This window comes from Cygnus atratus, chromosome 1, assembly GCF_013377495.2.
Source record: "Cygnus atratus isolate AKBS03 ecotype Queensland, Australia chromosome 1, CAtr_DNAZoo_HiC_assembly, whole genome shotgun sequence".
NCBI classification, from domain to species: Eukaryota; Metazoa; Chordata; class Aves; order Anseriformes; family Anatidae; genus Cygnus; species Cygnus atratus.
The window spans coordinates 72,270,144-72,558,501 of NC_066362.1; the positions used below are offsets into that span (position 1 = coordinate 72,270,144).

The 288,358-nt window shown below is 40.2% G+C and overlaps 1 protein-coding gene, 1 long non-coding RNA gene and 1 other non-coding gene across 4 annotated transcripts; all 3 read left to right on the forward strand.

Moving 5' to 3' along the window:
• Positions 1-125,645: 125,645 nt before the first annotated feature.
• On the forward strand, positions 125,646-216,170 carry WNT7B (Wnt family member 7B). 2 transcript variants are annotated; one of them, XM_035551026.2, is made up of 4 exons: positions 125,646-125,777; positions 172,760-172,986; positions 200,762-201,033; positions 212,840-216,170. In XM_035551026.2, exons 1-4 carry the CDS (start codon positions 125,695-125,697, stop codon positions 213,317-213,319), a joined length of 1,062 nt encoding a protein of 353 aa, XP_035406919.1. In that variant the 5' UTR covers positions 125,646-125,694; the 3' UTR covers positions 213,320-216,170. The 2 variants fall into 2 exon arrangements, with proteins under 2 accessions (XP_035406919.1, XP_035406918.1); XM_035551025.2 differs by lacking the exon at positions 125,646-125,777 and adding an exon at positions 125,944-126,353.
• Positions 150,058-150,221, forward strand: LOC118250205 (U1 spliceosomal RNA). Its single transcript, XR_004779360.1, has one exon. It is a non-coding gene; the product is annotated as a U1 spliceosomal RNA (small nuclear RNA).
• Positions 185,986-187,762, forward strand: LOC118250177 (uncharacterized). Its single transcript, XR_004779349.1, has 3 exons — positions 185,986-186,077; positions 186,888-187,037; positions 187,628-187,762. It is a non-coding gene; the product is annotated as an uncharacterized LOC118250177 (long non-coding RNA).
• Positions 216,171-288,358: the final 72,188 nt, after the last annotated feature.

The window sequence follows — 288,358 nt, forward strand, 5'->3', positions numbered from 1 at the left end:
TTCGCTGCAAGTCTCTGTATTCAAATTTTGTAATAAGTCTTTACTTCTGTGATCTTAATCTAAAAATTCAGAACTGTCATTAATCACCACAGTATCTGCAGAGAAAATATCTTTCATCATAGAGTAATAACCTTATTTTGCATGTTTGCTTTCATTTCATATCACTTACAAAGAAAAAGATTCAGATACCAGCATTTGCTTCTTTCCTTGACTTTTCACTTTTTTTTTAATGAGTCAAAAAGGCCACTAAGAAAAGCCCACCCAGATACGAGTGAATGATATAAACAAATCAAAATTGTAAGATTAACTACAGCAACAACTTCTCATGACAGTTGTAACAGATTTTAACAGTTACTCTGGATTTATCTTCTATCAGAAAACACCTGTAACACATGTACATTTGTTTTGTTGGCAGGGGAACCCCGAGTTTACAGACATAATGGAAGGATCCTGTTGGAGAAAGGCCAACAGGCATGGCCAGAACACAGCCAACAAGCAGAAGGTAATAACCTTCAAGAGAACAGTAAGTCTTGTGGTTTGCCTTAAGCAGGGATGTTGATGGCAACAAAACACAGAAGACCAAGGTAGAGCTCAGCTAACCTCCCATTAAGTATAAAGATAAATGTATTTGCTATGTATGCTCAGTGTGTATTTAGGAATAATTTTTAACTCCCCTAGAGCATGTCTGAACATGTAATCACTTCAGGAACAAAATAATAATATTCCTGGCTTTTCTATGTGGCAGTAAAATAAAGCATCAATATGCTTTTCAATTACTATTTAAGTATTATGACTCATTCAGTGTTGCTTCCGTGCCATTCTTCCATACATATAAAGGGAGGAAATAGCAATGCCATTCCAAAATGAATGAGTGACAGTTATTCAAAGGGAGGAGGCCATATACAGACACCATTCAACGGCACTGCACTTGCCTCCTGTAGATCTGAATCAGACCCAAAATATCAAACCAGGAGAGAACAAATAAGCTATTTGAAAATAAATTTATTAAAAATAGTGTATTATAAGACATAATAATGATAACTATTCTGTGGATACTAAGTACGCTTCACACTTACAGTGTGTTTTTTAACTGAGGCTTACGAATGAATACAAAATAAATACACACATACTGCTATACATACATAAAACCTGAACATCCAATAGATCTTTGACTTCATTTTTACCCAGGAATATGGAGCAGTTCAACAGAGTAAAATGACTTGCTCATGGTTTCATCTCAAACCTGTGACAAAACCAGAAATACTGACCTCCCCATTATCATTACTTCACTTTAATGTTGCTGCTTTAAAGTAATATCTACTTGCTGCAAAAACTTTGACATGGCTCCCCAAACTTTGCTCAGGGATTGAGAGTTAACTGACAGGACACTAAGCTCCCAACCACCTAACAAAATGAACTGCAGCACTGTTATATTCACTAGATGCAGCACCGCATGCTCTATATCCATGCAACTACGATAGGAAGAATTCAGCATCATTATTTAAGTCACGCTAAAGGGGGCCCTCTGGCTCCAAGTGACTGACAGCTCCAGCCGCCAAGAGCTCAGACACCACCTTTAGTGCAACTAAGAGAGGCTCTGTGGTTCCTCCAGCTTCAGTGCTTGGAACAGATGCAGGATGCCCCAGATTCCCATAGTATGGATGGCCCTGAGTGAGGACGATGACAATAACAAACACAGAACAACTTTCCCCACTCTGAGGCATGAATAAGAACAGACCTACTGGTTATGAAAAGGGAAGAAAACTGCAGTCCAAAGCAAATTTTGTGTAATTTAGTAATATAATATTCCCAAAGAACCTTCCTATTTTTCAGATGCATTTAAGGCAGTGAAAGTAATCACTGTTTCATATGTAGCTTGACAACAATTAGCTCAAACATGCTTAAAAAAACGCATAGTTCACTTCTCCTCCTGTTCCCCCCCCCCCCCAAAAAAAATGCTAATGAAACATGCAAATATTTAAAGAACTTTGCTTTGAATGTCCATGCGCACAGGGTGTATTCATCAGTATAATCTGACATTAGCAAACAAAGCTATTTTAACTTACTTTAATGAGAAGACCTTCCAGTATGTAAGTCTGGTTCATGTTTTTGTGATACGGATCTAATTTCGTTAAGTATTAATGGGACACTTCACTGCCTGAAGACAGACGGCAGTTTAGGAGCTTTTTCTCTCCTCTCTGTCTGGTCTTCACAGAGACACGTGCTCAAAAAACAACAGGATCTGAAAGTCATTATAGTTTCTCTAATTTTCCTGCCTATCTGCCTCCATTTACTGCCCTTTTTGCTTCAGTCATGGTAAATTCAGGATGTAATATGCAATTTACCAACTCTTTGTGTGAGCTTTAGTAAGTCTGCTTCTTAAAAATAGGAGGGGGGAAGAAAAATGAATTCTGCTACTACCATTTCTTTGGGTTCCATATAGATTCATACATGGGTGGTGATAAGAGACCTATGGTTTACAGCAGGCTTCATGGACTCTCCTAGCAATTATTTCCTTACTGCAGAAGTTAAGTGATAGTGTACATTATTTTGGCTGTTACTTCTGTAATTTTCCAACAAAATCTACCTTTGCCTATAAGCACAAAACCTGCCTTTACATATAACCCTCTTAAATGAAGATTCTGTTGAAGAAAGTGAGTCTCTCTCCATATTTGTGAAGAAGAAAAGGGCTTTGCAAAGGGAAAGGTGGCAAACTGGGTAGATCCCTGACAAAGAGGTATTACAGTTCTTTACCACTATGGAAGGGGGGGGGGGGGGGGGGGGGACGAGCTTGTAACAGGACTTTGTTGACACAGAAGATTATTGAGAGAAAACAACTTACTAGATACAGATGCTGAGAATCTCGTAAGGAGGAAAGTCAGACAGCACAAGGAATGAGCAAATAGATAGCAGGGCAAAGAGCAAACAAAGGCACGAGGACAACATGCATACAATCCACAGATACAGAGGCATCTCACAACATACATGGGGAAAAGCAACATGGTAAAGGATGTGGGAAAGGTATTCAGGAAATCACATCAGGTAAAGAGAGGTCCTACGACAGATTTTGATACAGCATGGGTGCTGCATGCTGCCTGACATGCAAGATTTACATATGATTTTTAGGTAAATTGCAACAATTCTCACATGAATTTTTTATTTCAGGGCAACATGAAATGATCAACTTTATGCTTCTCTCAGTCTATGACATGTTGCATCATTTAAATAAAGGCATTTTGAAAGGGTGGGTTTTCAACATCAGTAAAAGTAACATATTGGGGGATGTAGGTAGACAGCACTTAAATCGACATGATTGCAACTGAACAAAATGTGAAGCAAATAAACCATTTAGTTGCAACTACAGAAAGCGATTTAGCCACTGGAATTCCATGCTGATTTTCTCCCTTCTTGGACAAGAGGAACATGAAAACCTGTCACATAAAACACAAAAGAGCATCTGTTAAAATACTGCTCTCTGATCTTAAATGGGCAGGGTTGCGGAGAACAGCTCTGCTTTTAACAGAAGAATGAAACAAATCACTGGTTTCTTCAGTTCTTACTAGAATTCAAGTTCACAAGCAACAGTAAATGTAACAACATTATATGTAAATTTGTAACAAACAACAGCAAATGTATTGTTAACTTAGTAATTACTGTGTATAAAATACAATGAAGCTCATCAACTTGATGATCTAATGGTAGTACAACTTCTTTGGGACAGTATTAGTATTTTTGAGTGGTCACACAAATGCCATTCCTCTCCATGTTTCAGCTGAAGACAGGAAATCTGTTATATGCAATTACATTACCAAGCACAGGACAGTATCAAAGGATGTAGGAGACAGTAAATGAAATAACATTAGTCATTTATTATGGAAGTAAAAATAGGCATTTTAAAATTTAAAAATGTTACAAAATATGCAATAATTTCCAGCAGATTCTAGCACTGTTGTTGCATAAAATAATCACAGTATTTTGCAGACTATACATGATTTTAAACTTGAGTACGGTCCACAGCCTACTGAGAAAAACACACACAAGCTGCATACGTTAGCCTCCAAAATATATATAGCAATATATAGTAAGTTTTCCTGTTTTGCATGAATCCTGTACACCAGGAATTGGTGCATATTACTTCTTTGAGAAATAAAAATTAAAAAAAATATACACCCTCATAAAGCCATTTCATAACAACTATTTGGTAATTTTTTCCTTAGGAAATCTTACAGGCTAAATAGTGAAATATAGACTGAAAAGCTCCATGGTACTGGTAGTACATAGGCAAAGAGGAGGAACTCTCTTCACAACTCACTTAGCTCAGAAAGGTCAATCAGACACTTGCTAGCAGGAAAGGCATCCCATAAATAGAGTGATGATTTGATAAGAGATTATGGATAGTTTTGTACAGAAACGGAAGGCAAAGTCCCCAAAGGGTATGTTGTCAATTTAGGTCTATCGGACCCAAAATGACTAAAGATCTTGTTTGCTAACAAGCAAGAGTGACAGCTCTTTTCCCTTGTTCCATCTTGGGTTTCTGGGTTTTTAGTTCTGTTAACTATCAGTTTTTAGTATGCTTATATACTGTTTGTGATGACTGGTCACCTTGGATATGCAATTATTCTTCTGTATTCTCTGATTCTATGCCAAATTTCAATTAAAAATACAGCAACTTAACACACAAGTAAAGACTTCATATTGAACCCAAACTCTTCAGAAAAAAAAGCCTTTGATCAGAAAGCATACCAGCTCAGATACTAGTGAAATTATTCCCTCATTTCACCAGTGTTTTCATAACCCAAATATTGATTTTACAGATACCTTCAGAAAACTAATAAATGGTCATGAACATCAAAGCAAATTCTCAGTTTTTACGTAAGAAAATGTTGGCTGATTCTTCATGTTGTACTCACCAAGTTGTAATTGGAAATATCTGTGGTAAAAGTCATACTGAATCCCCTGCTAAGTTTTCTCTATAGGGGAATATATATAATATTTTATTATGTATAATCTGTGTATATGGTGATACATGTCTGTTTATAACAAGCAATATAAAAAGGATTAAGTAAGATTTGTGATAAGGATTTGTGCATGATTTGTTCCAGTTTAGCACTTTTTACGCACTATGACATCATAGTTAATTCCAAACCTCTTGATATAGTTAACCTGATTTATAAGAGTATCATATTCCCACTGGGGTACAAGAGAAACAGAATACTAAATATCACAGCTGAGACCCTTCCCAAAGGCACCATCAAATATTACATTGAAGATCTTAAGCTGTAATAACCCCAAATCCCAGCCATTAACAAACCTTCACACAGAATGTATCCACTTACTGTTTCAATAAGATGTTTCTAATACCAGAGCTACACAGATACCCATACAAACAGATGACTCATTTCACCTCGTCACCATCCATGTACATAAGAGACAGTAGAATTGAATCTAAAGAAGAACAGCTATTATTAACAGGTTGCATTAATTACTTTACTCATGACATAAGCAATTCTGCAAAATAAGGAACACTTGAGACTTCAGCACAGAATCTGACTTCGACTGTGTCAGTGGCAGCCGACTCACACATAGCCCTGTTGCAGCAGGAACCTAAACTTAAATTCTTCCAGAGCAATCAGTGCAATTTTCTGTAACTACAGCAAAATGTTCCCTTTACTATCAGTTCACTTCATCCTTTATTTTCAAATATTTCTCCACAGAAGCTTCCACCTTTGACTGTAGTCTCTAAGTAAATAAATAAACTATCTTTCCCTCCATTACTCCCTCAGAAGAACAGCTATCGTTGTTCATCTGTTGGCAAAATTGCAGTGAACTACTGCACTATTGTTTAGTAAGTATGCAGCAGGAGGAAAAAATTATCAGACAGATATAAGTAAAATGTGAAACATTACAGAAAAAAATCTTTTAGATTGTTCAGAATCAGCAGTAGGTTAAGTCCAGCATGGAAAGAATGTGAAACACTGTGTGTCTACTTGTACCTACAATAGAAAAAATATGCTTACTAAATTCACTGCATAAGGTCTCCACGTCCCAATGCAGTTTCAAAGCTACTACAGTCCCTTTACACCCAACAGAAGAAATGAGAAAGAGCTGAGTATTGAGGTATCTGCCACTGTGAGGACTGGAATTGCAATCACTCTGTCAGATCTAAGCAAAGCCCAATGACCTTATGCAATACTTGTTTCTTGGACTGCATCAAACATTATTTTGTCAAAAAATTGGATGATTTTAAGTACAGATTTTCCCTTTTCATAAACATGTCACAATCAGCAGTACAAATGAGCAGGGTATGTGGCTGCTGCTGGACTGGTTTCATTAAATAATACACCTCTTTAATTGAAAGCAGGGAATTTGTACTGGTGACACCAATAATGAAATATGATCTTTCTGTTGAAAGGTGTAGGACATAGCTGAAGTCATAAATCATTAGTCTTTCTGAATGCCAAACTCAAGAGCATGCTTTGCTTCCCCTCAGCTTGCCATCAACCATCCATCCTCAGCAGGGCCAAAGTACACAGTCCTTCCAACGGATACTTCTAAAATATCTTTTTTCCACAGGACCTGCTGCAGTGATTTAGGGCTGTCCCTGATTCCTGTATCATTTTCTCCTTTCCTTTTTGTGCATCGATTTTCTTTTCCTTTTCTCCAGACTCAACGCCCCACAAGAAGTCTACAATTACATGACCTCTCACTCTGCAAAACCAGATTTAAACACCTCACTGGACATGCCAGCAGGACAGTGTGAAACCTCTTTTGGGGAAACTGTCCTGACTCTAGGAAGATGAGTGGTTAGGTCCGTATAAGATGCACCTTTTGACCCACTAGATTTACCTTGTCCTTTAAGTGATAATCTACACTCCTTAGAAGAAAGGCTCATTCAACCTCAATTGATTCATCCCTGAAGAGGTTATGATGCCCTCCATTCCCACTCTCATCATTTTAACATTTTGGGTTAAAATATGAAATCTGGGGAAGAGGTGATAGAAATAAATAGCAAGGATAAGAACAGAATCAATTCTAGAACTACAAACAGGGTCACGGAAAACACAGTCAGTAAGCTGTCATTAAATCTACTTTTTTGGTTGATACTGATTGCTAAGTTTCCAATATAGAGAATTATAAAATCAGACAGATGTGTTAAGACATAAAAAAGAAAGAAAAATTAGTTTATGTTAAGGGTATCCTATGTTTTCACAAAAGTAGAATTTGCATTTTAAATTTACTCTTACTCAAGAATATCTTTACATTTTTATTTTTGAAAGATACACTCAGAAAACTTAGTTTAGCAATTTGTTGGCTTACAGATCTATAAAGAAACAAGAACCACATGAAAAAGCTAAATTAGCAATTGAGCTAGGGACACTCTCCATCTACCTGTGTCTGCAGGTGGACTTTTTGACTGATGCATTAGAAGGCTGCAGCATGACCACATCCCTTTTCCTACACCAAATAATCTCCAGGAGAGGCATTACACCTGCAAGAAAGATTTTTTTGGTGTCTAATAAGGGCTGAGCTCACACACAGTGAGGATAACAATGCAAGCTCTCTTCTGCTCTGTGATTCCGTGATTCTTTATTCAGATACATTTTTTACCCCAAATTTCTACTAAAAGCTTGCCCAAATTAAGCATACAGTTATCTAAAAATTTCAGTTCATCAGGAATAGACCATGCTTCTCTTCACCCCAGTATGATATAACCACACATTATTTTTGCCTTATCTACTTGCTGGGCAAGCACCAGCCTACATTGTACCTTTAACAGAACATTCTGCATCTCTGATGCTACAGGACTGCACAAGACCGTAGGCAGTATATTGAGGGGGCTTTGTGTCAAAAAGCAGCATCAAAACAGCCACCTCTGTCAAATTTGGCTAAAATCAGGTAATCAGTTCAGAGGTCATTAACAGGGACAAGAAAGACAGACATTGCATAGCTGAATAACTCACATCTCCTTAGGAAATCAGGTTAAAACAGAAATTTGGGGCACTATTTGTTTTGAAGACATTTTTCTTTGAAATTGCACAACACATCTGAAGTCTAATACAACAGCGCTACACTGTGTAGTCTGGAAGTGTACATTTTCAAATCAGAGAGAACTATTGCAACATTTATGTGGCATATGGAAGATGTGATGTGTTAAAACTCTGATTATTGTGTTTTTATGGAATCAGTCAAGAATCATTGACCAAAATGGTGCTAAAGATTAAAGAAAAGTCAGACAATGGAACGTCTAAAATGAGCGTTACAGGTGAAAATGTTGTTATAGCAAACGTCAATGTGGAAAATCATTTAAAAAATCATTTAAAAAATAATGTTCTGAGTTACTAGTGCCATTTTCTTTGTTTCCCATTTTGTACCTTGGTTGACTTGCAGTCCCAGATAGGGTCTGATCCCATAAATGCTTCCAGATGTAAAGCTCAGATTTAATACTCCGTAGAAGTAAATCTTATTCCCACTAGTTACTGTTTGTATAACCCTTCTGAGTTCAACCTTAAAAAAAAAAGGAAAAAAACAAGTCTATACCCATTACAAGGTTATAAACTTCCTTATTTCCTGTCAGAGATAAAGGAACATAGGCTTATGTCATCAATCAAGGTATGCACATCATCAATTTTAAGATAAAATTCCCATTGACTTCCATAGAACTTGGGATTTCACCTAGTTTATTGACAATTTGAATGAGGACCAACAGGGAAGGGGAATGTGGGATAGGGCATGATGATCTCCTAAATCTTTCCACTGCTCTACAGATATAGTGCATGCTTATAGGTCTAGTCTATGCCAATGTGCGTGACCTACCACCCTACAGTAAATATGCCACAATACGCATTAAAGGGGCAGAATAAAGCTTTTACCTAATTGTCCATGCAACAGAGAACGCGGAGAGCACCTACGTAACCTACAACATTCTTTCATCAGCCAAGAAGTGAGGCTAGCCTTAAATCGGGTCCAACATGGCAGATTGCTTTCAATGCCATCTAGCAATCTTCTGGGCATCAATTCAGTTATTTCTTCTTTTCCCTATTACTTCTAAGCCCTCCTTGAAACTGAGGCCAGAAGCTCAGAGAGGTTACAGACATGGCAGTGCTAGAAGTTACTTTCAGAAAACTACTGTGATCAGGTGCTGACAAGTCTTCTGTGCCCCTTTGTATTCTTTCGATTAAAAAAAAAAATCAAATCAAATCAAGTGTCAGCAAGACGCATGATGGGATTTAACCCCATGCTAAAAATAATAATAATTTCTACTAATATCCAGAAAAACAGATAAGTTGTTTCCTAGACAAGCCCAAGTAAACATACACATTGACAACTGCCTGTTATAGGATGTTTAGGGATCTCAAGTAATTTTTCTCTGTGTTCTTTCCTCTAATTCACTGCAATAATTTTTTTAATTTTTGAGATACATCATTTTGTCTCCTTTGAGGAAAAGGATTCATTTGTTTCTTCTAAAAAATATTTTAAAGTTGCTTTGTTGATGTAAAATTAAGAAATAAGAAAAAAAAAGTAAAAGTAATAGCACATTCCAGACAGTTTATTAAATAAAACACAAAAGCACCTCTTGGGTGCTGGAAACATTCATGGTTCAGCCTTATGCCTTTACAGTGGCCCCGGCATGTGTTAATGATTACATATATTCATTCACTACCAAAAATAGTTTCCTCCAGAATTATGCACAAAGAACATTTGTCCACAGTGAATTTGAAGCTTGGCTAGTCTGCTTGGGTTACAGTTACTCCTAATTTCACAGTGGCAAAAATCCAGAAGTCTACTTTGTTTTAGCAGTTTATCTTCTATGTCAGAATATTTTATTCATTCATTCAAAAGTTAGGAAAGTAGAAGTGCCTAAAAACTGAAACTTTTACCTTACCCATGGAACTGGCTGTCACAATATACAGATTGCTATATCAAAATCCTAGTTAGCTTATCTGGAAACAGCGTATCTTTCTCTCCTCCTCCACTCATTTTGGCCTTCTCAGGAAACCTCAAGTAGGATCTTGATTCCTTTCATATGCTTTAAGAAATTACTATATGCTATCAATACCAAACCATTTACAAGCATATAAGTAATGATTACAAAACCAGTAGCAAAGTAAAATATTCAACAAAAATCATGTGTAGTTTTAATATGTCCACTGTTTTACAATAAATGAGTGCTGGGGGTGGGGATTTGCTGGACGTTTTTCTAAGCACAGACATACACCACTTAAGGCGTAAGACTTTTTACACATATTTTAAAAGTTAACTGCATAGAAGGCTCTCGAAGACTTCTCCTGTGTTGCTTTGAAGCCCTCTATTTCTCCCTCTCCTTTTTTTTGGATGCAGAGAAAAAGTGCTCCATTCCTGCTTGGAATCTAAACGAGAACAGGAAGTAACGTCTGAGCTCCACAGAGATTCATTTTTATTTGCTTACAGGACGTGGCGGATTCAAAAACTGGCTTCATTTTTCAGTATCCTTAAAGGACCTGCCTTTTTTTTTTTTTTCTCTCCTTCCTTTTTGGCAGGGAGCATGGTTGGAACTTCAAGTTCAGCCAAAATAGACAATAAAACAGTAAGAAGGCATAATGCCAAAAATGCAAAGGCATCAGCATCCAGAGCATAATTCTACCCCTTTTTTCTCTCACCCCTCCCCTCAATGATTTACACAGGAAGACGTAAAAAACAGAAAACCTTCTTTGTCCTAGAATGAACTCCTCATATTTTAAAACAGCCTACGAACATCTCAGAGCCACTGGAGGCAAGTTAAAGAATGATACTGCTCATTTGAGCTGACAGATTTTTTTTTTTAATCCATGTTTTATTGTTATGTTCCTTTGAATATCATACTTTGTTCTGCTTCTTGGGAGAAAACGTTTGTATGAAGTAACAACATGTGGAATCTCTCACACAACACAATATGCAATTTGGTGCAAGAGTAACTTTTTTCCCCTCCCTCATGATACAGTGTTAAACATTATTCTCATGGGCAGTAAGCCCATGCTAACCCTTGAAGCCAAAAAACCCCAGTTAATTGGAAACTCTCATTTTGTTGCAGCAAAACTGATTTTTTTTTGGGGGGGGGGGAAGGGAGTGGGGGAGGGGGAGGGTGTCTAACCCGCAAGTAATGCCGTGAAAATTATGAACAATGACCAAGAAAGAAGCAAAGCTTCTCTGTAAGGATATGTGCAAATGTTTCCTCACATTTGCAACAGGAAGCCAGGCAGGATGGGTCTGGGGGAAGGTCTGGAAGCTTTAGAGCAAAATGTAGGGAAAGACAAAAATAGATTTTGAAGAAGATATTGTCTTCCTTGCTGCATTAATCCATCTTTAGAATTAGAGGCTAACTATGTCAGCGTTTCCTTTCCATTGTGTAAAATTGAACCTATATAATTTGCAGAAAATATCCAGAAACCACACACAACGCCTTCTATTTATCAACAAGAGTCAAAGAACAATCTCTGCAGAAGCATGCATCTAACTTGGATTGAAAGCGAAAAAAAAAAAGAAAAAAGTGTGTGGGGGGGGGGGGGGGGGGGGGGGCAAAATAAAGGCTATCTCCTTTATTTAAGGAAGCCAGTGTGCACCTGAAATATATTAACTAACTTTTGCCTTCCTAAGAAAGAATATAAAGAATAGCTATGACACTGACATTAAAAAGAATTAAAATGCTTACCAAAGAAAAATGGTATACTTTGGTTCAATTGTGGTGAAAAAAAATTTTTGGTGTAAAAATGGTGCTATTTCAGAGTATTTGTAAGGCCAAACACTGGGAAAGCAGGCAACTGTGAGAAAAGCACAGAAAAGGCTATCACATAACTGAGGATTTAAGCCCAGTTTTCAGAGGAACTGCCAAATGAACTCACTCTAAAACAGGTGTGACAAAATGGCATGCTTGTCTGAGCTAGGGAAAACACAAATCATCCCACAGAATTAGCAGGAGCCCCACAGAATCAATAACAAGGAAAAAATTTCTGAGAAAAGTTTCATGACATTGCCATGAGGTTGCCACATTCAGAGAGGAAAATAGTAGCAGGTACAATAAATTTAAATTACAGAACAAATGGCATCTGCCCACCCTTGTGCTGGTGGTGTGGATAAAGAAAATAATAAAACAAAAAGCCGATCAATCAAACAAACAACAGAAGAAAAATTAAAAAAAAGAAAAAGAAAAAGAATAAGGGCATCAGACCCAGAAAGGATTAAACAATTAGCTGCTACAGATTATTTAACAAATCCATGTAACTTCAAAGGGATGAATAACAGATTATCTATATCGATGCTCTATAAATGACTCAATTTGACTCCAATTTATCCTGTGGCAAAATACATCATTCCCCAGCTCTAACTTGGAAATCATATGCAAGAAATAATAATAGTGCCACAAAAAGAGCTGGAATCCAGTGTTTTTTCACTTGGTTTTGTTTTCAGGGCTTTTTTCTTTGTTTTGCTGACTTTATATGTATATAGAAACTAAAGTTGGAAGGAGATGATAGAAGAATACATGCACCACCTCTGCAGGAATAAGGTAAAAAGGCTTATCTAAGTTCTAGGAGCAAAGATAGGACAGCTAATCCTAGAGTTGACAAATTTTCACTCTAGCAGACTCTGTTTTAGCAAAAACTACATACTTATTTACTAGTAGCACATTCTCCATTAAAGACCTGTGAGAAAAAAAAAAAGCCATCCCTGCACGCTCCATACCACCCTCAGGAACACACAGCTCAAACAGCAGCAGAATGGTTAAGTGGCCCAGTGGGCCTACAACCAAGAAAGAGAGCTAAGGCCGGAGGAATGGGAACCAAGCCAATTGTCTAGACAGCAGGCATAAAAACATGCCGGCTAAATTTAATCAGCTGCCTCCTTTATTTTGTAAAGTGAATGGGTAGATTATAGCCAGGGTGACACAAAATTTGTGATTGAAATTGCTTATTTAATTGTAATTTAAAGAGAGATGAACTTCATCCCAGTTCCATATCCATCATGCTCATTCTTGCACACTGAAATCAAGAACCATCTTTAAAATAAACACCAGCTGGTGAAAGCCTCCAACTTCTGCAGTGGTTCCTATCTTTACAGATTCTTCTTCTGTTTTAGGGGATGGGTGAGAAGATCAGCAAAGGCCCCCCTTTCTCAAGCTACCCTAAGTTTTCTGTTCTCCACAGAGGGCCATTTAAGATTCAGACTGCCAGGTTCTTTCTTAAGGCGGGGGGCAAAGTTGGCAAAGGACAAATAATGTGATTTATAACATGTACTGACTATAATCAGTTGCACAGACTGAAGTACAGAACAGCTGGCAGGATTGTGAAGGACAGTTCTCATTAGAGATCTGCTATTTAAACTCAGTAACTATATCCAAATTTTGATCCAAAGGACTTAAAGGAAACAAGGTGAAATTCTAAACCTTTCTTGAGAAAAAAAACTGTTGTTGGTGGTACCAATGTCTAAACCTCACAACACTTCCATTTAACCCTTCCTTCCCTGAAACTCGGAGCTGGATTTGTGATTTGCAGACCTCATGCAATACATTGCCCACTGGGATGGAAAACAGAAAGAACAGGACATGAGCAACAATTACAGCTAAAGCAGAAAACCATCAAACCCAAACTGAAGAGTGTTAGTTTTTTTAAGTTGTCGCTCCTACCAACACTTCTTTGTCTTAAACTACACAAGTTTCAGAAAAATCAGGATAAGCTGGTAAGACAATCTCCAATTGCATATTTTTCATCTGAAATGCAGCAACTGAAAACCCCAGTGGAAGTGTTAATGAATATCTGAATGTTGATCAATTCCATTGTTTAAAATTCCTGCTCTGCACATACTTTGATACTGCACATACTGCTGCTTGTGACAGTAAAAATATCTACAAAGCAACTATACACAAAATTATCAAAAGCTTACTTAAAATTATGAAAATAAAAATATAAATCTTCTAATGACGAAACTCAACCCTGTTACAAAATAAGAGTTGCTTTTGTTTTGTGTTTTTTTTTTTTTTTAAAGAAAAGCAGAATCACCTTTCATTAGCTTCCTACATTGAAGTATAACAGTATATTATGATCCCTTTTTAAAAGTAGAGAAGGGTACCAACAATAAACTCCTTGCCCAATGCAGATACAGTACAAAAAAAGTTTATGACATTATGGTTCTTTAATCTAGAAAAATATCTTTATAATTAACACGTTAGTTTAAGAAGTATAGTCACACGCATGTGCTAAGCAATGCTTTCTGAGGAATTCTAGTGAGTTATGGCAAGCTTATTTATTCAAAAAGCAGTTGCTAAGTAAACATTACAGAATATCCACTGAAAACATATTAAAGGTCATAATCACAAGCACTGATATTAAAATCCCCATCTCCTGCATTCAGACTCAGAGAGCATATATATTTCATGAAATCCACAATTCAAATAATCTCTATTTTACATACTATCAGCAGAAACAAGATGGACCAAGAGCTATTTATAGGCTTTTCATCAGATGTCTATAAAAAACAAACTTAAGAAAATTGCATTAGATTTGCAGATAATCTCTGAACAAAGAGATTATACTTAAGTGAATTGCTATGAATTGCTATAATCACAGCAGGTTCACATAATCGCAGAATAAAATACTGAAGAATAAACACTTTCTCCTCACAAAAGGAAAGCATAGATATACTTTATTAAATTAATAATCCCCTCTTAAAATATCTGCTAAAACAATTACAATATGTCAACAACAACAAATTACATATATATGCATATATGTGTGCATATTTACATACACACATATAAACCTCCATTACTTTTTTAATAGTTACAAATATCAGGGGGAAAAAATCAGCAAGTGAACCTACACAGGATCAACAAACTACTATTAAGTTAACCTATAAAAAAACAATACTGCAGATGATGTGCTGTTAACATGTCAGACTTCCATTATTTTTTGCATCAGGGTTGCATGGGATTCCATGCACTTGCATAATGCAAGCCAGTGAGGATGAAATTTGCATTATAGGCAATACAGGTCAAAGCTTTATTTTTAAATCGAATCACTTTTGCACTAAAAAAGATCCAGTTGCTCACTGTTCTGTACAGCTTCCAGGATTATTTCACCTCTTTGTCTGGAGCAGCTGCCATAGTGGATAAAGCAAACTTCATCTGTGAATATGGAATATTCAAAACCATATAGCATCTAAAATACTGCCTTTATCTAGTGCAGATTTCATCCTTCATTTACTACCTTGGATGTATTATTACAGAGGAGTAGGCCAGAAGGTATACATTGTGAACTAAACATGAAACAGTGAAAAACAGAATGAAGAGGCAAAGCAGAAGTCTTATGCTCATGAGACTGAAGACCTATGCTAGCAACTTTCTAAAAAGAGACAAATTTATTCCAATGAAACAGGCAGAAGACAGGTAAGGAAGAGAATGTAACGAAGTACAAACGACCTAGTATAGCAAACTGATATGTATTTGATTCCAGGGATAAAATTTAAATGAATAGGCATGTACTGGCAAAAGGCCAGCTCCTAACAGAACACAAACCTTATAAGATTTGAGTTCTGTTTTTAATTTCAAACCCATGAACTTTAAGTGGATTTGAAATTAGGCAAAACACGTTCATCCATTCCTATTTATAATAGGAAAGACAGACAAGCAAGCTCTAGTTTGGACACTGGAAAAGACAGCAATGACACAAAGCATCCTTTTGCTTCCCAACCTTAAGTCTGGTAAAGTGGAGCATGTGTATGTATGTTGCTTTAAAGACAACACAAAGAAGCAGCTCACAGCTGGAAACGCTCCTCCTGGAAGACTGCAAAGTGTATAGGCCTGCTGGTTGTCTCAAAAGCTCCCTTTTGTCTGGGCTTTTTCTTTTTTTTTTGTTGTTGTTGTTGTTGTTGTGCCCCCCTCGTCCCACTTAAATAATTTAAAAAAGAAGTTTACAAGAAAAGGATTTTATTCAATCAGGCAAAGAAGAGGGGTGAAAAAACTCTTGTAGAATTTTAATGCAAGCAAGACCAGTTGAAGCTGCACACTGCACACATTGCAGCAATACTGTTATCGTAACCACTGTGGGCTAAAAACATTGGACAGTGAAATTTGTTGAGATCAGTAAAAACTGATATGACTGGCCAAGGTGAACAACATTTCAGGCAGACATCCACTTCTATTGCAGGCCTGAAGGCTGGTGCATCTAAAATCTCACTTGTTTTTTTCCAGTCTCATCAGCTGGTCTACTACAAGGCATTACCCTTCTCAACAGACTTTTGAACAAAGAATTTTTTTGAAATGACATGTAAAATTTCATTTTACATTTTGAAGCCAAGAGCGGGCTTCAAAACTGAACAATAATCACACCATTAGTTCTGGCTCTGATGCTTGCACCCCACTTCGCTGCACTGGCTCTCACTGAGATGCCTTGTGCTTCACCTGAAAGGATGGATCACACATTCTCTGTGGACAGAATTTTTATGACCACACCTCAAATTACCTGAGAAAAGCAGATCTGAAGAAGGATATCACCATAGCTGGAACATATTACACATGATGCCCCACATCATCCAAACCAGGACCGTATCTTGAATGCCGCATCTCTGGACTAGTCACAGCGCTCAGCACAAGTAATACAACAGTGCACTGTGGTTACTGCCTTAAGCAGAGAAGCACTGTTAATGACAAAGAGGAGCATGAAACTCAATCTTCAGCTTTTTCCTCTTTCCAGAAAGTTCAATCAGAGCAAATTCTTTGGCAAGAAAGTTAACAAAAAGACCCAAGAAATCAAACATAAATCTGGTAATATGCCAAGAGGGGAAGAGCAGAAGGGAAGAGAATTGGCAGGCTTTATTACTAAGTATACTTTGTGTTAGCCAGCAGATCCAAGATTAACATACAGAGATTGGATTCTGTACAGGAAATCTATTATACCGACTGCTCTCCTGTTATGTATATTGATTTCAGAAAAAAATCAAATGCCTAATCAATATCTTCTTTTCTTCTTGTGAAAAGTATATGCATCTGGATACTTTCCTGACATGTAATCCAGCTAGGAAGCCAGGAGCCTAGAGCAAGTAAACTTATTTTTATAATCACAGCCTGAAGTTTTCGGTTTTTCATTTTAAAGTTGTAACTCTCATCAGTGGGAACCATTTCTGGTAAGACCTCTTTTTCGGGCATTTCCACACAAATAATCCCTGAAGAATTCAGTAATATTAATAGATTTTAGCACGTTGATTTAGATTTTAAAGGATGTTACACATCCTTTTTTCCAGTTTTAGCTTTCCATTATGCAAAATTTGCAGAAGAATACCGATCATGTCAGATCACAATTCATCCACCTTGTACAGAGCAAAGTTTGCTTAGTACCTGTGAACTTGCATCATCAGCCATTGACCTCTCTGCTCAAAGGGAGCTCAGTGAGAGTTCAGAACACGGTGGTTTCTGAATGCGGGACCATCCCATCTTCCCCTCACAAGTGACTTCATCTAACTGCATGGTCCTTCCGTGAAGATATGAAAGCCTGCAGAAAAAGAGCTTTCTTTGATGCATTATCTCAATGTCTTTAAACACTACAATTAACTGCCAGGAGGCCTTAGACTTTTTAGCGCTAGAGGTTTCTCAAGACAAACACTGACTGGCACAGTACTGAGGCTGACCCTTCTCAGGGTGACACTTATCTGACAGTTTAAGTGATTCCTCAGCCGTGCTTTCCATAATTCTGCAACAACTTGCTCTAGCTGACTGTAATGGATATTGGATAAGGATTTCACATCCTAAGGGTTAAAAGAAGCGTACCAGAATGTCACTAAAGCTTAATTCCTTTGCAGTTAAAAATAGATTGATTTTAAAATAAGGAATAAATGTTAATATTGATTAATATCTCCAGTTTTAATAACAAGAAATTAGGAAGTTAAGGTCTTTTAAGCTGCAAAATTTTTCTATGGAATTAGTAAAAGCCTAGTTTTCACAATTTCAGCAGGAAACAAATGCTCCTAGGTAGAAACCACAGTATGAGTCTACAACCAGAGCAAAGTGTTTATGGAAAAGCTGTAAGTCTCTGAAGAGAACTGTCTGATAACTGAAGTGCTGCCACAAACTGCTTTGTAGCAAAAGAGATAAAATACCTTAGAACCAAGCACATTGCTTTAGACTTGAGAAAAAACGAGCATCTAGAAAATCTGCATCTAATAAATATTCTTTAAATGTTTCAAATGAATATAGCAAAAGTCAATGCTCAATAAGAAGCAGGCTATGTTGAATTTAACAACTGACTTTTAAAGTACTTATTTTCTGGTTTTCTACTTTTTTAATGAAATAAGAAGCCCTTATATACTAGACATCCTGGATTTAATTTCATAAATGATCACATTATTTTTTCCCTTATCAAATGCTTCCAAGACACTGATCAAGAGCTTCCTAAGATTAAAAACAGCATTCATCATAAGGACTTTTGTAAATAATTGTTATAAATAATTTCCATTTTTTAAAAATGAAAAATAAAGTTTAAATATTTCTTTCTTTCTCCCTCCCCAAGCTTTCAAATCAGCAAGTCTTTCCGCAGTACCATCCGCACAAGAGCAACTGAAATTGTGAAACACTCCTGCTACAAAATTTTCATTACAGCATTAATTCTGCTAGTTAGCTACAGCAATGTATTTTCTCCACATAGGCAACAATTTTTGTGCTATTTTATTAGAGCTGCAATGCCTCAATCGGATTTTTTATTTATTTTTTAAGATTATGATCTTGCACTGACAGAGAGCACCAATCTGTCTCAAAAGGACACCTAGAGTCAGATTTGCTTGGCTGTGCTGTGGAGGTTAACAGCTGGAGTTCCAAGGAGTCCCATCTACTCAGGTTTAACACACATCACATATAATTAAAAACTGAAATATTTATCCTGGCTCCACAGCTATAAAACTTTTCAACCTGCCCCTTATGTTCTGTAAAGCAAATGTGTATGTTCACAAACCTGCAGTTGAGGACTAATGGGGATTTCACAGGTAACTCATTTTGGTTTATGACATACAGGAAAAGTGGCTCTCCAAGCAATTTCAACCATGGTATCACAATGTGAAGAGTTTTTGAATCACTTGTTCCAGCTAAAGATATTCCACATTTTCTAAACCAGCAGTGTAATAGAAAATCCGTTCTCTATCTGGTAACACTATTCTCTACCCAATAACACCACTAACTTGTGGTCTATCCATTTATCTATCTCTTCTTAAGAAATACACTGCTTCCTCTTGTCTACAAACTGTCCTCTTAAATTCTATGCCCTATGAGGCATCCCAGGTTTTCAACTTGTTTGTAGTGTTCTTCCACTTTTCCCAATTCTTTTATTTACTATGTTGTTTTCCTTATTCTGCTTACACACTTACAGTTTGAATAAACGATGAGGAGAAAATGATAAGCAGCATATAAATGCGGTAATACAATTTAATAAAACACCAGAATAAATCACAATGCAAATAAGCACTACAAAGAAAGGTGAAACAGGTTCTGCCAAAACTGAAAACAGAAGCAGGGTTGCCAAAAACATCACAGTAAGTCCGTGACTGAAAATTAAATCTTGTAACATAAAACCAAGGCTCTGCTGTTCTACACCATCTCTCAGACAGCATGAGCAATTACTACAGGCACAGAATTGCAAAATACAGATCTTTGGTTCTGCCACAGTGAGTGTGCTTGCCTCATTCTCGGCTCTCCTTCAGCACTGATCCATACAATTCTTCCACACCTAACTGCTTTGGCCTATTTTACTTATGCACACTACCATTTTCACTTTTCACGGCATTTACCCAGACATGGGATTTATATGTTTTTTTTTCCAAGTGGAGGAAAAAGAATTAAGCATCATTTTACCTACATACCTACTACTACTGTTGTTCTATCTCATCCTGCATACCGAAGGATTCTGCAATACCTCACTTCTGGGTCAAACAAGATGCATGCTACTAAAAACTCACAGAAGTTAGAGCATTAGAAAGGCCAGGTGGCAACTGTAACTACATAATTAAGTGTCTTTCATAATTTAATTAAGCATCCAAATGTTCCAGAAAAAAAGACTTAACTTCCTTCAGGTAAAAAACAACATGATTCCTTTTTCTGCCTTCTCAACCTCCAGTATCCAAAACCACTGATCCTAGGCCAACACAAAGATTATTTGAAACCTGGACAATATTTAGTTCAAGTGAGAAAATAAAATACGCAGTTTTATAATAAATTATGCCACTTCAATTGGGGAAAAAAAAAAAGCCCTTTTAATCTGTGCCATCAGAAGCAAAAAGTTAAGACAAATACAAAGATTTCCTGGAGAAAGGGGCGTGGGGGGAGTGACCAACACAGCTCAAAAGGCATAGCCATTATATCCAGCTTACAAGAATCATGTGTCTGGAATTAAAGAGAAAGTATAGGATTTCAGCATGTTCAAAGCTAAAGAGAAAGCAACTTCCCTCGAATATCCTTCTCTCCCCCAAATACTGAAAAACATACCATAATAGGCACTTAAAAATATATAGCCCAGTGTTAGAATTGCAGAGTAAATAGCAACTCTATCCATTCACAGCCCATACTGAAAATATGTGCTATATGTATGAGATGCCCTTCAAAGCATTACACATTTTGCTGCTTTTGTACTTCAAACTTCATTGTCACATGGAGGTATACAAGCAAGCTTGCACATAGATGTTACACCGTACAGCTATGTTACAAGTTTTGATCTAGCATTTGTCTTGGTGCCCAGAGCATGGTCTCAAAACACATTCAGTCAATGCTCAGTATTTTTTCCATATCTGTTTTGTTAATTATTCTAACAACCTGTGGGTAGAGACCATTTAAAGGAAATACATTTCCAACTTTTCTTACACACCAGCAAAATAAATGTTATCTGTTATCTGCATTATCTTAAAATTATTTTAATATTTCTGAAAGGATGACAGCAGCAATATAGAAGCTGTATTTCTGTACTTGCAACATACTCCTAAGAAGCCAATACAGCCTAAGGTTCTCTAAACCATTTCAACACGTCAACACTTTTGTTGCTGCAAAGTGAGAAAGGAGCCTATGAAAGTTTATGTACCCACTTTCTCTCTCTTTGTATGCCTCTTCCCAGTACTGCTGGTAAAGCACAGACAACTTAGTTTCTCTCCAAGTTATCTAAGCAGAGGACAGCCTTCACTCTTGGCACACTAGTCAAATCCAATGTTTCTATAACCCCCATTAGCTGTAACACTTCTTGAAAGTGAAAAATGTTATATAAATAAGACAATTGAGTGCTGGATTACGGCAGAATTTTGCCAGTATATAATGTTAAGCAATTATTCATCACTAGGCATAACACTCCTACTAAAAGGATTTTTTAGTTTATTTTAAGGATACACAAAGAAAACCAGAGGAGTCAAAACACTGAAATTATCAACACTGACCTCCACTGAGCAGGACAGGGCAAAGACTGGTTAACAGTTGGACTCCAGAGCCATGCTACACAACGAAAGGTGCTATTTTGAGCTCAGAGTGACAATTCTGAAAAGTTTAAAGGAATCTTTCCTAACTCAATCCTTGAATGCAAGAGCAACTTCTTCTAGTGTACCATGTGGAAAACAAGCAGCATTTGCTGCTTGTTTCCACACATACAGTGGCTTTGCTAATAATAATGTGCCACCGTTTCCACACATAGGCTTTAAATAAACAACACGTGCAGCCAAAGCACACTTGCTGAACTATCATGAAAAACTTCAATGTATTTTTATCCACGTTCAAAATCAATTTTGAGGATCACTTCCTTGTTGCACAAGCAGAGCAGAGCTAAATTAACACATGCTTGGTCTCCAAAGAAGGACAGGATTCAGACTTAAGAACAGGCATTAAAATATTAACTGTCACAGTACTGCTTATGAAAGACATTGCATGAGTCATTACAATAGTAAAACTCACCTGAGCAAACTAACTACCGGTATCTGCTTTTTAAAGAAGCGCTAGCTGTTTTTACTAGGAGCTAGCCAAATTTGACTCAACTAGGCTGGAACAGCTACACCCGGAACTTTGTTAACAGAACTGAAGAGTGGCAGCCTTTGGCAAAGTCAAAAAAGAACAAAAGGCAACTGGAAGTGAGTTAAGCTGGCAGTCACATAATGCCTAACAGTTGTAGCTAAGAGCATGGTTGACCATACCTTACATGACTAAGATAAACTTTGTTGCGAGATCCTTTTCTCCACCTCTGAAAATACTGAATGGAATCTCTTTAGAGTTTAAAAGGTAGCTGGTAAATCAAGTTCCTCCTTTACATTTGTCCCACTACAGAAGTTGCTGCTTGGTTACGTCCTATAGGAAGACAGCTACAAATCTGAGCAGGAAAATCAATACTTGCCTGCCTGATTTTTCCACAATTATTAGAAAATACTCTGTTCCATTCATAGTTATCCATTGCTTCTTATGCAGAAACAGACATTTTCTTTAGGAACTACAGGAAATAAATGACTAATAAAAAGTGACTGGCAAACCAGTAGTTGGATATCTAGTGCATATCCCATTGTATTACTTTATTCAGAGCATGTATTTTTGTCACAGGCGGGATGATGGAGAGCTGCCAGCAAGTACAGGTGGCATTAAGAACAGTTAGACTGCTGTTTTACTGTGGTCATGAATGCACAGTATCTAGGTGAAATTTTTTAAATTAAAAGCCAAACAATGTTCTATCAACTTTTTTCTCCTGAGCTTCTGTTTCTTCAGTTAAAATACCAGCAAGTGATATTAAGAAATAAAAGGAGAAACAGCCACAAGCGCAAGCTGCGTTGTTTGCATTTTGAAATTTAATTTAAAAATTAGAACTTTTAGTGTTCTCTCTTCCCTCATCACTTTCCTCTAAAATACCTAAAAATTATAAGGTTTATTTGCTGGAAGTATAGGCATACATCAGAAGTTATTTAAAATAGGAATACATACATCTCCAATCTTTCTCAGCTAAGCAGATCTTCACCCTAATAACAGGCATAACCATGCTAGTAATCATGCACTCATCAATGTACATTCTTTTACTGCCAGGTCACAAACATGGGTTTGTGAATCTTTAGAAGTAGCAGTTGTTTTAGGCAAGACAAAGTATTATTTGGTAGAATAACCTAACAACCAATAACAGAGGCTCTGGTAATTCTGCCACCTGACCTCAACTTACTTTTTTTTAAACAGAAGTAATGACCTAGACCAGTGTCTCTCCTACCAGGATTGCAACTCTTAATGAAGCAGCAAGAAGCTTCAAAGGGTGGGAGTCATGAATAGGTAGGGGAAAACCTAATTAAAAAATTAAGCTACTAAAAAGCAACAAGAAAAAACAATAAAACCAAACTACCCTGAATTACAGCTAGAAGGAGCTCATTTCCTCCAGGGAAGTCAGAAGCAACTGCAATTATCAGCAGTAGACATTTACACGAGCTAGTGAACTATCAGCTCCCTTAAACTCCTGGCAGCAACTCAGTTCCTGCCAGGCAATATAAAGAGTGCTCACATCTGCAGCTGATAATTACAGCTGGTTTTCAAGCCTTCCTCCTGCCCCCAACACCCTGAGGAACTGAGCTGCTGCCAGCAATTAGAACTAGTACAGTAGTATATTTTTTCTTGGAGAGTGCACAAAAGCAGATGAGCACAAGCAATGTTCACGTTTGTTCAGTTTGTGAAACACTCACCTACTTTATTCACTGCTTCATCAGTGAAGAAAATCTTTATCATCTTGTAATAAACGTTGATTAATGCTATTAAATATACCTGAAACCAGAACCATGCTATTTTTCAAACTTTATACTAACTTTTCTATCTACATATAACAGAGCCATTCAGTAACTCAGAGACAGAAATCGCACAGATATCCAAACACTAATAATTGTTTTACTTTGTTCTACCTGAGCATCCAGTCTAGTAAAAACGTCATATCTGTCTCCTCAAGACATCGCTGTTTCCAAGAAACAATCCAAATCACAAAAGCGATATAATTTAGCATCACAGTATGTACACAAGGCATTCCCAGAAGATTTCCATACAGGCATACAGGTCACAGAATTAGAAAAAAAATAGAAAATTGTTGTCTCCATCCCCACTAAATTTGGTTTAGCTTATCAAAATGGGAAAACATTCTGTGCTGGCTGCTGCCTGCACTACCATGCAAACTGGTAAATTTTCAGATGGTGCTGTTATGTAAGGGGTAATCCTTTCCATTTGTAAATTATAATATCCCTACCTTGATATAACAAAAATAGGTGCAACGGTAAGCCAAGGATTTTTTGGCAGTTTTATGCTGTCTGGCAATGTCGTACGCCCTATCTTTATGCTATGAATTTATCAAGGTATCACTCTACGTAAATGTAGATTCTTCCTCCTCCCCTTCCGAGAATACTCATCATGAAGTTATATCTTCCTTGAAACAGAAAATTCTTTATTTTATATACATATATATATATATATATATACACACACATACACTTCTGATGCAGAATGTTAACTATGCACTCTGACAAGCCTATAAATACGAATGCAAGATGGAAAAAAAACCCTTCAGAATATGTATTTATCACACATTGCTTTAGGGTATCAGATCAGTTTTTTTCTCCCCCCCCCAACTGTTCTGCAAGCAATTTCTCCCTATTTCATCCTTCTCGTGCATTCTTTTATCTCAAAAAAAAGACCTTTTCCAACAGATCTCCTAATCACTTATTGGGAGAGGGTGCCAAACAGAATTTAAAAGAAAGCATCACCCATGTACAATCTCAGTATGAAAACTCTGAAAGTCTAGTCAAAAGAATAGTGGCAGAGTGTATTTATTTTTAAAAATTCACTAGTCATTTTCAGGTCTTTTAATTTTACAACTTTACCTGTTGTTTTTGGAAAGCCTACAGATTTCAAAACATATACACTACCACATCTTCCAGTTTCTATCTGCTTGCAAATATATCGGCTAGGAACACGTATCTATATCAGGAATAAAACTCAAAAAAATTAATAATCTAAATTTTCTCATTTTCTAATTTAAACTATCTTATTTCCCAATTGAAATACACTTTTTTGTTATCTTTCTATTATAATATGGTGCCCAATTATCACACTTTCCAGTGGCTAACTGCATAAGCAGAAGTTCTGCAGAGCTGATGCAGTGGAGGCTGTAATCCCGCATTCCTCACAAGCAGCCCTGTCCTCCAAGCTGTCATGGGACCAGGAGATGCTCCACTGCTACACCCCATTAACGACTGCAGGTGTCTCAGCCCAAAGTGCCAGCCTTTGTTTTCACTGACACGTAGGTACATTTTTAAGTCATTTTGTTAGAACGTGCTATATGGAGGCAAGGTTTCCTTAAACCTCCCCATTGGGAGACAGCAAGTTTTAAAATACCTTGTGTCCACTGTTTTGTGAAATTATTGCTAACATGTACCTTTCTGAAGCAGCTATAGCTTAGAGGCTACAAGGACCAGTCAGCTGAAATTAAAGGTGTTCTAGAGGTTAACATGTTGAACTGTGATTGAGACAGATGTTGCATGCAAATTAATAATCCAGTTAACTAAAATAGGAATGGTTTATCGAGATTTAAAAGCATCTGCAAAGTAGTTTGTGAGTATTTCTGAGTCACTTTTAAGGTCATTAAGAACATTTAGCACCGAAGTGAGAACCTTTTAAAGTTGCACATACATAACATATACATTATAATTACAATTGCAACGAATACAGATGTAGGTTCACCAACATTCTATGCCACGTAAGGGGATCAAATATTGAGAAGTACAAAAAGTTTTGGAAACTGATTATTTCATTCACTTATTCATTACGTAAGACCAAAATAAGGACTGATAAAGAGAGATGGATAGAAACCATATACCATCCGTTTTCAGGTGAGCTTGGCAAGGAGCATGAACACCAGTTTGGGACAGACATCAGACTGAGCCACACAGAACTGAATGAATATTTTTCATTATTGAACCTATTCTGTAAAGAAAAAACACAGATCGAAACCACCTTTCAAAATGCAATGTGAAGCCCCATGAAAAAAAAATGAATGAATGAATGAATCAAAAAAGAATTACTCCTACACCACTGGCAGAGACTCAGGAGTTACAAATGTGTTCAGGCATTAATTCAAAGAGCTGCCTGAAGAGGAAGAGATTAAGAAAAAAGCGCAAGAACAAAGTGTCATCGACAATCAATTCCTCTCCTTCTCCCTCCCACCCACCTGACCAAGTTAAAGCTTCTACCTCTGATCAAGTAGACTATGACAACCTCCACTTACCGAGGGTGGGCAACCAGGGCACGCAAATGAGAAAACCCCGTCACCGCCCGGCTTCCCCAGCACAGCCTGCCACGCTCACCTGTCTCCCTGTCCCACGGCTCAGCCAGGGGGCCCCCACTACAAACAGCTCTCTCAGCACCACGTAGCCTCCTTCTACCCTTCCCCTCTTCCACCACCCCTTCCTCCTCCACCACAGACCCTTCCTCAGCCTCTCTTCCCGGCCACTTCGTCCCACTCCCCCCAGGGCGCAGACACCCCTTTTATCCCCGCTCCGCGGGCTGCCCAGCTGGGGCTGTGTGCTCGCTCCAGGAGCACCGGCGAGGGCTAGAAGCCGCCCCCAGCCTCTGTGCCCCAGGGCAGGGAGCCCGACGGCCGCCCCTCGCCCCAGGCCCGAAGCCGCTGGCCTCAGCAGCCCCGTCCCCGCCTCACTCACCTTCGGCCCAGCTGCACCTGCGGCCGGCGGGCGGGCCCGCGGCGAGGGCTGGGGCGGGATGAGCGCTGAGAAGCGAGCCGGGGGAAAGCGAAATTAAAGCTGTAATGCAGCGGCTTAGCGCGATGCCGAGAAGCAGGGAGGGAAACTTGGAGGGCTTGTAGCGCCCGGCTCGGCCCGTCAGCTCAGCGTCGAGCCCCAGGGGGAGGCCGGCAGCATGTGACAGGCTTGGGCCTTGGCTCCTGTGTGCGGGTACGGCGGGGGGGCCTTCCCTGCACAGCTCTTTAACAGCAACCTCAGAATGTATTTGCTACTAAAGAAGTAAAACTCGTCTGAAAAACACCTTTGCTACATCTGTGTACCACCCTTAATCCAACCCAGTGTACAAGACACGGCCTGTGCTTTATGCTAGAGTACTTCCATGCAAGGCCCAAGCAGGCTTCAGGTGTTCACAGGATCTGAGTTTATAGGGGATTAATTGTGTCACCATAAAATTGTCACCTAATTATGTCACCACAAAACCATGGACATCTTAGGAACAGGGATCTAAATGGCACAAGTCCCTCATACAGTAGGACAAAGGGAAATTTTTGGTCAATGTGCTTAATGCAACTCTCAGAAAGAGGATGCTTGAGCCACCAGAGTGCTGCTAATGGGAAGGAATAGTGCTCAACTTTATTGTTGTGCCTGTATACAAAAAGCAAAATGGATCGCTTGCCCTTGGTCTAACTTGGAAAGACAGATTTATACAGAAGAAAATATCCAGTACTTCAATCCTGAATGTATCATGGTAAAGGATTCATCAAATTACTGCATTCAAAGCTTCATAAAGATATCAAGCAATGGCATGTTCTGTGTTTTGCTCATTTTTGAAGCTAGTCCCAAAGAGGTGAAATAATTGTCCTTTTTATGTACAACCCAACACACATCTGTCAATAGCATTTCCAACTGAAGCTGGAAAAAAATTGGTCAGGGGCTCTGTACTTGGAATGAAGTACATATAGTGATAAAATATTTTTCCAAAGAATCAATTTTAAAATTTAAGAATAACACAAAAAGACTTACAACAGTAATATACAAGTTTGATTTTCTACAGTGATGTTTAATATATGCTAAACTTGTATAAGAACATATCTGAAACCAGTTTACATAATGTAAAAGAAATACTTTAAAAGAATGCCGATCTTATAGGTCATAAATAGCAGCAGTTGTCGTGTATCTTGTCAAAAAAAATAAATAAATGAAACATCAGGGACATCAAATGTGTACTTTTACCACACTGCCTTTTTTTTAGCCTAGATATCAACAGTATTCTCTGTACCAAATGGTGTGGGAAGGCCTAATAATTTAAAAGGCACACTCCTCATCATTTCATTTGTAAAAGTCTTCATTCATTCAAATGAAGTTGATTTCCACTTTTTTTTTTTTCCCTGTTGAAAGTGCTATGTACATAAAGCCTCTGGAAGTCTTTTCATGATTGCAGAAAAGTGATATTAAACATTTATTTGAAGAAATTAATACGGTAAACAAAAGACTGCTAACAGCATTAGAACAGTACAGTACAATCTGTTTTTGCAATAATTGCATGGAGCCTTTAGTCTTAGTTATTGCATATAAATAATGATTCAGCTAAGTCTATAGTTGAAATTTCATAGTAATGTATTAAATTTTGAGCATACATCACCCTACTTACTACTTTTTGATACCTGTTCTATATGTATATCCATGTATTGGAATAGAAAATTACATCATTGAAATCAAGTTTCAGTTCCATTTATCATTTGCTCGTAACTTTCTTTAGGCCTGACATTTCCTGTGTTTATATCCCACATGAAGGATTTATTTTGGGGTTTGTGTGTTGTTGTGTTTTTTTCAAATAGGAGCAAATTCAATAGAATTTTAAGTGCACAATATACATTGGTGTCTTGCATCTTTGTATCTCAAAAGTTAGATAAAATGTGCAGGACATGTTTTTAATCTATAGTAAAGAAAATACCACATCTAGGAGAATTTTTGTGTGTGTGTGTGTTTACTTAAAAAAGAAAAGCATAACCAATGGTGGAGAATTCATGTCTTTCCACCAAGAATGGATGACATATGATGACTTGAGCAGATGAATTTGGGGTGGCAGTGATTCTGTTTAGTGTTAGGCTTTCTTTTATGTATGCCCTTAAGAAATTAGCCATCCTTAAGCAATCTCAGATTAAGATGTGAAGCTCAAGTCTAAATAGCTATTAAGGCTGCTTTAAAGAGCTGTAACTGCCATTCTGCATCATCAACCATTCCTTCTGACCAGAAGTCCAGGCAAGCCACATAGGAGGTACACCACAAAGACAGTTTTTTCAAAAACTTCCTTTAGTAACTTCCACCCTGTTTTTCTTCACTTTCTACAGGTCATTTCCAGGTCAAGCCTGTTCAAAGAACTCTGCACTGTACAGAAATTAAATTAGCGAATGAATAAAAACTGCTGCTTTCATGTGACTGTGGGGAAGGACCATTTACCTGGCATATCTGTATAAGCCATCTCAAGAAACAGAAGGTAACACCACCATCTCTTTAAAAATTATTTGTAGTAGTTAGTGACACTGCAAGCTCCAAGTCTTCCATTCTGAAATCATGTGGAGAAAAACAAAGATTTTAAAACAGTATATTGTCCTTTCATTCATTTTTAATGAATCATAGAATCATTTAGGTTGGAAAACACCTCCAAGATTATCTGGTCCAACCTTTAACCTAGCACTGCCAAATCCCCCATTAAACCGCATCAGTACACACTACGTCTACACATTTTTTGAAGATCTCTGGGGATGGTGACTCAACCATGAAGTTACATAAACCAGAAAAAATTACCCAAAACTTAGAGGTCTACTAGAATGTTGATTATGGTGCTGTTAAACTGGCTGTCTTTAAGAAAATTAGTATTGTTTGTTATTTCCCGAGGTTGGAAAACCAGACCATAACTTTTGTACCAAGATAGATAATCACAAGCTATTGGCACTGGCTTCATTGTACTTATGAAGTGAGAGCCAAGAGCAAAATTTCTTTGGAGAATCAGCTGGAAATGATGAACATAGTGGAATTTTACAAGGAGAAACATAAGAATTACACATTGTGTCATGCCAAAACCCCACTGCCATAAGGAAATCTTGCTACTGAAAAGCAGTAATTCAGACAAGAAGAATTAAATAGGTGAAGGTATTAGGGTATTATCATTTTAATTAATTCTCTACTTCAAATTTAAAATTGTAAAACCTAGCAACAGCTGTAAAGTTAAAACAGATGTGAGATTTGATACCCTGCCTCATACAGCATTAACATCTGAACACATACATGTTATTTTTACTGATTAAAAGCAAATGGCTGTAAACAGACTTCAGCACCTCACCTTTGAATTAGGATCTGGATACAAAAAATAATGCTTCACAATTCTGGATTACTTGCCACTTATTTTTGAGCTAGTCTCTGACTGTAGTTAAGCAGCTAAGCACTGTCCACAATTCAGGCCAACCTCAGATGGGAACAGTGATCAGGTTCCAACAGAACAGGAATCGGTTAGGAATCGGTTAAGCTAGCCAATCCTAGAAACGAAACTTGAAAGACATATATACCAAGGCCTTAGGCACCTTACAGCTTGCAAAATAAAAGTCCCAGACTGATGCCTAAGTATGAGCATCCATGTTTTCTTTCAAAAAAGTGGCAGATCATTTTTTAAAGACAACAGAATTAAGTTTTCACCTTTTTATGCAGTCCCTCAGATAGAGTATTTTATTATATGTTCATTTAAGATAAGACACAGAAGCTGTTCTGACCACCAACTAGAACACGAATCTCCCCCTCAGTGCCTTCAACACTAAGTTACCAGGTCATTCTCACTTTGTTTTTCCATCTCTGGCCCAGGAAGTCCCTAATTCCCCATGAACCTGCCAGTGTTTCCAAGGAGGCTGAGAGAAATACTGCTAATTTGGAGCAGCAATGTGGACAAGTACTATATTAGTTTCCAACTTAGCCTGGCTGGGCAAAATTGCCCAGAAAACTGTTTTGGTAGCTGCCTTTTTTTCCTCCTGACTTGCTGGCTGTTTCAGAAAGAATAAGAGAATCCTCAAGTATGCCTTTTTTTTTTAAAGGAATCAGTTCTTAATCCTTAAAACGAAGCAGAACTCAGTCTTTTTATACAACTTACTTTTGTAAGAGTTTCTGCATGTGTACACATGTGCTGCTCTCCTAGATGCATTGGCAAGCTGAGCCAAGCAGGTGAATTTCTACACCTCTGAAAATCCACAGGTAAGCAGGCTTCAGCAGGCTACAGAGGTTCACCTGTGTAGATCTGATGGCACAGTTGTCATAGTCTCTAGTCTGATTATTTAGCTTTCTCCAATGCTGCCTTCATTCAACCTCAAAAGGGTGCATCACTTTGAAACCTAATACAAATAATGGCAAAATCTCAGTCAGATCTTGATAGGTTTATAATAAAGCCCATGCTCAGCCTTTTTAATCCCCCCTCAGTTGACTACATAGATAAGCCATACAGTAAAATAGCACTATAGAGCTCACAGGATCAAGATTGATGGAGAGAAAACTGGAACTGAAAAGCTTTTGTTTAAAACATACCTACAATTACAACAAAAATAAGTAGAAACATTAAAAAGTTACAAAAAGCTAAGTTCCCACAAAAATCAGAAGCATCTAAATTCTGTGGCATCTAGTCATTAAATACGATGCTTTTGGCATAACTGACAACAGTCAGCACGCTGATTATAAGTGGATACACTTCAGCATTTACTGTGTCACAAGAGGGACAAGAATATTGTGATATATTGTGATCAATAAGGTCACTCTTAGGGAGTGCTGAGATTAAAAGTATGTCAAAAGCATCAGATTTTCTAATTGCTGCACTGGTAAAGATTTGTGCGATTATCGTCAGTGCTGACGTGGAATCAAAGGGAGCCAGAAGATTAAAACAGAGCTTGAGCATGATTAAAAACGTAGGCACAGACACTGCTGTTTTATTTGTAATGCAAGAGAACAGTAATATAGTGACCACTGGTTAATAATCATACAGCATGTGACTGAATATTCACATTTCTGTATTTGATATCTTACAGGTCCAACTCAGGTAAAGCTTTCAGCTTTTTAGGATATCATAAATGATAGGAAAATTATAAAATCACTAGTTAGAGAACAGAATGTCAAAAACTGCAGCTAGTCTAAAACCAACCAAACAAAACCAAAACAAAAAAAAACAACCATTTTCAAATTTTCCAGACAATAACATATGTTTATACAAACTTAAAACAGAAAGTTTTTTTTCTTCCAAACCATGACATGAACTAATCATTACAGAAGTTAGGTCAGCCCAGAACAGAACATTGTACAGTTAAGTTGGTATGGTATATGGTTGTCTCACTTCTCTCAAAAGTGAATTTGATAGACCAAATCTGTGTTATCAGCGTTCTATTCAGACTCACAAGCAGAAACAACAAGCACAGGAATATGTATTAGATTTAGCATTCTTCCACTTTAACATGGCAGAGCAGTGCTGCCAACATACATGCAAGCAGCTTTAAAAAGTTTTTAACCTGGCAGTATTAGTTTAATGGCTGAACAACAAGGGGAAAAAAAGGAATTACTGACTGCACTATAATTATATAGCATCAATCAAAAACATCCACCAAATTTTAACATGACTTGGCCTGCTGCACAAGACTGAATCAGTTGGAAACATTCTAGGCACCTTTGGGGAGATCTATAATGAGAATGATGGAAAACAGAAATTTAACAGGTTTTATTTAGTGCTCTCATATTTCACTGCACTAGAAGGCGTGAGTGCTTTAAAAAGATGACTTTACCAGGTAAGCACATTGTCAAAACTTGTTCCAATAATGTATTTGTTTTTAATAATACACTAGTCTATAATAACTTACAAGAGTAACTCAAACTGACATTATCTATAAAGCGTAAGCTCCAATATAATTCAATTAAATACCAATCTAACAATTTTCATGCAAATTACTTTACTCCATCTTGCACATTTCTTTATCTCTGGGGATCATTCTCAATTTCTTTTTCTGAAGCTTTTCTAGCGCTACACTGCATTTTGGTAATATCACCACTGAAGCTGAAGACAATATTTCAACTATTAAGCCTACCAGAAAATTATAGTTAGATTTGTATCTGTTTTAGTCATACAGATTTGCTTTCCAAAGATTTTTCAAAGTACTTTTCCATGAAGTCTAGAAAGTTCAGATAGGACACCAACAGTGTTTTCAGTCTATTCTTTCAGACTTGTTTGGGGGTATATTAGCCTTTGTCCAAGCATGTTCATTAGGAAGAAGGCTACTAGCGCATCTTAGATTGCCAGACTCTCCCCGTTTTAAGCTCCAGTTGCTTACAACTTTGCCAAATATTAAATGTTTGGGCTGAAATTTTCCATGCAATGCCAGCGCCTCAAGCTGAGATGTGTTGGAAAGTTTCAGCTACAAAAATAAAACTATTTTCAAGAATGAGGGTAGGGGGAAAAACAATGTTTCACTCATGAAAAAAAAAAAAAAGGAAAAAAAAAATCAGAGACTTTTTCACTGGAAAGCTCACTTGCTGTCATGCACTCCCTGAAATTGGCAGGAAGTAATTCTTTTGTTAGGGATTATGCTTTTTCACTTTCCTCATGAAAATCAACCCAGTATAGGCTACTTATAAGCCCTTGAAAAATTGTGGCCCATGTAATTTACTACAGCATGGGATTGGAAGAAACTGCCTAATGGATTGAATGCAGTCCCATGTAATCATGACAAATGTACAGATGTCCAGGTCTGAGAGCTCCACAGACAATCTTGGCAAGTACTCTTGCAAGCTCTTGGCCACAAAACACTTTCTACTGCCATATTACAGCATTGAAAACACGAAGCATGAGATTAAAGCTATTATGCCAGCGTGTTATATGGAAAAAAAAAAAGTAAAAACTGAAGAAGAGGTGGGGAGAAATTGCTAATATAGTCATTGAGTAAAATTTCAGACTGGGCGGGGTAGGGGCAATGGTCCTTTGCAATTTGATTTGGGGGGAAGATTCCTCATGACCAAGTATGGGCTTCAGTTCCAGCAGCAACCATTACTGTCAGCATGCTGGCAGAAAGAACAAGATTTTCATCCCTGGGCTAGGCATGACTGTGGCTTATTTGTGAACAGAAAATGTGGCATCTGTCTCTCCAGTACTTTATTGACCCGTTCCTGCTGACAAAGGAAGAAGGTGGATAATTTAGAAATCAGGGGAACAAGACATAGCCCTGCAGCAGCAGCAATGCATGCAGACAAAGGGATTCAAATGGGAAGAGAAACGGCTTGGACTGACATTGGCTGAGTCTGTAGGGGGCAAGGAAAGACTGCAGCACTCAACAACCCGCATACGGCACACACATGGCATTTTCAACTCTGATATTCAAATGATTTCAGAGGCAAGGCTGTCAGCCTTTCAAATATACAAGCCATCAAATGCTGCAACCACAAAATAGCAGCTTGCTAAGACTGACTTCCCTGTGATATTCAGCTTCATAAGTCATAACAAAAAAAAAAAAAAAAGCAGAACCCCAGAGTCATTACGAGCACCGAAGCCCCTATAAGGTTGTGTCATAAATAAAGATGACGATTCCAGCTTATCTCAACGTTTCCTTTTTTTGCCATTGCTTTCTGTCTTGGTATTCTTAACTGATTTTTCCTATGTTCTGTGAAGTCCTGTCATGGTGGCCTGAAATTGTGCTTTAGTACCTTATGGTTAATAACCTCTGGTTTCTTCAGAGTGGCAATATACAGTCACTCCAGCTGAGTCCGGAACATTTTTCTGTGCTATTTTATAAAAACACCAGATGCAAATGAAAAACTGTTGTTGCAAGGCTGTCAAATATCTAGCTGCCATCAGCCCACCATTTGACTTGCAAACACAAATTGAACTAGCCACAGACACAGCAAAGACTGAGAACCATCTTCAAAGCAGAAATCATGGCTCATTTTTGTACCAATTCAGACTATAACAATAAATGCAGTGGTTCAAGAGGTTTGTGGTGAGTTCATGAAAACTTTTTTCTGCATGTGGGAATTCTGGAATCATTGCTGGTGAAGCAGGAAAATCATATAAACCATGTTTTCTCCTCATAGTCATCCTCCTATAGATGCTGCATGCATTTATAGAGCCAAAAATCACATCATCAGCTGCATGTCTTGTGTTCTTTCTCCAGATTCAGAGCCTCACAGTACTGCTCTGAGTGACTGCCCATCATGTACTGCAAGGACAAAATGCTCCTGAGATTCACAGCTGTTTCATTTTGCCACAAATATGAACATCCTGCTGAGCCATTGAAGAGGACTCATGCTACAGCATACCACATACAAAGTTTGTTCACATTCAACTTTGGATGGCACTAGGAGAGTTGGTATATATCCCTGCATATGTTAACATCACCCACAAGTATTAAGAAAATTAAGATTTCTGGTATGATGAGATAACAAAATTGTGAGTTGAGAGAGGTAGTGTATGTCTTCAGTTCAGAGGCAGGGCAACAGTTTACGTTCTGTGGAGAAGTGCCGTAGATATGAAGAAAATTAGATGACAAGAAACATTTGCATCTGCTGTAGAGGTCCTGTAAGGTCCTATAATCTTTTCCACAGCTGGACACCTAATAATGTGGTGCTGCTTTTCTGACTGGAGATTCAAGGACATGACCTGCAAAAATGCTGAGCTGCCACAGCTATAGCTAAAGTAATTGACAACAGCAGCTTGAGCATATAAAGTACAATGAAGCTATGAGCTCTTAAAACTCAGGAACCTTGAAAAGGGCATCTGAAATTTGTGAATGCTTTAGTCTCAAATAAATCCTGTGAAAGACAAAAAAGCTGTTTGGAAGATCAAGCAGTTTAAGAAGGACCCTGGAAGAGCAACTTTGTTGTAGAGGAGGGATACCCTTTTTTTTTTTTTAATGAAAATAGTATGACTATCAGCCCATATTGTTATTCAGTTCTCTACAAGTATGTATATTTATATAAAACATTTGGATTGTGTGGGTGAAAATACATTATAAATTATCTTGAGTAATATCATGTATCAAAAAAAAGCCTGAAAAACTGAAGGAGAAAAGCCATTTTACTACATCTTCCACAAAACACTGCTTCAGAAATTTGTCCTCCATTCCTACAAAAGGTATCTTGCATAAAAAGGAGTGCGGCCTTTTATTTTGTGACAACTGCATGTACCAGAGCATCTTTAAAAATTGTATTAATGTTACCTTGCATTATGGAAGAGAGCTTTTCATCTGGAAGACCCAAAAGGACTGCCAGTGAATGGCACTGGTAACTGCACTTGTTTTATTCATTGGGAATAGAATCAGAATTTAATTGAACAATTAAGATTCTTAGTCATACCCATTTTGTTGCTTTAAAGTAGTCAAGCATAAACTAGGCACAGCAGAAGTCTCAATAGTATTTTAAAATGGTTTTCTTCCTTATTCAATTAACTCAAATGAAAAAAACATTTTTCTGAAACATCAACCTGAGAAAAATTAATGGTTAAGAAAAATACAGTCCCTTTGTATATTAAGTTATAGATGGACAAACTGAGAGGTCTGATTGGGCACCAATTCAACACTGAATTATAGCACTGCTACCACAAAGTCTAATAACACAACTAATGTTCGATCATATATCTAGATTATGCTACCATATATCAATATGATCTGTATATTTATGAAGGTTTATAATGTGGTTTTACTATAGCAGTCAAAGTGTTTCATTTAAGATGGAAAGGGGAAGAGACTTTATCAGTCCTTGTTGTTCTCCCCTCCCCTGTAAGTCCATTTTCTTTTGGATCCTTTTGTTCCATTGTTGCCAGTACTGGACACCTACAACTCTAGGATGAGAGTCTTCATTTGGTTTGTGAACCTACTACAAACAGCAGTCTGTATTAAAATCAGAAAACATTCAAAGAAAAATCAAATTAGAATAATATAAGAATTATAAATCTACTGTCCTAGAAGTATAGTAATATTTTAATGCTTTCTTGTCTTTCTCCTCCTATATTCATGAAAGATCTACACATTTAAAGCATTGCATAGTGTTTTTGCATACTGACAATTTGAAATTCTTATCAACTTAAAATGCCGTGAACTAGAGAAAAGACTTGATGCCATTGAGCAGCCTAACTTAGCTATCACTCATGCAAAGGCTTTATAATTTTTGACCTGTGTAAAAACATTTACTTAATTCTATAGAATTAATGTGCTCATATTAACGAATATTTTAGTAACTTAAGTACATATGTAAGAAAAACAATAGTGGAATTCTAAATTAAAAATGAAGGTCTATGGTCAGGAAATTCAAACAAATTAAGTAATGAAACACAATGCTGATTTAGCAATGCAAAAGTGTAACCTCTTATTGCATATTCTATGTCACTCAAAGGTTTCTATTAAAGGAAAATATTAAGCAGTCATGACGACTGAGCTAATTTTGAGGCTAACTTCTTGAATTTCTCACGAGCTTACTTGGTCTTTCAAATTCACATTGTACAGTTCTTTGCATTGATTTCCCTTGTTTTGAAATTAAGAAGGAAATTAGGAACTACAGTGCATATAAGCTTTGCTAAATATTTAAGGAACCTTAGCACAGCTAAGTCTTTTTAATGAGGGAAGAAATCTTAACTATGCTAAGACACTGTAAGTGCTTAAGTCTCCTTAGGAGTTTAGAGCAGCTCAGCCATTCTAGGACACTAAGAGTTTAAAGAAATTTTAATTGGTTAGTAAGTCAAATTCTTTAGCTAGTCTATACAAGTTAAGTGCTATAATCCCAAATTTTTGGTTCATTTATCCAGTCAAAACAATCAGTCAAAACTATAAGCCTCAGAAGGAAGGTCTCTGCATCTCTAGCCCAAAGTCTACAGTCCACACTCAACCAAATCTTCAGTGGTCAAAGAGCTCAGCCTGCTCTGAATATCTCTTTCCAGTTTGGATGAATTTGAACAAAGAGCTCAGTCCTAAATGATAGTTACCTAAAAAATTACCCAAACCCTGCCTCAAGCCTTCTGTGCTACTCACTGTAAGCAATCATTTAGGTTCAAGAAAAACTGCAATCAAATACTGAGCTGCCTGCCAGTTTTAGCTCTCAGGGCAGTGCCTAATACGTAAAGTGCCCTGTGACCCAACAACTATTCTGGGAAGATTAAGAAGATACCCGTTGTACAGTTGAAATATATTTGCAAGTAAAAGGGACATATGTTGGGAAAACAAGAAGTTATAGTACTTCCTAGGAAAAGAATTTTAAAAAGTAGAAAATGCAGCATGCAGTTAGCAACTGTCTTCAAAATGACTGCTCCACATCAGGTGCACATTGAAAGGCTGAGATGAAGTTCTTATGCATTACATAATGGAGAGTTGTAACTACCACATAAACCATGCATTTATAATCAAACTGTGTCCATCACCATCCCCCCTGCCTACAGTTTGCTATTGTTAAAATTTGGGAAGTGTAGTCTAGTTTCTTTTATGGTTATTTTATTTCATTTTATTTCTGATGGTAGTTAATAGCAGTAAAAGTAATTTACTGACCCTGCCTAGTTAAATGCCATCAGACCAAAACTCAGTTTAAAGTCATTTAATAGGGCAGTCACTATAAACAAAAAAGCTCTGACTGCACAGTCAGTAAGCCAGAGTGAACGAGAGGGTTAAAGCAATGTTCCAGGAAAATTTATAGAATGAAATTAGCCAAATGAATTAAATGTCAGTTATATAGCTGAGAATTCAATCCACATTTATTAGAGTAGTGACTTTCTCACAATTGTAATAATTATTTCAGGAGGGAGGCAGCTTTTAAAACTAATAAATTTGAGCATACAGATCCTATAGACTGCTGCTTTTAAATCTTAAAGATGGCAAAAGACTCCTCCTCCCCTCCCCACCCCCCCCCATACATCAATATTTCCTTAATGGCAATGTTATGTCTATATGTTTTCTGACTTCTTGCAGAAAACTAGTTTATGACCAGTGAGAGATCTTTATGAATAGGTAGTAAGTTTTGGCTGCCACTCATGGGTTGGAGTCCTACTGACTCCTGGATATAGAAGAGCTCTATATACCAAGATATATTTGTAGGATATAATCTCAGAAGAACTATGGCTATATTGCAGGGGAAGGGTTAAACTGCATTTTCACAGCTTTAAAATTTGTCAGAGGACATTACTGAAGAGCAATTATGCTTCTTATGAACTACTAAACTGTTTTCTTTGTTTGTTATGGAATCACCTTAAGCAGCAGCTTCTTATAGCTAAACACTGTAAACTCTGGCTTGCATATTTAGTAGAGCATAATGCAGGGGAAGACAATGGATGAAACCCAGCAGGTATTAATCATTTTCTGTGGTACTGAAAGAAGGTGGACTGAACAATTTTAAGGTCTTAATAAAAGAAAAAATACTAAAATTAGTCATTTAAGGCAACTGCCATCTAGAAAAGTTGTAGCGAACATAAACATGTAAACAAAGGAGAACATCCAAACTGAGGAATCCTGGTTCTGGAGGCTTGCAATATGGGAGGAAGACTAGGGGGCCAGTAACAAAACTGTAGCATCCTGTTTCAAATTTTATTGTAGTTCACATTTTTCAGACTTGCTGATGTGGTTCACAAACAGAATGGTTGAGATTGGAAGGGACCAATGGAGGTCATCTGGTTCAACCCCCTGCTCAGGCAGGGCCACCTAGAGCAGGTTGCTCCTGACCACATGGAGATGACTTTTGAATCTCCAAGTAGACACAACAGACTCTCTGGGCAACCTGTGCCAGTGCTCCTCCATGTGGCATCTTGCAGTTTTCTGCTATTATCAACTCCAAGTACTCAAAACTACAAGTCACTCTTCAAAATGACAACCTAAAAATAACTAGATTTTTAAAAATATCTTGCATGCTTTTTGTGTTTCTGAGCATACAGATAGTAATGAAGTCAAAACTATGTTCAACGTTTTTTTTTCCTGTAACCATAAAAAACTAGAAACCTTAATTAAAAATATATCGTTTTAAAGGATGACATTTCTGTCTTCTATCATATAAGTTTAAGAGCTGAGACAAATATGCAGCTTCTTTGGCTACGAGCTAATCTGCCTAGCTTCCTCCTGTGATCAATCTGTTTTACTGGAACAAGCTGTAATTATGCCCTTCGTTTAATGTTTGTTGTTGCCTGAGTGTAACTCAGCTTAATAGTGCAATTGCCATATATCTGACAAATCACTCAGCACTACTGCTCAAACAAGACCAGTCCCAGGCCTACCTGAGGCAAGAGAAGAATCATTACTAGTCTTTATTATATAGTTCATAATGAGAATATTGTTTCTTTTCATCTAGCAATTTACAATTCCTAAGAACTACTGATGTCTAGGAAGCATTACAAGTTATAAAATACCTACCTATTACAAGTTTCCTGAATTTCAAACAAAAACATTTGGATCTTTAAAAATTGCAAAGCAAATACAATGTTAAACAGCATAAATACATCTGAAAAAAAGGGTTATTTGCATGAAGGCTATTTGTCTCTAAATAGCTTGCAAAGGTACTTTTTTTTATCTAAAATATAAATTCTTTGGAAGGATCTTTTATGCTTTTTAGGTATGAGAATGGATCTAGTTTTTCAGCCTTTATTGCTATAATCAGATGAAGTTGTTACCAAAACTGAAGTTACTGAAGTTTTACATACTGTACTTTTACATCTGTACAGACATTTTAACAGTATCTTGGTAGTGTGAGGAAAAGGATGGCAAAAAAAGATTGTCTGTAGTGAGAAATAATCTGAGTTGTCAGGTTCTCAGCCACCCATCCTAGCATATCCAGGAAAGCTTCTGCTCAGCTTTATTCCAACCTATTTGGTTTGGGCACGTCTCAGATTCCCTTTAGCTCATGCTTTCTTTCTAGCAGATTTTGTCACATTATGGTTTAGCTAGATGCTTGCTTTTCCAAGGCTGGATTAGTCCAGGCTACTCCAGAGTTATTTTTGTGCTCCTGTGGCACCAATTTAAAGGTACAGTTCTAATTATTTTTCTTTCTGCGTGCCTGTTACCTCTTCAGTGCCCAGGGCTGTTGGTCACATGCACAGCTAGGAATTGCAGCTACTACAGTGTTTGACCTACAGCTCAAGGAGAAGGTATCGGAGACAAATCACAGAATTACAGAATCACAGAAACATCTAGGTTGGATGAGACCTCCAAGATCACCTAGTCCAACCTCTGACCTAACACTAACAAGTCCTCCAATAAACCATATCACTAAGCTCTACATCTAAACATCTTTTAAAGACCTCCAGGGATGGTGACTCAACCACTTCCCTGGGCAGCCCATTCCAATGCCTAACAACCCTTTCAGTAAAGAAGTTCTTCCTAATATCCAACCTAAACCTCCCCTGGCGCAACTTTAGCCCATTCCCCCTCATCCTGTCACCAGACACGTGGGAGAATAGACCAAAAATCATGGTGGACCAGAGTCTTTTCCTTCCTTCCTTCTGCCTCATTATACCAATAGAATAACATCTCCCAGACACACCAGATATTGTACACACATACCAAACAGTAAGATGTTTGGATATTAGTTTAAAAGGGTGTGGTCTGATAGTTACTCAGTGTTTATGCTAAATCAGTTGTTTCATGGTAAAAGGTACTCAGCACGTGCCAAGGTTGAAACGAAGCCTGTTAAAATAAATTGTTAACTTTCTGCATTTAACAATTTCTAATTAAACATCAGAGAGTGGCTGTTGCTAGAACCCCATTATGCATTTGTTTTGTTTGTACTCAATGTGTCTCATTTAGGTCATTATTGCCTGTGTTCAGTAACGAGACAAATAGAGAGCTTCTTTCTTTACAAAGACTTCATTCTGTTTGTACTTTTGATAGAAAAATTTGTAAATTGTTTCATTTTGACAGCTTTCATACCTCCTGACAGATATTTATAAAGTGAAGGTTTTTGTGGTTTTGTTTGTTTTTTCCATGGCATGCTGACTTTTTCCAGCTATTTGCTAGTTATCCAATGCCACAAGAAAAATATAATTAATGAGTAGTCTAGAGGTCTAATGAATTTGAATGCATGTTTTCATGCTAATGAAGTCTGCAAGTCTTAGGCACACAGTTGAGTACTTTGCTGAGCATTTGAGTAAAGGAAAACCCACAAAAAAGACTACAGGCTTAAACCTTAAGTATTTTCAAAATACATTTTCAGAAGCAATCTCTGGAAATATATACATCTTTTTTCCATGGATAGTGTCTTTACTTAATTATTGTATCTAATTCTGAATTGATACGTTTGCAAAATTAGAGAGCAATTGACATGCCTTCTTCTCTACCCCATTCCATATATGTTCTGAAAAGGGAGTAAGCTGTTGACAAACATTCAATGAGTTTTGAAACAGTCTTCTAGCAGGTTTGCTTTATAACTCCTCTAATATCAAAGCAGTCCTAACCTTAATCTTTCTATTTATTTATTTTTCTAGCAGACTTGCATTAAATAAATTTGCATTCCATTTGTGCCATTTTCACGACAGGAAAGTGGAGCTAATTCTAAAACCTTGTTCTGAAATTAAATAAAAAGCAGTATTGCCCCTATTTCAAGAACGATATAGCATATAAATCAAAGTAACAGTACACTACTCTGCTGTGTCCACTGGGATGTGTCCCCTTTTGCTTTTAGTCTCCAGCCAGCCAAGGGAACTGCCTTTAGGCAGTCAACATGCAGAAAAATATGGCTAAGAAAATAAAAAGGGGTGGTCTTTATACACAGTGCTGTCTAGACTCTTCCCCAGTTCTCTGCCTCACTCTGTTGTTGTTCTGCCCCACCTAAGCTTTCTTCCATGGCTTGCAGCTGAGGGGCAAGACAGAGCATAGCCCTACAACACTCACAAAGCTGTTTTGCTTCAGAATAAGGTCCCAGCTTGGATCTGTAAATATACTGGAAACAGTTCCAAGCAAGGATAGTGTGGTCCTTGTTTCTTCTCAGCAGTGTAAACTGCATGTGGGTAGGCCTTCCTTGAAAATCCCTTCTACTTCCACAGCAGGGCTATTGTCATGCCCCATATGTCCACCAAAGGTCAGTGATCCAGTATGCCTGCCTGGCTCCTGGGCAAGTTGTCTGAATCTGCTCTGTTAATACTACCCTCTGTCTGTGTCACCCCTTTGGGCAGATAGCCCTCAGTCTTAGTGGAGGTTGACCTAGGAGGACTGAACAGGATTGCCCTTCTGTGGCAAGGTTTTCCATTTTCAGGACATGATCATGATTAGTTTGCACCCCAGTTGCGATGCAATGTGGACTCTCCAGAAGCACTGGAAGACAACAGTGTGGACACGGACTTGTGTTCATGTTGCTGGAGAAGGAAGAGAAGAACAGTATTTTCAGAAATATCCTATAAACCAAGGTAGCCATTAAGAATCAATTTAAAATAAAACATTTCTGATGTAAAACTGATAGGTATCTGTTGTACATTTATTCTTTCTGTTCCATAATTGCTGTGAACAGCATGATCAACCAGTTAATTCATAACAGTGCTGATGTAATCTGCTTTGCAAATACTGCCTGAGAATATCATTCCTGGAGCTGGAGTATTTCAGGCATGATGTCAGTCAATTCTAACTACATATTACCCAGCAAAACTATTTTTTAGAAGTATGGCAACAGGCAATGAGACAACACACAAGCCTGTGAAATGGACAGATCACCCCATGGGATCCCCAGCCCTTTAATTTGTCAAATAGGATTAGATTGCCTTGTCTAAGTTAGCATCCTCAACTGGCTTGAATATCATTAACGTTTGGAAGCTACTACACAAAACAATCCAGAACAGTGTGCCTAATCTTAATGCTCTGTATAGAACTTAGTTCTTTAACATCATTATTTAAGGAGACACAGTAAGTAGATGCATCTGGAAAGAGAAGAGTTGCAAATGTGAGGACTTCAGGAGTATTACATTACACCAGTTATACAGAAACATTTGTATCAGAAAAATCCAAAACCCAACAATAACAGCAAGCAACATCTGTTTAGTCAAATAAACTTTTTTCACTTACAGAAGTCCAGGATAATCCAACTGACTTTACATAGATGTATACAAGTATGGCTTTATATTGATCTTCATCGGTTTCTAATATGAATACGGAGCTGGAGACAAATGGAAGTGCCACCTCCAGTCAGGACTGCAATAAACTAAAAATCCTTTTTAAAAGCAAAGCTTGCATAAATGTAGCAAGTCAGATCTTTATAGTCTTTTCAACTGTTCTGGAGGTGTAGAAAACAATCTCTTTAAGACAACATCCTAAACAAAGACTTTGTGGTGATGTGGGGGTTAATTACAAACAACAGAGGTTCATTATACATTCCACAATGTTGTTCTCACACACAAAAGATGCTCTCACTTGCTAAATGTCTAGCCTAGACTACCAGAAATTGCATTACACTGGGTGCCCCTCCTCTTATTCCCGGACTTTCTTACCCTGGCCTTTTTTTTTTCCCTCCCATCTCTATTGAAAGATAGTAATTAAACACTAAAGCCTCTCAGTTTCTGCAGCACTGCAGGGGAACTCCTCCCTGTAATAAGCTCCAATTACTGGCTTCGACTGCAGCTGATGAAGGATTATCCTCTCACTCAGCTACGGCAAGCTCTAGAGTATAATCTTCAATTAGTTCAATTCATGTAGCACACTGGCAGGCAGGCCACTACGTTTCCCACGACTTACACAAACAGCCTTTCTTTGACACCCCCCAACTCCGCACAGATGGTCCCGGGACTGTCTGTTGCGAAGTTCAGTGCATCTGGCCCCTAAACCCACCTAATGCAGGCAGCAAAACAAAGACTGGGACTCAAGTGCTCTACAGTACCTATTTGTTTCAGTAACAGCAGGCTTTTTTTCTTTTTTTTTTTTTTTTAATAAAAGAAAGAAATTATTCAAGGAGTCAGAAAACAGGTGGATAAACAAAAAACACCCAACAAATCTGGAACGCTGCTATAAATTACTTCATCATTTTTAACTGTGAAAATTTTTAAAAACCCAATTTTATGCTAATATAAATACATCTGCAACAGGAAAAATCCAATAAGGGCAAAATTAAATTCAAGTACAAAGGGAGAGAGATAAGAATTTACTTGAGGTATTGCAGATATCTTCAAGAAAGAATTGTTATTTTTGCAGCATGCCTGTTCAATACTTAGAGCAAAGACAGCTGAACCCATATTCAGTCTAAATTCTGAATTCTTGTCTTCTGTATCCTGATACTTTATATGGTCTATGTACCAGCTCATGCTTGATTTCTTTAATTGCTTACTGTAAAAAGGAATGGATTTAATTGAAGAAAATGTTTTAAAACAGCTAGGTTTGTTTCTCCTTTATTCAGGTTTTTGATATTGGGAGATTTTGCTGTATGGCAGCTAAAAATATTAATTGAATAGAGAAAATATTAATTGAACAGATGACTGCCACCAGCATCTTACACTGAATTACGCTGTTGCCACTGCCTTCACTTCAGAAGAGTTGCTGTGACCATAGGGAAGTCAATACCTAGAGGCATGCTGCCCCAAACACCTGCTTTTATGGCTTAGTATTTACATGTCAGCTGCCTCATCAGAAGGAGAAAGGGGTATTTGCCAAACAGGGGCTTGTCTTCACCTGTAAAAAAGCTATGTAACCTCATTACAGCAGAGTTAACTCACACCATGAGAAACACAAGACCACAATGGTAACTACATTTGTACTGTCATCTTGTATAGGCTGGATGCAGAGGCCTCCCATTTTCAAGCCTTTAAGTCTAAAATTTTGCATTAAAACAGTCCATCTGAAACTCCACTCTGCAGTAGTAACAGCATCAAGTTTGTATTTAGAAGACAATCGCACATCTCAGGGCCTCTATTTCCAGGGTCCTCAGGAGCAGCATCTTATTCCATGCCTCTTCTCACTAAGCATAGCAGGATGTCCTTGCACAGGAACACTGCTCAGCAGCTCCTCTTCTGCCAGCTTGACAGCCAACATGGGTACAGCCCAGCAGACCATAAAACATGTCAAGCTAAGTGCGTGAACTTGTAAGACACCAGGAAGTACAGTTTCATAGAGTAGCACTAAGCTTCTTTTTTTTTTTTTTAAATTGTAGCACAGTAATTTTTCCAACATCAGATTGTATGCTTTTGTGTGCTTGGTACATTGACTCATATTGTCAGATCTGAAAAAGGGCTTGTATGTCTGGAAGTATCATTTTTTCAACTGCATTAAATTGGATTTAAATAAAGTGTATTTTAATTCACAATGCTTGTTTCAGTCACATCCTTCTACAGTTGTCCTTATATAACACTAAGGAGGATACCAATATATACACTTCAATCCTAAAAAACAGACAAACGCCTGACATTTAATAGAATTATAGTATATCATGAGCTGGAAGGGACCCGGGGACCCACAAGGACATCGAGTCCAACTCATGACTCTACACAGGACCATCTAAAAATCAGACTACATATCTGCGAGCGGTGTCCAAATGTTTCTTGGACTCTGGCAGGCTTGGTGCTGTGACCACTGCCCTGTAGAGCCTGTTTCAGTGCCCAACCACCCTCAGGGTGCAGAACCTTTCATGCAGTTGGTGATTGCCCAGCCCTCTAATTTTTCAAGATCTCTTTGCAAGGCCACTATCCTCAAGGAATTCTACAGCTCCTCCCAATTTAGTGTCATTTGTTTCAGCTGGGCAGTGTATTTCAGACTGTTGTAAGAGGACTAAAAATAAAGCCTAATTCTCATTTTGTAGAGTGGAAAATAGCTCATGCAACTTCCAACTAAATCTTCTTCAGCTGTTCTTCACTGTCCTACCACTGTAACTCATCCTTATACAGTGCTGTAGGTGTTTTCATAGAGGAAATAAAATCAGCCACTGCCCTAAGGAACATTCAGTTTATAATGGTGCTTTTCAGGATACAATATATTTGCAGTAGTTCAGACTTTTAGACTTCAAGCACCCTAGGTTAACACTATGTAAACACATGCACAAGTTTCAGACAGAATACTAATAAGGAGGCTGAAGGAGAATACCCTTATTTTCAATACACCCAAGAACTGAATGAGGTTGCGTTGTAGAATTCTAATATTTGAGGGAAATCTAGAACTCCCACCATTATGAAAACAAAGAAAACTGTATTTATATATATTCCATAAAAGTTAACTTTATTTTCTGTTGGAAACTTGTAGAAAAATCAGCCAAAAATGGACTACCCTCACACTTCACATGGGCCATTTTCAAGTATGAGGCATCATGCATAATTAGATCCCACATCTGGATGTTGAAATGGGCATTTAGTTTTGTTAAAATCAGAACAATGGTTTCAGTATTGCTATGAACATCCAACTGTAGGATTTGATAAAATGTCATGTTTAAAACTAGTTATCACAGGCCTCAATCTAAAAGTATAGAAGACTATTTTATTTTGTAACTCAGTAGACTGATGGTGAACTGAGCCTCCAATCAAATGTCCTGTATCCAACCAGCTGAATTGCTGCACTGCACTCCCTGAGCAGCTTAAGTTTAAATGCAAAATTACCTTTGATGATAAATAAGAACAGATCAACTGTCTTTTGAATTCCATCCATAATTTCTCTCAAATTGAACACCCTGACTCACTACATAGCCAAATAACATAGCACAAAATAGGCTCACGCTCTCCACTGGAGATTTTAGTAGCAGAGAATCACAGAGACAAGTACAAATAAGAGGAAATGTATTCCCCCCAAATACTATGATCTCTAAACTTTGAGAAAACTAAACTTTGAGAAAATGGAAAACAAACTGAAGAAAATCAGTGGGAAGTGTCAAGTGAGCACCTAATCATCAGTCCTTGTCAGCTATAGCCAGGGGCAGGCAGCAAGTCATTACTATCACCATGCAAACACTGCTTCTACAGCATAAGAGATTACAGATATTATGCCTCCATTCTCCACTCAGTTTGGAAGAAAAAATAAGTGAGAAAGACAAAATTTATCAGGTTTGTAAAGATCTTAATTGTGAAGCATCACACAGATAAAGTCTATAAAGTGCATGCAGGCATCAACTTTTTTATTTTTTTATTTTATTTTATTTATTTATTTATTTATTTATTTTTAAGTCTTCCACACATCCTGAGAACAAAACTTCTGGCCCCAAAAGTAGTATTTTAAGAATTAGAAACATGGTATTTATAAAAGACAAATCATAGTAGATTAATATGAAAAAATCTAGATTAATATGAAAAGAGAATGACATTAGTACTTACTGGGGACCCATTTTTTATTTACAGCTTTCTTTGCTTAACTAGAATACAAAAAGCAGTGCAAGTAGTTGTGGTATTGCCTTAAGTGAGATAGTAAAATTCAGCTGTGATGTCATGTGATCTATCTCCTACCCTGGAATCCTGTCCTTAATTGGTTATTATTGAATGACACTAAAATCTCTAATTCAGGCTCTAGACCCTATCAGTTATAGACCCTATCAGTTACCAATCTTAACTAGTAATAAGATAGCTGATACAGGAACATAGCAGGAAAAATAACTTTTCCTGGTAAAGCATACCATATAAATGCACATCCATGATATACAACCTAGGATTTTCATGTTGAACTAATATGTGATTTAGTAAAAATGGTAAGCAGCATAGAAGTCACTGGATGGTGACCGATAAATCACAGAGGAAACATTTAGGCTACTGTCTGCAGTCAGAGCTTGAAAACTGCAGAAGTAAAAAGCTGTTACATGTAAGAATAGTAAACACAAAACAAGAACAAGAGATTCTTGAAGTGACCTGTGGCAGACTGAGCTTTGTAGACCAGTTACCATAAAGACATCCAGCATGCAAGAAGAGAACCAAAATGATAAAGGAAATAGTGACCATGTTTTTTTGTTTGTTAGTTTTTAAATACACTTAGTTAATACTTTGACAGAAGAGAAACATTTCCCTGAGCTTCTGTTTGTTTAATGCCCAGTCTACACAATACCAACAGAATGGCCAGACACTGCATAATATGGGATATTTCACACACCTTTTTCATAAAATGCAAGAATTCTGAAAGCGCATTATAGAAAATCATGACTACCAAAACAGCCCCAGGAAACTTTCCACTTTAATGGCTTAGAGATAAAGATTGAACTAAACCAGGAAGGGGTCCTGGAAACCTGGATGTTTTTTCTGAGTATTTTCTCCTACAAGCTCAAAAATAGTCCATCTTTATATACAGAAGGCCAAGCAAAAGTGTCAGGAGATCTGCAGAAATGATCAAGGAGCTGCTGACTAACTTCAGACTTGAAAGGGAAGCATACAAGTAACAGAAGGGGCAGGTGACCTGGTAAGAATATAGAGATGCTGTACAGTTGGGCAAGGATGGGGGTTAAGAATGCCAAGATCCACCTGGAGGTGAACCTAGCAAGGAACATGAAGGGCAAAAAGAAGGGATGGAGGAAACCAGGTGGAGGCAGATTCTTCAGCAGTACCCAATTAGAGAACAACAGGCAATGGGCACATACTGAAGCAAATGGTACGTATTTTTTTTTTTTTTAAATGTACAGAGTGACTCTAAGAGTGACTGAACACTGGGATAGGCTACCCAGAGAGGCTGTGGAGTCTTCATCCCTGGAGATATTCAAAACATGACTGGACATGGACCTGGGCAACCTGCTCTAGATGACCTGCTTTCAGCAGAGAGGATGAACTGCCGTTCTCCAGGTCCTTTCCAAAGTCAATGGATCCAGTTCTGTGAAATAAGCTGTAAGAACTAGGATTATGAGAGTCTTGGAATGGAGTTTCTGTTAAGCTAGCAAAGTGAACAAGCATGAAAGGAGAATGGAGAAAAAATACAACTTGTAAAAAATTTTTGTTGTTGGTAGTGGTTTTCCTGCAGAAAAGAGTGAGCTTTACCTGCAATCCAACATACAGTTTCAGTGAATTTAAGAGGAAAGAGTCTGGAGTAAGATATCACTGATGTTAAACCAGTCTTAAACAGAGTATAAGGAGAATGAATAGCGGAGGAAGAGATGAAGTGTTGTAGGGGATTTTGTTTTGTTGCTGTTGTTGGTTTAAGGGGGGAGTAGTGCCTTACTTCCATCAGCCTTCTCCTCCCTCTTCAGGATGCCATAAAGCTAACATTCCCTTTTTAACAAATTCAGCTACTTTCAAATATGCAGTTTGAGGTTAGAAACATTGATGTAACCACTGATTACTCTTGTTAATTCCATGTCTGCTGTTTGGATCATCTAGCTTTGGATGCATCTAAATTGCATTTTGCAGTGTTTGCAGACCACCTATTGCTGTAGCTTCAGAGCTGTCTGATCTTACTCTATGCAAAGATGTAATTTCAGCAGAATCTGACCACAGACCCCTTTCTTTAGATGTCCTATGGGGATATTAACAGGGAATACACCAGGGAAGCTCACAGCATCCATAACACATTAGTGCTTATCATGTCTACATGCTAGAGAAGTGAAGACTAAATTATAGATGAAATCTAACTATAAGAAGCTATATTCACTAATCAAAAAATAACAATGAAGGTGGTCATGAAACAGTGCACTAAGGTGCATCTGCTGTACTAGACATAGCCAAAGTTCTTGTTGCTGCAATTGTTGCCTAATACTGGATGTTGTCCTTAAAAACAATACTCCCAGGGAGACAAGATGACTAAATTTTGATAAGATGTCAAGAGTTTGTCAAGTCAGACCTAATTCAGAAAGCTCATTAAATATAGAATAGCTGGCTTGAGTAAAATTTGATGGTGGTACTAATACTGTGAATAAGCAGAAAAGCAGAAAAACTGTATCTCCAGATACAGATGTTAATCTCTGAACAGCACTAAAGTAAGACAAATGCATTTTTGTAGCAAAAAAAATTAGAAAGGAAATAACATTTCTATAAGATAGAAAGCAAATGTCAGATAATATAGTGAACTTGCAGATCCGAAAATGAACGGAATCTTAGAACTACTTGAGAAGTGAACAATGAAGTGTTTGTTCGTTTAGAGTATGGTCCAGTAAAGAACAGCAAGTACCAAGGATCCAATCACATGCTTAAAGTTAGGTGCATGCTTAAAAGCTTTCCTGGATCAGGGCCATTATTATCTGTTAATATATACGCTAGGAAAAAGCATGCCAAGTAGGTTATAATGCACCTGAAGTGCAAATTATGCCTTGAACACTGCACTTATATTATTGTATTCCAACTTGATGAAACATACATAATTACAGCGTTCACTTTCAGCAATGTACTATGTTTCATGTAAATACCATAAATAGGAAACAAACTGAACAAACAATGACATCGTTGCCTCAGTTTAATTGAAAGCAGAAGAAAAGTTTAAAATCTTTGGATAACACCAGTCAGTCTTGCCACTTTTTAAACTGTGGAGTCATTAGAGGACAGCTTTCTCTTTAGCCCCCTATATAAATTATGATATATTACTGAAAATATTTGCAAGACCTAACAGTTTTTGAAAAACAAACTGCACAATAACAGGTGCTTTATTCACCAGGGTGCACATATAATTTATTCCCTGTAAAAACTTATCACAAATATTGAACACTAGATAATAAACACCAGGCAATAATAAAAAAGTTCTGTTTCAGAACACAAAAGCAAACTGATCCTTTTTCCTTATTATATCCTAAAGGAAAAAAATATTCATTTACTGGAGTGAAATTGCAATAAGGAATTTGAATGACATCTTGAAGAGGATAGTATTTTTTGGAGCTGTATGGAAAGGTAAGTCATAACAGAAAATACAAACAGTCTAGTAAAGCATAAGTATGATCAAAGTTGTGAAAAACTAAATCTGTTTTGATATTTGACTGATGTTGTGTTGAATACATGTGGATTTGAGGCATTTAAACTATGTTCATGAACAATTCTGTTTAGGGAGTACCTAATGTTATAGTTTTCTTTCATCTTGCCATAGAAAGCAAAACAAAATATTTCAAGAAATTCACTGGCACAAGATAACACATTTTGCTATACATTCTTAGAATATGCATTTTATATTTCTGTACAAGATACAAATTTACTCAGTAGTTAGAAGACATATTGCAACATAGAGTGGAAAATGAAGTCTGAGCTCATGTAATTTCCTTTTGAAGAAACTTCTTTATATAAATAATTGAGCTATTCAATATGCAAGCATATGAGGATAACCGGAACCTTTCTTCTTCCCAGGCTACAGGAAAGAATGTAAATAGTTTTAGTATCTAAATCCAAGACAAGTAGTGTATCTAAAAGGCTTTTTATACAATTCCATACAATAGTTTAACTTAGGTTAGCATCAAGTTCAATTACATTAGACTTGCATTGAGATGTAATCTAAGAAGAACTGTAAAGTGCTAAAGGACACGCTGTTTCTAATTGGTACCACATTTCTGATGTAAGTTCCTAAGTGCAGAAGTCAAAGGGAGTTAATCAAGATCTGGGTTTCATGCCTGTAATCTGTACTCCCAAATAGCAACTTTTAAAAAAAATTCAAATATGTGAAGTGTTTAGAAGGAAATAACATGGTAGGAAGTTAGAGCAAGACTGGCTTCTTCGGTGTGTTAAATCTAGAGGCAGGATTTCAACTATATATATTTCTGGGGGGGACTTTGGAAAAAAATGTCCCATTCTATAACCTTGTGAAAGCAGCTTGTCTCAGCTGAGACCCATTCCACTGACCACAGACAAATCTGTCACACTCACCAGTGGGTACATAGAGGTATTAAAGGAAAGTTTTGATTACAAGATTCCTAAATATGCCAGCCAGTGCTTTGAAACATTAAGGTGATGAAAAGGGAGTAGTAACTTGAGCACACTTAACGCAAGAAAAGAGAAAGATAGGAAAAATAGGAAAAAATTAATCACATGAAGCAATGATGCAAAAAGAATTCCTACCCCATGCAACCTTCTACAGACACCTAAAATACACCATCATAAGCCTTGGAAATGGAGGGGTTTAGATACAAATGTTGACTTGACAATTCAGAATGAAAGCTCTGAATTAGTCTCACGGAATGCTGTCAGGCTGTCTTTGCCCTTGAAGTCTGAAACACTGAGGAGCCTGTTCCACTGTCATTTATGCCTCATTGAAGCTTGGTTTTGGGTGTCACAAAGCATGACTCATTTTGTCACTCGCAGTGAGCAAATCTCGGGTGGAGAAGTTACCTCCCAGGGGGGTGTCTTTTTTCCTCAAATGAACTAATTACAGCCATTATTTCTTTGAAAAGCTTACATACTCCTGCTCCTTGCACATACCACACAAAATTCAATGTACAACTTAGAGTACTACTAAGAGGAGCTTTAAACTCTTTACCTTTTCTCCTTGGAGAACCAATCTGTGGGGTAGACAAGGGAGGATACTTTCCTTCACTCCTTTACCTTCTCCTTCGCCTTCTCCTCTTGAGAATTTTGAATATCCTTGGGGTTTTCAAACCAGCATGATCCTATTGCTATGTCTCCTGAATGGGTTTCTGGTTTTGTTTAAGGTTAAATAACTATTTAAGAATAGCACCCAGAGATCTGCCCTGAGGCTGTAGTTACAAGTGGCAGGGAGTGTGGGATAGTGTGGGAAAGTACCTAGGACAGTGTGCACTTCAGTGTTTTGGAACTTCACCTCTGAATGAGTGCAGAATCCTGAAAAACTATTAAAATATTTGGAAAAAATATGCTGTCACCATGGCAGTTCCAGAGACACAAATAACTGCAATATGCTGGGGCCTGGGCCATGCCTACAGAGACTTGTTCAACACTCTTCAGTACCCTCAAAGGGAAGAGAAGGTCTCTGGATCTGATGACAAAACAGACAGCCACCACTCCAATCCCCACAACAGGCACAAGAGCCGAACCAGAGAACCAACGGATGCAAAAGTCAGATCATTTAGTATGGGAGGAAGCTTCTACTAAGAAAGGAAAGGAGGTAGAAGTGGGTGAGGTAGGCTACTCTGAAGGAGGGCCATCATGAGAACAGGTAGAAGAGGAGGCAGAACTCATTCATTAATGAGTCAGTAACTACCCAAATCCTTGGTGAGCTGGGAGATGTGCGAGAAGATTTCAGCCATCATTCAGGCAAGCACATTGTAACCTGGCTGCTCTGATGCTGAGATAACAAGGTAAGTAGCATGGACAGGAAAAGGGGCACAAGCCCTCAGCCTCTGAAGGTGACTCTTGTCAGGTGTGAAGGAAAGGTAGCCCTTCAGGGAAGATGTTATAAGTCACCTAGGCAAGCAGATCACCACAGAGAGAGGTATCAAGTACCCAACGGAATTAGCCATACCAGAGGTAATTTACAATGATCTACACAATGAACAGATATCCAAAAATCCAGATGAAGTGCTTACAACCCACATGGCAGAAATTTGTATGGAACACACCATCATCATATCCCAACTCATTGGCAGTAATGACCTGGAAACACAGAGGAACAAATGATGGATGAATTAACTGACCAACTCCAGCAATACAAAAAATCTTTCTTCCTCCCCACAGACCTGCATCTTGGCTGTGGAGAAACTGTCCCAGGAGTTCCAGCAATTCAAAGAGGACATGTCCCACTCTCCACCTGTATGGACCACTGTCTCATCTGTTAGGAGTAAGCATTCCTTTGCTCAAGAGAAAGGATATAGTGGGCACACCACATGCCACCCTGTGGTTTTACCTGTGTGACCACAACGAGGACATGCAAAAGGGGAATGGGAAATTTAACTTAGCCCTAGAGGCATGGGTACGAGTTACAAGAAAAAAATCACAAAAGGTGATTATTCCAGGAAAATTGCTGTTCCAGTTTCCAGTGGGTAGTTCCCCAGAGTAAAGGCTGATCTTACTTCTGATCTTAATAGAGACTTCTGATTCACATTTATGAGTAATGAATACTATGACCACGACTAGAGCTGCCCTGCCTCCAGCCAATGGGAGAAAAGGGACAACTGGATTTATTGGGCTGTGTGGTTTAAATGGCCTTGCACATCAGAGCCACAAGAGTATAAGGCTCTAGTGGACTCCTGTGCAGTGTACCCTAATGCCATCAGGTTATAAAGGGACAGAACCCATCCATGTTTCTGGAGTGACAGGGAGATTCCAACAGCTAACTGCATTGGAGGCCAAAGTGAGTCTAACTGGGAATGAGTGGCAGAAGCACCCTGTTGTGACTGGCCCAGATGCTCCTTGCATCTTTGGCATAGACTACCTCAGGAGAGGGTACTTCAAGGACCCAAATGTATACCGGGACAATTTTGGCATAGTGTCTTGGAGATGAAGATCAAACAGCTGTGTCTGCCTTACCCAGTCTCCTGGAGGACCCTTCTGTTGTGGGGTTGCTGAGGGACAAAGAACAGCACACTATCACTAACACATTTTTTTCCATCCCTTTAAGAACAAACTGCAGGCCACAGTTTGTTTTTGCATGGAGGCGCATTTGGTACACCTCAAATCAACTGCCCCAGGGGTGGAAGCACAACCCTACCATTTGCCATGGACTGACCCAGACTGCACTGAAACCAAGGGAAACTCCTGAACACCTGCAAGCAATGAGAAGCAATATGCCCTGGTCACTGATGGGTCCTGTTGTATTGTCCTGTGGGAAAGCATTAGAAGTGAAAGGCTACTGTATGAAGTCCTGCACAGCAAGTTGCAGGAACTGCTGAAGAAGGTGAATCAAGCCAATTTGCAGAAGTGAAGACCATTCAGCTGGCTTTAGATATAACTGAACAAGAAAAGTGGCCAGTTCTCTATCTCTATACTGACTCATGGATGATGGCAAATACCCTGAGGGGGTGGTTGCAGCAATGGAAACAGAGCAGCTAGCAGCACAGAGGCAAACCCATCTGGGCTGCCACACTGAGGCAAAATATTTCCGCCCAGGTAGAAAACCTGGCTGTAAAAGTACTTCACACTGATGCTCACATACCCAAGAGTCAGGCCACTGAAGAACATCAACAGGTGGAACAGACTACTAAGATTGAAGTGGCTCAGGTGGATCTGAACTAGCCACATAAGGGTGAATTTATTTATACCTTGGTGGGCCAATGACACCTCAGACCATCAAGGACAAGATGCAACATATAGATGGGCTCATGATGGAGGGGTGGGCTCGACCACAGCCACTATTTTTCAGGTGAATTTCACATGATTATGAAACATGCTGCAATCAAGCAAGCCAAGCAGTTAAAGCCTTTGGTATGGTGGATAATGGCTGAAATGTCAATATGGGAAATAAGAAAACATCTGCATGGTGCTTAGCTGCTTGCTGAGTTAAACCACAACACAAAGCACACTCAAAGACTCATTTCTGTGATGCATAACACTTCACACAGCTGTCTGCCATAACTTGGGTGAATGTAACACTTGCATTTTCCCCTCGCAGGGTAAGAGTTTGGTTTGCTATGTTTGCAGTCCCCTCCTCAGATAGTCTGGATAGGCAGCTGCCCAGTTTACTTTCCTCTCATGTTCTCCCCTCAATCATTCATCCCGACAAGCTTTTCTTCACATTTTCCTCTCTCCAGTTTCCTATATTTCACATTTTCCATTTATGCCTCATCATAACCTTCACTCTGCTTCTTCTTCACATTCTCCAGCACATCATGAGCTTATTTCCTTCCCCTCCAACTGCATTTCCAAATTCTTCCTGACTTCTCAGAACACCACTTCTTACTGCTCCTGCTAGTATACTAATAACTCCATGTCCACGCCTCCCTGCCTGGTTCCCATCACAAGTAGCATGCTGCCCTATTTCTCAATGGCAGCTCACCTGCAACCTAGCAGAAACAGCCTTAATTCTAGGCTTTAAAGAGATCCTAACAGTAGGTTGAAATACATAGACTTTCCAAAATAAAACACCATAGAATCATTTTGCTTGCTTTCTACAATCATTTTGAATCTTTGGCATAATTTTTTTCCAAAAAACATAAGCACTGGATTTTTTTTCTTTCCAATTTAAAGTGTTTTTTTTTTTTAATAGAGTATCATGATTGTCATTACCAATACTGACTTGAAGAATAACCAAGTTACAAGTGTCTATATTCCTTTCAGGAATATAAATGGTCTTTTTGTTGTGTTAGGATAGCACCTGAGTCCTGCCAACAGTATTAGCATGAATGCTTATGAACAACACTCACTTGGTTTTGATTTCTCCCAGCATACTAACTTTTAGTTAAATTATCTCTCATAGTTTAAAGAAGCAATCCTATGACTGGGACTGGCTATTTTCAGGAAAATGAGTAGTGAACACTTTGGACTATGATACTTTGGAAGACTGAAAGAAGCAGATTAGTCTCAACAGTTACAAGAACTGGAGAGAATCTTTGGTGGGGAATTTGTATTATTTTGGTCAACTTTATTGCCACACTAATTATTTTAGCATACACAACCAAATTACTGGTAATATAGACAAATTATTCCTCCAAAGCGTGTTTACACTGCTTCCACATCCATTGAAAACTAACATAGGACCTTACATAAAAATGCTTGAAACCCAAGCTAGTTAAGTATTTAGCTGTGTCCCTATACATTGATTTCCTAATTTTTGATTTCAGACAGTTATACTGCAGCGATAATGTAACAGCCACATTGTAAGATACAAGGATCAAGTCTATTGTGCTTCACTGCCAAATTCAGAAAACATAAGAAATGTAATTACATTTACTATGTGATAACCCCTTTAGATGCTGTATCTACAGTGATATCCTTTCTGATAAAGTCATGACAATGGAAAAAAAACATTACATAAATTACACATTACAAGAAAATTACAAAATGCACTGGCTCAAATTTTGTCCTTAAGCCCTTACCTATGTAGGTCTTGAGGGAAGAGCAATACCTGGGGCTGAAGGGATTGCTGTGCAGGCACTGGCCATGTGCCACAGAGCAGATACAGCCTACTAAAGTTCACAGAAAACAAATGAAAGTAAAAGAAAGTAAAAAGATATTGGATAGCACTGTTTGCTACTGGTACACATTGGGCTTGAAAGAAATAAAAGGCAACATTAAAAGTGAACCAAGTGAGGTTCAGATTGGAAAGGATCTGTAAAAATATTTCCTGAAAGAGCAGCATGATCTACTGCCAGAAGCAAGCACAGACAAACATGAAGCTATAGGCAGAATAAAGGCAAAAAATGCATGTTATTATAGAATTAGGTTATATTAAGAATTGGGCCATTCAGGGCCTTTCTGCAGCTGATAAAAATAGGAGGAAAATGCCAGTGCTTCAGGTAGAACTCAGTTATTCTGGAATCAAAATAGAGGCCAGGCCAAGGAGTTACTAGAACTTCGGGTTTGGTTTTGGTAAATTGTGCAGGTGTGATAGACAATTGGAAAAAGATAAATTTAATGTTAGTGACAGTTTGAAGGCTATACTTTGTGGGGTAAAGCCTGAGTACACTAAGCTGTGTTGGGTGCAATCAGAGACAGGGAGTGAAATACAGTGCTGTATCATGTATGGAGACTGTAGGGACATGCATTTTGGATCCAAAAAAGGGGCTATGAAAGTAAAAATAAGGAGAACAGAATCATCTGGTTACTTTAATTGGCCACAAGTTGACTATGAATTGCTGATACGATGCAGTCATGGAAAGGTATATTGGAATTCATTAACGTTTCCCTGAAAAAGAATTATGAAATTTATTATAAAAGCACTTAAACTTCATGGAGAATCTGTGCACTCTTCAGGTCATATGAAGATGATAAATATTAGCAGAGGAATAGAAAGACTGGAAATCAGCTTGATTTGCTTAGCCTAGGGTTAGATAAGACTCAATAGGAAACAACTCCTCAAGATCAATAGTAGAAAAAAAGTCATTCAAATGAAAAAATGTCAGTCCAATACATGATATAAAATATGACTAAAACAAGGGTCAAAATTAGAAAAAAGTTATTCTGGATAAACCAATTTGTTGAAAGAGAGCAAAATCTCTGTACTTTTAAGGTGGTGAGGCAAGTTTACAACAGATCAGTCTTAGGCTTAAGGATCTTTGCTAGTTACATGTTCCTGAAAAGAGTAGATTTGAAAAAGAGTTAAGTAATAAAAAATTGCACAGAAAAACATTTAAAGGAAGCTACATAATGGAATTGAGAGAACATAACACTTGCCCTTAGTTTTGGCACCTCTTAATTTTAACCCCTCCCAATGATAAAACTTGACAAATTTGTTACAAACTTGGGCATACATTCAAGTTTATATAGTTAGTTTAATGCTATCTTTCTTCAAAGCTAAAAGATTGAAAAGCACATGGGTGATAGTTTATCTGATGGTCTGAATGTAGAAGGTAAATTCAGACAGCAAAACACATTTTTAGAGGAGTTTAATGTTTTGGAGTAAAGCTGAAATTCTTTATAGTTTGTTTCATAGCACTGCCCAGCTGGAATTTCCATTTCAAGTTATTATAATACAAAGCTTTACAGTGGTATTTTAACTGTTCATTTTAGATGGTTTTCACACAGAGAAGTTTACTTGAATACCAGATATACTGTAAACATACAGAACATCTGGTAATTAAGTGTAGTGCACAGTAATCTCTGTAAAGCCTGTATCTGTGGTGAAATCTTTTTAATAAATAGTTGATAATGACATGAAGCTATTAAAAGAATTAAAGCACACATGGTGAAGCACAGCAATTATTAATTCCATAGCATGAATAAAAGCTTTTAACTGTGCAGAATCTAAGATGGAACTGTTCTGAAATGAGTGTCTGCATAGAAATATCCCTCTTGCAACAGAAAAATAGACTACATAATTATACTACATCATTGTCATAACTGCTCGTGTCCCACTTCATGATAGTATAGCTCCAAAAGCCTTCTTTAATCTGTCTAGGACCATCATTCACTTCACAAAATGGGAATGGAGGGTCTTTGGGACCTCCACCTTTCTGTTTTACCCCTTGTAAGAAATACTTCATTGTGAACTAATTCAAGTGCATCATTTTGGACATCCATTTTCACCCTCATTAGCAGCAGAGTAGTTCTCATTTGACCGGAGTAAGAACATGTCTGAACTAGGAGCACCTACCCCTCCTTGTTTAAGATTTCTGAAGAAGACTCTGAATACAGTGGCATTGTACAGATATGGATTCATTCATCTGCCCACAGACAGAAGATTCTAAACTGTAAGCTCAATTCACTTTCAGTTCACAATACCCTGAACAAGTCACTTCACCACCAGTCCTTAATATGCATCACCTGTTGGCCACCTACACTGTGTCAAGAAACACTCAGCAGACAGACTTTTCTGCATCCCCTTCTACCAAAGGTCAGCTTAAAATAATCGTCCTGACTTTTCTGAATAGCAACTTTTTCCCTTGCATTTGCAAGTGATTCTTTTTCTTAAAAAAAGTAATCCAAGAATGAGTTCCTTGAGCTACCAAGTTTGGAAGGCTACATATCTTCAGATTCATAGGGAAAGCCTGTTTATATTACTAGGTGTTTTTTAACTTCAGCTTTTCCAATTACTATTTGCCTTCTGTACTTTTTCCAGGAGTGCTGGCATATTGTTTAAATCACTGGTATGACTCATTAGTTAATACTCTATTTTAGACAGGTAAGTACCTTTACCTTACACTCTTCTATATTTTCTTTTTTCTCTAAGAATAGTCAACATCAAGACAGCTTGTGAGCTGGTTGACTATTGTCAAGATGTGAATTCATGCTAGCATTAAATGTGAGTGCCATACTCCCCAAGCTATCCACATTTGCTGTCACAGAGCAGCTTTTGTGGCATGCCACTTCCCTACATCCATCCTGTTCTCAGCTGCAAATGATTTCACTCACATTTTCTTCCAGATAGCTCTGGATTGGAGACTGAATATAACCAGTGACAGCAATATTCTGCTACTGACATTTTTAAAGACATCCCCTCACAATTGTTCACTTCAGGTAATTATATCAAGCAGGAGAGTCTTATTTCCTACTGCCCAGTTCTCTACCCACCCTATCTTCAGTGTGTCCATAATCTGACTTCCCACTGTAATCTCATTTTCAGATTCCCTCCTTCCATCTAGTAAACCTATGAGCCTTCATGGGTATATTTTTACATGCCTATGCTTGCCAGATATTCCCCAAATCCACAGCAGAACCTTCGGATTTGCATGACTGTTCAGGCAAGGAGCTTCCTGTGCCTCTAGGAAGATTTTCCTGAATCCCAAGATGGACTGGTTATCCTCATCGTTGGCAGCTTTCTCTGGAAGAGTCTGGGAATGCCCTTCTTAGTACTGCAGGAGAGATTATCCTCCAACATCATTGTTCAAATCTTGGGGTTGGCATTACACTGCTGTTCCTGGGGGCGGTGAAGTGATAAGCACAGGCTGGCTACAAAGCTCCTGCTCATCTTAATGCATTTACTCTGCACTCAGTAGTTTGGGGAGTGGCTAGTACAAGGCCCTGCAGAGTAATCACAAAGCTGTGACTTGTCTCCACTGTGCTTTTTCCAACACTGTAAAGGAAGTAAGAAGAGCCATCGGCAGCACACCTGACATGTGGCAAATTATCTTTCTCCACAAGAGCTAGTGAAACCCTAGCCACAGACCAAGGCAGGGACACTCAAACACTTGTGGAAGTTCAGCAACATTGATCCTTAGGTCAATTCCTAGTGCTATCTTACCCACCCCATGTATGTTTCCACATTCAAAAAAGCATTAGTACAGCATTATTTCTGAGGAGCATTAGAGGTTGTTTCAATCCTAGAACAATCACGTCTTGAGTTTACATTTCCAATGCTGACACCTCAGAGAAAAGGGCTAGAATATGGGCCAAATTTTGTTTATAGCAACACCAAAGTCCACTTGGCAGAATATTTTTTGAAATACACCAAATAACTTTTCATAAATTCATCAGGTGTTCACCAGAACTGATACAAAAGCAAACACAGGAAACCAAATTTAGATATCTAAGTTCAAAATGATTGGCCTTAACTACTTATGCAAGTCCATCCATTCCCTCCCTAGCCCCTCCCCCTGAAGAAAACACTTCTTTCATGTGGTGATCCATCCAGCTGTACAAACAGAGCACAAACTGTCACAAACCTTAAGTTGTTTGACAAGCAATTTATATAGGGGAGAAAGACAGAAAATGAGGTATTTCATGAGGACTTCAAACTTCACTTTGATCTGACTGCTGTTGTTAGAGAGCCAATGCATAGTTCTCTACCATTCAGCTCAGTATATCCTTGCTTATGCTCAAGCATGTGTCTGGCAAACCATCCTGGAAGCTTGCAGAAGGTGGGACAGGTGTTAGGCTCTTAAATTGAAGAAGATTTTTAGTTTTGGAATAGTGCAACATGAGTTAATTTACCACCAACTCCAGAGCTGTAATGGACTTTTTGGCACAACAGAAGCCATAGTGGTCCTGTTCAGAAGGTGGTTTTGTTTTTTTACTACTTGGCATACACCTTTTCCTTTAACTTTCAGTGGCTTTTCTCCAACAATAAGCAAAAAAGAGGACTAAGCTTAAAGGGGTATTAGAATATAAATGTATTTGGGGAATAATCCAATTTTATCCAATATTATTGATAATAATATTGATATCCAGTATTTTTGATATTGGTAATATATATTAACAATACATATTGATATTAATAATATATTGAGCAGGCACAAAGCTAGCTCAAAAGCAAGAGGCAGCATAACCCCATATTCTACCCCTCAACTAATTTGACAGAAACATAAGGTGCTCACACTTGATTCACAGTCACTTTGTAGTGGCTCACTGTCAGATAAAGCTGATGATACCAGAGTGAACAAAGATACAAGTCACAAGGGAGCATTACGATCAACTCATCCAGTAATTATCCACCAGCTCATACACTGAGCTGAAAAAATCTTTCCACTAAACTAGAGCACATCCAGTAAGCCTTCATTATATGATGCTTTGCAGTTTGATGCTGGGCTAACTAAATGAACTACGCTTTTGGATAAAATAATGAAGACTTACTGTGTATGTGAAGGAAAGCTCAGGTCAAGCTGCCACCTGAGGTATCCAGTTCAGTAGTTTTAAAGTACTTTACAAGATATTCTGCCTCCATAGCCTAAGTAAGTAGTTTGTTTTGATCCAAACTAAGTGCCTACAGCTGAGCAGTTTAGATACACTGGCCATCTAATACCACTTAAACATCAAATCCTATGGATTTACAATAAACTAAACCAATTTAACTGCAGGTGGTGTCTATACAAAACAAAGAGATGAGCTTATACAGCATTATTCCTTAACTTCAGAGGGAGAATCCTGTAACTACCAAGTTCTATCTGCTATAGCATTTGTGAGATAAGGAAAAGTTTGCACACTGAACATATCTGGAGAAAAAATACAGTATTTACAGTCTTTTTAATCTGCTTTTTTACTATGGCACTTTCATTCTGGAAGGCCTTTGAAGGCCATTTCTTGCATAGTTATTTGGAGCCTGTTGAGGAAAGCAGATGCTTCCTTCTGTGCTACCAGCTTTGTCTTATATTGCTTGGGCCTCCCCAAATCCTGAAAAAGTTCAGTTTTGCTGTAGATGCAGTCACTAAACAAAATCCGCCACTCAAATTTCAACTTTTATCTTGAAAGGACCTGAAGTAGTAGCTGTCCTAATACAGCTGCCATACCTCCCTTTACCTGTCAGATTGCAGAACTAAAAGAGCTATAACACAGAACTTAAGCATTTAAGTGGCTAACCATATTGCAGAAGACTTCAGGTGAAGTACATTCTTCTGTAATAAGGTACTTTGCAACTTCTTTACAAAGACAGCTGTCATACCTTACCCTTCAGTATGTCACTTTTCATATATTAAAGCTTTAACAGAACTCCAGGTTGTAAGTGCATACAGAATTGTCAATAGCTGCCTACTAGCAGTGAAAGTAAGGAGAATAAGGAAAGAAAAAAAAAAAGACGCTAAGCATATAACCCTAAAAGTAAGGCTGTTTCAAATAACTTGCAGGAGTTATGGGCTTTATTATATAAAAAAATTGAGTGATGCTATCTCAAACACTTTCTGAAGAGGTGAAGACAGTGAGCCAGATTTTCATTTACTGTGAAGCAATATTGGTCTAATTCTAATCACCAGTTTTCACCAATTTAGGCTCTAACCCAGGAGTGGTTTTTTTTTTTTTTTTTACTTCTTTGTAGATGGTAAGCATTTATCACTCTTTGCTGATTTTCTGTAATCAGGAGAAGAGTGTATGGAGAGGAACTACACAGGTAAGCCTGCATTCTCAGTTAGACTGAAACTAATTTTGTTTCATGCAACAAAAAGTACCATTTTCTAACATTTTCTGAAAGTATTTCCTTTCACTGAAAAACTTACTGTGGAAAGAAAGTACTTATCTAGAATCATCTAGACACTACAATAAAGGTGAGACGAGAACACATGCAGTCATACATGATCCCAACTGAAAACATTTCCTCAGTTTAAACTTAAATTCTGCCTTTTCCATATGACCTTGTTACATTTTTACTACTTGGCAGTGCATAGCAAACTCTGGTTTCTGACTATGGGATTTCAACAAGTCACATCTCAAAGCATTGCAAGCATATCTTGCCTTTTCCCTCTCCTCATGAGGGTGTTTTTTTTCCTCATCATTTAGTTTAAGGTATTTATATTGAAATAAAATAACACCAATATCTTAAATCCTGAACCATGATCCTATTCCCCAATTCTGCATGCAAAAACAGAGCAAAAGGCACTCCTCTCTTTAAAAAGCATGCAACTTGAGAAAATATGAAAGTAAGTTTCAAATAAACATTCAATCCACAGTAAATGTGAAGGCATTGGGATCAAACATGTAGATGCTGGAGATTCATCAGGTAGAGATATCTAAGGTTACTCCATAAGGTAAGTGAGCAAGAGTGCCTCTGTAAGACGTAAGAGATCTTCATAAGAGGAAACATGCTTCAGTCCACAGGGAGAAGCTAAAGAGGTTGTAACACAGCAATGGGATATTCCCCTCCTTTGTCAGGGGCAAAGTGCACATATGACATTGTTTACTTGGTCAGGCAAGCGAGGTTTCAGACTTGCAAATGCATCTCAAAAGATTCTTTGTTTGGTGCAAATAAAAAAAGTAGTTGCCTTAGGCAAGTTTGGCATCTCAACTGATTGAGACAAACCACAATGACAGAACTGTATGGTATGGTCTATCCTTATTATAAGAAGTATTACTAAGGTCTTCCCAAGGCCAGAGAGGCAATTCCTAGTTACATGAATACAGTGTTATCAAAATGAGTGAGAAGTAAAGAAACCAGCTATATTTGCACTGTTACCAGCTTCCAGGTTGGTTAATTTTTCATGGGTTGCATTAAACCCATAATAAGCTACATAAGTTGAAAGAATAGAAATCTGAAGAAATCATTTCCCTTAAGGAAAAAATGCAAACTGAATATAAATAGATAATAAAATATGCTGTTTGTTCCCCCTTCTAAATACACTAGCTTACTTTCAAAATGAGCACCTTACAAAAAAATATAAATGCATGGCTTAAAAATATCTTAAGCACACTCACATAATTCAAAGAAAGCCTTTAGTGTTTTTGATCACCTACCTCTTAACAAATGCATAGTTTCTTGCATCATGCAATTCAAAATGACTCGAACCTTACAAGAAATCTTTCCATACTACCTTTTTTGTGGTTTATATGCATCAAATACAACACTTCTTCCAGAATTCAAGAGGCTGACCACAATAATTGCCCATTGCTAAGTATCAGTTACACTTTGCTTGCAGCTTCCCTGGCCCTGGTACATTATAAATCTTGCCACTAGCACTTCCATTATGTCAGGAGTCTCAGGGAGCAGCAGTAATAGCTGACTGCTTCCCATTATGTTAGGTAGAGTTTTTTTGGTGGTCCTTGTATCTGTTTTCATGTTTCCTTTCTTTTGTCATTATTTCACCTGTGTAGAAGCCTATCACATACCCTTGCATATGTTTAACTCCTTGTGTTCTGACTTTATACCACCAGTAGATGACACATCAACAGATAAAGCCTTCAAGAGTCTTACCAAAACATACATCTACATGATCACTTATAGACTCCTTCATACAGCCACAGCAACCTTCCTCAAGGTCAGCTAGCAAGGCAGATACAGCCCTGCCAGGGCAAGCACACACTGCACTGGGCACTTCTGAGAAGACACCCATTCACCCCTTCCACCCTCCATCCTCATAAGCCTACACCCATATTTAAGCAATGTTTGATTGTTCTATCTATTGAGAAGATAAAGGGAGCTTACTTCCAAAGCAATTTCTTATGATCCTCCCACCTAAAGTGCAACTAAAGCTTGAAGATGCTTAAACTGTCCTTTTTAAACTTTTCTTCAAGTGTCTGCAATAGCAAACCACAGGACTGATGGAATGTGCAGTTCCAGTTTTACAGAGTTTGGCCAGAAAAGGCAAAGTTTCTTTCCTCTACCAACCCAACCCTTGGCTAGAGCTAACATTATGCATAGCCTTTACAGATTTTAGCCTATCACACAGTAACATATATTGAATTGCTCAACATGTTGACAACGCTTACATCCAATTAATACCTTCCTTTATACTCCTTGCTCCGCAACAGCTTTGTCTCCTGGGTGGCCTTTCTGCTAATAATTAAAAGTGACTTTTGACAAGGCTCCATTCAAGCAGGACACATGGATATGCAATACAAGATGACAGTCAGTGCATTGTTGTGTGATTACCATATGCCTCAGGTGTCAGCAAAAGGCTACAGTGCAAGCAACCTTAACCACCCAGCAAGTGCAATAAACCCCCAGCCATTCATAGCTTAGAAATGCATCCTGATGTAAATATCAGGAAAATGAATCATCCATTTGCATTTAATAGAAATTATGGGAACAAATACCATTGTTACATAATTCATCCAGAGACGATCCATAAATCAGATGCATAAGAATTGCCTTTTTCTGTTACTCCTTTTCACAAACCGGTTGCTAATTGACAGAATTAACAAAAAACACACTCTTCTCTAGAGAGGACAAAAATAAGTCTTAAAAAAACACCTCCAGAACAACCCCACTCTCTTCATGGAAACCTAGGTGCTGGTCTAGACATCCACTCACCGAGAGCTGCCCAGCGGTGGCTGCTCCACCCAGGGGAACAAGCCAACTGCTGAGAGTGACCCCAGTGCAGAAGCATCACCCCTCTGAACACAAACAGGATGGTGCCTAGATCCATCAGTGGTCCCAGACCAGAAGAAATGATGAACTAGCGTGGTCTTCATGTAGGGAGCACAGACAGGAGCAACAGCAGACGAGCCTGCAAACATGGATACCCCTAAAAAAAATGGTCCAGCTAAGGGAAAAGATGAGAGAGGACCAGACACAATGTTAGTCGCAGAACAGCTTTGAGATCCTCCCAGGAATATTGACCAGGAGATTAGGGCAGCAGGAGCCAGAGCTGAATACAAACACTCCTATAAAGCACCTCAGAAGAAGGCTAACTTCTCCAGCCTGAGCTTAAATAGGGCTCCTGGAGTGATAGGAAGAGTTTGCAGGGGGGACAGAGCCTCCAGGTGTGACTGTTTAGCACGGTTAAGGGCTATTAGCAGCCTCAAGGATACAACATAGTCAAGGCAGGTGCTCTGGCATGGCAGCAGGAGGCAGCAACTTGGAAGTAATAACCTCCCTGTACTTCTCAGGGTTAGTTATTTGTTCATTTAGGAGACCTACATCTAGCTTGGCCCACTCAAAGGTGAATTGTGAGGGAAAAATCAGAGTAGCTACAGACCTCAGGTGGCAGGAAGGACTGCCAAAGTAGGCAGCTTTGCGCATCAGGGGTATCCCTGCCCCTGCAAGCTAGTTGTTTGCTCCTATTCCTTGCCACTCTCTGCTCCTGTGAGTAATTTCATCTCAGTTTCATACCACACCAGTTTTCTACCATCACCTGCCCACATTCTCTCCCTGGCTCCTGAGGCATGACATGGTCTCGGACAGGTCCTATTGCCTCTGTATTCCATCTGTGAAAATGATTGTCATAATACTTATCTTGGCAGCTTCTTATTTTGATAAAAGGGTTGACTTTGAGCACATGTTACAAACCTTTATTTCGACATTGAGAAAGACATATAGAAGTGAACAATAGCACCCATCCCCATGCTTAGATTGAGGTCCAAGGTTTCATTTGACCTGATCAAATTTTATGCAAGCAAGCATGTAAAGTGCCACATACCTCTGTGACTAATCATTGTTTTGGATCACCAAAGACTGTATTAATTCATGTAAATATGGCTGTTGATAACAGTCATAAAAGAGCTTCTAAATGGCTTAGCCAAAGTAATTCACAAAGTTGATTTTCCTTCAAAAGAGAGATGGGCAGTGGGTGCATTAGAGCAGCATCACAGGCAACTTCCAACACACCCAAAGACAGTTTCTCTCTTCCATGCTTAATAAAGCATGCTAGGGTTGGTGTGTCGGTACGTGTGTGTGTGTGTGTGCATGTGTGTGTGTGTCTGGTTTTATTTGGCCGGTTGGTTTTCTGATGGTATGAAATAGTGTTTAGAAAGTGTTTTGAAGGTGCTGTCAATGTTGAGGAAGCTACTGCAGTTTTTAAATAATACTTTGAGGAGTTATTATTTAAAGAGTTGATGCTTCTGTTTCTAGATGTAGAAGACTGTGTATGGGAGTTTGCACATTACCTGCAGAAGTATTTAAAAGCATTGTTAGCTGGGAAGTGTTATGATATCCCACCTACAAGGCACTGTGTTGCCATGGTACAAGGCACTGTAGGACACCCTCCTATAAGAACTCTCCATGTACTACCACAGTTCCTGAAAAGATTCTTCTTCTGCACAGAGTTTGAAAACAGCTACAACAATTTCATTACTGTAACCTTTTAAATTCCCTTCTGTACTCAAGTTTTTTTCCATTTTACTCTCACCAGTTGTACTAGACTCAGTTTTTGGTCTCTGAAAGCCTGGTTCAAAGCTAACCTCACTTATTATCTGCAGCACACTTAGGTGTGGGAATTGAGCACTGAAAAGCCTGATTCATGTGTAACAGTCTTAATACAGTCGAGTCCTTCAGCCTTGAGACCTGATAGAAAAGCCACTGCTTAGTACCGTCATGGCTACTTAGTCAAGCAAACAAGCTTGTTGCAAACAGCTGACAAACACTGCTGGAAGCTCAATTAATTACCGGGAGAGCTGTCCTGCCAAAGGGATGGCATTAATATTGTTTAAAGCATGGTTTAAGTGCTCCCCTCTATTGCACAATACTTGTATCCTGGGACAAAAGTCCAGTCAGTCTCTGAGTGGGTGCCCTGCCATCTAAACAAACGGATATGAATGTAAGCAGCCACGGTCCTCCATGTACACCTATTCAGTGTAGATAATTGCAACAATATTAATAATGGGAAGTGTCCAAATGCCCTGGAAAAAAAATTTCCCAGGAGAGAAGATTTTTTGTCTTTTCAGTTGCCAATCTTCACTACGTTTGCAGTGGGGCAGGTGCTGGCCAACACCTGTGTTATCCTGTGTATCAGTAAAGAATGAAGAGTTTGCCCTTCCTATATAATGCAGGAAAACATGAGTTCTTGTTCAGGGGAATGCAAAGACTGCTCTTGTCATACTGATCCTCCAAATATCACCATGCTAATTTCCACGTGCCCTGAGAAAATCTGGAAAGCATTTTCACCCTCAGGGAAGGAATGGCTTCATTCACTGCTGTGAGGGGATATGGGCTTTCTGTTCAAGTGAATCATGGAAGTCCTGTATTTTCCCTCCTGCTAATTGTCTTTGTTATATTTCTGATCATTCAAGTCACATTTATGTTCCTCTTTTGAAGGGGAAGTTAAAGAAATAGCTTTGATACAAAGATCAAAGAATGCGTGGAGAAGGTAATACTGCTTGCTAGCAGGTAGGGGACAGATAGGGCTATGTTTCTTCTCTCCACTGTGAGACTTCTCAGTGGGATCATGCAGTGTCTAGGCCTTCACAAAGGACAAGGCTGTTCTTCTAGTGTGCTCCTACAAAGATATTGCTGGAGCTTCTTCCTTTCTGGTATTCAGGACCACATGCAACCCTGGATCTACACTTTGACTAAGCAAACGCATACAGAAAATTCACTTCCACCTGTGTTGGGCCCTGTGGAATTTTCCATGAAAACCTGGCCAGAATTTTGTGTTTCTAACAAAACCAAAACAGTCTTTAAATCCATCTTCAAGCTTCATTGCAAATATTTCTCACAGTGCTCTGTAGCAGGAATAATTACTGTCCTTATTTATTGGGTAGATTATAAAATCCCCTCATAAGTAAATTGTAGGATTAAGAGGAAGGATAATGTGCTAGATTAAACTGACACATTTGTTTACTTCCTCCTAGAAGGAAAGACTAAAGGACAATGACCTATCATGTGTATTAATTCAAATTTAAACCTGCCTCAGCTCCAGTGATTATCTCTGCAAGTACCAAGTCTTAGTCTAGCAGATTCCGGTGCAATACTTCATACACAGAACTTCTGCTTATCTAAAATATGGTATCTGTTCAGCTCCTGATTTTTTTAGATTGTACTAATTTGTACTTTTGCAGCACCTTCCCTCTTAGAGTTTCAGAGGCCTCAAATGAATTTCATCTGTAGTCACCCCACAGAAGGCATTACTTACCCTCATTTTACAGGTATGAGCTCTAAAACAGAGATTGATGACATTTTTTCTATGATTTGACTGGATTAAATGAACAATTTGTGCATGATTCAGAATCACTGAGTTCTCTGGGAGTCCCTTGAAGCGATTTTCCTATTGCAAAAAGCGTAACCTAAGCTCTGACAATATCCCAAACTGCACATATTTAAGAGCAAGGAGGTTATCTCTATTTCCCACTACTTTCTGACACTGGCGCTAGTATTGCGATCATGTTGCCTGGGGGCTGATGCTGCAGTTGAGGACAGTAATGGAAAGCCAGATAGGAATTTTACCTTCTGTTAACTCCATAAAATGCATAAATGCATGTATGTCTGAATAGTGTCGGGGCTGCTTTGCTTTCCAAGTGAACTTCTTCTCATCCACTTTCCTGTACTTCATTCTATACCAGTAAGAAAGCTACAACCAACAACACTGCCTGAGCACACTGGTGGTTGTGAGTAGCACACACTGCCCAGACTTGCCCCAGCGGATCATTTTTTACAGATTAAGGTTATAGATCTTACCCATCCATTGAGGTGAAAACTTCTCACAGCACAAGGCATGTGCATCCCTGCACCACCTAAGTAGCCGATGAAAGGAAGAGAAAGAAATAGATGCCAAATGGAGAAACAACTTTTCTGCAGTCACAAACAAGGCGTGAAGCAGAAACAGGACTCTGGTCTCCAGAATACTAACCTCAAGTGCCTCAACTCCTAGTCTTACTGTAATGTTCTCCTCAATGTGATAAAGTGCTCCAATAGGCAATACTTTCTGATATAGGCATATCTTTCCTCACCCCAGCATTAGTGCCATGCCTTCTACCTTCAGGTAACCCTCACAGGGTGACTTGAAAAATCCCCTCCATGCACATGCCACCTAGTATGTGCATTTACAGCCATGCAAATACACAGCAAGTTGGAAGCAGAGCTGGACTTCACCTTGAATCTAGTGACATGACCATCAGTGTGTTCTCCCCCCTTTAAAAAAAGTTTCATCCACACATGATGGCCTGGCAGGTTTCTATATTTATCTGTTCTTATTTTAGGAGGTCTGCAGGAGAAACGTATGGATTACAGATATGGTGCTCCTTGTTTCAGCTTAGGTTTCCAATAGGGATAGTTGTTTTGGGATAGGATCCCAGCTGAGAACTGTTTGCTGTTGGCCTGCCAAGCAGGACTGCAAGCATTGCCAGTGCTCTGCTTGACTTAGATTGAACAGTTCATGGGCTCTGAGACAGGGAAGGAAAATTCCATCATGAAATAGCTGATTTAAAGTGCTGTATCCCACAGTGACAGTAAAGAGTGTTTGCTAATACTAACACAGCTTTCAGAGGCTTGAAGTTCAGCTTTCAAAATGTGTTTCTGCTTAGGAGAGTGCCCAAATTAAACCCCTCCATCAGATCAAAACTTCAGCAGGTTTTGGAGAGAGAACAAATTCTGATTTGGGAGCTGACACCAGCTTTTCAAAATGTGAGTGATTACAGAGAGAAGGAGGAAGAGGAGGTAAGAAAGAGAAGGAGGAGGAGGAGGAGGAGGAGGAGGAGGAGGAGGAGGAGGAGGAAGAGGAAGAGAGTCTACTGCCACATCCACCCTCTCTTCTCTACATGTGGAGAGTACCAACCTACATGTATGCAAGCCTATCCCTCATTCATCAGCAGGATTTTGCTTGGGTCATGAATGTCTGTACAAAAGGAAGATAGGAAGTGACACTGAAAAAAATATAAAACTTTATTGAGAACTTAACTTGTAAGCAAAATTTACATTGTGTAGTATTTTGATGACTATTGTATGAACAAAACTCCTCTGCATTGGCATGCAATTTCAGCAGATAGCACAATATGTAGAGATGGGAAAAAAAAAAAAAAAGGAAAGCAAAGAACCACAATGACAGTATCTAGCAAAGAACCTGATAAAGGCCATTCACCAGGTCCAATATAAACTTCATAAACTTCTTTCCATCAAGGGAGGCTAAAAAAGGATATAATTCTATCCAGAGATTTTGATCCTACTGAAGAATGATCTTCATTTGCAGGGGTTAAATAGTCCCAGCATTTTTGTGTGTTTGCATTTGATAACTCTCAGTAGAGATAAACATATTTAATTTTTAAAATGTAACTTAACTCTGGACATATTAAACATATTACAAGAGATTTATCAGAAAGAACATTAAAGACTATTATTAGCCCCAGCTGCAAATATCCATCAAGAAGGAATGGCTGAATGTGAGTTAATTGCCTTCAAAATGGTAGGCCTTATTTAAAACCCTTTTCAGTGGATGCCTTTCCACTGATTTCAGCAGCCTTTGGGTCAGGCCTTTTATTAGAAAGAGATGTAATTTAATAGTGGGAGGAAGGACTGAAAAGCCAGACACCAACATTTCCTTTGCTTTATCATGTCAGGCAAGGTTACTCAGTGTAATCAGCAATCAAGATTTGGCACATCTTAACCAATGTAAACTGAACATCAGCTGCAGGAAAACATCTTTGGTTCAAGATCAAACTAAATGGGTCAGAATTTCAGACAGAGAACTGGGGCTTGTTCCAGCTTCCACTAAAACCAGCTGGAAGGTTTCTATGTACTTTGACTAGCACTGGCAATAGCTGCTCCTTCTCTGTTAGAAGCAATGGAAATTTTGCCACTGACTTCAGTTACGGGAGAATTAAAGCTGTGTGTCTTGGTATAATTATATAGACAGGCATTTCAAAAGGAAACAAGGATCAGATGCCTATGTGAGTTACATCTCATTTTGAAAGGGAGACGCTATGAGTGTAGAAGGATTATGGTTATTTTATTTTATTTTTTTTCATAGAGAAATCCCAAGTTTATCCCTGATTTAGCACTCTAGCATTCCTATGATAAAGTTAGATTGATATCAATGAAGGTAAATATTTTTTTTTTCTCCTTTAGGTAAACTAATAAATACAAAAATATGATGTCTAATAGAAACAAGGCCACAAGAGATACATCAAATATTGATACTTTTTTTTTCTTTAACTAATGAGATATGGCCAGTCAGTTATCACATTAGTCTTAGCTTACCTCTCTATTGCATCCTTCCGTAGTATGATGTAAGTAAGAAGATTTAAGTTTCCCAGTACCCCTGAAAAGCAGGAAAATCATGTGATATATTGGGCACAAGTGGCCTATCAATTTATACCTGAACACATGGCTGCACCAAAACAGAGAAAATCACAGTAGCAATGGTCATCAGCAATCCATCACAGATGAGATTTGTAGGAGAGGAGGTCTGTGATCAAAGGCTGCAGGATTCATCCTTCCTAGCCCCGCCACCTCTGCGGATCTGTCACAAGCCAGGTCAGAGTGTGCCCCTCCGGGAAACCAGGGAGCTGGGAAAAGGAGTCAAGTTTGTCTGTTTTTAATGGGAAAACAAAAAAAAAAAAAAAAAAAAAAAAAGGAATGGTCTGTGCAAAACCGCATTTAGATCAGTAGGAAAGAAAAGACAGCCAGACAGCTTTTGAGATGGATGGTATTTTAACTTTTGGCTTATCTTTCAAATTCAGCCTATGTTGTAGGTGGTTGAAACTTGTTGCTAGGGTTTATATTTTACATTTGGGCTACTTCTTAGTAACTAGGTAGCTGCTCCAGAGGGTCGTTGCTGCCTTTCACCACTAGTACAGTCTTAAAATGGGAATAGTGGCAAATATTTTCAGAAGATGCCAGTCTGATTATGATACACTGGTTACACTGAACAGCCAAGAAGTTCCCACTAAGTTTAAAACTAATAGTTCATGCCAGGTAACTGGAAGAATATGGCCCTAAGAACCTTGCTGTTCTGTATAAACAGGCTGAGTAATTCACAGTTTCAGTCTCTCATTCATGACTAGTATGGATTTATCTAGAAGGAAGAATGAAAACTCTATGTTCCACTGACTGCAGGTAACATAAATGGACATATCTAATTGTCATGCTATTGCTCTACACTGCTTTCTAGGTCTGTCATAAGCCTTATGCCAGTTTGGGGCTGATGCTTCTTGTTCTTGTAAGATGTCAAGTTATATTAGATCAGTAATCCCTTGTTAGGTAATATGGTACAAGACACTGCCACTGAATGAAAATGGTGCAGAAATATTTTCAGTATTCTTCTCCCTGGAAATACTGCATCATTCTTAGCTTTCTAAAAAATAATGTTGAGATACTGTATGGTGGAAAGGAGGGTAAGAGCAACAATTACGCAAAAAGGTTGAGAAACTTTAATGACTTGTGAAAACATGTAATTAGGGATTAGCAGCCCACCCAGGAAATTTTTCATGTTGAATTACCACACCACTCAAAGTATGTATTTTAATTGCTGGGTGTAGTGCATACATGTAATCCAAACTGTTGAAAGAGCATCTGCAGTAGTGTTACCACACTGATATGCAAGCCACAAATCATGTTGTTGAAAGAGATTATTCATGACATGCTCTGTCTGTGAAGGTGGGTTTGGGGGAAAAATGAACATCTGATGTTCTGCTTTTTCTTCTCAGCATTAACCCACTGACATTAATTTCAGATATTTATTAAATTTGTGTTTAACATTTTATATCTGCACATATTTCCTATCCATTTATAGCCATTGTGTAGGGATGATTCTGTAAAAAAGCCATCACTTCACTGATACTGTCATGAGCTGAGCACGCCATCAACTTTCAGGGGAAGCTTCTGTGGATGATGGAGGACCTGACCCTGCTTCACAGAACCAGAGAATAATTCAGGTTGGAAGGAAACTCAGCCCAACCTCCTGCTCAAAGCAGGGACAACTATGAAGTCAGACCAGGCTGATCAGGCTTTCATCCCACTGGGTCTTGAAAGCCTTTGAGCAAGGAGACTATACAACTGCTTGGAGAAACCTGTTCCCTTGCTTGACTGACTTCATGGTGAAACAGTTTTTCTTTACATCTAGCATGAAATTCTCTTGTTTCAAATGATGTCCTTAGTCTCTTGTCCTCCTTCCACTCACCACTGTGAACAGCCTGGCTCCATCTTGACAACCTCCTTGTGGGCACTGGAAGGCCCGTAGCTCCTCCTGAAACCACCTCTTCTCCAGGCTGAACAAGTCCAGTTCCATCAGCCTCTCCTCACAGGACAAGTGCTCTAGCCCCAGGCCATCCTGGTGGTCTTCCACAGAACACTCTCCATATTATTGACACCTTTCTTGTAGAGGGGTGGGTAGAAGTGGACACAGTATTCTAAATGCAGTCTAACAAATTGTGGGTAGAAGAGGATAATAACTCCCCTCAACCTACTGATTATCTTCTGTTAACAGCCAACTTGGGTCATGCTCAGCGTGCTGTCTGCTGTGACCCCCAGGGCCAGTTCTGCAGAGCTGATCCCCCAGCTTGTGTCATTGCAGTGGGTTTCTCCCCTCCCGGGTGCAGGCCTTTGCATTTGTCCTTGGTGAACTCCTGTTGCCCTCAGGCTTGTCTAGGTCCCTCTGAATGGCTGCCCTGCCCTCTGGTTTATCTGTTTCTCTCTCCAGTGCAGTGTCATCTGCAAAATTCATAACCATGCACTCCATCACCTCCTCCAAGTGACTGCTGGAGGTCTGAAACAGGACAGGTTGCAGGAGAGACCCCTGTGGTGCTTCCCTTGTCACTGACCTCTTGCTAGAGAACGACCTGTTAATTACTGCCTCTGAGGCTCACTATCCAACCAATTTTTTATGCATCTGTTCTTCTACCTATAATGTCCTAACTTGGATACTACACTGTTGTGGGAGACAGTGTTGAAAGGCCTTGCAAACGTGCCATCCACTGCTCTCCCCTCCTTCACAACTCTTGTGATTTTATCATAGAAGTTAAGGAGATCAGTCAGATATGATTTACTTGTTTGGTACTGTGTCTTCTCAGCTCTTGGGGAAAAAAAAGAAAAAAAAAGAAACGCGCGAGAGAGAATTAAGCATGCTTAGCATCAAGAAGAAATTCATACCTTCCCTCAAAGCTGTACTTCTACCATCAAAGAATTTAAAATATTCAATGATTTATAAGTAAAATATACCTCAGATCTCTAGGGAGGGCCACCAGCAGCGAAGCAATGACTAAAGCCTATAAATAAGTCCATGGTCTTGTCATGCTTAAGAACCAAGGAACCATGGAAATCAGTAGCTACATGCAGACTAATAAATTCACTGCCCGAGCTGTTTGTGGGTCCTGGAACAGGACTGACTGCACCATTAGCACGTTCACTGGCACTGGTTGGCCTGTGCCAATAAAAACTCTTCGAAAGAATTTCTGGCCACAATTTGGCATCTGAAACATCCCAGTGGCTGTTCCCAATAGGCTATTTGCATGCAAACACCCTGTTTTAGGGACCAGGAGTTTAATAAGGTAAATGTGGGCTGTTCCATGCCAACTGGCCCCAGAGCCCAGAATGTTCCCATGTGCACTTTGTCAGCTGTTACATACTGAGCCACTGCAAGCCTTTCCCCCGGTTCAACTCATTCAGATGTGACCGTCCTCATCAATGCGTGACTCTTTCACCTATGAGGATTTCATAACTGAGAATCACTTGCATAATATGCAACTTTTCTGGGGGAAGACTCATGCTAACCCAACCAAACCACACCAGTTAACACCTGTGTGCATTTATGAACGTGAAAGCTATTCCACATTAATTTTCAAAGCAAGCATGTACAGCAGCTTGCTTGAATCTATTTTATCTCAAGCATGAATAAGCACCATCACATAGCATTTCTTCCCTTATCTGAACAGTATCGCTAAACTTATGACACCCAGGTCCATACAGAAAGTTAAATTCATCCCTCATCCATGAACATGCTGCCCTCATTGATGTTCCCACAGTGCTGAAAAGCATGAAATAACATGATGAGAGAACTGCTACTCTCTAATACAGAGAGAACAGTGACTTTCTCCAGTCAGTGAGGGTGATATTTCAGAGTCACAAGAAACACCCAGGCCCCATTAAAGATCAATGAGAATTAGCCATCTGACCCGACGTGGTGTCTTGCAGGCTTTAGAAAGCGGGATAGTGAGTCCATGTTAGTATAAAACATGGAGTGCAACACAGGGCTTAGAAGGTTGCCCATCCATTAGGTATATTCATGTTTACATATTCACTAGTTCCTGCAGGAACTAGTTCCTCCAGGACATGGTCATACACAGACACCCCAGGTATCTTCAGCAGATCAGTGCTCCTTCCCAGGAGATAGGCGAGCAGGGAACAGCTTGGACCTGAATCCTGCCTTAAGGAATAATTGAAGCATACTAACCAAGATGGTGAGAGAAAGCCATAATAAGATCAGACTTTTTGTGTTGCATTAGATTTTTCAATAGCTAAACAGTCCCACAGATGTGCTGAACCATGAAACATGTAAACACACAAGAGGAAAGACGTATTTTGTCAGTAATCTTTATATAAATGTAGCACTAATATGAAAACATCAGTAATGGGATATGGCTTAAGTGAAAACACGGTCAGTTTTCTGTGGACAAAACAGCTTGTTTGCTGAAATACTAGACTTTTGTATTGAATGAGTAGTTCCATTTATAACAATGAAACTTCTCTTTTGACAAACCTGGTGAAATCTTTTCTTTATCAAGAAAAGAGGAAGAGGAGAAAATTACCAGCTTTCAGTCATAATCTGGTGAGATGTGCAGTGAAATCATGCAGAGATCCTCCAGCTACCCCTGTCCAAGCGAGGAGCAGCATGGGACGCAGCTGAACCCAGCTGTACCCACTGAATCACTGCGTCTACTCTTGCTCCACAGAAATGTGCCAGTTGGTCGTGCTTGCTTTGCTTCTCATTTACTCTGCTGGCTTACCCTACCAAAACAATCATGATCACAATAAAAAATGTGACAGCACTTCACTCTGGTGTAGATATGCCTTAAGCCTATGAATTGAACAAGGCTGTTATCAGTCAAACACAGATCTCTTACGTACATAACCCGTACTTCTGCCTGTATTCAAGAACTCCTCCAAATCTATCCGCCTGTCTCTTCAGCTTACAGTGATGACTCACTGATTACGTTAATGAAAGATGAGAGGGCTCCATCAGTTTGTGAACAACTAAGAAACAGCAACTGACTACAAAGACATTTTCCACCCCACCACCCCATCCCCCCTTTTTTTTTTTTTCAACAGATCAGTCAGGTTTGCATTATGGTGCCTGTTTCCACGACAGAGAGCTCAGACTGGAAAGTGTCTGTCTTCCAGGTTTTCAATCAGTCTCCTTGTGATTCCGTATCTACTAGACAGCTGTTTTTGTAGCCTTCAGGATGGACAAAATCACTTGTGTTGACGGAGGACTGAGACTTCCCTTGGTTTTGGCCTTGTCAGAGGAAGCCTTTAGGGCTGGACAAGTTGCTGGCTGTATATTAAGATAAATGGTTTTGTACAAAGATATAAACAGTTGCATTTTTTCTCAGAAAACTAGCACGCTCTGGCCTCTGAGACTCCTTCAGAAGGAAATTGCAGTGTGAAGTGCAAAGAGAAGGTTGATCCACTGGATATGGGACAAAAAAGAATCACTCTCTGAATTAATGATAGAACCACTTTCAGTCATATAATGCAAAAGTCCAGAACAGAACCAGAATGATGAACACCTTATTAATGTGGCCACAACAAAACTTAAACTCAGGTCCCTGTGGATGTTTCCACACCTTTAACATAACAGATACTTGTAAAGAGGGTATTGGTCATACATACCAGGAAAGATGCCACCTACCCTGAATTTTACTTGTATTCATATCAGATATACTTATTTTTGCTGGAGTTTCAATAGATGCGTATTTCTGGCTGTTCAAAGCAAACAAACCACACTTTGCATCAGCAAAGTCTAGGCAAATATATATATATATACACATATATATACACACATTTGCTTATTTGCAAATGTGTATAGAAAAATATGAGACAGAAGTGCCTTTGTCCTTCCATCAACTGCAAAGGGAGATTAGATGGTGAGATCATCTGTCAACATCTATCCCATAAATGTTTAAATATGGACAGATGAGAGTGTCATTGATTATCCGGTTCCTTTCTTCTGTAGATTCAAGACTAGATGAATAACGGTTTACCAGGAGGAGCATGAACCCAGGCAGTAAGCTGTTGGTTGCATCCAGCCAGTGGAGAGACAGAAAACTGTCTTCATGCTTAGTCAGCAAGTGGCAGGGAAATTAAGGGTTGGTTTTCTTGGATTCAGCATCCTTCACATTTTATCCTGAACTATTGTGTTGCACTGTCATCCTTGTAAAGGCTTTCTAAATTCTTTGTGTGCTTTGAGTTCTCTGAACTTTTAAAACTATTGTATAAATGGCAACTAAAAAAAGAAGTTAAAAAAAAAGTGCTCTGAAGCTCATAGAAGTCAATGTACAGATACCAGTGGCTGCAGAGGGCTCTACACCATGCCCTCTTCCCTTAATTCTGTTTGAAGAGAGAACAAAACTGAAATGTCTTACAAAAGAAATAACTTATGCCAGTGTAAGAAAACTCTTAACACGTGCCTGTTCAGGAAATTCAGCTCTTCGTGGAACCAAATTAAGAACTTCTATGCCTGAAATATAAAATTGAACAGAAACTCCTTGTGGAAGGCTTTCCAACTATTTATTAAAAGAGTGCAGGGCTGATATAATATTATCCTGCCTCAATTCTTTGTTTTTCAGACTACTATGCTATTTTATTGTGCCAATACGTTTTCCAGGACTGGTCTTTCCACTGCCCTTTTCTCATGATAGCATCACCTGGAGGTCTGTTTCCTTCATGCTAAGCACTACACAGCTGCCCTCAGGAACATCAGATCTTGCAAATGCCATTCTAAACTCCATGGTAAGTGACACCAGCCTTCGTGGAGGTTAGGTTATTTGAAGACGACACGAGCAAAGTGCTGGGCAATTCTGTGGAGGAAAATAAGGCTAGATGCCAGACTTGTACCATGTTAATATAAAGTCAGTGATTGCTGGCTTTAGGTGATTTATGAGTAACAGGACTACAAATGAATTGGCAGTATAACTGTGATCTCTCAGAGTTCTATGGTGGCATCATCCATGCATAAACATACAGACTCAGGTGTACAACTAAAAGTATTCAGGCTGCATCTGTGAAGGAAACAAGGCTTTTTAAGTACAGAACTCCTAACCATAAAATAATCCAGTTTTCCCTTTGTAAAAATATATTTTCACATGTCCTCTGCATTCTTGAACTCCCTGTATATAATAGTTTTTACCACATCAGAAAATAATTTTTAATGCTGATTTAAAAAAAAAATAGTGGTTTCAACTAATACAGTTCTTCTGGCCACCACAGAAAGAGCTATTTTTCTGTTAGTACTTCCCCTGCATCCCCCCCTTCACCTCCAAAACCCGCAGTGGGATCACTGTGGGTTTAAATGTGGTCTAGCCTATAAAGCACAGACACAGAACAAGCAAGGACAAAGGAAAAAAGGGAGCAAGGACCTGTCTGAAGAAAGAGAGATCATAAAATCACTGGCACTGTAGCTTAAAAACGTAGCAAGAGGTTTTGCTATAGCATCCCAAAACTCCAGGGAATGTGGAGTACGTGGAGATATGTGGGGACTGATGATAGCACAGTTTACCAGCAATTTTTTTGTTCCTGAAATAGATACAGCACAGGAGTTACGTGCAATTAAAAGCTGAAGTTGTTGAAGAAGGTATCATGATGTGGTATAAATGTGTTGAATAAGCTTCAGTTCTAAACACTTACAAAGTCACAGGCTTTTCTAGAATGGAAAAATTATAAAAGAAGTTTTGAGGTTATTAAAAAAAAAAAAAGGATAGAGAGAGCTTTGGGGTCTTCTTCGCTGTCTTTTTTCAGGTGTTAGATTGCACATACCCAACTTTCCTCAATTTGATTACAGAGGAATAATAATCAAGATATAAAAATATCATATAACAGTAAATATATAATATAATAAAATATAATCAAGAAGGCTAGAATGGTTAAGTGATGAAAGCTGTGATTCTGCTTTAAGAACAGGGTTACATAGGAGAAACCAGAAAATAAACCATGGAAGAGCATCAAGATGAGCAACACTGTGAGTGTTTTTGATTGTTTTTGTGTTGATTGTAGAGTTTTAATATTTTTTGTTGTATTGTGTCAGATTAAAATTTGCTTTAGTCATCCTTGATGAATGTCGTCTAAAATGTTCCCTGAATGCACATCATTGTTTCTGTCTTTCTATATTCTTAACTAGACAACTGATCTTGCTCTTTTTGGGTTTTACAGAGTATAGGAGGTTTCCTCTGACTACCAGTCCCTCTAGCCCACAAGACTTTTTTGCACTAGGTAGCCTTGAAATGCAGGGGACAGTTGACCTGTACAGGGAGGTATGCAAGAATTACATAATTATGTACAGGGACCATGAGGGGGAAAAAGCAAACAAATCTTCTCTGCAGTCATAATTTTGTTGAAAGTAAACCAAAGGAAAAACTCCAAATTACCATCTAATTTTGTCACTGCATCTGAATCAGAATGAGATCAAGTACTGCTTGATGGGGAGAGTATGAAAGAACAATTGTTCCCACATGATATCCTAGTCTTTAAATTGGAGAGACATGTATTTGATGGATGGACCACTCAGTGGGTAAAGAATTGGCTGGATGGCTGCACTCAAAGAGATACGGTCAACAGCTCAATGTCTACGTGGAGATCAGTGACAAGTGGTGTTACTCAGGGGTCAGTATTGGTACCAACACTGTTTAACATCTTTGTCAGTGACATGGACATTGGAATTGAGTGCACACTGAGCAAGTTTGATGATGACACCAAGCTGTGTTGTGCAGTCGACATGCTGGAGGGAAGGGAAGCCATCCAGAGAGACCTGGACAGGCTTCAGAGGTGGGCCTGTGTGAACCTCATGAAGTTCAACAAGACCAAGAACAAGATCCTGCACATGGGTTGGGGCAATCCCAAGTACAAATACTGTCTGGGTGGAGAATGGATTGAGAGCAGCTCTGAGGAGGACTTGGGGGTGTTGGTTGATGAGAAGCTCAACATGAGTCAGCAATGTGCGCTTGCAGCCCAGATAGCCATCCATATCCTGGGCTGCATCTAAATAAGGGTGGCCAGCAGGTCAAGGCAGGTGATTCTCCCTCTCTGCTCTGCACTCATGAGACCCCTCCTGGAACACTGTGTTCAGCTCTGGGGCCCCCAGCACAAGAAGGACATGGACCCATTAGAATGAGTCCAGAGGAGGGCCACAAGAATGATCAGAGGGCTGGAGCACCTCTCCTATGAAGACAGGCTGAGGGAGTTGGGGTTGTTCTGCTTGGAGAAGAGAAGGCTTCAGGTAGACCTTATATCAGCCTTCCATTACCTAAAGGGCGCCTACAAGAAAGCACGAGAGGGACTCTTTGTCAGAGAGTGTAGTGATAGGACAAAGGGGCTTTAAATCAAAAAAAGGGTAAATTTAGATTAGATATAAGGAAGAAATTCTTTACTCAGAGGTGGTGAAGCACCAGAACAGGTTGCCTGGAGAAGCTGTGGATGTCCCGTCCCTGGAAGTGTTCAAGGCCATGTTGGATGGGGCTTTGAGCAACCTGGAGGCGTCCCTGCCCATGGCAGGGAGGTTGGAACTAGGTGATCTTTAAGCACCCTTCCAACCCTACCATTCTATGGTAGTAATAAATAATTTATGCTACTGTAATACAAACCAAAAGAGCCTAAAACCAGAGCAGCATGTGGCAATCGTGCTACTTGAAGTTTGGCTTGTTCATGCAGTCACAAGGTCTAAAAATGCTAATGGACCAGCTCAGGCAACTATATCTAGTGCAAAGCATCCTCATCTATTGCTGCTTTTAGCCATTAACACATTCCCAGCAGGGTGTGAAAGGTGGGATAATTTTACCTGCTCAGAATAAACAATCTTTCAATGTGCATGAGATTACACTCTCATTGGCAGAATCTTGCAGTAAATCTTGGGTAACGAACTAAGTGCTAATTGCTATGTATAAAGCATTAAAAAAATAAAATCCACATTTAGAAAAGCAAATGTAATACTATGTGCTTAAAGTTAAGCATCCTCTAAGAAGGAAATAATCATGGTTTCAATTTTCCTGCCCATAAAATGGAGGTAATGTTACATAACCATTTTCTGAATTACTAAAAGATGTTTAGATGGGAGTCTCTACATTAGGGCACGATAGTGTTATTTTCAATCTCTCTGCACACAATATTAAGTGCAATGCTTCCAAGAACATACCCTGTCTACTGTACCACAGAGTCAAGTCTGATTTAAAAAAATAAAGGAGAGTGAGGAGTGATCAAGCACACATCACAGCTGTGTCACTGGGTCAGTAAGTGAGAAGTTAAATAAGAAGTTCATTCAATAAAATATTGATTCTGGAAACAGATTACAGGAAATCATACCATACCACTAACTTAATTTATGAGTATTTATATTGCAAGAATTATACCAATATATCAAGTACAATGCCTTCAACCTTAGTTCAAAAGAGAATTTTATCTCTAAACTTTAACAACTGGGCTGAAAATAATTCAGATTATATAGGCAGCATTTTAGCAGCCCATTTTCATCTTCTTTAAAAGCAACACTCTAATGCATGATGGTTAAGGATCAAGTTGGGATTATGTGGAGAATGTTAAACATATACCAAATAATACATCTGTTTTGAATAAAAGATGTTACATAGAGTTCCAGTTCATTTTTGTTCAATTCTGCTGTACGTGTTGTAGCTGCTGAATGAAACCACGCATAAGATAAATACATCACTTAAGCAACAGATTGTTCATCAATTGTCTGACATTTTCTGAAATATGTGAGTTAAAAATACTTGGGGGCAAAGGCTTTTCTAGTCAGAAAAAAACTGTTCCATGTTCTCTTGTGGCTCATTCTTCCACTTCTGGGCTGCTACCATTGTCTCTAGGCTGGTGCTAGATCATTTTCTCCATGGTGGGAAAGCAACAGAACTTACTGCAAATGCTCTGCCCATTTACAAAAAGCTAGTCTGACTCAGGACATGTTTGCTGACCTGTCTGTCAATCTCCAGCCAACAAACAGGTTGCTCCCAGTAAGATAACCACCAATGCACTCTATTTGATTGCTGTGTCTTACAATTTTAACATCGTTTTGAAGCAAACAGTTTTTCAGAAAATAGAATTTCTGTTCAGTTAGAAATTCTGATACTTATATATACATATTTTTAAAAATCTTCAATTGGAATGGGAAACTGAAATTTTTCCATAGCATACAGATTGTCAAAGTCACTAAACTTGACTCACTAATAATTTAATTTCAACAATGTCAAAACATCACACTATAACATATTGATGTTAAGCATATAATTATAAAAACTGGGCAATAACATTATCAATACCAATATTCAAACAAAAATACTTTTAAACTTACTGAAACAACTGTTCAACACTTCTTCTAGTCCTTGTGGGGCACAAACAAAGAATACCGCACTAAGCATCAGAGAGGGCGACACACAGTGAGAGACCTCTTCCTCTTCTGCTCCCTTCCCTGTGTTGGTTGATCTTTGTGTCCAGACCTGCTACCCAGCTCCCTGGGCACATCCACGAGGAGGTGCAGACCTTCAAGTCCTTCATCTCAGGTGTAAATGTGATAGATACAAATAACAGCCCCGTGCTTGCTTCTCTTGCATGAAGAGAGGCCCTCTCTACAGCTTCTGAGAAGGCTGCCAGCAGGCCTGTGGTCAAGACCCTCCTGAGGACAGGCCAAAGGCCACAGGTAGCCCCAGTGGTGCAGGCTTCTGAGAGAGTTCTGCCACCACTTTCATTCCCCTCAGTGAGTCCCTAACAGAGGTAGTCTGTGGACTGGTGGGACTGTGGTGGGACTGAATGGATCCCACACTGCTCACCCCGTACACTACATGAGCAACAACTTTACCCCCCACAGCTTATTCCAGAGGATGAGGGCTGCCTTGAATCCCAGAGACTTATGCAATGGGTTACTCCTGTGAAAGGGTAGCCCATGGCAGACCCTGCAGAGCTCCTCTACCTCCTGGGCCTTCCTGGCCACTTCCCATGGACCATTGTTGCAGGCCCCAGAGATGCCTGGACAGTGTGCCTCCACACTGTGCCCCAAAAAATTATACAAGCTCTCACTCCCTTTCCCAGCAACTAGACCACAAAGTGGCTGCCTCTCTTACCATCGTCATCACAAGAGGCTGTCTCTCTTATCATCACACAGCGGGTGAGGAGCCCCAGTTGGCCAACTTGTACTCCAAGATAATTCCTTGGTTCATCAGGAGCATTAAGTCTGAGAATTCTTTATGGAGCAGGAGACATGGGCATATTCACAGGATTCCCTGACCCACAACACTTCCCAGTATAACAGAAACTGGGTGCATGTGAAAGCTGTCTGCTCAGCTGCAGCCACTCTTCTGGCTCCTCCAGAACTTCTTGTTGAATTTCTGGCATCATTCCTCCCCTTTTCTCATTACTGATACCCTCCCCAACTGCGGGTTCACCTTCTTACACTGGAGCTCTCTGTTGGTCTCTTCCGGGGACAGAAGAAGGTATTTAGTTTCTTGAGGAAAAAACAGTTGAAATGGCTGCTGTACAAAGGCCTAGAGAAGAGTCTAAGACCAGTGCATCATACAGATGTTTGCTTCAAGCCGGCTCCACTTAGGAAACAGAAATTTTCTACACTTTGAGTATTTTAAACTCTATTTGATGTCCTCTACTTCTCATGGTGGAAAAAAAAAAAAAAAAGTGAATGATCAATCCCTCTTCAGCTTCTTCACTCCACTCACTCGTCCTGTATCACTGTTCAATCACCTTTTTTTTTTTGCATGCCAAAGTGCTTAGGACAATTGATTTTGGTCAGAGAAAATCAAGCCACTTTTCTGTGTCTGCCAGCACTGCAACCAGTCAAGACTGTTTATGTCAGAAAGAAAGAGTAACCAAATGAGTCCACATACACCAAAGGGTTCCATTCCTACATTAACAGGTATCAGAGACGGAAAGCTTAGTGAAAACACAGCCATCACCTGTCATCCAGACTGATCCTGGGCTGACCTTCAAATTTTTCCTCACTGGTGTCATTCTCTGTGGCTTTCTGGTAACCTAAGGCAAATGCATGTGGTGACAGGACAAGCACTTTGAACCTGATATACTGCTGTATTATTTTGGGGGTAGACTTTTATTGTGATTGTGAAGTAGGCAGAGAGAATTAATACTCACTGTAGTATCTGCTAAACACCATTTACAGCCCCAGTGTGATATGGCTGCAGACACAGCTCCTTTCTAGTACAGGGAACAATCCTCCTAGGGTAGACTTTTTAGTATAAGAAAGTTGCCAGTGCAGGGCATAAATGCTCAGTGTTTCTGAGGCAAAGAAAACCTCATCACAGCAGATGTTCCTGCAGCCAGTGGAAACTGGCACATGCAAGAAATGTAATTTCCAGAAGAAGAAGAAAAAAAAAAAAAAAGAGAGAGATAAATTTATGGAGTGGGAAGTTTTCAAAGGGGCTCTTCCAGTCCAAAGGGACACATACCACCAGCCCTGCCAGCAACTCTTAATGTGTTCTCAGCATCCTGTTCTCAGCATCTTTATCTCCTCACTGTCCTCACACAAGGTACATCTAAACTACTGGCCTAAGTAAGATTCAGATACAGGATTTGTCTACAGTTACAGTCACTATGAGTGTTACACCAGCACAGAACTGACAGCAGATCTCCACAGAATAGGTGCCAACCGAAGGAGATTTTGTGCCGTTGTAGTCACACCAGGTTCTGAACATAACAGGTTAATCTGACAGCAGCTTTCTCCTGGCAGCACAGCTGTGTCCACACCAGGAGCTTGCTGACTGAACTCCACTGGGCAGGTGGTTAGGTGGTTTTTTTTTTTTTTTTTTTTTTTTTCTGGAACTAGGCTAACATATTTATGTGAGCAAAACTTTCTACTGTAGTCCCTAAAAGGAACATCTCCAACACTGATCTAAAAGGCTCAGTTACTTCCCCAAGTATAAATGAGCTCACTTGCACTTCAACTCCAACTATCATAAAATTAATGTATGTCCTCCAAAAAGGGAGGTGGAAAGACTGGTGACTCTGATGGATCACAGGAACATCAAAACTGCTTCAGTAGTTTTCCTTCAAGCAGCATTTGATAGCTGCACTAACAAGGCAATCAATGAAACTTCTTATTAATGCTGCCACATGAGAAACACGGGATCATGATCATCATCAGAGCAGAATCACCTTCAGCTTTGAAAAGCAGACTAAAAACTCCCGCTTTTTTAGAACTTGTAGGACTACTGCCATGCAGTCTTTTTTAAAAAAAGGGGTTTGGTTAATTTGTTTAATTGGTGGGCTTACAAATATCCTGCTTTCATTTCTAGTACAGGGCTGGGAAAGCAACACAAAATTTATATACATTTAAAAATTAATCAACACACTGAATATTTGTGCCAGATTAACTGTTCACTTGTTCACGTCTAAGTATCTTTTTGCTATAGGATCTCATTCACTTTGCCAGAAAAAAAAAAAATCTCTTTGCATGAAGTCCCAGGGAAACATAATGTAAACTGGAGATCTTACACTGCTTGATAAATAACTTTGAGTAGGAAACAAAGTGATGTGAAAGGGCTTTTTCATGTACCTCCTGCAAGAAGTGACAATTTTTTCTTCCTTATAGTACATGCAGGTTAATTCAGTATTTTATTTTGAAAAGACATATTATATCCAGCATACCACACACAAGTCAGATGAAAGATTAGTCAACAAGAAAAGAAGAAAAGAATAAGCAAGGAATGTGTCATCCCTACATACATGTCGGACTCATACCACTTTACCCATCTCTGTTTTGAAGTGCTGTCACCAAGTGCATCCTCCACTACTGTTAAGTGTATTGTAGCCTTTTACAGATATATTTTTTTTCTGATTCACTTGATTTAAAAACACAGCAATCTTCACTGAAAGAAATTCTGTAACTTGTATGACAGTTACCATGAACCAGGACCAGTCTGAGATCTTAAGTCATGTGCCAAATAAAAAAGAAAAATTGTGCCAATTAACACTTATCATTTTACATTTTATAAATTGAGAAAATGAACAAGATCTTGCAACATAAAATGAGACTCTTTGTATTCAGATGGTATATTACAAGTCTTTGATTACTAAAAGTATGCTATTTTAACCAAAAAACTGTTAAGTGTACAGGATATATAGAGCATATGTAGCCACATGCCTGCAAAAAGAATATCTTTTGCATTTCCTGACTTTCAAAAGAAAAAGGAAAGAAAGAAAATTTGAAATCTTTATAAAGTTTGCAATATGGTGCATTAATAATAATGTGTCATGCAAAGTTAAATTATGCTGCCAAACACCAAGTTTGCCAAGTCAACATTGACTATCATTGTGGAGAGTTTTTCCCAAATAATAATTTATTCACTGAAAGTGAAGTTTTCATAAATCAAAGCAATCCTTAACTCATGTCAAATCTGGCAAACAATCTGAACATTTTTCTCTGTGAAGAAAATCCTTTGGCTCTATTACTTCAGTAGATGAACAAGAGCATGACCCCACAGGGCAAAAGTTACGGCATTTGCCTTTGAGCTGGGATATCTATTTTGTACTTTCTGTTCAAAGTTCACTGAAGAGGAGAACTGAGCATTTTGTCCTTTAATTCTCCAAGTAACTACCCACTGGGCTACTAGTAGAAGGACAGAGGATAACAGGAAAAATGAGAACTACCATCTACTCTTGCTCATCTGGATATATCATTCTGTCTCTTCATTTTCATTAAAAGTGGCCAGAAACATTTTGTATAGTATGCTACATATTAATGAAATGTTTGTTTTTGGTTCTACCAGAAACAGAATCTAGAAATTCAGGATGTCTGATGAAACCAAAATATAATCTATTTACCTTCTTTAAATCAGTACTGCATTTTCCACATCTCTGTTCCTTTACAAAAATATGTCCCACAGAATCCTGCCACATCCAGAGAAACAGAAAGTGATCAAATGCAGCCAGGATGGAAAAGAAAAAGAAAAAATGGAAGGGAAGGGAAGGGAAGGGAAGGGAAGGGAAGGGAAGGGAAGGGAAGGGAAGGGAAGGGAAGGGAAGGGAAGGGAAGGGAAGGGAAGGGGAGGGGAGGGGAGGGGAGGGGAGGGGAGGGGAGGGGAGGGGAGGGGAGGGGAGGGGAGGGGAGGGGAGGGGAGGGGAGGGAAGGGAAGGGAAGGGAAGGGAAGGGAAGGGAAGGGAAGGGAAGGGAAGGGAAGGGAAGGGAAGGGAAGGGAAGGGAAGGGAAGGGAAGGGAAGGGAAGGGAAGGGAAGGGAAGGGAAGGGAAGGGAAGGGAAGGGAAGGGAAGGGAAGGGAAGGGAAGGGAAGGGAAGGGGAGGGGAGGGGAGGGGAGGGGAGGGGAGGGGAGGGGAGGGGAGGGGAGGGGAGGGGAGGGGAGGGGAGGGGAGGGGAGGGAAGGGAAGGGAAGGGAAGGGAAGGGAAGGGAAGGGAAGGGAAGGGAAGGGAAGGGAAGGGAAGGGAAGGGAAGGGAAGGGAAGGGAAGGGAAGGGAAGGGAAGGGAAGGGAAGGGAAGGGAAGGGAAGGAAGGGAAGGGAAGGGAAGGGAAGGGAAGGGAAGGGAAGGGAAGGGAAGGGAAGGGAAGGGAAGGGAAGGGAAGGGAAGGGAAGGGAAGGGAAGGGAAGGGAAGGGAAGGGAAGGGAAGGGAAGGGAAGGGAAGGGAAGGGAAGGGAAGGGAAGGAGGGGAGGGGAGGGGAGGGGAGGGGAGGGGAGGGGAGGGGAGGGGAGGGGAGGGGAGGGGAGGGGAGGGGAGGGGAGGGGAGGGGAGGGGAGGGGAGGGGAGGGGAGAGGAGAGGAGAGGAGAGGAGAGGAGAGGAGAGGAGAGGAGAGGAGAGGAGAGGAGAGGAGAGGAGAGGAGAGGAGAGGAGAGGAGAGGAGAGGAGAGGAGAGGAGAGGAGAGGAGAGGAGAGGAGAGGAGAGGAGAGAAGAGAAGAGAAGAGAAGAGAAGAGAAGAGAAGAGAAGAGAAGAGAAGAGAAGAGAAGAGAAGAGAAGAGAAGAGAAGAGAAGAGAAGAGAAGAGAAGAGAAGAGAAGAACAACAAAAACTCCTTGTAAAAGGCATATGTGGGATCAGGAAGTAAAAACAATACTAACAATCAAAACGAAGAGAAAAAATACTAAGAGCACCTACATTTTTCCAAAAAGCATGGGTTATGGGTGTTGTAGGTAACATATTCAGCACACAGAAGAGCAGATTTTTATCAGTCAGAATGCTTCATTTAGTATGTAATGCAAAAAAATATGGTCAGCAGCTGAACTACGTGAACCAGGTACATGGTGATCTGTCGGACCCTGGCCACCCACCTCTGCTGAAGTCAGCCTCTCCAGGCACTCCTTTTTTGGCTGTGTTTAGAACTAATCTTGGATGATCCAGATTAGGGGGAGCTGAAACCCAGGTTAGATGGCTCTCCCATTTAAAATATACAAACAAGAAAATTCAGTTAGTGTATTTTACTGGTTTCCAAAATAGCCAAATCCATTTAACTGATGAAAGAAGAGTAAAGGAATCACAACAAGCAACAAAGAAGGGACCTTGCTGGGAAGCTCTTTTTCCAGGATTTATGGATGTCTTACTCATTTCAGTATTTTCTTTTCTTTTACAAGTTTCCCATTTTAGACCTTTTATGAAAAAGCTGTCTTTAAGATGCAAAGAAAAAGCCTTCTCAAGAATCAGCAATACTCTCTAGGGGTTGTTTTAGGCAATTCTAATTTTACAGTTTCCTCTTCATATTGGATAAGGATCTTGGATAGTGTCAGAGATTTGGTATGTGCACAAGATCTTGGCCCTGGAACATTAAGTTGTCATAGCTACTTTGGGTGGTTTCTAAACATGACCAAATCCACAGCAGTATCCTTCCCAACTTTAACAGGCTCTTTTGTGAAATCTGGTTCTGAGTGTTTCAAAGCAAGTATTGTTTTGCCTATATGTGTCTTTATAGCTGATATAAAGAAAAATAGTCACTGAATCAATGATGAGGTGAGTTAATAGATAGATAGGTAGACAGATAGACAGACAGACAGACAGTCAGATAAACAAAAGGAGTCCATGACTGCTTAACAGCAGTTTTCCTGATATTTAAACAGTATATTTTCATGCTCTTCAAAACCCAAGAGTTTGCAAAATTTTGTGTATAACACTGTTTTTCAGGTAGAGAGTTAATCACCATTCTTTTAAAAGTATCAGTGCTTTAAAATTATAAAATAGGAAGACAGAGAGGGGGAAAAAAAAAAAAAGCTTACAGACTAGCTAAGGGAAAGCTTGTCTTCTGAAAACAGAAGGAGGTGGCCCAGTTCTTTGATGCAGAGTATAAAATAACTTCTGGTTTGGTCATAGCAGTGCAAAACTGGAATAAACTCATCAACACCAGAGGAGCTAAACTGGAATTATACCAGAACAGCTGAGACCGAAGCTGGGCCTTTGATTTTATATTTTGTTCAGCTCTCCTGTCACTTGAGCAGAATCATAGACCAGCAGCTCACTGCCTCTGGAAGCTGGTGGAAAGCTAGGATATTTTCATCTGAGTGTAAAGGTGGAAAAATGGTTTAATTACTTTGAGCTTTGAAGCAATAATATTGATTTGAAGGTACTGCTATATGTGAGAATGTGGTATTCAAGATCCTCTGCTGCGGAAGAAAGAAATATTTTTCAAATAGTATTTTACTTGAACTGTTAAAAGAAGAGCAGAGATTGTTGATTCCAAAGGTAACTACAGAGCAGATTAATTGCAGAGAAGATAGAAAGGGAAATCTAGTAAGTGGAAATTGTTTTTTAACAAGCTCTTCAGCAAGAAATATTATTATAAAACGTTATTGAAATTAAAAAAAAAAAAAAAAGCCCAGCCCAGATTAGGTCTTATTTGAGCAGGAGGTTGGATCAGATCACTTCCAAAGCACCCTTACAACCTAACTCATTCCACAATTCTCAACAAACTGGAATTCTTTGTAATATACTTGCTCGAGAGATTAAAAGAGAATTAAAAATTTATATTGATTGAATAGATAATTATTACTATGGCAAAATAACTTACAAGTAGTTGCAAATACTGAAAGTAATACTTCCTCAGTAACACAAAAAATAGTAATGTTATGGTCTGATCATTCAAGTAAAGCCTGGTCAGAGAAAAATATAATGGATGAGTCCTTTAAAACATTTTCCCTAAGCTCTCCCACTGAAGAAAGAACTTTTTGGTCATGTCTGTCACTGCTTTTCTCACAGTTACAGTCCTCTCTTTGCATTCCAAAAGACCCAAGGAAACAATGTTGTTAAATACAAAATTTTATAAATGTTATACAGTAAAGGCCCATTGGAAAATGTTTCAGTATATAACTTCTAGGAAATTTAGATTTAATGTAGAATATGCATCACTCATGAATAGAGCAATTAATTTTTACTGCCTTGTTGGTTAAGTTAATCACGTTATAACTGCTAGCAATTTTTCATCAAAACAGGAGACTATTTTACCATATTTTTTCTTTTGCTCTACTGGAGTGCACTGGAAAGTATCACAAATGCAGACAGAGGAACATTGTTAATAGGTGGTATTGGTTCTCATAAGTTCACTCTAAAGTTGCTGTAAACCAACAGTAAAATGGAATACCAAGCTGACATCAAGGTGAATGTGTGGAGTTTGCCACAGTGAAAAAACAAAAGGAGGAATACTTTGGCAACTTTCAGATGTATATTAGGTGGTAGAAGTAATATGTAAAGTTTTTTTGCACTGATTCTCCTACTGTGCTTGTGTTTCCTGATGGTTCTTAGGATTTCCAGTGGCAGATATGAACACGGTTATGTGCAGTACTAAACAAATGCAACATTGAAAGAGTCATGAAGACTATTCTGATGCCACTGCATGTGCACAGGCCCAGCCTTGCATTGCCTACCCACCTGAAAATCCCACTGAGGATACTATACTCACTCCCATCCTGCTCAATCTAATACCCGCAGGGAGAATCCCTTTTTCTTTCAGGGAAAAGGTTTGAGTCAAAATAGACTGTGTTGCACTAATTTGAACAATATTTCTTCCTAATGCAGTTAGAAAATGTCCAAAGAGCTTGGCTAGCAAAAATCTGGTTATTTTTATGCTTTTGTTTATGTGTGGATGCATAATCTTGGCATTGGATTTGATGGGTTATTTTGGCATTCATCATACCCATCTTTGTGTTTCTCTAGTGTTGTGAGTGAAACTTGGTTTTATATCTTCATGCAAGTCTCTGAATCATCAGCAGCTCAAGATACAAAAGGCACAACTGGCTGCAATCACTAGCTATAAATATTTATGCGCACTCCTCTCCCAAAGAGGGACTGAACGGCTTTCAGTGATTAAAGGTGGGTATCAGTAAAGACTTTCAGGAAGCAATTATGGACCATTTACACTATTCTTACTGGAGGAAGTATGCTGCTATTGACTTACAGAGTTTTGAGCTTCTGCTGATAGCTATCCTCTAACAGTTGGGATGGCTTTTGACCCACAATATGTGAAATGATAGTCTGTATGGTACCACCATGATCTGAAGAGATATCTGCTTAAGGTATTCTTAAACTTCAGGCCCAAAGTACAAGGAAATGTTACTCAAACATTTTTAAACATACAAGTACCATTATGTACTTATTTTCTGTTTCCCTATGCTTTTATCAAGACTATCTTAGCAGTATTTTTTTCTCTGGAAATGCCACAGTTTAACCCTTCTCACAGAAAGATATCTTTCCTTCATGTGGCCATGTTGGCTTTGATTTTCCTTGTAGCACATCTTTAACCATTTTTAGGACAAGCATTTATTTAAAAAGGAGCAGCAGATATATTTCTTGAGACAACAAAAGGGCGGAGACAATGAAAGTCTCTTTTCTCACCAAGAGTATACAGCTCCTCTCACTCTCTTGGTTTTAATTGGTGTTTGTATTTTTTGTTTGTTTGTTTTGGGGTGTTGTTGTTGTTGTTCTGTAATCATCATCTACTTGGAAATATGGTTTAGAGGGGTTGGTCTGTCTTTCTTCAAATGATGGCAGTTCAACACCAATACTTGTAATTATGGGCCACTACACAAGAAGCTGTGAAGACACCAGCCAGAAGCTGGACATGCCAGCCAGCCAGCCAGCCAGCTACACACACACGCACAAAAAGAGAGAGATCTATGATGGTATTTGGCAAGAGATATGTAAACTGTCACTTGGACAATACTCCCCCGTTAATGATGAGGCCTAAATGATCACCCATGATGCCTAAATGCCTATATGAATGCTTCCCAGTTGTGCTTAGCAAGCCAAGCTAACTGCAGGGAAACAACAACAACTTTTTCCACAGAAATGGTGTTTCCTTCAACCCTTCTGTGGTCGATAAGGTGCTGTGCTGGCAGGATGTCATAGCAGCTCTGGAGCATAGAGGTTTTGAAGCCTGGCATCCTACTGTACCTGGAGACGGAAACCCCCTTGACCTTCCAAGAGCACCATATTTTGAGTGCTTTTTCTGCTACCCTTCTCTTACATAAAACTCTTTAAAGCCTCTGTTTAGGAGGGAAGATCTATAGATGAGAAGTTCCAGTTCTAAGATCCCGCAGGTGGAATTCTTTGCACAGCCAGAGAAAGAGATTGTTACTTCCTGCCATCTCCCTCCTCCTACCCTGCCTTTCCATATAGTGCCCTGCTACTCTTGGAGTATTTTCATTTTAGCTTAACTGTAACCAAACTCTGTGCTACACTCCAGCAATGTTAAGCTAAAATGCTTGAAGAGGAAACGCTGTTGGAAAACATCTGTACTTTGTTTTATGCAACAGAAGAGTTAAAATTATTTTCATAAATACCATAATGTATAAAACCTGTGAACACCCAACTGTAGTGTTAGACTTCCAAATTGTATAAATATATTTGTCTCTCATATTAGTAAATGCTATTTGAACAGAAATAGCACATTGTAACAGCCTAACAAGAAGCAGTCTTTCGGGTGACGTTTGAGACTTCTTTGCTCCACTGTATGGAAATATTTAAGACTTAAAAGATTTACATTACAACATAGCATTTAAAATGGTCCTGCCCTGTTCCCAGTGAAGTTAAAGAGACTTTTGACTTTCCATCAACTTCAATGGAAATGGTATAAGAGCCAAGATGCATTTTAACATCTTTTTTTTGTCCTTAGAGACAACAAGTTTCTCCAATGTTCACTCCCCCACACACACCCCCCCAAAAAAAAAAAAAAAAAAAAAGGAAAAGGAAAACAAAAGTTTTCAAGCATCAGTCTCTGTCATGGCCAGACATTGACATCAATTCCTCAACTGAGACTTCTGTGCAGATAACGGTAAGTGGTCTCTGAGTATCAGATTTCTATGCACAGCCTACTAGGCACTGAGAAACACTGTGTATTTCTACATTTATTACTGGAAAGCTTCAATTACATTTTAGCAGCCTTTTCTACAATAAGCAACATACTGTTATTTGCTCTAAAACAAAAATTCTCACTTTAAGCACTGCACTCACTTTGAAGATAAAACTCAACATTAACTAGAAAGTAATAAAATCTGATCCTCTGAAGGTGTATGACTTAACAGCCCTTGATCCCTTTTCTTTTTTATGATTGATAGATGCCAAATGAAATGAGATAAACTAAGTATGACTATAAATTTCTAAAATCCATTTTTAAATTTAAATAATATAAAGACAAATGCCATTTCTCTTCAACTTTTTCCATGAACCACCAGCGTTTAAATTGTTTTGTTTGATAGCTTTTATGTTTTCTATTTTCTTAATAAAGTTTTATATTGTGCATTCTGCATTTCTATTGAGCCTTGATATGTGAATTTTAAAATCATATTTAGCTCCTCGCAAAAGGTTTCAGGCAACATGGAAATGACATGTCCTAATACTTAGTTTCTTCTTCCTTCTTCTGTTTTTTTTTTTTTTTGCAGCAACTGCATCTGCTGGATGTATCTGAGCACAGACATTTATCTCAAACTGCTGCTTTTCAGTTATTTATATTGGCACCTCTAAAAGATGAAGCAAAGGAAAAAAAAAAACAGGGACAAAAAATAACGGCGTTTCTCAGTTAGCTGTATAGTTTCATGTATTTAAAGAGAACTAAAGGAAAACTAAACTTGTAATGAAGTCACTGAGCTGGGAGAAAAGTGATTTTTTTTCAGTTGCTGGCTATTATGATTTTCATTTTCCCCCAATTTCCAAGTAGGAATAATAATACCTTATTTCTCTTCCTTTTCTTCTGATTATTTAGAATTGCAAGTTCAGCTGGAAACTACCTACTGTGCATATATATGGTGCCTGTGTTGATGGGTTCTTGATCTAGTTCAGTGCTGCTAAATGAAGCAAATATATATTGGTCATGAACGAAGAAACGACATTTATGTGCTTCCTAAAATTTGTACTTAAAATAAATAAATAAATAAATACAAGTCTTAACATTTTTTAATGTAGTAGTATACATTGTATTGAAACACTAGTCACCTGATACAGACCTTCAGGCCTGCATGTTCTTTTCTCTTTAATATGTAAGCAGTGAGTAGTTTTTGAAATGCTTCCATTGTAGTTTTCAGCTAAGCATATTTCAGAGAGTAGGGGGAAAGGTTACAGCATAACCAGCTAAATTGCTTCCTAAGTATTTCAAGCAGGACTGAGTATTCTAGGAATCAACAGCTCATCTGAATCTGGATTATGGTGTTTGGAAATGAACTGCTAAAATAAATAAGTAAGGTAATGATAAAGATTTTCCCACCTGCTCTTTGTTATCATTTGTGTCCTGTTCTTATGTATGTATACATACCATGTATGCATAAAACAAGTTACACTAAAGAAAAAAAAAACTTCCAGATTGCTTTTCTGATTTTTTTTTCAGTGAATAATCAACCTAAATTGCCATGAAAACTGTCTCTCAGTGGGTGAGCAGCAATATTTACATATGCAGATAAACACAAGAAATGCTCTTGCTGTAGCTTAGGGTTTATAAACCCCTGTTAAACTCTCCCATGATTTCTTGAAGTATTTGCTGGTCGGGCTGAAGTCACTCATTCTCACCCTACTGCCTGAATTCAGGCAAATTCCCTTGGCATGGTGCTGCCCTTTGCTCCCAGTGGTGTAAGGCAGGCACAAGGCACAAGGCACCAGGCAGTGCTACCGGCGTGCAGCTGTAAGCACACCAGCCGATGGGGCTGACGATGAAGGAGCTAACACCAGCATCAGATCCAGTACTTAAGGCATGGAAACAACATCAGGCACAAATATGATGTGCTCGCCCCTGTTACAGTTACCATGGGAAACCTAACTTTGAATTTCTTTGTGTCTCAGGGTAGAAAAAGCTTGGAGCATGCAGCATTAATAGAGAGGGGCTGGCTTTGCACTCTTTGGGTACAAAAATAAACAATACAGGTGTTCAAGTGAAATCGTTTTCAACGTTTTGCTTGCTTATTCCTTTGGTGTCGTGCTTCAGTGTTGCTCTGTTTGAAGAGCCCTAAGTGACCCTTTAAGCTTAAACAAAGACAAACTTTTATCCCAGACAATTACAAGGGAAAACATGGTAATGTCACGCAAACGTGATCCAGTGACTTAATTAGAACCAAGTTAGCAGAGACAGAGAGGCGTTGTAAATCTCCTGAGAGTCTTTTGGGGGTGTTGCAGGCGGGTGAAGCCTTTGCAGCACTGTGAAAGCCTGCAATAGGAGAAGAAAAAAAAATAGGAGAGAGAAGGGAAAAAAGTATTTCGGATAGAAAAACAAATGTTAGAATATGACAGTATTTTTTAAAGGAGAAGGTGAAAGCCGGCTCGGTGAAAAAGCCGGCAGGGCGGGAGTTAATTTGCAGCAGCGCTGGAAAGGCAGACCGAGCCTGGGCAGGAGCCCGGCGCCCTCTGGTGCGGGAGAGCAGCAGCAGTGGAAATTTCCTTTCGAAAGCAGCTTTGTTTCAAAGTTCAGACAGATTAAAATGACTCTAAAGCATGCCGGCAGGACGGGTGCAGACTTGGCCGAGCCCCCCGTAGCACCTGGACGAGGAGCCCTGCTGGGGGAAAGCTCGGTTTGGGGGTGATGTTGAGGTGCGGGGGGGGCGATTTCTTTTTTATTTTTATTAGTATTTTGCCTTAGTTTCTGCTCCGGTGCCGACTGTGACGCAGAGCCATGAGACGAGGGAAGGAGGCTTGAGGAGCCGGGCGGGGATGGCAAGGCTCGCAGCCGCCTGCCGCGACATGGTGGCGGCGCGACAAGCGCCGGGGCTGCCGAGGGAGGAGGGAGGGCGAGCCGAAAGGAGCTCCCAGCAGAGATGCCGCCTCCATGCATGACCCTAATCCCAAACGGGATGGTCCGCAGCCAGGCGCCCGTGCTTTCCAGCGGCTCCCCGTTCCGTTTGGGGAGATGTGCCGGAGCCCAACACCCTTGTTGGAAGCGCCAGGACAGCGAGGAGAGCTCTGCGCTGCCAAGCTGCGAATTCCCATTTTTCACATTTGCAATGAAAGCTGGAGCAAATAAAAGCAAGCCAGTTGCACCTCATATTGAGAAACAGCACACACACAAAAGCCTACCTACGAAGGACCAAAACGGGAAAGCGAACCGGGCTATGCCTTTAGGTACCAGCTCGGGAAATGCACTCCGTTTTTTAACATCCCCCCACCCAAAAAAGGGGGGTGGCAGCGTGGAGGCAGCTTCCCAGCTCGTCTCCCCCAGCTGCCTCTCGCTCCTTCCTATCGCGTCCCGCAGTGGCCCATCCTCCCGCAAAGCAAAATCCTCTCCGGGAGAGCCGACGGGGCGCGGGGGTCGCTCCTCGTCGGCACCTGGCTGCCGGGGTTCCCCCTCGGCTAATGACAAATTTGTCCTTAAAAATAAAAAAAAAAAATTAAAAAAGAGTAAAAAAAAATAAAAAAGGTGGGTGGATTTTGAAATAGGCGCTTTCACCTCTCCCCTGATTACGCTTGAGAAAGTTTGGGAAAATAAGCGGCAAAGTCCCCGACGTCCGCTTTGCTTTTGCGTACCAACCTAAGCGCTGAGACTTCGTCCAGCGACACATTTCTCGGTTAGAAAAAAAGAAAAAAAAAAAAAAGAAAAGGAAAAAGAGCAACCACAGTCCCCCCACGATTTCTCCAAAAAGATCCGGCAGATTTCTGCTGTCACCGTGCGGGGGGCTCCACACCTTGCCCGCGTTGTAGACAGCCACATGCGACTCTTCCACCCCATCGAGCTGCCTTAAACGGGAAAAGAGGTTTTTTGTTAGAGAAAAACTACAAAATAAAATAAAGAACCCATTTTGCAGCCAGTCAAAGCAAACTGTCTCCGAATATATGTGGGAAGGGTCATGTGCAGGCGGATTTGTCCTATTAATAAGGCACGGGAAGAGACGGAAGAGCGAACGCGTGCCCTGAAGCCGACGTGGGATGTTATTTGGGGTAATAGATTAAGGACAGACATCGGAAATCAGCACCTGGGGGATGCGCAAACGCGTCGCTATTTCGCGTTAAATCTCATTTCCGAAGAGAGCTTCCCCGGCTCCGCTGCACGTCCCTTCCTGCTAGAAGGAAGCAGGATTATTTGGAAGCAGCAATAGGACGGGGGGGAAATGAACAGACGACAGCTCCCTGTCGGGAAGCTAATCAACATTATAGATTAGAAACCTTCAGCTACTAAGGGCTGCTTTTCCGCTAATGGTTTTAAACCATACACGTATAAATACGGAGACTAATTACGAGACCGCATCGGAGTTTATCTGAAAACGGCTGGGAAGTTGCAGACCGTGCTCGGAAACTGCTCGCACCTTGCAGGGAAGCCTGTTGATGCCGAGGAACTGACAGCCGGCTGCCAAAACAGGGCGGGAGGGGAGACCAACCAAACCCTGCAACGCAAAGCAACCTTGTAAACGCAATTTTGTAAAATCCCTATCTTTTTTTTTTTTTTGTAGTTAAATAATGCAAAATTTTGGTTGCAGCCGGGGATGTTAAAGATCGGCTAGTAACATGCTGTTCTAGATGGAGGGAATATTTAAAATTTGACCGTAACAATTTAAGAAGTAAGTGTTTTAGGTAACAAGACTACGATAGTTATTCATTTTCCTTAATTAGAAATAATTGATTTTAATGAACTCTTAATAACAGAGATTTCGCAAAATAAGGTTTCGGTATTTTTGCTTACAAGCATTTTTTTTTTTTTTTTAATTCGGGCTTTTACTTTTTTATCCTTTTACTGCCCACTTTGTGGCTACGTTTATTACCATCAATAAGGGTTTCCAGAAGGAAAAAAAAATGCCCAAGATGACAAGGGCCCGTTTTCTTTGCTGAAGTGAAGGACAAACCTTCTGTTGGCTTACAGGGGAACAGGATGAGGCCCCAGCTCTCGCTGAGTGTCTCCCCCATAAAGGATCCCCGTTTATTTCCCTTATGTCCCGCTTCATCCGCTGGAGGACAGGCTGCCGCCGGGGCGAGGCAGGCTCTGCTCCTCCCGTGCAGTGATTTCTGCTCGGAGGCTTCCCCGGGTCGCCACAGCCGGCCGCCTGTGGGCTCAGATACGAAGGCTGCCCCTCCTCTTCCTCGGCCTTCTCCCGGTACGCGTGGAGTGTGCGGGTGGGGGGCAGCAGCAGAGGGGCGAGGGAAGGGAGGAGGCTGTTGGGCACCCCAAAATATTCCGCTGTCACTGGTGGCTCGCAGAAATTCTTCTATTAACGAGCCATTAACTGCGGTAATGACCCCTGTTATTTAATCACCAGCGCGCCATGAAAATTATTATTTATTTGAGACTTCATTGCAATTGCCAGTCGGCCGCCACTTACCAAGTGCATATAATATGTGCTATTATAGGGTAAGCGAGGGGGCTCTCAGATAGGAAAACACGGAGCTAACAAACGTACTAACAGCCGACCACTGTGCTTAGGGTGCTAGTTCCCTTCTCAGCACAAATAAGAGCAATTTCCCCCTTGCTCAGCACTCATTCTTCCTGCTGATCTCCCTGCAAGGCGCTGGTCACTAGAGCCGCAGGGTCAAGCAGGTCACCTCCCCATAAAGGCCTACCACTGGATTTCAGCATGGATTTCAGCCCAGCCTGAAGCACCTGTGCTAACCAACAAGGAGCCCACAGCTCTGCTCCCAACCCCGATCCCTGCGCCGCGCCCTGAAGCTGACTGAACCAGATGTCAGTACCGGAGAAAACCGTGCAAAGGTCGAGGCATGCCAACCAAATCCTAAACGAAAACCGATTTTAGGGGATTTCAGCGCAAAGCCCCCGACCCTGGGGCCGTAGGATTGGGTCCACGCCCCTCGCCCCCTGCTTGCCTGGCCGGTGGGAGAGTGACCAGGACCGCTGCTGGCCCAAAGGCTGTGAGACCGCAGCAAGGTGACGTCAAAAAAAAAAAAAAAAGGGGGGGGGGGAAGAAAAAAAAAGGCAAAATAAAAGCTGAGGAGAGGAGGGCAGCTGCCCAGCGCTGCGGGCTCCCAGTTGCTGTGCTGAACTGTTGCTCGGGTCTTCCTCTGCGACGCCCGCACCACGGAGGGGACGGAGCTTTTGAAGGTTTTGTTTTGCTTTCTTGCAATGTCTGTTGTCTTTTCTCCACAAGGCAGCGATCATATCCCTCCATACTAGGCCTTGTAAAACATTTCAGTGTTAAATACGGGGTGTGCCAAAGGCTGAGCTATTCTGACTGACGTTTATATTATACAAAAACGCATCCTTATATACATCAGGGATGAATTACACCCGAGCTAATGTGAAGTCAGTAGAAGCAGCAGTTTTTCTAGCCAGGCATTGTCTTTATGCCTGGTTTATACAGTGCTTAGCAAAATGGATTAAGTGCACTGATCCCTTGGTGAATCTAAGCAGTATGATAAACTGCAGTGATAAAATATGACCGTACCATTCTTCACATGATATCTCCAGATTATTTTCTAATGGTACATTCCCCAGTTATTACCTCTGCTCGTGACTAACTACTGCAGGGCTGCCAGAATCAAAACATATGGTCTAACCGAGGGAAAAAAAAAAAAGTTTATCCCACTACTGCCCTACCTCTTCAGAAGTAATAAAAAATGTAGCATTCATGAGTCTGAACACGCAGCTCCTCTACCACTAAGCTCATTGAAAATTGTGACATGCGAGCAATGCCCTTATTTTTAAGTAATTGGTCTGATTTCAGCTACCTTGCCTTTAAAATAGCCTATTGTGTATTAGGCCGCTGAATATGACTTTTTTTTTTTTTTTTTAGTTAGGAGGTAAAGAGCAGGCAGCGGTCTTCTGACTTTATACAGTTTGATAATTTCTTAGAATTAACAAAGCATGAAACGAAAAGAGAAACAGGAAAAGTCGTTCACTCCATGGAAGCCTTCCTCACAAGCAGTCACCATGTAGGCCCCACTTCTCGCGCAGTACAGACATGAATAAATGCATAAGCTAAGGGGCAAAGGAGTAGGTACAGTGACACCGAGCATCCTTCGGGGACCTTGACGGGGCCATGCGGGTGCCATGAGGGCAGGTGACTGCTGCCACGGCCAGCACGCCGGGATCAGACCGGACGAGCCCTCGGGAGGGGCACACACACGTAAGGGGCTCCCGCTGCCCTCCGCGGCCCCAGCGCCGGGTCAGAGGGCGTGCTGGGCGCGGCCGCCTGCTGTCAGGGCGGGCGGGCGGCCGGCGGCCATCTGCCGGCAGGCTGCAGCACGCACCGAGCGGGAGGGGCGCGGTGGGAAGCCCGGAGCGGCGAAGGGGGGAGGAAGAAAATGGAGGAAGGCGAGGGGAAGGCGGGCTTGGGGCGGCCGCCAGCTGGGCAGGGCTGAGGCTGCGCCAGCGCTCTGCGTAGCCGCAGCCTCGGAGCGGGACAGATCGACGGCAGCGCCCGGGGGGGAGCTTTGGCGGTACGGGGTGGGCACCCCTGGGTGCCCCCCGGCTTGCTCACTGTCCGGAGCCCCCCGGGGCCGGTGCGGTCCCCGCGGGGCCCCGAGGGAGGGCAGCGCAGGCAGGGGCGGGAAGCGTCAGCAGCGCCTTCCAGAAAGTTCCCCGCGCCCTGACTGACTGACAGGGCGGTGCAGGGCGCCCTCTGCCGCCGCCCAGTGCGTTTGGGGCCGGGTAACCGCACACGGGATTTTAGTGCTTTCTCTGGGGGGGGAAAAGTCTTTTAAAAACGAGTCCTCATCCCACAGTATATCCCCCCCGCCCCACACCTGCTGTTTGTGTAGTTTTTGTCGAGATGGAAGCAGGTTGTGTCCCTTCTATGTATAGCTTTAGCACTTCCAAGACAAAAGTGCTGAGTAGAACCAGAAGTCGACTTAAAAGATGAGCACGGCCTGCGTAGAATTTTTCGCTCTTTTTAAAAGTGCATGCTCATTTAATAAAACCTTTATGCTGGTTTACAGTTCCATTAAAATGGCTCTGGCTATCAGATCGCAAATAGCGAAAATGTAAATTCGGCTTGTCTAATCCATAGCTTAAAATATTCTTGTGATGTCATGAAATGACGGCTTATAAAATATTTTCATTTAATTAGGAAGCACTAAGAGGATTTCTAGAGAAAAAAAAAAAAAGAGGAAGCTCACTCTGAATTATTTATGTGCTGTGAAGTACCATTGTTGCTTCTGAAGCTTTTTAAGTACAAAAATGCAGGCTTTATTCGTTTTCATTTTTAGGCCCTAATTCTTTAATTATTCAGACATGCAAATGCTTGTGAACAGGGATTAATTATGCAGGTAATCAAGGTTTTATTCCAAGTTTACTCTTAAAAAGCAATGATTATTTGTTATTATGTATACTCTGCCTGACACCATTCATATTCATGTACCAAAGTAAGGTTTTAAGGGTATATTGATGTTTTGGAATTTCATAAATGGAAAAAAGTGCACAGATGAATTTGTGCCATGCATAAACTGAAGAACACGTTTTGTTGCAGCATCACTGTGGTCAGTTAGCAGGACTCACTTATCTACAAGAGATGAGAGCATACTCTGTCAGGATCTTTGTTCACTATCCTCTTCCTTTTGCAATGAAGATGTACCACATTATATACAGCAAAGAATTTGGGAGGTCAGAGGCTGTTTTAGGCTGGAAAGATTTAGTTCAGGGCGAGAGTTAAAAGGAAGACCCTTATGTCCAGTAAGGCTGAGCTGACCTCTGCCAAGGAAGCATTCCAGAGCTTTCAGAATTCTGCCTTTCCCAGAAAAGTATTGCATTTATTGCACAGCATCGTGACACTTTATTTAGCTGCCCTGTTCCCACTTACTTTTCTAGCACTCAGACAGTGATATGACGTTAAGAATCTCAGTTCAGGTGCCGAAGCACACAAATTTGCTGGTGGGAGACCTTATCATGGAGAAACTTAGGTACATGAGCAGTGTATAATTTAATAAACTATGCTGTCAGAAGTACCACAGAATACCAACACTGAGAGCCATTTACATCTCAAAAAATTTTGCAGCTGTAATCATACTTTCTTCAGTTATTAAGTACCTCACTTAAAGCCGATAGTTATACTAGTACAGTTTCAATTTATGGAAGTGTCATAGTGTATGTAGTATGTCTTGTTCCATAAAACAATAATTCCTTAAAAAAGACCTTCTCCTGATCCTCAGACTAAGATATTTTAAATGAGAGCTGAGCTTAAGACCCTGAAAATAGTGAGAATTGAAACAGTAAGCGGTGGAAGACTGACAGCTTCCAGTGTGAGCTGCACAGCTTTCCTCCCTCCGGGTAATCTGCAGCGCCATCTTGTGTGAAGCAATGGGAATATTCTTACGGCATGTGGTGGTGGTTGTCTGGTGTACTTGCAAACTGTCCATCACCTGAGTGTTTCTGGCTTTAAGATACGGTACGTTGTAAAATGAAAATGTCAGACTTGACGTATTTTGAATGCAGTTTAATCACGAGTCCCTTCAATAAGTTAAATAAGTAAAAGCATACTCGAAAAAATGCCTTTTTGTAGTAGGAGGAAGAGAGATGTATGACTATCAAAAGAGCTGAAGAGTAAGGAGTAGCGTTACTTTATGCATAGCCCAAAGAGAAGAAAACCAGTTTGTTAAATACCAGAGGATTATTTTAAAATGTTAAGACAAGAGCTAGAGGTCTGTGAAATGGGTAGTCCGAGACCTTTGGAGGCTTAGTGAATTTTTTGTTTTCATCCCTCCACTGAACTCTAGTTCCACTCCAATTGTTAAAGACACCCTCTAGGCAATAGGGAGTGGTCCTCAGCATTAAAAAGCTATTTTATTTCAGACGGTAAAAAATGTTTTACATCTGGTGTCTCATGTACGTACCAAAACTAAAAAAAAAATAAATCTTTTAGCTTCTTCTTACCAAAGTAGCTTCCTCAAGCCCTCCACAATACCCACTCCTTAATACAGGAAAAAACAAAACAAAACAAAACAACAACAACAAAAAAACACTAAACTCAAACCACCCTTACAACACCAACTAATGCTGTCAGATATCCAGAAGGAGAAATGGACCTCCTACTTTAATTGAACTCTTGTTTTCTTAACTCACTGATGAGATTGGAGATTAGGCAGCATTTACAGTGTGTCAGTTCTGACAAGGTTAGAAGGAAAAGACAGCTTGGGGGATACTGGTACAGCAGGGAAAAAGTCTATACTTTTTATAACCAGCCAAATACAGCTAGATGAACACCATAGTGCAATTAATGATATAGAAAATATTTATTCAACATATTTACAGTAAAGATTTTTTAGGGGCCTTTTCAAAAAATAGAAATAGTAATGAACTAATCATTAGCATTAGCATTAGTATTAGCATAGTATTTTTCATCCAGCTTGAAGGAAGACATCCTGTTACGATCAGAACATCCAAGTCCAACCTCATTCTTTGTTCTGAAGGTAACTTCTTCAATCTGAGAAAAACTACTTAGAAGAGGAATATGATTAAAAAATCACAGGTAGAGTACCTGCATGCTTTCATCTTCTGGTGACATTTACTTCAAATAGCAAAGGACTAGAGAAAGAGAGAAATTAAGGTCTCACTCAACCTCTTATTTTGTTGAAACATGATGAAGTAAAAATAAATAAATAAATAAATAAAAGACCGTCACAAAAATGCACAAAAAGGATAAAAACATCAGCACTTAGTAACAAAATTATGACATTCTGTTTACTTCACTAGTAGGGTAACATATATTGGCCTGCTTCTGCGACAGTTTACAGACAGTTTACATAATGTCTACAGTCTGGACTTGCAAGCCACAGGGTTGCATGCTGTGTTGTAGCTGCATCAACATTGTCATTGTGGTGCAAGTTCCCAGTGTAGATGCTGGAGTATTGGTGTGACTTCTAAAGAAACTTTCTGCCTTGGGAGAAAAAGGGAGGAGGATCAGACATTTCTTCTGTTGCATTCAGTTTGTCAAAGCATTGTTTCTCCTGCCGCAGGGGTGGAAGCCACTTCTAGCTTTGGGTGGCTGGAAGAAGAAAGAACAAGGAGCTGAGCTTCATTTGTATGGAGTGAACAGCAACAGATAGAAAAGCAAGAGACAAATGCATTGTTCCTTTCCTTCCCTTCCCTTTCTGGATCTTTCTCTGGATTTAATTATCCAGTGATTTTGTAGCTGTCAACTGATGGACGTGCACTCTACCAGTGCCTGCTGGCTAATCCACTTTTGGGCTGTATTAGAGTGGTTGAAGAATGATTGAATTAGAATAATATTCTGCTGCAACATAGAACAATAGTGGGAGAATGAGGAAGTCTATGGAAAAGAAGTAATATTGGTATCAACAGAAGAAACTGTGTTTCAATTTCTAAGGGGAAAATATGAGTTTCAGTTACATTAGTGCAGCATCACAGTTTTAAGAGATACAGAAAGAGTTGGGCTTGTTCTCAAAAGACTCAAAATTACATAAAATAAAAGAGGAGAGACGAAAAAAAATAGCAAAACAAATAATAGGATATATGATCTTATCGCCTGGTAGGATCCCAAATAAAGTATATTAAATTTGGTTTGTGTGGTCAGAAGTGTCTTGTAAACCCAGATGCAGAACATGGAGAATGGTAAAACAATAACAACTGGAGAAAAAGAAATGGAAAGTGGTAGACCTATCAAAAGATATACAGGAGGGCTCCTTTAAATGAGTGCTTGAGGTTTTACATAGCTGTTTTACATAGCTGGAGATTTGTCTTATGCCATAAGAATTGCATTTGTATGTGTCGTTTTTCAGTGAATCATGCTCGAATAAAAACAGAATGCTGCATAGACCAGAGTGTTTTTGGTACTGTGTATCCATGCCCTTACCTCTTACCACTGACTAATGGTTTACTAATAATGCAATGATTTGGAGTTGGGTAAAATGAGGGATTCTCCGTGTATCTTAAGATTCAAGGAAACTCATTTAGTATATAGGGGTTTTGTTTGTTTGTTTGTTTTTGATGTTTAGTGCTCAGTGCAACAAATACTTTGTCATTTGGCAGAAGTGTGAAAATTATTACTGTATGAACAGTAAGCCTTTATCGTCCTAAATTTTTGTTCTTAGATCTATCTACATACTGGTATTGCTGTTATCTTGGTTGAGTTGATTCTGACCCATTCTACTCTTCCCTTTTCTCTAAGTAAATGGAAAAGGAAAGTATTTTTTTCATACATAATTTTTGCATACTGAGAAGTAATAGTATAGTGTCTTTGGAAAACTCAGTGCTTTTAGGAAAGATAGGTAAATCATTATTTTAGCATGCAATGTTTACAAAGGGAGCAGAAATGGCCACTGAAAGCAGAGGCCATAAAATGCCCCAAAAAAGCCAATAGTGATTCAGGAGATATCAGTATATCTCACAAAATTCACATGGCATCTTCAACAAAATAAGCCTGACCCCTTTACTTGTTTCTGTCTCTAGGAAGAAATGGTATTTTTTCCCCATTTCACCCATACCAGTTATCAAACAGGTAAAGAAAGAAGGTCAGTATGTGAGAACACTACAAGCAATATTCCCTATAAAAAGCAACAAGTGCTGCAGTCACTAGTGTGTACGGATGATTTCCTCATCCTTAGATGAAATGCCTTCATTACAAATTGTCTTAGATTGGCCATCTATTCAGGAAAGCATTAGTAATCTTGTCAGTAATCACATCAAAACATCCCTGTTGCTCTTTGCAAGCCATAAAGACAAAGGTCTAGCTCACAGTTTTGGCATTTCCCATTCAGCAAAGCTGGTGCAAACATCCAAAGAAGGTCTATTTGTGTCCTTTGGCTTGATTATTGCCTCTTTTGTGTAAACCCAATCTGTGGGGACCCAATTAGATTTTTCATTGCTAATAATATCACCACTGTCTTTCATAGCACTATCTATGAGTAGACAGCAAAGCAAGTAAAGATGGAACTAGCATGGATATCCCCATTTCCTAGCTGAGGAAGGAGGCACAGTGACGGAAATGACTCATACAAAGTCAATCAGTAGGCCAGTGATTCAGTGAAAACTAGCACTAGGCATGTTAAATTCAGTATAGTCAAATTTCATTAGCATCATGAAAAAAGACATGAACAGAGATTAGCTGAGGTGACCTGTGACAAAGAATTAAGAGCTAGAAGGTGCCCACTTGCCAATTGTTTGATTTCTATGGGTAAAGGTTGTATTATTTCAAAACATTATCAGCAGAATGCCTTGATGGACAGTGTTTTGTGCTTAAAACAGCTGGAACTGAGTTGGTCTATCAGCGAAAAAACAACCAAAAAGTCACACCAATCTGAAGGAGTGGTGACAGATTCTAATTTCAGAAAGGGAGCTATAGCCATGGCAAATTATTACTGGAAATAGGAACCCATGGGCCTACATTTGCTGTAGTACTACACTCTTGAACACAATTTTCTTTTTTTTTTTTTCTTTTTTTTTTCTTTTTTTCTTTTTTTTTTTTTTTGTTTGTTTGTTTTAATTTAGTTGTTGAGTTACAAATAGATTCTTAGAAATACCAAAGAAATGCCTTATCTCCTGTATATTTTAACACAGTGGTTCATTTTACCAATGCTCCTCTTTCATTTGGTTCCAAAATCTTTCTTTCCTTCATTCCTATTCACAACAAACACTCTTTTCATTGTTGGCTCACTCTTTTCTGCATATCCTTTTTTCTCCTCTTCACTGTTTTTTTCCCATTTTTCTGAAAATTACCTTATATTTTCTAAGTTTTTTTTGTTTTGTTTTGTTTCATTTTGTTTTTTAAATATGTAAGTAGCTATAACAGCCACCCTTAAAGTCCTTTGAATACTTATTGTCCTACATCAAATTCTTCCAAAGGATATACTTATGCTGCATATAGAAAACAGATTGCTGTGCATTAAGATACCAAAAAGTAAGACTTAGTAACAACGCAGTCTCTGCAAGAGCTGACACAATGTAGATCTAAGGAATAACAATTAAGATTTGGCTTCCGTGTTACAAAGGAAAAGTACCCATGCAGCCATAGAGAAATTCAAAAGAAACTTACAGAAAATTGCACTTTTTTTTTTTTTAAATTGCTAAAAGTAAATGGACACATGGACACCTACAGCTACCAACCAAATGAGGATTCCTCCCCCCCCCCACCCCCGTCCCCCCTCTCCCCATCCCTTACCTCTATGCCTCATTGAATGTAAGAGGCATTGTCCGTACAGACAGTGGAACATTACCTTTAGAATCAAACCAATTTATGACTTTCTAAAAGAAGAAAAAAAGAGTGAAAAAAAACTAAGGAAAGAAAAAAAGAGTGAAAAAAACTAAGGAAAGATTTAGCAAATAGACTGTGTTTGGTAAAAGCAATAAGTAAGTTCTCAGTTTATGGTTCCTAGAGTGTCAGTAGACAATAGCATAACAATAAATTGTAGTATGAACTATCCTTATTACACCAATTAAAGAGCAGAAGACAAAACACCATATTAGCTCTGCCATGCATACAGACAAACAAAACTGCAATGATCTTGTGAATAAAGCTTTACATCACTTTAGAGGGACTAATTTACTGAGCCTAAAACTCCCTTGCATCCGAAGACCCAGCAGAAAAAATGCAAAGGGGTGAGGAATGTCCTACAGGGTGGTACTAGACTTCAGGGCTCTACTCGGGATCTGGAATTATGGTGGGGACTAATCGTTTCAGCTTGGAAATCAGCAGCTCTGTGTTTTGATGCCAACACAATGATTCTGTGTTGGGGAGGAGGAGGATGTCTAATCCAGATGATATTGTCCCACCATTTTCTGCTAGCACAGGCAGCATTCTTTGTTAATATGTACGTAATTATGTTGCATTAAGGTCACAAAGCTAGTCTCCAATTTGCTAACCCTTGTCGGAACATACAGAAAAAAAAATCATTGTCTGCAACCAAAGAGGAGTGAAAGAATTTCATTTACACCATGGTGTGAAACCAATCCACCCTACAGAAACAGTTTATGCTTTCTCCAAAGATCCCACAATTGCTCACTATTTTGGAGGCATGGGTACGGATGCACATTACAAACACAGTGGCACCCATACTGCCCATCTTCTGTTGTAAAATCAGAAAGATGCATTGTTTCTAGAAGCCAAAGAGAATCGAAGAATGTACTAAGGCAGAGTCACGTAGATAGATGTCTGCTAGGGTTACTAAATTAGTTGTTTCTGCTCAGTACTTTAAAGGTTTTGCTGTCGTGGGTGGAATCATAGGAGCCCATTCTGAGGGCAAACCTCCACAACAAATAAATGTTTCCCTGAGCATTGGCAGCTCACTGTCTTACAGGATTTATTTTGTGTGCTTCCCTAGGTAATCTGTCCTCATGCTTTGCAACTTTCAGGGCATACTCTGTTTGAGGGGGAAAGGCAGGGGCTATGGTGGCCACACCATGAATTCAGATAATGCAGAAGTTCAGATATCATGCCAGGAGGGTGTAATGGATGAGTTACTGCCCTTTAGGGCCTTGCCCGGTCAGTCTGTGCTTGATCTGAAAGTAAGATTAACACACACACAGACACACAGAGGTATGTCAGGGCTGCATCAGATAAATAAATAAATAAAAGTGCTGAGACCCTTCAGCTCCAATGAAAGTGATGACAGAGCAGAAGCAGTCAACACTTAGGTGTAGACCCTGGTTTCTACAGAGATCTTGTATTGAGATTACCAGACACTAGATTTAAGCAAAGAGTTAAGTCTGAAAACCAAAGCATGCACTTCTAAACATCTCATAAATTGCTTATAACTGCACAAAATACCACAGGGTGCATATGAGCACCCCCACATTAAGTTGAATAGCTGCCAGATAAAATATGCTGCAGCTTTTGCTGATAATCCTGATGAAAGGAGGCTTATTGTAATAGAGAGAAAATGTAGGAAAGATTTGTAGATAAATGATCATTATAATTCAGTGACCTGGGGGGGACATGACACAAACGACATTATTTGATGAATCATTGAAAACTGTAATGGGAAGAGTGGCAATCCTGTCTAGCTTGTTTCCAAACTGGTCATTTCTGTACACTAATACAGGCAGTAAAATTTACTATAGAACTGCAGTGTGACAATATAGCTAGGTTAGTCAAAACCTGCTACAGAGGCAAAGATGAAAATATCAGTGTAAAAGCAACAATTGTTTTGGAAAACAGTACTTTTATTTTCTTGCCATAGTTCCTGGGAAGAGGGGGGAAATCCCATTTAGGAGTTTTTCTCGGTATCTCACATGTATGAAAAAAAAAATCCACAGGTTCGCAGCTCATCTGTTATTTAAAAACATCAATCATTAGAAGGCATGCAATTAACTTTTGAAATCTGGCAACTATGTACTGTCAAGTGTGTATAAATGTGAGGCACCAGAGTCATTTTTAAAAATAGCACACACAAAATTGAGATATGATACTTCTATGCCTAACAGGAGGGCACACATTCATACCGATTTACATCAAGATTGTAAGCCGTATACAATAAAGCAAATTAATAAATTCAATATGAATACAGCTGATTAAGTCCTGTGTTTTTAAGCAGATATGGTTATCAAGTCCTTTAATGAGTTACTCTGGGAGAAAAAAAAAATGGATGTTTAAAAGTTCAGTTCCAAGATAGAGGCCCAAACATATGGCTGATGTTACAAAGTTTCCTACTGGTTGTTGAAATCTGTTGAATATTTTCTTGATATGAGGGAGAAAAAAAATATGCCATTGAATTCCCATGCTCACTGTTCTCCTTTCAGGATGTTTTCCTAACATGAGACTGCATCAGGTAGCTACAGCTGTGCACTCTAGGTAGGGACGTGCACTCTAGATCTCAGATTTCTGGGAAATGTAGTTTAGAAATCAGAAAGAGAAAAGGATGGTTTTTGATAAGCTTATTTGCAATTGATAAAATTAGTGGTTTATCTGAGATATTATGAGTAATACCTTTGAAAGCAATAAGATGAACGGCTAAAGAAGATTCACTTGATTAAGCTGTAGCACCAGTGATACATTGATAAATGAAAAAAGAGTAATGTACCATTTTATCTATCATTATTGCTTTCTTTCACCCCCTATATTTCTCCCGTTTCTTATTTAATGAGTATTCCTACTATATACCTTTGATGAGTCTCAGCACAATGTCTCAGCTTCTTACAATGAAAAGTACCTTTGCAGTGGGTTATCCAAAGAAGGGATCGAAAAGATCTGCAACTTTACATGCACAACTTAGCTGCATCACTAGTAGGGATGAAGCTAACATTGAAAAAGGGGACAGCTGCAGTGGCAGAAAGAATGTAATAAAGCCTGCCAGAATTTCCTACTTGGTAACTTGAGGGTAAGAGTATCTCTCATATTTCTCTAAGGAAGTAATCACCCATTAGCATTGGTAGAAAAATGCCATGCTCTACAATCTCCTCCCATTATTTGACACCCAGGCCTCACTGGCCTTACTTACACTGGGATGCTGCCCCAGTGACAGACACTGCGTCTGTTTCACTGTATCTGCACAACAGCAAAGATTTGCCTTAGTGAGATTTCAAGTGTTGTACCTGTGATGCAGACAATAATTTCCATGACATATTTGGAATCTACAGGTATGCCATTTCACTTGGATTTTTCTCAGGCTGAACACACAGTGTAGGTGTGGCTTTAGTCTTCACAGGCTGATCATCAAGACATATTCGTATATTACTCACAGAAGTTAAAAAGAATTCTGCATCAGATGGAGTAAAGTTACAACAGTAGATCAGTTAGGAAAAATGACTCCTTCCTGTGGACTGCTTAATAGTTTATAGCTTCCCTTTTAATATTATAAAAATTCCAGCACAGTATTCACAGGCAAGAAAATACCTGAATTCACTCAGCTATCATAAAAACTACCCAGTTACATGGTTTTTGAAAAGATGATTTTAAGAGGAAAATATAATTTAAAACCACCATAATATCTTTTGTGCTTGTTATTTGAAAACACAGATAGCTAAAAAGATTCTTGGCCACCTAGGCTTTTCTGAGAATAATGATTAGAAAACATAAATGAAGCATGAATAATTAATTATTTAATTAAAAGACCTTCATGTGGATTCCAATTCTGTGTACTTATTGGTGAGACACACCAGGCATGAACCTGTGGATAACATAAATCACAAAAGAGAAAATTACTCCTCAGTCCTGACGTTCCTTTGTTGTATCATAGGTAGTTGTTGACTAAGAGACCTGCAGTGGATCCTAGAAAAATAAAAGAGAAAGGGATTCTCTTTAAATAACACAAAAACAACAGTAGAAGTTTGTACCAAGATTAAATTACTGGACTAAATTTATTTCTTTTTGATTCCAGTATAAGCCTTGCTGAACTCAATACTTGGTTTGCATTCATTTGGGCTACCCCAGTGGGGCTATGTTAGACAGACAGCAGACTTTGATTCAGTGAGATTCTCTTACTCTTTACATTACCTGAAGCGGGGAATGAAAGTTATATACATAGCTTCAAACCCTAAGTCTCTGAATTGCTGACCTAACTAGAAATGTGCAGACTCCTTTTATTAGATGTAGGCATTATGCCTAAAAGGGACCTTGATGCATGTAGCCTGAGGCAGAATCCTGTACTACTAAAGAATTTCTTGCAGTTTTTTACCTAACCTGATCTTAAATCTTGTGAAGATTTTTCCTGATTTTTAAACTAATTGTATTTAAATTCTGCTCAGATCCATTTATCCCATGTGTGTGTACAACAATTTACTACCTTGCTGTATTTTCAATGTGCTTTTGCACCTTTGATGACTACTATCCTCTTTCTGTTCAGTCCATGTTTCTGTAAAATAAACAAACACAGATGGTTTAACTTTTCTTCATGAATCAGATCTTCTACACATCTTCCTGTTGCTCACCTGTGGATTACCTCCAATTGATCTACATCCTTCTTGAAGTGTACTGCCCAGGAGACACAGTTCATCCATCACTCTAGCCTTCTTGCTACTTCAGAGAATAACAGGATTGGCTCGCATATAACATGTACATCTAACAAGTCAGTTTTTTCAGAGTAGTTGTATTTAACATTTTTGCAGTTATATTACATTGCTGGCTAATGTTCAATTTTAGCTGCTGAATCTTCTTCTGCAGACAGTGTTTTAGGCTAACATAATTGATGCAGGTAAGAAGCCAGTTCATGAAGTACAGACGAAAGGATCTAGAATTATGACCAGTGCAACAAAGCCAGTAAATACCCACTCAGCAGGGGAGGAGTTAGTGAGAGGGTTTGTTAATTCCATTTTGTGCTGGTATCTCATACACGTAATGTATTCCAATCAGACATTTCTGTGGTTTGAACAATTCCTCTCTGGTCGTTGATGAAAAAAGTAAAAAAAATAAAATAAAAATTCAAATCAGGATTAACCTGAAAATGTAAAATGTGAAGCAACCAAACATGGACACCTCTGCTGCTTACTAATCTAATTTGGTATCTGCTAAAGTGATGAAATGTTGGCAGGCTTCGGAATTACAGGAAGACAGACACCTTGAGAGGCAGAACATATTCCAGGCAAGAAGATGTAAAAGAGAAAACAGGAAAAAAAAAAAAAAGAGAGAGAGAAATAGGGAATGAAAAACGGGGAAGGAAAATAAACAAAAAACAGTGGTAACTAAAGGTATGGACAAGAGCTGTTAAGTGTAATACCAAGTGAGAGAACAACTCAGGGTGCAATGGAAAGTTTAGTCACTGTGTAAGACCAGACTCAACCCTTGACCTTGGTGCAAACTTTCTATCGCCGGTAATGGGTGTTATGCCAGACACTGTGCCACATGTGTGCCCCAAGAGCATAAACAGGGTGTAATTTGCATGCCTCTGTCAGATGAGTATCATAGCCTCATGCTGAACTGAATCTCAAAGTCCAGATGAGCAGAACAAGCTTGGCATCAGAACCTCTCTGAAGGACATCCTGAAACTTAAAACCAACTCTAGAGGTAGATAGTGGGTTCAGTAGTCTCTCAGAAAGGGTGGCCACCTTACACCTAAGAAGCAGTTAAGTAAATGAGAGAAGGAGCCAAGAAAAGACTTAATGAGCAAAATGTTAAGGACTGTTAGTAAATGTGTATAATTAACACATATAATTGTTAAGAACACTTGCCAATTGTATGGCATAAGATCCTTGTCAGATATGGTAACTCTCTCCTTGACTGTTTCATGGCTGCTTGACTGCTCATTTTTATTCTTTTAGTTCTTTTCCTCTCTTTCAGCCACATGTCCTCTTCGTGTTTTCCCTGACGAAGACTTTCACATGTCTATGTATGTTAGGTGGCCTTCATCTCCAACAGCGTGGAGCAACAGTGCCAGCCAGTGGCTGGCTGGGATAAACGCAGGCAGATTTTCCGGTGGTTAGCCTTTGGGACCTGGGACAAGCATGCCAGTTACCTATGATTGATCTGAGCAGTAAAGAAGAGAAAGGCGAGTAAAGAAGCCTGTCGCAGAGGCATTATGCCTGCTGCCTGCATTCCCGAGAAATTTGACAAGATTTATTCTGATTTTGAACACCGTGCTTGGAAATAAGCTCTAGGGAAAATGATGTGAAGTGTGACAGACAGTTTAAAATTCCTTTCCCTGTCCACTCTGCTCCATTTATAAAGATTTACATGCTGGTGTGCAGGCTTTTGCCCCTTAGTCCCCTGAGGATTGCTTCCTCATCCTGGGACAGAGTCTGTCCTCTGTCTGTAAGGCCCTACAGTTACAGTGGTCCAGGTCAGACTAACAGTGCCATGTCCTTTTTGGCACAGATTGGGCGATGGAAAATAATGAGATGCATGCCCTGGCAAGCTGGCAAGTGAATCTTGTTCCTGTTGCCTCCTTTTTTTTTTTTTTTTAAGACAGATACTTGCCCTTGGGTAACAGCACGTCTGGTAGTTACTGCTGATTGACTAAGCTCTGGGACAAATCCACTGCTGACCACCACGGAAGGTTGCCCAGGTTCTCCTGGGAAGGGGAGTGGAGTGGAGTGGAGGGGAGGGGAGGGGAGGGGAGGGGAGGGGAGGGGAGGGAAGGGAAGGGAAGGGAAGGGAAGGGAAGGGAAGGGAAGGGAAGGGAAGGGAAGGGAAGGGAAGGGAAGGGAAGGGAAGGGAAGGGAAGGGAAGGGAAGGGAAGGGAAGGGAAGGGAAGGGAAGGGAAGGGAAGGGAAGGGAAGGGAAGGGAAGGGAAGGGAAGGGAAGGGAAGGGAAGGGAAGGGAAGGGAAGGGAAGGGAAGGGAAGGGAAGGGAAGGGAAGGGAAGGGAAGGGAAGGGACCACCAGATGGAATGTGGAAGTAATCTTTAGAGAAGAAAGGAAACAATTAATCGTTCTGCCCCTGAGACCCTCACTCTTCCTGATCTTCCAACTCCGACGTCAAAGGGGAGCAGGGAGCAGCCGTGGGGGGAAACTGAGGAGCAAGGCAGCTTCTACCGTGCAAAACCCGGCTTTTAGGCAGAGGTTTGGGAAGGCAGACGGCGACCTGCAGGGGGGCGGGGGCTCGGGGGCTGTGGCTTCTCCCCGTGGCACCGCCGCCTCCTCCGGATCCCCCCGGGTCCCCCACGCAGCCTGTGCTGGCAGCGTCCCTGGCTGCCCCCCGGTCCCGGCTGCCCGGGAACCCAGCGGAGCCCCCCGCATGCCCTTTGGCCCGGTCCAGCCCGGCTCGGCCCGGCCCTGGCATCGGCAGGGCCTCCCGCCGCCCCTGGGTGGCGGTGTTACCCCGTGGGACGCGGCCCCGCACCCCCCCCCCCCCTCTCCGCGCCCCGGGGGCTCGGCCCTTCCTAGCGGGGTGTCGGGGTGGGGGAGGGGCATGTCGTCTTCCAGTGGGAAAAAAAGGGGGGAGAGGTATTGTGGGGGCAAGAGGATCAAGGGGATGCAAGAGCATCGTCAGTGCCTCCGGGAGGGAGGTTGGGGGAGGTCTGGGTTAAGTTATGGGGCTGGAGAAATGTTTTTTGCAAGGGGGAAATATGGCTTCATCTCACGTAAAAAAAAAGAAAGAAAAAAAAAAGGGTGTGGGGGGGAAAATAAAGGATATTTAAATAGAAAGAACGGGGAGGAAAAAAACAGCGTTTTAAAAAGACGAGTTATTCACAGCTAAGTGTTAGGAATAAGGGAGTAGAGGTGATGGGGAGGATGGCTGGGCATTAAAGAAAAAGTGGGGAAAGTGTGTGGGGGGGGGTGAGGGTGGAAGAAGCCGATCTGCAGCTAGAGGCAGCGGCGGAGTAGGGCAGGCTCGACCGCCTCTGTGTCACCCCGGGTGAGGCCGCTCTCTCTTCCCCTCAGCTTCTGCTTCCCTCGCCGGGAGACCCGCTGGACATCCTTGAGCGCTGCCCCGAGGAACGCCGGTTTTGGGGAGCGGGGTAGCTGTGGGAGGCATCCGAGCATGACCTCCAGTTTCACACTGTGTCACTTCAACCACGACAGCCTGTCTGGGCTTTAAAAAATCCTTTGTTCTCTCCATCAATACTTTACGATGAAGTTCTGTGTTCAGGCTCTTTTGCTTGCTTGTCACTGCCTGCTTGCCTTTCAGCCCTCACTGGTGTGCGTTTAGCTGTTTCTCTTGAAGAGATGCCTAGAGCTATTGGTGTTTACTGTTACTACATGTATATGTACGCTTGTGTGCAAGTGGGCATATGCGCACAGGTTTATCCATATCTCTATAACTTACCACCGCCCACAAGCGTGTATTTGAGTGCTATTTAGACGTGCGTATGCCTGCAGACATATGCCTCCAGACAGACACACTTTGTGTAGTAGACTGGAATAGGTAATTCCACAGAATGCAGGAATAAGCTGAACAGCTCTGAAATGAGTGAGAAAAAGAGAGAGAAAGAGAGAGAGAAAGAGAGAAAGAGAGAAAGAGAGAAAGAGAGAAAGAGAGAAAGAGAGAAAGAAAGAAAGAAAGAAAGAAAGAAAGAAAGAAAGAAAGAAAGAAAGAAAAGCCTTGCTTGACTGTGTCTGAACACAGTAATTTCACGAAGAGCAGTAAACTGAATATCCCAAACTTATGCTAAAATCCAAGCATATCCGTTTTTTAAAGTACGGGGAATGTTTACTTGCTGCGGGAAATGAAATCAAATTTAGTGACAGGCGTTTTTAAGTGCACAACAGGGTTGGACGGCCAAAGAGAAATAGCCTGGACACACACACACCACGTTTTACGACACAGAGCTATAAGCAACCTGGGGTTAACGCCTGCCTCTTTATGATTAAAAAGGAAAATAATAATAATAAATTATCAATATCTTTCGGAAAGTCAATACATTACAAACGCAGCCTCGTTACCATACTAGAGGAAATGAAAAAAAAATGCTGCAGCTTGACGAGTCTTTTATTTCCCTTTTTGGATACATTTCATGTGTTTTCCCAAACACTCAGGCTGAGGGACATGCCTACCGAAACACAAACATGCACAGAACTCGCGCACACACATACGCACGGACAGATAAGATATGTAGTAGATTCTGACACATACAGGGTGGGGGGAAGAGCAGGAGAGAGAGAGAGAGAGGGAGAGAGAGAGAGAGATCCTCCTACCTGGAGCCATAGATTGCAAGATACGTAGTGTTACCTGGGGAAGTCAGAACAAGTAAAAACACATTGAACTTCAGGGCTCTATGAAGCAGTTGATCAAGATCAGTGCTTGCTCATTTTCTTCCTTAGACTGTCTGTCTTGGGTTTTTGTTTTACCGTTTTGAGCAGCTCTATCTGTTTTCCTCCCTCTTTAGCTTTACTATCGGAGCTGGTTTTGGTCACCATGGCTCTGGGAAGAGCTGCTTATCTGCGCGCTGTTGGTTTTTTTACAGTTTGGCCGGCTTTGCTTCTGGGCAGCTTCAGAAACGCTCTTGACTGGGATTTAATCGACAAGATCAGTTCGACTTTTTGTGCAGTTTTTATGGCTCAGTCCATTCCCTAGATCATGCACAGAAACTTTCGCAAGTGGATTTTCTACGTGTTTCTATGCTTTGGAGTCATCTATGTCAAACTAGGGTAAGTCCTTGTGCACCACAAACCTTGTCTTTTGGGTCACGTTAGCGCGGAGCAAGCGCAGCCGAAAGAAGAGAAGCGATCGAGCGACAAAAGGACGGGAAGCGATCGTGTCTCGCCGCCGGGACCCTGGGGCAGGGTCGCGGTGCGGGGGGTGGCGGCGGGGTCGCTCCGGTGTCGCGGAGCCTGGAGGGAGCCGCTCTCCGGGGAACGCCGGATCCTCGTGTTTTACACCGCTCAGCCGGGCTTCGGTATTAGCTCTGGCTCACGGTACCCTCGGAGCCGAAAAAAAAAAATAAAAAATAAAAAAAAAATGAGCCCGACAGAGTTAACTCAGCCGCTGCTGATGAGACAATAGAGCGGAGCTTAAGTATTAAAAAGGAGAAAGGGGCGGGAGGAGGGGAATCCCTGCTCCGAACCTGCACTCGGGGATTTGTTTTATGCAGGCCTAGACACAATTTGCGCTCCTAACCATCACGCCGACGTGCTGAAATTAACTTGACAACTGCTCCAGCTGCCTCTGCATCCCGGCGGCCGGGCGAACCGGAGGGGGGGGGAAGGTGGGGGGGGGGGCGCCGGCAGGGACGTCTCGGGGGAACCGGGGGGGACCGGGGCGGCCCGGCCAGCGCTGCCGGGGATCTCGGCGGTGTCTCCGCGTTGCTGGATGGCAGCGGCCGAGACCGCGCTGTGATTTCAGTCGCCAAGTTTCTCCCTCTGCCTCTCCCCCCTTACCTGGGTGCCCTTATTAATATTGCTCGTCGCAGTAGGCTGACTTGAGTTGTATTTCCACATTCCTGAGCCCCAGCCGAGTCCTTACCTGTCGAGCTACAACCTCTTTAAAGATCCTGTCTTTGCATAGCTGTGGGATTTTTTTTTTTTAATGATCAAGAATGCATAAGGTGAGTTGCAATCCGAAAACGCTTGCTTCCCGCCTTGAAACCAACACGGGAAAGAAGGGGGCGAAGGGGCAGCTCGCGCGTGTGTGTGTGTGAAGGGGGAGCACGTCCCCGGGGAGCCAGGCCAGCAGCACGGAAAGGGCCGGCAGGGACAAGCGCGGAGCCGGCCGCCGGGACGCTCCAGGGTCGCGCAAAGCTGTCGCCCGCCGCCACCCCCCGTCCCCTCCTCGGCCACCCCCCCGAGCAAAACGGGCGGCGGCGGGGAGGAGGGGGCCGGCGGGGCAACATAGGGGCGGTCTGCAGCGGGGGGAGCGCAGGAGCCGGTTGCACGATTTGGGGTGTTGGTGGGGGGTGGGGGGCTGCCGAACCGGGCTGCAACGGGAGCAAAAGGGAAGCGGTGCCCCCGCCGGCCGCTGCTCCTGCCCGCTCCCTCCCAGCCCGGCCCTGCCCGGAGAGTCCCCAGCAGGTTGCATTCACCTTCGCTCGCCCATCTGGCTAGCCACCTAATTCGTGGCCCGGGCACTGCGGCAGGGCTCCCAGCCCGCCCCTACGGCCGCAGGTGCCGCGGAAGGGTCCCCCGAGGAGCCTCGGGGGTGCGGGCCGGGCCGGGTACCTGCACCGCCGTCCTCCTGATCCCTAAATCCACCCAGACGGGGCGCCCCGTCTGCCTCGGTAGCTGACCGGTAGACTCTGTGCAAAGGCGTCCCTCGCGGAGGGGCAGACGAGCTGAAAGAAAAGGGGTTGCAGAAGAAGGGGTAGTGCTAGTGCTATTTGCTTTCACTGCGGTTTTAGTTGTAAAGGGAACAGAAGATTGGGCACGTGTTACAGTCTGGAAGGCAGATTTCTTTTCGAAATTGATTGTGGCTGTTTTAGAACGGGATTCGGGAGGAAAAAAAGAATCGCAAGAATGCTGTCGAACTGAGCCTGGAAATAAAATTGAGTGGAGGGCAGGAATAGTAAAAGCCCTTACAGAAACCCCATCAGATCCATCACCGTGCCTGTAAGGCAATGAGGATGCTTCACTTTCCCTGAACAATAGGAGAGAAATTTGCTCTGAGATCCAGGGCTACTTCTAGGCTAGGCATGTGGGATGCAATTATTTCCTCTTTCATCAGCCACTGGAACTACCATTTCGTTGAAACCATATCCTCTAAGCGTAATGATACCTTTCCTAGTGAGCTCTGTGCGTAGCAAAGGCATGGGGGGGGGGGGGGGGGGGGGGAGGCGATGAAGTGAGATAAAACACGGTTTGCCTCCCCGCAGCTTAGGTTTAGTTTGCAGGGTGAAGGAGAGATGGAGATAGCAAAGAACTTGGCTCATGCAGTTACGTTATTTGCCGCCGAGCACGTGTTCTTGTCTTAATAAAACGTGATCAGAGCTGGGCTTTCTGGCTGGACAGTGGCGAAGGGGAGCCCGAGGGGAGGGAAAACAAGACGATGCCCAGCTGCTGACTGGCGGGGCTGCTGCTGCGGCACGGCAGGGTCCCAGCGGAGGCTTGGAGTGGAGAAGCCGCTGTCCCCAGTACGGAGGAGGGAGCGAGACCCCACTCAGGTGGTCCTCCCTTCCTCCATCCCTCCCTCCACCCCTCCATCCCTCCTCCATCACTCCCTCCCACGGAATTCCCGTTCTTCCCAGTTCCATTTTGCATTCCCCAGTATGTTTCTGGCCGTGTCGAGCCTTGTTCCCGCACCGGCTGGCACAGGTGAGGGGGGTGAAGCCGCGGTGACCAGCAGCCCCCCTCCCCCCCGGCGCGGGGGGGTCCGCCTCTCGCCGTTGCGCCTTGCAGCCCCCCTGGCTCCCAGTATCTAGCGGCGAAAACATAGGTAATCAAACGGCGACCTCGGCTGGCAGCTGGATTGAAACAGACACGTTTCCTACGAAGATCGCAGAGCAGCCAGCTCCAGTTTAATTAATAAACGCGTCGGAAGTCCAAAATCGCAGCTGTGCCACAGATGCAAATCGCAGCGGATGCTCTGGGGATGAGTGCTGGGACCCTCTGGAAAGACGGAGCGGCTGGCCGTGCCCAGATCGGGGCTCGGGGGGCAAGTCCCCCGTGTTCCCCGTCGTCTTTCCTGGACGGATAGAAGGAGGGCAGCCAGGGGGAGCGGAGAGGAGGCCCGCGGGGAGGAGGCCGAGGTGCGGCTCAAGGGGTGCAGGAGGAGGGGGGCAGGAGCTGGCCCTGCCCTGGGGAGCCACGGAAAGCTTGTGCCGGCGGCTCCTGCCCCAAACACCAACGAAATCCCGCTCCCCTCTGAGCCTCCCCGTACCTGGGAGCAGCCTCGACGGCAGCCACCATGAGGGAGGCAGCGCCGGGAGCCCCGGAGAGGCCCCGGGAGGAGACGAGAGGGCTTCGACCGTGACCCCCCGGCCCCGCGCCGCGATGCCCTTGGCTATGCTGCCGCAGCCAGCCCGCCCGCTCCCCGCCAGCCCGACGTCGGGTCGCGTCAAGGGACTCATCTTTGACCCCCTTCTTTTCCCCTGCACTAGACTTGCAGCTTTGCGAGGTACAAGAAATACCTGGTTCCGACCTGAAAGGAGTCCAATGCGTTGCCTGCTGGACGTGCGGTCAAAGCTCTTTCTGTCTTCCGACGTGCTCTTCTGCCGGACACCGAAGGTTTTGGTGTAAGAAAGAAACCGCAGCTGGGAATACATGAAAGAAAGAAAAGGGAAATTCTTAATTCATGCCTGCTCTGCTTCGTCTGCCTTCTATCGCACGGTGCCGGCAACCATTTCGGTGCCGCCCTGCCCTTATTTTGTCCAGAAAACACATGTTTGTGGGAGAAGAAATGACAGATGCTGAAATGCCCATATTAGGTGCTACCGCCAGTACGGGCTCCTAGAGTGCCACACCATTTTATGGGGGTTATATTCGGCTTAACAGGTCGGTTTATTCGACAAAACAAGTGCACTTCTCGCTATTCCGGACTGCCATACATATAGATACAATTTGCAGAGAATTTAACGCGTTATTGTTATCACCGGCATCATTGCTATTAATTTTCCGACGTAATAATCGGCCCGTGTTTTTAGCGAAAAAAAATATCTTCCCAAAATGAATCGGCACGATTTGGTTGATTTTATAAGACTTTCCACCCTCTACACGACAAAGCTAGCTTCCTCCCGAAGCTGTGCAGAAGGGCAAAGCGTCTTCGTTTCAGCCGGGCTGGCTCAGCCCCTGCCAGCCTCACTTCGAAGTTTTCCAGCGTTTACTTTTCATTTTTAGAATTCACTTTCTTCCCTTCCTTCCCCCGCCAGGCACATCTTTAAAAGAACATTTTAAAATATATCTGAAGCCGAAAAAATGCTAGAAATAACCCATCAAAAATCGCTACTCGTTCTCCCAGTTCGCTTTCAGCTCTGCTGCCCCAGCCACTTTTTACATGTCTGAGAAGGGCAACGGGCATCACGGGAGATGCACAGCTATATGTCTCTCTCTCTATATATGTGTAGACAGATGCACACACACAGTTAAAGAAGTATAAATACGACAATTTCAGAATCTTAAAGAATTACAAATAAATAAGACGATTCTAGGATGTAAGTAATCGTTGAGAGGCTTAAACTTCTGTCCCTCATTAATCGAGAGTAGTGTTCTCCAAACGACGCTCACTGTACCAGCGCATGCATTATTCAACTTGTAGATGAAAATCGTTAAATGAAACAACCCCCCGAGAAGACTCTTATCGGATATTCGGCGGGAAACGCCGTTTTTACACCAATTCTGCACTCGCGATTCCATCCGAAGGATTATTTCGTTGTGCCGCAGGGACAGCTGCACCCATGTGCCGGGACTGGTTAACTCGATGAGGTGTATCCGGGGTGTCCGGAGGAGCTCTTGGCCAAGAAAGCTCCTTCGGTCATTCGGCGATTCGGCGATTAACCCGAGACGAACATTACAAATCCTACGGACCAAGGAAGCTTCGGAACCCAGTTCTTTTTCGCTCCGGCTGCACTTCAGCTAAACTCGCCGCGGCACACATTTCTCTTTGGGGCTTCGTTTGGAGACCCGAAGCCCACGTCCCTCCAGCAGGCTCCCACCAGCGAGACTTTGTTTCCTTACCCGAAAACCAGACGAATCCATTGCTCCGCGGGGCGAGGGGCTCCCGCTGGCCGCAGCAGGGTCAGGGCGAGCTCCCCCCGGCCCGGGGCCCGAGGGGCACGCAGGGGAGAGGGGGCTGATCCGCCGGCAAAGCGCCTAGCCCGCCCTGCATCCTCTGGGAAAGAAGGAGGGAAGGGGAGAGGCGGCAGTTCTGCCCCCGGGGGCTGCGGGAGAGGCTGCCGGCCGGGCGGGCGCTGCGGCCCCCGCTCGCCCCCGTCACCCGGCTGCTGCCCACCCGTCCTTTCCCCCCTTCTCTCACGCCAAAGCCAGCCCCACCAGGAAGCTACGAGTGTGCACGTCTTTATTTCTCTCTTAGGCGGGCTAAGACAACGTGCACGTCCTTTTTTTTTTTTTTTTTTTTTTTTTTTTTTTTTTTTTTTTTGGTACAGAGGTCCCCCCGAAACCAGAGCTTGATTTGCAACAGCAGGGGCAACAAGAGCCAAGAGCCCTCCGCGGCGGAGCCCTTCGGGGGAGCTGGGGCAGCTACCCATCATAAAGCAATTAACCAGGAGCTGCCGGCTCCTCCAGGACGTCTCCGAGCCAGAGCCCAAGAGTTGCCTTCGCCGAGGCACGGAGCGAGCCGCCCCAAAATGCAGCGCTGAGTGGGTGGGGACCGCTCCGAGAGCTGGGCGTACGGACAGGGCTGGCCCGGGGAGAGAGGGTGCATTGCAGCCCGGGCGAGATCGGTGTCTCTCCATTGTCATCCTCCCCTTTAAAAAAAAAAAAAAAAAAAAAAAAAGGAGGGAGAGAGAGAGAGGGAGAGAAAAAAAGTAGGCGGATTGCAGTGACTGACTGCCCAATGGCAGCCCCGAGTCTCAGGAGAGTTGCAGGAACAGGGAGAGAGAGAGAGAGAGAGGCACTTTCTGCCATCCAAATCCCTTAAACCATCCTCATTCCAACACGAGAACCCACTGTAACAACTTCCAACCACTGAGACATGACAGGCAGGAGCCCAGAGGCAGCAGCAGCAGCGAGAGCAGCAGCAGCAGCACATACTCTGCACAGGGAGCAGCATTAGCACCAGGGGAATACTAGACACAACAATACAAACAAACAAAAAAAAAACAGACAAAGCCCCCCAAGCCCAAGGGACTGGATTCCAACTCAGATTCAAGCCACAGCTGACACCAAAAAGGGTGGGGAGTTACGACCAGGGGGGGCCAGAAAGGAATAACCAAGGAAGCGAACTCCAAGAGTGTAAACGGGATTCAGCCATGATACTTTTTTCATCTCGCAGTGTGTTACTCTCAGTGTATTACCCTCAGATTTTCCTCATCCTTACCAGTGGGAGTTACCTGTAAGTGATCCAGATTTTTTTTTGATTGTTATTTTTTCCAAATACCGTTTGAAATGCACCCGCTAGCTGCCTAGGGGCAATGCAAGCAGAGGGAGCCGGGACAAGCCAGCCAGCCCGGGCGGCGGCAGCTCCGCGCAGAGCGTGGTGGTGAGGATGATGATGGTGATGATGATTGATGATGATGATGGTGGTGGTGGTGGTGGCGGCGGAGCTGCTGGCGGTCGGGCCCCGACCGGGGAAGGTGCACCGCCAGGTAACTCCCGGGGCTGCCCCGGCGGGGCCGGGACCCTGCGCGCCCCTCCGCGGGGCGGTGGCACCGGGAGGGTGGCGGGCACGGGGAGCGGAGCGGAGCGGAGCGGAGAGGAGCCGAGCGGCGTCTCCCCGGGGCCTTCGAGCCCGACTCCTCCTCCTGCCGGAGAAGAGACGGCCACGGCTCCATGCTCGCCAGGGGAGACCCAGCCCGCAGCCCGGGGGGAGCCGCGGCCGCGCTGCGCGGAGGCGCACGCTAGGCGGGTGCTTTTGCCCAGGAGGGATCTGCAGTCCCGCAGTTAGAGCTGGCTCCAGGACCTTTTCCTTGTGAGGAAGGGGGTGGAGGTAGGGGTGGGGGAAATGAGAGTCGGTGGGTGGGACTGCAAGGAGTTTCGGGCTCGCTTTTTTAATATCTATATCTGCAACTAACGTTGCGGGGGAGAAGTAGCGGCCAGGCTGCCCCGTGCGGGCTGCGGGGAGCGGCGGCCGCCGCGCTGCTGCGGGTCACGGGCAGGTCCGGGGCGCCGGCCGGGGGTGCCGGGGCAGCGGGCCAGGGGTCCCCGCACCGACCCGCCGCCGTGCCCGGAAGCCCGGCCGGGGCTGCGCTCCAGAGCCCCGAGGGGCTGCTGGAGGTGCTGCCGAGAGCCCCTGCCATCAGGCGAGGCGCGCCCAAGTTTTGGGGCAGCAGCGGGGACAGGAGGGCGCCGGGGGCTGGAGGAGCTGGTGTAGCGCCCGGACCCGCTCCCTCCCTTGAGCATCCCCCCGGGACCCGGCGCGCCCCTCCGTGCGGGGCGCCGGGCTCGGGGGGGCCCGGGGCTACCTCTGAGGCGGGCAGGTCGCCGGCTGTGCCCGGGGAGTCGCCTTGGCTCCCGCCTGCGCTGGGAAGAGGCTGCTTCGGTGTCACCTCCTCACATTCCCCTCGGCTGCAGGTGCCGGGCGGATTTCTCTTCTATCCCACCCCCGCGGCTAGCACAGACCTCTGTTCCACGGCGGGTGCAAAATTGGAGCTCCTACCCCTGAGGTGCATGTGGTTTTCTATCTATCTATCTATCTATCTATCTATCTACCTATCTACCTATCTCACTACCTATCTCACTACCTATCTCACTACCTATCCATCCATCCATCTATCCATCCATCCATCCATCCATCCATCCATCCATCCATCCATCTATCCATCCATCCACCTATCTATCCTATTCATCCATCCATCCATTCATCCATCCATCTGACTATTTTTCTTTCTGTGCACACAAGTGAGCAATGCACATGCACATAAACAAGCACGTGTGCGTGTGTTCTTCTGTGTGCGTATTTTTTTTTTTTCGTGGGCTATGGAAAAATATAGCCCACTGATAGGCAAGAAAAGTAGGAATAAACACAGACGTAAAAAGAAACTAAACGCCTATTCCTGCATTCTTAATTCTTAATGAAATGCACATGCCTTGTCTACCGATTTTTAAAGGCGCTTGATTTACGGAGCCACGTTAGGTTTAATTCGGTGGGATGCTATTGATTAGACCAAACAGCCTGGGCTGCCCGCTTCTCTTCCCAGGAGGGATGCGTCTGCTGGTAGGTGACCCAACAGTCCGTGAAAAAATTGCAATGCCATCTTCTTTTTCAAACAGGAGGAAGAAGTCGTGACAAATAAATAAATATAACCATTTAATATAAACGTAGCCATATTTTTCTCAAAACCGTAGGAAATTACTATCCTACAAAGTTTGCCTTCTATAAATAGTTCAAATCTTGAAACAAAAGTTTTAAACCGCACACCAGATGCTGGGATGCTAGTGGTTTCCCTTGCTGTGTGATATAATTATAAGGTCCGAAAGCAAAAGCTATAGAAGTATAATAATAATACTAAGGCGACTGCTGAGGGGAAATACAAGGGGAGCAATGCCTGCTTTATTTAGAGCGAACCGGTCGGGGATCTTTTGAGCGCTGCCCTGCGACAATGCGAACTTGTTGCGGGGAAATAATGCTGCCTCGGTTCATCCCGCCGGCGGCAGGTCACCGGGAGCTGGACCCGCGGAGCCGGAGCCGCCGGGGCTATTGCAGTCCAGCAGAGCAGAAGGGAAAGGGATCAGGAGGTGAAAGCCAACAAAGCGCAGCCCGAAACCAGCGCGCACGTCCCTCCGGCCATCCATCACCCCGCGGGGACGCAGCCGGCCGCCTCCCCGGGGCCCCGTTACCCCGGCCCCCCTTCCTCCGGGTCGCCCCATCCCCATCCCCTCTCCCTCTATCCCCTCTCCCCTCGACCTTCCTCCCCTAGACCCCTCTTCGCCCGGCTCCGCTGCTGCCCCCCCAGCAGCCCGGAGCGAGCTGGGCACGCTGCGATGCTTCGCCTCGCTCCCGCTTGGAAGTGAAAAGAAAGAGGAGTTATTTCAGTGCTTAATGGATAGTAGCCTAGAGAACTTGTGGTGTTTATTTTGTGGGTAAATATACTCCTCAGGCTTACTAATGGTAGCTTTTGAAGATTAAAGCATAGTAGAGCCTGTTCGAGCATTATCTTCTGGTGTCTGGTTCTGCTACCCTCGCTCTCTGGAGGGGAGGATGCTTCCCAAGCTGCTATTTACTAAGCTCCCATGCACTGTCAATGATCATGTTAATTGTGCCCGAGATCTCTATCATCTCTTGGCCGTGCGAGCAACAAATCGTCTTCCGAGCTGTTGGTACTCAGGGGATAAAGGCGAAGCTCACGAGGGCAATTTGCAGCGGACGAGCAGAGGGAGAGCGGTGCGTCTGTGCCGCGTCTGTCCCGCTGCCTGCGAGCCGGGCATGGCATGGCACGGCACGGCACGGCACGGCACGGGTCGGCACGGCTCGCGTGTTCTGCCAGCACGGCTATAACACACAGCCCATCCCGGTCAAGTGCAATTCTGAAAAGCGCGCAAGCAAAAAGGCACCCGAGGCCTCGGTGCTAAGCGCGCAATAGCCGGGAGAAGACACCCAGATTTAAAGAACAAACTCCTTTATAAAGTCGATTTCTGTACTATGAGTATGCTATCTGCTAAAGCAATCTTTTCCGGCGCGCTCACCTACTAACCTCTGGCCCTCTGAGACACTGTAAACATTTTTACAACCAGAAGCAATTAGTGTCTGACTTTTCGAAAAAGAAAACAGACTTCAGGTAGAATGGCTGGTAGTAGGATGACTGATAGATGTTAATGTACTGGACGTATGTTGGTAATCCAATTACATATTTAAAGTATACAGCTGACATTTAATAATATCGATGTAATTAGTATAAATGTCTAAAAACAGGATTAGATATAACACTGTTTGGCACCGTTTCTCGCAGTGCGTGTTTAAGTGCGCATGTGTCTGTACGCATACACATAGTTAGCTTCTGAAAAAGACGGGGCTGTTCTGGCTTTCCATTTGTGTACCGCCTTCACTGTTCATCTTCTTCAGGGTTGGGTGCATTCACTAGCAACATGAGAGTGTTCTTAAGAAGCTTATTTTGGGGATTATCTGCTGGTACATAGAGTTAATTCAGTTATTTGCTAAAAAGTGATTGGGAATAACTTGTAAGAAAATGTGTGTGTACAAGGTAATAGCAGCATAAACCTTCAGAACAGCTAAGCATTCTGACACCACAGTATAGCAAATAATTTTTATTAGCCAGTAGGTATTACTGGCAGATTATGAAATGTAGGAGAAAAATGCCTCTGCACATTTTGCGTCTGTTCTGCTGATGCTGTCAAGTCCTTATAATTCCACTTCCTTTACAACAGGGCTTCTCCATGTTTGTGGGAAGTGGGTTAGAAGGAGCATGTATTTTTCATATGCTTACAGGAAAGTACTCATGCCTAATCCCTAAAGATTAGGATTGCTGGAGATGGTCCCTGAAGCTTTTCTCCTAATCTGGGAAGTGTAGGAGAGAGCTACACAAACAGAGAAGAGCAAGCCCACTCTGTGTTGCAGCCTCTTCAAGAGGAGCCCACTCTTCCCATCCCAGTTAGATCAGAGCTATGTCAACCTCTGTGATAAAACTTGTTATTGGAATAGGATTGTCTCTGGCTCAGTCACTGGACTGTGGTGTAAATCTGCTGTTTCCCTGCTCTCGTGTCTTGTTCATCTTTTTGCTGAGGCTGTGTATGCTTTGGGGGCAAACTTGCTCTCTCAGCCTCTATTTGTGCAGCATCCAGTGTGCAAAGAGAGCTCTTTTGGGATCTTTAGATACTCCTGTTCCATAGAACTTCATAATACTCATTTATAAGAGGATTTGGAATAGGACTTCAACTTTATTTTGTCTCCACAGATACAGAACAGGTGAACCCCCAAATTATATTGACTATTTTTTAGGATCACCTAAACCACCTTTTCTTTTGCTTAGGAGAAACAAGAAAAATAAAGAAGATTTGAATGCTGTGCTGCCGTAATCAATGTAAGCTTGGCTTACCTGTCTGATAGAGGCTATTTCCATCTGTTGAAGCTGCCACACAAAGACAGGAAAGTGACTGTGATATGACTTCCTAGTAGCTTTAGAAGATCAAGTCTACCATTTCTCCAAGACACCCAAACTAAAATTCCCTGTCTAAAATCATAGGGCTCTGGTAAACATGCCACCCTTCTCCCTGTTTGGTCTAGGCCAAACACTGGATACCCCTGAATTTAAATGCAGATGGATGTAGCCCCCATTCTCAATAGTTTGTGGCAAGCAGGTTCTGGGGATTATATTTCTAGCACACTTTAAATTTTAAAAACTCATGACAAGTAATTATAAGGAAAGGTGGTAGCATCTAGAATTTGTAGGATGACAGCCTGCAATTATTACATGTGTTGCATTACTAACACAATACTACCATTGGATATAAAGCATCATTAAATATGCAGATGAGCAGGTCAGGTTTAAAGAAGATATGATAGCATATTAAAGAACAAGGCTAATCCCTCAGAAGACAATCTTTCAAAGGAGGTGTTAAAGAGCTAGACAAAGAAAGCTGCAATTATACTGCTAGACTGACAAACACATTTTATGCAATGGAAAAAATACACCATGTGGACCTGGCAATATGGCATGGTAAAGGTAGAATGGTGCCAAGTGTTTTCTTAGTGCATGCAGCTATGTAATTTGGGCTGAAATACTGTCAGAGGGATTCCTCAAAACACACCTTAATGCTGTTGTCCTCCCAGGTCACTACAAACAGCAGGAAGCTGGGACCAGCTCTAGATCAAAGGTGTTCTGCAGGTGTGCTGACACGACACATTACAGAACTGCTTAATGTTGCAAGGGTGATTTTTTCAGCCCCTAACCTTTGCACATTGTTTAATCCACAGCGGATTCTCACCAGTGTTTTTCATACACATTGGCAAAACACCTCTACCTGCTTGCTACCTGACAGCTGGCTATTTGCAGCTCTAGGTCATATGCTTGACTCTTCTCATTATCTTTGTTCCTTTCTCCTTGATGCTTCATTGCCCTCCTGTACGGCATTGCCCCAGCCTGTCCCAGTTGAGGCATATAACTTTTATCATATGGCAGTAGCACCCTACATGGAAGAGTTGTGTGGGAACCAGCCAGGCCTCTGGCCATGAGAACCATGACCAAAATATCAATGCATGAAAGCAAAATATCCATGACTTCTGGAATTTTTCTGTGTACGCAGGCAAAGAGCCGAACAAGTTTATCACTGAAAGTTGTGGATTTACAAGCCCAGAATTACTTGGGAAGCTAAGAAAGATCAGGAGGTCAGGCATGCTCTGGAAGAAAAGCCAGGGAAAGAAGGTTCCTCAAGAATATCTTTCAGTCCTTTAAGGATTATTAGCACCTTCTCCATCTCTTTTACTTTCCCTTCAGTCCTGCCCCAAAGGTAAAAGGACACATTTTCCCTCCTTTGTGAAAAAATGCATAGGACTTGGTAGCTGCTTCAAGATAGCTCCTATATATTTGTTCTTGCTAAAATACATGCATAAGAAGCTTTGCAAATACTTCAGCTGGTACAAATGTGACAAAATTTTAGCTAAAGAGACACAAAGGATTTTCTTAGTAGAGTTCTCTATCTACATGCAATGTATTTCTGTGACTTCTCTCTTCTGTTACTGCCTGAATGCTGTTAGGACAAACCTTTATGCAAAGCACTGAATTGTTTTTTTTTCCACATTTCTCTTAGGTTTTGTTTCTCCTCTAAAGGCAGTTTTCTTGACAGTCTGAGGAAGCTGCCAGCTAGCTATCTTGTTCAGTACTAGCAGAGTATAGACAGTTTCTGCAAAGTTAAGATAGCTATGGCCAAAGCCATCACTTTCATAAAAAAAAAAAATCCTTCTTCTACTAGGATTTGACAGCAAGATAATTATCACCTGTTAAATATTTTATGGCCAATCACACCTTCTTTAGAAAATCTGATGGCAGGCTAAATTAGAGAGCTGTTGTATCTTTTTCTGGAAATAATTTTAAAAGTGGATACAATTTGTACCCATATTGTAGCTACATTTTTGTACTTCTGTTTTCTTCTCATCCTAGGCCTGTGGATCAGATTTCCCTTGTGGCAGAAACCCACTAATGATAAAATTCACTTTTATGCAAAAATCCCACGTAATCATCATGGTGACATAGTCTGTGTTCCAGCTCTTTGTCCAAGGTCAGATTTCATCCTGAGTTCCTAACTAATTAGGGAAAAGGACATCCAGTGGTATAGCAAGTGTGCAACTGTGGGCAAAAGCTAGCCTCAGATGTTTAACATGTGGCAGAAGAATTTTCCCCTGTGAAGTGGCAGCAAGTCCACTGGTCACTGTACTGTGTCCCAGATTGCTTATCTGTGGTAGAGCCACCCTGATGCTGGGTGGACTTTACTGGCAGATTTGTGGTTTCGGTACAAAGCGCGAATATAACGCTGATGATTTGCCTCTTCCTCCAGAACATACCTGGGATGCACAACAAAAGTGTTTTCTTCTGGATGGCCACCACCAGAGGTCTGTGCAGCACTTTGGGAAGCTCCTATATCTTGTCTTTTCAGCATGAAGGCCTACGGCTTCCCTCCCCTGGGGTTGCATCTGCAGCCAGTAACTTAACAAAGCAGGAGCAGCTGTGCTGAAGCTGACAGAGTGGTGCAAGTGAGAGGAGAACCAAGCCCAAAGTCAGCACAAGTCTTGTTCTTCCAGCATCCCTTCTCCTGCAGCCTTGGCACAGGCATGCGGTGTTTTGAAATTTGAAGGGAATGTGGCCATACTTCCCAAGAACATACAGCAAAAGCAATATTAATAGGAGGCTATTCCTCCATGTCAGACAAAACCCAAAATCAGTTTTATGGACTATTGAAAGAATCATTATGGCCTCTGGTGACAGTAAGAGCTGACATAAAAACAAAACGTTATTTATTTTTTGAGGGGAGAAGCACTTCAAAACACTGCGGCATTTTCTTGTTGTGTGCAAGGCACTCTGGGGAAGCCCAGCTTTCAAATCTGGAAGTAAGAATAACTCATAAAGATATAAACCACTGTCTGCCTGCAAGTAGGGTCTGGAAAACAATTTAAGGTGTATTTAATTTAAAACTGTTTAAGCGTGGCAGTTCTGGGCCTGTGTATCATATCCACCCTCCTAATCTGGCTGAAGTGAGACGTAATTATAGAATGTGACTACTATTTAATAATAGTTGCTTTCATACAAGGGTTGTAAGTGAATTAATCCTCCCAGTACTCAAGTGAACTGGGCAAGGATCATTTCACTCATGGCTGGGGCAGAACACAGCAGCTGCCAGGCAGCACACGGCAGAGCTGTGAGCACATGTGGGGCCAGCACTGGTCCTAACATCCCCCACAGCAATGCAGGAAAGCATCTGCAAAAGCCCAAGTGCATCTCTAATTGACCTGGACCATGGCCAGGGCAGCGGGGTAGCCCCTCTAAAGATGAGGCTTTTCTGCGGTGGGTTTTGCTCTGTGGTGATGACAGAGGAGGTCTGAGACTGGAGGAAAACATCAGATGCTGAATGGCCTGACTTCTGTCTGCCTCAGTTTCTCACAGCTTTAACAGGGCAATGGCAGTGCTGGCATGGCTTAGAGGGAGGGGAGGAAACCAAAAGCTGCCACAGCACTTTGGAAATGGAAAATGCAGTGTAAGTGCCACGTCATTACTTTCAGTGACTCTTCTCTGACAGCAAAGAGGAGAGTCAGCGTGACTCTGTCTCCTCAGAAAGATGGCATCGCACTCACCTGCTTCACCACCATGTCCAGTGTGGCCACTTCCCTGGGTCATGAGCATCACTTCTGACTGTCTCTCCCCATCCTGGCAGGCTGGCCAGACCCCCTTGGGCGCAGCCAAGCAAGGCTTGGCCAGGGAGAGCTGCTGGGCATGAGGCGGTGGCCGGTGGCAGCCTGGGCAGCAGGCAGGACATGGTTAAGGGAGCTCTCGGGGAATGGCAGCATCTCTCATGACTCCTTTGGCTGCTGGCCTGGGAGCCATGTGACTCCTTGGTTAAAAGAGTCCTCTCAACCATGAGACACTTTTTTTTTTCCCCTCTGGTTGTACCTTTTCTTTTCTGAAGTTAAAACAAAACGTACCCACAAAACTTTCCACATTAAAGTTGTACTGTAGTCTGATGACTCAGGGTGAGAAATTCAACGGGAATGAAGAGTAAGTAACATTTCTGAATCAGACCTGTTGTGCTGAGCCTTAAAGGACAGGAGGATTTTGCTGGATGGAGAACAGCATGTCTGTAAAGCCCAGTGAGCAAGGAGCAGAAAATGGGACTTACATCGATTCCCTACTGGTGTGGGCTACAGCTAAATCAGTTGGGGTAGTTTCATATACAGCGGACTTTGATGTTATCAAAAGGGCTAAGGGTGAGGGTGCAAATACATATGGCTTCATCTGATTCACAGTAAATTCCTTTTTCTTCACTCCCATGACCTTAAGGGGTACATAATTTAGCTTTACGGTTTTTGGTTGTTTTCCTTTATTGGCAACTCTCCTCACAGTATCTGAGCACCGCCCACAACAATTAGATTGGCACATCCCTCGTAGACTTCCTGGAGTCTTTTGTTCTTCTCCCTTTTCTGTCCCTGGGGAGCTCTGCCCAGGGTAGGTGCTTCTGAGGGCTGGGATGGGGTCAGGTTATTGTTGTTAATGTCACTCTGGTTATGTTGTAAAAGATATATCAAAGAGGAAGCTCTTGCACTATGACCCAAAGGTCATCACACTCTGGATTAGTCTAATCTCTGAAGGTTTGTTCCCCAGACAGATCCTTTCGACCGAGAGTAACTTACCTCTGGGCTCAGAGCTTTGTCTTGAGTTTTACGATCTTTGTTGTTCCAGAGGAGCTCAATAGGCCTGGCAGAGACAGAGGTTTGGTCTGTCTTCTGTTGCTAGGCCATGATCCACTAATTGCTATAGGGGTTAGTCTTTACACCTTGAACTGGGGATGAAAGAGAACAGGAGGGATGAGAAAGACATGCATGCAGAGACAATATGCAGAGCACAACCTCACCTGGTCATCCTTTCAAGTCGACACACTGTTTCATGGTCAGAACATGTTGGAAATCATAAAGCCTGTGTCTCTCTTTGGCTTTGTCCTCTTCTAGGAGAAAAGGGCAAACCATTTTGAAACCGCCTAGCAGGGAGCTTACCCATCTCTTTTGGTCTCATGTAGGCCACACTGTGTGGCTGGAGAGCAGCAAGTTCAGGGCTGTCCATTAACCAGTAACACAATACAACCCATGCTAAGGATGTGAGGGGTGCAGGGCAGACTTTAGAAACAACACCTTGCTCCTTTGTAAACCCAAAACACAGCTGTGCTTCTGAGCAGAACCAATGCATCATCTCAGTGTAAATACTTGATTTTAAGGAATGTGTTGGGACGAGCACTTGTGCCTGCTGCCCCTGTGTGCTCTTCTTTTCTCCTCTCCCTAGCCCAGCTCCATAGTGTGCCAATGCCTGCTGCTCAGCAACAAGACTTGGCAGGTGGTACCTGATGAGATAATCATGCCCCAGGGGCAGAAGGAGGCATAAGGTGCAGCCGGGTGCTCCTAATCTGTCCATGGGTGTGATTTTCTGTGGTAACCACACCCTCAAGTGTTGTCTTACTGCAATTAGGAAATTTGTTCAGTTTAGGTCAAGTACTTATATCAGGGTGCTCTTCACATCTAGCATGTGTTGGCATGGCAGGAGTGTGTAGACATCCAGGGTCAGGTGCTGTGCTGAGTGGTATCCCTGCCACTATGAGCTCCTACTTCTCATCACTTTGTGCTTATTTCCAAGCCTCGACCTTCCCTTTCTGTTTCAGGTGCTGTGGTGGTTTTACTTGGGTGGGTGGCCGAGCTCCACCACAACCGCTCTCTCACTCCCTCTCCTCAAAGAGGAACGGGGAGAAAATACAATGAAAAGGGCTTAAGGGTTGAGATAAGGACAGGGAGATCGCACAGTAATTATCGTGATGGGCAAAACAGACTCATCATAGGGATATAGTAAGATTTATTGCTTATTACTATCAAGCTAGAGAAGTGAGAAACAAAGGAAAGAAACCAAAAGCACCTTCCCCTCCAACCACCCTCTTCCACCTCCTCCCCCCGAGCGGCGCAGGGGAATGGGGGAATGGGAGTTATGGTCAGTCTATAGCTCTTCTTCTCCGCCACTCCTTCTCGGTCACTCTCGTCCCCTGTGCTGTGGGGTCCCTCCCACGGGATGCAGTCCTTGCTGAACTGATCCGGCGTGGGCTGCCCACAGGCAGCAGCTCTTCAAGAACTGCTCCAGATATGGGTCCGTACCACAGGGTCCATCCCTCAGGAGCAAACTGCTCCAACCTGGATCCCTCACGGGCAGCAGCTCCTGCCAGGTCACCTGCTCCTGCGTGGGCTCCTCTCCACGGGCTACAGGTCCGGCCTGGAATCTGCTCTGGCAGGGGTCTTCCACAGGCCGCAGCCTCTGTCGGTGCAGGTCCACCTGCTCCACCGTGGTCTCCTCCACGGGCTGCAGCGTGGAACCCTGCTCCACCGTGGTACTCCATGGGCTGCAGGGGGACAGCCTGCTTCACCATGGTCCTCACCACAGGCCGCAGGGGACTTCTGCTCCGGCGCCTGGCGCACCTCTCCCCCTCCTTCTTCACTGACCTTGGTGCCTGCAAGGCTGTTTCTCACACCTCTCACTCTCCCAGCCGCTGTGTGGCGCAGTGCTTTTTTTCCCTGTCTTAAATATGCTCTCACAGAGGCGCAAAACAACATCACTTATTGGCTCAGCTCTGGTCAGCAGTGGGGCCCTTACCAAACATGGGGCAGCTTCTAGATCCTTCTCACAGAAGCCACCCCTATGGCCCCCTGCTACCAAAACCTTGCCACTACAGGTGCAAATAAAAACAAATGAAAATACCCACCCCTGGGACTAGGCACAAGTTATATCACAGGCAAGGACCCTTTTAAGAATTCACCACTTTTCCTTTCTGGAGTTTCCATTTTACAGAAAGGGCTTTGAAAACCAAAATATATGAGGGCTGTACTGCAACAAAGACCAAATGGCAGCTCCTTCCTGAAGGTAGCAAATGCTTTGCTTTTGCAGGCTGACTTGCATTTCAGTCATGCTGCAGGCAGGTATGGCAGCTAGGTATTAAATCAGTCAGGTAATGAAGAATACCTGACAGGTACACATCTTTCTACTGTTTTATTAAAGACTTGGTGTAATAACATCTGACAGGCAAAAAGGTTCTCTGGCTGCCACTGAGGTGAACAGGAAAGGGGGGCTTCATGCTGCTTGCAGCATTTGTTCCCTGTGTCTTTACTTGGCAGATCTGTCATTGCTTGCCACAAGCCGCACACTGTGGTTCCTGTTCCAGCCTTGCCTGCTTAGGCTGCAGGAAGGGGAGATGTCTCCATGCCTTCACACAGGGAAGCACGTGCAATGTTTTTCCTGTTTGCCCTTCATGTAAGCTTATATTTTGGTTCCATCTAAACTTTGCCTGAGCTACTACAGGATTTATCTCACAGTATTTTGTTAGGACACTGCTGTTTATTGTAAAGACGTGGCAAAATACATCAACTCAGAAGAAGATCTCATATGCTGGGTAAGGGTAAATCAGGGGCCTGGTATATTTTACCTCTCTGAAAGTGGAAAACACTTTCAGTGCTAACAAAAGTCTCGTTTGCTTTTCTTCATATTGCACAGGTTTTTTTAATTTTTTATTTTTTGAGGTTTGTCAGATCTTTGCTTACATGATAGTTGCTATTGTACACCTAATTAGAAATCAGTGTTAGCTTGCTGACAGTAGCTGGCATAGTTTGTGTTCCCCCTAAGACATCTTGTGAGATAATTAAAGTGATGACTGACAACATAGCATAGCGAAAGTAATGTTTCTCAAAGTGATGCCGCTTCTACAGGTTGCTTGTACACATTCTGTTAAATGCAACCCCGTTATAACTACGCTGGTTGATGATTTCCCTGGAAATTAGACTGACCCTCCTTTTTTTTTTTTGACAGAGAGCTAATCCTGCAAGTCTCTCCATTTCTGACTCCTTTCATGTTTAAATGTATGTGCAGGAATATAGTGTTTACGAAGGGTGCCTGAATCAGAGCCCTGGAAAATGAATTCCTCTCCTTACCCACAAAACCAGTACAGCACAAGCAGAGGGTGTGTGAGCTTCCCCACTCCACCCCATCCTTGTGTCTCATCCATGACCTAGAGGGGCAACCTCTAGATAGGCATGAGCGGGTGGCTCAGTCTCTGTACTTATTTAATCCTTGGCCAACCTGCTAAGGCTGCCAATAAGGGTGCCAATTGTGGTGGTGGTTTCTGTGATGTGGATAGTTGTCCACTGGGAACTGGATTAAGACCATCAACTCATTTCAAATACTCTAGGCCACAAAGCATCTGCCAAACGGTAACCATTTTTTTGGTCACTACTGACTTGGGTCATGTTTGGATCAGTGATGAAAGGCTCCATATCCCAGTACCAATCCCCTGAGCAATACAGTTTCCCGGAATAATTTTTTTAAAGAAGGAAAACATTATTTATTGTCCTAAATTCTCCTTTGATCTGCAGTTTTTAGTGTGCATAATGGCTTTTTAAGGTGCATAATTTTCATTGCCTCACTGTAGAGGATTCAGAGACTGGGAGAGATTTTGGAAGATGGCAGGTGGCAGATCCATGGGGTGTGATCTAAAGTGAGCTCTCAGGGAGAATGGATACACACCCTGGCACCTCAGCTGGCATTGCATTTGGACCTAAAACTTTTACCTTCTTAAAGCTTATCTTATACATACTTACAGTCTCTCAGTAGGGAAACTACCATTAAACTGAAGATCACATTGCTTTCTTGTTTGCTCTTGTTCTTTCTAATATATCTAGATATCTATATCAGATAAATGCAGTCAACCAGCTTTTCTGGTAGCTCTTCTAGAAGCCGATTATATTGTCAGATATCTTTGTTACCACAGTCTCTGAACCCACCACAACCTTGTGTATATGCCCGTTAACATGTCATTTTTTTGGGAAATGCCTTATTTCACATGTATTGAACTGCAGGATGCAGGGACTAAATAATTTCACTCAAATCACACAGTCCAGCAGGGTGAAGAAATGAAAGGGAACTTTCCTGATCTCAGTGTAGACCCCAAACCATTAACAGTTCTTCTCTTCAGCATACCTGAAAGCGGAGTTAGGGTCAGCTGAAATTTGTAGTGTAGTTGGCAATAAATAATATTGCCTTCCATAGCTGTGTGTGTTGCGCAGAAGAGACCCCATCTCAGAAAATACCTGGGCAGGAAACATGTTGTCAGCATGCCGAAGGAATGTCATTGTGGATTTTCTTGGATAGTACAAAGCTGTGCAATATTCCCTATTCCCACCAGTTCTCCCTTGAACTGAGCAAAATACTAAGAGGTGACTTTTAGTTTTCCTTCCTGCCTGCCTGCCTGCCTTCCTGCCTTCCTGCCTTCCTGCCTTCCTCCCTCCCTCCCTCCCTCCCTTCCTTTTTCTTTCTTTGGGGTAATTTACATTTGTGCTAGTATGAAGGCACTATGCTTGCATTAGTTCCTTAGAACAATGACAAATCTACCTTCTTCTTCTCTATTACACCTGGAAAAGACGCATGTTACGATATCAAGAGAGTGGCTCTTGAGATAGAAAATTCTCGGCAGATCCATTACAGTAATGGATGGTCAGATACAACAGATAGGGGTAAACAACAATGATATTGAATTAATTGTGAGGCTGTGATAGTATCTGCTTTCTATCACACAAGTGTCAGGATCACCATATCAGTAGATATCTCATGGAGGTTTATTGATATTAGACTGCAAAGCAGATATTTTGGATTTCCTTATATTTTGTTTAAAATAATAAACAAAAAATTATGTTATTCCATGTATCCTTTCAGTGTGAAAAGTTGTTTCTATTAAGAGAAATAGAAGAAGATGGAAAAAGTAGGGAAATGATTGTGTTTGTAAGACTATATGCAGAGGTATAGATATATATAGAATTCATAATTCTTTAGTTCTTAAAAAATAAATGTATCGCTACAAAGCTTTCTTTTTTTCTTTCTCTTTGCTTTTTTTTTTTTTTTTTTAATTTAAAGTTTCTCAGCTTATTTGAAGTCCTTTTATCTTGAGTTTCTATTTCCAGAGTAGAAGTTTCCCTTTTAATAGCAGCTGAGGCTTAAATCAAGAAAACACATGGAGAAATGTAAGCATACTGGCTTAAGAGAACTTGTAGTTACATGCATATGTTTAAGTAGACCATGGCCTAAACCTAGGAAACATGGGACATACACAGGGCCTACCACCCTCCTATGTTCCCAGAATACAAAGGGATTTCAACACAATTAACTCTTTCCTAAATCAGGTTATTAAGTTGGGTGATAGCTCTCAATTTTACTTTCTTATTAGTATCAAACACACAAAACGTGAGCTGAAAACATAAAGTGCCAGTGAAATCTCAGCTTGGGGCATGACTCAGGTTTTTCCTTTCAGCCTGATGGCTGTGTGCAAAAGCTAGACTTACTGCCTTAGGAGCTTCAGGACATAAGGTGGGGGAGAGTGAGGGGTAGCAAGGGATGGACAGCAAGGACAGGGGCTGCGTATACCCCATGGAAGAGAGAACAGAGAGATGTAGGGGGTGGAAAACCCAACAGGAGGGAGAATGAGCAAACTGGGAAGAGAAAAGGGGAAGGAAGCAGCAGGAAGGAAGAAAATCAGAGGTCAGGAAAGCATGAAAAACAGAAGAGGTGGAGCTGGAGAGTGAAGCAGACTGTAGGATCATTGCCAGAGGAAGAGTTCTTGGGAGGTTCAGCGCTTAGCCGAATCGTGGTTTAACCTTTCTTGTTGGTCAAACCTCCATCAGCTGATAATAAATGTAACCACCTGAGAGCACATTTTTTTTGCAGCTCAGCATGAGGACCAGAGCTGGGAGAGGAGAGGAGCATAGTCTGGAACCGGGAGGCAAGTGTGGAGTTAGGAGAGGTGATCAGAAAGCAGGAGCAAAGCAGCACAGGAAACTACTCTCAGGCAAGAGACACTCTACTGTGCCTCTGAGGCTTATTTGTCCCCCATAGAGGATGTGACTCAACATCACTGGTCAGGAAGAGACAACAAAGAATAGAGCAGGATATATTGATGGCTAATTTCAGCAGGCAAAGGATGATCCCCCTTTTGAGGAGAGGGCAGGGGGAGAGATGCAGGAGAGGGCATGTAAAAGGAGTAAGAGACAAAGCAGAGTTTACATCAATAAGAGAATTTGGCTTTGGAAGAAGATTTTCTGCATGGCTGCTCCACATAAATTGTGTTTAGCTCTACAGATTTTGGGGTTTCTGACAAGGCTCTTGAATGTAAACTCCTAAGGAGAATTTTACTATTTAGCATCCCAATATGCTGTCATCCACTGAACCTAAAGCCTTGTGAGGGTGCACTTTTAAGTTTATAAATTTGGTGATGCTCTAATAATAATGGTTAATAAGCACATAGATTAAAGGCTCTCTTTATGGGATTTCATTTGTAAGTATTGGGGTACTAGGGGGTAAAGGCCTGTCTGGCCTGTGATTCCACAACAGTAGTGTGTAATATATATATTAATAACATAATATCGCATTTCTTCAGTGATAGCAAATGCTGTGTAATTCCGGCGTGCAGGAGTGAATTGGGACAGTCACTTGGAGGAGATGCTCAGCTTTTCCTTCCTCTGGAGCATGAGTTCATTTCAAAAACCAGGCTTTCAGGGGGTGTAACATCGTTTGTGTGTAGCCAAACCATGAAGGATTTTCTTCTCAAAATATATTCAGCTCCTTTCTTCCCATCTCAATAACTAACTCTCTTCAATCTTTCAGCAGACTAGAATATAGTTTTTGAATATATATAGGAGCTATTGCTTGGCACAGAATAGAGGTTGTGGCTTTTATAGTATCCATACTATATCCATATCAGGGTCCAGTGTATTACACTGTATTTTGGAATATGTCTTTTTTTTTATATAGAACTAAGTCCAGTACCATGCATATTTCACATCTCTTTCTTCTTTTCTGTTGTCTTCTTCATGAACACAGATATATAAAGGGTTGAGAAGCTATAGAAAGACTCAGGAGAAGGTCCTTTAAGACTTCAAATGATTTTTGGATCTTACTTTTAGCCTTGTTTAGGGTTCTCTTTCCAAAGTTTCCCCCAATTTTAATTGAAATTGGTGCCTCATATACACATACATGATTTCAGTGTAAGTCACACAAAGTGGTTCCTAAAGTTTCACTCAACAGTTTTTGCTAAAGACATGTATAAGTAGATCTAAGACAAGGCAAATGTTAATGTGCGCTGGCTATTTTATCTCATCCTTCTGAGGAATTTAAACTCATGGAGAGGAACAGAGTGAGATTGTCATCTGAAGTAAACTATTTTATCAAATCTTAATCTCAGTGCAGCTATGCTGGTTTGAATCGTGTCTCTGGTCTCACAGTCACAGACCTGCATTTTTCTTTTTCTGACTCTCCTCTATTCCCTTCACTATTGTTTTCCTAAAATATTTTATTTTAGGATTAAGGAAGGAGATAACTGATAGAGAAACACAGCACTGAAACAAGGCTCTGAAGCCATTGATGGTCCTCTTGGTACATTCTGCTTCTTGGAAGAAGCCTGGCATCACCTGCTTTCCATGAGATGTGAAGTTAGAGAGATGCTACCCAGGGAGTAGGAAGCACAGTGCAAATACCTGGAGAAAGGTTTGCCCACAAGCTTAGCAACACATGCTCACACACGTCACCCAGGCAGAACAGTAAATGCTAGCTACAGTGCTTCCAAGCTGAGAACACATATCTGGGCAAACATAGGTTATTATAACTCTGGACAGCAAACCACAAAGGCATTCAAAGAATCACCACCACAACATTTTACAGAATATTATTACAACTGTCACCAGCAGTTCTGTCAGAAATCTGAAAATTGCAAAGGACAAAATTTAGCTACTGAGGAGCAGAGAATTCTCAAAAATTCTCTGGCAGTATGCTGGCACAGTTTGGACCAGAGAGAAAAATGCTGGGCTTTGCTGCTAAGCATCCTGCAGAGCACAGGGGGAAAAATAATATCAGAATGATATTACATTATCATCTACACCTCTTCCTTTACAATCCTCCATGCATTTTTGTCAGCATCTTTATGCCTGCTCTCTCTCTCTCCTTCTGAATTGCACCACCTCTGGAGCTGGACTAGCTCCATGGACCAACTGGAAGGCAGTTCTTCATCAAAATCTCTGATCTCACCATAGCTGTCAGTTTGGAAATGGGTTTGAATTTTATGAGAGAGAAAGTAAAATGGAGTTGTACTCATCTGTTCTATACCTGTAGCAGGAGAATGTGTCACAGTATTAGTGGCACACTGCAGTTAAATTATACCTCTGATGTCACATAAAGCGCCTGGCTGGGCATGGTCTCTCTTGTTGTTAAAAGACTTACTTTGTGCATTTATATATTCTGATATAAAATACCTGATATTTTGTGTTGCTCAAGAACTTCATTATACATTATTAATTGTCAGAGGAGAAGTAGAGATTTGAACACAAGAATCTGGGAGCTGGAGCTTCTGGAACTTGGGAAGCTTCCACAGGGAGAGATTTGGGGGGGCTGGAGCCTTTAGGCTATCTTGATAGGAGGTGGAGCAGGGCTGCTGTTGAAGAAGTGGAGAACTTGAATTCCTGCTTTCAGTCCCACTCTGCGTCCTTTTCAGCTGCTTCTTCAATCAGAAGTGATCCACCAGTGCATTGCATAAAGGCTACAGTTAAATTATTAGGAGTGAAATGGTTAAGCACACTGATTGCCATTTTCACCAGATTTCAGTAAAAGCAGATTTGTAACATAAACCATGCAGCTTGAATTTCTCCCAGAGCTATAGTTCCAGACTCCTTGCAGACTGAAGGGAACAGCAGAGTTACAGTAGTTTGTATGTTGAAGGGCTAAGGGATTTTTTAATATATTCAGGATCAAAATGTTGCTGCAGTTTCCAAACCATAAACAAGGACATGTCAATGCAGTTGGCCCCAACTACTATCTGTGTGAGAGCCTGCCAATATATGTGCAAAGTGTTGCTGAGCATGTGCAAACCTGTGCCAGCAAAGCCTTGTTGCCTCTGTCATAATGTATTCCAGCAATGGCTCTCCTGGAGCTCCACACACATGAGCACATCCCGTATGCTCCTCTATGCTGGGGTGTGAGCACAGCCAGGGTGGTGTTCAGTGGTGCGTGCTTTCTGTGCTCCTGTGTGATGCCCTATACAGGAGAGGATATAAACACTTGAGAGAGGTATAAAACATATCATTTTTGCTACATGCCATGTCTGTCTCCCTCTAAAGCCATTTGTTTTAACACTGAGAATTGGGTGACTTGTCTGTAATACAGCACTGACATGGTGGAGTTGTCACAGTGTCCAGTTGTGAAATCATCCCATTGTGAAAAATCCCCTGAACTGGCACTGCCCTAATGACGTGGCAATTGGTGTTGATCTGGAAAGTGAATTTCAGCATCATGTCATCTCACTTGGGCCACAGCCATGCAATGCTGGATGGGATATTTTGTTACTTGGTGTGGTTGTTTGCTACCATGATAAAATGCAACTGCATTTTTGTAAAGGTAAAAAGACTTCTACTTCACAGGCCAGAGGGAAGATGACAACGTATCAGAACAGGAGTACTTTTGAGGCAACCTGAGGCTGCTATCCTTATGAAAATGCAGATTGCCTCAGGGTCAATGAGTATAGTTGTATAAGGTCTATAAATGGTCAGAAAGTCCCAGCTTCTCGGTTGTATGGCACACTCATTGCCAGTGGCAATGACTTATATTTCACATGAAGCCTGTCAATCTACCAGGACTGACTGTTGCATCTCTGATATGAGAAATACTGTTTGTGGGGGAAATATGTTTATTTATGTGCTAGTGGTTCTATAAGTGCTCCTTAGGTTGGAGCTTCAGAAGTGGCTCAAGCATGCCCATGTTAAGGTGCTGGATAAATTATTAGGCATTTCTGCAGCTTACCAGCTGATATCACCACAATGTAATAGATTCAACGTATGTGCTGAACAAAGCAATCTGTTGTATCAGGTTCCCGCTTAGCTCAGTTCAGCGAGAGGCTGATGTTTTGTGGCCTAATTTCACCAAAGTGCATAATCCCGGGAGTATCCCATTGGCTCTGATTTGAACTCAGTGGGAACATATGCAGGCTTAAAACTTTCCACACACTCTTAGGAGCATGCCTAAAGCCCATGCCTGGTGTACTCAGTGGAACAAACACCAGAGGGTTGAGTGTCTTCTGCAGCCAGTGGTGACGAGTGTGCTTCGGTCACAGCGTACTCCCTAGGGTGGGCGATTGCTTCACCAGGCTGTTTGCAGTTATATTTGTTTCTGACCAGGGTTGTTTAGTTTGCCCCTTTGCTCTCAGACCTTTGCTTGGACAGTCTGGGTCACTTTTTAAGAGCTGCATTTAAAGAACAAGTTCAGATCTCTTTGGGAAATCTGCCTTCAACCATCAAAATTGAATGGGACAAATCTACATATGTAACACTCTGAATATGCATTGTCACTCAGTTGCCTAAAGGAGATATGAGATCTTGAGGAAATTGGGCTGCTTCTGTGCTGGAAATCTGTCTTTCAACTCCTTGGAAATCTGAGTGATGGACAGATGTCCTTTCAATAATCTGGCTCCCCAGCACTGTTACAAGCTTTACTGAAAGCCTGGAGAATATAGTGTGTACTGACTCACACACGTGTGCCATTGCCCATACATCCAGCTGAAGATGTGTGCCTTGCCCAGCCACCTGTATAGTGCTGCCTTCCTTCTCACAGAGGTGCATCCCTGGCTGCATCACCACTCCATCTGCTGATCTAGCAGGGAAGGAGAGGGAAAAACATGGACATAGGCAAGGTCCTGAGCAGAATGGGAATACTAAGATAGCAATAATGAGAACTGATACTGATACTGCTTTCCTATGTACATATTGCCAGGCAACTTCTACAGTGAGGACAGTCATTTCTCTGGAGTCCACAGTCCTGTGGACTTAAGCAGCCTTTAGCACAGGCCACATTTGTTTGCTCCAATCATTTTATTTAACAGGATGAGTCAAATTGCTCCAGTTCCCTCCCAGTCTGAGACATGGTTGATTGAAGGGGAGGGTGTGGAGGTTGCAGCAGGAGGGAGAAAGAGGGAATAGTCTCCTTTGAAAGCGAATAAATGCTACCACTTCTGCTAATTGCAAAGAAGTCAAAAGCTAAGCCATAAATGGTAGTGCAAGTCTGAGATTACTCGACAGCCCTGTTATTCAAATGCAGAATGCTGTATGAGGCAGATATAGAAGAGCTTAGTGTTAGAAAGGGCTCTTATCTTCACTTGTTAAACCACTCGTGTGTTATGACAAGTCATCCCCAGCCTAACAAATGAAGCTTAGTGCACCACCAGCAGCATTAAAAAGTACAGATGCTGGGAACTCTAACAGTGGACCCAAATGGCCCCTGATCTTTGAAGAACTGACACCTCAGTTCAGCCTTCACTCAGACCCCTTTCTCGTGAAAGGTCTGAAACTCACCTGTCTGACACCTACAGATGAACCTGCAAAGTACTCTTTTTGATAGGAGAATTGACTTCCCTGTCACTTTAATCTAGTAAAAGACTCTTATGGATTTCAATAGGCTTTGGATCAAGCCCAGGAGTGACCGATAATGCACACAGAGCATTAACATGTGGCCCTGAAGGATGGCAGATATCACAGCTTCTGCTTGTATTTGGCAGCTCCTGTTAAAGCCAGGACATACCAGAATGGCTCCTCAGAGATTGCTTGCTGCGGAGTGGCAGAAAATTGGCCTCGGTGTTAATATCCAGAGTTGTTTTCAAAGTGAACTGGATTGCATATTAGTGCATAGGATTTTTCCTTTGAAAAATTCAGTATATGGAAACCACAATTACTCCATGATAAGAGGTAAACAAAGAAGAACGAAAGGAACTATCGTCTTGCAATCCATTTGGATGTTTATCTGTAGCAACACGTAGAGGTGGATTAACACAACCAAATTTAGGCAACTAAGAGAGTCAAGTTAGGAGTCTAGTCTCCCTGCGTGCTTTGTATAGTTAATAGAGAAACAGGCAGGTCCATGGCATTACTCAATCCACCTCCATTGTGAATCATCCTGGGAGGCAGCTAGCTCTTTCCTTGATGGTAGAGGGAACTTAGGGTGTCCTGTTGCCTAACTCAGGCACCTTTGGCAACACTATGAATGGTATAGAAAATGGGTCCAATGAAGCACACTACCAAATATCACCATTGAATTCCTATTAAAGTGAATCAGCCCTAACTTTGAGTAAGAATGCTGAAATTCAGGAGAGTTTGAAGGGAGCAAATGGCATGCTAAAGAGGCAGGGGACCGCACAACTCTGTGCCCATGACGCACCTTGGATCCCAAGTAGCATAGGGAAAATGCAGTCCTGGCAGTCTTTCTGCTGCGTGAATTTTCAGATTGATGAATGGGAGCTGTAATAGTCCCACATAAATTAAAATAGTCTTGCTACATTGCAGCAGCAACATCCTTTATGCTGGTGGACTGAATGACAGCACTGTTACATAGCAGCATCTCTATGGAGGTTGGATAGTGAGGACTCACTTACAGGAACCCACTGATATTCCTGAAACAAAACAATTCCACAGCCTTTTCCATAAGTTATCAGCACCATGCTCAATGTACAGCTGAGGAGGAAGGACAACAAACCTCTTTCTAATTCAGGTAAGGAGTTCAGCAGCAGTGCAAGCAGAGGTAACACAACCCCTAGAGCTGCTGAAATGTGTTTGGGACTTCCAAGCAGTGTGAATGAGTCACAAGGAGGGACAGAGAGAGAGAGAAAGAAAAGCAAGCTCAAATCTGGGAAGGTAGAAAGTGTGGGTGGAAGGCAAATACCGTAGACAAGCAAAGGGCTGCTGTGTGAGTTAATTGAATCCTATAGATACTAATACTTATCATAAATACCAAAGAGGTTTTAGCAACCGCAAGCTTTCAGGAAACAGTAAATGAAAACAGTTTCCTGTGGCCAGAAGTACCAGAGAGGAAGATGTGAGTGGAGGAAAAAGAGATAGCAGGACTGTGAACACAAGGGAAAGGGTACTGCGGAATATGACATAATGGAACATGGATTAGCAGTGATTATGTGGCATGGATAACAAGATCAGATGATTAGCTTTTCCAGAAAGATGCTGTGTTGTTTTTCCCAGTAATCTCTTATTAAAAGGGTGCTAGAATGCATGAACAATACAAGAAAAACCCTTTTTATTCTAGTGGCTTTTCCTCCCATAACTCTGTAAATTTTGCACATAAAGCATTGAAGGATACCTTTTTTTTTTTTTTTTTTTTTAAAGTGATACTTCATTTTAGTATTATGTTGCTTGCTTCACATCAGGATTGATTGCTCAGGATTGCTCAGGATTGCTCAGGATTGCTCAGGATTGATTGATCCTGATTGCTAGACATCAGGAAGAGGTTCTTCACCGAGAGGGTGGTCGCACACTGGAACAGGCTCCCCAGTGAAGTAGTCACTGCACCAAGCCTGTCTGAATTTAAGAAGAGATTGGACTGTGCACTTATTCACATGGTCTAAACTTTTGGGCAGACCTGTGCGGTGCCAGGCATTGGACTTGATGATCCTTATGGGTCCCTTCCAACTCGGGATATTCTATGATTCTATGATTCTATTTATTACTTTATACTCCACAACATTAACTTCAACAAAGGCCTGCCCCACGGGGTGCAAAATGCATCTTAGAAAGTAAGGAAGAAATGCAATGCATAGGAGAGTACAAAGAAATTTCTTTGACCCTTTCATGAGAATGTTATAAAATAAAGTCTAAATTTTAGGCATTGCCAATATATATATATATATATAAATTTTGGGGAGGACAGAATGCAGTGAGTTTCAAATATAATTGTCAATGCTGGTCTCCAAACCTTCCCAGGTAGCTCCATCCACACGTTAAGTAGAACAGTATTCAGAATGGATATAATGGTGAGAATCTGGGCCACAGCTGTTGTAAGTTAGCATACAAGCCAAAGCAGAGAGGGAGGTTTTTTTTCTTGAAATTATAGGAATGATTGCTGTGCATTTAGTTTGGTGTTGAAACTTTTCCTGTTCTGTGACTGCCTCAGTAATTTCAGATGAGTCAGTTCAAAAGACTCTTAGGAAGGGGCTACAGAAAGGATACTGCCCTGACCTTCGTGACTGTTTCTCTCATAATCTCTAGAGTGCTCTTGAACAGGAATTTGCAATTGACATCAGAGTTGCTGCTCAGAGCTGGCATTTAAAAGCTCCGAGTTTGTGTTAAAATTTCAGTTTAGATTTTTTTTTTTTTTTCTGGAGAACTGCCAATGAATCATGAGTGTGGCTTGTACCTAAGTGTGCATTAGCATGGCGTTTTTAACTTCATGGTCACATTTTCTTATGGGATGCCTGCCTCAGGAGTGCATACCCTTGTATATTTGCTGAAATTGGCAGAGGGTCTGCAGGCTTTCTTCTTGTGGCTGTGAATGAACACAGGCTGTCTGGATGAGAGAAGGAAGGTCCTGTGGGTCAGATGTTTTTGTGTTGCTATCAGGAGCTACATTCTCTTTCCTGTCCTATCCTGGCAGGGGAGGCACCATGATCAGGCAGGCGGTTTTCCCAGGGTGAAGCTCATACCTTGAACTCCAGGTATGCTGATCTGTGCGATTTCTCCAAATGTGGGAAACTTGACTGTATAATTTGTGGTAGTGGGGGACTGCATTTGTGCTCTCCACTGGTAAAGGAATTGGAACTAGATGATCTTTAAGGTCCCTTCCAGCCCGAGCCATTCTATGATTCTATCCCATTTACCTGTGTATTGCTAGCAAAGTCATTTAAACTTCTTTTTCAATTTTTTATTTTTTATTTTTGAATTTAGTAGTAGTTGTTCCCCACGTTTGATTGCTTACTTTGGGTTCCCAGCATGTGGCTTTCTGAAGTGGTGAACAACCACAGCTGCAGAAAAGCACCAGAAGTCAGAGGGGTCAGTGTTTAAAACCAAAAAGTACTCTGAAGGCTGGTGTCTTAAGACCCATCAAACTGAATTGCTCATACCAGCAAATACTTAGATGTTACATCTTACTAAAATGCTAAGGTGGGAGGAATCATATCTCTTTACCTCAAGTGGATAGATATTGTTAAATGATTTTTTTCTGTGATTCTCTCACACTTTACATTGGTTGGTGCTGTCCAAAAGCTAAGGTGAAGCTCAGAGTTGCTCTATAAAATGGAATAAAATAAATAAATAAATAAATAAAATAAATAAAAATATATAAAATAAAGCCTGGGGTGTGCACAGTGAGCAAGAAGAAAGCAAAACAGAGCAATTGCTCATCAAGAGAGTGCATCCATCCTGCACACTAAGTGGAGGAGAGGGTCCTGTGGAATAAAAGGTTATGTTACCATAAGCATGGAAGATAGCTGAATTAAAGTTTCACTGTCAGTCCTCATTCTGTCACTTCCTAAATTTTAAGTACTTGAACTTATGACCTTGAAATGTTAGTTTAGAAATGCTTTCTCTCCGTTAATGTTATGTATGCTTACAGTGGTTAATATGGAAAGATTGATGGAATGACCCTGGACGTGAAAGCCTGATGTAGATTTTTTCCCCTCCATTTTAGGACAACAGCGCTTTCCATACTTGATTTTCTGAGGCTTCCTCTATGACTTAATATATTGGCTCACTCACTTTTAAATTAACAAGTTACTTGAAACCTGTTAAATCCTAGAATTTAACAGTTTGGGATTCTAGAGGCATTTACCAAATTCATCCCTCATACTAATTTAATGACTTTGGTATTTGGCTTATTGCACCCATTTTATTTTGGAAGGTTAATCCTGCTAGCCTTACTCACAATGAAGAGATGCATAGACTTGGCCTATTACACTGGACTCCTTTGTATCAACAACTCAGTAAACGAAAAGACATATTTGGATGCCTTTGCACAGCGAAAAAGAACTACTTTGTTTTTTGCAGAAGAAACAGAAGCATTCACAGGGCAAATTACAACTTTGCCACATAGTTGATAGAAAACTGCTAAGTGATGATTTCATGCAGCAGTTTGCTGAAGATCTCATTATGCTTATAAGCTCTTGGTTAAATATATTCTAACTCTTGAACTGTAGCTCCTATTAAAAGAATGTGTATTTATAGATAAAGGTGTTAGAACACACTATTTTCTACAGCTAATCACGCTGCTGAGAAAGTATAAGCCAAACACTGCCCTTTGCAGGAGAAGGAAAGCAAAGTGCTTGGCTGGCTGTGTTAGCGCATAGGTGCATGTGCACATGTGCATGGGTGTGCAGGTGTCTGTAACAAAGGAGGAGTTAACTACTATTTGAAAAAAAAATAATCAACCCTGGCAATTTCTGGTTTTGCTTCATTTCTTTTGAAGAAAAAATGTGTGAAAGGTGAAGCCTGCAAAACAGCTTGGCTACATTAGGCCAGGGAGCATGAAGAAGGGCGACAGCAGAGGAAAGGTATCATGGAATACATCTGCACATAAGCAGCATTAGTTGGAAGACATCATCATGCCATGGCTGCTTGGTGGCTGAGGATAAGATGGATGTTGTGGGCTCCCCAGGGGCCCCACCAAGCCCCTTCTGTAACAGGCAGATTTAGCTTCCCTGTTGCCAGGGTTGGCTCCAAGTCCAAGAGGTAGGTCTGAGAAGGTGACTGTTCTTCCTCTGAGAGTCCCCAAGGTTGTGGATAAATTTGCAGTCAGTATGGCAGTACCCTCCAGCCTTTCAAAACCCAAAGACAATGGACAGCTGGGAAGAGCCTAAGCCATGAGAAGCAATGGATTAAATTTACTATCTCACCATTCAGCTACCCAGAGAAAAAGCAGAGAGATTGGCTTGTGAAGAAAGAGAAATCAACTTGATCTTCAGTTGCTACTGTCAGTGTCATAGAGCAGAATTAAATTTCATACTGCAGAGGTTTTAGTTTTCTCTTTGACTGTCAGTTGCTCTTCTGTGGCATACATAATTGTCTGAATCAATGATGGGAAGCTGAAAACAGAACCATTCAGATTTTTATAGCAGCAAACGTTATAGCAGGAGTCATAAGAGCAAACCACTAAGGGGAGGAATGGACCATTCACCTTTGTAAGCGCTCATAGGAAGTCTGGATCCTGTCTGGCATGGGCTTTAGTTTTCAGTTTCTCAAATTAGTAGTTCATGGCTTCTTTACAGGTCCAATGAGGGTTCAGATGGTATTACAAAGTTTTAGGCAGCAGCATGCAGCCACTTGGTTCCTCCAAGGTGGAGGAGTGAGGGGCAGCTGTGGTTACTGACTGACTGTGGTTGCACCAGCCAAGGCACTGTGCAGCAGCTTCAATTTGCTGACAGGAGCTTGGCTACTATGAACTGAGGTGTCTTGCAGCCAGCTAGGAGAGTAAAGACAGTGGAGCAGAGAAGAGGTATGTTACTGCCAGGTGAGGAGTCAACATAGTCAACATTAACAAATCCACAAAACTTGTGCTATAGTTATACACAAGCTGCATCTATGATAAGAATTTGAGATATAGTTCATCTAGTATGTCCTCCTTGTCTTTAGAAGGAGATGATAAATGTGATAATACTTATTTTAATGTTAATGTTAGTCTGTTTAAAATAGTTGAATTTAAAAATGGTCCTTAAGATGGTACTGCTGAGCAACATGAGGGAGACATTTAAGATTTGCTATACCTACAGTCATATACCTTCTTTGGGGCTGGCAAACATTGACATATCTTTGGAAAAAGTGAAGAGGATGGTTTGTTTTGGAATTACTAAGTGCTGGATTCAGCACCTGGGATGGGGCATCCCTGGCTGTATATGTACAAACTGAGGGACAAGAGGCTGGAGAGCTGCCCTGCAGAAAGGGATCTGTGGGTTTTGGTTGACATCAAGTTGAACATGAGACAGCAGTGTATCCTGGACGCCAAAAGGGCCAACTATACCCTGGGGTGCATCAAGCACGACATTGCTAACCAAGGTCAAGGGAAGTGATTATCCTACTCTGCTCTGCACTGGTACAGCCTCACCTCAAGTACAGTGTGCAGTTTTGGGCACCAAAGTATAAGGAGGACAAAAAACTCTTAGTGTCCAAAGGAGAGCTACAAAGATGGTGAAGGGTCTAGAGGGGAAGATGTATGGGGTGTGGCTGAAGGCGCATGGTTTGTTCAGCCCAGAGACTGAGGGGAGGCCTCATGGTGGCCTGCAGCTCCCTCATGAGGGGAGCGGAGGGGCAGCCGCTGAGCTCTGCTCTCTGGGGACAGCGACAGGACCTGAGGGCATGGCATGGAGCTGGGACAGGGAAGGGTCAGGCTGGGTGTTAAGGAAAGGTTCTTCACTGAGGGGTGTTTGGGCACTGGAACAGGCTCCCCAAGGAAGTGGTCATGGCACCGAGCTGTCAGAGTTTAAGAAGCATTTGAACAATGTTGTCAGACACACAGTCTGATTTTTTGGTTGTCATGTACGGAGCCAGGGGTTGGACTCAATGATCCTTGTGGGTCCCTTCTAACTCAGGATATTCTGTGATTCTATAGTTCTACGATACTACTTTGGTAACAACTTCAACTTATCTAGGAAAAAAAGCTATGGACAGCTAGGAAGACAAAACAAACACCCAACGCAACATCTTTCTCTTGAACAAATGAATAACAGCAACTACAGCAAAAAAGATCAGGATTATTACAAGTGTGATTATTATAAGTGTGAAAAGGATCATCTGGACGGCAGAGGAAAGCACTAAGCATGATGCTACAGTCAAATTTTTTAGTGCCTCTCTTCTTTGCTGTCGGCTTGTTCGTTACTGGTGGTACGTATGTGATAGTCAGTTGGTATGTGCCTTCTAATTAATTTTTCAACTAAATTGACACCTAGCACTGAGTCCTTATTGTGACAGAGATCACAGTAATGGGCAAGATACTGTCCTAGCCCACATACCTTCTAGGAAGGTAAAACGAATGCAAGGAAGCAGGAAAGAAGCACAAGACAATGAAGTGGCTTGTCCAAAGATACACAGGGGCCAGAATAGGACCAGATCTTGTTATTTTGAGCTGGTATCCAAGACGCTGGAGAAGTGGCTCTCCAGTCTTGCCTGTGGGCTTTCTGGGAGAGTAGGTTAGCAAGGAAAGCATGCCCAGGATGCTCTTCAGGACCAGGAGACTCTCAATATCCTGCCTCTCTCTGATGCCTCCCTCACACAGTCTGACTCAGAGCTCAGGCTGCTCTGTTCACACCTAGGTATCAGCTTACTTCCCATGTTCACTTGCTTTAAGGAAGTCTCCTGTTATGACCCATCCTGTTTAAAGTGCATTTCATAGTAGGGCAAATAGCCCAATATTTTATGAGTCTATGACTCCAGAGGAGAATCTCCCAGATTTGCATTTCAAATGCTAAACATATGGGATACTTGGCCTATCCTCTCCCTGATTTGACTTAGTGGTAAGGTCTCTCATTCAGAAAGACAATAGGAAGGTAAATGTGGTAAAATAGTGCACTAAGTATACACCAGGGAGGATTTCCTTGCCATTTAGCTTCTGATATGGACAGACAACCAAAACCAAGTAAATTGATTGCCACATTCAAATTCAAAACATTTTTTTTTTTTTACATAATTCTGTGCCTCAGTATTCACATTTCTAACAGTACCACTTCTCATCTATTGTTATTGCTAGGAATTTTCAATCCCTGATTTTTAAGACCCTAGGCTTTTCTCTGCTTCACATAGGAGATATTTGGAAATTATTTGGTTTGCTTGTACAGTGTCTTACCGCTGGATCACACTGACTGCCCATGTCGATCATGAAAGAAGTTGTGGACGTTAGTGGGCTGCAATATTTTATGATCTTACATCACAGACTATCTTATTTCTCTTTTCTGTTCTGAATGACTGATTTTCTGCATCACAGGAAACATTACTTATTCTTGATGGATTTTTCTTCGTGTTAGTTTTATGCAGTGACATTTTGTGGAGATACAGGATACACTGCTGAATATAGGGCAGAACTGAGAATAACCCCTTTACCAAGAAACTTACCGTCTATGTTTATGTCTTCCACTGAAATAATGCAAGTGTGTTTTTGAGCTACATAACCAAACTGGCTAGAGAACTCATCATGACATTTATGGTGCAGAGCGGATCTATGGTATAAAAATGGTTATAATGTCAAGCTTTCTGCCTGAGGTCTCCAAGTCTGTGAATCACATTTTCTTTCCTCTATTAGCAACACAAGAAGGGTCATAATCCTCTTCTATGCAGTGTGGATTTCTTCATGTCCTTTTCTAGAAAGCCCTGAGATCTTCAGAGTACACAATGTAAGTGCAAAAGCAGTAAGCCTATTTCACAAATCTGGCCATACTTAGTGTAAGCTAGCTGTTTTGCTATTCACAATTCCTCTGTGGTAGGTTATGTCCAAAATCCACCCTGGCATGACTTCACTTCTCCAGTCAGAGGGCATCCTATAAAACACACAGAATCATACACCCTTTAATTCTGAGTAGGAGATGCATCCATATACATTGTATATATGTTGTATATAAGGAAGTCACGAATGTACAATATTTTGTTCCATCCTGAAAGAGTCCCAAAACAGTTGCAGGCCTCTGACATGTGTACTCAATTTCACATTCACAGGGCTGTCCCACTGGGCCATGGAGTTAAATGCTAAATTATGTCTAAATTTATAAGTAGAATCATTCAATTCTGAACTAGAAAATAGCCATTTATCAGCAAGCTTTATTCAGTTTACTCAAGTAATTAGCTGGTTTCTTGCCCCCAGTTTTGCCAGAAAAAAAAACCAAAAACAACTACATTGTTCATTATTCAGATCAAATGCAGAAAGTGTTTAGGCAAAACCAGAATGCAATATATAGTTAATGCTTGCAAGAATTTTACCCAGACAATTATAATTATCTTATTTTTCATCTGTTCTCTGATTCCAAAAAACACCAGAGAATTTTTAACACAACAAGAGATCAGGCCCTCTGTTTTATCTCTGGGAGGCAACATCAAAATGTAGTACATGCATCATCATCTACCACCATCTATTTTCACTGTGAATTAGACATTTGGTATCTCCAGAGGAACTGGCTTTTGGGTTGGTATGCGATTGCATTGTTTTGCTCTACAACAAAGATGCTGATTCTTGTTAGCATTTGGGAGTTGGTTTGTGATGCTTGGATTGTATTATCAGCTACTGCACTGTATGGGTTAGTTATCAGATCCTTCATGAAGTTATAGTTTTCCCAACACAAAACAAAACAAAACAGAAAAAAATGGGGTGAGGGTGGTGATTTTCTTATTCTTGTGCTTACGTAAGGCAGAAAGAATGCTGTGGATCTTTCTTTCTTTTTTTCTCTTTTTCTTCCTCTTTTTTTTTTTTTCCTTGGGTGACAGGAAGTTTTCAAGCATAACAAGCAAGAGAAGTCTAAAGTATACTTTAAGACATGGCATTAAGGTATTATTTTGCAATATCTTTTGTTGTTGTTGTGAAAGTATTCACAACATTCCCTTTGGTTTGTTGAGGTTAACTTGCTGAACAAACATATATGATGTTCACCTGTTGCAACTGTTTTTTCCTTTAAAATGAAGACTAATACATCATTCTGTAAGTGCTTTTTTAGAACACACGAGAAGTCAGAACAAAAGCAACCAGCTTGGAAAACACTAGCCACCCTAGGAAGAGCCTTGGGAGGATGGATTTTGAACAGCATGAACTGTGATTTTTTCTTGGCACCTGTGGGGTGGGCTTCCCCACACAGAAGGGCAGTTTGTGTCTCATGGTCAAATTTTCAAAATAAGTAAGATTTCTGTTGACCCTCCAAATGGGTGGCCAACTCATCAGAAAGAATTGTCTGTCAACTGAGTAGATTTGTGACAGGGGTGAGTGGTCCTACTTACGGACTGAACCCATGACCTCCTAATCCTATCTCATGTGTAGTGCCTGCTAGACTGTTCAATGGTCATTAGACCTGGGTGAACAATTTGGACAAAAAATTGAGCCATTCTGGGATTAAGGATCCAAAGAAACCAACACCCAGCTCTTAAAGTTTTGGCTTTCAGTTTCCACATAATTTTGTATTTCATTGGTGTCTTGCCTGTGCTACGTGTTTGTTTTGCCATGACAATAAACTTTCATTCTGGATCCTATAGGCTAAGCTTGGAAAGCTCAAGCATATGGCACAAGACCTTTGTGTGTGAGCCAGGGAAACTAGAGTTTAAGGATTCACTTTGATGGAGTAACGTGATGGTAATCCAATAAAATCAGGTCGTTTGAATTTTACTAGGGATGAAATGCTCAGAAGTTGAATTCAAAAATTTAAACACAGGTTTAAATCTAGAGTTGTTTATTTTAAGTGGTATTGGATAGAAAGTTTTATACCGTATTCTATAAAAATCCATGAATTATAGCAAATTCAGAAGCATCTAATGATTTGGACTCTTAAGTCCTAGGGCCCCTTGAGCATACAGACTGACCTAGAAATTAAAGAGAGGGACTGCTTTTCTGTCTGGAATTGAAAGACACTTTTTCACCAGCATGTGTCATTCCTTACTAAAACAAAACAAAACAAAAACAGACAGACTTTTCTTTCACTCTGTTTTGAGATAGAAAAGAATGACCCAGTAAGGCTGGAAGTGATGCTACCTCTTTTATCTTAAGCAGTTCACAAATCTCTGATTACAGCAATTCACGTGCACAGTTGTTCTAAATCTTTAAAGTGCAATGAAACCAAAACAAGTCAAGTCTACTTCGGCTATGACTTACTGTGAGTTCTTTTTGTCTGCTGTAATTTATGCACCAAAACATTCTTTAGATTTATCTGGAAGCCAGTATATGCACTATTTCTAAGACTCAAAATCGGTGTTTTTAAAATATGACTTTTTTGTATATTAAGCATTTAGTAAGGATACTTTTAATTGCCAGTTTTTTCTGTCTCAAACATTAAAAGTTTTATTGCAAATATCAAGACTAATCTATTAAAATTGTTTCTGCACCTTTTACTACAATTCTTCTCCATCTGCCCCAAATTTTCAGTCAGAGGCTGCAACTCCTTTTAGACACAAACGAAAGAGGTGCTGATAACTGGACATTATTTGTACAATGTTACTGTTCCATTAGTGGGGGCTGAGACACAAGTTCAAAGACTCAAAATATTTTTGCAGGGCTGATTTTACACAGTGCAAGATAGCTTTAACAGTGGGTCCATGCAAAAACTGAAGGTCAGAAGAAATTAAAGATCATTTTAAGATGTGTGTGTAAGTGTAAATATCACTTTACTTCAGATCTCCACTCCATTTCTCTCTGCCTTGCCTGTGTACCTGTTTTCAGATTTGGCAGTGTTTTGTTCTTACATGGCTATGAAGGATATCAGTGAAGACAGTGCTGAGCCAATGTTGGTTTTGATACGCTTGCTATATAAATTTTCACTCTCAATATACCAGTACCAATGATTCCTCAGATGAGCTTATTCCCTGTCACCTACAGCTTTCTCAGAAACTGACAGTTAATCTAGTGTGGGCAGGCAGGGTTGCTCAGTATGGCAAATGGCTTGAGGTCTCTGGTCCTTAAAGTCAGTTGAGCTGGTTTTTTGCCTCCTACAGGGCAGCTCTACACTGTATCAAACCTGAACGGAGCAGTGCTTCTCTTTTCAGACTGTGATATGAAGAAGGGAGGGAAACCTTGGCATTTGGCTTGGGGTATAACATAGGCAAGCAGAGGAAGTTAAGAGTGCTATCTATAAGAAACCCACTGATTGCAACTGTATTGGGGTATAGGGTATAAAGTCACTGCCCAAATCAAAGCCAAGGGCAGCCCAGGATCATTGGGAGCAGGCAGCATCCAGAATGGCACTAAATGTATGGGGTAACAAAGCTAGTTACCTTATTCTTTCATCCTTGAGAGGAGGAGAGGGGAGAGTGTATTTCCTTCAGTGCCAGTCATGATACTCAGTTTAGCTTTTTGTGCAAAAAAACATGGACCAATGGGAGGTCTAAAATAGGTCTAGGAAATATGCCTAGGAGGAAAAGTTAGATGAGGGCTGGTTTGCTCCGGAGAAGACTTATCAACAATGTAAAAGATGATGCAATACTCCTGGGGACAAAATATTCTGTTTCCATGCATCAAAGAAGAAGTACTGAGCTTTAGTTATATAAATTAGTTTAGAGCATAAGGGAAAATAGGTGTTTTAATGGACAATAAAGTCCTGGAACAGATTGTTTTGGGACATTTGGCATCCCCATTACTGGTGTTTCTTATACATGAAGAACTAAGTGTGTCAGGAATGAAAAAGATGTAGCTGATCTTGCCTCAGGGAAGGTGGATGGACTACTGCCTCCTTAAGGTCACTTTCTGTCCTGTTTACTTGTTTCCGTTGTTAATACTGTGCTGTCCTACCACCATTCAGACAGAAATGATTACCACATCACTTTCTTACAAAACTTTCTATAGGGAATGCAGCTCCTTCAGTCTCCAGCATTTGTGGTCCTGTAGTATCCTAATGGGAGCCTTTTAATGTGTACATACAGTGGCCAGCTCTGCACACTGCCATGCATAAGTATCTCAGTACAACAGAGCGCTCTGGCATGCACATACAGATGCTTTGATGCATGGGTTCTTCTGATATGCCTAAAGACAAGCATACACTTTTTTTTTGGCAAGGCATGTCACATCAACTTAATGCCCACTGTAAGAAACTATGAATGTATGTTGCAGATTTCACGTCTTAGAGCACATCCTGACTTCCCCTGGCTATAATCACAACCCTTTTAAACTAACCTTCCCTCTGACTAGCGGGTAAGTTCCGTAGGGCTTATGATATTTAACTTGTGAGATTTTAGAAAAATGTTTCACATACTTTAATATAGCCTATGGTATTATTGCTAGTTGAAGTATTTCTGTTCTAGAATGGTCAAATGTAATGTAGACAGAAAGGTTATACTACTCTATCGATTTCCATTGCACTTCAGGGTAAAATGTTTTTTAAAAAGTCAGTAGCTAAAGAATGCCAGCACTGGGAAAAAAAAGCAGAGTAAATATTTGTTAGCAGAGAAGACTCTTCCAAGAGCACAAGGTTGGCCGAAGACAAAGACCGGAGTGCAGTGCAGAGGTAGCTGTTACACCATGCCCAGTCCTCCCAGGGAATTTTCAGCTTTGCTGAGCCTGCCCTAGGCTCTTGCTGACCAATGCTGCATGTGCTGTGCTGTCTGCCTGTACACCCTGCAGATTGCATATGCTGCATTTTTATGTAGCTGTTGTAGTACAGCCTCTGCTGGCTCAGCTGTGAATCCCAAATTATTATTTTCACTTACTCCCTTAAATAGGTCCACTCGGGAATGCATAGTCATAAAAGGACTCAAATAATTAGATTTAGAAAGGGAGCTGGAGGAAAAAAAAACACATGCAAAATGCAGTGGAAAAAGGCAGACCCAAACAGCATCTTCATTTTGAAGGCAGGAAGAAGCTGAAATGGAGTCAATAAACACGGCAAAAATAAATAAATTTAAAAAAAAAAAACAAAACACGGGTGTGAGTGCTGGCATATGTGTGATTTTTTGAGAGATCTTAGAATGAGAAGTACTTCATCTGGTTGCTTTCACAAGCTTATAGTGATTCGCAAAAAGCCAGTCCCTAGGGACACACCCAACACAGGCCACTGCGATAATAACACAGATGCACAATGGTTACATCTGTCTACCAAATTTAGAAGCTCCCCCTGGAAAACCAACTCAAAATGTCTTTTGCTAATCCTTCTGAACACCTGGAATAAGTGCAACAAGCCAGGGACCTAGGAAAGATACCATGTGCTTTCCCAATGCTCTTGCATCAGTCAAACTTAAAATTTTGAAATAAGCAGCTGAAAGGAATCTTAGAAATTCATGGGCAGCCTGTTGGGTGTTACATTGTTCTGTGCAGTGTTGACAGTTTGGATTATAAAGCACCATGTTTCTGGTCACAGAAAGTCCACATGCTGAATATAATAACATTTTGAATGCTAGGAAATATGTATAGGATCTCTCTCTCTATTTTATATTCTACAGTTTTTAAGGGGTTGCCCCCATTTTTTACCCTCACTTTCTTGGGCTACAGCCATTTTATAGTAATGGCTAACTTTTGGGAATAGATCTAAATGTTTGATGAGTCTCACAGTGTGCTAGCAACTAAGCCCTGCTTACAAGGGCTTTCAAGGGCCCTGCTTAGCCCTGTTGTACACAAACTGCCTCACAACCTCATGCCAGTACATTAAGGATAAATGATCCAGTGGATCAGAATTTCTTTTTACGTGATTATCAGTGAGAGCTCAATGTAGAAGGCACAGTCCTCCTCCATAAAAGTGGTTTTGCATGCAGTTAGCTATGATGGTGCAGAAGGCTGCAAACAATTTTGTCACTGGAAAATAAAGGTCAACAAACAGACTTTAAAGAGAAAAAGCAAGATTAATTAATGCGTTAATAGGCTATTTTTTTTTTACCAGAGAAATTCAGTTTGATATTTCCTCAAAAATATGTTGCAATCCTTTTTTGTTTGTTTGTTTGTTTGTTTTCAGACAGGTATTTATTAGAAACTTACAAAACCTACCTAATGCAGTATTTCCGTACCCTGTTTTTCTTAGGCATCTGCCTTAATGCAAAACTTCTACCTCTTAGATTCATTTTGGGATTTGGTGTTTCCTCTGAAATCTACATGCAGGGACATATTCTGGTACATTTACTTCAGCTGACTTGCAGTTTAATAGCAAATTTCCCACTGCAATAAATGCAACAAAATGACAAGCATGAAATGTGGCAAATATTGAAATCAGTGGTAGATGTCTTGCATTTAATGGGCTGGTCCTAACAGCACTCTCCTTCTTTAAGTCAAGGCTCTGCAAGATCTTATCTGAGCTGTGCAGGCTGAAAGGGACTTCTACGGCACTTCTGTTTTGGAAGCATGCTTACGTTGCAGCCAGCCGAGTGAAGTCATTTAAAGCTACCTGTCTAGTCGCAGCAAAATCTCCTGGTTGCCAAACCTGTCCAGGGAGCAAGACAAGTACCCAGGCAATCAGCTCATGCCGGCCTCTGTGGTGTGGTGGTTATGCTGCAACTTCTGCCAGGTCATCTAAAGCCAGTCTGGATATGTCTGCATGGGGCTGAGCTCACGGCCAGGTGATGGTGCAGGGTTGGCCTGGTCTGGGAGGAGCGTTAGCTGTGTAACCCTGCATCTCCAGCAGCAGGAACAGGAGGGAAGCTGTATCTAAATTCTCATCCATAAATGAACAGATGCCACTCTGCTGTTTCCATTCATTTGTGTCTGTGTAATTTTCTGTGGACTCTCTTTTCTGGTTGTGACGACCTGCCACTAACATGCCTTGGTATTTTGGTTACTGGTAGCAACATGACGGTACCAACCACAGAATATTTGTTGGGTCTCTTAATCAATAGAAAAGTACCCAAAGGGGCCAAAATATCTTGATTCTAAAAGGAGACTTCCAAGGAGGAGCTATGATGTAATTTGTTGCTCTGAAAAAGGGCAAAGCATGCCTTCATGCCAGACCTGGTGAGATCAATGATTTCTGCTTCTGGGATGTCATGTTTCTTTCCTATTTTTTTCTACATCCTGGAAACAACATAAGTGCATTCACAGTAAGAGAGCGTACACCAACTAATGTAATCTGCGGGAAAGAGAAGTGTTGAAAGTGGGTCTAGGGAAGAAGGCTTTGTGAGCAGATTGGGAATATGTCAAAAAGTCAACGGTCTGCCTGGTATAGTTGGGCTCTTGTCAAGAGGCCCAGTCCGCACAATTGCTTCCTACATGCTGCTCACCTATGCATGAGATGCTATGTTTCCCTGACCATGCTGTCATCTCAGAGGTTAATCAGTTGAACAGAAAAGCTGAGAAAAGACCTTATGATCTTCAACTCCTCCATTGGCAGACAACTGTCTTGCTTTAAGTAAGATGCAGCAAGCATATGGGATTTTGGTTTTAATTTTGTCTGCAGAAGTTTTTCAATTTGATATTCTGATATCTCATGGCTGTAGCAAAGATTTACCACCATGAAAACAGTGGTGAGGAAAGGAAACAAGAGAAATCTTGAGTCAAATTATGTTGGTATATTCAGCGTACAAAAATTTAATGTCAATAACAAAGTGAATTTAATTTTCTCTGTTCTGCTGTTAATTCAAGACCAGTCAGACAGCTAGATTTGTGGTCATATATCAGTGCAGAAATAGCAACCTCCAGTGGTCATTTAGTCCAAATTACACATTTTGCATGGGGTCAATATGGCCTCTTCACTTTCCTTACTTGAAAAGACCTCTGAGACTACTTTAATGGCTTTTCGGTTATAGCTAAAAGCCACGTACGTGCTTTCACCTTCATGCTTAACAGCCACAGTTTTAAAATTAACATAAAAGACTAAATATTCTGATAGAATGATGCATTAGTAAATTTTCAGAGTTTATTCTCATTGGCTAGCAGAAATGAGTTCCTACCTGCACTACCATAGCACTAAAGCTAGATTATTTCTTTTGGGGAAGCAGATATCTTCCTTTCTTGTAGATCCATTATTACATGTTTTACTCTTTCAATTTGTGTATCATGTTCATGGAAGTCCTGTGCATGCTAAGCCAAAAAAAAAAAAAAATATATATATATATACTTAAATGCTAAATGTAAATACAAGAGAGCCTGTATTTTAAAATAGGTTTCACCAACAGTCCATCTTCAATATTTAAAAAACACAACCACATATCTCCTATTAACTAAATGACAATTTAGAGTGAGCTAGCCAAGTGGAATATATGTTTCTATGCATCAGAGCCATTCTACGAGGATTTCAGAGCCATGTCTGACACACATCATCAGATTTCACAAATTAAACAGGATATGGTCTTGCCAAATTTTGGACTTTGCCTGAATGCTTTCATCTTTCTCCTACTCTTATAACTTTTTCACAGGGGAGAGCAGTCTGCTGAACTTTGGACAAAACCAAAACATACACTCCAGTTAGACTTATTTAAGGCTTGGAGTTGATAAATTTTGGAAAATTTCAATAGCTATGCGTTTGTCATGTGCGACGGAGACAATTTATTCATTCTTATTTGCTATATGAAAAAAAAGCATATAATGAAAGCTTGGGATTTTACATCTTGAAGTGTGACATTTTTATTTGTCTATAACGCTGAAACATTTTAGTGTAGACACACAAATTGTGTGGCTTATCTCTTCCAGCCATTTTGGTATTTCAGAGTTCTATCCCCGCACAGAGAAACTGCAATATCCCACCACAATTACGCTGCAAGGTAATTTTTTTCCTCTGTAGTGAATCACTATTCAGCAAACAACTCTGTAACTTTGTTAGATATCAGCATGATTCTTTCTTGTGCTAAAGGAAAACAGAAATAGGGTGGAAGGCAAATAATAGCATTTGACATCCATACCAACTGCAAATGCTCAGCAGGCATTCAGGATTGGACATTTTTGTTATTGATAGTAGATGTTGCCTGGTACTTTGCTGGGCATAATACAGGTGTGTGGATGCTTGCAGGACTGAAATGGTAGGTTCTGTTAACAATGTGCTTATATAGACATAAGACAAAAAAAGAAGTATTTCAGTGTGATTTCTACATCTGGCATGAAACCAAATCACTTTATATCAACTATTTTTCATTAAACTTACTCAGATAAGTTCAGTTACATCTTGTGTACCACCACCATCATCACTGGGAAGACCAAAGCAGGGATATCGTAGTCTCTCACGAATGACCCCACACATGCCAGGAGAACTGTGGCCTGCCTGCAGCTTGCTCAGTCCTATCAGCTTACTCTGTTTTAGCAAATAAAATGCTTTTTGAAACCCAAATTGTTTTGGAATCAATGTTTCCCACACTTCAGGTATTTTGACATCCTATTTTAATTTTATTGTTTATAGATACACAAAAATGTTTTTCTCCATCTGACAAGATGCCTCTAGAAAAAAACAAGTGTAGACCAAAAATGAAAATGCTTGTTACACAGTCGTTTACCATTCAAATACGGTATGCCTACTTTAAGAGATTATGCAAATGTCCAGTTTGGCAGTATGATTTATCTGATAGAAGATATATTTACATGTGAGGCATTTCTGTTTTTCATGAGCCTTCTCTTGGTGTGAACATTTTCCCACAAAGATCAATGTGGAGGAATGGCTCCTAGATTAGTACGTGGTCACTAAATATTGTCACATCCTAGACATCATCAGGACTTCATATCAGAAAGGCCTCATTTCGATCAAATATTTATGTTGTTCTGTTTTAAACATAACTTAATGGGAAATAAACTCATTACTTTTTCAGAATTTTGAGTTCTTTTGGAAAAGATATTTGCACTTAGATAAGGCCTCCTGGCTCTTGAAAATGAAATCTGTGGGTAATGCACAGATTTCTGAAAAAAACACCATAAAGTAGCCTCATATATAGTGGAGTAATAGTCTTGAAAAAATTGAATACAAGTAAACTAGAGGTGTAACAGGTCTTCAGGATATCCTGTTACATATCAAGAGCTGCCTCACTAACTGATGAATAAGTGATGATTAGAGTGGACCATCCATGCACCAGTCAGATTGGAATGTCATTGTGGGTATAAATCTCAAGAGATATCAGACCAGAAATACTTGTCATTCACAGATGCTTATGCTTTTTCTTGCTCTTGAGTGACCAGAAATAACTAACAAAAAGCTTGTACCAAGCACTAGTGGAATCTGCGAAAGCAAGTGAGTAGTAGGTGAGTCATTTTTTTTCTTTAATCACTCCCAGCCCTCCTATGCTGGCATAATACTATTTAGATGAAGAGTAGCTCCTGGGTCTTCAATTTGAGCTTCAGCTATCTTGCGTTAGAAAGCAAAGTGAGTACCACTCCCCAGCTATCCTCCATTCAGGCTCAGGACCACTGGTATTTGTATGATTCTGTACAGCAAGCCAGGGGAGGGCACGAACCCAAAGCTTTGCATAGGCTTTCCCCCATCACTGTTGTGTACAAGGATGTAATGTGGATCCTTGTTCCCACTCCTCTCTAAAGCAAGCATTTTTTCTAAGGCACACCCTGCCCTTATGAGAGCTGTGCCCTCAGGTTTATTTATCTTACTGCATTCATTCTGGACCATGCCACCAATCACACTGTATGATCCAGAAGGCTCTTTTTTGGTGATCTCCTCAGAGAAGTCACTGCCTTTCATTTAACATGAATGACCATGTTGCTATCAATGGCCCACAAGTCCAAAAACTTGGCTTGGAGCTCCAGTGGAGATGAATGCACCATGGGACAGTATCAAACAGTCCTGTTTGATTTCCATTTCAATAACGGGTACACTGAACAATGATTTCTTAAGGCCTGCCGTGGAAAACAAAATTGAAAGCATAAACATATGCAGATGGAACTCAGAGCCCGCGATGCTTCTGCCAATTCGTGCAACTTACGCATGCTCAAAATATTTACTTAGGAATTCTTAATTAAGTAAACTATTCGGTAGTGGTGTACTGTTTCAGATATGTCACAGTGTCACCGCAAAATATGCCAGTGCCTCCTTCTAACAAAGATCCCATTATGGAGCTTTTTATCAGGCACAGTGGGGTAAGTTTTCAGTACAGTGCACCCAGATTTAAGTCATGCAGCTCTTCTTCTGTTAATGGGATTTGTGTGGCTAAATCCCTTCATTCCTTGCTGAAAAGGATCCCCCGCCCAACAGCAAGCGAAGGTGAATATCGAGTAGCGCAGTCAGGGCTGACATCAGGGTAACCCTAAGCACGCCTGTTCAAAGGACTTGCAGCAAGGCTGTCTTGGCAGCTTGTGGAGAAATGTGTACCGCACCACTGTGCAGCCAGGAATACAAATGAGCAAGGGTGTTAAAGGAGATGGTACAGCTTCTGAAGCCACTCCTGGCCTGTAATAAAGTGTTATTTGCACAGGGAGCAAGGACTGATGGAAGAGAATTTTGAGTGCAGACTCAAATTTCAAACCAAAAGGTTAAAATCAGCTTGGTTAAGTGCTTTGTCTGTATGAAATGTGTTGGTAGTTTAATAATTCTTTTTCTATTTTGCCTTTCATTCCATATTTGCTGGAACAAAATTCTAAGCTCTTTGGAGAAATCTCAGTGCATGTTTGTGCCTGTACTGGAGCTTGGTGAGAACTCTGGTTAGTGACTCCTATTTATCTATAAACAGCTAGCTCTATTTATCACTTTGCTAAAAAGCAGATTCTTCTAACAACAGTAAAAACTAGATTTATTTTTTTTCTCATGTGGTTGTACAATTGCCCATTATAAGGATTTATTTTATATTTGTGTATTTGCCACTTGTGCAAAGATTCTAAGCCCCTCTATAAAGTAGAACTCAGGTGATGACCTTCCTATGCAGGACATTCATCAAGTTGCAAGAACATAATGACATTTGATGTCAATGAAATGACTAATGTGCTGAAGTTAAGCAAATGTTTGCATTTGTAAATATAAAATAGAGACTTTAGAAAAATTGTTAATGAAAAGTGCATTTTTATTCTGACAAGCAATATTGCATTCAATATGTGCTTGTTAATTGCTCATATGATTTTAGGGATTAATATTTAATTTCTGAAGTATTTTCAAAGACCTATCATTTTAATGAATTGCTGAGTTGCTTGCAATATACAATAATTTTCATGGTTCTGATCTTTACATTTTTCCCTATAATGCTGTGAAAAGGAAGGTTATAGTCGTGTAGGTCCCAGAGAGAAGACACAACCATGACAGGGAACACATTTTGAGGGAGAATATTCATTGTCATCTGTCTTTACATAGGTAAACAAGCATTATTTTAGAAAATACTTTGAAATTTTCCTCCTACTGCTGTGTGTTTTTGTTTATATCCAGTCTGACTGCAGCTGTAGACGTTTTTTCAAAGAATGATAAACCTGGTATTTCAGGACAAATCAAACCTTCCGAGACACCACTCCTCAGGTTAACTTTGAACTGCAAGGTCCTATCCAAGCCCAGATTTAGATTTTTTTTTTTTAATTTATTTGAAAATTACTCTGTTTGGAGCTCAATTTCAGTGCTGGTGTTTCCCTTGCATTAATGACTAGTGATGGAGAACAGTGATGACTATTCATATGCCAGCTGCTACCATTAATTGCTTTGATGTGCAATGTTATCCCACTAACACTGTTCAATTGGATAACCCATGTGGATGGCCCAACATTACACTTTGAATTGTACATAGGCTATTGCACTGTGGTATGGTTACAATTATAGCAAACTGCAGCAGAAATCTTAACAAAACCCTGCATTCAGGATTTCCTTGTGATAAGAATCATGAGAGTTTGCACCGCAGAGAAATATTAGATGGGAAAAGATGCCAAAATGTGGCGTGTGGATCTGTCTTTTGACAGTTATAAGGCAAAACATTCTCCATCAAGTAAAAAAAGTGTAGTCTTCAACCTGCCAAGGGCCAGGAGTAAAGCACAATCCTCCTGAATGTATGACAGATGCACAAACTGAGGGACGCCACAAGAAATAGTGGAGAGGAAGCTTGAAATGCTGCTGGATACATTTCTTTAATATAAATAAAGTTTTCCAAAACCTCAGATTCATGATTCAGCACTTCTTTTGGCACTAAAATTATAGTAACAATTTAAAGTAGGCTAAACAAGTCTGAGGGAATATGCTGGTAAATTCAGGCCAAAGAGGGGGAAGTCCCTGGAAGTAGTAATAAAAAAACTAAGGCTCTCCTCCTCCTTAACCGCCCCCCCCCCCCAGTAACTGAAGTTTGATCCTTTTAATAAGGAATGTCTTCAATCAAGGAATGTCTTCAATCTCTCTTCAAGCACACAGTAATTATCAATATACTCACAATACGTTCTGAGGCAGATATGATGATACTTATTTTCTGGATGAACAAGCTGTCCCACTTTGACCAAGGCCTGCTCCAAAAACAATGGGAGACCATAGAATACACTCTTTAACCTAATTATGAGACAGTAGTAATGTGTATGGAGGAAGCAACTAAACTGTAAATTATACATGGGGTAGATACTGTAGCCAAACCTTTCTTACTTTCCTTTGTTTTGAAAGTCGTAAGTTTTTGCTGCTCAAGTTGAGATAATTGTTAGTGAAAGCTGTGGGGGAAGCTTTCTTTTCCAAAAGAGATGCCAGAAAGTTATCTCATAACTTTTATCAGTATTTTAATGTAAAAATATATTTATATTATACATTTTACGTGTATATATATATATTATTTATCAGTTAATTGGTCATGTAGCCTCAGCTAGTCAATGACCACTGGGTACCCAGTGGACCAGAACACTGTGTCTTGTGTGCATATGTTGAACATCAACTTAAATTTTGAAGTCTTGTGTGTGTCCACATCTAGGACCTAACCCCACATTCCTTCAGGATTAGGAATTTTCCTCAGCTGGCCCCTTTGCCTGTGCTTCCTGACAGTGTGGCTGACCTGTGTGCCTTTCAGCTGCCCTTAGGCAGAAGAGACATTGACCAAGCTGCAATTTCAGGTCCCCTGTTGGGCACATTCAGGTTACGCCTAGATTTATAAGAGCACTGTCAAGTAAACATGGTGAGACTGCTTCTGCATCATTTGAGAGCCATGTAGCTCCAGGGGTGAAACCATCCACAGGGAGGAGAAGGGGACAGTACCAGGATGGTGCTTTTATTTCTGGTGTTGGTGGTATGCAAGCCCAGAGAACACAGCTTGACACCAGAGCCCAGCAATGAATTTGCAGAGCAAGTGGTCAAAAGCCTACTAATTTTTGTAAACCTCGTGCACCTGTATTTGCAATTTGCCCTCTCCTCTGCCTCAGTGTACAGTGAAGCTTCCCTGCAAGCTCTTCTGCAGTTTGCCTGTGATCCATCACTTATCAATTTAGTTTGCTTAGAATTGGAACTACGATGTTTTCTTTGTCACTTGGAGAGGCACCCAACTACTACCCTTTATACAACATAAACAGCGTAATGCTGTATGGTATCATGTGGCTGGACGTATACATACTCTGAACAAGATACAGTTCTCTTGCTGTAACTTTGAAAACAGCCAGACTAAATACCAGCATGGTTTGGGAAAAGATTCTGGTATTTTAAAGTGATCAAAGTGATACTTTTCCTTATGATTTTAAATGTCTCCTTCTCATGTTACTAGCTAAGTACTATGTTAGTTACTATCTAAAACCGTTGTGGAAGTCGGAGAATCGTATTATATCTACAAGACATTCACTTTTTTTTTTTTAAACATTATTGTATCTCTTAGAAAGTTTTGATTTAAAGGCATGGTCATTTAAATATTTTATTGAGTTGTTTAAGTAGAGAGGCCAGAAACAAAATCTCAGGTCAAAACCTGCCTGAATCTTGGGGAGTTGTGGATTCCAGATGCTCCAGCTTTGTTGCTTAGTACTCAGAGAAACATGAATGAAAGCAACCGGTCTGAGCACTCATGCCCCATACACTGTGAGTGGTCAGAGCTGCAACTACATTTTCTTCTTACTTTTGTTTAGTAGGTAGTACCACATGGCATGCATGTTCTGTGTTTGCAATACCTTTTTTCCATATCTATAAAGCCCCAAGCCATAAATAAAAATACAATTGAGATATTTCTCAGGGATTGTTAACTTTGGAAAAGATGCACAAATACCTATTAAAGGCAGAGTGAATCATCATGGAATTTCCATCCCACAGTAAAACTTGTATTTCATTTTGACCAGCGAAGAGTTCTGCATTCCACCCTTTTTGCTCTGGCTTTACTGTAGTTTATTGAAATGGCAAAATGAAACACTCTGATTTTGTTTAAATGCAACATTTATGTAATTTTTTGGTTACCTTTAAGGTGAAGTTGGTAAGTTCCTACAAAATGCTTCAATTTGGTTTAGTCAGCATTTTCCAAAAAGAGCACTTCCAATGGGAATTTTTTAACACTAAGAACAGAGACGTAAGTGAGCATTCAAGATGGAGAGAAAAGGAATGGGGAACTTATTCTGTATCCTGTAACTAACAGGATGGGAAAATGAAACTAACTGTATGACCCAATACCAGGCTGCGAAAAGCTAAAGAGGGGAAAAAGTTTGCAGAGGTAATTCCTTGGAGCTGCCAAGAAGCAGGATGTTGTCTGCAGAGCACAAAAGCCAGCTAGTCCATGCAGCAGGGGCTTTTGCAGGCTTCAGAAGGTCTATATAACTAGTCAGGGATGTGGATCAGAAATAATGACCACATATATCATTATGGGGTAGTATGCCTCAAGCTCTTCCCTTTTGGTGGTCTGTGTTTTTCTGGAAGACATTTTCTGAAGTGCTTCATTGACTTGGGTGCTGAAGAGTGTTTTCTGAAAATGGACTGAAGGCTCCTAAGTTGTGGAGCTGTCTCAGGGTCCAACACATTGGGTTGAGAAAGGACTGTTTTGCTAACAAAACTATACTGATCTCCTTGCTCTTGCTGGCTTGTCCAGAGTCAGTTGAAGCATCCCTGCTGGTACTTGATAGATGTGACCAGAGGCATCCCTGAATGTGTACCCACGTTGTCTTATTTTTTCAAAATATGACTGCTTAAAATGTAGCTTGTACTGATGTTGAAAAATGAGCCTGTAATGATGCTGAAAAATGAAAAATAAATGCACTAAAGTGAAAACATATGGCAGGTGCAAGTTATATGCAAGCTTTATAAATAATGCTGAAAATATACTTGAAGAATGAGAAATACAAATGTTTCTGGTCTGGATAGCCCATATTAAGGATCACTCATACGTGCTCCATGATATTTGCCAGGTCTAGAAGTTCAGTTATGCTGGTGAACTTTCATTAATCACTCAGCAGAAGAGTGTAATAACGGGCAAGAAAGTTGGTACTGTCAAGTCATCCTCTAAATTGTGTTCAATGGTTTCAAATGAGTGATGGATGGATGGATGGGCTGCAGTAATTAAAACACTGAGCCTGAATCTGTGTAGGCCATTCAAAGCAGACCTTAACTTCAGAGATTTACATACAATCAGTTATCACTATTTTCTGTTTTTAAATATGACTTACTTTCCACATCTAAACATCTGATGGCAGCGTGTAGGACTGGAAGCAGAAGTGCCAAAGTTCCACTTGTGTGGAGTTTCTGGCACAAATCAGACCAAGAATTACTGCAAGATTTCCAAATCCACTTACCAGACCAGAAAAATTGGGATAAGTCTGCATAATTATAGGAACTAAACTTCCAACCCTTCCTCATTTACTTAGCGCCTTGCCTGCCACATGGCAACATACAGCAAAAGCAATTAATAGCCTCAATCTGGTTCTAATGTGTCTTTCTGCTTTTCTTCAGAGCTTTGTCATCTGTGGTGGCTTTAGGAGCTAATATCATCTGCAACAAAATCCCAGGCTTGGCCCCTCGGCAGCGAGCGATCTGCCAGAGCCGCCCTGATGCCATCATTGTGATCGGAGAAGGGGCACAAATGGGAATCAATGAGTGCCAGTACCAGTTTCGGTATGGGAGGTGGAACTGCTCTGCACTGGGAGAGAAAACAGTCTTTGGACAAGAGCTTCGAGTAGGTAAGGGAGTCTCTAATACAGTGCTAAAATGGTATGTTGGGGCTATTTGTCTTTTAGCTTTCTCACTGTGCTTCTGCAATGGTTTAGCTCCCTCTAAGGTATTTGCTTGCTGGAGTTCAACAGTGATGCTCCCAGAGCAACTGTGGTCTGTATTTTTCAATCATCAGATAGTAATTGGCAAGAGACAAGAAATCTCTAATGAACTCTAGACGAAGTCACTCATATCCGTGCAACTTCATACCTAGCAATGACCCAGATCCCCGCACAGGCATCCTAGGGCACAGTCATCACAGCCCGTGAAAAAATATTTCCAACTGTTATCCTGTTAGAGGTTGCCATGATAACTGTGGTGCATGTTAAGGCCAATCGAAAGGGAACGACAATGAGCTCCAAAGAACACCTCCGCCGATTTCCCAAGAGCTTAAGTAAAAGGAGAGTCCCAATTAACTGATGGAAGTGTAGCACATACGACACTGGCCTTCCAATAAAAAAATAGCAATATATATCCATTTTAATGTTGCTATCCTATTTTAAAGAAAATACTGCAATTGATTTGAGGCAGGAAACCTATTCAAAGAAAATAATACCGGATCTTGGCCTGACAAACCATTAGCTGTCAGAAGTTAAGTGATCACTTTCCATTTACCATACGTCTGCTATTATTTCATAGGGAGGATTATGCAAATTTATTTTCCAGCACTGAGATCATTATTTTCCTCATTAACTAGCTCAGTATCCTAACCCTATTCTTGTCCTTTCCTCTCTCCCCCAAGGGTTGTCCACTTACCATACCCCATACTTATGGTGCTCAATGTTGGGATAACATTTTGTGGTGTGTGGCTCTCACAAGGGTGCTCAGAATGAAATCATCAAGCTTCTCTGTGTGGTTGTAGCACGTTCTTGTTGTGTCACATTCTTCTCTGAGTGACATCTCTTTCTTGAATTCAATAGTTCAGGTGAGTTTTGTAACACAATTGAATGTGGTCAGACACAAGATATCTTTAAAAACCGTGTGAAAAAATAGCATAACAATTATTCCCATCTGTGCAAAGAGGAGGCAACTTACATGGTGCTTTGGTTGTTAATAGAGATCAAGGCACTTTTTTTTTTCCCCAACATACTTGTGCAATGAATGGCAAAAGCTCAGGTGCGCTTAAGTCAATGACAAAACTGAATATTTTTTTCAAAGCGTATGCAAGACTGAGAGTCTGATTGAGGTCTGGGCTTTTTTAGTGCACAGTGGACTAGTTATAAAGAATTGTAACTGAATAAGTACATTGATGTCAGGAGAACTGACTTATACTAGCAGAGAATTTATCATACTCTGGCATTACTCCACACAAAACCACAGAAGTGAAAAGGCCTAGAAAGCCAAACTAATAGCTAAAGAAAAGTCTGAATTTTTTGAACTTTAGAAAAATTTTCGGTAGAATTAATGCTGAAAAGATGGTAGTGAGAAATTTGATTTTCAGTGTCTCTTCCCACATTTGACTGAAGAGATTTCTAATTCCTCTTAGAAAATACATCACACCTAACCTTTGTTTCTTAAAAGGTAGTGGAAGGCATTAAACATCCTCGAGACACCATATACAGGAAATAAACAAACACTTAACATTTGCCTTCATCTTTAAATGAATCAGAAAACCATCTAGTCACCTGTATTGACTATTAGAAGCACAGGTCTATTCTTCCTTGGTTGGTCTTAGACTTGTTTGTCATAAGATGATATCCAAAATGATGTTGCTACTAGAAAATATATAGATGCCAAGCAGACTACGGTTGTACGTCTTTATGCTCCTTTGTCTTGACCTGCTAAAGCCTGCAGGCATGCTCTGAACCTTAGACAAGAAAGTCCTCTTAACATCTGTGAGATCATCTATGTCCTTGGAAAGAGACACTTGGTAGTGTTGTATCCGAGTCAGTGTCACTGCTAAACTTTCAGTTGAAAATGTTTTCATGACTTCTGCTTTCCTCTTCAAGCTCAGAATCTTGTGACACCTCATGAGCTTAGGTATGATTGTATTCATACCTAACAATCTCTACCACTGACAGAAATTGTGCAAGTGAGCACAGTGAAAACGCTTAAAGAAGACAAGTCGTGGTTGTGCTTTCTTTCTGAAATAAGAGCCATAGGGAACCGAAATTGTTTGGTATCAGGATGGACTAGCTATCAGGATGGTCAGACTATACAAGTTTTGAAAAAACAAGGTTTTCTTGAGCCATTGTTCAGGTCATATTTGCCAAAATGTTCACCAAATTCTTGACCTCTTCACCGAACCTGGGTGGTTTCTTTCAGCTCTGAAATGACTGATGTGGAATTTGGTGGGTTCTTTTATGGCTTAACCCAAACACAGACAAAACTTGGCAGTTGCAGCTGAGTTCTGCTTTGACATTTGTTGGGTGTGAAACCACACAAACTGTAACGGATGGAGAAGGTTTACACGACCCCTGCCAGCTGAGCCAGATGAGTTCCATGCAGGTCTATAAAGGATCCCATAATCCACATGTCTTTGTTTGTTTTATTAGTGGAATAGCACCCAGAGATGATGTGGTTAGTATCTAGGGAAAGGACAAGGTTTAGGAAGTGGTGTTATTACACTAGTGAGAGGAAAACAAGTGAAAAAAAGGACAAAGTTTAAAATAAAATAAAATAAAATAAAATAAAACAAAATAATATAAAATAAAATAAAATACTTAAAAGGTACAAAAGACTTGTAAACATAAATATTCACATGTGTAACAAAACACATCTGTATCTGACACATAAACACTAAATCAGACATTTGGTTCTGTCTTGAACAGACTGAAGGAAGGATTAAGACAAAAAAAAAGACAGACGTTATTCATTTCATCCTCAATAAGCTAGCTATGTTGGATTGATGCTGAGCTATTTTTTCAAAGACTTACTTCAGTGAATGGGTCCTGTATCACCACTTATGTAATACACAGGGGTCAATATTAAAAACAATGCAAATAATTCATTCGGAGGTCAGAATAACAACTGTAGCAACCATGTTATATGTGGGGCATTCATATTTGTGTGGAAGATTTATAGCAATGTCCTGGTTTCAGCTAGGACAGGGTTAATTTTCCTCCTAGTAGCTGGTAGGGTGCTATGTTTTGGATTAGGATGAGAAGAGCGCTGATAACATGCTGATGTTTTAATTGTTGTAGAGCAGTGCTTACACCAAGCCAAGGACTTTTCAGCTTCTCGCTCTGTCCTGCTAGCGAGCAGGCTAGGGATGCAGCAGGAGCTGGGAGGGGACAGACCCAGGACAGCTGACCCAAACTGGCCAAAGGGGTATTCCATACCATCTGACGTCATGCTGAACAATATATAGGGGTGGCTAGCCGGGGTGGGGGGGGCCGGCTGCTGGGGGATAGGCTGAGCATCAGTCAACGGGTGGTGAGCAATTGCATTGTGCATCACTTGTTTCGTACACATTATTATTAATACTATTATTATTATTATTATTATTGTTATTATTATTTTCCTGTCTTAATAAACTGTCTTTATCTCAACTCACAGGCTTCACTTTCCCGTTTCTCTCCCCCATCCCAGAGAGGGAGGGGGGAGGGTGAGCGAACGGCTGTGTGGTGTTTAGCTGCCAGCTGGGCTAAACCACAACAAGCAACCAGAGATAAAAAGTGATAAGGAGATCCAAATTAGTAGCATGAACAAAGGACGTGGCATGGAATGAATTAAGCAAGCCGTGTGTATAGTTTTTTTTTTTTTAATTGTCTTTTTATATATATATATATATTTATAGCTGGGAACTTTCCCAGTCATGCTAACTCCAAAGAAAAATATCACTACTACACTTACTTTACTCATCCTGTCCCTGCACATACTCATAATTGTCACCTTCCTGCACTCATCCTTAGTTTTCACACCGGCTTCTCACATAAAGTCATCTTTTGCAGTCTCTACTCATTCCTCTTGTTAGAAGCCATAAGTTTACCTCTTTAACAAATGGATTCACAAATTAATTGGTTAATGATACATAAATTGGTATTATACATCCGATAATCATTGTTGAAAAATCATTGTCCTTCTACCTTTTTGAAGGCAAGGGCCCTGATTTGGAAATGTATAGCCTCTGGTCCTACCAAGCTACTGATGCAAAAGAGTGGATTGGTCTTAATTGCCCCAAATGATGGTTTAAACAATCTATCATGTAGGTACCTCTAAAAGTTATAGATTATTAATAGCAATTGGAAGCAAATAACTCTAAGCAAATAAGTATCCAGTGCAGCCTCTGAAGTAGGGAGTTAGAATCAATATCAGAATTGAAACCTACCGTGGTTCTTTGAAAGTAGATTGTTCTGGCTAATTATTTGAGTATTGACCTTTTCCACTGAAATTCTCTGAACTGAAGTGCTTATAAACAGATTGCTCTTATAGTGTTAAATCCAGGGCAAAAATGAGGTACAGCAGACAAAAGTCTTAGAAATGTTTAGCTGTAAAGATATAAAGATATCAAAATAATCTGTAGAAGATTCCTTTGTCAGACTCACGATATAGAAAATTGTCATGAATTAGTAGTATTCATCTGGCTGTCTTTCGCACTCATCAGAATGCCTCAAAGATAACTTTAGATATGGGTTATATGGAAAAACTTAATAATTGATCTGAACATTTTACAGGGAAGAAGCAACAAATTGGCAAAAAACAAGGGAGTTCAGAAGATTTTTTTTTTTTTTTTAATTTCTGACCTTTTGTGTGGATCTGTAGATTTCTGGTATGTTGAAAAGATGCTTCTGAAGTGAGGTTAAGCTTTGATTGCTGTGAGAGATTTAGGAAAAGACCAATATCTTAAGAAATTTCCAGTCACCATGCATTTACCCAACTCTTATTCCACTCTCCAGGCAGAAAGGGAGAGGGATGGAAGAGAAAACTGCATTTTTAAAGACTACTGAAATATGTGCATGGATTTTATTAACTCACAGGTGAAGAAGACCTTACAGGTTATTTTGAGAAACAGTCAGAAAATAAAGTCGATTGTCAAGGTTATATACAAGCTTTCACTTGTATATATGCACACATAAAATGCTAGGAAGACAGCATAATTTCAAACAGAAAGTGAAGAAATGGAGTGAAACACCTTCCAGAAGAAAGATACTCATAAAAATGTGATTCTTTATGTATTTGCACTGGAAATAGGTAACTAAATCCACGTTGAATCCTGCTATTTTAGCTGCAGGCATAAAAGAACATGGGAATTGGGCATGAAAGATTCGTAAGTGATGACATTGTGGAGAATTGGTTGGCATTTTATCATGCATAATGAGGGATGTCAGTAAATTATTCTTGGTTCAGGCCATATATAGGCTTAATTAAATTTGGATTCACATATGAATCCAGTCATTTTTATTCTGGGCTACGATGGTGGTTTGACCGAGATGCCAAATGTTCATAAAAACTTCCTACCAAAAATGGGAGGAGTAGAGAGGCTCATTACTCTCCAAAAATGGAAAATCGCATCCAGGGAGATATATTGATCTAGTACAGTAGTGTCTAGTATGGTATGAGTTGGCCAACTTGGAAAGCTTGACTTGCAGTACGAGCAGAAAATTTCCAATATATGAAGACAGGCGGCATTCTTAGACATGCTTTACAACCATACATGTGTTTTAATGCTATCAGCAAATCAATAAAGGGAACCATAAATGAATCCAGATAGTTTGCCTAAAGTAAGTACACTTCTATCTCGTTATTTCCCTTCCTTTCCTTTTGCCATTTTTTTTTCTTTCAGTTACTTTACGTTCTCATTTTCCAATTTTTAATCAATATATGTTGTTAGTTAATGCTTAGTAATATTCGTGTATCAGGTTGACTGTATGTTTATTATTCAAACATCTGTGTATTTATTATGGGAAAATCTATCTTTACGGAATTGTGTTATATCCAATAAAAACAATATGGGGAAAAGAAAGGAGTCGTGCAGCTGGAAACAATTTAGAGGGGGAAAATGATTTGGAATTAGATTATTTTAAATGTGATACAGAGAAGGGTATACACTTCACCAACAGAAAGGCAGTAATTATCTTTGTCATAGCAGTAGGTGCTATGATTGGTTTAGGCATTTGTCAGTTATCGTCAACCACAATTGCACAGTGGCCTTTGGATATAATGTGGAAAAAAATCTTTTTTTTTTCTTTTTTTTTTTCTTTTTTTTTTCTGTTGTTGTCATATAGCATGGTTCCAGATAACAAAGTCTTTTTAGCATTCAAGCAACTGATCAGAAAGAAACTTGTTTGTAATTTGAACTGGATGTCTGCATTGGTGCTAGGATATGGTAAAAGACATTTCAATGTAGAAGTGGCTTCTTGGGGGATGGCAGCAGCTTCCAACTCATAGTGCAGCAGGTTATCTGGGATGTCAGGAGATAGGTACACACAATGTGTTCAATCAGCCAAGACTGTGTGCGAGACTTAGAGAAGACTGCCTAAGACCAATACAAATTGGGTCTTTGCTGCTCACACGGCTACCTTGGAATGACTGCTGATGTCCATTTAACAAAATGTCATGTGGAGGCATTGCATTTGCTTGTGTGATTTAGTTAAATGAGTACATGCTATAAATGCCTTGGCAAATTTAATGAACCATGGTTTATGCAAGAATAGTTTTTAATAGAAGCACAGCGGTATACTACAAGATGCATAATCCTCAGTTATTTAAAGAAAGAGATTTCCTATTATTAGGCTGAATTCAAAAATAAAAATAAAAAATAAAACAAGACATGCACAGTGAACTGCCACCCGCACTGGCTGAGTAACTGTCAGGCAGACAGGCAGAGGCAGCGGTAAAGAGAAGAAAATACAATCTCTGAGGACCTCCTCAGAATGCTCATTTTGCTGGAAAGATTTATCTTAGTGCAAATACCCGTTGAAAGCCTTATATTAAGTAGCTCAAACAAACAGTGTATTTCTTTTCACAACTGGCATGTTGTTGCTGGAAGGAGAAACAAAAATATTCTTAACTTGAAGAATATCCAGTATATTTGTACTATCTTATTAGATATATATTGCGGAAAGATTTCAGTTATATTAGAGATAGAACAAAGATAGAAAGTCCATGTTAGAACAAAATTGGGTTAATCCACCTAATGTCCCTCATACCTATATTAGTTATCCTGTAGGCAATAAGGTAACTAAAAAAAAAGGCATGCAAGCTGCCTTATGAGGACAGTTTTTACAGGGCAATTCATTTTGATGGTGACCTAAAGAGCAGAAAAAAAGCTGTGAAAATCTAGTGGCTACAAGGTAAAGTGAGAGGACTATTTTAGTTTGCATCACTGACTTTGAAGGAAATTGAAGAAAAGATGCAAACAGTTTGTACTTTGTGACTGTAGAAGGGTGGATAAGCTTCTTGCTATCACAAGAAACAAAGCAAGACAGTAACCCAAACCAGAATAAGAAAATAAACCTCCCAGCTGGCAGCAGCTGATGTTGGGAAGGGTTGGTAAAAACTTATGAAACAACTTCTGTGCTAAGAATTGATATTATTCTAGCTGAGGAGACCTTTTGTGAGAGTGATAGGTTGAGATTTTTCCTAATTTTAGTAGGATTCTGTCATCTGAAGATTTTTAGAAAAATAAAAACATATTTCTGTTCTCAGGAAGTACTGTTGTATTAAACAAACATCCTATTTTGAGAGGATGGAGGATCCCCATCTTAGTGAATCTACTCAAAAATATGTGGATAATAATTTTGCTGTGCTTTAAATATTTCTTCGGATGTCAGAGCCCCATAATCACCCAGCAAGCTTTAATTAATGTTTTCAAAACAGACTGCAAGTCATAGGTGAAAAGATAAACGTGAATGGACAGCGCCCTTTGTAAATTATTAATTGACAGTAATATATTTTGTTTGACTTTACTAGAAACAATGCCATTTTTCTACATTAATTTAATCATTTCTACCTCTTTTTCTTTGTCTCCCTATAAAAGAAACTTGTCTAGCATAGGTAATCTGTGATATAGATAATCACCTTTTTGTAAGGTATAACTGTCTAGTGCAGTGTAGCTCAATTATGTTTTTTTGTTGTTGTTGTTTGTTTGTTTGTTTCTTTTTTCTCAAGGATCATAAGTTTGAAGAAAAGTACAAGTTCTCTTAGGTTAAAATACTATCATTGCCATTTAAATATTTACCTCTTTGGCAGAACGGTTGCTTTTAAAAGGCAGACATCCTTATTCTAAATGCAGCACTAATATGTTAATACAATTACTTCATGAACTCTGTGTGGCTTGCAGCTGGATGAGAAATGGTAGATGCTGAACTGAATGAAATCTGGAATTCCCATTCTGAGAGGAGTGCTTACTCCTTAAACTTCTATTTCATTTATCATATAAAAATGAAGTTTTCCTTGGAATACATTTTTTTCTTCAGACACTTTCAAACTAAAATGCCTGACTCTGAACAACTTCATTTTGGTTTACTAACGCACTGCCTTTCAAACTAATTAAGGATTAATATGCGCATTGATGTAAATTGATGCAGGGACCTGTAACTAGGGAGGCTCAAGTCTCTGCATCTCATGAGCTTTGGTCTCACCTGCTTCTGTATGCATCTGAAGTTACATGGCTCTGTGACACACCTTGCAGCTTGGTAAGAGAAATCACAGGAAGACACACTGCCTTCCTGTGACATTAAACCTCAGGTTACAAAAGGGCCATTGTGTTCTCAGAAAACAACAGGTTGATGTGGGAAAGCAGTTTAATACTTTGTTTCAATGGTCCAAAACTAAATGGACCACTTTTTTCTTAAATGGAATAGCTCCTTTTAAGTGTTGATATGGAAAATAACGTGGTTTTTTTTTTTTTTTTTTTTTTGGACATGGGCAGGTACTCGTGGTTTTTGGCATTCTGTGATTGTCCTAATAAATCTATAATTAGCTGTAGTGGCAAAGGATGCTGTTATGTGCAATGTGACCTTACAGGCAGAGTCTGTAACAACCTGTAACTCTAATCATATCATGCTCAGCACTGACCAGAACAAAATCCTCATTTTCTGTTGCTTTTAACTTTGATTTTAGCTGCTCAGGATAAAATTTTCCATGTTACTGGTCTGCCTTGGGATGAGTGAATCAGAGGTCCTATGGAAAAGATAGTATGCAAATTCTAGTTTATTATTTAATTAAATGTAGTACAACAATTTGGACACAACAGTGCTAAATTTGCACAGCAACATTAAGTATGTCATTTCCTTACTTCTAAGTGCCTTGCTTGGAACATTAATGTTCCTTTAATGTCATTTTTTTCATGTCATTCTGTAATAAAATGGCTGGCTACAAATGATCCTTAGTATGCTGACTGAATTAGTTCCAGCCTCCCAGCCCTATTGGTTAGTGACTTTCAACGTAATGCACACTTAAAAAGGAAGGTGAATAGTATTTAAAATTAAATAAAATCTGGTTCTGGACCTAGCCCAAAATCACAGAGGCCAAATTCTAGTCCTTTTACAGTCAGTAAAATTTTTGATTTTTCTTTCACCGAAGCCAGGATTTCACAGCCACTAAAAAGGCACTTGCCTTTTGGGTATGAGCAGAAGTTCAAATTGGAACTGAGTTTCATAGCAGGGACTCTGCTAAAGCCTAATTAGTTAAATGGAGATCAACTATGCGACATTTGATTTTTTAGGTACAGAAAAACTTTGGAAACTGACAGGTGCTGCTAAATCTTGCCACTGCAAGAAAAGTTCTTTATGTAAAACGAAAGGCAGTGCAGGACAGCAGCTAACCTGAACCTGTTGGTATCTGATCCTGTAATAACTTAGGCTTCTAATGACTTTGAAGATTCCCTGAGCTTTACTAGTGCGGTTAACTATGTTGTCAAAATCTCTTCCCTAGAATTACAGATGATAGGTTTGGTCATCTAGCTCAACCTCTACATCAAGTAGGACAGACTAAACATAACATTAGACTTCGGAGTTACATGTGTAGCAGCACCCCTCCCTTTTCTGCCCTGTTCCTTGGGATGCATTCTGTTTGGTAAACCAGTTGTTTCTAAATTGAAGAGCTTGAAATGCACAGAGAGGCATGTACAAACATTACAAAAAACACAGCATTTGTTGATCTGTACATTTTGGTTTGCAAGTGAATGTTACTGCATTCATGCTCAGATCGCTGATCCATGCAGTTTGCTGTCCTGCCTCTAGGCACGAGCAATTTCTTTTTCTAATGAAGTGGCTGGCATAGTCCAAAATATTACGACTGACAAATATCTTATTTTCTAATTGACAAAACTTCCTTCCTTAGTATCATGCATGACATTTTAGCATTGGATTAAATTACCCATGACTGTAGTTCATTTCTTACTGACTGTGGAGTACAATATTACTGTTAATGGTATGAGTTGAATTAAAATGAAAGCATGTAAGCAAGCAAGCAAGAAGATTGTATTATCTATTGTTCGAAGGTCTGAAAAAATGAATCTAGCCCAGTAGTACTAAGGTAGTTCTTCTCTCAGTCTTCAAATTGGCCAAGAACTTTGGTTTTGCTCTGTTTACCCAATATGTGCTTAACTTTAAGCACTATGTTTTAAGTCCTATTAAAGTAAAAAAGGGTTTAAAAGTGCTTCACTTTAAATGGTATGCAGAGTACAAAAGTCATAGTGAAAGCCAGCATGCAAATCAAGCTGGGGATGGGTCTTTCAGATAGATAAAAGCGTAATACTTTTTCAATTTTGATCTAATTTGGTTTTAGGATTTAAGTAATCCTAGGTGAAAACTTGCAGTCACAATTTTAATTTGTTACTCTGTCCACTACAGAGGCTCAACCTCAGATTTCTGGGACTGATAAAGAAAGATGATTCCTAAGACTTAACCAATGTTGGTGTAAGTGGGCTTGGATAGCTAAGGCATATTTAAGAAAACTGCTCTAACCCCAGAAAGTCAAATTGTGTGCTGGGAGAAGACATCTGTATCTCTAGATGTAAGCTCAACAGACATGGACTGACTTTGAAGAAAATAGTTAAAGACGAATTGCTGTAGACTGGAAAGCTCTGTTCAAGTTGCTAAAAAGAATGAAGTTTACTCATGGATCATTATTTATTTTTACTTGTTTACTGAATTCTTCATGACAACATGGAACCTGGTTTTCTGTCTGACTCAGCATCCACTCATCCTGTTCAGAAAAGATGTCCACACAATGTCCTATTGACAGGGTTAATGCAACCTTGCAGTTTCTGAGGGAAAATACATGAGAAGTAGCGGTGGTTTCTGTCTCTGTTGCTGAACTTAAGGGCTTCAGACAACAGAGGCAGAAAAATTGGGAGTCCCTTCCTCACTTCTTTCTTTTGGCCCAGTTTCATACCACATAGCTCCAGGCATTCGGTTGAGATGTCTAAGATACGAACCTAGCCAGCCCATGTTCCTTGTATGGAAAGGAATACAGAGAGAAGCACTTCCAGAGGGTGATTTGGATCTTAATTTGACTGCATGACTGTGTGGAGGTCTCTATTGACTATCCTGGGAGTTTAGACTCCCTAATTAGGTATCAAGACCCTTAATGTCCAATTTTGGTCTGTCTGTGAAATTTTTCCTCCTCTCCACATATGTTTCTCAGGGGAAAATGTGGTCTATAAAGTCATACCTGCTAGCCTGACATAGCAGAAATGAAAACATGACCTTCCTTTAAACTGTTGGCTATTCTTGGTACTCATTCACCATTAGTACCTGCAAAAGTCATCTTAGCTGATGGCTTTCAGGCAGACACTTGCAAAGAAAAAAAAAAAAAAAAAAGCTGTAACCACAGGCATATGCTCCACCACTGCTATTTGGAAATTTAAGAACAAGTGGGAGTCCAAAATTACCACCAGATGGTGCACCTATTTAGCAAGTGACAGAGACATGTTCCACAAGAAAGGGTAGCCACAGCCTCCAGCAACCCATCAAGTTGCTTCCCCTGCTGTTTATTCTCAGCTGTGATATGAACTGAATGTGTTTGAAACATGGACCTGCTGGTCATGCTATTCTGTTACATTTAATATGGAGTATGTTTTCAATCTCTGCAATGAAAGCCTTTCAACTACCTGGATAGGGGAATGAGGAAGTGGGAAAGTGTGTAGCAGATCTATAAATGTGTATAAAGGGAGAAGAAAAGAAAAAGAGATGGGCTGGGAACAGGAAAAATTGGTGATGGCGAATGGTGATGAGCAGGTTCCAAAATCAGAAATGGTGAGAACAAAGCATATCTGCACTACTGTTTTGTTAAGTGAGAATAATTCTGGATATTTTTGGTAAGTAACTGGGAGAAGGTTGAGGTCAGGGCATTTCTGAAGTATAGCCTCGATGCATAATTTAATATTTTGGAGAACTGCCAGTGCCAGTATCCCAGGTGAAAACATATGGGATAGTTTATTAACTACATAACAAAGGTGGTGAACTTTCCTAGACAGTAAAGTGTTTTTATTCTTTGACTACTGCTCATTCCTAAACATTCGCGGTACTCCATACTCAAAGATTAGCACCAGTTAATATACATATATTTTCTGCCATAATTTTCACAACACAAGACCATGCAAGTCTTCAACTTGATTTGCTCTAAATCAATACACTATAAATGTGTAGGAGATAAGTAGGTCTTTCTTCCCCTCATACTTTCCTTCTTGCATGAAGTAGTATGTAGGTTACTGGCAATCCTCTTTCAAGAACATTAGAAAATTAATCTAAAAGAAAACATTGTGAGTCTTGTTTTGGTATGCTTTAAAAGATGCTATAAATAGAATTTAATATATTGCTAGAGAATGATTAATTAGAAAAGTTGTTCTTTTGATTACAATTTGACCAGTACAGAAATGTCTGATCAGAAAATTTCCTCTGAGCAAAGAATGAAAACATTTAAATATTCTTCTACCTGAACAGAACTCATTCTGAACGGATAAAATATTTTTTCATTCTCTTTGTCCAAGCTGAGAGGAAGGCATCTTCTAAAGAAGCTCAATAAAATTTCCTTCCTATCATTTTTCACATATCCTGTGGCTCCTAGTCCAATGTGAGAACTATCATTATATGGTTTAAAGCATGGACCAGGAGATAATGGACTTGGATGCTGTTCCCAGCTGTGCCATACACTTTTCTTGTGACCGAGGGTAAGTCACTTCATACCTCGCTCTCTGAAGACTAAAGATGATTAATTTCAGTGGGGAGTTGAAAGGCTTAATTAATGTGGACTAACCTCACTGGGACTTAAACTTTTGTGAAGTACCCTGGGATCCTCAACCAGAAATGGTCACTTTTAAAGACTTCTTATCCAAACAGGAAGCAAAGCACAGATGTGTCATGAAGGGATTTGTTCTTACAGAACATGGGTCCAGGCCTAAAACAAAGGCCATACTGAAAATCCTGACAGGCCTGGTAAGATTATTTAGTTTGCATAAGAAGGAAGTATGGAAGCTTTGATTAGTTGTCTGCAAGCAGTCTAAATTCCAATTTCTCAAAGATAAAATACTGTCCAGTACTTATATGTAACATTACAGAGAAAGAAAATAAAGCCCACGGGAACAGTAACTGCTGGTTACTTACTGTATGCTCACTGTACATGTGCTGTGATTCTTTGAGTAAATCTTCCTGTCCAAGGGCCTCTTTTTATAGCTATTGGTGCACAGTGACATCCTGACACCAGCAATGGGGCTTGAGCACATTTTCCCCTCCCTCCCTTTCTTGTTCTCCTCATTGTCCCCCTTTTTCTTTAACTTCAGCAGTTTGGCAATGCTGAAACTGAGTTCCCTTCTTCTGTTTGCTTTTCCCTTGTCCATTGATCAACCATGTTGGTTTATTTCAGACACTGTAGTTTTAAGTACAATATAAACAGAAGTTCTTAGCAGGAGAGTTAGCTGGGATTTCCCTGTCCTCTTACACAACTAAAGTTTCTGCAGCACTGCTCTCTTGTTTGTTTTCAGGGATTAGTGGCAATATTCCACATACTACTGTCAAAATGAGGCACAAGTTTGTTCAAAGAAGGCAAAACATTGATTTTTAAAGAACCCTAGACTACAGTGCAACTAAGGATGACCATGGAAAGCTTGAAAGGCAGCGGTCTACCCTCCAATGTGAGTGATAGTAAGACTGATGATGGGTTTTTACACAGCACAAATTATTTCCATGAATATTGTGTCCTGCTCAAAGTTAAATTAAAAGTGTCTGCTCTGAATATCTCATATAGCAGCGTGTGTGCTGTCATTTTGTGTTAGCCAGAGGAACATTACATCATGTGATAGGCAAAAACATGACATGGTACAATACAGATTAACGCAAGACTTTTCACGTGAAACATTTGTTTTGTTTTGGTTTTCAGACATTTGCCTTTCAAACTGGTCTGTTTTAATTACAGCTCAACCTGAACCACAAAAAACATAGATTTGAACTTTCCCAGAGTTCAGTGGTGTTCAGATCTGGCTTTTGGTTTGGCCCATCACAGAGATACGGGTCAACTTCAAAGTTCAGATCTGCAAACAAGTTTCTACAAAGCATGGGACTATGAAGATTATTTAATGTGACCAATATCTTGTTTTAATGGTAGATTTGCAGTATAGACAGTTGCTAGTGTTTTTTTTTTTTTTTTAATATTTTTTTATAGTGTCTGGAAGACTGATATTAATACCAATCTATTTAAATACTCTTGTATTCATACTCCTGGAAGGGAGTCATGTCTCCTTTCTAGGTCGCAAAGCCTAGATCCTGTACTGAAGCTGGAGTACTTTAAAAACCTACAGATTTTGCTTCTGATCTCTGTTTAAACTCATCCTTCAGTTCTGGGATATCACATCTAAAAACAATGGGTAAGAAATTTGTGGGTAAGAAATTTGATCTTTTTATCCTCATAGCATTCCAAATTTTCAGCTGAAAGGGCAGTTAACTCACAGGGCAGGCATCTACCCATTTGCCAAATCCTTCTGTGCAACTTCTTGCAGGTATGGACCAGCATCTTAAAGTGAACTTGTGCAGTATTTGGCAAAACATGGGCTTAGCTCCCTGATCTTAGCACAACACAAATAATAAATAAGTTACTAATCTAATAGATAAGATAGCCTGACCGGTAGCCAGACAGGTTCAGATTAAACAGTAATTAAGTATCTTTCATGAGGTCTAAGAAGATTAGAGTAATTGCTCCTTATTTTTATGAATCTTGTCACTTCCTAACTCCTGTCAGGACCAGAAACTCCAGAGCTGAAAAAAAGACTGCTCTTGTGATGCTTCCATACTCATTTTGCAAACCAGAGAGGTTTGGACAAGCATCTAAACTCTGTGTATTTATCCAAAACCCTCTGAGCTCTTTAGTCTTTTAAATCTCTTTCATATGTGTGATTTGTGCTGCGTCTCATTCACTGATGTTACAAACGAGTAGCAGGCAAAGACTCTGTAAATAGGAAGGAGGGCAGACATCATCACTTGAATCTTAGCTCTCCTCTCAGAAAGATTGTCAGGCAAGCCAAATCAACCAGAAATGTGAATTCAGCCACACAGGCATTGTAAAGCATTTGGAAGATCTTTAAGTAAATTTGAAAGCAACTCTCAGTTCAGCCCTTTTCATCAGAACTTTCTCATTTTCCTTCCACAAAATCTGAGCTCTGGCAGGGAGCAGCAGTAATTTCTGGGGTTGCTGCCCAGCTATTTGCCCTACACCTGGAAGATGTGAACTCTACAGCAGAATTAGCAGAGCAAAAGGCAGGCTTATTCTGATGATCTGCAAACCCAGACTCTCCTCTGCTGCCTCCCAGGAAGAGCTGGTTTGGGATGGACTGTAAGCTAAATCCAATGAAGCATGGTTCTTCTGCTACCATGGGTGATATCAGCACAGTGGTAACATCCTAAACAGTCATGTTGAGACTCACTGCATCTCATCTGTGAAACCTTGCCTTGCCAAGAATGCACCAGAGAAACACTATAAAGACTGAAAGACTGAGATGAGTGTTGAGTCACCAGTGATAGGGTTCATGGTAGAGGTTTGCCTGTGAAATCTAGACATTGAGTTGGTCCTCTAGGTTGTCCTGTCAGGCGTCAGAAACCGTGCCAGGAATTTAAGTAAACAACAGAACAAGCAACATGCAGAATTATCTTCCAGAAAACTGACGGAACTTCCCTGCAAACACAAGAGCCTCTCTTATGTTATGTTCCTGCGGGTGCATTTATAAAAAAAGGCAATATTCCAGTACATTATTTGATATGAATTATTTTTCTTTCTTTATCAAGCATAAGAAATGGTCTTTTGTTTATGTCTACCCAGTTCTTTGAGGAGTATCTTGAAAATACCATTCTTTGAAGAATATCTAGAAGACCAGAGTCTATGATGTCTGGACAAGATGACAGCATAACAATTTGTGTGCCTGGGAAGATCTATCCCAGGCATATAGGAAGAGTTTATCCATGACCAGCAGTCTAAAATGCTTCTTGGAGTTCCTGGAGGGGCTATCACCCTTTTTGAGGATGGGCAGTACTTACACCACCTTCATTGTTATTACCACAAAAAAGTGTGCAGATATCATTATTTCATAGGTATATGACATAGTACTCCTACATTGCTACTGCACTGAAAGCTACAATATTACAGGTGGCTATGCCATTTTATGATATTTCTGTAATTTATACTGGAAATCTGAGAAATACTTTATATAAATATTTATTTATTAGATCCTGGCTAGACAAAGTATATGCCTTGTCTATGCTCTTCAGTTTAATAAAGGATACTGCCACTCTTCATAAACCTTACTTTATAAATGTCATGTCTAGGTAGAATTAATACTTTATTTCATATAAGAACATTCTAATTCCATACTTGATATAATGAAGTTTAATGATACTCTGAAAAACTAGAAAAATACACTAGAAGAATTTATATTGTGTTCAGTTTTATTGTTATTTATATATTAGTTTATATATAGAATAGTATATATATACACTGTATATATAGTTTTATTGTTTAATTTATATTGTGTATCCTAATCAGTGATACTAGCAAAGTCATCTTCTAGCTTTTAATCTAATTAAATCTTTCTTTCCCCAATTAGAATACAGAACAAGATAATGGGCTGAAAGTAGGATATTATAAGGATAGGATCCCCTTTACCAAAATCACCATATACGCTCAGAAATTACACTTAGATGCCCACTGCCAGCGTAGATTGAAAAGCTTTCTGTCCAGGGAAATGTGGCTTACCTCTCTGACAGGATGAGTTTAGACTCTGTCCCTTTCTTTTTTCTACACACAGTTTTGGGGGTTCTCCATCCAGCTTGATCACTTCTGGAAGTCTTACTTTGTGGCATCTAACTCTCTCAATACTTGATAAGGCTCAATTCCTATCCTTACCACACAGAAAATACTAGGAGGCAGAACATCTAAGAGACAAGCTTTAGAGCCTACTTCCTGTCAGAGATTTATCTCTAGGTGTCTAGCTTTTGTCCTGCAGATGTGATTAATTTTGTATACACTGGCATTAATTTTGTAAACACTGTCATCTAATCTGAAAACAGTATCTCATCCCTGCAAAAATAAAGGTCTATTCTGACACATATAAGACACCAGCTTAAACTTGCAGGTATCTTACTTCTTACTGGTAGTGAAGAAATATCATCAACTGCAAATGGGGACATAAAAACATTTAGGATCTCTGAAACAGAAGCAAATGTAACCTCAGCAAAATCTCAGGTAAAACACTTAAATTAGTTTTTTGTTTGTTTGTTTGTTTGTTTTTTTCCAAGTGAAAATTAAAGGAAAGGTATGTGTCTAACTCTCTGCAGGTATGGCATGTGAGGAGGTGTGAGTACAGGGTGTTAGGAGCAGGCTCTGCTGTGTACTTCTTCTACATCACAGGTAGGCATGGTGATGCTAAGCATTGCTGTGTCCAAGTCCCCCTTAGGGTTCTGGCAGTATATGGACTGGTTCAATACCATGCTGGAACAATATGTAGAGGTGCAGAGCAGAGAAGCCTCAGTCCAAGGGAACACTTCTGCAATCATGTTGTCTCCTGCTACACTATGCATTTGCATGGACATCCTCCCTGCAAATGGTTGAATTTGTGTTGGATGAGAAGTCCACAGCTGCCTTCCTCCATGGACTCCCCACAAAGAGAATTCAACAGGAGGACAGCTCATTTTCTTGCAAGTCCTTCTGCCATGTGGATAAATGCCTTAATATCCTCATGTCCCTGTGAAACAGAGGTATATAGTATCTGTTGTCCTCTCCAGTTGAAAGTCACATTTCATTTTAAGTCACAATCTACCTCTTGCATAAACAGATTTTGTCTAACATGAATTTCAGCTGGGCATCATATGGTATATCTGTAATTCAATAATTATGGCAAAATGGTACCTGCCCACTAATAGACTCTGCACAATACATTGAGGTAACATCCATGATTTAACTAAAACGTCTCAAGAAATTCTGAAGTGAGAGCTAAAATTTCATCTGTAATGTACACAGATACTCACACCCACAGATACACACCCACAGACACTCTGGCATTCCCAGGTATAGGAGCTTAGTGTTGACTTCTACTTATAATTTAGCGAACCCTTTAAAAGGTGTTATTATTTAACATGTTTCTACAGCAAAGCACAGGTGTGCACAGTGATTTACAAGAGAATACGGACATGACCACTGCCCTCAGGGATTTGTTATGTACCTTTGAAGTGACAGAATATAATATAGGAAAAGATGACTTCATGCAAAAGATAGTGCAGATTTATTTTTGAAGAAATGTTCTTCAACATTTATAAGTCAGGCCACTGAAGTGATTTAAACAAGTTAATTCAAATACTAACCCAGCACAGAGTCCACTGAGAAGGTCTGATTCTGCAAAGTGATAATTTCTTAATGTTCATGGGCATGGCAGTGGGGATCACAGGGTATTTGTGAAATTGGGTCCATAGCAAAGTCAAATAAAACCACAGAATCACAGAATAATTTAGGCTGTAAGGATCCTATATTGGCAGCCATGTAGAACATCTATTCTAAACTGTTTCATTCATTATGAGCTCAAGTCTATTAAATCCACACACATGAAAATCTGAGTGACTGAAATGGTTTGGTAGCAACCTACTCAGCTGTTGTATACTAATAAATTGGAGCATAAGTTAACTTCAAAATAAATCTCCTTTAAAAATGTGGTAGTACTGTCCTCCATTTCTCTGACTGGTTCAGAGTGGATTTTTTTTTTTCTGTTTTGTTTGTTTGATTGTTTGTTTTGTTTTGTTTTTAATGTAATTAAATTAAATTAATGATTATTTTTATGACTATGGAAAGCATGTTTTCTATTTCTTAAATTGAAGCAGGCAACATAGCACCACACAGATCTCTCAGAAACCTTTAACAGGCCATATTGTGGCGCAAAAGCACGATCAAGAGCAAACCAAAAAAAAAAAAATGCCCACATATAGCTGTAGTGTCCCTTCCCTTTTTCTTAATTACCATTTTTATTTCTCCCTGTGAAATGTTTTTCAAAAAAAGGGAGCATAATGCATAGGCAAACCCTATGCATAAGAACTGTTATCATGAATAGATTGACATGATTCAATTTTTATAGCAACACCTGGTTTCTCATACTCCCATCTCCTTCAAGGACATTAGCATAGTTTAGGACCCAGTTTCTATGAGCGGTCTTCAGGAGTCCATGCTTTAAGACAGTGGGTGCAAACAACTTAAAAATAAAAAACAGTATGCTTCAAGATGCCTCCAGCTGAGCTTTTACATATTACAATATATTAAACCACTAGTCATCACTGAGAAGCAAAAACACCAAACATTCAGCAGGGAGTCATTAAGTCCCACAATGAAACTTCAGTAGGTCCAGAACAGATCACAGGCAGGAGATGATCCCTCTGCTCCAGCTATTGCTTCCCACATACTACTTTGACAGTATTAGCAGTAGCATTGTGAAAACACAGCCGGCTGTGACACTGCACAGGCTTTTCTCAATGGTACGGTGTATGTGGGAACTACCCCCTCATGCTTTGTGCACTATGTATTTTTCAAGCAATGGTCTTGTACATTCTTTCAAGGAGCGCTTAACACCATGTTTTGATTAAAACTTGACAAAAACAAGCAGTAGTGCTTTTGAATCCAAACTTGATTTCCCCACTTTCTCTAAGAACGAGATACAGATTGCTTCTTAGAGCTGAGTTAGTAAGAAATACTTGCTGTAACAAGTATAGCTTTACAAGGGAGAGCTTAAAAAAAATCCTGTTTCCCTAGGTACTTTTAAACATCACTAACATAAACGTCAGAGCAAGCTTACTGAATTCACAGGAGCTGTCCCAGAAAACTCGAAATGATATGCCACCAAAAGACAGTCAAATACAAAATAGAATTACGCTCAATTTAGAATGGAAATGCTGACTATTGTTTATAGCTGTCAGGAGTTAACTGAATATGTTTAGGGGGCAAATTAAGAAAAAAAATTCTGTAAAATGTCGGAAGCCTCATTACAGAGACCACTGTGGAAAGTACCACCAAGCCTTTAGAAAATAACTGTGAAATTGGAAAAATGTTTGAAAAAATATGAAAAGCGGAGGCATGTTATATACATATATATATATTTTAATAGACATGCTTCCAAAACTATATAAATAGTGAGAGCAAGGAGTTACAAAAAGCAAGTGTGAAATAAATCTGGCTCATGTGCAGCCCATTCTAAAAGAAAATCTGACAAACCCACATGAGCAACAGAAAACAATCCAGTTAACAGAGTGATTTTAGACTGATGGCCAAAATTCTGGCACTTCCACCCATAAAAACTTAGTGGGATTCTAGAGATGAAAATTACTGAATAACAGAAGAATCTGTAAACAAAACATTATGTCACAGCACTGCACAATCTCAGCTTTGAATATGCACCATTCATTCTCTGTCCCATCCAAGTGTAATTGAAAATAGACATTATGAGCAGTCTACAAAGAAGCTGCTGAAATAATCTGCAACTCCTGCTTTACTTCTAGTCTATCTAAACAGGCCTATCTGGATGAAACATTATTAAAAAAAAAAAAAAAAGACAATTTTAATTAGATTGTAGTAGAAAATAAAGATTTTAGGCAGGAAATGGGAAAAAAATACCACAAAGAGAACATTATCCAATATGACCATCAAAAGACTCCATCAGATTTGATCAGAAAGCCCTGCCAGAGTAGCAGATATTCAGTCTGCATCAGGTTCCTCATTCAGGAGGACTTCTGAGTGCAGGTGTTGCAAGATGAACCTCATGACCATGGGTGACTCTTTCTGGTGTTGGTTTTTGTTGTTGTTTTAGTTTGGTTTTTTTGTTTGTTTGTTTGTTTTTGACAACACACTACACAGTAATGATTCAGTCAGTACTTTGTCAGTGAGTGGAAGATGTATAAAAAAGCTGGTCCACTACTACCATGGCGAGTGTAAACCAAGGATAATGTCAAGAAGGTCAAGAACTTCTTGCATCGGCCTTCACTAAGAGAGTGAGTGGTGAGCAGATGGTTATAGAACTAACATCATCTACAGAGGAATATCATCTCATCATTAGCTTGGGAGAAGCATCTCTCCAGGTTGTGTGCATTCTAGTTAGCTGTCCCTCATATCAGAACATTTAATGAAGCCATTTTAGAGCCATTAGTCCTGGCAGCCATTAGAGCTGAAAACTTGTGGAGAACTCTCATTAAGAAAAATTGAAAAGACAAATGTATTGCCTTTGTCTAAAAGAAACAGCAGAAGAATTATAGGACCAATCATCCTAACTTCAGTAAATTAAAAAAATAATGGGAACAAACACTCATTTGAGCTCATAATTGAAAACACAGAGATGAGTAACAATAACAGTCAACAAAGGTCTGTTAAGAACAAATCATGTTAAATCAATCTAATTTCCTTATTTTGCCACCAAAGGCCTCAGAGGCAGAGAAGAACAATTTCATACCATTTATTTAGGATTTAAATGAAGCTTTTAACACTGCTTTATATGACATTCTCATGAGAAAACTAAGGAAACTCTAACCAAATGGGTGTATACTGTCAAGAAATTTATTTGGAGGATAGTTATCAAAATGGAAGGATGTAATAACCAACTTGACTTTGTGATCTATGCTGATTCTGGTACTGGTTAATCTTACACTCTTGATTTGACTGAAGGCATAAACTGAGCTCATTGAATTTACAAATGAAGTCAGGCTGGGGAGGACTGCAATGAAATTGGAGGAAGTTTCAGTCAAAATTGAAAATGATCATGGAAAAATTGACTGGAAAGGAAGAAAAAAGAACAAAAAAAAAAAGAAAGAAAATGGAGGTAAATCAGAAAGACAAAGACCTGTATGTGGTAATAATCAGCCCCACAAATGAAAGATGGGAAACATCTGTTGTGATAGCAGCAGCATAGAAGAAGACCACAAACTGGTTAAGAGTCAAAAACGTCCTGCTGCTTTGAAAACATCATAATGGCATGAGTAAACAGGAGTGTAGCATGCAAGACATGTGAAGTGCTACTTCTGCTCTAACCCCAAGTGAGCAAGGCCTTAGCTGGAGCAGCCTGTCCCATCTCTGGCATGGAACTGCAAGGCACAGGACAGCTAGTTGGAAGAGCCCAGGGAGAGCAACAGGAATGGTCAGAGCCCATGAAACTGCTCTACAAGGACTGACAGACCACATCTAGAAAGGGGGTGGAAGCCTTTAAATGTTTAAAGGCTGCTGCTAGAAGAAGGGAACAATCAGGTTCTTAGTATCTGTACAGTAAGAAGTAGTAGGTTTGTATTCAGAAAGACATTTTCAGGTAAATACTAGTAAAACATATATAACAACGTGGGTCCTGAAGCAATGGAATAGACTGTGGAATCTCCAACATGAAGAACTTTAAGAAAGAATATATAAAACTGTTTTGAAGGACACCTGCATTATTAGCCTACGTTAGGGTCAAGGGACGGACTAGAAACCCCCCTGAGGATCCTGCCAGCCCTACTTTCTTATAGCTTTTCTTCTACTTGTACAATCTGATTTCAGTGCTCTCTCACATGCCTCACTGTAAATTAGTAGTAAATTATAGTAAATTAGAAGGTTAGAGAAATTATTCCAACCCCTGCTTTTAGATTATAAATCAAGAAGTACAAAATTACTTAACTGAAAATGCAAATAGAGAAAGGATCTGCTCCAGACAGTGAGAAAACTCTCACTGACTTGTATTACCCTTGGATTGAACCCAAGGAGAAGAGCCTGTACTGTTTTCTTTGAGAACTGCTAATGAGTGTGTTGAATAAAATACAAAATTACAAAGGAACTAAACTTGTCTGCAAAAGACTTCAGCCAGCCCTACTTGGGGGGCTATTATCTGAGTTTCAGTTTACTCATCTAGATGTATCTCTTTTGTCCATAAAAAATGACTTAATGTGTCCTCAGCTTTCATTTGCAAAAGACTCGTCAAAAATAAGAAGTTTGGCAAAAATAATCTAACTTCTGCTATAGTTCATTTTTCTTACCACCAACCTTTATTGAATTGTGCCATATAATTCAAGATCCACTGTCTACAGATTGTAAGCATATAAGGGATTTATTTTGTTTAATAGCAGTGTGTACATTTTTTCTATCATTGTTAATCCAAGATTTAGCAAAATACTGGTTAAACAGTGTATATTCCATAGTGTACTCTTTCAATTTAAATTAGAGTTCTACTAGCTGACATTTTATGACACTCTTATTCATTTAACTGCTGAGAAAATACATTTCTAAATGATGTGTGGAATAATAATATTCTCATCTAGTTACTCTGAAAAACAGATGCCTTACTAATAACTATGAAACAGTCAAATCTGTAACCCTGCGTTCACAGATGAATGATCAAAATATATATTTAGCATGCACGATTCTCAGCTGATTGTGGTTACATGCTGAAAATATGCTGCTGAATATATGCATATTAGAATGCAGTTAACTACAGCAGTTATGAAACTTGTAATAATTTCCACATCAGACCATACTAAGTTGAGTGCAGTTAGCAGTCTAAAAGTCAGTCAGAGATGACATCTAAATTAGGGCTAAAGTATAGGCTGTTCCAAGATTCCAACAACAGATAAATAGACTCCTCTCACCCTTTCTGCCAGAAATTGCTCACTGTAGGAAGCAATGATCCAATATCTGACTTTCTGAGCAGAAAATGTCTACATTACTGGGTAGTAGGCCACTTTTAAAATACAACCCACCGTGAGAAAACAAGTGAACTCAAGCAAATGGCAGCAACTCAGACTGGCAGACCACAGGCAAGACTTCTCTCATGGCCTAGCAGATTGCAAGTAGTGACTCTCAGCACCTTTACCAAAGACAATAGGCTACATTTCAGTCAGTACTGACTGCCATCTTCTATTGGAGTTACTAGATCAGACAATTTCTGTGTACAATTCTATGTTTGGGGAATTAAATCAGAACTGTCTTCTTTGACGTGAAAGCAGGCATTTCTAATATGGAAATGTAGGGATCCAAGGTCTGCAATAAAAGCCAAAACAGTGTCTTTTCCACTAAAATCAAATCTTGACAGAATTATTCTCGTCTACATAAAAGAAAACTTTGAAAAGTTAAACAAGAAATTTTTGTTCTGAGACACAGGTAGTATGCACTTATACTGCCAAATAACTAGGTGACCAAGATATTCACAGAAAAACAAAACAAAACAAAACAAACAAAAAATTCTAGCTTCCAAGTTGAGTCATATCCCAAATCTTCTGATATTTGTTTTTCCTTTTAATGAACATTTTTGGAAAGATTTGTCTCTTTCTTTCATTGCAGAATAAGAATATTTTCGAAATCTCAAAAAAATGCATGAAATGAGATTATTGTTCTTCATGCAGGTATCACAGCAATCATTACTTAAATTGTTTTAGCTGCCTAACAAGGACTTGCTTAGGGCTGACTCAAGTGATGACATGCTAATGGAAAGCTTTGTGTACAGCAGACATGTTATTCAAGCACAGTTTCCTATCCCTCCTCCATCAGCATTTCCTGATAGACTCTCTTGATCCTAGGACTTTAGAGAACTGTTGAGGTAATGCTTACCCTGAAGGTCAAAGAAAGCTTGGGAACATTCTTTAGATAAAAACTAAACTAAACTAAACTAAACTAAACTAAACTAAAATGCAAAAAATAAAAATAAATTGGCAGGACACCTTAACTTGCAATCTGATTTTCAAGCCACCTATTATTTCTGATCCCTTCTTATTTTAGAGCTGCATTGAAACAGAAGAATAACATCTTCAGAGGGTCAATGTGATTTCCATTAAGAATTACTCCATGACTTGAGATAATTCCTTTACTGGTATAACTGTCAAGTGGGTGAAAGAAAGATATTTTCCTCTGTTCCCAAATGTAACCAGGGGTATAATGGGAACAAAGAGGAGAAAAAGGAATATAAAGCCAGAATATTCTTTAGTTTTACAAAACTGATTAAGGGAAGTGATGTGTGAAAACTCATGAGCAAGGCATAGACAGTGCCATTACAAAATGTCACTTTCTACTCTGGATACAGGTGGAATACATTGAATTGAAAAAATAAAACATCAGCAACCTCTTTCTAGCTAATCTTCTGATAAATCTACTGAACTGTAGCTCACAGCTGTGGTATTCCCTGACAGGAATATGTTTCTGCTTGTTTACGAGCTTTTCTACACGTGTTTATTCTAGAGGAAGGAAAACTTATCTCTATATGTCATTTCTGTTGTATCTCATACTTCCAGTCTTTCAATTTAAGAATAAAGAATCCAAATTAAGAATAGATTTTTTTTTTTTGAAAGGAGATGAAGAAGGAAATCCTGCAAGTCAACAGGTTATGTTTTAAAACACGTCTCAGTTTTGACTTCAGTTGGGGAGTGAAAGAGAGAGGAGTGAATATTGATATGCATTTTAGAGAACATACTAGGAATAGAAGTTCCCAAACTTTTTTTGGATTGCTATCAACCCTCAGAATTTCTTGTGGACCACCAGGCATTGTTATCATCAAACTTTTAATTAAAAACACTATTAAAAAGAGTGTTTAATATGGCTCTGCAGATTAGCTGCAAACCCTTTACTGTGGCCTCCTGGACCACCAATGTTCTGCGGACCATGGTTTGGGAACCACTGAACCAGACTACACACATCGTACACCCCAGCAAAACACTTGTGTGTCTGAAAGCAGAGTCAAGCCTTCTGTTGGGTGATATACTCAAATAGTCTACAAGTCAGTTTAACCTTCCTGGTACCTGAATAAAAACAGACCCTTTTATTTTTCTCTTACCTTAAGTTACTTTTTTTTATTGCTTTGGAGAAACAAGGAAATGGTGCCAAAAAACTGTTTATGATTGCTTCTTGTAGGATCTCTCTTGTATCCTGCAAAGGTGTAACTTTTCAGGAAGCTATATATGCAAATAAGACACATAAAATATAAAAAACCCCACTGTGCACAGGTCATTCCAGAATAGTTATGATATCTGTGAATACTAAAATAAAAAATTAAAAATAGACTCTAAGTTTTTTTTATTTTATTATTTTTTTTTCTCCTCTGGAGAATTTGTTCTTTTTATTTTTTTTCTCCCCAAATCCATTAACCATGTTAAAGCTTTGTGTGTGGTCATTAAAGCACTTCAGCAACTTTCTGCAAATTCTTTACAGTTGTTCTTTGGCAGTAGTATTACAAGATTGTCTGTTTATAACCAAATAAACACACAGAGGAAAATAATGATAACACTGAGAGGGGAATTTGTAGAGAAATGTTGTAAATAAGAACAGCAAAATGAAAAGGGCCATAATCTACTCCTACACGAAGTCAGTAACAGAGTGTAGACTCACATGAGAGCAGGCAGAGGTTGTAACATCCCTTTCAATTGCCCTGCCTCTGTATCTCCTTGCTTATGTGCATCCCAAAAGCAACTCATCCTATCAATGTCTAGTCAAGAAATGGCATTTATTTGTCCCTTATATACTCAATATCAATACCTATAACAAGGAGTGGGGAATGAGGAACATTGGTGAGTAGTGGCATCATTAATAATAATAATAATAATATTAAAGCATAAAAACAAGGCTTTGCCCTCACAGCAGCATCTCACTTGTTCCAGAGAGGAAACAATGCTTCCCTAGCACTTCCATCACTCTGTACACTCACTAGACAAGATAAAGCAGAAATCAGAGTCAGGGTGGGAGTGGAAAAGCTGACAGCAAAACACACATATGAGAAAAGTCAGCAAAAGATGTCATCTCTACTTCACCTTGAAAGAAAACAAAACCTACCTAGCTCTTGTCCCTGTGGGCAACTCTTGCCATAGTTGACCATCAGCGTCACTAATGGGCCCTACTGGTCCATAAAGGTGCACTAATAACCTCCCCCATTTGTTCCCAACCCTCTCGTGCACCCAAAAGGGTCTGGTATTTCTTAAGCTGTCTGTACACTTTTTCCAGGCAGTACCAACTGTTAGAGCAAACTACTGTTTTCGGGTGAGCATTGCCATTGGTGACTCACCTATTATTTATCCGAAATACATACAGTTCAGCTTGCAAACCTGATGAGACAATATAAAAACAAATCATATTGCCTCACCTCACCACTGCCCAGACTCATTGCCAAATTCCCTTCTGGTGCACGGGGTTAGACGGGACTGTCATGTAGCTGGTGCTTACCTGGGGCAATAAGCCCCAGACGAACCAAACATTTAAAATACATATGTAATTCTGCCAGAATGCGAAGCACACGCTAGAAGTAATGCCTGCCTCACATTCCTACCTGACACCATTGCTGTACATAATGTGTGTACTTTCTTTAGTAAGTGCTACCTTTCTGCAAATCCATCAGCTTTTGGCTTCTCTCCACAGGAAGCAGGGAAGCTGCGTTCACCTATGCCATTACTGCTGCCGGGGTTGCACACGCTGTCACAGCCGCCTGCAGCCAGGGCAACCTCAGCAATTGTGGCTGTGACCGAGAGAAACAGGGCTACTACAACCAGGAGGAGGGCTGGAAGTGGGGAGGCTGCTCTGCGGATATCAGATACGGCATCGAGTTCTCCCGGAGGTTTGTTGATGCCCGAGAAATCAAAAAGAATGCACGGAGGCTGATGAACTTGCACAACAATGAGGCTGGAAGAAAGGTATTCGAGCAAGCAAGAGGGATGGATGGGGAAGCGTGTGCGTGCTGGAGGAAGGGGGGAGGCTGGCTTGGTCGCAGGGGGCATTCCCCAAGAATGTATCCCTCTCTATGCTGTTATCCCGCACCCACACCGTTACCTGATAGTATTTAATGTTTATGGTTTGTTGCTGTTTCTTTTTATTCATAGCTGACTGTATATTACAGCCCCCATAGCTGCTCTTCACAATGTTTCTGCTCCCTAACTCACCTTTTGAGTCCCCCCAAGTAAAAGAGAGGACTTTGCTAGAGCTGTTTGGCATAAAGATAAATCTTTGCCTTCATCTCTTTTGCAAAAATCTAGCAAGAGATGACAGGGCTTGTGATGGCACAGGACTGAGTTTCTGCATTTCTGAACTCCCACAGCACTTGCAGCTATTTATTCCATCCAAAACCAAAACAATTCTTAGACCGCAGCTCTAATGAAATACATACTTCATAGCAAATGCACAATTGTCTGTTCCTCACTAGCAGGCTACAGGCGGCTGCATCATAAGTGCCACTTTGGAAGAAGAAACAGCTTCATGTCTACAACCACGATTGAGCTGCTTGCAATCAAAACAATAAACGTCATGGAGCTACACTGATTTATGTCCATTGAATAACAATCCTCACAGATCTCAAAGATCGCCCTGCAAAAAGTTAAATAAATCTTTGTACATAACACACACCAACCAGAGATTTTACTGTATCTTTCAAGGTGTTTTCATCCAGGTTAAAAAATGCTGTTTCTACCCTCCAGTGTGAATATATTTTGTTGCAGGTGACACCAATATTCTGCTCCTCCCACCTAGCCCCAAAAGTTAGACTCAAATTTTCTTCTCCAAACCAACATGAGCTTTTATTCTACACCAAGTACTAGCAATCCATGTGGCTGGATTGGTGGTGGCAGAAGCAATGCACTTTTTTTGCTCCCTGTATTCTGGAGAATTCTTCTTAATGCTCAGAGCATGCAACAAAATCTCCAGGGAAGAGCAGTCAGTTGTGCACTGAAATGGAAGGTGTCATGTGGGCAGTTTTCACTGGGATGAAAGTGTTGCATAAATTCCAAGTGATGAAAGAGATCAGTCATGGGGCATAATTGCAAGCGCAGAGGCACGATTGATACTCAATTGATGCTTGATACTGAGGTCTCCAGCCTGACAGAGAGTATCCTTAATAGTAGCACTATCTTTTCCTGAAAACTTGTTCTGCCAAGGTGGGTAAGAGCACCCCATACTGCTATACAGTGTCATGGAGGACTGGTTCCAGGCTTGACTGTTCTCTTAGCCAAGGTGTTTCACTTTGGTGTCATGCATTACATTTGGATGCAAAAGAAGCTGAAAGCCACACGCTAAACATGTAACAGAGCATTTGTTACTACTAGATGCAATATGGTCCCCGCTTAAACCGGCAACCCTCTGTGGTGGGCACTGTGCCACCCCCACAGAGATGCAGATGTATGTCCTGTTTTGAACATGTTACAGCCTACACGTGAAAATGTGACAAAAGAGCAAAAGTGGATGCATAGATTGAGAACAGTGTTGTCCCTTGCCCAGGCACAGAAGGCAGCTCAGCATCTGAGCTAGGCACTGATCCCAGGTCCCCCGGTTCTAAATATAGTTCAGTAACCACTAGACCACATTGCTGATTCTTATTAAGCAAATTGCATTTTTACTGTTCATCAGAATTTCATAAGCAGGAGGACATTAGCAAATCAAAGAAGCGTGTGCTTTTACAAATATTACTGGTAGCAGCATTCATGCAATTGCATTTCTTTCAACTTTTCTAAAAACTTTGTTTTCTGCGAATGTTCTTGTGAAAACAAATGATAATGCTCACTTGTTGTGTTTTTGAGATAGGAATAAAAAGGCTTGCAAATACTGACCACATTCTTTCCCCCCCAAAATATACTTTCTTCATAAATAGTGTTTTGGAATTAACCCATTTTGTTTTGTTGGTATTTTTCAGTAGTCATTTATAGCTATATATTTTCATTGTAATCTTTATTGCATCATATAGTTTTGAACAGCTAAGGATGCCTGAAAGAATTTGATGCAGCTTTTTGCTTTTTTTTTAACGTACAATCCATCAAATCCTGAGGAATGCACTCATATAAAAGATGGTTTGGGGTCCATGCTTAGAAATAATGTCAGTGTTATGACATACATTCCCATGAAATGAATATGCAAAGTTTTACGGTATATAATAGTGATTTTGGTTCATCTGAGATCATCTGCTATTTGTACAAATTAGATATCCTGAACTTGAGGACTGACTGAAACTTAGGGCTAGAACAAAACTCTGGAAACCAGGATAGGTTTTCTTTGTTTTCTGAGCTGGACCTTTAAGAAAGCAGCCACAGAGTTTTGTGCAATTTCAGCCTGAAATCAGAAGTCCCTTCTGAGAATCCAGACAAGCTTGAAATTGTTCCTACATTTCCTAGCAATGTGGCAGTTTTGGATATTCTGGGTAAACTTAGATTGGATTGTGAGCCAGAAACAAAATCCCAAAACAGGAAATTTTGCTTACATGTGGATGTTATTCTGATGTGCTCCATGTGTTCCTTATTCAAAGTCAAGTCAGAAACATTGCATTTATGGCTGGACACTTGCTGAAGTACCACACTGGATCTCCATCTTTCTTCTTTCCCCTTCCAAAATTTCCCCCCAAAACTGGGAAAAGCTCTGCTTGCTCTGTCAGTACCATTCTACTGATCTGAATGCAGCTTGTCTTAAAATTTGTAAACAGTTTGGAATCAAGCTTTGTATTCCTGTCCAAGATTACTAAAGGACCAAAGTAAGGATATTTTCCCTCCTTCTGAATATGAATAAAAGGTAAGAAGGAGACCAAAGTAAAGATTTTGTTACTCCTTTGTTGCTTCAGACATTTTCAAATAATCTTTTCAAGTTCAGGGTGGGAATGCTGAGAAAGTAGAGGAAATGTATGCTTTTATATCTTCCTACAGAGATTCCATCAGCCATTGAAATATTTCTTAGTTACAGTTCAATCTTATCAAAACTGGTAGAAGGAAAAACAAACAAACAAACAAACAAAAAAACAACAAATTGTTTATATGAACATCAATCCATTTGCCAAAGTTTTATATTTCATGGGACTTTCACTATTTTAAAAAACATGTTTACATCTGTAACATTAAGGCTCTTAAGTCTCACAGTTCTTAGTCAGTTCATACTGTATTGGCTTTTTGAGTTGCATAAGACTGACAATATTTAGGCAATAAATTTGCTATCTTCATTTTAGTCTTGTGTTTAAATCCCAGAGCCTCCTAATACAGAAAAATCAGGAAAAAATGTTGCAAAGAGATCCCAACACCACCTACAGTTATTCCCAGGTTGCTCCAAAATCAGTGGAAGGCCCTTGACCCCAGTAGACCTCTACTAAGTGCCCAGAAAATCATTCCTATAAGCATTATTCAGGAGTCTAATCAGCAGTTTTGCCCACAGAGCAATTATTTGAATACCCCCTTATATCCCTCCATGGGATTTTTCATGGACCAAGGCAGGATTTTTGCCTATTTCCAGTCTCTCCCAGCACTTGTCCCAGAGTTGTCACATCTCCCCTCAGACATGCCTGGTGGTTAGAGACATTCGTAGCTATAGCAGTGACAGTAATGTTTTGCTCTCATAGGGATGTTCTCAAAAGCTGGCCTGCTGGCATTTTGCTCTTGTTAAAAATAGAGTACTGAGGAATTTTTCTTTGAGGAAAAGACAGCATGCTGCATAAATAACTGCATGAACTTTGCAAGCAGATGAGGGAGAAAATAGTTCTGGGGGGCTCGTTAATGTGACTTTGCAGCTGAGATGCTCAGAAACAGTACCACCTTGTACTCAGAAACAGTACCACCTTGAAAATGCAGAATATTTGCAGATATTTAGGCTTTTCAGGGAATTTTTGGTGACTGTGGAAAGAATGAATCTCCTAATTGCTCCACTAATTGCATCTCCTTATTTCTCTGCATTGCATTTCTGAAAATTGTTTCAGCTAATGGCAAGCTTGTAAAGTTTTTAATACATTTGCAATAAATAGCACTGGTGACAAAATCATAAACTTGCCATTGGCACCATTTGGAAGAAATAAATGCTTAGATTCCTGATGACATGAGATGCTACTGATGGAAGATTTTTGCTTTGCAAATAGTGCCATGCAGTGTAAAAGAACAAAGCAGCTAACTTCACCATCATTATTTAAAGGGCTGCTATGATTCAGAATGGAAAGTACAAGTGTGGTAAATGAAAACAACTCCCCAAAGGAAGCCTAGCATAAGCCTAATGCAAACATTACTGTGAAAAGGGGAAAGAATGGTTTGTTGTAAATCTGAACGATTACAGAGAGATCTGTGGGCAAAACTTTTATAGAGTAATGAAAAATTAAATAGCAACAAAACCAAGTAAGCTTTAATGCTGTTTTATGAGACAGCTTTCTACCGTGTATTTTTAGAAACAAGTGTCTTTACTCTGAGATAAATGAACTTAGAAAAAGTAACATCTGGGAACACATGCCATTAATCTTAACTTTTTGTAGAAAGGTTCAAAACAATGACTAGCATTCATGGTGAATCTCAATGATAAAAATGTGTTTGTTTGTTTGTTTGTTTTTAAGGGGGGGGGGGGGCGGGGAGAGAGAGCTAGAAGAACAAGTTGACAAATTGGTAGCAGATCACAGTTTTTACCAAATAGAAGACATGAAATATTTCTAACAGTTTATGAATCAATTAAGCTCTTATAACAGACAATGTCTGTGGTTACATGGAGAAAAAGCTGGCCTATTTCTTTCCCTTCCATGGACACACCCATAACACTGACTGCCAGAAACTCAGCCTGGTACCATCCCAATATTTATTCCTTTGCAATGTCAATGGGTTTTGCTTGTTGTTTTTCTGGAATGCCTGGAAGATGACATCTTATTTTACATTTGAAACAATAAGAGAGTGGGGACAAAAAAAAAAAAATCAGACTGTCTTTAAAAGAGATTATTCAATTACGTGGGACAACATTTCCATCTAAGCCATGACTAGTTCTCACAGTTCCTGGTGCCACAGAACTGTGGTACTGGGAAGAGTTTTCTGCTGACATGCTTTGTCAGTAGAACAGCAAATGAGGTGATTTGTTGGTCACCATTATGTATATACATATATATACATATACACATATATAGATATGTAGAGTGTGTGTGTGCACGTCATTGTATATATTTATATATAAATCTATATGTGCTGTTTGTGCATAAAATATGTAAGAAAGTGTTAGCTCAGTTCACCTCACCTGAAATATTTAAATTAATAAGCTCACTTTTGCAAGATGCTCCATACGCCTTAATATACTGCAAACTGCCTTCACAGTTACCTAGCAGGACATAAAGTTTAGAAACAGTCCTCAAACTCTGGATGACATGCTCTGAAGTTGCAATGGAGCCTGAATCCCAGTTTCAAAATTGAAAGCCAACTAATTTTCTTCTCTTGTAAGCCTAAAATATTCTTCAAAATGTGACTCTGTTTCCTAAGTCATTTCAGTGATTTAAAGAATGTGACTTTCCAGGTTTTACAGCCCTGATCCCATTATTTGCTGAACATTTTTTTTCTCTAAAAGAGACACACTATTTCACTGCAATTCCATTGTAAGAATATTCATGAAAGAAAAGCTTTTGATATTTGTGCTTGATGGCATACTTTCCACTTTTCCACTTAAATTGATTTGCAGACAGTTATAAATCCAACTTCAAAAAGTTCGGTGTTACAGCTTGGGTGGGTTAGATGGATAACTAATGCTTATCCATATGTCCTGAGTATGCAAGCTTTGGCTCAAAATCTCATGAGGATAGTTCTCCCGCTTCCAGTTGGGCTGGATTTACTAGCCTATTTTTTTCTTCCAGAAACACACCCTTAACATCGACTGCCAGAAGCTACATCTGGTACTATCCTACATTTTGAACATTTTGCTTTAAAATTAGAGGGGGGAAATAGCAAAATATTTTAGAACTTGTTAAACGGTTTTATTCTAGAAATGGACTTGCCAGTGCAACCTATGCGGTGTATACAAGATGTACATATCATTCATCTAGTAAAATATTACTTCACACCCCCTAAACCTGACATCTCTATATTGTCTGACATGGTAAAAACGACAATGAAGTATTTTAATCTCTTTAAGATGATATTTAAAAATTTATCTGCAAGCTTCACAGCAATTTCCATAGAAAAAAATTGTGAAATAATGTATTTGCACTTGTTTTGGGGATGCTTTAAGGGATGCATCTGGAGATTTTCACTTTTTTCGACATTTCACTGTGAAAATACTTTTCAGAAATTTTAACTGGTTGCAACAGTTTGCTGCCCAAACTTAGAAGCTATTTTCTATTCTTCTAGAAGGGCAGGAAGAGGCCCAGATGTGTCTATAACACATCCTCATAATAGTCTCTATAGCCCATCCTTATAACAGTAGGGACTTTCATCTGATGGGCAGGAGGTCTCAAATTCCCAGGCTTGTATTCCTGCTAGCCAGGAGGAGAACATGGGTAAAGAAAGCAACAACCTTCTTCCATTTTTTTAATGCATTCAGTGGGATTGGAGGCAAGTGAAGGGCAGAAGGAGGTGAATTAATGTCCCTGGTCCTGCTGAGCTGTGGCCAGTGCCAGGGAAAAGCTGTCTCGTGTTGCAGCTGGACACTGATCCACTGCCAAACAGAGCGTCCCTGCTCCCTCAAACTAAACGATAAAAAAAAATAGGGATGCAATAGAAGAGGGAGTAAACACAGTAAGTCAATTCCTCACCTTCCCTCCTAGAGTAGAAATACTGGTTTGATGCTTGATGGAGTAGCCTCAAGCAGGAGCACAAAGTAAAATACACAGCTGAATCACCAGTATTGCTCTCTTGCTGGTTCCAGTATGCCTTCTCTTCATAGGGCTGGACACAATCTGATGAAATATGACATAAACTGCTCTATTTTTGGCTCTCTGGATTGCTGTTAATGAAGAATATTTCGAGGACATTTGTATTAGAGTAGTATTACATCCTACTAATATTAGAACCCCTGGCTGTGAGTTTTTTTTTTTTTTTTTAAAAAAAAGGAAAGGAAAGGAAAGGAAAGGAAAGGAAAGGAAAGGAAAGGAAAGGAAAGGAAAGGAAAGGAAAGGAAAGGAAAGGAAAGGAAAGGAAAGGAAAGGAAAGGAAAGGAAAGGAAAGGAAAGGAAAGGAAAGGAAAGGAAAGGAAAGGAAAGGAAACCAACCCCAAACCCAACTTTGTTTCCCAGATGGGTCCATGAGGTCAACATTTTGCCAGCAGTGCTGGACACCAGACTGCACTGGGACTAAAATTTGCTGGTACCCAGCCATAAGCTCTCATGGCTGCAGCCGCTCAAGTATGCAAGGGGATGGTGACATCTCATGACCACAATCTGTCTCTTTGGGTACTGGTATTACCCAAGGCAAAAGCTGATCACTTGCATATTTGATGGGGGAAAACTTTTAATGTCTTCAATTTCTTTTTGATACTGCAGTCAAAAACTAATATGGATTTTGTTACATTCAACATCTGGTCCAAAAATGTGCATTTCCACTAAGGAAAACACAAACCAGAAAAGGCAAGCCAAAACAAACACACACAAAACATTACTATTGTTTTTACATATTTTATCCAGATAGGATTTTTAATATGTACAGAAAGTGTATCTGATATTATGCAGTTGGGTCTAGATATGGAACTTGAAAAAATGAGTTTCTTTTCATGCATATCATTTTGTTTTATTTCAGTCTTTGCTAGGTTTTTCTACTTTACTGGCAGCACACAACCCTCAAATTGTATTTTCAGTATATGATTTATGTAGGTATAAAAATATGTGGAATAAGAAAGCTTTAATGTTATATTTCACAATTCATTTAACAAAGTAGCAGCAGTTAGAAAATTTTACTTGGCAAGATCCTGCTGGGGTGGGAGTGGGCCTGCATGTGGAAAATGGACCTAAAGAATGTTCCTACTATTAGTCTGAGGCAGCACGGTCCAACGATGGGAATTTGCTTTGGGAAGTAGATCTTGCTGTAAACTATTCGAGATTAGATATGAGGCACTGACATATGACAAATGAAACTGCTGAACGACTGGGTCATACAAGCTAATGATTTTCAGTCTTTAATCAGGCACCTACCTTGGCATAATGTATCAGATTTGAGTAAATAAGTATCTTTAGGGCTCAGGGTCGAAGCTCTGATGGGAATTTTGCTGAAGAAAAATAAGTCGGAGGGACATTTAGGAAGAAAATGCTAGTCACTCTTTGTTCACAGTACTGCGTGGGGAGGGCCAAACACTACCACTTTTGCCAGGCCCAGTACCACCCTGCAAGTGGGAAGCTGCTTGAGATACCAAGTAGAAAGGTGCGGCTATCCATGTAAATGGCAAGCTGCAAAGCAGCGGCAGGGCCTGCTCCGGGATCTCCACACTGTGCCTCGTGGAGCTTCACAACCACACCTCTGGAAAAGCCTGACCGTGCTGGCTTGCTAGCAAAGAGGAATGCTCAGCAGCATCTGTGTAGAAACAGGAAAAAATATTAAAAAATCTTACTTTGAATCTGCTTAGTTTGGGCCTTGTATTCCCTGACCTCCAAGTTTTTGGGCACAATTTTATACCCACAGCTGACTGTGGGCACACAAATTATAGCATTCAGGAATTTAACTACCTGATGATTGGGCCTGTGCTTGGTGTTGTAACCCCAAGCATTCCACATTCATGAGAGAAGTCTCCAAAAAAATAAAAAATAAAAACCTGCAAGATTGGCTTCAGGATCATGAATTAATACATTTTGAAACTTATGCTTTTTTGCGTGGCTTGCATTTTCAAGATCTTTCACAAATTTAAATGTCAGGAATATCTGAAAAAATACAATGCTGGAATCTGATTTCTGTACACCAAAATGACTCATGGAACTGCACCTTCAGAAAGACAAAAAAGAAAAAAAAAGCAAAACTTGGGATAAAGTTGCTGCAGATGGTACTACAAAGTGTGTCAGGCAGTGCTGTATATAAAAAACAGTGTCTCAACCAAATACACACAGATAAAGATATATACACATGCACATATAAATATAAATATACATATACGAAGATATCACCAAGGACACCTGAGTGGGTAATATCTTGTTTTTCAAGAACAATGACACTCTCTGTTGTAGGAGGTAAGCATGTCAACAAGAGAGACCAAGGCTCCTCAAAACAGTGTCCAGAGCGTTAAGTCTACAGATAACCAGGAGCCTCACAAGCTTCACCTCCTTCCACTCTCTGGGCCAATTACTGACTTGGCCTTTCCAAACTAAAAATCAGACATCACACACACTCACAGAATGTGGTAAAACATATACTAAACCACAAACCTCTGCCCTTCACCAAGAACTGTTACTTAGGGAGAAGAGGAACGCAAATCAGGCATGGTGGATCAGTCCCATTGCTAATGCTCTCCTGAAGTCCTTACATCCTGTAGTGCTCTGTGAAGTTGCTGTAGAGAAGGTCACCTCCATCCAGCTTCTGTTATGAATTTTGCTGCAGTGCTTGTGTCTGCAACTGTATGGTGACCACCAGTCAAAAGAGAGAGCTGTAGAAACAGGCTGGTTTAAAACAATGTATTTCAGCAATGTCAGCGAAACAAGCAATTAAAAAAAACGTATATATATACATCATGCACATCTAAATACCAATAGATTATTTCAACACAAATTTGTGGAACAGGATTGTATTTTTTTTTTTAATTTATTTTTAGGGGGGTGAGGAAGGAAGGTCTTTGAAAAAAATCACATTCTTCTACAGATGAGTAGAAGAGTACTCTACTCACAAAGTAGAGTCAGAGGAATCCTGACAGACCCTAGAGTATTTCATAAGGCATCCCTCTACTTGCAGCTACTGTAACATTGCTGCCATTGCAGAAGGTGGCACTTTTTTGACTTTTGTTGTTGTTGTTGTTGTTTTTCGTTTTTAACTATGGGGAAGACAGGTGGGTGATACAGTTCATTAGAGAGCAGTGGCTGTTCCAGTGTCCATAGAAAGCAGCTCATCCTAGCCTTGCTGATTTTACTTTTAGAGTATTGCAACTGCAGGAGCTTCTTCCCTAACCCAGTAACACTTGCTGCAAGCCACCTTTTCTGCCTCTGAGCACTGAAAGGCAAAATGGACATTGACATGGGAAAAGCCTGTGGTTCCAGAAAGTCTAAGGTATTTTTGACTAGGATGCTCAGCTGTCTTGTGCTTGCTACTGTATGTTGGCAAGTCAGAATCAAAACCAAATATTCTCTTTAATATTGAAACCCCAAAAATTTGGGGAAAACAAAACAAAACAAAAAAACCCCATACAATTTAACTGAAACTCGAACAACTCAGGAGGGTGCCCTCTATTTGCAGGGATAACCATATCTGTACAGCTTTTATTTTAAGGCCAGTTTCTTAAGCAGTAAGCATTTTTTACTTCCCTTCTACTTCATTATGCCATTGTACTCAGATTTCGTCCCTTTTATCCTTTGCCAACTTCAATCATGTTCTGGGATATGCAATGAAACCACTATTGGAGATGGTCCGCAGCATCAGTAATGCTTCAAGACAAGCCTGGTAGCTCATATTTCTTTGTTAGCATCCCATTGTGAAAGAGAAAGATCAGTTTGCTTTGTTCTTAGGCCTTGATTTTCATAAGCTAATGATGACTGTGGGTGCAGTTATGGCCAGGCTTAAGTGGCAGCGCAAGGGCAGAAAAACAGAGAGGCACTTCCCTGAGGCCAGTCTCCCCTCCCCATATACACAAGAGGCAGGAAGACATCTCCCTGCCTTGCCCAGGGCTGTGTCAGTGCCCAGGGAAGGAGGGATGAGCCAGCTATGGTGCGTCTGAACCACAGATGAGGCTAAAGATGAGGAGTGGAGCATGAGCATGAATGTCTGCTAGCATTGGGATTCCTCTTAGGGTCCACCCGATGCTGGGTTAGCCTCCTCCAGAGGCTGGTGGCAAGACCATCACCAATCCCTGAATGCACATCCATGATGGGAGGGAGGCATCCTTAGGTATTACACAGCCGTAGCAATAATAAATAATCCCATTTCTCTTCAGCTCACAGCTCAGCAGAGCCCTTTGGTGGCTTTTATTTTCTCTAATGCTGCACAGTGATTGCCCCAGGGTGAAAAATATACTTATGGATGAACATTTGCATGATATGGGGCTAGGTGCAAGAAGTGCTGCTTTTAAGGGTGATGATGTGCTCTTTGGGCTAAATAGTTAATAGGAATGCTGCTATTACCACTGCCAATGTAGGCAAAATTTTGATTATGCAGTGAATACACACCCACACAGTATAGTTCTGTGAATTTTAAAGCTGTTCAAAATTTTTAAATATTTTTTAAACATTGCTTAAAGCAATTAAGGTTAAATATTCTGAATCTTAAAACACTTTTTAAAAACTTTTTTTCTTTTCTTCTGCTTTCAAAATGAAGATGATATGATTTTATTTTTTTTAAGTCATTGTAGTCTTATTTTGTCTCTAAAGACATCTCCTGAAATTTCATTAAATATTTTCCAATATTTGGAAATAGAATGAAAATATTTTGTAATGAAATGGCAAACCACTGTATTTCTCATCATGTAAAACAAAGTGTGTTAAAAGCATTCTGCTGGGAGGCAAGAAGATTCATAGGCATGCATTTGAAAAATTTCAGCCAGCATTAATGAATATTAATATAAACTAGACAGACAGATTTAGGTAAGCTTGCAATGTCATTTTCCTCAGTAACAACATGTAAATGTCTATACACATAGGTGCTTGAAGAGAGAATGAAATTGGAGTGCAAGTGTCATGGAGTTTCAGGTTCCTGCACAACCAAGACCTGCTGGACCACACTTCCTAAATTCAGAGAGATCGGATATATTTTGAAAGAGAAATACAATGCTGCAGTGCAAGTGGAGGTGGTACGAGCCAGTAGACTAAGACAGCCAACTTTCCTGAAGATTAAGCAGATGAAGAGTTACCAGAAACCAATGGAAACAGATTTAGTGTATATCGAAAAGTCACCCAACTACTGTGAGGAAGATGCTTCCACGGGGAGTGTTGGTACCCAGGGACGACTCTGTAACCGAACCTCTCCCAACGCAGATGGGTGTGACATGATGTGCTGCGGAAGAGGTTACAACACACACCAGTACACCAAGGTGTGGCAGTGTAATTGCAAATTCCACTGGTGCTGCTTTGTGAAGTGCAACACATGTAGCGAGCGGACAGAGGTGTTCACCTGCAAATAACGGCATCATGCGCAAATGAACAGAGCAAATCGCCACAAGTGAAGACAGTGGAGTACAGCGAATGATGACAGCATCATTTTGCACATCTAATCTTTGGGAAAAAAAAAACAACACAACAACCAATCTCTCCCCACTACTTACACCTCTACGGATGGTGCATTTTGGCTGGCTGTTGTGACTGCTTTGGAAACAAGGGCAACAGGATTAAGGTGATGTTGACAACTACATGACAACCGTTTCTCTCTCTCTCTCTTTTTTTTTTTTTTTTTTTTTAAACTACAATCTGGGTGTTATAGAGTTCTCCTAGTAAGTGTTTTAAGTTATACATATCAGAGAAGCTGATTGCATTACAGCTCCCATGAAATTTTAAAGAAAAAATACATTCTCATATTTTACGACAACAAAAGCACAAAGCCCTGTGCAAATAAAGACTTTTTTTAGGAAATGAAATCTCCACTGACTAGAACAAAGCAGTCTTGCTGCAAAAAACTAAATTGCTAAGAAAGTAGGTAGAGAGAAAACTACAACTGGTAGGGAGACAAAATCTGTGGCGGAAGTACTCCACTATCAGCTTGAAAAAATAAAGTTCACAAAATTACATCAGCTGCCAGTGACACTGGAACTCTTTGAATGAACATTAAAAATAATTATTTATGTTTTTAATAGTATCAAAAATTCTAAGCACTAACGGGTAGCTATGTCTTAATTCTGTACTAAATGTAAACTGATTGGAACTCTGACTTTATGATTTTTGTATTTGGTTCTCCCTAAGTTCTTCAATGCTACTGATCTGTTGTCACTCCACTAGTAGAGAGTTTGATTACTGTAGGCCTTAAGCAATGACCAGAACTGAACAAAAAGATCATGTGAAGCTGTGGTTACAAATGCTTAATGAAGACTTTCCCCACTTGCCTCCTGAATAAGAATGACTCTTCTAGATTCAGGCTTCAGGTGTGGATCATCTACCCTCAGCTCCTTGTAGGGAGTTTCAGGATACAAAGTCATGCTCTGACAAACATTACAGATTTGCTTTGCAGTCAAATGCACTGGCAGGATCTTCCAAGCATGACACTGCTTTTAATGGTTAAAACATAATATTATCAATAGTTTTTGAAAAAAATATGCTCAGCATGAGCTGAGAAGTTAATAAAAATATGGTAGCTGAACACTAGGTTGCTGCAACCTGTGAGCTGCGGTGGCTTCATGAGCATAGGAAAGCCAAAATTTGGGTTAGTCTGTGTCATCATTATTCTAAGGTTGGCAATAACATAAGCCCAGTAAATGCATGAATGTTAAGAAAGAAGTGGACTTTTTACACCACCATTCAATTCTAATTTACACACCTTTTCCCTATGAGAGTTTTTAAAAATCCTCAGACGTTTTACTACTGTAGAATCTAGTGGTTTAAACCCCAAGTGCCAGATACTCCCAGGTACAATACAGCACATTTAATCACGTTAATTTGCTTGCATCAGGGATACTTAGCTGAATTTCAGAAAAGTTGGATTAAAAATTTCTTAATGTCTGTGTATCTGCATTTCTAGCTTTCGTTTCATCCTGTTACCTTTTGTGAGGGGCTGCACAGCCATGAGGCCTCCTCACCCAACACAGGAGCACATGCTACACCACATTATGCTCTTGGGGCAAGGGGCCGGTGGAGCTGCCATGCCGCCAGCTCCCATGCTGAGTATGTGGATGATCCAGGATTACATCCCAAATTTGTGGGCCTGTGTTATCCAAAGTAACCAGCCACCTGGGCACCTTGGTTTGAATACTCGTGAGGTCCTGCCTTTCTGACCACAAGCCTTTCTTACACTCTGAAAATCATACCCTTTTGATGGGTATTCCAAAGATTCCAAACTCAAATCACTCATGCTTTTTTGTTGTTGCTGCTGGTTTCTAAGTGCCAACTAGAGATTCAAACTCAGCCTTGGCATAAATGAGTGCAACCCCATGGAAGTAAGCAGGGGCCCCCAAAATGCCAGAGTCAATAGATATAATTTAAAGTTCCCTAGATTTATGGGTATTGTTGTTGAACAATAGTGGTATACTGTACTTTCACTACATTTTTGACAGGAAGCAAATAAAGCTCCCAAGCACAGTAATGCACAGTCTTATGGTACTAGATACTGTAAATATATTAGAATAGTATTTGTTAAGTACAACTGAGGAATCCGATTAAGTTATATTATTGTATATCGTTTAAATGTCTATGGAGTATTTTAAATTATTGTGAACTACACTGCGTTAAGAAATGAAAAGGTTATATATTATAACACCATCCACTCTGAAAAGTGGACCAAAATGACACTATCTTTTTTTTACACACCCCTATTTCAAATAGCTCTGTCAGCTGTTCAGAATTGTAACAGTCCTACGATTGGATTAGCTGTCTAGAATATAATGTTTCAGAGCATCCTATAAAAGCCTTGCTCATGTGGGGGTGCAGCATTCAGAAAAGTACTGTATGGCACAAAACAGGGGCTGACCACAGAAGTGCATGGACTTTGAACTATGTTTCCAAGAAAAAACGGTTTTGGTCAGAAAACACCATTACCACTAATACACTGAAACGTCGGAAAAAAAAAAAGACAAAAAAAAAAAGACAACCTTTTCACAAAGGTGGTTATGAACAGAAGTAGGTTACACACAACTTTTCTTTTAAAAAAATATAGTTTGATGTCAAAGAACTGTGACAATAGGTGTTTGAACATGAACAGCATCACAACATGGTTTAACCATACATTAGCCATGACAAAATTCAAAATACTGTATGTTATTAAAGAATATAAGAACAAAGATCAATTTGTTTACTATGTGAGTGTTTTATGGCAAGCAGAAAAGATGAAACGTGTTTCCATTAAAACTTAATTTTTTCCCCTTCTAGCCCACTTTCTTTTTGTTCATTATTTATTTAGAAAAAAGAAAAAAGACAAAGGCTCCTCTGGATGAGAAATGACATGCAGATTCCAAGTTCTAAGCAGGTTTTATGTTTGTGAGAAATGGTAATGACTAGTCCTGTGTTTGATATTGAAGTCCAGAGTCATCTATCTACATTAGTGGTAGAGTGAACTTTGCAGTAGCACCAGCCTTAGTATTACCAGAGACGTCCATTGGCTCAAATGAGACAAGGATAAATGTTTTCTGATAGAAATGTGTCTTCAGACTCAAAAATGCTGCCCTTCCACAAACCTCATGTTACTGATTAGTGAACAGAAGGAAACACAGGCATATAGGAGAGGTCTGAATGCCCTGACTGGACAAGCACTTGCTTGCACTCCAGTTTATTCAAGCAAGTTATGGACACATCTGAAAACCTAGCTAAATCAGGACCTAAAAGATTTACAGCGTTTACTTTGCTCAGAATAGCAGCAACCTCCTTGATACTGGAAATAGTGTCTTCCTATAAGAAATCTAAAGAAAATGCACAACGTTTGTTATATTTGTCCCTTAGGATAGATATCCAGCTATAGATAAGGGTATAGCCAAATTCCACATGAACTAAGTCGAAAGTAACTTCATTAAAATGACAGGAGTATAAGTATGCACAGCATTTTACCCACAGATACCAAAGAAAACACTACACCTTCTTTCTAATTACATAATGAGAAACTTGTTAATAGAGCTGCAGGAAGTTTTGATATTAAATGGTAATATTACATTCATTTCAACGATGACATCTGGGAAGTAGAAGAAGCTCATCAAAAGGTTTGTAAATATTTTAACAAATCTAAAGCATGGTGTGAATAGGTCACTTAAAGTTTCCAGCAATTATTCCCATGGATTTCTTTGTTTAAGATTTAAAATTGAAAGTGATATTAAACATAACAAATTGAGACCTTCCCTTTTACCAGCCTTCCATGTGAATAACTTGATATGCAAATATGCCTTTCACTACTGAAGTCACTCTCGACGTTCAACAGAAAATACTTTCTATAAAGCTGGAGATAATTTGCATTCATAGCAATTGTCATAACTAGATGGAACAACTGCACATTTCCTTTCCAATTGCTGGGACCTTTTGTTGCAGTGACAGTTCCCACAGCAAGGGCAGTACAGTAAATAGTACAGTAAAGTGTTCTTCTCCCAGAGTGACAGCCACAATGAGACACAAATATACACAAACAAGTCTACATCCAATGGAAAACATTGAAGTGGAAAGGCAGAAAAGGTTGCAAGTAATTTCAGTTTGTGATACTGAGACTGTGAGAAACCTCTTGCATGCAAAACAAACTACATTGTAGGCTGAACTTCACACGCAATACTTTTCCCCTCAAACCCAAAGTCCCTGTCTGCATCTCTGCAAATTCAGAAAGTTTTGTTGGAGAAAAACCATGTGCAAAGATTGGCAATTATTTCCCTTTTATGTTTTAGCTGTTATCAGGAAATCGTAGGGGATCACTACCTGACAAAGGACATACAATTGCAAATTTAAAATTTGCATCTCGTTTTTTTAAATTAAGATCTGTTTTTCTTTCCCCACCAATTCCTCTGGTACAGATATATGTATGCCAAAAGATTTGCTTGGTGGAGAATAAAGATTGCAGTTTTTACATAATATATGCTTGTTGGTTGTAATGTGTTCCACAGAGCACTAAGGTAGAGGGAATAATACTGCTTTAAATTTCAAACATTTATATGTATAGTTTTAACTGATAACAGTACACTAAATACGAACTGTTTGGAGACCTAAGTGCAATTCTATTTTATAGTATGGTTCTTCTCATAACTTGGTACTATGGAAGGCCAGGAAAGTGAGAATAATAAAGTTTACTTTGGTTTTGGGTCCTCCTTCCAGGTCCTCACTGCAAACAGACAAGATCAATAAGAAACCAGACTTATGATTTTTAAATTTATGCCTACGTATTAAAAAGTATTAAGATATTTGTTTCATAGATGATTCCAAATAAATGTCGCTGAACCAGCCATTGGAAATGCTTGCATTGAAAGCCATCTGTATGATTAGCCTCTATCTTTATTTGCCCCATAATTTAGGGAAAAAACAGCATTTTAGATCCATGCAGCTAAAAGGAATTCCCAAGAAGATTACAAAACGTTGATCTTATTGTTTAATTCCTGTAGCTTAGAGTGAAAACGAACTTTCTCTACTTCTCTGAGCAAAGGGAAAACTAAAAGCATTTTGAAGACTACTCACACCTCTCAACTTAAAAGGGTGGCCAAGAGGGCTGACTGCCCTCAGGGCTCCCTCCAGGACGGTCAGGGGATGTGTTGGTTCAGCCATGGTCTCTGACCTTCTCCTCCTCCTCAGCTGGAAAAAAATCAAGGAGATGTGTCAGGGTGATTTATCCAATCAAATAAAGCACCAAACATTGTGCTGTGGGAATGAAATCCCAAGAGCTATGCCCCCAAAGAAATGGTCTCAAACAAAATTGTAAAAGCTGGACTATTATCCAATGATTTGATGAGGCAATTCTTTGCAATATGTTTTATTTATTGTTTTGACTTCCTCTTAAAATTTGTGCTGTGTGGAGAAGTTAATCCAAGGGTTGAACACTTAATAACATTTTGATACTTGTGAAGGATCCCAAGAAGTGTGCACTGCAATGCTCCCCTAGTTATTCCATGAGATCACATCTACGCTTCTATTTCTGGGCTCATTAGGCTATGCCAAAAGGCTCTCACAGCAGCTGCATCCTGATTACTTGCATGAGTTGCACCTTGCCATTAAAGCTGAGTTCAGCCTACATTTTGGTTTTTTAAAAAGACAGTGAAATTTAATAGCCAAGTATTTTCAATAATGCTAGCCGTCGCATGGCATCCTCATCTCAACACCTTTCTGAGGTAAGTATTATATATTTTTAAGACAAAGAAAAATATACATACCAGTACTTAAAAAGGGTTTTCCTGCCTAGAGAGAGGAAAAAAGGCACTTCTCAAATTGCAGTGTGTACTCCAAATATGAAGCCTAATATGCACACACATCATGCACGTATTTCTGTACACACACACAAACATATGTAAATACATAAAAATACATAAATATATGTGTGTGCTTGAAAAATACACACAGCAGATATTCAGTGCAATTTATGTAAGATCATTGTTAATTTTGTCCCTTTCTAAGGGGAATAGATTCTGTGCCCTCACACTGAACTACAGAGCTACAAATTTTGCACATTTCCTTGCAGATATGCTGTATCATCAGCACCTGATAATGCTTCTTTTATTTGTAGGTCTTTTTATTTATTTCTATTTCTGTTTTCAAAGAAAAACAACAAAAAAGAAACCCAACATTTTGCAGCTGGAGAAAGTGCAGACGTGTGAAATCTCTCCCTCCATCTATTTGGGAAGAGGATGCAACATAATTTAGCCCTAAACCACTTGCCAAAGGCTCCAGCAAAAATCTATAGTTAGGACTACTACTCAGATGTCCTGGTTTTTGGACTGGGGCTCTAACTGCCAGCACTACTTGCCATGGTTACTGTAATGTATAAGAGCACCAGCTGTGATGTACACGTATGTATATATTTATTGGCAAGCACATCACAACTCTTCTTCCTTATCTCTCTCTTTAAAAGATAAGCTACTTAATATTTGCCCCTGGCTGCTATCAGCAAATGTGTCATGATCTGCACTCACTTTGCACCCATGTTAACCTTTTGAGCAGATGCAGGCACTTTCAGTCATAAAATCATCACCAGTATGCTCTTTTAGTATATTTACAGTAATGAGTCAGATAAATGCTTTCTCTTTTTAAAAGGCTGGAAGCAATGCAGCAGGACAGGTTTGTCTACCCACTGCATTTTGTTCTAGCAACTCTGGCACAGAGCTGCATCTGGGATCAAATAGTCTTAGCAAGCAAGCCAACATGCAAAGCTTGAACAGTAGGCTAAAGTAAATATATAATGGCGTGGGAAAAAAGTCTCTTGTTTGTTAATATTAGGTGATCTGTTGTTCAGGACAAGGAACTGGAGCATTTTTGGATTATGTTCAGTTGTCTTCATTTCACTGCATAGGTTGCTTTCCTCTCTGTGTTGGTGTGTATGTGCATGCAGGAGGACTTAAGAAGCACTTAAGTCAATGCCTTAATAAATTTTTCATTTCATGAACGGGAAAATAATGCGGCAGGGGCGTGGGTGGGTGGGTGGGAATTAGTGGAAACCTAAATGAGAAATACCTGGAGTTGGCTCACAGCAACATATTTTCTTACCATGTACTTTGGAAGTTTCAGCTGACTACCTAATGCAAACCACTCCTGAAGGAAGGAGAAAGAATGAGGAAGTCAGCTTGTGGTCAGCAGCTTCTCTGCCCGTGATATCCAGTACATAATTACTGCAGGGCTACAGTTCAGCGAGCTTTTGACAAATGAACTACCAAGAGTTTTCCCTGCATGTTTTCTATTCAAGTGTGTTTAGTCATAAATACTTGGTTCCAATGGCATTTTCTTAGTCAAACAGAGCCACTCCTAAGCATTAATAATACTTCTTATTCTTACTATAAGCCTCTGAACAAGATTCTTTTATTCTGGTTGAAGGTCTCTTTACAGAAGTTGAGTATCCTGGACTTTCTCCACCCACGCTAATTTTGACTAATTATACTCCTAGTACTCTTCATCTCCAAACCCTTTGCAACAGACCATACATTCTGTGCTGAAAAGTTTCCATGAAACACATTCTGTGCTGTACAATAAAATTATCAAATTCATTTTATGAAAGGAAAAAGCAATAGCAGAAGGCACAATGTTAGAACACCAAATTTCTTTGCTCCTTTACTCGTAGTCAGCTTCTCTTTCTTCAGGTTCATAAAATGGCAATTTCTGAGTGCATGGAACCCAGTAGCCCAGTCCTGAGTGCATGGAACCCAGTAACCTCACTAGAGATATCACCATTTTAGAGGTATCAGTCACAAAGACATGAAGGAGGAAGTAATGAGCCATAAACACTCCCTGGTAGTGCTATTGTATGATGTGACTGTATTTGCAAACAATATTAAAATAGTAAGGTATGTAAGGAAAATGTTAATTTTTAGTCAATACACGTTATTCAGGATATATCACTTTTTAAAATGAGGGGCAGTACTCATCTTCATTCAATGCATTTTTACAATCAGATATTAGGAGGTCATATTCCCCTTTGGTGATGGTTTCCTGAAGTGTAAATTAAGATTTAATGCCAGGAGCCCTTACTAGTGTCTGAATCCTTTTTATAATCTTTGACTCTGTATGAGGAACTTAAAACACACATGTAAAATGCTCTTAGTGAAGTACCAGCACTGGCAATTTTTGTCTTCATGTATTCATCTTCTCTTTTTCTCCCCACCCCTAATTACCAACCAGCAAAGAGAACAAACAGACTTTTTTTTTTTTTTTTTTTTTTTTTTTTTTACAAACCAGCCAAATGGATACTTTTCCAAGGACCTCTGTTTGTTTTCCTTTAAAAACAGTACCCTCTGTCTTCTGTTTAAAACCTTTTGCATTCAAGAGATGCCTCTTCTCCCTAGATGGGTTCACTTGAGCTTCTTTCTCCACTTCAGCTTTTTAGTTAGTTACACTCCCTCACAATCTGATGCCTGTTCAAATGTCTCTACTCAAGCTGAGACAGATCCAAAAAGTACTTGTAAAGGGTGTTGGCCACAGTCCTGAAAGCCTTTCTGCTGGCACTTCAGAGCAGTGAAGTGTTTGCCTGCTCCCATCATCTTCAACTGAATGAGGAGGGAACTGAGCTTATCCTTCAGCCACAGACGACTGCAAGGTAAGCCACAGAACTTTAAGGAGCAATAAATCAAATCATGCCCCGCTCAGTCTCTTGACCTGAAACTTGACAAAGGTGGCAGTTACCACCAAATTCAGCTCCCGTTCAGTCACCAGCAGAGCAAGACTAGGGAATGCCAGGACTCTAAATGAGAGGGTTTTCTAAGCCCTTCTGAACACCTCACCCTAAATATCCTTTTTCAGTTTTGAAAATTTTGAATCAAGTTTTGCTTAAAAGCTTTGTGTTCATTGTAATTCCCATATCATACTACCATTCCATAATTCAGCTATCAAAGAAAGACCTCTAAATGTGGGATTTTAAGGATTAGTCTCAAAATAATACTGCAACCCACACACCCAACAGAAGCACCAGAAATAATTATGATAATAAAAAAAATCATTAAAGCTGTCACACAAAACTTAAAAAATTGAAACTACTGAAAAGGTGGAGTCTATGCAGAACAATAATGTTGGCAGAGATTGTACTTGGGATGTAATTGCAGCAGTTCTGAGGCCAGAAGGGCTGAACAAACTTACCTTAGTTGGAAAAAAATCAAAAAACAAAAACCAAAAAAACCTGTAACAGAGCTTAGCAAAAAAATTTCTTTGGTGAAAAAAGAGAGATTACTCACGACCAAAACAAGGTGCAGCTGGGATGAATCTCTCAAACTGTTCATAAAAACGGGAGACTAGCAGGTGAAAAAACTTTTTAGATGGTGCTTCCTGTTTCTTTGTTTTTATTTCATTTTAATTAATTATTTTAATATATTTAAGCTAAAACCTCAAAAAGGGGAGAGAAAAAAGATACAAAAAGGATTTCACAATTATCTGAATGAAATGAGCTGACTGGTTCAAACCAGACCCTATCTTAGATCCAAGAAATCCCAGAACTATAAATTTTTGTGCTTTCTTGGAAAGAAAACACATTTCAGAATTCTTTTGTGTGTGCGCATGATGGGAAAATTATTTCACCCCCAGTTTAAAGAGAACGTTATCTTTTTGAATGTTTTGTTCAAATAGATCCCATAATCTTCCTTCCCCTCCTATTTTGGTAAAAATCTGATCAGGTGATAGTGGTGTAGTTTCAGATTTCAGTTCTGAATGATGACAAGTCCTTCTTTTTCTTCCCTCTAGCCTTTCTCAGATTTATACATATGTATTACAAGATAGCTTTCTTCTGAGTTCAGACATCCAAAACAAACAAAATTGGAACATATAGTCTTCTTTATCTTGGATAAATATATAAAGCTAAAATCAATTAAGAGCATTTTTTTAAAGGTAGTGGGAATTTAAAGCAAAACAAGAAAACTCAGAAGGTATCATTTAAATAATAGAAGCCTAATATTTAAACAAATCTGGGCTGCCATATTCTCTCAGTGTTTTAACATAAGCACAAGTGATCAAATATGAGCCGACTGAACAAGACATGAGTTCTCACTTTTGAAGTACGGTCTATTGGTTAGGTACTTTCCCCTTTTTCTGCCTTTAGAAAACCCTGTTAAAGCTTGATCCCAAGGTCAGGAACAGCAGATGACACTTCAGAGAGACTAAATCAAACCTGGGGAGTCAGGGCGCACATGCCAGTTATAGCAGTCCACTTGCTGTCATGGTTTTTTTAACATCACCATAGCTGTCTGTGAGAGACAAAAATTGCTGTGCCAATAGCCAATAGCCATACCACAGCCAATTTATGGCTAGAACGTTTTTCAGACGTGTCTTGGGTTTGACTAACAGTGCTTGACTTCTCCTCACCGTTGGGTGTTGTCTACATCTGCATCCCCAGTGGGAGAAGAGGACAGAATGCAAGTCTCCAAGGCTTCATTTGGGGAACTGAAGGTGAACTGCTGAAAAAGCAGTGTAACAGTATCAAAGAAATTATTTGAGAGAGATAAAAATGAGATGCAGTGCCCTAGCACAGAGCTCTTCTCAAGCACCACTGCAGTCCTGTAATGCTAGCAGCTCCCTCCTGAATCCCCCAATATTGAGCCTCTAATAATCGGACAGCACTGGGTCATACCTGTTTTCTTGGTGCTTATCCAAAAGAAGGCAGAAAGTGTCTATCTTTTCAAGACAAGTGACAAATCAATGCCAAATAAACAGTCTGCAAGGGGAGGGTGCTGTTAGACATCTTCAGCACAGAGTGCAGGGTCACACCAAGCGTTGGCAAAGTAAACAAACAAACACCCCCCAGCTGATAAAGCAAATAAGTTGTTTGTGTCTTTTTGGCTGAAAGGCACCAGGGGAACCCATCCACTCACTGGAGCTGAATGGGGTTTCTGCCCTTGGAAAGCTGCCTTGCTGCAAGCACAGAGCCACGGCTGGGACCACGGGGCCGGGCAGGCGTTAGCCCAATGCACGGCACACCTCGCTGCCTCGCTTGCAGTTCATGCTGAAGAGATCATGTTTGCATACTCGGGGCATGAATAAGGGCGAAATTTTCCGAACTATTTTAATGTAAATACAGGGGCGTCCACAGCTAACCAGCATGGCAGTTTGACTGGGATGACTGCCAAGGAACAAATTTAATGCAGTGTATTTCATTTACTCCTAACAATGGATAAATGGCACTCTCTTTCTGTTTAAATGGCATGCCCACTGCTGTCTACGTGTCTGCCCACAGGTGTTATGCAGTATGAACACCTACATTTGTTAACATAAATTTGTTCATTTGTGTTTGCTTCCCTCTTCTAGCATGGCTGCTAAGCCAATCAAACCGACAAAACTAAACAAGTACAAACACTTCTTGCAAAGTGTGTATGCAACAATTAAAGCACGCTGAGGTAGGGTGCAGAGTTTTAATCACACTGGCCCTTGGCCAAGGAGCTGTAGAAGTGAACTGTGCTTTCCCAGCCAAGGAGGAAGAAGGAGGAATTTGCTCCAAGCCCCTAACAGAGAGAGCTGTGTTGCTGTTGCTCCTTAGTTTTTAGGGCTATCTCCTTGTCCACACATTTCTACCTGCCAGTGGATCTTCACATGAATACTCTGAGAATTTGCCTCTGCTGCAACTACTCCTGGAACCATATTAAATAGAAGTAATAGCCCCTTTTTTTCCCCCGACAATTATTTGTGAGCAAACAAGCTTCATTGAAGTGAATTTATTACCTTATTTGTGCAAATGCTGACAGCTTTATGTTGCTTTTTGCAGTGTTCGTGAAATGTCAGTGCCAAAAGAAAGCAGAGAAGATATTTTGCTTTTACACAATAACAGGGGAAAATGTAATTTTAAATCATTGAACTGAGATGTTTTATAAGATTATAGGCTTAAAAATGAGCATGTACAGAAACAGTTTGCCAAATTGTAACCAAAAAAGTTTTGCACCTTCTGAGACCAAACCCCAGTGTATTACTGATGATGGGTAGCAAGGAAAATCTATTAATTCTGTGAGTTTTTCTTTCAAGATTTTTGTTTAGTTATTTAATGCATTAGGATGTAAATATGTGTGTGTGTTGGGGGAGGGGAGGGAGTAGGGCACTCCCAGAATGTTCAGCTTTGCATTTGCTTTTCTATTGCTGTGAAATAACTGGAAATGCATCTCAGACATTAGCATACAAATAGTTACACTGAATTGTTTATAAACATCAAACATTATTTATAGCTCATGCACACACATCACCATGGAAACAAAGCAATTGTTGTACTTTTAGGATGTAATTTCTCTGCACAGTGAGGCAGAATGGCAATTTATCTGCATCTGGGTGGTTTCACATTACTGTTTGTGGTCACAGATCTCCCCTCCAAATCATCTCTTGGATGTGAAATTAGTTTTGATTACTGAAGAAAAGATTAGATCAATATAAGACAGACAATTTGAAACAGCAGAACACGTGAAAACACTGCAATTATTGCACAGGAGTGATGTGAACTATTCAGGGATGGTGATTCAAAGGCAAACTGAGGAATTTTGAAGCCAGTGAAGGTCACTGCAGGTGTTTCCCATCTTGCCGTTGCTGATGGTCAATGGTCGTTGCCATCTGCTTGCTGGTTAGCAGCGTAAACGAAGTTGTATTGATTATAGAGTGCAAATCTAAAAAATTAGCATGAAGAGGCATCCTTGCTTATAATCTCTCTGGTAAGGTCAAGGATTGAATAGACAGAGAAACATTCTCCCTCCTTAAAGAAGACAGAGTTTATGCAATACCAGTTTTTAAGTCTAAACAGAGATCTATCACAAGAATATAGGGCACTGTTTATATAGATAGACTTTTAATAGATTTTTTTTTTTTTTTGATAACAAAGAATGTAAGGAATTGAGATCACTGTCTTCCACCTGGCACTTGAAATGGAGACTATGATACAAAGAAACATGTTCTTAGTCCTAATAGTGTAAATGACAAGATCATCACACCTTGGCAATAACAGCTGTCTACTTGGTCATTCCTGAATAACACGAGCCCTTCAAGGGAGTTAACAGAAAATGCATGATAATTCATCACAGCAGCATACCAGACTGTACTAAACCATGGCTTGAATTAATCATATATTTTTAACACAAGAAAACACACTAAAATTCTCTCACAACTGAAATAGTGTCTTCTCAACCAAGTTCTGTAAGAGTGGGCTTACAGAATTCTTGCAATTTTAACAAAAAGCTCGCAATGAGGCTCATCTTGCAATATTACTGCAGGCAACACTCCCAGAGATGTTCTGCCTGAGTCAGAGCTGCAAGGTCACTCCAAAAAGATTGCTCGTAGAAAGTCCCATTGCTGCATGAATTCAGTTTATTCCCCAGCTAGATTTAATATGAATTGACCAGCATTCTGCTTCATTAAAAAGTGCTCCTTAACTCAGAATGGAAGATTCCTTTGTGCAATCTGTCCTAATAACACTGAAAACAGAATGGCTTCTCTATCTCTGACAGAGGCTCTTTTTCAGAAGGGGAAAAAAAGAGTCCTCTCTCTCCTCACAGATGTAAATGCTGCAAAGTACTTTGGGAGCCTTTAGGATAAAAACTGCTCGAGTAAACACAGGGTATAATTATCATCATCTGTCATCTCTGCGAATCCATACATTTTATATTCCACTTAAAACAGAAAAAAAATCCTCAGTGGGATGTCTTCCAGCGAACCAATTTAGCTAATGAGAGTGAATATCAATGACTGCTGGCTAATCAGAATGGTATTAGCATAAATTTTACTCAATGAGGACATATTTGGCTGGTGCCAGGAGCAAAATGGTACTGAGCTAGAGTGTAAAATGCAAAGGATGTGTAAGTCTCCGCAGAAAACCAAACCAAACCAAAACCAAAAAACACCCTATCAGAGCAAATACACAGAAATGTATCTGAGGTCACAGTTATACTAGCACTTCCTATGCAACCTGAGATTTTACCCTCACTTGAGGCTTTTCAAACTTTTTCATTATTACAGAATCTTATCAACCTTTTAACTGCGATGAATAAAACACCCTGGGGAACAGCCTAACAAGAGATTCAATTGAACTCTTTTAACCTCATGTTGGTAGGTAGATCACCAAGGGAACTTGCTTTCTTTTTAATTTAAGGCATGCAATACACGCGCTGTGCTGCACAACCAAAGTATATTTTTCCTTTGTGCATTGTGTAAGGCTCTGTTTTGAAAAATGCCAAAATATTGCTCCCAGCTTCAAAATGAGAAATGTAACATTGCCCTCTGTCTGCTTGTTAGCAATCTCAGGAAGAAAATTCCCTGCCTCACAGTCTGCCGCTACTGTCTTGAAGGAGTTAACTTCTAGAAGCATCCAAGTGCTGTTGTGCACAGTGCACTTCTTTATATATGCGCCGTATTAGACAGTCTGAGAAGTCTCCATGAACAATATGAAAGATTTTTGTCACAGTAACATAAAGGGGTTAGAGTTCAATGCTCTCACAAAATATTTAATCTTGTGAAATGTTATTTGTAGTGTCATTCTTGTATATACCTGCTTTGAAATTCCTAACCCTAGATTCTTCTATGTAAAGGAATATAGGGCAGAAGTGTTCTTACCTTTGATATACTATAGGATCTAACAATATTTAACCGCTGAAGTCATTTTTGTTTCCAAACCTGTGTCTCAAATATGCTTGGGAACGTGGAAACTCACAATGCCCTTATTCATGACATCAAAATCAGTTCCATGGTAACACATTGTGATGAAAAAATACACAGATTGCAAGGTCACAAGTCACACTTAAGAACAGGCAGGGGAGAAATTGTTAGTTTAATGAATAACATTAGCCAATTCCAATAGGAATAAAAATAAAGAAAAAATAATGTCCTAAAGTAAACGCCCTTAAATGCACTTCAGAGCCATTTCATCTTAAGTAGATCTTTAAAGGCAGAAGGCTTCCGCAGGTTTCACCTCTGCAGCAAGTAGAAGCTCATGTTAAAAATAAAAGCAAGACGCTGTACGGTAGTGATAATACTCATTGTGCTTTTTCTCTATGTATGCAGACAGAAATAGCAACTGCAGGGAAAAAATAGCACAAAAGCAATCAACCTTAAAAATATTCACATTAAATTCAGACTAAATCTTCCAAACAACTTAAGGTTCTTTCACCTTCCAAGGATTTGGTTTTCATGTACAGTGACCAGCCACTTCTGCATCTTGCATTTCCTTGGTCTATAGCCAGGTATTTGAAATATTTCTGTCACAGAAGTTAGCAACTGCAACTCATGTTATAGCTTCTTCTAATGAATTCCTAGTGCTTGCTTTACTGCTTACTTGCTGAACACTGTATCACAAGAAAATGATCCAAATGTATGAGATTTAAATGTACACAGGCCACCTCTGAAATTTAAGTCCTTTTGCTGCAAGAACCCTAACATATGTAGGTAGGAGATATCACCACAGCTAGCTCATCACCTAAGAACATAAAGCATACAAAAGAGGGAAAGGAAGGAATACCAAAAGGATAAAATTGACAGCCTGAGATTTGAACAAATGACAAACACCTTTAAGTCTTTGACATTGCCATCAGCTTTGCTTGTAGCTTCTCATTGCAATGAGAGGAAAAATTTGGAAAAAAAAAATTGAAAAAAACAAACAAACAAACAAGAAAACTCTGTGTTTAAGGGACTGTTCTTGAACGTGGCACGTCTTAAGCTTTACGTGGTCGTTCGTAAAGGCACTTTACAAAAGGTAGCAAGAATACATTTGAATGAATCTTTCCTTCTAACTCTCATGATCAAAACTTTTTTTGAAATTGCAACTAAAATAAATCACATACAATCTATTTGATTTTATTGTGTCATAAAGTTGGCACTACACAGTCTGTGCTTACCACAGTCTGCAAGGTCAAAGGAGAGGATGGATTTCCTTTAACCTCTTGTTAAAATAGCACCTTATTTTTATTAGGAAATATATATATATATATGTGTATATATATATATATATATTACCATATCATGGCAGACAGCCCTATCCCAATACATCCTTACATAAACAGTGACTGAATAGCCAAAAAAACAAATTGCAACTTAAATTCTACAGGGAGAAGCTCAGATTAGTTTTCTTTCCATCTATCAGAGGAGAAGATCTGAAAGGCCAGAGCATTTCAAAATAGATGGGAGAACAGCATCTTTGATTTTATTTAAATGGCATAAAAACACTGGATTATTCAAAAATAGTGAAGCATGGTTTTGTAAGACATTAACATTTTTAACATATTCTTGCACTCTGACAGTGCTGGGGATGGTAAAATTCCCTCTATGTTGTATAAAATGGCTTGACAGTTGCATACATACTCAACCACAGGTGGGGGGTTCTTCTTAAATTGGTGTCCATCATGTGATGCTTCATAAGCAAAGAATAGCAGGCCATGCTGCTTTATTCAACTGGGTTATGCTTTTACTCTTTCTTCCTGCATGTGAAAAGCATAACAGAGAACTAGCAGAGCAGAAGTAAGATGTGTTTTGTTAGTTGTCTGAAGCCCTGGGGCCCGGAACCGGATAAGTCCTGATATTATACCCTGGATTGAGCAGAATAAATCCATTTTGTTTCCTACAAACATTTAGCCATTTAAAAAATATGAGATAGAAAAACAGACTTTGCTGTCTGCATGCCTTCTTGTAAAGCTTGTATTGTGGAAATGTCAGAATCATTAGGTCATTGGCATATATTTTGCAAGCTAATGCTTCTACTTTAATTCTCACTGGGGACTGCATGTCTGCATGAAATCTACAATAAAATCTAGACTGGAGAAGGTGAAGTGAGCTTAAAATGATGCTGGTAATACTCCGTGATGGCTGATAATACTTCTAGATATGAGTAATTAGGAAATATCAGCCAAGGTTGATACAACCACAGCTTTTTAAGTACCTACTTTCATTTCAAGCTCCACAAAAGTAATTGGTAAGTGTTAAAATTGTCTCATAAATATTTGTGGCTCCTTTTAAATGCATGTAGAGACATGTGATTGAATAAAGTTTTAAAATAAATACAGCACGGGAAGTAAATTTAATATCTGAAATTACGCATATCATATGAGAAGCATGGAGGCTTATACTCCAAGTGGGTAAGTTTTCTCCTGAATCACCAGACAGATGCAGAAGAAGCGATCACAGAAACATCAGCCCCATTCCAAAAATTCCTCTCTTAAAACATGGTTTGCTGATAAAATCTGGCATGTGCTCAAGTAAGAGGTTAACACTAATAGGAATAATAATCCAAGTAGAAACACTCAACTCACAGTTGGATAAGTAGGTCTTGAACTTGCAGCAGAAACTCCTCTGTCTGAATCTATACTCCCTGCATCAGCTTTTCAGCTCTCTCTTATAGAAACACGCGCATGCTTTCTTCTGTGTAGAACAGAAGCATGCCTACTCCTGCCAGAAAGACAGACTCTTTGCAGAAGCCGTCCTGCCTCCTCTGCGTGGCCCCTGTGGCCTTGCCTGAGGCTCCTGGAGGCAGCAGGCCTGGGCTGGCACCTCCAGAACTCCTTATTGAGTGGGGGGCTGTCATGAACTCAAAACATCCCCTCAAAAGTCAGACAAAACTACCGAGCGCTACCTGGTTTCTTAGTGTGGCCAGTTTAAATCATATGAAACCACAAGTTTAGTGTGATTTTGATACTGCTCTGTAAATCAACCCAGGTTTATCTGAAAATGAATTTAGAGTCAGTAGACAAGCTAGTGAATTCAAACTGACCTTAGGATAAATGTAGTTTTTATTCTGAATTTCTAAACAAATCCTCAAACTAAACAAATTTCACACAGTTTCTGTTTTCACTGTGGACATCTTGCACAGTTCTAAATAGTTGCAGATTTCTGGGTCCATTTTTATGTTTCTGATCCATATTTTCGTGGTTGCATGCTCCATAAGAATCCTATGGTGTATATATATCCTGATCGCCTTTCACAGGAACTCCATGTACTGTGACACACTGGCTTAAAGTTACATAGCTCCAATACATAGGAAAATCAGCTGTGAGCACTGAATGCCATTTCACTGGCATTCTTCAAGCTATCCATTTAACTACTGAATGCTTCAAACTCTCCGTAGGAATAGTATGTATGTAGGAATAGTCTTCAATAATATTTTAATAAATCAAAACTGCTCTGCAAAATTCTTTTAAGTCAAAATACAGGGCCCAAAAAGATCATGGGCAATTCATAGACATGATTCTGTAACTATATATTGTAAAACCTGAATACTCCATTGTAGAAAACTTTTTAAGTTTTGCTGATCTCTTTCTTCAAACTGAACTCATTTGTGTTTATTCTAATTAAAATCAGTCTGGCTCTACAAACTGTGCTATGTATTACGGACAAAAATACCAAAAGCATTCTGTGTCATTCCTCTGAAACTGTAAGAATGACAGTTGCATTGTCTTATACAAATAAAAGATGAATTTACAGGTGTTCAGTTATCATCTGTAAGTGCCCGCCCCCCCCCACACACACACACACTTTTGCACTGCAAGAGTGGGTAAGATGATCAGTAAATAAATCATTAGAAAAGGAAAATTTTAACTCAAAGTCTGTTTATGATTCGTTCTTGTCCTTCAATAAATTTGAGCAGTTCAAAGCTTATTGGGAAAATGTGAATTCCCGAAAGCTTGAACACTGAAATAAAATAATTTTCAAAATGTACACCCAAAGAACCTTCAGAATATATGCTGTGCAATATAAATATTCCTAGCTAGGCAGCAGTCTCAGGCAAAGAGCAGAACATCATCTTAAGTATCAGCACCTTCAGTAAATGTGCATGGACTATACAGAGAGAAAGACAGTTCACAGAGAAAACTGTAGAAATCTGAATTAATTTAGTTTCTTTCAAATATTGTGGAAGGCAAGTAAGCTTGGAAATATTTTCAAAAATCAAATACATATTTTCACAATTGGCTTTGCATATAAATTTTCTCTGATTATTGACTCAGTGGTGCTTCTATTTTTTCTCAACTGCTATACAAAAAGAGTTTGCCAAGTATTAGCCTCCTGTATTTTCCTTTCCAGATCAAGCGCAAGAGGAACTGGAATATGATTAAAAAGAAGACCATATTATTGCTCCTGAGAGAATGATGGCAATGTTTTTGTGGGTTAGAGCAAAAGAAGACACACTCTGCAAGAGAACTAGCTCTCTAAAAGGCATGGAGCTTTTTGATTTCATTGTGTTTTTAGAATTAGCTGGCTTCATGAAGAGCCCCCTTCTGCCTCTGTATCTTATAAATACCTTCTTTTCATAGGCTGTGAGCTTGCTTATTTTATAAAAGACTTGCTAGACAACACTAGAGTGATGTCAACTCATGAGCATTATCTGGTGTCATAAATTTGGAGGTGACCTCCAGAACCTGAGGAAAGGATGAAAGAATAAGTGCAGGGTTTGGAAAAGCTAATGCCGGTCACAGAGCCAATAAAGGTGGCACACAACTAGAAGAGGTTCAAGCAATATTCACCTCCTTGTGAAGACAGTGAGTGGCAGGAAGGCAAAAATTGTGATTATTTTGAATTGTACTGGGTCAAAATCATTAGGTTTATTGAACAGAGAAAATAAAGCTAGTTCTCATTCTAAATTACAGAAATCATAATAATACCATTTTAGGAAAAAGGAAACTATGGAGATAGAAATTTCTATCCTCATAGGAGAGGTAAGAAGATGGAAAGACTTTTGAGATATTTATAACAAATGTTTGACTCTGACTGCTTAAATTCATAATCATAATTTGATATGGATCACAGCCATAAATCAAGGGGAAAACTGATATGATTTAGTTACAAGAAGGAAGCCCGTAGAAGGCAAAAGTGGAGATAGGCTACCCAGGAGGACTACAGAGACACTGCTTGGTCCTCCAGGGCTGGAACTAGTAGGGGATGTGACGGGCAAGAAGGTGGTGGGTTTTTTTGTTTGTTTGTTTGTTTGTATATATATAATAGCAAAAGGAAGGTGAAGAGCCACATGGGCCCATTGTTCATGGGGATTTAGTGACGAGGAAACGACTAAGAAAAGACTAAGGTACACAATGCCTTTTTTGTCTCAGTTTTTACTGGTAGGGTTTGCCCCCAGGTCTCCCAGATCCCTGAGCCTAGCAGAGTCCATGAGGAGGAAGCAGAACCCCCAAGAAACGAAAATTAAGTTAGGGATCACTCAACCCACCTGGACGTACAGGACTCCATGGAGTGGAAATGTATCCAAGGGAGCTGAACGAGCAGGCCAATGTCATTGTGAGGCTGCTCTGTCACCTTCAAGAAGTCATAGCAGTCGGGGAAGAATGCTGATTGCTGGAGAGAGGAAAATTCCACACCCATCTGGAAGAAGGTGGCAAGGAGGATCAAGGCCAACCAGCTACACACACCTTGGTTCCTGGGAAGGTTATGGAGCAAATCCTCCTGGAAGCCATTTCCATGCATGAGAAGGACAAGAAGCTGACTGGGAGCAGTCAGCATAGATTTAACAAGGACAAAACATGCTCACCAATTCTGTTGCTTTCTGTGGCAAGGTGATGGGCCCTGTTGGCAAGGGGAAGGCGGTGCATGTTGTATACCTTGGCTTTAGCAAAGCCTTTGACTTGGTCAAAGCCCAGGATAAAAAGAAACAGTGGGTATTCCCATACTCTGAAGTAAAAGAGAGGAAAATGGGTAGGATGCTTTTTGAAAAGAAAGCTACAACCAGTAAGTGAAATATCATGTTTTTGTAGGTTAGACTTAGGTTCACGAGTTATTCTTACATGCAGAGTGTATAAAGACTACTAGGTAACTGGAGTTACAAAAACTGATTTTGAAGAGAAAACCTATATATGGTGAAAACAAGTTTCTAAAAGCTTTCTTTGATGCCACTGGATTGAACTCAAGCCATTATGTGTGGATATGAACTCCATGTGAAAGTATAACAAAATCTTGAAGAAATAATATTTATAATTGTTTTCTTATAAAACATTTTCAGGAAAGGGAGTACTTACTCAAGGGGTGAAAATGCCAGATATTAGGTTGTTAAGAAAGTGAATACAGGAGGAGGACAGAAGCCACTAAAAGGTAGAAAATATATCCTCAGATGTTTTTAATGGCATAGAAAAGCTATCAATGGAATATAAAATAAAGTTAACAGAACTCGATTTCCCTGTTATATACATGCCAACATATACCTAGATGTGTACTTAGACAATAATTTAAGGAAGAAATTAGACTTATTACTCAATCTAGCAGAAAACACATGCTTCTTTGGAAGTATTTTTTTTTCTACCAGCTTCTGAAGAGAAAGGGGAAACTCTTCCTACACCTACATCCTAAGGCGATAAGAAATCCAGCTATCTACTAGGAAAGATGTTTCTTATCAAAAGTTTTTTGCTCTTTTTTTATTTTTATTTTTATTTTTGCCAGTACCCCTTGCCTTCTCATCTCACCTATGTACTTTACCTAGGCTGTGGAAAGTTTTAAAACAATTAATTTCCATCAAATTTTAACTTCCCCCATTTGAATGCAATGCTTTATTGTAATTTTTAAGCTTTGCTCTGCACCCATATCATTTCACAAAACGATATCCCAGCATGGCAAGATACTGAAGGCAATGGAGTTTACAGATGGTATTTTGCTGTGAGTATAAATGATAGAGTGGGATCACAGACATGGATTTTGTGGTGTAAGCCTGAAACTTGCCAGACAGCAATGTAAATTTAGGGGTGAATAATTAACTTATGGAGTGAAAAAAAATTGAGTGATTGAGGGGCCCTGTTGGGGGGAGGGTCATAGAAAATTATCAGTATTTCTCTACTTACAGAGAAGGAATGATACATTTGGCTAAAAAATTTATATCCAGTCTGTCTGCCATAACTGTTGATCCAAAAATATTAATCTGGAAAAAAAAGATAGTGTATGAAAGTTACTTAAACATGACAGGTAGCCTAAGAACTGTTTATAAAGAAGACACCCTTCCTTTGATTCTCTGATGCTAATTGCTATACCAAGTTGCCCAGTGAGTCCATTATGAAGGCCTTGCAACATTTTTTGCAGAAATGGGAATCACCAGAGGCTGTAATTAATGCTGCAGAAAATCTAGCTTTAGGTAGATGCCAGTGAATATGGACAGAAAAAAGAAAAGTCTGCTATGCTTTTGTATGCATGAAAAAAGGGTTTCTGGATGGAATGACAATACTCACAGAAGCAGACTGCAAGCCATTTATGACAGTGGTGTAGAAAAGGGTTTCACAAACACAATTTTGAATGAAGAGGTTATTCTTTCAGTTGCAGTTGGATGATTTATAGCTAGAACATAAACTGGAAAAACCCTCATGTCAGCAGACACTCTGTCTGAGCCTTCAATAAAACAGAGGTAGTACAAACACCAAGTCTGATGTTGTTCATGTAAATATGTTCATGAAAATGTTCTCAGTCCCAGACAGGATGCGGTCTGTCACTGCAAGGGACCATAATAAGACTTCACAAAAGGTAATACCAGCAATTAAGGCTGACTGCCCTTCTGAACATAAAACTACTCCTTTTAACAGCTTTGGAGAAGAAATGTATGTTGTAGATGGTACTTAAAAGTTCTAGATCAGTAGTGTCTGAAAACTTAAAATAAGAAATACAAAATAGAGTACCTGAAAGATGTATGCATATCAGAATTGGAGAAGACTGGTTAGAAGCACATGGTATTTGCCTCAAAAGTAGTGCAGACATTAGAGGGGAAAAACAAACAAAAACATGATACCAAAAGTAAAAAATAGGAATATTCAGAAACTGGGGGGGGGGGGGAGGGGGGGGAGAAACTGTGATTGTAATTTAAACAAGGTTAGACAACATATAGTCCTCATTTACTTTAGATAGATTTATGTGTTTAGATGAATAACTATTCCTGCTTTGATTTGGAATTATTATTCTTAATTTCCAGAAATATCACCATTAGATTATATAACCATAAAATATATGATCACACATATAAAACCTGTGTTTGCATACAAGAAATTACCTACCTAGGAGAACTAATAATGCTATGAAACATTTTTGAAAATTTTTTATAAATAGAAGAAAAAAAATGAAGCAAAAGACATACCGTGACAATATATCACATGAATTAAAGTCTCTGTAGTCACAAAATAGCACACACAAGGTATTTGACAGCAAATGCAGTTATAAAAATCACTTGTTTCCTGTAAAACAAGTTTGTTCATTTCTCTGAGAATATGACTCAGAAAGGCCATACAAATAGTGGCCATCTTAAACTTGCATAAAAGGAAGAGGAAAAAGAAACATTAAGATGCTTGAAGCTCCAAAACAGAGCACACTAGAAAAGAGAGCAAGGATCAACTAACTCAGTGGAAAGGACTGAACAAAACATTGTGGAGAGCTACAAGCAAATGAGCACGAGCTCAGTGTGACAGGAAGCTATGCAGAATTTGCTGCATTGTCACAATTTTTTTCCCCTCCTTCATGGAGAAATGAAAAGGCAATGGGTCCTCAGGGAGGTCTGATAACGTGTTTTGTCTATTTAGTTTACAACTATTAATGTAAGCAGCCTGATTTTGACAAGGGATTCATCTCCCTTTCTCCTGTAAGTAGTCACTACCTGACATTGAAAACTCCAACTGATTATTGGCCACCATCTAAAGATACAAGACAGGCCTCACATAGTGTATGGTTCAGGTAGACAACCATGATGATGGAAAAAGGGAAGTAACCGAAGCTGACTATCAGGAGACAAGCAAAGGAAAAACAGACGTACTAATTCCTTTACTGTGTTATTACAAATTTATTTCCCTTTCTATCCTCTCCAGACTCTTCTTTCAAAACAGTTTAAAGAAACAAGCCATCATCTGTGCAAAGTGAGTTTTGAAAAAGAGAGGCTAAAAGACAAGATTTGTATATATTAATTTGCCACGAGACTACAGGATGCAGTCTTCCCACAAGGCCTGCTACTGCATATCTGTATCACTCAGCCAGTATTGACCAATGGTAGTAGCTCAAGATCCCTGAAGTAAATTTGTAGATTTGCAAGCAAAGAACCTACTGATTTATTACAGCCATTTGGCCTGTCTTGACCCTGCTTGTATCTCTGCCCCATTTTATGCATTTAGACCTCAATGAAGAAAAATCATTTAAAAAATGATTAAAAAACCATTAAAAAACCATTAAAAAACCATTAAAAAATGATTAAAAAACTCAACTTTAAAGAGGCGTTTTAAGCCTGCAGACATCAATAGCAGGTAAGCACATAATTACTTATGTCTAAAATAAAGATGAGATTTGTACAGTTTAAGTGCATTCGTAAAAGGATTTCTTATGATTTTCTTTTTGTCATTTTGCTCGTCTGTGAAGAGTCTTTCACAAAGATTTCTGTAAATAAATAAAAGCAGAAACATTTCCTTGGCAAGTATGTTTAAGAAAGAAACAGATCATTTTGATTTACTTGGAACATAATACATTTCAACATATATTAATTTCTTCTAACATCTGTAGTGTCTGCGTGAAGGGTTTTTCAAGACAGTATGATCTACCTTTTGATTTTTCAAGTATAATGTCCATGCTTCTACTTTTAAGTCAGCCACTAATTGTCACTCACAGTCACAGTAAACAAGAAGGCTTCCTTCTCTTTTTATAAGGCCTGTTTGATGCTGTTTCTTGATCTTGAATTAGTTGACTCATATCAAATGCAAATCAAGCTCTTTTACAGTATGAATCATTGCTGCCCTTGGTTAAAGGGGTAAGAAGAGATGAGAAGGGAAACATTACATTTCTGGACAATACTGATGACTGAGGGCTGGTATGACTCATACTTAAGAAGGTTGATAGGCACTTTCAAGTCAACAATTTATGAGATTAAGAAGCAACTTCAAACAGGGCTTTCAAAGGGAGAAGAAAACAGGAACTGGAATAAGCAACAGAGTAATGCATATGGCCACATCCTGAACTCCTCACTGATGCAAGATTCTTATTGACATGAAATTCATGGTTTGCAAGCAGTGCGCTTAGAGTTCATGGTTTGAGACTGACCCTTTGTTAGCTGTGAGCTTCAAACAGCTGAAAGTCCACTCAGTAGTTTTTTTAAGTAATTATTCTTTTTGGTCAGATTTTGTAACAAACAGGAATCCAGAGAGCTGTATGTCATTTTCCACACAAAAAAAAGTTTCTTTCTTGTATATAAAGTACCGTTTTAAAAACAGTGGACATAGTTGTGGTTACAAGGAAGAGGATATGTATGGGGGCATTTCTACTTGCTGAAAATTAAATGTGGAGAATAAGTCACAAAGCAGCATCCAATGAATTATTTTGGTGTCCAAACTAATTTTTACACTATATGGGAAATAAGTATGGAATTAGAAAAATGTCCACCCTTGCAGCAAAGCATCTCCCTGCTGAGGAGAAAGAGACAGCAAAAATGTATTAGAAGATCAACAAATCAGAAATGTACCCACTTTCACTGTTTACCATAGACAGAAATAGCCATTTCTTCACAATTGTAAGTGAAGAATGTTTTTTTCTCTTTTTTCTTTTTTTTTACTTAAATTCACTAAAACTTGAAAGAGGTTTTTGCTACTCCTTTAGAGACAACTTTTGTGTGGGGGGCATGCTTTTTAATCAAAGCTTGTTCCATGTATTACATTATTACCTACCGCATACATTACTGCACATGAGCTCTCTTTATATTTGGCTATGCCAGATTTAACCGCAGAACTTGTCTTGCTCTCTTTGGAGGACAAGGAATCAACATGTCTTTTGTGTATGAGCAAGAGTCTGTCATAATCCTATAATAATTTTCTAATTCATTTCATTTTCTTGTAACTAGTGCTTAAGACAAAAAAGAAAAAGGTGAAAAGGCTTAAAAACAAAGTCAAGATTTTACTCAACCAATGTAAAAAGAGCAAGGAAGAAGAGATTTACTTATTTTTAGAGCAGCAGTGAAGTAAATGTTTCTACTTTGAAGAGGATAGATGACTTGATTTTGAGTCTTTAAGAACATTTTGGATTAAAGAACAAACACAATTAGGATTACTTGGTAATTACACTGAGGTAATCAGCCAATGATCCTGCACAGAGATATGCTACTTCTATCACTTCTGCCCAAAGGAGGGCATTGTATTCAATGCCAATGACCCAAGGAGTGCCTGCTATCAGCAGGGAGTTGTCCATCAACCCTCCTCATCCAACATCTCTGTATGAAAACTTTGCCGCAGGCCCCCTGTCCCCACCAGGCATTCCTGTTGTGGGGACAGGGGGAGATGGGGGCACACATGGGGACTTGCTCTCTAGCCACAAGCTCACTCCGCTGGGACCTATACCATCTCCTGGCTTCACATGCTGTCCTTCCTGCTCCACCAGACAGTGCCAAGCAACTGCACTAAACCACGTGTTATGATATGACAGATTAAACACCAAGAATGAGGAAATCAAACAGCGCATGAAATCCACAAGGCGAGTTCACTGGACAAATATTTCCAGTTAACTTTGCAGTTGCGGCCAAGTTGACTCTGAAGCTGGCTCTGTAATCAGCAACCTTGCAGTCAGCCAGATGGGTTTCATGTGGTTGGGCTGTGCTGTGTTCAATCTGGCAGAGGAGAAGAGAGTCCTGTGGAAATGACATGGTGAGAGTATCATAAAGTTGGTGTTTGTGAGCTCTTTAGGGCTGGCACTCACTTATTTGGGTTGCCATTTAAGCAGGCAAGTCAATGGGATTCAGGTGTTGAGCTCCCATGAGCACATCTGGAAACCCATGCGGGACCCAGGAGCCACAATACAGTGAAGTCCCAGTTATTTCGTGCTCTGACCCAATATTCTGCCTCAGCCTAGCCTTTTTGGGAAAGCAGACTGACACGCATTCAGGCACTGAACTATGTGCCTGACTTGTAAAATTAATAAGCTTGAGACCTTCCATCTGTCAAAAGTGCTCCTAAATGTAAATCAAGCACACACATTGCATTGCTCCTTTAAAGCAACATTAGGTCTCTGTCTTGCCAGAACTTCAGTAACTGCAGCTTTAAAGTTTTGGCTAGCACTAAAACAGTTTCTGCAAAATACACCACAGATAGCTTCTAATTTGAAAATATTAGTATGAATAACAATTTTTGATATACATTCAGCCAGTTATGCCCTTGGTTAAAAATAAAATAAATAAATAAATAAATAAATAAAGACTCTAATAAATGTTTGAGAGAATCTGTCCACAGAAGGGAACAATATGTATTTGGGGTGTGTTTTCTTATTTGTTTAAAGTAGAAAATCAGGTTGACTAGGTTTTTCATTTTAACTTAACTTTCTAGATATCCTCTGATGTTAAGTTGCTAATTACACAACTGTGGCATAACAGTCAAGTGCTAAAAATTTGTCACACAGAATACTTACAGTCTCACATAGACTCCAGGGAGCAATGCTATACCAGATTTACAAAGCAGAGCTGTGAAGCTAAAACACTGAATTCCTGCTTGCAAAGAAACAGCACAAACGGCAAGAATTCCCAGTACCCAGTAGCATCTCTTGTGCACCTCAGATCAGCCTCTGATGGAACTGATGTGTATTTACCATTCATTTAGGTCACCCCATGTATTGCATTTTCTGCTTTAAAATCCTACTTTTGAAACATTGATTCAAATATCTTAACATGTACCTGGAAATGCTGGAGGAATAATCTCCCTGGCAATATTTATTTATTTATTACTGTTTTGTCATGTTTTACACATCAGTGTTTTCTATTTCATTAACCAAAATGAGAGAAAGCAAATCTGCAGTAGCCTACAGTCCCACCTGTACATTCTGCACCTTTCTTTTCACCACCGCTGGGTACAGATTTCCTTAGGGCAGCTAATGGGTGGATGGGAGACATCCACCATGTGTGAGCTCTCTCAAGGACTCCAGTACTTTCTCTCATCTTCTGTGACCCAGTCTGCAGATTCAAACTCCTTCTCCTTGATGTTAAACAGGGCTGCACCTAGCCCTGCACACACCTATTTATTCAGTCCACTGCACATAAGTGATTAACAGAGAAGAGCACTGACTACAAACATTCACTGGTCAGGGCAGTCCAGCCTAGATTTCAGATTCATCCATCATAAACTCCATCCCTGTCCTGTGTTTGTCTGCTCTGAGACACTGCTGCTATTAACTGGGACCAGGATCTCATCACGTTAGGCCAAAGGCACATATACAGAAACAGCAACAGAAAGCAGTGGGGCCCCCCAGGAGCTGACAAGAGTCTGAACAAGCTGTGAGAGAAGAGGTGGGAGGACAGGCAGACAGTAAAGACATGAAATGATGCTCTGAAAGGCTGAAGTGGCTTATGAGCAGAAGTCTCACTTTCAGCAGGGCTTTTGAAAACTGCATCCAAAATGACTTCTCCAAGGTCACAGGAGAAGTCAGCAGTGAAGCTGATACATGAGCAGCAGTCCACTACCCACAGGACCCCACAGCTCCCCCAAGACAGCTGGAGGCAGACTTCAAATGCTACAGATAACCAAACTGAGAGATTAGATCCGAGTCAGAAAAAAGTTAGGTAGTCCAGCAATGCTCCTGAAAACAAGCAATATGGCACTGGCACTAATGCTAGCCTCAGCATCCAAACCACAGAAAAGAAAGCCATGGCAGCAAGGCTTGCTGAATAAAAGAACTCAAAACCTCATGAACAGCTATGAGGGAGGGGAAAAAGGATCTGCAAACTCTGCAATCATCCATACAAAACTGCATCAAGAAGATGTAAAGCTAGCGAGGTCCTCATGGTGTGATGAACAACACATGCACGTGCTCATGACTTAGTGCAGACTTGAGATGAGAGAACTGTGACTGGGAAAGAACAAGAATGTAACTAGAAGAAATTAGAAAATGGTAGAAGGGCTGAGGGGGTAGGAACAAGCCCAAATCCGTCATTTCTCCCATGCAAGCAACAGAAACTCACAAATTTAAGGAGCAACCTTGAATTCTGTTCTTCTTTTTTTTTTTTCTTCATGTGGGCATTTTTTTTTTCTCATTCTAATATGAGGCCAACAATAGCAAACCACATGCTGCAAGAGATGGCTGTTCAGGTAAGTAATGAAATGGTAAAATCCTAATGACACAGACCCCTGTCCTGCCAAAGGGGTGGCCTGGCTCCAAGGTGCTGAACGACAAACTGATGTGATCAATCCTAGCCTTCATCAGTCAGCAGGTTAAGCACAGTCAAGCAAAACCATTAGGACTTTTGAAGACTTTCTCTAGACACCCCAGAAGACCACGCAGGGGAAACATTCATGCTGTGTTTGGAGAAGCAAGCTACGGCTGCTGCCAAGATCCAATTTGCTGCCCAGGGATGTCTGGCAAGTGTGCGGCCCCATGTGGTGCCCTCCATGACAAAGGGGACCTCCCATACTTGATAAGTGGCTTGACAGGGTGCTCAGTGTGACTGGGAAGGCTCTGCAGGGAAGCACACCATGAGAGAGTATTGCACTCATGGTTGATCCCCAAGCTCCTGAAGACACCACCACAAGGCAGGGCCGTAAGAGGAAAGGACATCTAAGATCCCACACAACCTGCACAGAAATTTGCTTTATCTTTATCATTTATTTTCTTGGCAAAGACATGTAGCTATTTTTAGCACCCACTCTCTAGATTACTTCTCTCTGCAAACTAAGGCTCGTACTGGTTTTTACGCTTTTCACTAGCATGACTTTGGTAACATCACTACACACAATGCCAGAAATGTAAAAACTCTAGTGATGCAGGAGACTACAAAAGTGATGTCAAATACTGAGGCATTAAACAAAGAATGACATTGAATGACAAATATTGAGGCATGACACTGAAATGTGTCTGCCCAGGCTTGTACCCTAACTACACTAAAATTCCTTATAAGGCTTTTAAACTCAAACACTACATTCATTCCCTTCACCCTCCACCTCTTACCACCTTGTTCTAAAATGAGACAGAAGAGAATAAATGAATTAGAAGTAACTATTTCCCCACCTGATCCCTATGTTCTTGCAGGGTGCATCTTTTGGGGGCTTGGCTGTTTTTCACCATCTCTAATTCTGCTTACATGGAAGTAGGACCTACCTGGTCTGCAGCAGTCTCAGCACATCTCAAAGTCCCTTCAAGTCCATCATCCTGCTTCTTCTCAGAAGTCACCACTCCCTGCTGGTTTATAAGCTCCTTGCCCTTTGGCTGGTACTTGGGACTTTGGCAGTTTTGACGCTTCCATCCTTCCACTGGGTCCTGCTAGACTCTGAAACCAGAAGCCACCTGCCTGGCCTTCCTCCATGAAATACAGTATTATTATGAACAGAGCAGGAGAATGCAGGCTACTGTCCTTGGGATTTCATGGGGTGGATTAAAAAAACATAAATCACAGAATCACAGAATTGTAGGGGTTGGAAGGCACCCTCAGAGATCATTGGGTCCAACCCCCATGCCAAAGCAGGTTCCCTAGAGCAGGTTGCCCAGGTAGGCGTTCAGACAGGCCTTGAATATCTCCAGAGAAGGAGACCTCACAACCTCCCTGGGCAGCCTGTTCCAGTGCTCCGTCACCCTTACCATGAAGAAGTTATTTCACATGTTGGCGCGGAACTTTCTGTGCTCCATTTTGTGGCCATTGCCCCTTGTCCTATCCCCACAAACCACTGAAAAGAGGTTGGCCATATCCCTCTGTCTCCTGCACTTAAGATATTTATAAACATTAATAAGATCCCCTCTCAGTCTTCTCTTCTCAAGGCTGAACACACCCAGGTCTCTCAGCCTTTCCTCATAGGGAAGATGCTCCAGGCCCTATATCATTTTTGTGACCCTCCGCTGGACTCTTTCCAGGAGATCCCTGTCTTTTTTGTACTGGGGAGCCCAGAACTGGACACAGTACTCCAAGTGAGGCCTGTCTAGGGCAGAGTAGAGTGGGAGGATCACCTCCCTTGACCTGCTGGCCATGTTCCTTTTTTTATGCACGCCAGGATCCTGTTGGCCTTCTTGGCCACCAGGGCACGCTGCTTGCTCATGGCCAACCTGTCGTCTACCAGGACCCACAAGGTCCTTCTCCGCAGAGCTCCTCTCCAGCAGGTCATCCCCCAGCCTGTACTGATACATGCAGTTGTTCCTTCCCAGGTGCAGGACTCTACACTTGCTCTTGTTAAACCTCATTTGGTTTCTTCCTGCCCAGCTCTCCAGCCTGTCCAGGTCTCGCTGAATGGCAGCACAGCCTTCTGGCGTGTCAGCCACTCCTCCCAGCTTCGTATCATCTTGCTGAGGGTGGACACTATTCCCTCATCAAGGTCATCGATGAAGATGTTGAACAAGACCAGACCCAGCACCAACCCTTGGGGAACACCACTAGTCACAGGATGGTGGGGGAAAATGGTGGGGGAAACCTGCTATCTTGTAAAAGGTGGCTCACAACAGCTGGAGAAAGCAGTCCAGAATAGTCTTAGTCCTCATTAAAAATTAAAGGCTGATTAGCACCCTTTAAAGAATAAATAAAAATCACAATTTAGCCAGTTTCCTAATGGAATAAGTATGAATAAATATAATACCTTGCAAAGCAGTGTGTTGCAGGACAAGTTTGACTCAAGCTGGATTTTGTGGAGCAAAGCTTGTCTTGTCTGGTGACATAAAGAACTACTAGGAATGGTGAACTTGGTGTGCATGTACGTGTCAGTGATATTAGCCAAAGCAAGTGAATAACAGAGGATGTGAACACAGAGATTGCCCTGATCAGACAGGAGAGCTTTTAGTAGTGGAGCAAGCAGAAAGGATAGGTGTGGACCTCCTGTGCTGATGGTGGTGTGGACCTTTACCTGGAAACCAGAGCTGTGTGCATTATCCACAGATGCATGGCCTTGCACCAAAGAACTTTCCTGACTTCCATCACTTTCCCTTCCCAATATGAAAGGTTTAGCTAGTCACAGCAACCACCCCACTATGCTGCAGATACACCCAGAACACTAAGGTTCTTCTGTAAATTATCCTCTTAAAAAGATTCAAAGCTAGTAATTTTATTTATTAAGCTTCCGACTATGCTACTGTTTTTTAGTCTTGTTGCTCCTTGTTCAGACATTTATGTGATGGCAAAGTCCAAGAGAAAACTATTTTTTCTTTTAAATAATGGCAGGTACAGTTCCCTTGAAAAATTCAATCCTGCAATTTGGTTTTGCTTCACATATACAAAGTCTCAGTAACAGATTCTAAGGGACAGCTCTTGATCCTTGCTGTGGGAAAGACATGTTGCTTTTTCTGAGAGATGTTTAGAGCCTAGAGAAAGTGCATTTGCTGAGTGTGAAGAAGTATACAGTCAACAGGGAAGATAATTCAAAATGAAGGAGCACTTTAAAATCCTTTCTTTGGCCAACACTGGCAGTAAATGTCTCACTTGAAATACTGCAAGGAAATACAGCTAGTCTTCACAGTAGAATTTTGGCAGAGCGGGAAACTAGGTCCAGTAATTAACAGAGAGATTTTAGTTCTGACGACATAAAACACAGAACAGCACATGGCACATTCTATTATTTTGCATTTCTGTCTAAGAACAAGGGCAGACTTTGAAATAATGCAAAGGACTTCAGTGAAAGTTAATCATTCAACAGCATGTCCTAGCAAGGATTCCCTGACCCTCTCTTGGAACAATGCTGGGCCCTCTGTGAGCACTTGCGTCCTCATTAGCAGATCACATTTTGCAAAATTGGTGCCTGATGGACTGGCTAAAAGAATTCAACTTTATTGCTTACCCAAAGAGAGATGTCAGGCAGCTACAATGGAAGTACAAGGGAAGGGATACAGACCTTGCTGATTGTTCAACCGTAAGAGTGTGCTGAAAGATTTCTTTCTGAGCCTAGTCCAGCACAACTCCACAGTTAAAGCTACTGCACCGGGTCTACAAAAGTCTTATTACTGTGCACACCGTGCACTAGCTCGGCAATGAAGTCATTCAGTAGTCTGATTAAAATAACATCTTCTAATTCCCTTTTTGTTGTAATTTACAGTCTCTCTCCTTTGGCTGAACCTGCCAGCCATCCTGGAGGTGAACAAAGAGAATGTGCTAAAGTTGCCAATTCTGGGGCCTGGTGTGAGAGAAAGCTTTTGTTTCCAGGGGTTGTATTTACTCTGGAGACAGTTAATCAAAGCTCCACAGAGCATTGTAATTCTTCTGTTACTTTCATACGGGTATGAACTCTCAGTGTCTGATCCCCACAACTGTCTTTCAAATCCCCACAGTAAGTGAACTCAATTGTAACTTACACTAGGAATGGTTAAGAAAGATTCAAGCTTTTTCAAAATGGCTGTAGATAATTAGATTATATCACTAGTGTGCAAAATAAGACTTGGAGGGACTCACACAGCATGGAGGAAATGAACATTTGGGACAATACCATCAATTTATCAAATGCCTAACACAAATTCAAAGGACGATTCACACAGACACATCCAAAAAGAGCAGGTGACGAAGGTGTGCATACTAGATTTTTCTGATCTCAATTTGCTATTAGTCCTCCTCCTTAATAATTCAGTTTGCTTCCTACCATACATAAAGACTGCACATACTAAAATACATTTGATAAATCGTTCGTCTTTCATTCAAAAATCACACAGAAGCTCTCTCTAAAGTTATCTGCTGAATCCAGTAAACACTTTTTTTTTTTTTTTAAAGTTCAGCTGAACAAAATCATAAATAATTTCACATGACCAGGTTCTTAATTTACTCTGTTACAAAGTCTGAAGTCTGTGATGAGAGATTCTAAGGTAAAGCAAAACTACAGTGAAGCCACTCATGCTACTGTAACTCTGACAAATCTAGTTGAGAGCTTTGCTATCAAGCAGTACGGTCTCTTTCCAGTATAAAACTATGTATGCAAGAGACTTTCTTGACCGAAGAAATGGCGTGCTACTTAACATGCAAATATTAGAAGCCTCTTGAAATACAGATACTTGAACAAACAGATTTGTAAAGCAAGCAAAGGTTTTTTAGCATGGATGTGGATGCCAGTTATCCTAGATAAACATTAAATATGAAGATCACTGATTTATTTTTAAACTGTTATTTATTTTTTAAATGGCTCCATTACACAAATGCAAACAAAACACACTAGGAACAGAGCACTCTGTGAGAAGTCCCCTGAGCACTGCCTGTGTGCATACATCCAGCACAGAATGTACAGTGAACTCTAAATAATTTCAGCCTATCTCCTTGGAGAGGATGCTGCTCTATCTAGGATCAGTTCTGGGTGGTCTCCAGTTACGTTGGAGAGATTGATTTAATACAGATAATGTTGTAAAGTATTTGTGACTCTTTAGGAAATGATTATAGTGAGAAAACTGACGCATTTAACACAGTTCCTTCACCATCTCTATGAGATGAACCACACCAACACCTATCTTCTTCACCTTTGGTTTGTTTACATTGCACTTTTGCCAACTCATTCCCCTGCCAGTCAGATGCTGAATCTGGGCAAGGAGCACCATATGCCAATCTACTGGGTCAGTGGGACAGGGCATTGGGTTAGGACTCAGATGTCTGGGTTTGTCTCAAGTTTACTGCTGACTTGTGACCTTGGTTCACTTTGCTTCTGCTTCAGTTTTAGCTTTTGTAATCTTGTGGCAAACTTGCATAAAAGTATCTGCAACAGTGAGCAAGCTGGGATTTCTTGTGTGCTGCAGTACCAAGCCCATGTAGCAGCAGCAAAACACCAAGGAGACTGTGTTGTCAACTACAAATGAGTGGTTGCCTACACACCGAAGCATGGAAACAGATCTGAAGGCAGCCACTCTCCCTTTCCCACCGGAAATACATCGGGGTAGTGCAGCTATGCTCCACATTCCCTAGATTATGGTCTGCTGAGAATTGCCTCATCACATGGTATTTGCTCCTTCATTTCTGAGCAGCAGAAACCATGAACTGATGATACGCAATATCTTTCCTGCTTTTTCAGTATCACATTTCAATTAAAATCATATCATTGCAACAGATACTACAGAAGCACAATATGTACTCAGAAACAGCAGGAAAGGTGATCTGTAATACAAGCTTTGTGTTAAAATGCCATATGAATTAAATCGAATCTCAGAAAGAGAGCAGGAGAGCAATACAACCCCAGCCCAAAAGCCAGTGCATTCAGATGCGTTAACAAAAGATCAAGGTCAGTTGTAAAAAAAAATCCTTGAGCACAAAGCCCTTTTGTAGCATCAGATGATGATTGTGACCTAATAAGACCAGCTCCGTACCCACCTGAAGCACTCTGATTTTATGCTTACTTGCTTTTGTTTACTACTGTCAGTTTCACCTCAACAACTGAGAAAGCTGTTTCTAATTAAACGTGCAAATGCTTACCCTGTGCGCTTAATTCAGACTGTGCTAACACACACAACACGGATAAAGCAAGAACAGCAATTCTAAACCACACTGTTAGATGGGGTTGGCTGTTCTCTGAAGTGGCAGCATTTTGACTTATTCTGTCTGTCAGAAGTTAGGATTGTGTCACTTAAAATCTATTGAGAAATCTGTCCCCTACTGAAGGGCAAAACTCCCAGCTACTTTAGCAAGTCCAGGAACAGATTTCATCCTCTGTATCTATAGCAATGCAAAGGCATAAATTACATCCATGGGACCTTAAAGTCAGAAAGCAATGGATGGCAATCATAATGAAGGTGTTTTTCCCATGATTCTTAGAAAACAGAAATAAAAATCCATAATATTTTAACATTTCATTTCCCCAACCCCTCTTCATGAGTCGCTACAAGACCACAAAGTTTCCCATTGCCAGTGGTCAATGATATCATTCACAATGATTTGTCTACACCCTTCTTTCTCTGGCCTTTCTTAGGGCTGTTACGGTTTCCTGTGGGCTTTGGTTTGGTTTGTGTTTTTCTTGGCTGTGAACTGACCTGAAAGTATGGGGCTATTTCAGGCAAAGTATCAAGGCAAAGGGGAGAGGAGAGGAGAGGAGAGGAGGGGAGAGGAGAGGAGAGAAGAGGAGGGGAGAGGAGAGGAGAGGAGAGGAGAGGAGAGGAGAGGAGAGGAGAGGAGAGGAGAGGAGAGCAGAGGAGAGGAGAGCAGAGGAGAGGAAAAGAAAAGAAAAGAAAAGAAAAGAAAAGAAAAGAAAAGAAAAGAAAAGAAAAGAAAAGAAAAGAAAAGAAAAGAAAAGAAAAGAAAAGAAAAGATCTACATTTCAACCCCTATGCTTTTTGCCACTCAGACCACTTAGCATTTTTAAAACACACTATTTATTTATTTGTGTGCTTGACTGAAACTATGGATGCATACATAATGCATCTGGAATATAATTACAAAGGCTGCATGTGGCAATAGAAATCAAGTTCTTTCAGGAAGTACTTCAACCTCTTGCAAACAGACACAGAAGCCATTCTGCAACGAGCACCTTGGTTTCTCCCATCATCCAAAACAGGCCTCTGCTTGCCACACGATGCCACTTCACACCATAGCAAGGTTCTGGTTCAGGCTGGAAAAGCAGCCCTGGTCCTGATGACAAGGAGCACCTTCCTGGGTGTTCCCTGGTGGTTCTTCTTCCCAATGCTTTCCCTACGAGCAGGCTCTGAGGAGATGGCAGGATTAGGTGACACCACAATGAATGCTGAAGGCTGTACTTCCAGCCTCCTCTTTCCTCCTCAGGAACCTTTCCAAGATTGACATAGTACAAATTGACATAGTATTTTAACAGACTGCCTTTATCTCTGTGGACTTACAAACATATAATTGAAGGAATATTCTAATATTCAATTAGTTGTATTTTTCAAATGGTATGAGTCTTACACTGTAATCATGACATTACAGGACACTTGTGTGTTTTGATGTGGTCTTTTTATAATAATATACAAGGCAATGGCATCATTTTGCCCAACTGAAAATCTACATGGTGGCATTGAATCTAAGTTTTTCCAGTTGCTGAAATGAATCTCATCAAGAAAAGAAAAATCCCCCAAGTGAATTGTATTTCTGATTTGTTGAAAACTGCACTTAAAAAATAAAAATAACGTAAAATAAAAAGTCCCACCCACAACTCTGTAGACTTATCCAGTCCTCCTTGCATGTCGTGGTGCAGCCATCAAGTAACTGGAAATTATTAAGGATAGAACTGCAGTTTTTGTGATTGAGTTACTTAGAGCTGCATTCCTTCTTACTGAAGAAAGTTACACACTGAAGCGCAGATCAGTCTTAGTGCTGCAAAACTACTTTGAAGTAAATGAAATAAAATGATTCAATAGCACTTTTGCTAGTGGGATGTTGGAAGGGCATAGTGGGAGACAGTCTGAATTTTTTGTGCTGTCTTCTGATATATTTGCAGAGGAAGTCAGTCGTGCTCTGATCCAGCAAAGCAGGTGATCATGCAACCAACCTTCTGATGCAACAGAGCACATCCGAGTCATCATTACTCGGGGGTAAAGGTGGGAGCCTTAGAGGGTATCCGGAACCTGGGTGTTTCCTGGAGACTTTCAACACAATTTCTTCTTTGGAAAACATCTATTTTGTGGTTTAACGCTGAACCATTAACTGTGTATCCAAGTCTCTTCTCCGCTGAAGAGCCCACTGGGTCCTAAGTTCAGAAGGATTTTCCTTGTAACATAACCCCGTACCCTAGCACTCATCTCCCCCAGCACAGGAGTCAGTCAGTGCCAGTCTTTGTCTGAAGATATTAGGAGACTGAGGACAGTCTGCTTCCTTTAACATTTTGTTGAATCACACAGTTACTATTCATTTAATCATTTGCTTCAAGGCTCCATTATATAGTGACTCATTATACTATCAGCTTTGTGATACTTACCCACATGTACAGAAGCTCACAGGGCTTCAGAGAAAAATATGCAAAGTTTTTTTGTCTCTGTTTTTCATCTGCAGCTGACTTCTCTCCAGCCTTGCTAACAGTGCTTTGATCTCATGTTGGCTAGCTTCCATGCCATCTTTCTCTTCTTTTTGGGAAGATTCTACTGTTTCATTGTCAGGGGTATTTTATGCCAAGTTCCTTCTTTTCAGAGTTGAAACTTCCCAGAGTGGTGCCTTCTCAGTTCTAAACCCTTATTTGAGCACTTCAGTAATGGGCTTTGGCTTTCTAAGATTTTGAGGACAAAGCACCTCCTGACAGGAGACATCAGGTGCAGGCCCAGCTTTATATAAAACATAGATCTCATTTTCATGTTCCTAAATGGAAAATTGGAATTACAGGTTTTCATTTGTGGCCTTAAAGATCCTGACAAGAATGTCTATACACTGAATTACAGTTCCACATCATTTGGCAGCAATTGCCCAAGTTGTCATAAACAGTTTAAATCTCCACCAGTCACACAATTTGCTCATTGGGAAGCAAGTAGCTGGTAAAACCAATGCCCTTGATGGTGCAGAATCAAAATGTTAAGAGATGCCTGCACAACACAAAGCAGGGTCTCATGGAAATACTTACAAGACCTCTAAATGGTACTGGGAGTGGGTATGTGCCATATGCTTACATCATGGTTCCTTAATTCCATCAACTTTCTAAGTATTTCTGGACTGTAGCGCCTTATTTTAGAACTGGATTCCAAACTTTTATCTATCTTATGCATGTTCCACCATCATAATGACCTATTTAAAAATATTTCAAATATTTAAACTTAACTCTATGAGACATTAACTTGTAGAGTTAGCCTGGATTATTATCCTCAATGTAGAGCAAATATTTTTATTTTTTTAGGCTGACAGTTCCACAGCTTCTAAACCAATGATAAATCTCTCCATATTTAGAGGCACTAACACCATAAGTGGCTAAATCATCTGGGTCATTATTTATCCACAATTTGTTCTATGGGTATTTAGGAAAAAGCCTAAGAGACAATAAAATATGTCCTAATACTCATACACCAATGTAGGAATAACATATGGAGACGAAAGCTTTGCTGTGGAAATGCTTCTGCTGGAGCTACTTTAATGTAAGGGCCAATTTCCTAGGCTAATTTGCTTCATTGACGGCTATACCTTGATAACAACCTCCATGGTTACAGAAGAAATTTGTAACAAAGTTGAGAGTGGAATGCAGCTATTTCACTTCCTAACCAGTGTTCTGATATCTAGTCTGTTCTTCCTCCAAACAATCACTACACAGTGTCAATTCCTATGATCAAAATTTGCAGCTTCAGGACAACTAGCTATCTAACAGAAATTTTAAAGAGAGGGTAACAGCGCTTCACTCTCAAGATTATCAGTTGTTAGCTGGACTCCAAACAGAGCTTTGGCATCCCTACAGTCCTTCTGGGTAACATCTACCAGGGAAACAAGCAGTGTTTCTTCCAGGTCCAACAACAGCTGCATGTATAGTTGCCTTAAAGACAGTGGATGAGATCAGGACATCAGCATTCCCTCCAGACAAACCAGGCTCCTCTCCATCAGCCTCCTAACACTGGTGTGTGTGCAAGACACACTAGTAGCCAAAGCCTAAATAAGGCCAAGTGATTCTTATCTTGCTCTTTTAAAGCTACTGTTGTTACTCAGGCTTGGACTGGGTTGGATGAGCTAGTCATAACAGCCTGTGAGAAGGGGAAGCTCTGTAAACATCCCACCAAATTCATGCTTTAGTTTACCCTGATCACTGTCTATGATGCAGAAAATAACTTGTTAGGAAGCTGCATTACGCTGATTAGATTTCTTTTATATCCCTACCTTTCCTTGTTACTCCAAGGTAGTGACAGCCAATGCCCTAAGAAGTTGGAGGAAAACTTAATTTTGATCACAGTCTGCCAACAAAAACATGTAAGCTGGCTGGTACAAATTTAGGACATTTCCTGTATGTCTGTTCAAATTAATGGCAAAAGATATCCTAGAAGTTTATTCACTGCAGGTTTTTTTAGTGGGAGGTGTGATTTCAAACCATATTGCAGTTCATCTCAAAAGCATTATTAAATATTTGCATCATAGAAAAGAGGAAAGAAAGAGCCATTATTCTTTCTTGGTTTAGCTGTAGATGAAGGGTTTGCCATCTCTGTGATATGGGATAATACAAAAAGTAATATGACTTTATAAGGTAGGGATTGTCCTTCAAAGTTTCATCTTCTTCTCCTGAGTCAGAAAACAATTGTGGCATTAGACTAGCGAAAGACAACATTACAGTCTTAGGGACGTAGTCTCAACGCCTTCAGTTCCCTACAGCCACGTCCTGTGTTAATCTAGGATAACAGCATGCTACTCCAATTACTAGAAGACTTCGGAGAAGTCAAGAGAAAAATCATCAGCATCAGGTGAAAACAATCTTGAAACAATGTTATGCTAGAGCATTGAAGCTTTCCAGATGGATTGTAATGACCACAAGTGCATAATGCCAGCTACATGGAAAACTCTGCTGAGTTTGATTTGTAGATTTTTCTTTCTTTCCCTCCCCCATTTTGGTCTTCCTCACCCCCACCTTATTTTTATCATGTCCCTTTACCAGTGTTCTCAAAGCTCCCCATCTGAGTTTGGTTCCTTTGGAACTGTGCCCTGTGCATAAAATTATCTAAAGCAATCTTCCTTTTATTCTAATACTGACATTCATAATCCTCTAAGGACTTAAAAGAAAGAGAAGGAATAATATCAATTATGGGAAAAAGACTTTCATAAACTTAAAGGTCTGTTAAAATAAAATTAAAAAAAAAAATCAGCCGTTTGCATAACATTTCCCAGGCTAATCCCTAACATAATTCAAATGAGATGATTTAGCATAGAGAAAATAATAGAAATTCTTTCTATGGGACCAAAACACAAGGTTTTGTTTATTTAAAATAATTGCAGCTGTGGGATAAAGTACTTTAACTAGACCAAACAAGCAATCTTTGTTCAGATGTTACAAAAATTGCTTCTCCTCTTCATTCTATTTGAACAGAAAGGTGATTACAAAGAATAAGAAATCCAGCAAACCCCAGCTGTTCACTATTTCAGATCTTTGGAAGATTCAAGGTCACCTATACTCTGCTCAAGGGTACAGGAAGGGATAAAAAAAGATGCCTTGCACAAATAAGAGGAGAACATCGTCCTCCTCCCCAGACATTATTAATAGCCCTCTGCGAGATGTATTTTGAGAACAGGCTTGTATTGTGCTGATATCTAATTCTCCAACTCCACAACTATTCAGTTACGACACTAGAATCAAGAAGATGCTGCATGTGTGGTAAGATCCACCAACATGTAACAGACCTTTAATTAAAAATAAAGGTTTGCTCTCAACTGCCACTTGAAAACTGAATTATTTTAGAAATAGACCTAAAGTCTAAGGATCATGGTGGTTCTCCCCAGTTCTGTCTCCGCTTTTTCTTCAACACATAGCAACATAAAACCATCAGCTTTGAAGTTTCATTTAGAAGTTAATATATGGGTGGATTTAGCTTAACTCCCTGCAATGTTCAAACTTCTCCATGTTCACTGAAAAAATTTGTCCAACAAATAAACAAAACTTTCAAGGCTTTTTTCCACTTCCCTAAAGTAAAAACTAGAAGAAATCACAAGGTCTGGAAGCCATATGTTTTTTAATAGATCTAGGAATCGTGAATCTAAATTATACTTTTATGCTGCGGTTTTCTTATTCAAAGTGAAAAACAGAGACTTAATCCTTCCTCTGAGCACCTGTAATTAGAGTCAGAACTGGTCCTAGGATTCACATTTCTCCAGATCTTGCTCTTTCTGCTCCTCTGCATCAAGGCATGACCTTTTTACAGTCCAGCATTTGCTAACAGATCAGAAACTTTCCCAAAGCTCATGGATTATCTAACTCTCCCTTCCCTACCTGAAGGACCCATCAACTTTCAGTCTTTCCAACTTGGCAAAGTCTTTCCAACTTGGAAAATTCATGTGATTTTTGTCTCTTCTGCAGCTTGACATATGACAAGCAAGCTGAACCAACTGAGTTCTCCTGTATACCTATTGCAGAGTAAAACAAGGAAGAAGATAAATGACAGTTCTGAGACTGTGTAATGCACTCAGCACCATCTAATACACACTTCCACTACTGTATGGGGACTAGCATCTCTCTTACTGTCTGTACTCAAAACAGTCCTCATATGAGGTTAGAGAGAACATACTCACTGGGAAGGACAGAATCCATATGGTGCACTCAGGGAGTCTGTCAGATGAGCAGCAGGTTGGTCTGGCTGGGGTGACAGGGTAAGAGAAAAGCCAAGATTTTTCCATTTCATGCCTTTAAGAACACTGGACTCCTAAGGGACACAAGAAAATCAAGAGTCTGGATAGCATCTTTTCCTATAAGTTAAGCATCAATCCATCCTCTGTGACAGTGAAACAGAATTTATGTTGGAGGATCACAAATCTCCCGTGTGCATTGGGAGGAGTGGGCCATACCTAGGCCTATGGGGTTAAGAAGGCTGGTTGATAATTAGATATTTCGGGAAGCTGAATACTGGAAGGGGATGGGAAAACCTCAAAAAAGCTACCACAAGCTATTTTTCCTTTCACTGCTGGATACAACTTGCCCAGCTTTATTTTTTCTGTCCCTCTGTAATTCCCGAAATAATCTACTGGTCTTCTATTATATCTACTTCCAGCTGAAAGCCAGAGTTTCAAAGGCACACACAAATTGAAAAGTGTGGAAGCCATTTTAACACTAGCTTCACCAAAGAAATGTTCATGCTAAGCTTTCAGCAGAGCTACCAGAGAGCAGATGAGGTGAAGATCAGACTAATGCATTCACTTCTCATTAGCAGACTTTAAAAGAGATTTTTGTTTGTTTTTTGAGAGAGGGCAACTTTACAACATCTCTTAAATTCAGATAAAATAATGTCTGTTACATTAGTATACTCCAATATGTTATAAAGTGCTTTTCTATATTCAGGTGAATATGGACTACACAGCTGACAGTAAGACAAAATTTCTTTTTCATTAATCTGTTTCCACTTAATTATTTTGATATATCTCACAGTATTTGATGTTGATAAACTTACAGCAATTAAGCATGGACTTTAAATTTTAAAGGAAAATGTATTTCTGAACTAGATAGCAGAAAAAAAATAATCTAGAAAATATAACCAGTGTTTGTTTTCAAGGTTTGACCTTACCTATTTCATACTTTGCAATTCAAATTTTTAATTAATCATGTTATTCTGTGACTCATGATTCCTGACCACTTAAGATCCAATATGGAACTCTCAAACCTACTTGATTATGGATTTCTTTCCAGATCCTTCTGCCTCTTTATTGCTATATAGTAACCAGAAAACTCTTTTTCCTTTGTGCTACTTGGTACCACACACAATGCAGTAAGAACCACAGATAGTCAGACTTGTGTCCCCTATAAGTTCAGCAAATGTAACACAGAAGTGTAACTTTCAGGTCTTAATAGAGTACATGGCTCTTCCATTAGTTTAATCTATGAATACTCTGTAGACAGTTGTTTTTTAATCTATTATACGAAATCATATAAACCCTTTAGACAATTTAAAATGCTTATAATTTCTGTAAGATTCAGGAGTTCAACAGTCAGGGGACTTGCTTATATTCCCTATCAAAGGCAAATTGATGTTGCTATAACCTTTCAAAAAAAGCTGCTCTTGGAAGTGTTACAGTAAATATGTAAATATGCTTTGAAATCTAATATCCTTCCTGAAGTGGAAGCCCTGGAGTAAAAGAGTTCTTTGAGAGTATGTTTTGGTTTCATGGGATCATACGTATGTGATACTTAGCTGTGACCAGCAAGGCCAAGAGTCATCACTACCATGCCCTTTGGCAAGAACGTTCCAGGGAGTAAAGCTGTCCCGGTGCAAGGAAAGGATAAGGAATGTGTTTGCACTGTGACTGCATCCAGAGGCCTCTGACTAGGAGTTAAGAATCCATTACTCCAACATATACCATGAGTAGACTGTTTCTGCCTTAATATAAAATAATCTGAAACATTTTCTATGTCACTTCCCTTCTCCTTCTTGCAGAATTTCTTCATCTCACAAAGCTTTTTACATGTCTGTTCATTAAGTTTCTGCCTCCAGCAATAAAAGGTCTTAGAGCCAACATAAATTACATTGACAGCACCATGCTCAGTAAATCTGTACTGCTCTACAGCAGCAGAGCACCTGATATCTGCCCTTCCCTTATTTGAAAATAATTCATCTCAGCCACCCCTTTCACTATACCAGTCCCAACAGGCTGATGGCTCTGATGAGTTTCCCAGGAAAGAATACTCTCAGATGATTCCCAGAAAGTCACCACCTTTTCCAGCCAGAGTCCAAATTGCACAAAATTTCCTCCTCTGGCTGTACTGCACTTTCCTCCTTGGCCTACTCATAAAGAGGAATTAAGTTTTTCTTCTTCTCCCTAAAAGAGTTTTGGCTCTGGCCCACCAATATACTGGTTTGGGAAGCAGGAGTAGCAATTGGTCTTTGTCCTCAGGAGACTACTTCTAATTGTGGAACATTGGTTGGTGTTGTTAAAGTGAGTAATGACAGTTATCACAGAATCACAGAATTACAGAATTGTAGGGGTTGGAAGGGACCTCAAGAGATCATCGGGTCCAACCCCCATGCCAAAGTAGATTCCCTAGAGCAGGTTGCCCAAGTAGGCGTTCAGACAGGCCTTGAATATCTCCAGAGAAGGAGACTCCACAACCTCCCTGGGCAGCCTGTTCCAGTGCTCCGTCACCCTTACCATGAAGAAGTTATTTCACATGTTGGTGCAGAACTTCCTGTGCTCCATTTTGTGGCCATTGCCCCTTGTCCTATCCCCACAAACCACTGAAAAGAGGTTGGCCATATCCCTCTGTCTCCTGCACTTAAGATATTTGTAAACATTAATAAGATCCCCTCTCAGTCTTCTCTTCTCAAGGCTGAACACACCCAGGTCACTCCTTCCTCACAGGGAAGATGCTCCAGGCCCTGTATCAACTTTGTTGCCCTCCGCTGGACTCTTTCCAGGAGATCCCTGTCTTTTTTGTACTGGGGAGCCCAGAACTGGACACAGTACTCCAAGTGAGGCCTGTCTAGGGCAGAGTAGAGTGGGAGGATTACCTCCCTTGACCTGCTGGCCATGTTCCTTTTTTTATGCACGCCAGGATCCTGTTGGCCTTCTTGGCCACCAGGGCACGCTGCTTGCTCATGGCCAACCTGTCGTCTACCAGGACCCACAAGGTCCTTCTCCGCAGAGCTCCTCTCCAGCAGGTCATCCCCCAGCCTGTACTGATACATGCAGTTGTTCCTTCCCAGGTGCAGGACTCTACACTTGCTCTTGTTAAACCTCATTTGGTTTCTTCCTGCCCAGCTCTCCAGCCTGTCCAGGTCTCGCTGAATGGCAGCACAGCCTTCTGGCGTGTCAGCCACTCCTCCCAGCTTCGTATCATCTTGCTGAGGGTGGACACTATTCCCTCATCAAGGTCATCGATGAAGATGTTGAACAAGACCAGACCCAACACCAGCCCCTGGGGAACACTGCTAGGTCTCCAGCCAGACTCTGCGCCACTGATCACCACCCTCTGAGCTCGGCTAGTCAGCCAGCTCTCAATCCACCTTACTATCCACTCGTCTATCCCACACTTTCTCAGCTTTGCTAGCAGGATGTCATGGAAGACAGTATCGAAAGCCTTGCTAAAGTCAAGGTAGTTGACATCCACTGCTTTCCCCCATTTACCCAGCTGGTGATGCCATCATAGAAGGCTACGAGGTTGGTCAAACATGATTTCCCCTTGGTGAATCCATGCTGACCACTCCTTGTAACCTTCTTTTCTTCCAGTTGCTTGGAGATGGTGATGGTTATGTTATGGCTGCAGTACAGGAAAGGACATTTCAGGGCTAAAATAACAGAAGAATGAACTAAGATGTTCCACAGGCTCAGGGAATTCATCAAAAGCAGAAGTACATGCACCACTTGGAAGAGACTATGGTACTGTGTCTAGAAGAAGCTCTCCAAAGGAAGACACAGGTTGATTATAAGTGGTTTTCTGTCAGGCTAGTGCACTCTCTTTGAGAGTGGTATTTTGTTCTTGCAATTAGCCAGTCTGAATAGTGGGTAGCTCATGATCAGCTTGAATGACTGAAACCAAATCATGTTACAAAACATTTCATCTTCTGCCCAATTCAAGTTTCATTAATTTGAAACGGGATTCATAAGCTACCCATTGCTTGTGATGTATCTTCCACAAATACTCCCTTGGACCATGTACAGGGGAAAGAGTGCTCTCTTTTTCAATTCTGTCTTTTAACTCCTTCAGAAACTTACAAATGACATTTGAAGATTTCTTACACAGAAACCTTGAACCATCCTTCGCTTTACACCCCAAGATTTCAAACAGACCTCTCCTCTTCAGGGTCACCAAAACTCCCTTTGCTCCCAGACAGGACTCTGTGGGCAGTGCAGTGACATTCATACCAGTGTTATTGAGTTTTATTTTGGTTATATTTAAGAAATAAAAGGCACAAGGATGCACATGTAAGCCAATGACATAATTGTGAACTATTCCTCTTTTAAGGGCCTTACTGAATTATGTGCCTATTGTTGCTTCATCCTCAACTGCCTTATGGGTGGATCTGCACTGATAGTAAGAATGGACATTGGATATATTTTGCATAAACCTGAATGCACACCTCTTCTTCAGGTGTGACCTTGGTGCTTCCTTCAACCATGACTGACAATAGATAAGAATGTATCAGGGAGCAGTGAGAGTGTGCTGTGCTGCAAGGCAAGGTGAGTGGGGAGTTGTGCACAACAGCAAGCAACATGAGGCAGTGTCCCCACAGGCATGGGGCTAACCAGGCCCAGCCAAGAGCCCTACAATTCCCAGACATGTTGTAGAATTGTAGGAAGGCTCTGGGTTGGAAGGGACCTTAAAGATCATCTGTTTCCAATGCTCCTGTTATGGGCAGGGATGCCACCCAGTAGATCAGGTTGCCCAGGTCCTCATCCAACCTGGTCCTGAACACCTCCAGGGAAGGGGCATCCACAGCTTCTCCGGCAACCTGTTGCCTGTGCTTCAGCACCCTCTGAGTGAGAGAATTCCCTCCTAACACCTAACTCTCCCTTCTTTCAGTTTAAAACCATTCCCCCTCATCCAATCATTATCTGCCAGAGTAAAAAGTTGCCCCCCATCTTTTTCTTAAGCCCCCTTTAAGTACGGAAAGGCTGCAATGAGATCTCCCTGGAGCCTTCACTTCTTCAGGCTGAACATCCCTAGCTTTTTCTTCATAGGAGAGGGGCTCCATCCCTCTGAGCATCTTTGTGGTTCTCCTCTGGACCCGCTCTAAGAGGTCTACATCCTTCTGGTGCTGCGTGCCCAAAACCTGAACACAATACTTCAAGTGGGGCCTCACAAGGGCAGAGGTGGGGGGGACAATCACCTCCCTTAACCTGCTGCTGGCCTGCCTCTGTTGATGCTGCCCAGGATGCAGTTGGCCTTCCGGGCTGCAAGCGTGCACTGCTGGCTCATGATGAGCTTTTGGTCCATCAGAACCCCCAAGTCCTCTCCACAGGGCCACTGTCAATGAGTTCTTCTCCTAGTCTGTCCTGTCCTCATGTCTGGGATTACCCCAACCCAGGTGCAGCACCTTGCACTTGGCCTTGCTGAACCTCATTAGGTTCATGTGGGCCCACTTCTCAAGCTTGTCCAGGTCCCTTTGGACAGCATCCCTTCCTTCTCTTGTATTGACTGCACCACTCAGCTTGGTGTCACCTGCAAACTTGCTGAGGTGACTCAATCCCACTGTCTGTGTCGTTGATAAAGATATTCAACAGTACTGGTCCCAAGTCAGACCCCTGAGGGACACCACTCATCACCAGCCTCCACAAGGACATGGAGCCATTGACCACCACTCTCTGGGTGCAGCCATCCAGTCAATTCCTTGTCCACCGAATAGTCCACCCTTCAAATCCATCTCTCTGAATCTCTGTTTGGAGATCAGGATGTCACGTGGGACTGTGTGAAAGGCTTTAGAGAATTCCAGGTAGATGACATGGGTCAGTATTCACTTGTCATCTGATGCAGTCACTCCATCATAGAAGTCCACAGGATTGGTCAGGCACAATTTGTTCTTGGTGAAGCTGTGCTGGCTGTCTTGGATCACCTCCTTGTCCTGCATGTGCTTTGACATTGCCTCCAGGAGGATCTGTTCCATGATCTTGCCAGGCACAGAGGTGAGGCTCACTGGTCTGTAGTTCCCTGGGTCCTCCTTTCTACCCTTTTTAGAAATGGGAGTGATGTTTCCCTTTTTTCTGTCAGAAGGGACTTCACCTGACTGGCATGACTTTTCAAATATGGTGAAGAGAGGCTTGGCAACTCCATCAGCCAGTTCCCTCAGGACCCTGGGATGTATGACATCAGGCCCCATAGACTTGTACCTGTTCAGTTTCATCATGTGGTTCTGTCTTCCCTGATTGATTTCTTACACATAGGGAAATGTCCACAGCAAGGAGGCTGGTTCACAGCAAAGCCAACAGGTCAAGATCAGGATCAGTGTGCATGTGGCCAGGCACAGGCAAATGTGCAGCGCGGCACAGGCAAAGATCAAAGGTGAGGGTGTGAGCTTAGAAGCAAGTCCTGAGCAAAGCAGGGAGGCTCCTGGCAAGGCATCTTACCATGGCTCTTTCCCCAGTGCCTAGCCCATCAACTTCCCCACTTTAGAGCTGGCCTGGTGTGCCTTGTGGCCAGCCCTGATATAGAGCAGCTGCAGAGCCCGGTGGTGCTCTCAGGGAACCAGCTAAATGCCTGAAGGATGGCTGTTAAACAGTAACATTTCTCTTTCTTTAAAAACGTTAATAAAGTAACCAAGAGGATGAAAAGGCTACTGTTCTTTTTTTTTTTTTTTAACTTTTTTTTTTTTCCTTTAAACAAAAGCACAAGCAAGATAAGAACCACTTGATTTTCCTAACCATGCATCTAATTTTCATCAGAAAAAAGACAAGGCACAGACTGAAAGCTCTGGAAAAACCATTACAGACCAAAGTCACCAAAACTCCAGCCTCATCCTTTATTTTTGCCTTTTCTATACTCATAAAGGGTCTGGGAGTTGATCATGGGGGAGGAACGTCATCTGCACTGCCTTGATTTGCAGAGGCAATCATCCAAAAAAAATATTCTGGGTTGAGTTCCTGGAGAGGGATGTTGGGGTTTTGTGGTGGGGAAAAGCTGGCAACTTTGACTCTGATCTGTAAAAATCTTCCTTCACCCCTTACACATTTATTGGCTTGTTTTCACACCTTACCCTTTTTGAAGGATTATATACAGTAACACGATGCTGTCTGAAGCTTCGGATTTTTCAAAGGTGCATTCAAGCTTGAAGCAACCCATTGCCCCCAAAAAATCAGGAAAAAAAAAAAAAGAGCCTTGATTGCCTTCCTAGACTTTTCCCAACTTTTTGTTTTTGAAAGAACTGTGCCACTTCTGTGTGTTCTAACATACCCTTCTTAACTCTTGAAAAATGCTTTAAAGCTTTAACTGCCATATGTCCTATATAGACATATGAAGCATATTTCTTTTTTATTCATATTTTATTGGAAGTCTTACAAAGCATACAGAACAGATGCCAGTACATCAAATTCATCATGCCGAGCCTTGATTATACAGACCCCGAAGCCCCAACACTGCCATACAATCCTTCCTTTCAGGAAATAAAAGCCAATGACCAGTTTTCCCACAGGACCACTTGTGGGTATAAGCTGAAGCCCTTATTACCGGAGGTTCCTTGGATACAATTTAAAGTTTGAAAGTTCCTCATATAGCTGTTCACTCATCATAAGGTACCTCTCAAAGTCTAGGCATGCTGCTAAAAGTAGGAACACCCATCCAAAACCAGGGAAGTACTCAGCCAAATATCTGCTTCCAGCTTAGTAGCAGCCTTCTTTTCCCTGAGTGAGAGTGCAGCAGATGAGGAGAGAGATAAGCATACAGCAGTTCAGACAGGGAGCACAACATCCCAAATTTCTACCACCACAAGCTGTTACTATGTGCGAGAAAATGTCATGTTAGTTGCAATGAAGCAGGGTTGTCAACTGACCCAAGCCTACTTTGCAAGGCGGAGATAAAAGACTTCCCTGAGAGCTTGATGGGCTATGCCATGATAAAATAGTAATTAAAATAAATATATAAAGCAGATTCTCATTGGTCCAACATGTCCTCCTATGTTTTGTGGTGTAAATCAAAGCAGGCATGACATTCTCCAAAATTTTAGATTTATTTACACGTGTTTAGGCTGACCATGTTTACTCACTCGGGGTTTCACTCCACCACTTGTTAATGCATTTGGCATGCTGTCGTGTAAATACGTCTAGGATTTCAAAGGAAGGTCATTCTCTATTCCCCCTCCATGCAGAGGGAACATGCCAGAGCTATGCGGAGGATATGGAATGAGATCACTCAAGATCAGAGTCACCATGGGTGGGTAACGATGAGGTTACCCCTATGGTGTGCGTAGATGTATTCCAAACCCTCATTATAGTTATGATATATTCACATGAACACAAGAAGCCCATCTTCGAAGCTATTCCTTGATTTTAAAACTACTTGCTGCTTTATGGAAGCCGCTACTGCATTGATTTTCTGCTGATATAATGCTAAATGGCAGCAAACGGGAAAAAAAGGCAGCGGGGCAAGGAAGAAATGGAGGAGTATAGAAAAGGAAATGGAAGGAAAGGACTGGGAAGGAAAATGATAGAAAACTAGGGATCCACCATGCATTTGAGGATGTAAATTCAGAACAATTCTAAATTTCTATTTATAAATCACTGTTAGGAGCCAGTTGTGCATGTAGATCCAACTACCTACACGTCTAGTTGGGTCAGTGCACACTCTCTCATCAGTTTCACTGAATTACATCCTGCCAAGCCCCATGCTCCTTTTCCGTTATTTAGAGACTTTTAGTCAGACAAGAGCTTCTTGCAGCTCAACCAAATACTAGAAATTGCAAAAATGAGTCTCTTGACTGAAGAAGGACCATGTGTTACACAGGACAGGAGACACTTCTACCAACCATAAAATGCTTCCACCAATTCACTGCCTCCATGAGTCCAGGCAACCGTACTGGTCCTTGCTAAGGCACTGTCCTACAATGCATAAACGACAGTTCTGATCCCAACTGACATATATGTTGTTCATATTTATTCTGATTATTGTGGGAATAAAATCTGTTGCCTTTTAGCCTTTTTAAAAAACTTTATTATAAATAATTTTGAATTTATTTTACTTATAATAGAGATTATAATAGAGATTATAGAGATTATAATAGAGATTATAATAGAGATTTTTAATACTCTCTCATTGGCACAAAATTATCACTATAGCTGGATGAATGCTTAGAGTTTAAAGGAATATTTCTGGTCACAGCAGATTTAGCTGAAAATTTATTTCAGAATTATGCACTCAAGGATTAAGGCAAAATAAAATCCATATAACATTTACTATTTCATATTTAAATTTAGGAACTGGTTTGAAAAACCCAGCCAGCAAAAAATATTTTTAAATTGTTAAAGAAGATTGTTAATCATTCAAATTTTACTGCTAAAGGTATCTTCATAGAAACTGCACATATCTGTGAAATGCCTGTTTGCATAAAATGACAGGATTTGCTGAAGTCATACTTCAGCTACTTCGTTTGTTTGCTTGCTTGGTTTTCATTTTTGTTTGTTTTTAGTTTCTTTTGAACAAGGTACCACATTGATACCCCTAACTTTTCTTCTGGACTGAAGATGGGATATCTGAAAGCACTTAAAATTGTGTCTAAAACTACCCCAGTTCAATCCAACTGGTAGCTTAATTGGTAGCAGAATTAGGTCATCAGAGAGGTCTTCTGAAAATCCCAAGTTTATCCCTACTATTACGCCATTTAAGTTGTGATAGCTCATTTTTGCCCAGTAATGAACTAACACTAGAAAGAATTCAGATTGTCAGGACTGCCAGGGCAACGCCTGGAAGGAACTTTGATGCGTGGGTTGATAAAAGCCTAGAAATACTGGACTTTTATCCAGTTCTTGGTGTGAAAGAATAGCAGGAGGAGTTATGCCTGGTATTCTACATCTCCTGTGAGGATCTACAGGTTTGTGAGCTGGCAAAAAAAAAGCCGTAACTCCACTAAGACCAGCATCATTTTTATCAGTGAAGTTATGGCAGCTGAGCTGCATGTGTCCAGCATGAAACAAAATGCTCAGTAATCTCTACAGAGTTTATATTATCTCTTTTTTTATGTATGCATTCAACAGCAGCTGGTACATTTTGTCAACCTGATGATCCTCAGGAGGAGCTCCCATGTAAGTCAGCAGAAAGTCTGTCACTGGCTTTAGTGGTTCAAAGAGATCCAACTTTCCATGCTATGACAAACTTCAAAGCTGGCCTGTCCCATTTCACTCATCTTCCTTCCTCCTCTGTGTACAGCCAGCCCCACATCCAACTCAGAAAACAAACACAGTGATATGTGGTTCCCAATAAAAACACTACCATCTGTGTGCACATCAAGTCACATCTAACACGGCAATACAAAAAGAACAATCAGAATGACTTTCTTCTCAATGATACCATACTTGCAAAAACCAAATGGAAGCCAAATGGAAGTGAAATCCAGGGAGGATAAAGGAGTAATACCAATGGTATGCACCTACAAGGAATAACCTTCCTGTTTTCAGCAATGTGATCTACCCAAGCACCAGCAAACCTCAATGTGCATCTTCTGTGAAATAAGAGGACAATGTAGCCTCTGGTGGTACCAACTAAACAGCAAAGATTTTATTACTCTTTCAGATCAATAGAAGTTCAGAAGTAGTTCATTAATAAGAAAAAAAAAAGGAAAGAAAAAAAAAGAAAGAAAAAAAAAGTAAAAAACAGGCTTTTTCCTGATTTCTATGAGAACACAATTTTCTCTCTACTGCATTTAGCTGCAAATATTGCATGCCAGTCTCCTTTCACCTGGCTCCCACTAGGGCTGACCACAGCAAAACTAGTTTGCCTCATTACTGCAAGGCACTGATTTACCTGAATTATTTTTTGGTATGAAACTAACACAGTTCAGACGAGGGGCACTTTTAATAGTTCTTGGAAAGCCAGATATCAACGCTAATAGGGGTTAGAGCATTTCCAGCAACTAGCAAAAGTAGAAGAAGCTCAAAGAAATATATCATACAAGTGTGAGACTGTCAAAACCATATTTAAGCCATAACATAGTAATGAGAAGGAGCCATGGTGGCACATTCAGCTCTTTGCTTCCTTTTTGGAACTGTCATTCTATAAATTCTGTTTATCATCTCTTCTTTAGCTAAGGGTTGATTGAAACTAATCTTAACCAAGACCACTCACTCACCCATAGTTTCATAGCATGGTAATAGGGTTTGAGAAGCATGAGTGGTTTTGCACAGGGTTTGTGGACATATCCGCTGGGGGGGAGGAAAAATTATTTTTAGACATATTCTGATGCATCATGGTGTTTATGTAGAAAATTTAAAAACAGTTGGTCAAAGAAATTTTGACTTTTACCATGTTAGCACATGAGTGAGAGCTGACTCATTTTTATTATCTGAGTGGGTCTCATCTACTGGAACCATCATTTCCAGTACTCATATCTTTTATTTCTCACATCATCAGTTATTCATCTGCTGCATCTGTCTCCCACACATATTTCAACTTTCAAGAACCAAGAATAAGGGAAGTGGAACACCCTATTCATTCCAGTATGCAACATAAACCACTGCTTTGGGGTTTAAATATGAAAAGTAGTTGCAGAACATTATGAATACTAGTCAGTTAGCATTTCTTAGCAGTTAGCAACTGCTTTGTGCAAAGGTGCTACTGAGCACAAAAAGAAGCCCCAGCAAACAGAGGCTGCTGTATCTTTAACAGAGAAGAAATCTTTGCTAAAGTATTTCAAATAAAGTAAGTTATGAGTGATCTTTAATAGAAAAAAATGTATTTTTCACAGAGGCATTTTCACTTACTTGAACGTTAATAAACCTGAGAGTTTTGTTGCATGAGATAAATAATCACAGAACCATAAACCTGAAAGACAACTGAAGACATCATGTAATGAACACTCCCACCCTAGGACAGAACAAGCCCTAAATTTGTTAGTTCTTCAAAACCTTTATCAAGCCTCTCTCATTTTCAGTGATGGAAACTGTGCCATTTTCCCAGGCATTCCTGTCCAAGCGATTCACTATTAATTTCTTTTCTAAGTTTATTCAAACCCAGTCCTTCTTGTCCTAATCACTAATGGTGTGAGGACCAGAGTTTTCCTTCTAAGATCACTGCTTACTGTTACTGCTTACTGCTTACTGTTATGGAAAAAAAGTAATTTTGAGTAAAAGCTAACCTTTTTTTTTTAAATAAATCTAGTATTTGAGATTTCAAAACATGAGTTTTTTTTTTTTTTTTTTTTTTTTTTTCTTCTACACATGCCTTTACTTGCTGGTTTCACTTAAAAAAAATGCAATAAATCAGACAAGGCAGACTACTCTCATGAGACTAGAAGGCTGATTTCTACACCAGTATGGTTTCAGAAAAGTTAAGCTTTTAGATTTTTATCTAAACCAAGCTATTTGAGGTTCACCCATCACTTGCTAGTAATCTAGCTTTTCACCTCTAGAGACTTCAGTTTAAATCCTGGTTTAGGTCACAGTGAAAATGACTTTGGTGGTTTGCATCCTAGTGGACTTTTATCAACATTGAAAAACCACCATACAATCCAGCACAATGGGAAATTTTTGCTTAAAAGAAAGCCTGGACTGGAATACCAGAGGTCATTACAAGCGGAGACAGAAATACAAGGCCATAGGTACATGGAGAATTTTGAACAGCACCTGACACAATGAAGTCTAGCAACAAACAATATAAGTTATCTGCTACCTTAACAGGGGCATATTTATTATATATTACACTCATACCTTTTTGACTTAGTAACTTCATGTATCATTCAAAAAATCTCTTGAGAACCTCATAATGAGCAATGATAAGAGAAAAGAATCTTAGACACTGTACTGTAAATTAAATGGTTAGCAATATGCTTTACCATTGCCCCACAGAACGTAGCTGCTAAGAAAATGATTTGTTGTACAAAAATATATCTGTATGAAGGTATATTAAAAAGATTGATACTGTTGATCTCAAGGGAAACATAGAAATTAAGCACAGTCAGAGAAAATGGCAATTTTTAGGCCAGAGTATGGATTTGACATTTAATGTTAATGTCTTCCTCATCTTTCACTCCTGTTACCCTACCCTTTCTCCTTCAACCACATAAAAATTCATCCTCAGCTGCCTTGTAATAAATAGACAGAAAATGAAACAGAGACACGCTCATATAAAGACTCGTGCTAAGAAAGAGTTCCTTCATTCAGCTGTTCTAAAGCTGCAGATGACAACAGCAAAAGAGAGAGCTTTCCAGTAACTCAAGCAATTAAATGAATTTTCCACCAATTTTGCTAAAAAGTTCACATATGGTTTTGGAGTAGATATGAGAAGATTTTTTCCCCAAGCAAGGGTCTGAGGAAAAACTGAACAATTTTACACCGTGAGAATCGATGTCCTTTCAGCTACAGGCAGAACGCTGCAAATTCTATGATTTGTGGTGCTGGAGTTTCTGGCACATTTCGTCATAGGCTACAGGTGGCTTTCCAAAAAATCTTAGCTTGTATCAAATAGAATAAGTAAATCGAATAAAAAAGAACAACTGCTCTCATTTTTCCTACCATGGTTGCAGTAGTAGGTTTGTATTTTGGAGGGCCACCTAAATATTAACAAAGCCATTTTCCTGACTTTGTGGTCTGCCTTAATCAAGATTGGCATGTGTGAAATGTCACATACATGTCAGCAGAACATTAGCCATCAATAAAGAGGAAGACATCAGAGTGACCCACACCACTTTTAGAAGTGGACCCTCACCCTAATTTTCAAACAAAATTTAATAAAAAGATAAAAACAAACTACATGAGAACTAATGATTTTATCATTAATTTACAAATGTAAATTTAAAAACATCTATTTCTCTGGTGCTACCATGGCTTTATCTATAGTTACATTTCTGAAGAATTCTAGTTCAAGGTACCTTATACCTTAATGACAGCTTTCCCATACAATTGAATCTATGGCATAATGCAATAAGCTGAAAAACAAACAAAAACATAAACATGTTGCTACAATAGCTTTCTTCTACTCATTTTATTTCACAATTTTAATAACAAAATATCAGTTGTGAAGCTGGATCAAAATCCAGCTCTTCAGTCCCTTGTAAAGGGGCCAATAGTTTCGATGATGGAAAAAATTAAAAGGATTTACTCAAAGGTAAAATCACAGAGAAGTATTACAACAGAAACAAACGACCTGACAGAAAAGGGAAACCATTCAAAAGTTACGAGCATTACCAGAAAAAATGCCCCATGGGATTGTCACTCCAGTGCTCCTAGAACAGGAGGGAGGACAAGTTACAACAGGAAAACAACTTTTCCAGAGAGTTAGAAAATAAAAGGCTGCAAAGAAATCAGGTACAAAGAAGCACCCTCAAAGTAGCTGCACTGAAAAACGACACAGCAAATGCACACCTGACTTCCGTAGGTGAGAGTACAGTCAGAGGGACCACTGATGCACAGCTAGTCTATGAACCTGTGGAGGAACAGGGAGATCTCATGAACTGGAAAATATGAATATGATACAATTTAAATTGAGAGGCCCTTGTGGCTTATGCTATTATAATTTAACAATTTGATCCAGAGCAGGACCAAACAGATTTGAGTCCCACCTCTCACATTCAGTACTATATGTTGCCACTGCTCATGAGGCTAAGGTACTAAGATTTAACATTTTTCTTAGAGTGACTTAACAAATTATAGGCTTGATTGCCATAGAGGAGAAAACAATAAAAAGATATATGGGGACTGATGAGAACAATACTTGGAAAACTGGGATTTAGGCGAGAGTTGTAAGTGTTGATTCACAAAAGAAATATCAAGCCCTAGTGCCTTCCAAGGAGAGCCAGAGTAACAGGGCAGGGAAGCCCTACACATATTTGACTAGAGACTTCTGCTTTTGTGACTGGCCTTTTTTTTTTTCCAGTCTACAAAATCAGTTAGTTTAATTTTGTGAATGAGCAACAGCATTGGTTACTGGTAATTATTTTTATTTTAGGGTTGGATCAGTTTAGAGGGCACAACGGATGAGTATGAATGATTTGTGATTAAGCCACAGATGTACTTACCAGTAAGGGTTTACAACACTGAATTTTACTGATCTCCAAATATGTATCAGCTGGTGACAGGTAAAAGAGTTCACATTCTCAGTAATTTATGGAAACAGTGAAATGAAAATGAATGTAAATTAAATATTATTAAAGTTAAAATACATTATTCTATTTTTAAATGGGGACACAGGAGAGCAGATAGTATGCAAGTAAAATGCCCTTAAAACAAAAAGGCTCTTAAAAGCCTTTTTGCTGCAATGGAAGATAATTTGTGGAATAAATAAAAGAACCTATGTTCAAATTTTAAGAGAGTTCTTTTGTCACTACAAGCAGAGAATTTTTTTTTCTCTTTTATAATGGCATTTTTGATGTTCTACATAGTTTTAGTTTCATGGTTGCTGATGTCCATCTCAGAAACATGAGGGACCAGCTTGCTGCATTTGACATGTCTGATCACAACCCCATTAACTTTCATCAGGACAATCTAGGAAGCCTCATGCTGTAATGCCTTCAAGGACAGGAGTGGCTCATCTAGCAAGCACCTGCTTCTCAGTTCACAGCCCTGTTGAAAGTGCTTCTTTTTGGATGAAAGTTAATCAAAAGCTTTGATTTGCTTCTTTTGGACCATTAAACTTTTCAATGTGCTTTTTTTTTTTTTTCTTTTTTTTTTTTTCCCCTCTCTCAAGAGCATAAATTACCAGATAGGATTTCTGCACCAAATTCCATTTCAGACAATGACAGCTTGATGAAGACCTACATGTCCTTTTGATTTGATATATCGTTGCTATAGTCAATGTGCTTCCTTGCTGTAATTTTCAACTTAACTGTAGATGCATTTCAGTGATTGGTAAAGTGTTCTTGAGCACATTCGGGATCTTCGGCAAGCTGTAGCCTGCTTCCAAATACCTTATAAATGCATATCCAATGCAATTATGAGATAGTAGCTTTAAAAACAGAGGAAATATTTTCTCACAGAACATATAAATAAATTGTAGACTTCACTGATACAGGTTTATGGGTTGAGTTAAAAAAAAAAAAGACTTCAGATAAATCCATGGACAATGCATCTGTCAACAGCTATTAAAAACAGTAGAACAGACTGAACTTGTGGCTAAGAAAGTACCTATTCCTCTGACAGCTAGAGCCTGCGAGGGTACTGTGGGAAAATATTGTTAACTGGCATCCATTACTGCCCATGTTGGAGACAAAATACACAGGGCCAAAATACAGGGCTGGGACAGAAATTATTATGGCCAGTAAGAGAACTGAAACAAGGATTCTCTAGTCCTTACTATATATGAAACAAACTCTGATAACTAATACGAGTTGTTGATGTTAACCTAAATAACCTTAGAGATGCAGCAAGAGAAGTATCTAATGGATAATATACAATTTCGAGGGGATGCCTATTCACAGGCATGTGCTTTCTTCTCCTGTCTCCTGCAGAGGTGAGCCAATAATCAGAAAGGAAGCAAGTAGCATTACAAGAATAGACAGTCATGTAAAACTGCATCCGTTCTCCATCTGTTGTCATTATGGAAACGCTAAGCTTTCTCCCTCCAGAACACAGCTACAATGTGAGGAACAGCCACAGCACATGGTGAGCTTTGTCTTCATGCCAGGAAAGGCTACAGCAAAGCTTACAGTTAGTCTCGCGACTATTGGCTGCACACTCCATAGCTGCTCCACATGTTAGTAGAGATTTTACAGGAGATATAGGAGTTGATTGGCTTTTCCTTCCCCTTGCTTGTCAGCCACACCTCCAGATAAAGTCAGTAAGAAGCAATGGGACTGCAGTTACCTGGATTTCTTGAGCAGTCCCCAGCTCAAGGATAAATTTGGTAATACTGTATTCCAATGTATATTAACTTATATATTTCTTAACAATTATAGAGGAGGACATACCATGTTTGCAGTGTTGGAAAATTATACACATCATAGATTATAGTTAACAAAAGCACTCTAATCACTAGTACTGTAAGCATGGGTGAGTTATATACTATAGTCGTTACTTAGAATCATAGAATAATGGAATGGCTTGGGTTGGAGGGGACCTTAAAGATCATCCAGTTCCAACCTACCTGCCATGGGCAGGGAGACTGCCTACTAGATCAAAGCCCCAACCAACCTGGCCTTGAACACCTCCAGGGATGGAGCATCCACAGCTGCTCTAGGCAACCTGTGCCAGTGCTTCACCACGCTTGTAGTAAAGAACTTCTTAATATCTAATCTAAATCTACCCTATTTTAGTTTAAAGCCAATCCCCCCTTGTCCTATCACTACACTCCCTTAAAAAAGTCCTTCCCCAGCTTTCCTGTAGGCCCCTTTTAGGTACTGAAATGCTGTTACAAAGTCTCCTTGGAGCCTTCTCTTCTCCAGGCTGAACAACTCCAACTCTCTCAGCCTGTCTTCGTAGGAGAGGTGCTCAAGCCCTCTAATCATCTTTGCAGCCCTTCTCATTCTAATAGGTCCACTTCCTGGATATAATGCAAATCTGTTTATTGTACATATTAATTACTGAACAGAATATTTTAGAGACAAAAGAAGTCTAGATCTACATATAAAACCACTTAGAAAAATATGCATTCCCTAGGTCATTTCCTAACGTGGTATCTTGGCTCTTTCAGAGTCACTGGCAAAATGACATAAACATATATAAAATGGAACTCCACATAAACATTTTCAGTGAAGACTGGACGTTAAAGTGTCAGATTAGACAAACAATATTCTGCAGGTTTCCATCCCAGTGACAAGAATGACTGAATGAGCAGGCTGGGGAGAAGTCAGAGCACTGAGATACTTGGGTTTGTCTTTCTGCAATTACAAAGATGAATTTAGTTGAAACTGTTCTGCTGTCTGTGGCTTTAATGAAGACCACTTGCTTTGCCTAATCAAAAAAAAAAAAAAAGTATATATTTGAAAACCAAAAATATCTTGGTTTAATGACGCCCATAGGCAGAAGTTTTTAAGTGGGTAAACTGCATAGCCTCAGTGCACCTGTGCAACAACTGGATTTAATCTATCGATGACTGTATTTTAGAAGCCATTGCCGGATTTTAGGCTGGAAACTAAATAGTGCCCCACCCAGTCATGTCCCAGCCCACAAACTACTTTTAACATTTCAGTGAGGGTAGAACAATCCTATTCTGTGGGTTAAAGAAATCCAGGGATGATTTATATGTTGTCAGGAGTTTAAAGAGGAGAAAAGGCAACAGGGAAGTTCTGCTGACAAGAAAATAACCTAACCATCTGGGCTAGTGCAGCAAACCAGAAGATCTAAACTTATCAATAAGTGTGATTGGTATTTATGCTAGATTCATTACAGAACAGATATGTACAAACAGGATTCTGATCAATACCATGCAAGTCAATAATATACACAGTTTCATAAGAAATGAGCTGCACTTCCTCCATATCTTTCAACAGTCATATGCGTGTCAGTATTCTAACAGTCTGTACCAACAAACATATATGTTAGACACAAAGATCAAACACTCTGCCCAAGGACCAAGGACAAATAACTATCAGCCAAATGACAGAACAGTAAGAGAGGCTCTGAAGCTTCAAGGCTTTTTCAGCAGTGATTTAGGAAACCTATCTTTGGACACTTTTTTTTTTCTTCTTTTTTTACCCTTCCAATCATGGGTAAAATCTTGATACCACTAATATAAGTGGAGCCAGATTTTTAACTGTTAGCCCTACCATACAAATCCATCTGTTAAACAGATGGTATGAGATCATACCCTGATCTCATACCTTCTCAGGCACAGTATCAAGCCCATGTGATTACATCTGAAGCATCCACAGCAAAGGATCTGAACACAACACAACCACCTCAGCACCATTGCTTCATCAGGAAGATGAGCAGAGCTCTCTTTGCAGCCTTGCAGAGGCTCTTCAAACAAGACCATAAAAATGTTGTCTTGCCTGCTTTGTAAGCTCTGAGACTTTGACACTTTCTAAAGCTGAGGGCTGGACCAACTCCTTGATAAACTGCCCTTTCTCCCTTCTATTTTTGAAACCTCTCTACCAGCATTAAGTGTGACTAGACTGAACAGTGATATACATTGTAGTAAAATTAATGAAAATTATTACTGAAAAAGTGTCTCCCCTTACCATTATAATTAAAAAGTAAATCTATGGCCATCTGGAAAAAAATATTCCACAAGGAGTGAATCTGATCTTGTGACCTTTCCTACTTGTCCAGGTGCTAATGTCACTTTATGCTCTAAGACAACATCTTAATATTACTCAGCAATGTTCTACTTTGTATAATTTTTTGAGGATTTTTTTATTTCTTGACCTTCCCTTTAGATTACCTACAGAACAAAATCCTATCTCATATTCTGGCTCAACAAATACCTGATAATAAAGTGAAGCTTTTCCTCAGGAGGGGTTGATGAAAACACACTTATCCTGCAGCCTTCACATCCCAGTGGTTAGACATCCATCTAGGGGTGGGATCCTGGATTGTGTTCCTTGTTTTGGGGCCTAATTATATGTGACCTGAAGAGCTATTGCAATGACAGAGATTAAGAATCCTCCAGAGCCCAGTGACCAGGACCTAGCTCTGAGAGAAGCTCTGCATTAGATCAAATAGGTCATTCAAGGCTGAATGAAGCGGGAACACTTCCTTTTCATTTTAATGAGTGAGAGGGAGCGATAGGGAGGGAAACTTTCTGCGGTTGACCTGAAGCAAGTGTTTTTTCTAAAAGTTTTGCTGAACTGGAAAATCAACTTTTCACAAAGCCCCTAATCAACACAGGCTTTCATGTTAAATACAGATGGATTAAAAAAAAAAAAAAAAAAAAGGTATATTATATATTTTTGTTAGATATACTATTATACTATTATTTTCTTTCTCTGTTCAGCTTTCTCCCTGGAATTAGCTTTGCTAAAAGTTTGACCTCAGACACTTAAATGTGCAAGGTGAGTCTCCTAATCCCATAGTGCAGCCAATCTATGGAAATAGTAAACCTTCTCGTTTTACAGATTTACCAATGTCTTTCAGTTAATGATGCAGAAAAGAAGGATTTCAGCCTGTGTATAACTGAATTCTGAAAGGAAAAGCAACATACTATAAATGTGCGATTGAAAATACAAAATAATCAAATTCCCAACCCTTTCCCCAAGTAAAACAGATCTCTGAGTCGCCAGTGATCTCGGGCGAGAAGACCAAGTCAAATTCCCACAGTGTGAGAACATGTATATGCCATTTACATCTGGAAACACACAAATTGTGGTATTATTCATAGCCTGAAGGTTTTGCCACAATAGAAAATGAGAGGATCTTTCTATCAGTGACAAGCCCTTTCACATGTCCTTGCACTGAAAAGAAAGGAATGCCAACACACCAAGTCCCTTCTGCATCCCCTGTCACCATATTTTTCTTTCCCATGCTCATCTTAGCCAGCTGTTACATTGTTCCAGCTCATCTTTATTTGAACAGCTTGATGATATTCTGGAACAGCAAGGTGGACTGCGAAGCAGTTCCCACCCTGACACACTTCTCTTGCTGGTCTCAGCCATATTTCATCACACAGATATACGGGGACAGACAAACAGCTAACTTAACAGCAAAATCTTGACACAAGTATCTAATGTTCTCAAGGTGAATTCAGAGCTTGCAAAATCCAAGCACATCTTTTACAAACACACTGACTAGGCAAAATATTTGCCAGCAAAAATGTTTAAGTACCTGAAGTTTTTCCATGATGCTTCCACAGGACTTCCATCTTTTCAGCAAAAAGAGCATATTTATTTTCATTTCATGCAATAGCCTGTTTGGGAATTTCAAACTAGTAGGAGTCCTTAGCCCAAAAATCCCTTGAGGCATCTGAGCATACCCAAAGCACACTTCTTATATTGAGTTCAATACCAAACACAACAGGCATCATTTTTAGTGTCTAAAGAAAACATATTCACATTTGGTAAACCATGCAAAATGAAACCACAGATAAAGTAGCAAATTCAAATCACTTGTGGAAAGCTATAGATGAAATCCATCCCCAAAATGAACAACAACAGAAATGTTTTCTAAATGTGACGTGATTTAGAGAAAATTGCTGCATAAAAACAACAACATTCAATCTCAAAGGTGTGCTCAGAGAGGAACAATGGTGACCTTCCCACAGAACACTGCCAATATACAAGTACACATCCACCATCTCTGAGCTCACAACTAGTTCTGTGGGAAAATCCCAGTGAAATTAGCAATAGAGTCTTAAAATCACAGCTCTGTCTTCTGCACACATGCCATAAATTGAAAGTATTCACTCAACATGATTCAGGTTCTACCTATACCATTAAGGAACTTGTATGGTCTGTATTGTCCTTGTCAAGCACAACAGAAATTCACTACAAGAGCATTTTGATTTTAAGCTCATAGTGCAAAGACAAAAACGAGAAGCAAATAAAAGGAAAACATTAAAAGACATGCTGTCATGCATTCCTGATGTTGGAGGCTGAGATACTACTGCAGTACTATATTTAGCTCTGTTCACCCATCCCATTGCACTTATATTGTCATGCAAAACTTTGCAAAGTGAGTTCACAGAGGACGGTTAAATGCTCCCACTTCGGTTCTATAGCATATTACAAGGGAGTGAAAGCAACTGAAAGTGAAACACAAAGGGAGGAACGGATTTTGTAGTCTTTATTTATTTGTTTGTTTGTTTGTTTGTTTGTTTTTAGACAAATCTACCAGCCAAAAAGGAACCATACTGCCATAGCTAGTATTGATGACTGCATGTCCAGAAAAGGCAATATAAATGGATAGACTTGAAATCAGTGAATCTATGTTCAGGTTTAATCTGCTGATGAAGGCTTTGCTTTATATCTCTGAAAACTCTATACTGCACAGCTCTCTTTTTTTATCACCTCTTGTACAGAAAATCAAAACAAAAACTTAATACCTTATCCTGCAAAATGCAGCACAACTTACTCCTGACAATGAGAAAAGGAATATTGAGTTTATAAACCACAATACTCTATTAACTTAGTCCAGGAGAATGCTAGTCACAACCATTGCTTCAAAATAATTCAGCTTTCAATTTAAGGAATGGCTTTCAACTCTAATTTGCTCAGAAACCACAAAAACTATGAAAAATATCTGTGAGATAGTTTCACACCTAGATACTTGTAACTCTCATTTGGGCAGAATAACTGACTAATGATGGGGCACTGGTTGCTGTGAGCTGCAGCTTTAGGCGCAGAGAAAGTCCTGTCCCACAGAAGAATAAATTGTCACTAAAAAGCTGCCAGCCTCAGAGAACAAAACACTGTGTTATCCAGAGGATGGAGGCACTAGAGAGACGGAAGTATAAGAAATGTCAATTCTCTGGCTGCAGGAAGGTGTAACAGCATGTGTTACTAAACCAATGTACTTGCCGCTGTGCTGATCCTTCCCAAAACAGGAAACAACTCCTGTAGAAAATTACTGCCAGTCAGAAGATTATGTGCACCTACTCAGGCAATTACACTCAATAGCCAAATATCATGATTTGCTTTAAGAAAAGCGGATCACTTTGGCCAAGTCCTCCTTCTTGCCAGAAATGACAAATCTCTCTGTTAGCTACATGCCTCGCTCCGAAGCCATTCATCTCACAATAGGTTCAGTTGCGACAGATGTAACTTGTACTGGCAACCGCCAGCACATATCATCATGCTTCCTATGCAGCTGCTCATAACTCCAGGCCTCTCCACAGCACTCAGCCTTCAATCAAAACAAATTGTTTGTTTCTTTCTGACCACAAGAAGAAGTCTGGTTTCTTTGTTTGCTTTGGCTACATTGCCTGAGTAAAAACACACTATAATGCTAGGAACTCCACTCAGCCCTCTCCAAAGTTAAAGCCATAAGGTTACATTTTACAGTTCTGACTGACAAAGCAAAATAATTCACAACCACTTTTGAGGCCGTGGCTCTCATCAAGGAACCCTTCTCTGTAGGCTTTATTCATACCAAACTCCCAAACAAGCACGAAGGTGAAGATACTGAAGGGTTTCAAAGGGTGGCATGAGAAAGGGGTTTCAAGGATGGCATGGCACACAACACAGGGACACCTGAGATGGCTTGGGAATGAAAAGCAACTCAGGGACTGGTTCACTCTGTTCCCAGCTCCCATGCCTCCTCCACTCACCCTGGGCTGTGCTACAGGGTAGACATACCAAGGGGAAATGATCTGCTTTCCCTCCTCTATCAACAGGCTAGAAACAGAAAGAATAATAACATTTATAACATTTGGAAACCTTATTTTCTGATTTCTTACTTCACCTGGCTGCTAGAAGAGCTATTCTGAAACCTCCCATTCCTTCATGCTCTGCTCTCTGCCCTCCAAGTCTCCAGATCCCTGGCACATCTTGTTTCAAAACAAAGCCACCCGCAGAAACGTAATAAGCATGGGTCCAATGCAACAACTAATGGAGACAGAGGAAAACTACACCAGCCTGGGACAAATCTGTAAATTTAAATACCATCTTTTATATCATCTAATGGTATGTCAGAAGATTGTTACACAATCTGAAAGAGGGTAACACAATGTGGTTTCCTGACACTGGGAGGGACTGGAGCCAGTGACCCAGGAGGTCCCATCCCTGCCCATGCTCTTCTTTTCTTTCCATGCTCCTTTCTTGCTGCCACGCATCTAAATTTAGGCTGTAAACTAATTTTAATTGTAAGGGGCATGGGGTTGATTCCTTTGAGCGTCAAACACACTGTAGGAGCAGGATAACTAAAACACAAATGCTTATGTAAATTCATCTTTGATTTTGCAATCAATTTAGTTCACTAATTTGTTGCAGAAATTGGCTGAAGTAACGTGCCAGAATTTTTACTGCCTCTGCCATAAAACTGACAAGCGTAGGTTTTCTGTTTTTGTTTTTGCTTCCTTTCAAACGCAGTAACTTCCCTTTTCATAAAATGCCAACATATTCTTTTAAAACTGTCAGGCTGCCATCAACCTGGTCATGATCCAGTGCCAGGCCATAGCCAGACAAGATGAGTTACAAGGTAATCTTTTACCTGCCAAATAATACAAAGATATTGGCACCTTTCTCACGGCTGCAAATCAGCTCAAGGGGCCACAGAAATCAAAAACCTAAGAATCACTTCTTCCTGTTTTTGGTGTTTGCCTTGCAAGAAATGTGTTGTTCTGCAATGAATCTAATGTTTTCATTAATAGCATGCTGGTTTCTTCCCTTTCTCCAAGCCCTTTCCTCCACAAAAGTCTTGGATATGATTTTGAAGAAATTGAGGATACCCTGCCCCTCCAAGTTACACACTAGATTCCTGAAAACTGGTTTCAAGGAAATGCTACTCTGGAGATGAAATACAAAGCAGCTGCAGAACTTTGGCATGGGAGACTGTACAAATGCCACCAAAAAACTGAATCATTGTCTCTGCCTAACTATATGTGTATTCCTATCCAGGAAGGCCATGCAGCAGTGGAGATTGTCCCTTATATCATGTAGAAAGAATAGTACAGAAGGCCACAGACCTTGAGTATTGATTCAGTTTCTTCTACATAATAGGGACATTGCAAACTGGGGCTCTTAAAGTCTATCACCAGGTAAATTAACACATCAATGTAGTCAGAGTTTTAACAGAGATCTTTAAAGCAGTGGTAGCTTCATCTAGTTTCAGGACTGCTCCTTCTTTCTTGGCTGCTACAGTACCTCTGCATTCCTGCTGCTTTTAAATGAATCATTTGAGATGTACTTGAGCAGTACTGAATTTCCACCGCCTACCTTTGTCCCTCATCTGAGATCTCAAAGGAGGACACATAAGGAATTTCATCATTCTGAAACAGCATCAAGAATTGGGATGAAAACAAGTGTCTCCATATACCACTTAGCCCACTACTCACTGAGCCTGTGGACTTGCATGTGCAAAGAATGTGTAGGGATTGCAAGAATATCCATTTAAGTGCTGCTGGAAGAATTCTTCTTCTTCTTCTCCTCCTCCTCCTCCTCCACCTCCTCCTCCTCCTCCTCCTCCTCCTCCTCCTCTTCCTCCTTCTCCTTCTCCTTCTCCTTCTCCTTCTTTTTTCTCCATGATCTTAATTGTATAACCATAAAGTATACAGAGACCATAGCAACAGTAGTGCATCAATCCTTTGCATGCTAGTTTATTGAGCAGAATGGTATTTCTGGTTGCCAAGCTGAGAGAAGTTAGTCTGGACCCTGACTGAAGTCAAGCTGGTTTTCATTTGGCTTACATACCACCACCAAAACCAAAGATTCTTAGAACCAAACTCGGTCCTCAACTCAATATGGACAACTGCCTGTTTCTAATGAGGTAGAACAAAATTAAATAAAAGGCAAGCTTTGCATTCATAGTAGCAAAATAGTTAACAATGCCAAGACTTGCTCCAAAACTGAAATACCTGCACACTTGGGCAATGCCCACAGCAATAAAAATAATAAATATTATTTTCTTCCACTACAACAAGCATATAGGTATATGTTATCAGGTGTTTGCTGATAATTGTATGTTACAGAGCAATAATGAAGCAGAATGACTTTCCAAGGTAGAAACATCCTCTGGAAAGCACTGGGTTAAATAGAATACTATTGATAATTACTTGCTATTAGCACAAATATATAGGTGCATCCACACGTGCTACTTGTAAAAATGTCCATACAAAAAGTATTCTATCCATCACATATCAATTTTGAAAATTGGGATGATCATTGGAGTTTAGTAAGCTCTGGACTCTACACCTATTATTTAGCAACAGGCCATAGCCATTTAATGAAGGATTTGGGTGAAATATCATCTTTGGAAAACTTGAATAAGAATTTAGAGTAGTAGGTTGTGGCCCCCAGGCTCACCAATCCCAAGGCATGCACTATGAGAGAGTTGGTAGTTGAATATCAAACATGCTAATTTTAGGCTGTGAAGTTTGAGACAGGTATGCAGATGATGACAGTAAAAGTTTTTCAATCCTGCTACCCAGCTCAATCATCCCAGAAGCAGGAAAGGAATGATTAAAGGAAAGAAAAAGAGAAAGGTCACGCAGCTCACTAAAAGCATGAAATGATTCAGGAGTTTGTCTAGTTCAGGCTCAGGAAGTCCTACAAACCACTCACCAAGGGAAGCTGATATCCAATAAGGAACAGCAATCAGATGAATACACAATTTACACACCATCTAGATAAGAGATATTTACCTTCAGATAAGTTTAAATTCAACTACTGAAATCAAGTATTTCTGGTCTCCAAAACTCTCATGACCTAGACCAACATCTTAATAGCTCTAATCCATGTAGCTGGGGACAGGGAAGAAGAAAAAAAAAAAGCCACCACAAAACAAAATTAAAAAAAAAAATCAAAATCAAACATAGCTTGAGGTACCTTATGCTCCAACTCAGTCTGTTACTGGATACAGAGCAAGATAAGGTACATTTAGTGAGGAACTCCTCAAGCAATCTTCTGGCTATACAGTACTCCAAAAAAGTAGTCCTCTTTTGCTTGCTCAGTTTATTTCATCTGAAGTGTTTAAGTAGAAAATGGGATTATATTAAAAAGAAATTTCCAGGGACAGTTTCAATTTGGCTGCACTCCAAAGCTCAGTGCAAAATATTAGACATGCAAGTTATAATGATGGAGAAACCAAAATTTCCACTCTTAAATTTATATAGTATATATAATTAGTAACAAATCTCTGTGGAAAAATATTTTAAAAAGATTTTAGTGGTTAAGCAGCACCTTCTTTTCTTATGACATAATGCTATTCTTTACATCACATTTAACCTCACTCAATGGTTACTTTTGATATTAAAGTGGAGCCTAGTAGTATGAGAGGATATTAAAAGTGATGTAAAATTCAATTTTACATGCTCTTCAAGGCATCTTTAAAAAGTGGTAAAGGTTGTCTTGATGTTACCGGAAGCCAGTTTCTTTGCTAGTATATGAAAAGCTTTTAAAGGTTACATTCATCTGGGAAGCAGCAACATACTAGCATAAGACTTGCCAGTGAATCATGTAAACCAGATGAAAACATACCCACTGGATGTCAGTGTGTCAGGAATCAACACCAGAAGCATTCTTCTCTTGAACTCTCTGCTAGTCTCTGAAATGGCCCGTTTTAATCCCAAAGAACTCAGGCAGACAAAACACTGACTACCCTATTTTGTACATCATGACCACAGCTCCAATGATTTTGGACAAAAGCAGTGTGGAAGAGAGTTGGGCAGAATTAAAAGGGAAAGTCTGAAAAGTGTCTCAGTGAGCTGACCATCTCTTCTTCAAGGTGAAACCATGTGAAAGCACCACTGCTTTTGTGCCAAAGCACAAAAAACAAAAGACTAAACTTATAAAAGACTAACCAAACTTCATTCTTAAGCAAAGGATTCCTTCTTCTAAGGAATATGATGTTAGATGTATGGATACTGAGAATTAATTACGGACAGGGATGTAGGTGCTGTATGCGCACAGAATATAAAGTTGGTTCTTTTTTCAAAGGACTTCCAAACAAAAACTTCAAGAGAGAAGATGTAGATCCAGGCAGACAGGTAAAGGACAAAAGGGGACAAAGAAGAAGAAAAAAACATTATGAAAGTAGCAGCAACTAGCTACAGGCAAAACTTTCTTTATATGCGTTCTTGTAGAACAAAGGGTCATCAAAGAATTTGAAGCAAAATAACATCATATGTGATTCTGTACGATTATATAAGAATCCTCTAAGTTATGAACAGCAGCAGTAGGAGGGAAGCTTGACATACTCAGTATATGGCAATGCATCATTTTTAATAATCTTTGATAAAATAACTCAAAATATCATCAACACACCTTGAGCATATGGTGATTTTATAAAATTCTCCTTATTTGTTTTGACATTTCAGCCTTCACCATTTCTATATTTTTTAACATCAATGTTGGTTCACTCTTGCTTTATTTTATCAGGCAACATTTCATTAACACTTTAAAACTACAAGTTTCCTCAGAAATGCCTTCAAACATGCAATTTGGATGACTGCCAGTCATGAAAACCCACCTCTAACTGAAAAGTATTAAAAAACAGAATGGGCTTTGGAATGGAGAATATGTTACTTCAGTTTCCCAAGTCTTACAAAAATATAGCAAACATGAGGAGTAAATGGTGTGCCACAGAGAAAAGTCTTACAGAAGTTGCTTGCTTAAATCAACATTTTTTTCATGGGTGCATTCACACTCACGTGTTACTGGTGAGTAAGGCAGTGCCAGTGCTCTGAATATTACCAATGCCAATTGGAACTTTAACTGTATTGAACATATCTGCATCAAAGGAAATATTCCCATAGTAGTTTCACAGTCTATCAATCCCTCCACCCATCTTGCATGCTACAAATGGGAAATGATCATTTTTCTCAACATAAATGGGTGTGAGAAAAGCCTAAAAATCATTTGAAACATTTAGCTAGCAACTTTTTAAGAAGTAGTTAACCTTTGATATGTATCCTGTTTTCCACCATGTTCTATAAGCATGGCAGAGCTCACAGCAACACTGAGGTAACTTTCTCCACTTGAAATCTAAAGGTATTTGTAAACCTTGACAATTTTTTTTTTCCTCTTGGGTCATTCGCTTCAAAGAGAAAAGGAAAAAATCAAATGAAGAAAAACAGAGCACAGCATTAGCACTGTCCTTTTCACTCCTGCTGCTGACCAGGATTTAGGATTAGCTTCCTTTCAGAAATCCTCTAGTGTTTACCCTCTACAGGCCCAAAGAGAAATAATGGAATTTTGCTTGTTCCTCTCGCTGGGGGTTTAAAACATGACCAGATTTTAGGAACTGAGCTAACAAAAGCAGGAAATATTTCTCACAACTAAGTGCTTTCATTGCATTCTTTCCCAGCATTTATGGGACAGGAGAAAAAAACAAACAAACAAACAAACAAAACAAAACAAAAAAAAAAAACGGAAGACCAGAATTAAGTAGAATAAAGTGCTTACCCTGACACCTGGTCATTATTAATTACATAGTTAATCAAACTGGAAAGGCCACACAACCTCCTAATTTAAGCAGAAACTTGGACAAAAATCACTTTTTTTTTTTTTTTTTTTGTAGTGTTGATCTTCCATTGCTTTGTGTGTGTAGGCAATCAGAAGCTGTCATTTTCAGAATGTGTTGGGTGGGCAAGAGTCAGAACTGACATATTTAACTTGGGAGGAGGAAAGGTGAGATTTACGGTGAATGGCAGGAGGCAGTAAAAAACTAAACACCTGTCATATTAAATTGAAAGAAACCTGCTTTCTACCAAAACTCTGCTGAGCACGGTCTGACCCCGCCTACTAGGAGCTTGAATTACAGGATATTTCTTACAGCAAACAGAAAAATACTAGGGAACCCAAGTCAGGAGTCAGGCTGGGGAGTATGCTGTCTGTCTGTCCCCAGGGTGACAACTTTTCTCCCAGTGCAAAAGGAAACCCAGCCAAGGAAGAATTTTCTATTCGCATAGCAAACTTCCTTTTTCTTCCTTGGCTCCAAGGCTGGGAGGAAGGTAGTTGTCCTATCATCCATAGCAATGGTCACCTGTGAAGCGCTGCCCCCTTCTCGTGTAGGGAACCTGTGACAAAATGTTCTGTATGAAGTGCAGATTCTTCAAAAAGCCAGGGAAAGGATAGGTTTGTCCATAGGGAGAAACACCACTGGATACATAGTCAGTGTACAGTGGCAGAGGGAAGTGGGGAATGTCCTTGCATCTCTGTTCTCCTTCATTTACAAGAACAGAATTACAGTAACGCTGTCCATTTTGTGCTAGGTGAAAAAGCGTTTCTTACCTTCCCAAATCTATAAATAACCACTTGGAGAATGCTTCCCAATGACCAACATGAAGGTCCTCATCAGAAGAACTTGGGGAAATCAGAACTCATGCATCCAGAACTGGCCTAGTGCAGCAAGAAGCTGGATTGCTGCAGGCGTGCAGGGCATACACTGAGTTCTTGGACCTCAGCTTATCGCTGTGTTTTGTGGCTTGCTGATGAGAGACTATGGCCACAGTTCTCTTATCAAAAAAAAAAAATCTGAAGCAGGACTAACATCATCAGAAGTACTACATCAGGGCACAGGTGTTAGGAAAATAACAAGCTCTGTGATTACTTGACAGAAGGATAAAAAAACAGATCCAGTTTAGGAAACTACTACATAAGAGCATGCTAGGTTAGACCAAACAACTGTCTGACCCAATACCCTGCCTCTGATGGTATCCAGCGACAGATGCCTTAGAGTAGGTGTATAAGAATTGTGGCAAGAATAAAACAATCTTCCTTGCAATCCAGGCTATTATGGGGGGATTTAGAAAAAAAAAATATATATATATATAGTGCTGATGTGCTTTATGAACCTGTGCAAACTGCTATCCTTCTGTACCTATCCTAGCATGCTCTCCTTTCTCCTGCCCTTTAGACTGAAGCACACATGAATGGCATGTATTACAAGCATCCATCTTGGATGGAGAGCCCTCAACAAGGTCTACAGAATAAATTGCTTGTTAAATCCCATGTCCATCTAGAAAAGTCAAAAATGAACAACTCATATTCTGCTTCTAGCATGCAAAAACAGAGGGATGATCAACAAAAACCCTCAGTATATAATCCCTCCCCACTTTTTCTGCCACCAGAAAAAAAAAAGTATCCTAAAACAATTTTTTTTTCCACAATGTTTGTTTGTTTGTTTCCATACATCATCAACAACTAGGAGACCAAATTCAGAAACTAAACTGAAATACAGGAGATATAATGTAGGAGCTACTCCTTCTGCATTTGCAAGAACTAAACAATTTGATGAGCCATTAGAGAGCTAAGCACAGACGACTGAGAGGTCTATCACTGACTTTGAAATGCATACTGAATATGCTATAATTATTTTCATCTTCTTATTTACAAATTAGTCAAAAACTTATCTGAAGGCACAGTTACTTGTAGGAAGTAATGGCAAGTATAAGTCACAGCCTTAGCAGAAACTACTTGCGTTCAAATGTATTTGGATACCATTATCAAAAGTGCATGCATGCAGCTGAAAGGTTGAACAGCTATAATTGAGGGGAAAATTTGGCCTGGTCTCTAAAATCAGGCTAAAATTACAGTTAGAGACATATTAAGTACAGCTTTTTTTTTTTCTTTCTTTTTTTTTTTCTTCCCCTAAAGCATCAAAACCATTAGTTTCCTAGCTTAAATCTCTCCCTGAAAATGCACGTTAGAATCTGATACTAAACAGCCCAGCCATAGTCTCGATACAAAATACAGTACTACAGATGACACACTGGGAAAAATAAAACAAAATTAACATACCAATGTTTGTGGCTGGACCACTATACCATTACTGGCATTTTGCTTATGTAGTGATTCCATTGGTGTTTTGCATTACATGGCAAAACCATAGGTTCCCCTTCTAAGAAAAGAATTGCTTAATGTGCCAAATGGTACATCTGGAGAGAAGTACTGCCAGCCTGTAGTGCTTATAAAGAAACGAAAAGAAAAAAAAAAAAAGACAGAGGCCTGCTGGCTGTTTCTAAATGATGATGCTCCTCACAAAATTCCTACTGAGAATCATATTTTGGTATTGTCTAAAGCTTTCAGGCTGGAAAGCATCTTTAATCCATTATTCTATGGCTTTTTATTTTGTTGGCAAATCCTGTAGCTGCAGGGGAGACGAGTGTGGTTTTGGTGAGATAACATTTGTTAGTAGTACATTGCTTTAGCTTTTTAATTAAAATATTCTGTTGCCTTCCACTGTCAGAGACACTATCAGGCACAGAATTTATTTGATCTTTGAACAAGTAATGTAAAATGAAGCCTTTTGCCTTACCAGTGTGGATTTAACATCATATGGTATTCAAGGTTCAGCACATATGTCTGAAAAAACAGAGGTAGAAAGAACCTACTAGATCATATGTGGTTCATTATAACATTTCTCTGAAGTACATTACACTACTTCTGTATGAAAGGTAGGCAGCCCTTCCAAGCAGTGACTTCTGCTACTTCTTTGGAAGGTTATTGCACAAATCAAACTGCTACTGGCAATGAGATCTCTGCCGCGGGGGGCGTCTGTGCCCCTTGTCTACAGTTAGAAGTCTCTGTGTGGCTGAAAGACTCTGACTGCAACACCAAGTGGAGACCTGAGGTGTAGCAGAGCTCCATCCAAGGTTTTTATTTTAGTTATCTTCAAATTAGGCCTCCCTGTTAACAATGTATGGTTTCCAACAGTTTCACAGAAAGAAAAAAAAAATCTCAAACGTTTAAGACTGGGAACTCAAGTTTGTATAGAATGATCCAAGCACTGGACAGAACTGCTATGATTTAAATCCAGTGATATAAAATACAACCTCTCTCAGCAAAAGTAACATAACACACATTGTAGAAGATGCTAACGCAGCAAGGCACACAGGTAGTTCATGGTAGGTTCAAGACATCACCGAACACAGCTGTCCCAGCAGACAAGGAAGGGATAAAAAGACTCCTCAGAGCTTCACTGTTACTAAAGCTGTGCCAAACCATCTGAGAACACAACTGTGCAAAGCTTCAGTAGTTTCAGAAGCCAAAGGAGTTCTCTGGTTTTGAGGTTTGTAACAGCCCCTGCATTACAAAAGGCAATCCAAAGGATATGTATGATTTGTTTCCAGTAAAGGTGAGTGATGTTTTCAGCTGAATACCTTCCTGATTTGATGGTTCTAGGCTTACTTTCTAGAGTTTTTGGAAAGAGACTTAAATTATAGATCACCAAGCAAAGGTTCCCCAAAATATTTCTGTACAGTAATTTTGTAACCAGCCTGAAATAGTCTGTGGGCCATATTAAATACTCAGTGGAGAACAGATGATGCCTTCTCCTAGAGTATTTAACCCCACCAAAATTTTAGAGAGGAAGCTGAGATAGCTGAGACAGGCTACTTAATCTGACAGTACGAATGCTTCAGGGATTACAAATTGGTGCATGTGACAATGTAGACACTTTGCAGTTA

What these genes read in the sequence shown, in the direction of transcription:
- WNT7B (XM_035551025.2), top strand. Translation starts at nt 125,953, where the DNA reads ATGATGATGATGGTGGTGGTGGTGGTGGCGGCGGAGCTGCTGGCGGTC. An exon ending in TGGACAAGAGCTTCGAGTAG is followed by an intron (nt 172,987 to 200,761) that starts GTAAGGGAGTCT and finishes TTCTCTCCACAG; the next exon opens with GAAGCAGGGAAGCTGCGTTC. An exon ending in ACAATGAGGCTGGAAGAAAG is followed by an intron (nt 201,034 to 212,839) that starts GTATTCGAGCAA and finishes CTATACACATAG; the next exon opens with GTGCTTGAAGAGAGAATGAA.